The 268,507-nt window shown below is 41.3% G+C and overlaps 1 protein-coding gene across 1 annotated transcript; it reads right to left on the bottom strand.

Annotated features, from left to right (window-relative positions):
• Positions 1 to 768: 768 nt before the first annotated feature.
• ANO6 (anoctamin 6) lies at positions 769 to 189,857 on the bottom strand. The gene is made up of 20 exons (XM_081082698.1): positions 189,184 to 189,857; positions 104,572 to 104,651; positions 68,794 to 68,922; positions 55,809 to 55,874; positions 54,621 to 54,908; positions 54,294 to 54,407; positions 52,171 to 52,286; positions 48,490 to 48,624; positions 44,673 to 44,778; positions 40,479 to 40,539; positions 31,167 to 31,309; positions 28,679 to 28,756; positions 23,911 to 24,136; positions 22,809 to 22,978; positions 22,544 to 22,641; positions 18,583 to 18,713; positions 12,435 to 12,640; positions 8,493 to 8,695; positions 7,086 to 7,191; positions 769 to 3,791 (listed from the first exon to the last, which is right to left on the bottom strand). Exons 1-20 carry the CDS (start codon positions 189,248 to 189,250, stop codon positions 3,585 to 3,587), a joined length of 2,730 nt encoding a protein of 909 aa, XP_080938824.1. The 5' UTR covers positions 189,251 to 189,857; the 3' UTR covers positions 769 to 3,584.
• Positions 189,858 to 268,507: the final 78,650 nt, after the last annotated feature.

Raw genomic sequence — 268,507 nt, forward strand, 5'->3', positions numbered from 1 at the left:
AGCCAATGGGAGGCATAGCAAAGGTATGGTCAATTACCATGTTTGTCTATTATTAGATAGGATATTCACCATAATTTCCCCTTTCTGCACCCAGGGCCATTTTACATTTAAACAGAACCTACTGAGACTCATGGACACTTGCCCTCCATGGGCGATATTGCCGCTATGATCATGACCAGAAGCTGTCATTATGCATTTAGAGCAAGCACATCCTCCTCCTGCTGGTGCAGTGGGACACTGGTGCACCTGGCGAGGTGAGGTGGGCTGGTTTGCAGCTCCCACTTGGTCTCCAGGCTTGGTGCCCTGTGCAGGGTTCCAACTCAACAACTGTATGCAGCAGCCTTGCCTGAGTCTCCACCCACAATTTATCCCAGAAAAACCATACTTCAAAGTAAGTGCAGGCTGTGAAAAAATATAATTTTAGATATCTCTATATATAAAAGCCAAGTGACCGGAAGGACAGAATGGAACCAGAATGACCAGTCGCTATGACACACAATGCAGCAGCCAACTGGCCTGATTGGGGCCCGATTGGCCCCCTGCAACTTCCTGCGGCCCCTCCCCATGGCTGGCCCTGCCCCCGATCGGCCCTCATTGGGGCAGGCTGGCCAGACTCCACCCATGCACAAATTCCTGCACCGGGCCTCTAGTTATCTATATAAAAGTGCACATTTGTTATCTGAGTGATAATGTTTTTTAAGAAAGAGCAAATATACCTGCTGTGTACCAATTAAGACAATTAAATGAGTAGACCACAGTACTGTTTTTACAATGATTTTATTAAAATGCTCATAATTATAAAAGGATATTAAAATGCACAGAAATCACAAAACATTACAAACTTTCCATCTTATGCCATGGTGTATGAAGAGCATTATATGAATATTTCAGTTCTAATTTAGTTAGGCTACTCATACAGTTTAATTTTTCAAACATCTTAAAATACAAACATGACAAATGTTACGAGAAGTGTTTCAACAACAGAGCACATTCTGCCCCCCTATTGTGAATTCATGTTTTCTGAAATTCAAGATGTGTGCGCAATTCAAAGGGAAGGCTTTGGTGACAGTTTGTAAGATGGCCTTGCTTAGTCTTCCAACACAAAGGGTAGCTTTCCCCTTCTATCTACTGACATAACTAGAACACCGGAGGGATAAAGAAAACTCCCCTGAGTATTTTGGTCTAATGCTCCGCTCTGTTAAAATTCACAGGCATTACACTTCTCTAGTGGTTAACGCTGGGCAGCTCTAGGGCTGGATTTCCCTTCACAGGCCCACGGCCACACCCATTCATCCATCTTCCCCAGGGCGCTGCCTCTGCACACGCTTAGACCCAGCCATGATGGCTGCAGGCAGAGCCCCACACTTTTCTTCACCACTGACAGGCCAGCGCTAGACTTGCATCACCAGTGTTGGTGTCCTGGGTGGCGCTGGGCGCCCACTGCAACGGAGCTGTTTGGGAAGTGTTGGCAGTGCCGTATGTCACATCTGCTGCCTTGAAAAGTGTAGAGGTTTTGTGCCCTCCTGTCCAAGGAAGCACGTTTTAGACCGTGAAGACAACGTATGAAAGAAAATGCGTAATTCTTTTAGCGTTGTGTATACGAGGAGATAAGGCAAGAGCATTTCTTTTCCATGCTTCCATACACAATGAGGAACTGCCAAATCCCACACCGGGAGAGAGTCACACAGTTCAGAGAGGAGAGGAGGTAATCGGAGGAAGCGCACCGCTTCCGGGAGAGCGTCACAGGGAGTGGGGCAGGAGCAGTGGCACTAGGCTGTGTGGGATGAGAAAGCTGCCCGGGGAAAGAAATTCGTTTCTCACTCCCGGAGCAGTCGGCCCCTCATGGCCACGTTCTGATCACCTCGGCAGCCTTATCCAGACAGTGAGTGAAATGCTGTCCAGGGTCCATAGGGACAATTCAAAAGTCCAGAGACTGCTTTGAGGAATCCTACGTAAATACTGCTTTTTTTAAAAAAAAAAAACATTTAGGGCAGGTATTTAGAATTGTGATCTGGAGTTCGACTACCCTATGGTAACAAGCCTCTAAACACGAAAACGTGTTTCCTTTTCCTTTGCTGCTGGGATTCCGAGCAGCTTGGCTCCCATGGCACCTGGGTGTTTAGCAGCACCCCAGTGGGTGGCAGCCCATCTAGCAAGGACCCGGTGCTAGGCACCTTCTCCCGCACCCATCACTCCCGTTGCCAGTCAGTAGTGAGGAGTGCGGGCTCCGTATCTTCTCGAGTTCCCCAGAGGGCCTAGCACCGGAAAGGCAGTAAGGCGCTGTAAAGACTGCTCAGCTGAACACATCTCGGGCAAGACAGGCACGGTGCAGGCATTCGGCAGGAAGTGACCTCCGGCCGAGGGCAGGGTTTGTGACCAAACCATCTTCTTGTCAGAGCCTAAATGCCCGACTGGCTTTAAGGATGCTGGAAGTACAAATCAAACCCAGAGTCTTTTCTGGGTTGGGAATAATCTGGGTTTACTCCCGTCTTCCTCCCTCCCCACAAATGCCCCTCTGGTGCAAACATGCAATTACAAACAAGTTACTGGGTTGGGAATAGGAGAATGGAGGGTGCAGGGAGCTACTTGGGGCAGAGGCTTTGGTATGTTGATCCCATGGACACGCGGAATCCTTGCCAAAAGGTGCTCCCCACACAGGGACACAGTGTGGCTCACCATCAGGGCACTTGTGTTCTGGTAAGCGCGCTTGGCATCATCATGTCACAGTGGCTGTGTAGGGCGCCATTCGCGATGGCGCTCGTGATCTGGAATACTGTGCGCCCTGCAGCTAGTGGATAAAGGGCGACTGTGGGAAATTGATGGCTTATCTTTCCCAGACTATTACGTTGATAGAAATGTAATTTTAATTCCTTGATTTCTTTGTTTTCCCAAGAAACTACACATCTTTAGAAGAGATAATTTTAATTCCTTGATTCCCCCGCCCCCCCCAAGAAACTATACATCTTTAGTAGGAGAGGTAAATTAATTATCCTGATCAATAGGAATTAAATTCTATTTGAATCTGTAACTTTCCCTGCTTTTGTCATCTTATTCCCTTTGAGCTGCAAAGCAGTCAACATTGATTAGGCACAGAACACTCTGGGACGGCTCCTGGGAGTAAGAGGCGTCCTGTGGGTTAGCACAAACACCTGCAGGACCTCGCTGTCCTCATCCCCGTGCATGAAGAGCGCTCTGTGAGATGGACAGGTAGCCACCAGGAAGACTGAAACTGTTTCCTGTTCACTGAGGTTTCCTTGTCTGTAGGGCAGTGATAATTCGCCCAAATGTCAGGAATCCTTGAGTCTATTTGCCACTTCATGCAGCGTTCAGGCGGGACTCTGAGCCAGCGATTTTCAGTCACGCAGAAGCAGGCGTGTCTCGTCTCTAAGGATGGCACTGTGAGGGGAAGGTCACTGGCACAGGTCTGGCAAAGTGAAGCGGCCAAACACTCCCTAAAAACAAACAGGAAAACACAAGTCCGTCCTGCTGCAGAAGGGGTGCTTTTGAAGCATTTTCATCAGAGGTTCATAGTATTTTTTGACAAGAGTAAAATTCTTTAAAGTGCTTCTCAGAACCTAAAGCTCTTATTCTAATTTGGGTCGTAAATGGTTATCTGCTGCTCCCATTATGGTCTCAGCGATGACCCCCATATTTTTGGTCATGTCTTTGAGGTGATTCTCATGAAGAAGCTTCTGGGTTAGGTACTTTTCTCTCTTGATCTTGCTCCTCGTCCTTTTCGATACGTCTGGAATTGCATATGACAGGAAGAATTTCACGGAGTAGATGACATGCTGAAGGAGAGAAAAAGAAACAAGTCAACCACAAAGACATGGAGGGAACAGTCCTCTCCTTTATTCTTGCTGGTCATCATGGCAGTGCATCTGGACAAGGGGGTGGGCACTGCACATGTCCGTCCAGGCTGTGCCAAGGAGCTCCATGTTGTTACTTATTTCAGGAATACTATTTGATAGAAAAGAACAGCTCTAGTATCTACAGTACTCACCACAACACTGATAATTCTGTACATTTCTAGTGTGTGGGCCTTTTCTATCTTGTCCCAAGCCTCTTCCTCAAAAGTAAACTCTATATATTTTTTTACTTAAAAAAAGTTTAACAAAATATGTATACATCCCAAAATAATACATTGTTTGGTCTTGCTTGATTTGAGCTTTATAAAACTCGTAATAGATATTGTATACAGTGTTTTTAAATTGCTTTAAATGATAGCTTTGCAGGGTAGAATAATGTTGGTTGTAGGTCTTTGCTTTTCATCACTTTGAATATTTCATGCCATCTCTATGGCCTGCAAAGTTTCTGTTGCAAAATCAGCTGACAGTCTTATGGCAGCTTCCTTCTGGGTAACTAACTGCTTATCTCTTGCTGCTTTTAAGCTACTCTCTTTGTCTTTAACCTTTGTGATTTTAATTATGATGTGTCTTGGTGTGAGCCTCTTTGAGTTCACCTCACTGGGGACTCTCTGTGCTTCCTGGAAAGGTACATCCAGGACATTTCCTATTTCCTTTGCCAAGCTAGGGAAGTTTTCTGTCATTATTGCTTCAAATAAGTTTTTAATTTCTTGCTCTCTCTCTCTCCTTCTGGTACCCCCATTATGTGAATGCTGGCATGCTTGATGTTGTTCCAGAGGCTCTTTAAACTATCCTCATTTTTTTTTTGGATTCTTTTAGCTGTTCTGATTGGTGTTTTCTGCAACCTTATCTGCCAAACTGCTGATTCAATCCTCTGCTTTATGTAATCTACTTTTGATTCCCTCTAATACAGTGGTTCCCAAGATAGGGCAGAACAATTTGATTTTTAAGGGGGGCAATTTTAGAATGAGCTATTAACAGTGAGTTTTTTGCATTTCTTATGGTTCTAGGGTCCTCATATCCTATCTAATAAAGAGATAATATGCAAATTGACCCTACACCCTCACAAGATGGCTGCCTATGATCAGGCTGGCAGGGCGGTCAGTGAGGGACGACCAAACGACTGAACAGCAGGCTGCATGGAGCGACCAAGCCGGTGTGGGGGAGGGGGGGAGTTGGGGACAACCAGGCCGGCAGACAGGTGAGCGATTAGGAGCCAGCGGTCCAGTATTGAGAGGGATGTCTGACTGCTGGTTTAGGCCCTATCTCGGGGGTCAGGCCTAAACCGGCAGTTGGACATCCCCTGAGGGGTCCCGGATTGGAGAGGGTGCAGGCTGGGCTGAGGGGAATCCCCCCACCCCCCCAGTGCACACATTTCATGCACCAGGCCTCTAGTATAGTATATAAGTATATATTGTGACATATTTATGCATTTCAGTTCCCTATGTTTTGAAACTTTCTTTGCTATTTTTTCATATAATTTCATATTATTTTTTAACAATTTCTTAGTGATTTCTTCCTCAGTACTTCAACTGTCCTTTTGTTCTTTTATTTTTCTCTTTCATGGATGCCATGTTCTTGAAAGCCTGTTTAGATCAAGTTAATGGCCTTTTAGGCATCTTCCACATTAACAGGAGTTCACTTTTTGAATAAGAAAGATATGTCATGGCGAGGGAGGGGGCATGGCCAAAAAAAAAAAAAAAAGGTTGGGAACCACTGCTCTTAATATATTCATTTCTGTTGTGTGTGGTTTTTTTTGTGTGTGGTTTCTATGTCCTCTTTTATGCTGTTGAAGTTCTAAGTTCCTTGACATCTTTGTAACCATTGTTTTGAACTCTGTATCAGATAGAATGCCTGCCTCCATTTCATTTAGTTATTTTTCTGGAGATTTTCTCTTGTTCTTTTATTTGCGGCATGTTCTTTGTCTCCCCATTTTGGCTGACTCCCTGTGTTTCTGTCTATGTTTTACGTAGAGCTGTTAAATCTCTGGGTCTTGGAAGAGATGCTGCTCCCTCTTGTAGATTCTCCTCCCTTGTGAGCTCAAAAGCAAAGGAAACTATGTTTTAAGATGATTCCAAATGTTTTGTAGTGAGATGGCCCCACAGTAACTAGTATACCATGAGATCAAAAGTAGAAATCTAAACACTTTGGTAATGACATACTTGAATATAAACTAGTAACTCTTGCTGTATACCAGATACAGTACTTCTAGAACCCACTTATTATGGTGAGCCAATGATGAATTATTTTCTTCTTTTATTAGTATTTGGTAACTGAGATATACATGGAAGTCTTCCCTGGGGCGTTCTGGCAAAATATTTTCTTTCCTGACAAAAAGGAACAGATATGGCTAGCATTGTCCTTCTCCTTCTGACGAGGACATAGCCTGTTATCTGGAATTGCAGCCATCATGCTGCAACCATAAAGTGGCACTGAATGAGAGAAAACCTAGAAAATCAGAGACATGCTCCTTGTGTCAGCAAGCTGTTATCGACTCAGGAGCGTTCACCTACTTCCACTGAAGTTTATGTGAGAAAAACCAACCCTTATTTGTTTAAACCACTACAGATGGATTTTCTGTTTCTTGCAGCTAAATGTAATCCTAACTGACCACAGCAAGCAATTTCTGAGGCTCTGGAATTTGGTGGTAGCTATTCACTCAGTGCAAAAAGTAAAGTTGACTAGATCAATTTCAAATTGATAGCTGCCTTATTCATTTTTCAAAGCTGGTTAACTTTAAGAATACAAAATATTATTAAAATATTATAAGAAGGTATTTTATGAAAATTAATAAATATAATAACACAAGTAAAACTAATAGACATAATAATACAAGTAAAACTATTAACAGCAATAAGTTTCTCAAAGGCAGAGATCAGATCTTACTCATTTTGAATAAGCCCCTTCTCAGCCTAACATGTAGCCCAGTGCCCCACTCCTTACTGAAGACACTCCATACTGAACTGAAAAGAATTGAATCCCCTTAGCACACAACGTGCTTTTAACTTTTAAAGCAGATGAGCAACTTCATTTAATTGATGTGAGCTTTATGGGTATTCTCAGGTCGAATTTGATTAATACATGTCCTAAAATAATTGTTAGCAAGAGATAAGAATGTATTGTACATTTTAAGACGGAGTCGGAAACACTTAAAGCTGATGAAAGGTATGCAAATATATTGCCGTATGAATTATTTCAAAGTCTGACTGCTTCTCCTACCTCCATGACAATGATAAAAGCCAGCTTGGCCGCGATCACGTGCCAGTAGTAGATGTTGTGTTTATACTCTTGAGGGTGTCCAGGAGGGTACCGGAAATCACGATACCTGGAAACACAGTGGGGGCAGATCAGGAGGTCATTCTTTTTGATCAAATACTGTAAACAAAGGGCCCATTTAAAAAGAGGTCCTATTTTAAACAACACTTTTTTAAAGTTGGACATCATATAAATATTCTCTAAGAGTTTAATTTGGTAACAAAACCCTGAAATACTCTTCCAGTGATATTTCTTCCAGTGATATTTCACATACAATGGGGAAATGATGGTAATGACAGATTCCATCTTTGTAAAAAGAGAACAAAGGTGTCTTACATTTTTTTCCTAGTGTTTTATCCTTGCTTTCTTAAGACTATATAACTAAAACAATTGAGTGTATTTCTGAATATAGTTATAAATTTGTTTCTCTCATGGTGCCATCGGCGTTCACTCAGCTATGGGGTTCTCCCCTCTATTGGGAGTACTGTCTGCTTGTTACAAGTTTCTTGCTCGTTTCCTTGTGGTCAGATATCATGTGCTACTGCTGTTGATGTCTCTCCCTCAAGCAGCACACCTCTAATTTTCTTCCTGTAACCTATTAATCCTAGGAGAGTTTAATTACTCTCTGGAATTACATAAAGCAGATTCAATGTGGAATTCTTAAGAAGCTCTACTGTGTGTAAATTTGAAACTTTTATTTGAGGCTTATTTTTGGTTTCTTGGTTGTGTTGTTGAGAATCCGAATTGAAGAAGGCTTTGAGGAGTAGAACTAAATACATTTTAAATCCTCCTTTAGGTTTAAGTCACTGATTGGGAAAAAAAAGTTAATCAATGACCTGTATGTAGTCAACAAACTTTATCAAGGGGTAATTTAGTTCACATATACTGTCCACAGTTGATCCCACCGGCCATTAAAATAAATGCAGAGCACTTTGGAATACTTTTAGAGAATACTGCTGGCGAGGTGGAGGTATTTGCATTTCTTGTCTTTGCATTTCTTTGTTAAATGAGAGAGCTAGTTTGTCATCATTCAATGTTGTCAAGTTGTGCTTAATAACACATTAGTCATGACAAATGAATTATCTTGCTTTTTGGAACTCTTAAGTTTCTTCTTTCTAAAATATAAGTCTTTTCTTTGGAATCAGTCTCCCTGTAATCATTTGAAATTCTCGCCTTTAAATCTTGCTTTATGATTGGAAGCTCTAATCCTAGTTTGTATTAACTTTTATGTATTATCCTTTAAGTTTGATAGAAAAGGTAGCTAGGAAAAGATATCTCTAGCTATTTTATTTAAATTATACCAAATAGAATTGCCTTACAATCAAAGTCCTAAAGGTGAAATACATTTTTAAACACATAAGCAAAACTTGCCTGCATGTGGTGTAGTTGCCAAGTCCAGTGTATGGATTTCCCTTGCTTCTGTTTTTGAAGTCCGCGATGTTGAAGATGGAGAGAGTATTGTTGATGTATCCATCCATGGTGTAGTGGGGGTGGTCCCCATAGGGAGGGACAGAAAAGGACCAGTAATACACCAGGCGGGGGATCATGTCTGATGTGAAAGCAATAATCATGGCCTGTGTTGGGAGGAAAACAAGAGGGGGGCATTAATTTAGAGCCCTTTTAGGGATGGTTAACAAAGATGCCAGAATTACATTTTTATCAGTTGATTGTTTTTAAAATTAAATATTCGGGAACCTTGATTCTTTCCTAACTAAATCTGTAACAAATGGATATAGAGAGTGAATATCCTAAAATCTTTGAGCAGTTGCTTTAAAGTAGAATAGTTCCTTTCCTTTTCATCTTCAATTCTAAAAAATGTCCAGAAATCTTATCTACAGTTCAAAAGCAAGGCCTATAGTTGCCTGAGATGTTTCTTAAGTACAGTAAAAATAATTGTGGCTAACTCAAGAGCTGCTTGCATATATAATGTATGTGAATTATTTTTTCAAAAATTAGAATATAACAAAATTCAATCAACCTTGGAGCTCTATTCAATATAATTTAAATCTTTTATGATTTAGATGGAGAAGGTGTAATATTCTAAAAATAATTTGGCTCTATATAATTTTTTTATAGTGTAAATAATTAATACAAAACTGATTTTAAAATAGTTTGTCTCTTAAAAATGGAATGTAAGCTGCATAAAATACATTTTCCTTGATCTAAGTTAATGGCTTTTAGATTCATACTTTTATTCTATAGTATCTAGACTTGTTTAGACAAGTCAGTCTATAATCTGATTTATTTTAAACTGTCAGTATATACTTATGGATGTTGCTTCATTAGAGAGCAACTATTTTTAAATTAATGTTATTAAAATGTAGAAAACAACAACAGAACCACCCCCTCCCCCTCTTTGGGTTGCTCCATTCACACAGTCAAGCAATGATGTCTGTTTTGTTAGATATGGTATCTAAGCCTCTAAACTTCTAAAATATTAAATGGATAAAGTTGTGAACATTATAAATTATTAAATAACAAAGTCTAGTGTGTTTCCAGATTAAAGGAATAAGTATGGGTCAAAGTTAAACGTGGGTCTAAACTAGGCAGATAGACAGGCATCTACTCAGAAGGCAAGTACTATGAATTACATGGATTTTCTCCAAAAGTTTTTAATTTGGGCTTTAAGCTTTCCAATGTGTAAAATTGGTTTGAAGGAAAGAGAAAGAATATTTCAATCCAAAATCTATGTGACTAAACAAAGCTCACTGATTTGGGCATTTATTGAAGCAGAAGAACAGTCCTGTTTCTGGCACGCTATGATTTGTAAGAGCATTCATAGGAACATATGGTTTAGATACAGTGAGGCCACAAGTCAACAAACAAGATCTCAGGCAAACTAGGAAAACAAATAAGGGGCTTTTGTATTGCAAAATTTCCCCCAAAGTGAAATATTTCTGTGGTGGTGGTGGTGGTGGTGGTGGTATAAGGCAAGAATATTTGTTATTTTACTCAACCATAGCTTTTTAGAGAATCACCTGCAGATATGCTTTAGGGAGCTACAAAAATTCCGACAAGGAAGTTAATTCTATTATCTTCAGACAAGATACTTTCTCCTCCTGAATTGAGCTGCTTTGAGTACAAATAAATGCAGTGCTTCATTTCACATGCTGTTCCTAACACAATTCTCCCTTTATGTAAAAATAAATTAAAATTGGTCTTCAATAGCAGATGCTCTGGCACAATACAACAATGTCAATTCATCTTATTTACTTAGTGAGCAGCTTTAAAATGATTGTAAACCAAACTCCTGCTTAATGTCCATTTTCATCTCTGCTATCGCTATTCTCTTCTTCCTACAGTTAAAAGTTTCCCTATTTTGGAAAGTTAGCCTTTCTTGTGCATGTTAGTCTGAGGAGGCCCACATTCGGTAGCCGAGGTGATGATATACGTGCGCAAGAAAAGACGCCTACCTGGGTAAGACCCAGCAGCACCATGAGCACGCACGCGTGTGCCTGTGGGTGCACACACGCGTACATACACAGAGGGTGGCCCTGGAAACACAGCCAGCACTCCATCTGCGCGGAGGGAGTGGAGCCAGGCTGGGGATACGAGGACAAGGTGCCTGAGACAATCAAACCAGACGCTTGTGGAATGGGGGGTAGGACTCAATTGGATTTTCTGGTTAGCTGAAGGTCAAACAAACACGCTTTTGGTTTCAAACCTTGTTGCTGAAAACGTGGCTAAAGCACACAGGTCCGCGTTCCCGCCCCGCTTAGCGCTGTGCAGCGTACTGAATGTGACAGATTCGTTCTCTTATGGCTGTGGAACTTGAAGCCTCACTGTCGTATTTCCCAACATCAGTCTGCATTTCGCAGCGCCGTGGATGTGCAAAGTGTGGGCTCTCTGGGGGAACGGACGCTCATGGAACCTATTAGTTGCTTGTGTGTGTGTGTGTGATTTGAACTTTCTCCAAAAAGGAGGGATGGCATGCAGTTCAGATCAATTGAGAGTTCTGGGGGTGACAGCTGGATCCCAGAGAACTATCGCTAAGCCTGGCCCAGACAGTAGCACATTGTTACATTCTTGTGCCTCTAGCTTAGACACCTGTCCGAGTCTCCACGGAGTCCCTGTGAATGATGAAGAGGAATGCAGAGGATAAACAGCGGCAACTAACATTCCAGGAGGCCCAGGCCCTGAGCATTCCACACGTTAACTCTCTGAATTCCCTAACCGCCCGTTGTGGTATACGATGTTCTTAAAGTGTGTGATCGGGAATTATTCAATTTACAAATGAGGAAAAGAGCTCGGAGTGTTAAGGCCTGGCCCGAGGTGGTGCGGCTGGGATGCTGCAGAGCTGGGAGCTGGAGCTCGGGTCTGACCCCAGAGCCTGCAGTGCTCGGCTACCACGGGGGCTGCCGAATTCGGTTCTGTTTCTGTAAGTGCTTGTGGGAAAAGGCTAGGGACTCAGGGCAAGTGTGGCTTGATTAATAAATTAAAACTGGCATATCATGTTGCTGGAGACTGCAACCTCGGAGTGAACTTGGCTGTGAAATAAGGGAAGAAATAGCCTGGTTGTAAGAATACTTCTGGGGCAGGAAGTCTGCCTGAGAGCTTGCTGTTGGCTTGTTGGGAAAAAGAGAGAGAGAGAGAGATTGTTCAGACAGGTCCATAATCAGTACAGCTTGTAAACAAATGAATTCTGTTCCCTCACAGCTGGGATACACGCAGGGTATGCAGTGGCTTAGCTGATAACCAGACAGTGACTCGCCGTGACTAAGGGGTGGGGTGGGGAGGAGAGATGGGACCTGCCTCCTTAGAGAACCTCTGTCCTCGGAGACAAGGAAGGTGACACCAATTGGGAATGCACAAAGTGTTTATATTTCATCACCAAACAGTTAATATTTTACATTGATAAACTGGAATAGATGGTAAAATATGGTGGAATGATAGCCGCTATTTTAGGGTCCTCATATTTAAATGGATCGATTTTTATCTCCATTATAAAGGCACTTTTGGGTATTTCCTTTTACAATCATGTGAGGATTAAAAGTCAGTACTTGTTATTACTATTACCATGTTTCTAGGGAATAAAAACTTTAGCACATGTGCAACAATAATATAATGGTTAGTCTTCTTAGCAACCGCCTCAGTAAGAGATCTTGACTTTGCAAGTCATGAGTGATAATTACAAATAAAATACATTAAAAATATTAAAAATATAAACAATTACAACTATGTTGTTGATTGGATGATAGTCTTGCATCTTTCTCCCATTTTAAGAAATACCAAACATCTGATTCCTCAGGTAGCAATGCTAATGTATTTTTGCCCTTTTCAACGACTTGACCCCGTGACCTCGCTTTTACTCACGTTGGTTACCACAGCCAGAATTGCGATTCCTTGCATGATGGGCTGCCATGCTCCGATGTCCTGGGCTTTTTCTGGCACCATTCGACGGTACTGGGTAGTCATTTTCCACGCGTCCACTCGTATTTCCAATATATTGTTCACCAGAGCCAACAGAGGGGCCAGTGGAAAAGAGGCCACAAATAAGGTGACAAAGCCAAACTGAATAACTGTCAATGAAATGGACACACATCATGGATGGTGGAGGGATGGAAAGACAACAGCAAACAACAAACTAACCCCCAAAGAGAACAGACATTTGTGGCACTAATAATATTCAACAGTGAAATAATTAAAACACAAATATGAGAACTCTAAGGAAAAAGATGAATTATAGCCTGTTTCTTTCACATTTATATACTTAGTAGGAATAATATATTTAAACATCTTTAATCAGCCAAAGTTATTTGCTGCTAAATGAACTTGGGACACTCTAAGCATATAATTCATTCTCAATGTTGAAATAATAGAACACTGGAAGATGATTTGTGAGTTAGGACTGAAAAAAAGAAAAAACTGTGGCAATATCTAACAAGCTAAAAAGAAATAAGACATGCACCTTTGGGAAGACTCCGCTTAGAGAACGATGGGGGAAATATGCTGAAAACAGGCAAATGAGCAAGCTCCCCTGAGTCTGCCAGTGCGGCAGTCAGAGAAGTTGAGGGATTACCACACATCACAGAAATGTACGTGACAAACGTGTCTTAAGTTAAAATACAATCCTTCCTTAGGAAGTTTTATCTTGAAGTTGCTGCAGTCTATGTGGTCACCGTAAGTCAAGATGCAAGTGGTGACTTAGAAGTTCTCTTCTTGCCTGTAATTTACGTGGCGTACACTATATATACTCTACGATATTATGTTCCGTTTTAGACCCTTCCCTCCTAACTGGCAGACTTACAAATGCAAGTAAGACTGTGGAGGAGAGGAGAATGTCAGCCCCTTTAGGGCTACTGCTTAGACAAGGGGCAGGGACCACTCTGGCCAGGAAGGGCCAGGCTGTGGAGAGTGGCTGGGCAGGAGCAGCTGGCAATGGCTTCCGGTCTCAGCGGCCAGGCTGTGGTACAAACAGGTGTGGTCATGTCCAGGGAAATCAGATAAGCAAGGACTAGAGCTGGTGATGTCATGGAGTCAGCAGCACAGCATCAAGCAGTGATGTCAATGTCTGTGTCTATGACTCATCTAACCCTAAATGAACTCAACTACCTACAGATGTGAACTGGCAAGTGCGTGTCCTAACGAAGGGACCACTCACAGCTGTCAGAGCTCATGATTCAAGGGAAGCCAGAAATTCGGACTAGACTGGCAGTAAGCTCAGCTAAAAACCCAAAAAAGAAAAGATACCATTTATAATGACAACAAAAGTACAGACGATTTAGAAATAAATTAGTGAGAAATGTTAAGACTCTTACAATGCCTTTAAAAAATAAGGTAAAACAAATGAATGAATAAATGATGGCACAGACTTAACTTTGGGGACATATCACATTTTTTCCTCTAAAATATAAATTAGAATTTGAATGCAAATTTAGTTAACAATCCCAAATGAATAAAGAAAGCTGAAAGGTGATGCTGAAAATTTTTAAGAAATATACACAAATAAAACAGTAGGAGGAATGTGTGAACTGACAGTATTAGGGACATCCTGAAAAACAACGAAACGGGACTAGCTCTACGCGATATTAAGACATATTACGGTGCTATGATAATGGAAACAGTTTATAAAGGTGCACTAGTAGATAGTATGAATTATACAGAATAGATTTCAAGAATAGATGCAGATATTCATGGGATTTTAATGTATTATAAATATGATACTTCAAATCAGTAGATTCGAGCATGGAGAGATTAGCTCCACACTGGAAAAGCTGGCATAGAGTCCTCACTTTTGACACCAAAATCAATTCCAGTTGGTTTAGTCTGTTCTGATATTCAAGTGAGAACAACTTTTGAAAGCAAGCAAGCAAGAGAAAGTAACAGCCTATCAATTCAATTCAGCAGGGCAAAAACACCCATCGGGAAAAAAAGATAACCCTCACCTGGCACTTCTTCATGACCTACATGCTCAGCCGTGGGCAAACTACGGCCCGTGGGCTGGATCTGGCCCGTTTGAAATGAATAAAACTAAAAAAAAAAAAACAAAAACCGTACCCTTTTATGTAATGATGTTTACTTTGAATTTATATTAGTTCACACAAACACTCCATCCATGCTTTTGTTCCGGCCCTCCGGTCCAGTTTAAGAACCCACTGTGGCCCTCGAGTCAAAAAGTTTGCACACCCCTGTACATGCTAATACTTTCCACGCTTTCTTGATCACTTTAAAGTCAAGTTTCTTGAAGTACCTACGCTGAGTCTTTCTCCACCCCTGCCGCAGCCCTCACCCTTGCACCGAGACGCCTGTTGCATCTGCCCGCGGCACTCACATTTCAGTCCTTAGTGATGTGCACACCAGGCTGACTTGGATATGGCCAAACATTTCCCTCTCTGTGACAAGTGTTTCCTCTTCGTTATTGTTTTCCTTAAATTTTAAAAAGCCATGGGGTATGTGTGTGTACACATATATAAAAGTATATATGTGTACACACACATTTTTTTTTAAAGGCTACCTAGCTATCATGCTTCTTCCATTTTGGAAAGCTCATCCTGCCAAGACAAGGAAACATCAATGCAGGTGGTGGATGGAAACAGAGCAGAGGCGAGGAGGTGGGGGAGACAGGCCTGCATCCTAGAGAGAGGGGTTGGAGTGCTGCAGACCTGGAGCAAGAGGAGAGGAAGGGGGTGGTGCAAGGGGCAGGTGAAGACAGCTGGTATTAATTACAGTAAGTTAAATGGAGAAATTAATACATTGTTTTAATTTTTAAAAATTAGGGATGGAGGAAGGTGAGGTCAAACAGGGCCCATGTCATCACTTTATTACATTCCATTTATGGCTCGTGCCCACTGGGAAGGCATTGCCAAGTTCTGGAGACACTGGTGCCTGTGCTGTGTCGTGCTCTATGTACGAAATGCTAGCTTACGGCCTCCGGACTATAGACCGACAGACCATTTCTCTTATGTCCCATGCCCAAGATTTCAGAAGTCACAACCGTACACTCAGGGAGGCACTTTTGGTTAACACCCCAGATTACTCCAATAATCTCAAAGGATAGTAGAGAATTCGCTAAATAAAAAGAAATTTCACTCAAAAAGCACCCTCCCTCTCTCGTCGGCCGGTGTTGCTCAGTGGTTAAGCATCAACCTATGAACTAGACCAGCCGTGGGCAAACTACGGCCCCCGGGCCGGATCCGGCCCGTGTGAAATGAATAAAACTAAAAAAAAAAAAAAGACCGTACCCTTTTATGTAATGATGTTTACTTTGAATTTATATTAGTTCACACAAACACTCCATCCATGCTTTTGTTCCGGCCCTCCGGTCCAGTTTAAGAACCCACTGTGGCCCTCGAGTCAAAAAGTTTGCCCACCCCTGAACTAGACAGTGGTTGGCAAACTCATTAGTCAACAGAGCCAATATCAACAGTACGACGATTGAAATTTCTTTTGAGAGACAATTTTTTTAAACTTAAACTATATAGGTAGGTACATTGTTATTAACTTAATTAGGGTACTCCTAAGGCTTAGGAAGAGCCACACTCAAGGGGCCAAAGAGCCACATGTGGCTCACGAGCCGCAGTTTGCCGACCACAGAATTAGGAGGTCCTGGTTTGATTCCCAGTCGGGGCACATGTCTGTGTTGTGGGCTCTATCCCCAGTAGGGGGGAGCAGGAGGCAGCTGATCAATGATTCTCTCTCACCATTGATGTTTCCATCTCTTTCTCCCTCTCTGAAATAAAAATATATTTAAAAAAAAAAGTCCCCCCCAAAACCTATGCCCTACAGAGCTTGGTGGGGGTGGCTGGAGCAATCTTAATGTAAATGCCCCTCACAGTGGGATGTGTGTGTTGAAACTCCAAGCTCAAGTCACTTACGTGACTATGAGGACTGGGGCCAGGCGGGGGTGTTCCAGCCGCGAATGGAAGAAGCGGAGGCCTGCAGCTCCCTCCTACAGAGGCAAGCTGGCGGGGAGAGGCAGCGCAGTCCCTACCGCCGCACAGGGATCAAGCCAAGGCCTGAGAAAAGGACGGCTAGTGTGTGGGGGAAGTGGAGGGTCGCGGCGGGGGCCTGGCAGGAATTCCTCAGACAGAACAGAGGCAGGGGTTCCGGGCCGGCGCAAGGCCGGAGGGCTCCAGGGCTGTTTGTCGGAAGGTGTTCCCCTTCATAACTGAAAAGCACATGGTGGTCTCATCATGCTATGGGAAACAGGGAGGGAGGAGAACTGTGTGGCGATGAGACCACCACCCAAGGCACTCGCTTTAGAAAATCAAAAATAGTTCAGAAGGCACTTAGGAATTCTATCGCCCACAAAATAATCGATTTCACTATGGAGTTGAAGATGGGATAACAGACTGCCTACTCTTATAAACTGATTAACTTTTCTAATTCATTAGGTATTATTTAGATAATAGGAAAACAACTTAATAAATATAAAAAAACTATAATAGTTGTTATTTCATCTTTTAAGGTAGGGTGAGGCCAAATTATTTAGTTGGAAATTATTTTAATGAGAGTAGGAAACCCTAAAGGTCATATCAACTTCTCCCCAAGCCACAACCCTGTAACTTTTCCTCTCAATGTCACTGGTTTGACTAATCAACTCCAGGAAAATAACTCTTTTTTTCCCAACTTTTATTGGTGCTAAAATAACAAATGACATTCTGCCCCAGCATGTTGTTATTAATGCTGATAATGGCTCCACATGAAATATTTATAATTATGACTCATTTTAGAATAACAGGTAAGTGTCTTGAAAGTCCTTTTGGAAACAGAATAAATATAGCCTCTGCATTATGTATGGCAGCTACACCCTTAATTGAACCTGGTCACAAAACATAACACGAGCAAAAAGGAAATTCAAATCAGACTTCAGGCTGCAAAGCGTTGCTGACTGTAGAAGCTCCGAGATGAACCTTTCACTCACTGAAGGAAGCAGCTGTGTTTCCATGGATCACATGTATTTTTACAAGCAATTATTTTATATATAGAATGTGACTTAATAAAAGCCGCCCTTTCTCTCTGCCGACTTGTAAACAGGAACCACAAAGGGTGTCTGCAAACACACAGACCCCTTTGCATAAATGCAAGGTCTGTCACCCAAAATGTTGTGCCTCCTGTTCTATTCTCCTGAGCTTAAGAAACTGTAATTCATTGCAATGGTTAGCTGAAAGGGCGCAGATACAAAACATACACATTGTTAGCCTTCTGACAGATATAATCGTGCCATGCATAATAGAAAAGAAGTTGGAAATCTATTTTGAGGTGCATCCATTTAAAGGCAACTGAGAGCTCAAAATCCAGTTCAACGGAAGAGAAACAGAGCCGAAGGAAACACTCCACTAATGGACAAAGGCCATCAAGAAGCAGAAGGCCTGTGCTAAATCTTAATTCCAGACCAGCCACATGGTTCTAAATTCAAGCCAGTGATGAGTCATGAGGTCACTCAAGGGACCAGGCAGGAACCACCAGCCAGAAGGAATAGATACGCTGCTAGAGGCAGGTGTCAAAGCAGGCGGGGAGGGGGGGGGGGGGGGAGAGGCCCTGAATCACCCCTGGGACAAGCAGCAACATGTCCCTCCTCCTGGCCTCCTGCACAGCCTTGCTTACAAGACTTGGTTTGGAAGTGTATCTGCCAACAGCCGTGCCCGCGTGGACTCCAGCCGGGCCGAATCACATCTAATAATAGTTTCAAGTTCAGTCTCAGACAACATGTTAGAATGCTCAAAGAACGAACGGTGAAGATGAACCTCAATGACTACTCCGTATCATCGATGATACATCTTTAACTCTGTACAACGAAGATACACAGTCACCTTATGTGAAAACCTGATTATATAGTTTTATATTATCAGGCTTTCAAATGGAGGAAAACATATCCCATTTTAATATGCTAGATCATTATTTGGCTTGATAACCCTGACTTTTGGGATCCAAAACATGCTCCAATATAATTTATATCACTTAAAATATCACTGATGCTCCATTATAACTTATGTCATCTAAAATATCACTTGTGACTTACTCATTTCAAGATACTCGTAAAATAATCCCAGTCTTCCCATGAGTTGCAGGTGGTAGTCCTGTTCCCATCGCGGGGTTACCATTTCCGAACCTGAAACTGTGCGGTAGCGTCCAATTAGATTCTTGATCCAGCTGCCAAAAGGACCAAATGATGAGTTAGAATGTTATCAGACCAGGTCATAAAAGTATTTAGTGATATCTCGAGCTGAATGCATTATCTTCCCAATAAATTCACCTGGTGCTTTGACTATGTACTTCAGTGTATCAGAACTGTAACTGCTACATTTTCTCTTAGCTTTCTTTTTTTCTCATTTCTATGTTATACAAAATTGTCTTTCCAGAGAAAAACAAAGACATGGATTGTGAGCTGGTGATAAGTGCTGTGGAGAAAAAGTGTTTGCATTTGTGGTAGGGAGGAGTGGGGTGGTGGCAGCTTGGTTTGTTAAAAGTAACATTTGAAAAGAGATATTAAGCAGGTAAAAGGGTGTCACTGAGCAGTGGTTAGAGCATTGGTCTGCACAAGAAGGTTCTTGGGTTTGATTCCTGGTTAAGGGCACGTACAGGTTTGATCTCTGGCCTGGTCAGGGCGTGTGCAGAAGACAACCAATCTGTGTCTCTCACATCGATGTTCCTTTCTCTCTCACCCCCTCCCTCTTTTCCACTCTAAAGGAAAATCAATAGAAAAAATATCCTCGGGTGAGGATTAACAACAACAAAAAAGAAGGCAAAGGGGCAAGCAGGGGAGACAAAGAGACCATTGTGAGGATTTGGGTGATTTTTACTCTGAGGGAACTGGGGAGCCACTGAGGGACACAGAGAAAAAGTGAGATAGTTCGAGATGGGATAAAACAGCTCAAGATCCTATGCTAAGCTGGACAGATCGAGGACCAGACACAACACAATAAACTTCCTGGAAGCCATCATGCAGAGCGAGGAGGAGACGGCCATGGGTGGCCCAGCTCTGCCCATTGCTGCACACTGTCCCGGCAGAGCCATCCGCTGTTCTTTTTCTATGTTGTGTTTTTCTCTTCCTCAAAGCCTAGTGGCCCAGAGAAATGCTCCCCTTTGTTATGGCAATTTGTCCTGAAAAGAACTCGAAGTCGGCAGCGACCTGAGAGTGCACCTGCAGCAGAGAGAACCGTTGTCCCCTAAAGCGGCGGGGCTTGTGGTTTCCTCGTGGCGTTCATCAGGGGAGGAGCCACAACAACAAACTGCAAATGCAGACACAAACATCCGACTAAGCTTCGGCTGAAGGAACACCATGTTTATATGGATTTCACATTCGGACAGTGAGAAGGCTTCCCACTAAGTAAAGGCAGCTGTATAAATTGCACGTGCATGCACACACGTGGGAACGTGTACACAACACACACACACACACGGTAAGATATGACTAGCTCACCATGTGGGGTTTCCCACTGCTGCTGATCTCAGCATTAACTTTGCACTGACCATTCCATAAGGTTTACTAAGGGAGATTTCTCTACGATAAACGTGCCCCTGGCTTCACGATCCTTCCCCACTTCTCTCTCTTCTATGACATTAGGGACGAAGCAGGGGGCTGTGGCAGGTGGAGGGGATGTGGACACACGCAGACACCCCTTGAGTCTGAATCCACACTTCACTGCTTAGTCACCATGTACCTTTGGTCAAGTTCAAATCAAATGGGTGAGAAACCCTCCACTGCCCAGGGTTGCTGTCAGGACTGAATGATTCAAAACAGGTAAAGCATTAGCACACTTCCTTACACCTCAGACCCCACCACACAGGATTCGTTTTTGACCCACCCAGGCCTCAGTTATTTAGAACTGGCTTGGGGACGCAGTGCTGTCTGGATCGGCGGATCTCACTCCAGCCCTTACAAGAAAAACAATGCTAGTTGCTGGTGCTACTTCCTAGGCTCCAACCCAAAGCTCTGAAATCCGTCAAGTCTGGGAATCTGCGGTTTTACAGGCGTCTTGTGACGCAGGCGGCCAGGGACCACACATGCCCATCACCCCTCCTGACCCCAAACCCGAGATCACTGGTGTCGATTGGCTTCTGTGTTGCTCTGCCTCACACTTCCAGCCTCAGCCTCTTGTTGAATCCGCTCCGGGCCCAGAGAGGCAGGTCTTTTACTAAAATCCATCACAGTTTGGATTCGGGTGGAAACTTCTGTCCTGGCATGACTGACTCCTCCGGCGCTTCCCTCCGGTACGTACTGTCCTGCCTTCCCTCACCCAGAACTAGCCACGTCAGAGCTCAGTCTCTCTGAAGAGCTTTCCTTCCTGAGCTACAGACGTGAAGCCTCCTGTTCAGTCTTCCTGAATGAGCCACTCGTCTGTGGAAGGAAATCTCAGGCTGTAGTCCGTCCATCATCGCCCCTGGTCTTTGGGTTTTCTACTGGGTCATGATGCTAGTGCAGGGACATCCATCTTTGACTGCGCATGAGACTCACCTAGAGCAACTTTTAAAAAGACAGACACCAGACACTTCTTCCCCTGGCCACGGCTGCACGCTTCCTCCCTCCAGCAGGGGTTACTAAATAATTTTCCTAGGAATTTACCAGGCATCTTAGCATCACAGCATTGTAATAAGTTGCCTTCTACGAAGCCTTTATTAGGTGTAGAGCACAGCGTGAAGTACTTTGTACCTCATTTTCTCTTTGATCTTCGTTATTATATTCAATCCACATACGGCAGAAAATCACCATTTGTGTTTTGAATGTTCTCTAGGATTCCCACTCCCTAACTTTGAACACAAGCATCCTTTACTCCCTGAGTCTATTTCATGCCTGAGTTTATATTGTTCCTGAATTTAAAAAGCAATGAGGGGTACCTGTATTCAGGGTTCTCTTATTGTAGGTCTCTGGTTCCCCCTCTAGCCAATGCACATACAATATCTCTCCTCAAGGGAACAGTTCACTTTTCTTGTAAGTAGTCTGTGCCCATTGAGGAAAGTACAGAAAACATAAAGGAAGACAATTACAGCCATCCATTATCTAAACTTTGACCAAAGGATGACGCTGTTGGCATTTTGTATATTTAACTTTAATTATTTTCCTTAACATTTTATCATAAAAATTTCTCCAGAGTGAGCTGCTTAATGCAGAGATTGCACCAGCTTGTTAAGTATGCCCAGCATAAAATTCCCAGGGAAGCCTCCGACACCAAGTGAGAACAGGAAGGCCAAGGAGCTCTGAGCTTATTGTCCGAGTCCCACAAACAATTCCTCTAACTTACTAATTCTATTAAGTTATTAACGTTATGGATTTCAGGCATATGAGTCACTCATTCACTCAGCAGGTGCTGATGAGACCCCCGCCGGAACCTCGGGCTCAGTGCCGGGTATGCTGCTTCACTTACTCCAAGAGTCCTAGCCAAGGGCCCGAGTGGGGCTGGGGGGGAGGAGAGGGTGCGGCGGGAAGAGGTACATTTATGGTGGAATCCCAATTAACATAATATTCTTAAATAGTGTGAAAAGAGTCGCTGACTTAAAAGGCTTTTCTTTCCCTTCCTATGTATTTTTGGGATGGGGGTAGCACTGGGTAGCAAGAGTAACGTATCTTTAGTATGTTAGAATTTTGTATGAAAGAATTGGACACTTGCATCTATACACAAAGAAGCAGTGACGAGAAGAGCCTGAGTCACTCTCTAACTTGGCTAACACTTAGCATTCCCAGTTTTCAAACAAGAGCAAAGATGATTCAAAACACACTGTTTTAGATCAGGAGAAGAAATATCGGAAGGCAAACGTCAGGTCCCTATAATCTGTAGCCTTGGGCTTACGGGAAATGAAGGTGTAAACACAGACATGTTTACACTGTTGGTTGGACCTTCTTGTCGGAGACCTTTAATAAGCATCGAGTCTACGCTACCTTAGAGGTAGGCATGCAGTTACATGGACATGTAGGCAAAAGGCTTGGCTGGGTGGGCTCTGTTATCCCCTGTCCCACATCCCGGATTACACGACTTGACACTCACGGAAGTAACACCTCTTGTATGTTATTCCAGATTGCTTTTCCTCCCATGATTATCAGCAGCTGCGTTGTCAGTTCAAGGAGACAGCCACCTGGGTCACACTGGAATATTAAAAAGAATCTCATTTAGAATTTAGATGGCTCTAACATGAAACAGAATCATTCATTTTAATTTTTCTGATCTTCACTTTAGGCTGGAAAAAAATCTAAGCATGTACAATGAAGAAACTGTCTTCAGTTGTTTTGGGAATATAACTCTGTGTTCATACCTCTTCATTCCTGTATTTTCCCAGCCAATACACTGGATCTCCAGGATAACCTACAAATTTGCCCTTGAAGAAGGCGATGTAGAAACACGAGGAGTAGTAGTTGACAAACTGGAATAAGAACATCTTCATGGTTAGGCTGTTCTCATAATCAGTCTGGGTCCTTGGGAGTTCTGTAGTTAACCAAAGAAAAGTTAAGTTTTAAAACTTGTGAACAGTGATGAGACCCTAATCAAAGACACAGGAGTTAAAATGTTTTAAAAATACAATTCACACTGTTTCCATTTAAGCTGTTTTGAGCTCCTTAATACAACTACTGTGTGAATTCAAGTTTACACATTGTTATAAGAGCTTCTCCCCCATAAATATATCCCACAAGGCAAAAGTATTCAACTGTTCCTTAAAATGTACAATGTTATCAAATGGGCAAGAATGATATTCTCTCGTCTTTTTTAGGGTAGGTGTTGAAGAAAACCAACAAAACAAGGGAAACTTGCTAGGAGCATTTGGGGAGGACAAACCAGATCCCCCTCCTCGTTCAGAGTTTAGATTGGGCTCATCACTCTCAGCACATGACCACTGAGCAGACACATGCAGCCAGTGGGAAGCACTTAACTTTGGCCACAAAGCAGCTGCCTGGGACACAAGCCAGAGAGGAGAATCACTTATTACAAAAGCCAGAGCGGAAGAGAATGGAGCTGGATGAATGCGAACAGAACGGGGGGAGACATGTAACAGCACGATCGCCTGTCCTCTCAGCAACAGAGGCGCGTATCTGCCACTGGAACCATGACCCTGCTCCACTTATTTGCAATAAAGAGACGATTTACTTTCAACAACAGGGCACATGATGTAATGTAGCTGCAAATATTATCCAGCACTGATCTGTTTATACAAAGCTTGGACATTATAATGACTGTCTCTGCTTTGTCCCTTTCACTAATGCCAAGCTGTAGCTAATTTCATCACCCACTCAGGCCAGAGAAAATAGGTTCACACTTGAAATTTTAGAGGCTGGAATTGAAATGCCAGGAAGATACGGTCTCCATCTCCACCAGCTTCTGAAAATGTCCTAGACACGACTGACACTCTGGTAGGAACTTACCAAAATTGGTAATCATGATTGCCACTTTTTCATAGATGGTGTTCAGAATCATGATGATGACGAAGCTGATGACGGAAGCGGTGATGGATGTGGCTGTCTGTGGGGTCAGATACTTCTGGATTGGGTCTGTTCCATTCAGGTTCTTGGGAAGTTTTGCAGAAAATACGATGAACACTGAGAGTCTGTAGACAATGATCCCAATGACTGAAGCGATGATCAGCAGGATCTGCAAGCACAATAAACACAGCAGCGTGAGACTCCCCAATCATCCTATTTTCCACTGAAAAATCAGCCTCAGGCCTTAAGTGGACAAGGTGCATGGGTGAAGTGATGTGAAATCTCACAGAGCTGCCACAAGAGAGGCAGAAATCAAGTGCGTTAAAGGTCAAAGAAAGGGAAAGGAATGAAGGAAGTCACAAGAGAATGTGTCCATTCAAGTGAGACGTTAAAGTAGGAGAAGCTGTGTGTGGGGAGTAAGGGAGTGTGGGAACTCTGTACTTTCTGAGCAATTTTTCTGTAAATGCAACGCTGCTCTAAAAAAAAAAAAAAGAGAGAGAGAGTGCATCTTCAGATGGAGTTAAAATGGAATAACTGGGAGCACGTTCTGGTAGAAGGAAAAGGTCTCTGTGATAGCAGGACCAGAGAAAACATCCCTCTATACTTATGAAGTCATTTAGGTTATGAATCAGTGTTTTTTTGCTCCATTAAGAGCATATGTGTCCTCCCAACAGAGCACGTATCTCTGGTTCAGGCTCAGCAGGTGCCAGCTTTCGTCTTAGTTTAGTACCAAGGGCGGGTCTGACCAGGACCAGAGTTCCGAAGCTGTGCAGATGCCCTAGGGCAGGGGTGGGCAAACTTTTTGACTCGAGGGCCACAACAGGTTCTTAAACTGGACCAGAGGGCCAGAACAAAAGCATGGATGGAGTGTTTGTGTGAACTAATATAAATTCAAAGTAAACATCATTACATAAAAGGGTACGGTCTTTTATTTCAATAGTTTTATTCATTTCAAACGGGCCAGATCCGGCCCGCGGGCTGTAGTTTGCCCACGGCTGCCCTAGGGTAACTCCTGGAAATGGCGGCAGGTCTCTGCTCATCAAAGCTTCACACACCACACTTTTCATACTCACATCGTAAGACCTTACACTGGCAGTTATTCATAACCTGCGTTTGCACAAGATTCATTTCCCTAACCCAGTGGTCGGCAAACTGCGGCCCCTTGAGTGTGGCTCTTCCACAAAATACCACGTGCGGGCGCGCACACACAGTGCGATTGAAACTTCGTGGCCACACTCAAGGGGCCAAAGGGCCGCATGTGGCTCACGAGCCGCAGTTTGCCGACCACTGCCCTAACCCGCTGCATTTTTGACTGCACACCCCGTGGCAGCAGGAGTGTGTGAAACCACAGTTTGCGCGTGGTTGCTAGGATTTCACTTCCTCACCAGGCAGGTTTTCTCTGCCACTGAACACTGCACACCAGAGGTCCCGCTTTGAAACTGTTTGCCCTGCATCTTCCTCTTGGACATACTCCAGAGCATGAACTCAAAAGTGTCTGACTGCAGGTGATGACTACCATGAGAGAGAAAATCCATAAAGAATGTGAGTCTTGGGACCAAGCAAATGGTGTCATGGTTACAGCAACAGAGGAAGGCGACTGCTCACCTTGGAGAGCAGTCAAGGCAGCGATTGCAAGCACAGCCCTGGGGCCAGCCTCCTGCATGGGAATCCGGCTCTGCCCTGTTCAAGGGCTGGGGGACCGTGGACAAATCACTGAACCTTTGGGGGACTCAATCTCCTCACCCATATACGGGGGGGATCATAATAGCAACTAACTTATAGAATTTTTGTGAGGACTCAGTGAGCTGCTCTCAGTAAAGACACAGAACATTTAGCCCAGGCATATGAAAAGTACTATATAAATATTAGCTCTGACTATGGCGGCTAACGTGTTAACAAGATGTTTTCCTTACCTTTTTAGGCCATCAGTTTGTAGAGAAGGATTATATTTCCTCCTCTAATCTCATTATCTCCTTTCCTTCACTGTTAAGGAATAACATTTAAAAAAAATGTGTGGCGTATATATGAAAATTTCCAAGGCTGAGAAATATATATGAGAAGGTATATCAAATTCTTTCTCTCTCAGCACAACACATATATATAGTCCATACAATTTTTGAGGTTATTAATTATAATAGTTAAGATTCTTTCAGTGCTCACTGTTCGCCTCAGCACACAGGTATCTTTAAGTCCTCACACAGCCCGGGGAGGGAGGCAGTATCAGATCTCCTTTCAGATGAGGAACGAGAGCCACATAGAGACAAAGCAATTTGCCCCAAAGTTAGCAACTAGTGAGTGAAGTAACTGAGATATGCAAGGACTCCAAAGACTACTAACCTCTACATGGCGCTGCCTCCCACGTGGTTTCTGAAGTGAATTCTAATTCATTCCAGAGCTTTTGCAAACTTAATGTTTGCAAACTTCTTCAGGCACGTGACTGGCTCCATGTTTCTCCATAGGAGGCAGAGAAGCTTTGCATTCGCCTTCCTCAAGTTTCTTACCTATCTTTCCTCATACTCTAACTTTAATATACTTTTCTTACCACAACTCTCAATATGTACTCATTGTAGAAAATTTGAAAGTACTCTGTCGTGAACAATAGCTGCTTTTGCTGCCCGGAGTCTGTTTCCAGTCTGAGAAAAGGACCCAGATTTTGCTTTTGGGGGCATTCTCTCTACTTTTAGTCCCATGGTTTGGGCTAGACTGCCCTTCCTCCCCTGGGATCCTGATTAGACTGAGACAGATGGGTATCTCATCCTATTGACCTCAGCAATGGACTCCAGGACTGACAACCTAGTAAGAGCCACTCATAGGAGGAGATAACTACTAGTGCCCATGGGAAAGAGAAGCTTCCGTTAGAGGACGCTGCTAAGAGAGACCTTTCCCGGCTTCCACGCGACATGAGATCTGGAACACTGCAGCCGCTCCGCAACCATAAGGGAGAGTGCCCAGAACCACCAGCGGGAGACCACAGGACACAGAATAAAGATGGAACCAAACCCAGCCCTGACATCATCGGGGCTGCAGTACCTAGCCTGGACCAGAGCCAGGCCTCAGACTGAGATTTTCAGTTACAGGAACCGATACCCTCCAACCCCCACTTTGCAGCAGATTGATTTTTCTGTCACCCACAACCGAAAGATTCCTAACTATAAAAGTAAAGGCTAAAACGTACACAAAAATAGGAAAAATGTATCTACTATCTATCTGTAGGCATAATTCCTTCAGAACCATGGAGTTTGCATATTAAGTCACTTTAATAATTAATTGTATCTTTTCCTTAAGCCTATCATAAACATGACATTTTTATATGTCATAAAATATTTTCATGGACATAGCTTTTCACAGCTGTACAATACCCCACAGTATAAAGAGTTGGAAGTAGAATATTTTGGCTGAAATATACATACATACATATATATATATATACACATATATATACACACACACACACACACACATATATATATATATATATATATATATATATATATATATATATATATATATATAAGCTTTACTCACTTTTACTTATTCTGAAATGCTTCCTGATTAAAAGTTTCTAAAACCTGAATTAGATTACAGCATATGAATATTTTTGACTCTTGATACTGCCAAATGGCTTTCTAAGAAGGCCAGAGAGTGTAAAATTCTAACAGCTGAGATACGAGAGTGCTGATCACTGCATTTCATCCTCTCCAACACTGAGTCATCACTTGAGAGGTGAAAAATCACATCTCATTTTAATGTGCACTAATCTAATCACTACTGAGGTTTGGGATCTGCCATGACAGTTTTCTTTTGTGCCTGTGTACTCATGTTCTCTGCCTCTAAGCTCCTGAGGTCTTGAGTATTAGCTTAGGAGTGATCTGGACTTTGTATGTATCGAAGTTATTAACCCTTTGCCCTATTTGTTAATAATTATTACTTCTGGTGTTTTGTTTAAGCTTAGGATTCTTTTGATGCATGAAAATTGTAAAGTATTTTCTTTCAAAAGTTCTCCCATTGCTATTAAATTTAGAAAATCTTTTTATATCTAGAGATCATATATTCATCTATATTTATTTCTAGTGTTACTTATCTTTAATATTTCTGGAATTTATTATAGCATGTGGTTTCTTTCTTCAACTTTTCCGCCAGTAGCTAACAAGTGTATTTATTGAATAATCTTTACTTATGCCAGATTTAGAATGTCTCCCTTCCCCTACTAGTATATTAAGTTATTACTGATATCAGAGCCCATTCTGGGCTTCATGTCCTATTCTCTAATCTGGCTCTTCTTGAGACAACAAAACTCTTGTATATTACAGATCATTATATTTCTAACATGATTTTATTAGTAATAAACTCAAAATTAATTTCATAAGTTCAGATATTTTAGAAATACTGTCTTTTGATCTAGAATCATTTGAGGCTTCTTTTACATTTTTCACTAGTTTTTATGCCTTTTCTTTGATAGTTCCTGTTATCTTTTTGTTAAGACTATTCTTAGAGCTTTACACATTAGTTTGTCATAACTGAATTTTATTTTAGTTGCTACTGATGAAAAATTTTAGAATTCTTAGTGTCTCCCATATGGCTTCTTCACCAGAAACTGGAAAATACTGGACTGCTGATCTGATTTAAACCCCAGTAAGATTAAAAGTTTCCAGCTCAGCTTCCAGCTTCCTTAGCATTTAAAACAGGATATTAAGTTTTGTGAAGGACTCACCCAGAACAAGACAGCACTGGCGCAGAGGACGCCACGAATGCACTTCCCCCAGGTAGTGAAGGGAACCCGCTCTTCTTCCTGATTAAAAAGAAAAAAAGCAGTTCAGACAATCAAGGGATTACTCCAATGAAATGATTTTTCTCCTGTGGGTCACTATATCCTAGGCTGACTTTAATTTTTCTAAAAATTAGTTTTTAAACATAGCCTCCTTCCTCATAATTGCATGGTGTTTTTTTTTTTTAATTTCAAACATACATACAACAAAACATATGCAGTGCTCATTTTGATAATATTTTTTGAAAATGCAAGTGTGAACAATAATTCATCTGCCATAACCTGAGCTCGGGAGTCGGGTACCTGCAATGCCACGCCGTGAAGCTGCATTCCTGAGCTTGTCTTAGGTGTTAGAAGTGAGCAATGATAGAGAGCCCAGAGCCCGTGCCAGACAAAACGCCTCACAGATGTTTGCAAATGCTAGGAATCCAGTAAGTGTTTCCTGGTTGAGCTTTACACATTTACTTTGTCATAACTGAATTTTTAAAGTTTCCCCTTTATATGAATATATTTAAAATTTTAAGAGCAGAAATCAATACCTCTCAGGATTTACCTGGATAGTAAGAGGAGCTATAGTAGAGCAATCGCTGTAAATACCTTGGTGCTATTTACTCTGTACCGGGTACTATTCTAAGGAGGTTCTAAACATGAAGTCGATTCAGCCTTACTACAATCAGCTGAGGAAGCAACTATATTTGTTTCCATTTTATAACAGAGGAAACAGTGGCACAGAGAAGTTAAATAATTTGTCTAGAGTCATTCAGCCACTAACTTGCTGCGTTTGGATTTGAACTTAGGCAACCTCGTTCTCAAGACCTGACCACCGCACTATACGCTTCTCTACACCAATGGAGGATGTATTAGCAGGAAAAGTAAACTGAGACATAAAATAAAGGTTAAAATAAACTTTCATCTTTAATCTTTTTGACAATGGAAATTTAATCCTATTAGTTGGCAACTTTAAATGTAAAACTGGCAGGTTTAAATTACCAAGTTGATTTTTCTTCAGTATTTTCCTTATGTTGCCAATATAAGCTTTTGTTTTTCAGTACTCAAAAAACCTTATGAACATACAATTCTGTCTCAGTTTTGGCTCTCATTTCTGAATCTACGATCTTTCAACAACACATGCTTTGGCTTTGTCTTCCATAGTCAACAGTGGGAGCTATTCATAATGGGGATTACGTACAACTTTTTACAGTTACAAAGCCAAATGTCATCTTTTCTTGATAACTGGACCTCACTTTCCCCCACTTATGAAATGAAGAGTCGAACTGCTCCCTCTGGTCCCTTTTAGTGCTGACAGTCTGTAAATCTGTGACTCAATTCGTAAAATCTAGAGTCAGGACATTTTCAGAAGCTCTTGGGAAAAGCATTTTTTCCTAAGAGTTATTCATTTTCAGAAGCCATTGTCCTTAAGCTGATGCCTGCAAGTACAATCAGCTCTAAATTGTCTGTGTTGGTGGAAAGAAGCAATAATTCAGATGATTAAAAAATCATCTTTTGCTAGCTTTGGAATATTTATACAGAAAGATATATAGGTTTTTTGTTTTGTTTTTAATTTTGTAGCAGCAGTAGCAGCAGCAAATTTACCTTTCCAATGATATGAAATGCCTCGCACAGTGACTGAACACAGTCGGATCTCAAAAAATGTTTTCCTTTTTTATCCTTCCCCCCAAATTAGGGAAAGAGCCACACTATTTTGTGCACATCCCAACCAGAAGGGGGAGCAGTGACTGAGGCTTTCGACAAAGGGGCAGCTAAGCCTAGGATGAAAGGTGCTGAAATAATGAAGGCGCATGTGAAAAGTTGAGAATTAACTCTAAAAACCTATGCATCTTTCCATACATTTATGTCAAAGAGTCTATTTTTTGTGTGCATATTTTACTGGAATTAGGAAAAAGAAAAGGATGCAAACCAATACATCTTTTTCTTATACAGCAGGTTCTCAAATAAAATCATTTCATTCAATGTCATTTCATTATAACACTGATGAGGTGATGTAGTAACTTACCTTTCATTTATCTCAATTGGCCTACAGTAAAATTGGTTTCATTATATACCATTGTACTTAAAGGTTTGCAGAACTTATCGTGACATCAGTGAGGACTTAATGTACATTTATGTCAAAGTTTTTTTTGTATTTTTTTTTTCATTTTTACTGTTATTATGAAAGAAGGGACTACATTTATCTCCCCTGTCCACTGTTCTAAGCACAGCTTCTTCACTTTGGGTACACACTAGGATTGCTGGAGGAGCTTTAAAAAATCCCTGTGCCCAGAACACACCCAGGCCACCAAGTACCATCAGAGTAAGTAGTGATTGGACGCAGGCATCAGCATTTGCTAAGGTCCCAGGTGATCCCGATGTGCAGCCGAGGTTGAGAACCGCTGCAATAAGTAGACTACGATGCATCTAAAAAACACCTCCTTACCTGAGTGATCTCATTTATCACCACGTGAGTACACTGGGCCTCATACTCTGGCCGGGGCTGTTCTTCCTGCTGTAACTCCACCGTGTCCCATTCGTACTCAAGCTCTGCCTGGCGCCTCTTCCAGAACTCCAGAAACAAGGTAACTAAAAAAGAGAGAGAACAGGATCATGTGGGCCTTCAATGATGATTGATTCATAAATCTATACTAAATAACATTAATTATCCATAACACATATATGGTCGATAGCATCTAATTTACAGGTGACATTAATATTTAAAAGAGCAGAAAACAAGTTAATGCTCTTGTGAAGAGCCTACCGCTTATGGGAAAGGTGACAATGTGATGGTCGGAAGGTGTGTGAGTGTTGAGTGCTGAAGCATGGGCTACCGGCACTTTTCATCGCCCCCTAAACAACACAAATAACCAGCATAGTTCAAAGCAGTTCACGGTCCATCCTTCAGGCTGCTCTTCCACACATCCCTCTCCCTCCCGCCTTCCTAAGGGCCCGAGTGGGGGGTGGCGGAGAAATACCTTAGTAATTTCCCAAATCTCTCTTTACCACCACCCAAGCCACCCCCAATTAATGTAATATTCTTAAATATAGAAAGCTGATATTTTCTCTATCTTGTGTAAAATATAAATAACGTAACTTTTAGACATTTTTATTATTTTGTAAAGTTTATAACTTAAAAAACGAAATAAAGAGAACATTAACGTTAATTGAAAATGTGATTTCAGGGTAAATCCTCTAGATCAGTGGTCTCATTAGTCAACAGAGCCAAATATCAACAGTACAACGATTGAAATTTCTTTTGAGAGCCAAATTTTTTAAACTTGAACTACATAGGTAGGTACTTGTTATTAACTTAATTAGGGTACTCCTAAGGCTTAGGAAGAGCCACACTCAAGGGGCCAAAGAGCCGCATGTGGCTCGCGAGCCGCAGTCTGCCGACCACGGCTCTAGGTCCTTTTTCCAGACAGCTACCACTAAGCCCTTCCTGGAGAGAAATTCTGTGTTACCACTATTCCATCCAGAAACACTGCTTGAGTTTCTACTAGGTGCTGAGAAGAGAAAAAAGACACAATGTCTACTTCGAGGGACTCCTAGGTGTACAAAGATTGCAGTGAAGTGCTAGTGACAGGAGACTATTAAGAGGGACTTGATAAAGGTCAGCCCAGGTGGCTCTGGGCACACAGAGCCAGAACAAGTAACCAACACTGAGCCATGGCGCTCCCAGAGGAGGGGTCGGGGGGCCTACGTGAGTTTTGAGGTGACTTCGACTGATCACATTAAGGCCATTTCCCCCAGGGAGCTGCACCTGCAAAGGCAAGGGGATGAGGAGAGCCAGGTACTTTCCAGAAACAAGGTGATGAACAGAGTGGGGCAGCCAGGTGGAGAGAGTGCAGGACTTTTTGTGTTGCTCTGCAAAATGTGGACACAGAACCTACCCCACAGACTATTGCCAACTTATTGAAACAGCATCTGTCAAGGCCCTCCAAGCCCTCCAAGGTCACTGTTATTGTGATCCCCATTTTAGACACCAAGAAACAGAGGCACAGGCAGGTTCAACCACTTGCCTGAGGTTAGTATTGAGGCAGGAATCAAACCCAGGCATTCTTGGCTCCGGAGCCCGAGCTCTGCCCCTAACTCTCCTGCTCTCCAACCCCCTTCCTTTGGCCAGTGGATCACAAGGTAAACCACAACTCTTTGTCCCGTTCCCACTCAGGGCCTCTGTGGCAACATGAACCCTCGGCGGCCCCTGCTGTGGCTGCTAGCATGTTTCCAAGGGAATATAGGTGGAGGGCCAGCTTCCTGCCGTGGGTGCTATTGTTAATGGAAGCACAGAGCTCAGTAGGGGAGGTCACTTGTCTCCTACTTGGCTGGGAGCCAGTTTTCCTTATAAAGCTTTGAAACCTGAGGCAGGAGTTATGTAAGGCCTCCTAGCCTCTTTAAATAGGAATGATGCTTCCCCTTCCCCTGCCACCAAGTTCTAGTTTACCTTGTAATCCACTGGCCCCATCAGGGAGCACAGGGAATGGCCCAATAGTCCCCAAATTCCATCTCCTTGCACAACAGCTACCGCGGATGAGTTAACACTGGAGGACGAAATCCACAGAGCCCTTGGGTATTATTTCCTGCCCCTCTCAGTTACTCAAATGCCCCAAATCCTGTAAGGGAGTAACTTGTGAGAGAAACTGAGCTGGTGCACCTGTCAGACCCCGGAGAGCAGGACGGATGTGGCTGCTCCTGCTCTCAGGAAGGTCCTCTCCGTGGGCCTGGGCATCTCTCCTGAGCTTGTGCTGACTCCACCGAGAAACTGCCCAGCTGTGTGTGTCCTTGTTCCCAACCAGGAGGAAACGAGGCATCAGTGGGATGAAAGTCTTCAGGGCACTAGGTATCTCTGTGGATCAAGCTGTCATGGCGGGTCCCGCCTCCCACCTCATCCGTGCTGGCCTCATGCGGCAGATACTCCCAAGGAGACCCCTAGTGGGCAAACGAGTCAGCCATGCGCCAACCCTCCTGGCCTCCACCCAAAGCAGCACAGCATATCCACTGACTCAGTCCCCTGGGCTCACATCTCCTGGATAAACACCCAACGCACCCCGTCAAGTAGAAGAGCTTACATTTTTAGTTTACTTAGATTCTGCTAGTATTGCATGAACTCTCCTCCCTGAAGTTCTTCCAACTGTGTCTTCCATCTAAACTGTTAAATCCGTCCAGTGGTGTGTCTATTCTCTCAAGAATGGCGCACTTTATTCCCTATGCTGACCTCAACTTTTTTCAAGACAGGTAGCCACCACGATCCTGACCTGTATTTGCTTCCACGTTTACTGTTTATCTCGCCCACTACAATGCCACCTTGAGGGCAGGAATCTTGTTTCGTTCACGCTGAAGCACTAGCACACAGCAGGCACTGAATGAGTATCAGCTGAATGAATGAACTGCAGGAAGCCAATCAGAGCCTGGAGAACCCCCACCATCTGGGATCCCCGATGGATGGAACCATCTACTCCAACTGCTCCCCTCTGTGCATGACCACCCGCTCACTATCACTCTCTGCTGCAACAGATCACATGGGCCCCCAATTTCTCTACACCCGGCAACAGGTCTGCATAAGCTGAGATGGAGAATGTGCCGGTCTATTGGGGAGGTCCTGGTGGCTCCAGCCCCTTGACCGCTGGGAGGATGTCAGGGTAGACAGACTGAAGGAATCGTCATGAGTTCAGTCCTACCTCACAACTCACTGGAAGCACAAGATCACGGCAGCGGGAACTCTGGCCCCTCCAGCCTGAGGAAAGAAACTACGGGTGGAACACGGTGTCTGCCCCATCGTGGCCTCTTTAGGAACCCAGCTTGCTGGGGAAAGCCCTCTAGGGAGCCCCGCGAGATATCTTCCTTGTGTTACCATAATTCCTCTAAATTTTGCAGTTTTAATCTGTTACATGTTTTTGAAATCCTTTTTCAAAAATGCATAAAAATCTCCAATTTCCTTCTCTGCAAAGTAAAGAAAGTTACTTTTCATTTTAATAAAAAAAGCAGCTTACTTTCATGAATTTATATCTTTAATCATCTCTATTTTTAAAGAAAACTGACTGAAAATATGAAAGCCCTGCTCACTGTGACGCCCAGAGGCAGGCATGAATGACATGAAGCTCTTATCTCATCGGGCTGGTACAATGAGGCTGCAAATCTGGCTTTCTTCTTCCTGTTATGTGTCAGGTGAGGTGGAACCAAAGTCATGGAACGAAGGTTTTCTAACCCATTCCTATAATTCCAAGCCCCAGACGGAACAGTGCTATTCTTTCAATCAAGTAAATATTTATGCATCTTTCTAAAAGCTTCCTACAACTTTATCACTAGACGCTGCATTTTGTCACCGATCTAAAGGCTGATGACAGCCAAATTACATTTGCAGAGCTCTTATTCTGTGCTTGTCACTTTCTGCCTCGGGGGAACTGGGTAATTTGGTTAATCTTTCTCAGTGTCACTTTCCTCATCTTTAAAATGGGAGTATAATAGGCATCCATTTGCTCACAATCTAGCAACAGTATCAACAAGAGATGATTTACGAAAGCAAGACGTATTTTTCTCACAAAAAGCAGTTATCAGCAATTCTGATCAGCACTATAAAGGAAGAAGAGTGGGTACTATTCCTTGTCCTCCCTGAACTTGAACATGAGGAGTGAAAAGGCTGCTGTTTACCAAAGGCTGAACCCGAGGAACAGTTCTGCCTAGGAAGTGATAGGACTGCCAAGCAAGCGAGAAACGACTGGCGAGTCGTTAGCAAATCCTGAACCTTAGAGGCAAAAACCTGGAGTTGCCGGAATGGGTGGGAGTGTCTTAGTTCTTCATTTCACACAGCGGAGGATTTGCAGGGTTCCTGGAAGACATGGTAACCTGGTATAGCCGCCCAACGTTCTGGAGCACTCCTGGGCCATGTCCCTGCTGACTCACACTGCTGTACACCCCTGATGGAGAACACCAGGACCTGGGGTGACCCTGCATGATGTCACACAGGAGTTTCCTGTTCTCTATCTTTAGCTCTCTCCCTGCAATAAAACACCTGGCAGAACTCCAGTGGGAGGCACCGTGCTTATTTCTCTGGCAAACCACATACCATGAAGCTCTGGTTGATTAAAGAGACACAGTTATAACAAGAGAAGAGGCATGGCTGCCTTGGACCTTGGGAATCAAGAACAGCTTGTCCTTTTTTTAAAAAAACAAAAAACCCAACACATATTTTTATTGGCTTCAGAGAAAAAGGGAGAGGGAGAGAGAGAGAAACATCAATGATGAGAGAGAATCACTGATCAGCTGCTTCCTGCATGCCCCCTATTGAGCCTGCAACCAGGTCATGTGCCCCTGACCAGAATCGAACCTGGGACCCTTGAGTCCATAGGCAGACGCTCTCTCCATTGAGCCAAACTGCTAAGGCAAGAACAGCTTGTCCTTTTAATCATGGTATTATTACATTTAGATAAAGTATACATCAGATCAAGAAGATGCTGCTAAAGGGAATAGGTGTTCAGGTCACTAAGGCACTGGTGGTGGTGTGTCCAGCTATATCTAAGGACAAGAGGCACACTCTTGGTAGATGGGTGTGTTCTAGTTGCTATAAGAGTTTGCTGCTCAAGGGAATATAGTCAATAATATTGTAATAACTATGTGTGGTATCAGATGGCCACTAGATTTATTGGGGTGATCACTGCATGATTTAAATAAATGTATATGTTGTACACCTGAAACTAATATAATAATTTAATCATTTAATCAACTGTAATTAAAAAAAATTTTTAATTAAAAAAAGTTTAAAAAATTTTTTGCTGCTGAAGGGCTGGAATATTTTGACAGGTCTTGAAAGTATTCAGATCTCTTACTCACAAAGGTAGGTAACGTAGAAGAGCTTGCTTAGCCTTTATTCCAACTTCCTCACTGAAAGACTGCAAGTGAACACTGCATTTCTCATGGACTCTCCTGCGGTTAGAGTTCCAGATGCAACTTTTAAAATGCCCATCACCTGCATCTGTGAGTCACTTGAATCAGAAGCAGAGCTAAACAGAGCAAAGGTGGTTGTGCGAGCTGCTATTTTGCTGATGTCGACCAGCAGGATTAGCACAGGTCTGGAACTCCCATTTCCTGAGCCCCTGAAAAGCCGCTAGCTACAGTAATGTCTTCTCGATTCCCTGGGCCCTCATAAGCCAGGTGGCCAGTGCTTCTCTGGGAATCACTAGGCCTAGACTAGAACTCAAAGGTGAAAATGAAAAATTGCAGTCATGCAGCTAAGAGTCCGAGCCAGGGAGGATCCGACAGGGGCAGGTAAGAAGCAACAAGGAACAGGGAGGGGGGAGGGCGGGCGTGATATGCTAAGAACCTTTACTTCAATCATGGGTTGGTGTGCAGGACTCTAGGAGTCAGTATGAATGGCTGGCTAGAAGGGTGAAAGTAGGTATATGATTTGTACTGTATTTCTTGTAAAAGGTTTTTTATTTTCAACTTGTATAACTCCTAGGGAACAGAACAAAACTAAGTGCCCCATATATCTGGGTACAAAAGAGATGCAGCAGGAATGTGATGATGATGATATGAAAAACGTCACAGGATCCTCCTGCCTCTTCAGCTCTACAATTTCAGGCTTTCTGTAACTGAGGCTCACAGCAGCAGTTCCCATAAGGCAGAGGTAACAAGAAAAGCTATATCAGGCACTTAAAATAAAGACTTCATCATACATGTCCTTAACGATACACATATGGTGCTGCAAGCAGGCCTGAGATGTCTTCTGCATTCTAAAATCGGGTGACAAAATCAGTAGCTCACTATGCTTCAGTCAGTTTTCAGTAAACATGGTGCAGTTAATGATCATGGAAACCAAGGCTAGCTAGGAAATATGAGGGTTGTCTTGCAGCGCAAAAATTAATATACAGGGTGGGGCAAAAGTAGGTTTACATTTTTTCATATGAAAAAGAATACAATAATCCTAGCTAATAAAGAGGGAATATGCTGCCAAACCGGTCTGGCTCAGTGTCGGCCTGCGGACTTGAAAGGTTCCAGGTTTGATTCCGGTCAAGGGCATGTACCTTGGTTACGGACACATCCCCAGTAGGAGGAGTGCAAGAGGCAGCTGGTCGATGTTTCTCTCTCATTGATGTTTCTAACTCTCTATCCCTCTCCCTTCCTCTCTGTAAAAAATCAATAAAATATATATTAAAAAAAAAAGAGGGAATATGCTAATTGACCCTCACACTGTTGCAAAGATGGTGGCACCCACAGCCAATAAGGAGGGAATATGCTAATTGCTGCCCCACCCTCAAAGATAGCAACACCCACAGCCAATAAGGAGGGAGTATGCTAATTGACTGTCACACCCTCAAAGATGGCAGCACCCACAGCCAATAAGGAGGGAATATGCTAATTGCTGCCCCACCCTCAAAGATGGCGACACCCACAGCCAATAAGGAGGGAGTATGCTAATTGACTGTCACACCCTCAAAGATGGCAGCACCCACAGCCAATAAGGAGGGAGTATGCTAATTGACTGTCATACCCTCAAAGATGGCAGTGCCCACAGCCACAAGATGGCGGTGCCCAGTCCCCTCAGCCCTGCCACGTGCCTGCCTCTGGAGTCCCCAGTCCCTTCAGCCCCCCAGCCGCCCAGGGCTGGCCTGAGGCACAGACAAGCCTTGGATGGTGGCTGCCCAGCCACCCAGAGCCGCCCGAGGCTCAGGTAACCAGAGTCGGTCGAGGCTTGCGCTGCCAGCAGTGGCAGCAGCAGAGGTGTGATAGGGCATCACCTTCCCCTGATCGCCAAGTCACCTCCAGCCCCTGAGGGCTCCTGGACTGTGAGAGGGGGCAGGCCGGGCTGAGGGACTCCCCCTCCAGTGCATGAATTTTCATGCAAGGGACCTCTAGTTAATAAATAATAATATAAGAATAAACTCCATGTTTCACATACTTACCACTATAAACCTACTTCTGCCCCACCCTGTTGTATATTTTTTTAATTTAAGATGTCTTTTTAAATTAGGCCTGTCAGTATCCATTAGTATATGGAGTTCAACAGATGTGTCAGAATTTTATCTGTTGTGAATCAGTGCTGAGACTAAGGTATAGACACGAGTTAAAAGTGCCCACCACCCATGTGTTTGGCACCAGTGCTCTTATGGGGGAAAATACTAATGTATTTAACAGTGGAGCAGTACAGAGGATCTTAATACATGAATTTGATCTTTATTCTTCCATGTGTCATATGTTAACCAGTATTTGGTTTTCAGCCAAAACATGCTAAGTGTCTGAATGACAATGTAACTTTGTAGGTAAGTTTGGTCACCTTACTAGTACAGTCTAGTTAATCCAGGAGTGGCAACTACTATCTCTAAAAAGTGTTCAAACAATGCCTGTTCTGAGATCCATTTGGTGATCTTCACAGGCACAGCCATTGCAAAAGAGAAATACTGCCAAGGACACCTGTGGAGAACTGTGCCTGTGATTCCCGTGTGTTGATATGTTGTCTTAAGAACAACAGACTTAGCCGAAACTGGTTTGGCTCAGTGGATAGAGCGTCGGCCTGCAGACTGAAAGGTCCCAGGTTCGATTCCGGTCAAGGGCATGTACCAGGGTTGCTGGCACATCCCCGGTGGGAGATGTGCAGGAGGAAGCTGATCGATGTTTCTAACTCTCTATCTCTCTCCCTTCCTCTCTGTAAAAAATCAATAAAATATATTAAAAAAAAAAAAAGAACAAGAGACTTAGTTCTGTTTCTTCCCCCACCTACCTAATAAGCTGAACTTTATTTTCCTCTTACACAATGAAGTTGGAAATGCGTTTATCTTTGAAAATGAAAATTTTTTCTTCTATGGGAGAACATTTACATCAATTAAACACGTAAAAGTCTGTATTTAAAGAAAATAATTGCCTCAATGATGCTATTCAATGTAAATGATATGAATATAATGTTAAAGCTTCTATATACAATTATATTGTTTAGGATGATATTTGTTAAATTCATTAAATGGGATGTGAAAGTATTATGAGAGTAGCACATACTTATTAAATTCTTACTTCTATAGAAGTGTATAAAGAAGAAAGCTTACCTGTAACCACTGTGTTGGCACCTCCCCAGAACCCCAACCCCAGGAAAGTCAGGGTGGTGGACAGCTGTGGGACTGTGACCACGATGGCTCCCAGTGAACCAAGCCTCCCTCCATCCAAGCCCTTGGGTAGTCCTCCCACTACCTCACATTGTTGCTGGCTTGGCCATGACTTGCTTTGGCTGATGGGACATTTGCAAACTTGATGCAACCATAAGCTTAAAATACATATGCATTAAGGCTTGTCCTCTCTTGCCTCTTTTTGGAATCCTACAACTACCATGGGAAGACCCTGGGCACGCCCAGTGGAGGATGAGGGACAGCATGGAGCAGATGAGCTGGCCCAGCTGAGCCCCACGAACCACTTGGCTTGGTGACGGCCAGACTAGCCCAGGGGAGCTGCCAGCGTGGTCAGCTGAGCCAGCCCACAGCCTAGGAACCCCCTAGCTGACCCAGAGGATGATGAGGATTATAAAAGTGTGTTTTAAGCGACTACATTTGGAGGCAGTCCCTTATGCAGTAACTGATACAATGGCCTTAAAGAGTTCTAAATGGAGCTGTAGGGGAGCTGAAGCTTGGGCCATCCAAGGTCCTAAAAGTGGGTTACTTTGATAGCCTGTACAAAACTGCATAATGCTATTAAGTCGGGCATTTGTGTGATCGTAGGTTTTTTTTGTTTTTTTTAAGAGGCAAAGTGAACTGAAAAAACAAAAAAGAAAACTTACCCCAGACCCCCATAAATACTGCAAAGACTAGGGTTCCAAAACTGTCAAAGATGCACAATTTCTGGAAAATACAACAATGACATATACATTAATCCTGTTCTCCACTTATTACAATTCATCAAATATCCAATGCTGTGTGTGTGTATACAGTCTGAATTTCGTTTTAAAGCTGACACCTTGTTTAACAATCATGATCTATACTAAATCCTTATAGATGGGGTTTCTCATTCTTTTTGGAAGCAAACAGCCCTTGCTGTGTTTACAAGTGTATTTTGCAATGGAATCTTTCCATCTCATGATCAAGAAATAGGATAGCTGCTAAGACGCCACTCTGTTTAAAGCCTCTCAGACTTCTGAATAATGGCCTCATCAATGAGCTGTCATTAAAAAGAATTTGAGGAAGTAGTATGGTCCTAAGAATACAATGAACTCCATGCAACTTTTAGATTAGGATTTGCATTTTATCATCATCCCACCCTGGTCAGAGGATAGGTTCCTGAATTCCTGCTTTTCTTGATAAGAGAAGTACAAAGCTGGGCTATTCTGAGATGGCCCTGCCCCTGAAGAGCTCTGCTTCCTCACACCCAGTGACGGCCTTTCTACCACCACTGACAGAGGCTTCCAGTAGAATAGGATGCGCAGGGGCTTTTGCTGACATTACAAAGGGTACAATGACCATGAATGAATAAAGGACACACCTGCACACAGAAGGCTCTATTCACAAGTTCTGCTACGCTTCATCTTTTTGCTACTGTATAAATAGCCTATCTCCCTCTATAAATTCCTGGAAAATCGTTCTGTTAGTTACTCATTTTTCACGAGTGAGCTTTTTTTACAGCTCCTAAAAATATCTGTAAGGTTAATGGAAATAGTGGCAAACATATATAATATCAACTTCAGGATAGATAAAAATAAAAGTAAAGGCAACAGTGTAGAAAAAGAAGTTCTAGGTTAAAAAGAAAACAAAACAAATTAAAAAAGCAAGATTTTCAAACGCTGAAGAACATTCCAAGCTGCTTCTGAGGAAAACTCATCTTTGCTTTAGGTAACTTGTTGGGTTGCCCTTTCTATTGATGTAAAGTAGGTCAACTTTCATCAATGTTAAAACATTAGTTATGTTATTTTCATAAAAGATTATCCACCTAACCCTCTACTCGGACATCCATTTCCCAAAGCAGATGCCCTTCAATCATCCATACAGACCCTGATCAGAAAGCACAATCCCAAGTTGCTGTCATCTATTTATTCCTCTCAAACACTCCCACGCAAGGGAGACAATGAACACGTGAGAGAAGGCCCTGGGAACAAAGCTCTCCACCTGTTCCTCTAGTCCTGGGTTTCCATGCACCACACATTTCAAATATTTTAGCTCTGACTCTTACAGAACCATCTTCTCCAATGTCTCTGAATGTTATCCCTTATCTCTTACTGAAAATTGTAAGTCTCATGAAAAACCATTCTGTGAGTTATCACACCATTATTGACAATTCTGCCCAATGCTAAGTCTTCTCTTTTAGGAATCAGTGCAAGCGTCTTTCTATCTGATACCTCCCTGCTTACCCTGACATCTCTGGTCCATCCACACTATAAAGAAGAAAATCCTGTGAACTCTTTGTCCTACTATGCTGAAAAACCCAATGGAAGCACATCTATCAGTGCGAGAGAAAAGAAAGAGGAGCAGCAAGAAAAAGCAGGTTTATTGCCGATGCCAAGATCGCACCAGTTGCCTGGTTCAAGACAAGGGATGCACCTTGCATGCCTATGCCAGGTAGTTAGGTGGCTTGGATCAAGTTACCATTTTTGCCACATGAGTAAAAGTCAAGGACCCAAGAGAGAAAATGAGATGGTTGGCCTCTCTGCTCTAGGTGGCCCATAGTGGCACGGGAGCAGGAAGCAGGAGAGAAGGTAAGCAAGGGGCTTTCCTGGTTAGAAGCCTGGCTTAGCTTGCTTGGCAGGATGGCACAGAGGGGGAAAGCCAGCTGTGTGAAGGGCAGCCCCGTCAGCACACTGCTTTAGTCACATGGAGCAGGAAAGAAGAGAGCTATGCATGCAGGCATGCCGATTTTAAGAGAGGAACCCATCAGAATCTAGGAAAATGACCATCTGTTATGCGTTCTTCCTGCAAAAGAATAAAATCAAAATCTTATAGCTTAATGTATTTCTTAGAACGAAATATTATAATTTACCATGTCTCTCTTTTATCTTGCCAGCCAAAAGCTAAGGACTGTACTAAATGCTCAATCACAAAAACAGTATTAATCCTGATTATTTTTATAATTGTTTCATTTCCCTGATCCTGATTCTATATGCATATTTATATTTGTAGTCTGTTAACCCTTTTAGCATACATGTCAGTTAGTGAATACTCCATCTCTTTCCAAAAGAAAAGTAGAAATAAATATATAAAGAAATGTATAAAGAAATAATTGAATAGAGGCCCTGGCTTGGTAGCTCAGTTGATTAGAGCATTGTCCTGATACGCCAAGGTTGTGGGTTCAATCCCCGGTCAGGACACATACAAAAAGCAACCAATGAATGCCTAAGTAAGTAGAGCAACAAAGAGATGTTTCTGTTTCTCCCCTCCTCCTCCTCTCTCTCTAAAATAATTCAATAAAAATTATTTAAAAAGAAATAATTGAATTAACCAACAAAAGGAAAAGCATAAAAAAACTCTTTTTTAAACTTATTTTTCATTCCATTTTTTATATATTTCCTTCCCTTTGTAAATCACTCTGACAAGGCTCAAGGGACCATTCAGGAAACTGGAGTAGAATGACTCGTTTTTTTCCAAAACAAGGAAAAAAATATGTGCACAGGGACATATTTGAAAGTCATGTGTTTAAAATGGGTCAGAAGAAATGAGAAAAGAAATGGGGGTGGAGTGTGTGAAAGAGAATTTCTTCAAGAAAATGGAATTTGCAGTTGCAATGTGCCTCTGGCATTCCTGTTGGCATCTGTCTTAAATCCGGTGCCTGGGGTTACACACTAACTCCTGACCTTTATGCGTTAACTTCACTGGGAGGCAGCTTCACTTTCACCAGCTTCAAATCTTTTACTTTGTGTCATCTATGGCAGATATTTGTGGGCTAGAATGTGTGTTGATTTGCAGGGTGGGCAATGAAATCTATTCTAATTCATAAATTAAGCATAAAAATCCATGCGTTGACGATACCCTGCAATCATCTTAATTACGTGGTGGAACGATTTTTCAAACACAGAGCTCAATTTGAGAGTGAAGTGCCTGGTACTACTGTCAGCTGGGGAGGAACACACTGATGGCAAGAAATGCAGATTCACTGTTAGTTTCCGGCTTTGTTAGTTCACAGGTGGGTGACCTCCAGCAATCTATCTAATCTCTCAGTTCCTCTGTGTTTTACTCTGTAAAGTGGAGATAATGCCTGTCCTGCCTATCTCATAGGGTTGTTGGGTGTGCCATAAGTGATAAGTACAAGACTTTGCAAAGTATAAAATATAAAGTGGCATCGCTTCAGTGGTAATATGTCCAAGTTGTCAGGAAAACTCTCCAAAGCAAGCTGACCTGCTTTCTCCCTTAGGGGGCCAGGCCATTTAATAAGCTCCCTCCAGGCTCACTGTTGCCCTAAACCTCCTGGAGTTGAGGAGTCTTACAGCTCAAGATCATCTGCCGTTAGCCAGGGAACCAGATGTGTTTTGTGGGAATGCTTTGAGACAGAGTGAGTATCTGTTGTCATTTATACACAAAACCTTTTTCATGCATATTTTCAGATAGTTGAAATATGACCATCAAAGTCTTTAAAAATCCAAACACAGTTTTCACTCACTTGAATTAAGGAAAATACTTATAATAGTAACTGTAATGGAAAGCATTCATGAAATAAGCCGAGTCTGAGATTTCTGCTTTGATTATCTGAAATACTCAAATAGTTTCAACCCCACAGTTCCTCCCTGATCCTCCAGGAGATTTTAAATAAGACTTTTAATCTCAACTTATTATTTGTAAAAGAAGAATAAACTTATTATTTGCAAAAGAGGAATAAACACATGGTTTGTATCTGCCTTTCAGAATGAACGATTAGTTCAAAATTACCTTTCTGAATTCCTCCGAGGAAAAAAATATAAAAAATATAAAAAAATTTCCATGTTTTACTAACATTATTAGAGGCAAAAATTATCTTTCATTCATTACTTGGAAATGTTTGGAATAACAAAAATTACCTGTGAGGACTCGCAAGTAATATTGAGCTTCCAGAATGGACAAAGCCTATCACACTGAGGACACATTATGATGGTGCCGCCAATATTAGGGTCACAAACTTCTTTGCTAGAGAAAAGAGAAAAATTTTAATTTAATTTTAAAAATTTAATTAATAGGACTGCCTTTCTGGTAGAATGATAAAATCCAACATCTATTCATATAAGAAAATAAGACAAAACTAAATTCTTATAAAACTAGGAATGGAAATGAACTTCATTAACCTAATTGATAAAGGCTTGCTACCTAAAGCTTATACAAACATTATGTTTAATGATAAAATGCTTAAAGTATTTTCTTTAGATCTGAAACAAGGCGATGGGTCCTTCCATCACCACTTCTTCCCAGTGGAGGTCGTGACAGCATGGTAAGTAAAAAAAGAATAATAGTAGAATTGGTAAGGAAGGGAAAAAAACTGCTATTGCTAATAGATTACATGATTGTCAATATAAATAACTTAACAGAACCCCAGACAAATTATGAGAATAAGTGCGTTTAATAAATTTGTGGGACACAATATTAATACACAAAATATACCCAGGGTCGCAAAAAGAACTGTGTCCCCACAGACCTATAACAATTAGAAATTAGTTTTTAAAATAGCATCTTTCAGTAGCTTAAAAAATATGAAGAACCAAAGGATAAGTCTAACTCAAGATGTATAAGATTTATATGGAGAAAATTATAAAACTGTCCTGAAAGAGTGAAATACATATAGTGAATCCTATATATAAGTGGATACATGATGATGTTCATAATTTGGAAGAATCAATATTTACAGATGTCATTTCTCCCCCATTTGAGCTATAAATTCAATTACAAGACCAAAGGGCTCAGAAGATTTAAGACACACTAAAAAACAACAAGATGCCGTTGGCATAGGTTAAGAAAAACTGACCTAGAGAACAAAAGAAAGAGTTCAGGAGACAAGAGACATCTGCAGATACAAAAACTGACTAGGAGAGGGTGAGCCCATCAAACCAGTAAGGTGAGAACTGACATTTCACAAATGGGGCTGTTGCAATGAAATATCCATATGGGAAACCATGAAATTCAACTCCCAAATCTTATCTCATACAAATCAATTCCAGGTGGAAAATGAGAATGCAACAGCACCAACTTACTATAAAAAAAGGAAAAAGAGAATATTTGGATAACCTAGGGCAGTGATGGCGAACCTATGACACGTGTGTCAGAGGTGACACGCGAACTCATTTTTTTGGTTGATTTTTCTTTGTTAAATGGCATTTAAATATATAAAGTAAATATCAAAAATATAAGTCTTTGTTTTACTATGGTTGCAAATATCAAAAAATTTCTATATGTGACACGGCACCAGAGTTAAGCTAGGGTTTTTCAAAATGCTGACACGCCGAGCTCAAAAGGTTCGCCATCACTGACCTAGGGGGTAAGGACAGATTCCATAAATAAGAAACCAAAAGGCATAAATCATAAAGAAAAATATTGATAAATTCAAAATCTTTCAAAGGCAAGAACTTCACCAAAATAAAGGGAAGAGAGAGAAAAAAAGAATTAGCTACAAGCTGGTAGAAGTTTTGTAACACATAAAAATGACAAAGGATTGCCTGGCTGGTGTGGCTCAGTGGGTGAGTGTCAACCTGTGAACTAGAGGTCACCATTGGATTCCCAGTCAGGGCACATATTCTGTGGTCTCCATCCCAGTGTGGGGCATGCAGGAGGCAGACAATTAATGATTCTATCTCTCATCTTTGATTCTCTCTTTCTCCCTTCCTCTCTGAAATCAATAAAAAAAATTTTTTAAAAAAATGGCAAAGGATGATTCACCAGAGTATGTAAAGAACTACTATAAATTAATTAGAAAAACACAACAAAGTAACAACAGCATGCAGACTGCTCCCTCTAGAAACCATTCAGAGAGACTTTCATGTGAATAGGACTGGAGTTGGGTAGCTTGTTGGTCTTACACATAAGTCAGTTACAAACAAATGGATATGAGAATCATATAGAGTATCTGAGTAAAAATCTTGGAAAGTTGCCCTAGCCAGTTTGGCACAGTAGATAGAGCATCGGCTTGTGGACCAAAGGGTCCTGGGTTCAGTTCTGATCAAGGACAGGTACCTTGGTTGCAGGCTCCTCCCTGGTTCGGGACCTGGCCAGGGCTCATGCAGGAGGCAACCGATCGATTTGTTTCTCTCACATTCATGTTTCTCTGTCTTTCCCTCTCCTTCCACTCTCCCTAAAAATCAATGGAAAAATATCCTCGGGTGAGGATTATAAAAAAATAAAATAATAAAATAAAATAAAACAAATCTTGGAAAATCTATTCTTCTACGTAAGAGAACAATGAAAAATTAGTCAAAATTAACCTCTGCAGAGCTCTGGAAATTAAACAAAAACTTACAGTAACCTAGTGGGTGTTTATTTAAGGAAAAACAGCTAAATCTCTGTAAGAATTCAGTCTACAACCACCATTCAAGAACTTTATAAAAATGTAACTTATCGCCGAAACCGGTTTGGCTCAGTGGATAGAGCGTCGGCCTGCGGACTGAAGGGTCCCAGGTTCGATTCCGGTCAGGGGCATGTACCTGGGTTGCGGGCACATCCCCAGTAGGAGGTGTGCAGGAGGCAGCTGATCGATGTTTCTCTCTCATCGATGTTTCTAGCTCTCTATCTCTCTCCCTTCCTCTCTGTAAAAAATCAATAAAATATATTTAAAAAAAAAATGTAACTTATCACCTGAAAGTATAATTTTTGAGATGCCTTTTTTTTTTTTTCTTGGCTGGAAATATATACAAAACAATGGAGAGGCTAAAGACAAATGTAGGTAAAAAGAACCAACATTCAGCCCTTGGCCCTAAACTTTTTCAGTGACGAGAAGGGAAGACTTCAAAGACCACCTGCAGCTTTCTGGCTAAGAAGCCCCATGGGTACAGAACGCTCAGAACCCTGTTAAACAGGACGGATCATGATGCCTACACGTCAGGGCTGCCCTGTAAGCTGTCTGCCTGGGGAGCCAGCCTGGTATGCCCCAAGCTAGAAAAATTTGGTCTGCTCATAGCTGGTGTCCAGATATTTCGATCTGGCTGTCACATCTGGATAGAGGCCGGAAGGTCAAAGGAAAATACTTGGTTTAGTGTTGCATGTCTGCTGAAGGTTGAGACCACCAAAAGCAGAGGCATAACAACACAATTCAGAATAGCGATGGCACAATGCAGTGTTCAGGCTCTCGCCTATTTCTTTTCAGACAGTGCAGCTGGTACCTGCATTCCAACATCCAGCACAAACTCATTCTTTATCTCTTATTCTTTCCCCTACTTTTATAAGGGCTAGTTTTTAAAAAGTAAAAAAAAAAAAAAAGTATTGTTTACTTATGTTTTTATGTATAAGAAATCATTTATAAAAAGCATAAAAACACCAATTTTTCCAGTTTCGCCACTGAGACTTTAAAGAGATCAGAGCTGCTCTTGGCCACATCTGTAGGGCTAAGCAAAGCATTCCTCTGGAGGCCAGAAGTTCAAGGATGAGCCTCCCTACATCCCTCTTTTCCTTTGCAAACAAAGCATTGTCTGAAAATATTGAAGTGTTTCCTGAGGATAATATTCCTGCCAGAGACTGGGCTGCATGATCTAAGAAAAAATTTTCCACTCCACTAATTAGACTCGAACAAAAAAAGATGTATCATCCAAAGCAGTAACTGTTTTTGCGATGAGTCTCTTTTATGAAAAATGTCTAAGGCCCTGAAAATAATTTTATGTCTCATCAACCTTCAGCTCGCTAACAAAGAATAAATAGGGTTACCTCCAAGTGCAGTTATTTTGATTCAGATATCCGTAGAGAAAGCAAGCCACACCCACTATTGCTGCCAGGAGGAGCATCTGCGTGTAATAGCCCAGCCAAGCAAAATAGATTCCGATCTTCTCTCCATAATATTTCCTGAACAAAGACAGAAAATATTTTTAGAAGATATAAATAAATCACTCTGCAGCTTTACCCGAATATTAATTTCCGATTTTAAAAAGAGAAGCCTTTGAGCTTAAACATCAGACTCAATTCACACTTAAAACATACTCAGGGTCATAGCAGACCCCAAATTCCACTGTAAACCCAAAAGAACTTTATATTTCATGGAAGTACTTGATCCCTGGTTAACCTGTGAAAGCAAAGTAAATTAGAACAGAGCAAAGGAAGGAAAAATGCTGAGTATGGAGCAGGGAGAGATAGCACCATCATTCTTTGTAAAGAGCAGCACATTTGACACATTCTCTGAAAGATGATTCTTAATCTGCATGAAACAAATGAACATGAACAACCCACTCACAGTTACCTGCTTTCACTTACCCAGGGAACTTCCTTGGAGCAAATGTAATATAAACCACAATTAATACATTACATTTATGTATTGTATATACTATAAATAGTTAGTAGTGGAATGTGCCTCTGATCAAAACATTTATAAAACACATTGTGAGAGTGGGAGAGGACAGGATGGATACGACTGAGGAAGCCACCACCCTGTATTCCTTCCACCTAGCACTTCAGTTTTTTTTCTAAGATTTTAAAACTGATCAGTGGTGTGCTCTGGGGTAAAATGGAAGAGGCCAGGTAGGCAAGATGGGAAGAGAGACTGGGCAATGGGAGATTGCTCCTGAAAGGGAGACAAATACAATCAGGCAGGAAAGAAAGGCTTAGGGATAAGGAGAAAATAACGAAATGACTTTGTAGGTGATGGTTGCTGCTGTTGGTACTTCTCTAGACTGATTTACTTGTCTCAGTATTGGTGGGTAGAAGCTGAAGATTTACTTAACTCTGAGGCCTCTAGGATATTTCTGGCTCAGCATGGAGCTGGCATGAGCTCCCTGAGTTTACCTAGTGGGGACTTAGCTCAGAGAACCTGGATATCTGGGAGATTTCAGACAGGAACCTCCATGGGTTGGACTGGGGCTCACAGGGCAACAGCGAGAGCAGCTGGCTAGTTATAGGGCAGGTGTAGGTCACACCCATGGGGAAAAGAAAGGGGTGAGACCAATGTGCAATCAGGAGAACAGATTATCCATTTTCAAGTGACTGGGGCTTTGCTGTCTGGCACACACACACGCACGTGGCAGGCAAACAGCAGGCTCAGGACAGGGCCTGGGAGAGAAAGCCTGGGGATGGCTTTGAGATGTTTTGGGCTCTTGACTGTTGGGTTTTCTATAATATATTCCTATCAACCATCCATCCTAGAAAATGCCCGATTTAAAACTCTTACATGTAAGGCTAAGAGTTTTCCCCCCAATAGGTGGGCAAGTGCATGGAGCTTTGATATAGTGTTGAAAGAACAGGTAGTTGGCTCCAGGCCACCTTGGGGACATAGTGACTCCTCACCCTCAATATCCAACTATAACCAAGCCCTGTTAACTCTGCTCCTAAAATACATTCCAAATTTGTTCCCACGATCTCTCACTTGGTCCACTCCATCAGCCTGCTCTCTGGTCTCCCTGCTTCCTGTGCCTCTTGTAGTCCCCTCACTCTTTTTGCAAAATGTGAACAAGATAAAATGACTTGAATGCTTAAAATATCACAACAGCACTTGGTCTAAACTCCTTTCCGTGCCCCTGCTGCCCTGCTGAACTGGTGTCTGATCATTCTCTTTCTCATTAACACTGGTCTTTGATATGTCCTCAAACTGGACAAATGTGTTTGTGCCTCAGGGCCACTGTACAAGTTGCCCCTATTCCTGGAAAGACTTCTAATTCTTCAAGTCCTGGCTCCTTTTTACCATCTGGTATCAGCTCACATGCCACTTACTTAGAGATAACTTTCTTGCCCACTTCTCCCTACCCCACTCCCTATCTCATCATTGTTTTCTTCATTTCAACCACACATTTTATTTTTTGTTTGCTTATTTTTATTTGTTTGTTTGGTTTTATCTATCTCTTTCCAGCAGGCTTTCCAAGCGACATAAGCTTCTAGAAAAAGGAGTGTCTTTACTATTCATGGTGAACCCCTAAAGAGTGTGTGCTAATGATCTGACTCAGGAAGAGGGCGGGCCATCCCAGAAACACCAACTATTCGATTAGAGGGTTGAGGCTTTGAGCCACGTGATTGGTCCAAACTCTGGGGAGAGAAAGGGGCTGGAGCTTGAGTCATGTGGTGATGACTCAACCAAGCATGCCTATGTAATGAAGCCTTAATAAAGGCTCTGGGCAACAAAGCTCAGCGTTCCAGGTGAACTTGCCTGGGTGGTGGTACTCTGAGTACTGTCACACTTTGATGCCATAAGGGCAACCCTAAATCCACAGCATGTTAGCTCAGTGATCAAAAAGAAAATAATAATAGTAACTGATACCACTGTAATTTAACCTGGCTATGAATAACAGGAAAGGAGCAAAGGCGTGCCACTTGTGCAGCGTGGCAGGAAGCTGCAGTGTAGATGCATGTCCAGTAAAGTCTGGGTGACATAGGGAAGGTACTTATCTGTCAGTTACACCTGGGAACAGGTCATTGGCCAGAGAAGGCTTGGCCACTGCAAGCCCGTGAAGATTTAAGATAGTTAATCTCCGTAACCAGGGTGGGGAACGTCCGACTTGCTGTCCAAACAGGGCCCTCAAAATAATTTGGGCTGGCCCTGCCAAGGCATTAAGGGTGAGTTAATTAAATGTCTGACGGAATATAGCAGGCTAATTTTTAAGATGATAATTCTGTATGGCCCGAGAATGAAGTTATAAATATCCAAATGGCCTTTGGCGGAGAAAAGACTCTAAACAAAGAAGTTTGCTCTCTTGCACTCTTAACTCCTGGCTTGTGGGACTTTGCTGTCTGGCACACACACAGGCATGGAAGGCAAACAGCAGGCTCAGGACAGGGCCTGGGAGAGAAAGCCCCTGCGTTTGCCATGGGCCATGTGGACCCCACACACAATGGACTAATGGACTGCAACTAGCCTGATGCTAAATCAGACCCAGCTCGATGCTGGAATGGAAACTCTGGACACTGGCTTTGCTTTTAGCTCTACTGAATCCCCAGCTGCACAATTTCCAGGACTTGATTAAGGGAAATGGGACTTTAAAACCCAAGGATGTAATACCACATCTCACCCTCCTGTGGGGGCTCCAGAAATGCTTATTCCAGCGGTACTCCAAGAACACCACTCCCACTAGCAACAGAGAGAGAATTCACACATTTCTCTGATAACAGTGATTATCTACCTTGTAAAAAAAATCAGAGGCTGTACTTGTATAGGATTTCTGGTTCCAAGAATTAGCTAACCAGACACAACCTTATTATGCAACGTGACCAATAAGAAGCAAATCTATTATATGACCTATATATTTATAGTTCAAGACAGGGCATTCACAATGGATGGCTATTGTTCTGTTGGCTATTATTATTTTTTAATTTGACAATCTAATGTAAAAGAGGTCAGTGCCGCCCGCTAAACAGTCAGGCAATGCATGTTAAAAAGTGTTGCGGCACACTGGTTGAAAATCACTGCCTTACCTGATGAGATCCAAGGGCTGTTTTTTGTATATGCTTCGAGGATGAGCCCATTCCCTGTACAGAAGGTACCGTTCATTGGGGCAGGTGAAGTCCTCGGACGGATAGCTGAAGTTGCACTGGGAAACAAAACCAAGTAAGTGAGCATTGCAATCACCATGTGTTCACAGATGTGTTTATTAAATGTGGTGCCAATACTCCTGTCATTTGTGAATAAGGGGCCCTTATTTGCTGAAGTGGATGAAAATACCATGCAATTTTTAGTGATTCTCAACCACGGGTATTACTAACCCCCTGAGGGCCATTTGCCAATGTGGGTGGCAAGAAATGCTTGGTTATTGCCATCCTGGGGGACACATCAGGCACTCGGTGGGAACTTCGGGGATGCTAAAGTCCTACAAGTGGGTGAGTCATAAACAACTGAAAACTGGGGCACTCAAGTGCCAAAGCTGCCACACTGGGGGGATACCTGGGAGCCCAGCCCACTCCTCAGACACCCAGGCCCTTGGCTGGTTAGTGGCAGGATCTTTACTAAAACCCAGACTTCTTTTTTCCCCAATTCAACAGTTATTCAGTGACATGTAGAATGCAAATAACAAAGAAGCTTGATATCATGTTATATACACTTAGCTTATTCAAGAAACAGAACTTCTGCCTCTGCTCAAATTCAGTCACTCTTCTTTCCACCTGACTGGCTTTCCTTCCTCCTGTAACTAGATTATCACCCTGACCTCCACCCTCCTCCCTTCCAAATACCATCTGAGATCATTCCTGAGCCTGGATAAGGCCCCTTTGCAATGTCAAGAAGCTTCAAAGGAAAAAAACCTGGGCATGGCCAGTTGCTAAATGAATCCTAGAGACCGTTGGCATCTCAGGTTATATTCATGAGAGCTCTCTGCAAGTGTCCCCCAAGCTATAATTGCTAATCTTGCTGGGGCACAAATATAAAATGCATGGTTGGACTGCTGTGTTGTGTCCCTTAGCTAGGAAGCTCAGCATCTGCTTCTCTGCCCTTCTCTCTATTCTCCATATATGTATGGGTCCTAGTCTCATTACCCTATAAGGTGCATTTCAATGCTGTCCTCATCCACAAATACATGTACTGCACAGCAGCAATGATCAATCTCAGTGTTTGCTTTCTTTGGTCATAGAGATTCAGATAACTTGATGGTGAATGCAACAAAGTAATAGTACCATATAATGTAGTATTTCATTTATTTCAGTAGCGTAAGTTATTTGAGGAGCTTAGATATAATATCCTTGCATTTATGAAATCGCTAAGCGTCTGAGCAGTCACATTTAAAAAATTTCATTTCGTGTGAGATGCTATCAGCTAGAGAAGTGCTATTGGATTTGAGGAGCTGCTATCATCTCAGAACGTAGTCCTTAAAAAATGCCAACACTTTGCCATATGCCATTATGACAAGAACCCTGTCAGAGGCCTTTCTAAAAGCCCGTGGTATCCCAGGGCACAGCGTGGAATGGTAATCAAAGGAGAAAAAAACCCATGTTACAGAAAATGATAAATGAAAAGTTCTAACATGTGTTTTTGCTTACAAAGAACTAATACTTTTCTGGTTGATAACATCTGGCAGTTATTATGAAAATAGCTAATACACATATAGTACTTATTACATGCCAGGAACTGTTCTAACATTTGACATGGACTAATCCTCACAAACAACTGTGGGGTAGATACTATTATTATTCCCATTTTATTGATGAAGGAAATTGAGGAAAGGAGAGACTAAATGACTTGCACAAGGTCATCCAGCTAGAAAATGGTGGAGCAGGCATTTTGGCCCCAGAGCCCATGCTCTTAACTACTAACCTACAATGCTTATCACAGTAACTATGGGAGAGCTACTGCTTGCTTGTTCGTTCATTCCTTCCTTCCTTCACTCATCATCCGCTCACTCATTTAACCTGAGGGCCCTCTCTATACCTAGCACTTAGCAGTGAACAATGCAACCCGGTTCCTGTCCTGGATATGCTTGTAATCTTTCTATATGTTATCTTCATTTTACTGAGAAAGAAACTTAAGTAAGGTCAAGAAGATTAGCCCTTCCCTACTAACACTAAAGTATGCATTAGGTATTTTATTTCATTTTTGCTATTTGACTTACATCATGGAGAGGGAAAGCTGCCTTGTAGATCCCAGAGCTCACAAGTTTGTTAATTCCAAACTTTTTAACATTGTCGCTTACTTGATACTTGATTCGAGAGAGGATGAAGTAAACCTAAAAAGATTCAAAGCAGAGTGTGTGGTTTACATAGTGTAATTAACCAATCACTGTTTACTGTCATAATGGGAATCTGTAGGCAGAGATCTCTTCTCTTTAGTGTGTAGCAGTTTCCAAACACAAAACTAAGCCAACCAACCAAACCACTAATTATTCAACAGCAGGATGCAAATCACCCCAAGACAGCAAGTAAATCTGGCTTAGACGTACAATGCGGCTTCTGGTGGCTGGGTTAAAGAAGGTATCTTTGTCACGAATATAAAAATCATTCATCCGGCTCCTCTCAAAGGGGGCAGTGAAAAATTCTTGCTCTGGCTTGATGATACTTTCATCCACTTGGAGGACTTTGCCAAGCCAGTTGAAATTGTCGAAGGCTGAAGAGCGGGTTTTCAGATCGTTGGGCTTCAGAGGCAATTTGATGTGCATTAGCTCCGCATATGTACATAACACCTCCCACGGGGCATGGATCTTTACAAATACCAGTTTGTCGTCCAAAACCTATATTGGAAGAATAAAACACAATCTAGAAAACCAAACACATAGATTTTTCTTATGTTGCTGATAGATAGAACACATGTGTACATGAACATACACACACAGACATCAGTGTAAGTGAAGATACACTACAAAGTGGATTTGCAAACCACTGTAAACTTTTTGCCTTAAAGGTAATTTCTTGGTTCGAATTACTGAGAAAGTAATTAAAATTCTTATCATAGTTCTTTCATAAAATTCCTAATATTTTAAATGAAGGAAAATTAACTTGTTAATTTGCCCATCACTCTATCCAAGTTAGTGAATAAAAATACCAGAATATTCATTGCAATGTTATTGTAATAACAATTTTTTAATTTCTTAAACCTAGGACTGTTTAATTTATTATATATCTGTTCAATATCATGTTATGTGGTCATTATAAAGGATGTTTATTGATATAGAAATGCATTTACTATATATTAAAGGGGAAAAAAGTGAATTAAATCCCTGTGATATAATAATTTTTCTTTTTGGAAGAGAAAAATGTATATATTTGAGCAAAAAGTTTAGAAGAACTACAAGGTTATTTATGAATAATTACGATACAAATGATTTTTTTTTCACTATTCCTATACTTTTTTTAAAAAAAATACTATTACTTGTATAATAAAAAAAAAATCTTTAAAAAGATTCTTAAAACAAGAAAACCATCACTTATACCTGTATTCATTGTTCCACTCATTTATCGCTGGCTTCGATCAGAACCATCCATTTTATACTGCAGATTATGACTGACTTCCCTCCCCACCTACAAGTAAGGCGTGGCTGGGGTTGTTTCAAACGCCATTCCAGAATTCCAAGTGACATGCAGGTTCCCAAGAGCCAGGGTCAGCCACAGGTTGGAAAGGGGCTGCCACTTACCGATCTGGTTGCTTCTAGCTGCAGGCCATCATGGATGAGGTTAGATTCATATGCTCGTCTTTTTCTCTGTCAAAAGAAATCAGAAAATATGTTAGGCCTTTAGTTTTACCAAGGCCAGAAAGAAAGGTGCTGGGTTTTTTTTGTTGTTTTTTCATTTAAAGAAAATATGAACAACAAACCAGTTTGAACCTGATGCAGAGACATTTGCTTAAAATGGCACAGAAGCAAAGGAGCTGCTCCAGCTGTGGTGACCTGTGGGGGTTGGGTTCCCCAGATAGTCTGCCGTGGAGTGCACTTGGGTTATTCTCTCAGCATTCTGGAAAGCCCTTGGCTGTCCCCAGGGATTTTCAGCCATTAAATGTACATAAAAATCTCTAACTTGGGCATAATTCCAAGGACTTTTTTTTTGGCTTATCAGTTTTGCACAAAAATAAAGTTTTTTCTTTTTTGGTACTATTCGCTGATGTCATTTACCAGTTATAGCCCAGATCTGATATTCTAATATTTTTAATATTTTATTTCCATACCGAACATTCAAATGGCTCCATTTTAGACATATGTATTTCATCTCTGCATGCCTTGACCGAATTCAATAAAACACAGAAAACTTTGGCAAAACAAAGGAATTTTTCTTTCTGCAAGACCGAAACGTTTTTGAAGCTATAAAAATATCGAAGTCTACAAAAATAGGGAACTAATTAATTGGTAATATTCATCCATATAATGTGGCCATTGGAAAAGACACAGAATATAGCACTGTGTTTACTGACACTGAATTCCGTATCTGGCTAGGGTTTTACCAAGCTGTGTCCTGAGTTGTAAGGGAAGTGTGTGAAGGTAGACCTTTCAGGAGAACACTTTTGATGAGGAGGCATTATACTGCACTATGAAAAGGAGAAAAATGAGTGGACACAGGGGTGAAGCACACAGGCTCTGAAAACAGACTGTGTTCCAACTCAGCTCTCTGATTCTCAGCAGGAAACAAACTCCCTTTGCCTCACTGTTCTCATCTGTAGAATGGAGAACACCTTACCAGTTCCTTCTGAGGTTCTCATGAGGATCCTATGATTTAAACCACCTAAACCAGAATTTCCATCTCTAGTAATCACAGGAGGTAAACTGGACCAAGTCTGCCACTGAAGGAAACTGAAATATCTACATTAAATTTAAAAAACACACAAAAAAAACTTTAGCTGCTAAGATAGGGAAGAATCGCTGAGCCAGGCTGAGGTAACCCCGAGGGGCTGGCGGTCCGGCCGCTGTGCCCAGGGAGCACATTCATGGTTTGCCGCTGTGAACGGGCGGAGCTGCTGTGCGCACGCACACCCGGACAGTGCCTCGAACGTGCAGCACTGAATGAATGCCATGCAGATGCTGTAGGAAAAAGACTGACGGTCAAAGGAGAAAAGAACACACCTGGCATTTGGCTAAATGTGAGTCCAAGGGGGAACCCCTGACATTTTATGCAATTATCAGAAACAGAACATTGCCTTACTTTTATGTATTTAATAAACGGCTATATAATACCTACACCATGCCAGACACTGTACCAGAGCTTTGCAAATGTAACAGATTTAATTGCCTGTTACAATTTGAACATACAATAGTCACTCAGAGAAAAACCAGTCAGTACTGCAGCTCCCTTAAACATAAATAAACAACTTGCCCAGAAATGCCCTCTCAGATGAATGAGAGCTTGGAGTGCAGCTTTTCCAGCAAGCGACTGTCCCCTCTGCCTCCCTGCCACCCCGCCATCTCTGCAATTCTCCCTGCCAGGTTTTTCAGCCCCCTCTACTCCAGATCCGCCATATCCCCAACCTCAACTCGAGAAGCGGATTCAGACTCGTCCTGCTTCGTACTGAGGCAGTGTCTCTTCACTCTGGATCCTAATTCTCTTAGTTTGATTCTTGCATGGGAGCCACTCCCCGCTCCTGTTTCTGTCCTTGCTATTGCGTAAACGCATTCTTTGATCCCGCGGAGAATGTTCGGCATAGTTGGCACAGAGTATATGCCCAAAACGTATTTGTTGAAAGAACATACTCAACGACACTTATTGATTCATTCTACAAGCATTTTCTGAGAGCATCCTAAGAGAGTCAAAGAATTTAAAGTAGTCTGCCATAGAGGAACTACAGAGAAACTGTCCAGTGGCCAGTCTCCCAATGCAGAGGGACTAAAACATTTATGCATGCGTTTCATGCCACTGCAACGGACAGCTGTCATTCTCTATGGCCACCTGACATTTCAGCTCCTGCCGGAGCCCACATCCACGACAGCGGGTGAAAACCCAGACACTCCGGTCCTTGTCTACCAAGAAGCTCAGTTACTGACACACGAGCGAGGCCTTGCTGATCAGACCACCTCAGAAGCTAGCAATGCAAAGAAGTCGGGCCAAGCAGAAACCACTGTGGGGCGGTAGGTCGGGAGAGCAGATGCCAGTTCTAGAGACGGCAATGGTGCCAGCCATCACTCTGGCCCTGGCGACGCTCTCTCTCCCATCCTGGCTCTGCAGTGGGATCTGGGGCACTGTTTCTGGCTGCCCAGTCTCCAGGCTTGTCTGCCCCACCCTTCAGAGCCCGTGAGCTCTCTAACATGCACTGATAAACTCCCTGCCTGCTTAAATTTGAGCTCATTTCTGTCATTGCCAGTGAGAATCCTGACAGAGAAGCCACGGACTGCGGAACACTTGTCAGCCTCAATCCCAAATCTGTCCAGTGAAGGTGGCAGGTGTTCTGAGCAGACAAGACACTCTGACTTCCTCTCCTTCCGAGGAGATGACTCACCCTGAGCCTGTGCAAGGGGACACCCACACTGCCTCACTAGCAGGTCATGCACAGGATCCATGACTGTCCTCTGTATCCTCGAGATCATCAGGAATAATTTCAATTAGGATGTGAAGTGCAGACCCAAGGATGTTCGCTCTGGCAGACAAATGTCCTTCTAGTTAGAAGATTAGACAAATCAGCCAGAGTGGCTTCTTCAGTGGCTTAATGGGTATGTTAACAATTAAGTGTTCATAAAAAAAAAAAACCCTCACATAACAATGTGAACTGCCTTATGAGAAACCCACGGATTCCATCACCAGCCCACCATGATGCTCAGTCATCTCCTCCCTAGCCTCTTCTCCTCCACCAGGGAGCTGTTCCACACTTTCACATGTCCTCAGACTCCACACCTAACTGCCAGACCAAAAATAGGTTAATTCCCACCTGGCCTCCATACTGTGTAGCCAATGACATCGTCACCAATGATACCACTGCCCTGGAACTCCAGGAAACCGATCTTAATGCTGACTCACTCAACCCTCCCTCTTCTTGACTCTTCCTTACCACCTGGTTCGTGGACTGTCTTCTTTGCTATGTGATGGCTGTACAGCCTTTTCATTCTCCAAAGGACATAAACGCATCTTTATATCTCCTCTCTTTTGCCCCATTAAGGGATACTGATAAGAATATATAGCACATGTGAATATCACAGATGCAGAAAAATTAGATATACTTCCTTTCCATCTCATTTTAATGGCATGACATCCACTCAGATAGATGGACTTTTTACTTATTAACCAATCTCAAATTGTTGGATATGTAGGTTGTTTCAAATTTTTCACTTCTATGAAAATTCTAGTAGAATAATCTGGTGCACCCATTATTACTTCCTCAGGATAAAGCCCTAGAAGCAGAATTATTAATCAAAGAATGTATGCCGTTTTAAGTTCTTTAATATGTAGCGCCATACTGCCCTTCAGAAAGGCTGCACTAATTTACCACGTTTAGTTTTTATCTGGTTCTTTACAAAGAACTTCTAATTTCTCTAAAGACAATTGGCAGATCTTGAAGTTGGTTGATAATGCCTTCTCTTTTACCACCAACTATGAGTACTTAAACAGCTGAGTCAAGGATAGGACATTTTAATTTGCTTAAACATGTTAATATATCACCTTGGTGTTGCTTTAGTAAAATAGTTATGTTGATGGCCCAATTCTTGACTTCTGTGCAGGGAAGATTTCACAATAGGAGTCCAGGTGATTTGTAGAGTATGTTTGTTAAAAGCTGGGGACAGTGAAGCAAAAGGGCGGGCTTAAGATAGAAGAGGTAAGGTCATAGTAACAGGAGTGAACCTAGCCGCGGCTGCCTTGGCCCTTTAGAAAGTCACAGAGGCAAAAGAAGTGAGCCAGCTGGGCTGCATGGACTCAGGAAAGAAGTTAAGGAGGCAGAAGAAGTGCCCTTAGAGCAGTGGTTCTCAACCTTCCTAATGCCGCGACCTTTTAATACAGTTCCTCATGTTGTGGTGACCCCCAACCATAAAATTATTTTCGTTGCTACTTCATAACTGTAATTTTGCTACTGTAAACAATATGTAATTACATATGTGTTTTCCGATGGTCTTAGGCGACCCCTGTGAAAGGGTCATTTGACCCCCAAAGGGGTCGCGACCCACAGGTTGAGAACCGCTGCCTTAGAGAAAGAAAGCAGACACCTGCCTCAGGGTCCTCTCCGGTATCTTTGTTTTCTTTCTCCAAGGGCCAAAAGCTCTTATTTTCCTTTAGCAAAGCAATTCACAAAGAACTAGTGGAATATTTAAAAAATTGATCAAACCAGTTTTCTTGGTTTGTCAGGTAGCTACAGTAAATGAGCATATGTGCTGTATTTGTCAAACAGGCGCATATCAGGAAAAGAGTGCTTACTTAAGAAAAGACTGATTAGGTCTGTTGAATATGAACTCATCATCTTTACTTCTCTGTACAATTTACACTTGGATAAGTAACAGTGTTCTTGACATTTAAAAAAAATTAAGTTAGAGCTGTCTTCCACGTTAAAAATAAAGAAAATTAATACTGTATATTGCCTGACATAGCCATTGCTCAATGAATATTTGTTGAGTAAATGAATATCTGAGGCCACACAATCTTTCATTAAGAATGATCTGTGTGCCTTGTTGGAAAACCTTAGTTATAAGAACCTAAACTATGTTCTACAGTCTATGATCTGTATTTGGCAGCACAAAATGATTAAACTAGACTCACTGGCTCTGAGAAAAGCCCTATTGTATATTAAATTATGCTGTAAATTTTTCTTTCTCTAGTGGAGCAAATTTATCGGCACTGCAACCGGGATTGATCTATCTATCTATCTATCAATCAATCATCAATCTATCTTCCTTCCCTCCCTCCCTCTCTTCCTTCTCCTACTTCTAGTAAAGCCAAAGTGACTAAAATTTTTGAGGAGCTACATGCATCACAAAAAGATACATGTGATTCTATCACTGTTGGTGGAGGACTGTACTAGGGGCTCAAAGTAAAAGAGGACAAGAGTACCCATCTCACTCCAGAAACTGATATTTTATTCATACCTCTTTTGAGAGGTTATTAAAGCTGTCAGAGAAATACAGAATAAAGCAATCAAAATCACAAAGGACAGACTGGCTTAATTAAGGCAGCTTTCTGTCCCCAAGCACCTTCGATTACACATCTCATTTGGCTTAATAAAGTCATTGTTGGGAAAGCCTTGCCTATGAATAGATAGTAATAGCACTGATTGTAAACACCAACCTACCTTTTTTTTTAAAATGTCACCCAGCTTTTTCAGCATAAAAAGCAGGAGTTGTAATGTCTAATAAGAAAAATTTACTGAATACACTGTGATGATAATAAAGCACAAATCAGTTGGGATTAATGAAATATTATGTATAGATTAATTTCAAATATTCTTACAGCTTTTTAAGGCAAAGTACTGATGGTGCTGTCACTGTACTTTTCAACTTGCCAATCTCTATTAAGCCTACAAAGATGGATGAGAAAAAAGTCAAAGGTACTTAATTTGTGCAAAAATTACTACTAATTACTCTAAGTGCTATTTATTAGTTATATATATATACCATGTGTTCAAGAAGGTTTAGTAAGCAGAATAACGTATTTAATTGGGACTTAATTTAAATGCATGTGTTGGTGACAAATCCTTAAATGTGAGTGGACTGATCTGATGGGGGATCTACTCAAGTGGGTAACGTGTATTCACCAGAGGACACGAACAGCCCAAGCGATGAGCAGAAAATGGACGTGGATATTTAGATTATATTCACGTCCAACTTTTCTCTTTAAATGAACATGTTTGGCATAATTACAAAAATAAATACATAAATGGTTAACTTAGGAAACAAATGGTCTGAGAATGAAAAAGAAAATCAACTACCCTCCACTGCTGAGATTACTATAAACGTTTTAGGACAGTGTTTTCCAAAGTTACCTTCTTATACAAACAACGTGAAGCACTGCTTAAGCAGCAGGTCCCTGGCCCCTCTCCTGGAAATTCTACCTCAGTAGAGAAAGCACGGGCCTTAAATAATCCAGTTTTAATAAGCAAAGGAAATGACGCTTATCATCCGATAGATGAGTTTAAGAAACACTGCTTTCCAGGACACACCTTTTCTGTGCATCCAGGCAGCTCTTTGTTGATTATTCCCCTCAAGCCTGTTTTTATGAACACTCAGTATGTAGTTGATTTTTCCCGATCCTTTACTTTTACAGATAACTCTTTAAAAAGTGAGACACAGGTGACTTTGGGAACCAGGGCAAAAGACAGCTTCTTCATTCAAACCTAAGGCAGACCTCAGAAGGACCAATCAGGGAAAGGGTTTCCTCTTCTCTTATCTTTGTGAGATGAAATGGGATACTAGGACTTCCCTTTTCAGAATATGACTGTCCTCTTTGCTTGTTTGTTTTTAAGGATTGGGTCCAAGAAAACTTCTCATTTTGGAAATAAAAAGCAAGATTTGGAGTCACTGCTCGTGTGCTGAGTACTAAAAAATAAACCAAATGTGCTTATACCAGCAACACATTTTGTAGCTGTAATTTGACACAGCTGACACTAATTTAATTTATTCCTTTTAACCTACAATCCTAGTTTAAAAGCAAGTAGGGTGTGAATGAAGGAGATAAAAATATAAAGAGGTCTCTGCCTTAGTCTAAAATGTTAAGGAGTTTAAACTAGATCTGATTTCGCTTCCTAAAACAAAAGAGAGAACATCTACCCAAAGTTATCTGTGAAGGTAAAACCACCCAACACTGGTTGCCTTCATCTCTTCTTCTTTTTTAAAAAAATACATTTTTATTGATTTTTTAGAGAGAGAAGAAGAGAGAGGGAGAGATAGAAATATCAATGATGAGAGAGAATCATCGATCAGCGGCCTCCTGCATGCTCCCCACTGGGCATCAAGCTGGTGTGGCATGTGCCCTAACTGGGAATTGAACCATGACCTCCTGGTTCCTAAGTCAATGCTCAACCACTGAGCCACACCATCTGGGCATATTCTTGTGACTGATATATTCTGTGAATGACTCAAATAATTTTTAATGAATTATATGTAAGTAAACTATGTTAACAGTATTAGTATAAGTAGGGAGCTAATAAACTATAAAAATTATACACTGCATGTTGTGGCCAATAACAAATGATTTTGAATTATCATCTTATTAGCTTCAAATAACCATACATTTAATGCACATAAAACTTAATGAGAAATTAAGCCATATGATCACTTCAAGACACAAAAAAATTAAAAAGCATTTGATAAAATTTAAAACACAATTATAAAAACTCTTAGCAATCTAGAACTGAAAGGGAACTCTTTTAACTTTTTAAAAGAAAAATACCTCTAATGTATAGCAAGTGTGATATTTAATGGTGAAATTGTTGAAACATTTCCATTGAAATCAGGAACAACACAACTGTGACCACTATGTGTTACTGGTTCTATGCCTTAGCCATTGCACTTGGAAAAGAAAAAAAAATATAAAGACGGCAATCATAGAGCAAAACTGTCATTTTTAGACAATATGGTCTTCTGAGGAAACCTAACACAAGTATTAGAAACTACTACAACTAAAGTGTTTATTACCAAGGTCCCTCGATAGAACTTATCATCAATTTCTAACACACAGTACATCACAAACTACCACTTAAAATCCTTCTGACAAGAGCAACAAAAATTTAAAATAATAATAGTTACTGAAAATGTACAAGATCTTCATGGACACTGTGATAAAACTTTTCTAAGGAATGTAAGACTGCAATAATAGAGTGATGCGCTGTTTTCACCAAACTAAACTGTTATGATGAACTCTGAAACATCCAAAGAGATCTCACCCAGCTTCTAGGCAAACCATTCCAGCCTCAAAACTCATCTAAAACTATGTATAACGGTTTCAAAAACGCACAGAATCTATAACCAATTAGTTGTCTCATATTATTTGAAAGTTTAGATATAATTTAGTTTAATCACTCAGTTTTCAAAAATCTCTTTTTCTGTGGTCTCCATTGGACAAATCCATCTGCCTTACACAAAAGAATTTTTAAGGTCAGATATGAAATACAAATTTTTACTTCCATATATAAAGTCTTCATCAACTTTAAAGAAATAAAATTTCAAATTTTAGGAATGTATTCTGCTGATAAAAAAGATAATACATAGAACATATATTGCATTATTTTTGTGCTACCTAGACTACTCCACCCTCTTTACCATCATTTGAATTACACTAGTACTTGGTCATAAACATTACTGTTTAAAGCAGCTTTGGGCAAACTACGGCCCGCAGGCCGAATCCGGCTCGTTTGAAATGAATAAAACTAAAAAAAAAAAAGACCGTACCCTTTTATGTAATGATGTTTACTTTGAATTTATATTAGTTCACACAAACACTCCATCCATGCTTTTGTTCCGGCCCTCTGGTCCAGTTTAAGAACCCATTGTGGCCCTCGAGTCAAAAAGTTTGCCCACCCCTGGTTTAAAGGGAGGCCAAGAGTCAGACAAAATGAAATTAAAAATAGATCAATTCCTCCACTTGTTAGCAGTTCTAGGAAAATGAAATGGAAGAAAGAAGCATTACTAACAAAAGTCAGGAAGAGTAGGAAAAGTACATGGAAATTTGTTTTATTTAAAACATTTTTGCTCTTCACAGTATAAGCATGCTTAGATATATTTAATCATTTACTGTGCCAGACATTGCTGCTGCCTACTGAACACGCCATTCTCCCCTTCTTCATTAGTAAGAAAAGTCTAGTGTTTTTTCAGATATTAGGTGATTCAAGAGATGAAAGACGTGTCTTGCTCAGTCTATGCTAATGATGGTAATTCCACTCATCTTGCCAGTAGTTGGTTTGGAACAGATTTGCGATAGACAACACAGTGTAAAAGGAAGTCTGCTTAGGGCCCTGTAAAGGCGCCTTTCTTCCCCCTTAAAAATGGGCCACGAGAAAGGCAGTCCCCGTGTTTGCCTCTGGATGTCTGGAATTGCAGCAGCCATCTGAGAACAAAGTGCAGCTAGTTTAAGAGCAGCCAACACTTTGAGGATGGCAAAACAGAAGCATGGAATGATTCAGAAGCATTGATTCCTGATGACCTCGTTAAGCCAATAAATTATCTAAACCAGAAATGGTCTTATCTTCAGGCTACTTCTTACATGAGAAAATTATTATTTCCTGTTAGTATTTAAGCCATTTTGAGTTTGATGTTCCTGTTACTTACCGTAAAAAAGAAAATTCAAACTGATTCTTCCCGGAGAACAGTACTGTCTAAATGAGCATTTATTACCTAAACTACTTATAATCACCCGCTTGCAAAATCTCAATGTAAACGGTTTATGCTTTTAAAGGGAAGGTGTGCGGTATCTCGAGTGTTTTCACTAATATAAGGGGACAAAGTTACATGCTATTTGGAGGTTTGGATAGAAAAATAATTTCTTTTTTGCCCATGGGAAGTACAGCCTTTTACTTCTCTGCGTTTTTTACATTTGTGGCCTTATTATGTCTAACTTTCTCCATCATCTCTAAAAAAGTATGTAACAGTAAGTACTCTTTAGACGAGCCCCTGGCAAAGTCAACCTGGCGTTGCTTCAGGAAATCAATATGATTTAGACTTCTTTTTCTCTCTCAAAGAAAACAGGATTGTGAAAATGCTTTTCCTGGGTGTTGTCTTAAATCTTGAATAAGACCAGACAGGGTGTATGTCAGAACTTGCAGATGTTTTTCAAATTAATAAAAATGTGCCTCCAAAGCTGAGCTTTGCATTCTGGTGGAGTCTAAAATTAAGTAATGTGTACAAATAGAAACTCAAAACACTTTGAAGTACTTATAAAAACCAACATCACAGCATATCAATCCATGAGTTCAGGGATTGCCGAAATTCATGATAATTTCTTTTCTCCTGATTTCTGAGAGCTTCCCTGGACCTATGTTTCCATGTAAAGCAAATGCAGACCTTGTTAATAATGTAAGCAGCTCTGGGCTCCTTCTCCACGGCAGTGATGCTCTCGTCTAAAACCAGAACTGCTTCCTTCCTGCTTTAATGGATTAGATTTGTTTAACTCACTTTCTGTGGTACTCAACCCAGCCCCACCGGCATGTGGGTGCTTAATGAATATTTGATGGCAGTGACTACGACTGCACAGAAGATACCCCTGTGTCCACAGGAACATGATAAAGCACTCTAAGCTCTTTAACTCTAGTTATAAAATTATGCAGTAACAGAGGGAGAGTCATGCCTTTCATAGCAATGCACTGTTTTAAGAAAACCCCAAATAGAAAAAAGAAGGGATTGAGAAGTGCAGACTGGTAGTTACAAAACAGTCACCGGGATGTAAAGTACAGCATAAGAAATAAGTCAGTAATATTGTAATAACTGTTATGGTGCCAGGTGGGTACTGAGAATATTGGGGGGAACACTTTGTCAAATATATGACTGTCTAACCCACTATGCTGTACACCTGAAACTAATATAAAAGAATATTGAATGCCAACTGTAATTGAAAAAAAATATATAAAAAGAAAACCCCAAATAAAAGGGAAGGGACAGGAATTAACATCTATGACCTAATATGTGCTGAAAATTTATATGATATCTCTATATACTATTTTATTTTATTTTATTTTTAAATGCTTTTTAACCATAATCCTCTGGACTATGTATTCAGATTCCCATTTTCCTGAATCTCAGATGGCAGTAGTTGTATGGGGAGCCAATATTCTATGTACCAATAAGAGAAAATTCAGCCAATGAAATTATGACACACCATTTATAAGATGTGCCCTGATATCAGAGTTATCAAAATGTAAAAAATAACAGGCATCTCCAAAATAATAAAATAGGATATTGATAAGAAAAATCACTGATTCACACAGCCAGTTAGTAGTCTTGGCAAAGACAAGCTCGCTATCCACCAAAACGCCTGCTCCCCTCCCACAGTGTGACCTTCCTACTGAGAAATGGCTGTCCAGCCAGAAGCTACACCTTCCACCTCCCTGAATCCTGATCAATAGACTGTGAACACAACTGATGTAGTCACCTCCAGGCCAAAGAGGCAAAGAAGCGAGGGTACTGTCTCCATCCTCTCTTACCGGATCTACCATTTAGAGGATGCTGATGCCCACGATGATGAGAGAAACTGCCTGCTGAACATGGCAGAGCCTCTGTGTCTGCCCGGGTTCCTGACCGACTGCAGGGAAGAAAGCCCTGCCTGTACCCCCAAACCACAGTGCCAAATAGGGATGCCACATTTAATTTAAAACGAGCGATACCCTGGTCGGCGTGGCTCAGTGCTTGAGCACTGACCTAGGAACCAGGAGATCACAGTTTGATTCCCGGTCAGGGTACTTGCCCGGGTTGCGGGCTCAGTCCCTAGTGGGAGGCGTGCAGGAGGCAGCCAATCAATGATTTTCTCATCAATGATGTTTTTCTCTTTTTCTCCCTCTCCCTTCCTCACTGAAATCAATAAAATTCATTAAAAATAAAATAAAACGAGCAATAAGTAAACTTTTATTTTGGTAAGCCCCTGTCATACCCGGCTAGTGGGTGACATCAACTAGCATTACTGCAATACTGTTGTGGCAGAATTAGAATGTGAATGTCAGGTTCCAAAGCCTAGAACTGATCCTGTGACACCAGGCGAGTAGAAACCTCCAAAACAAACAAACAAAAATCCAAAATAAAACAGGACTGATCGCTTCATTTTAAGCAGTTTTCATCACTTGGCTTGAAGGAAGGGCGGACTGATTTAAGAATGATATATTTCACAGAGAAAGTCTGGACAAGGACAATTAAAGTTGTATGTGTGATAGCATAGATTCGAGGAAAAACAAAAACAAATGAAGAATGAGGGAGTGATTTCAAAAGAGGGTAGAAGGGACACTAACATGTATTCTCTCTTTTATGTCTGGCTTTGGTCTGATACAGTTTGGGTTCAGGAAAGAAGATCCAGGCAGGTGTTATAACCGCAGCCCACTCAGTGGTCTCGTATCTCAACATAGAGATGGCCTGTCACCTGACAGACCTGAAGCAAAGGGAAGGGAGGAAGGAGCAGCTTGACGGGCAGTGGATGAAAGGGAAGGATGGAAGGCGACAGAAAATGGGTGAGTTCCAGATTCAAGACAAGAGTTTGAACCTTGGCTCCACGATTTCTTGTACGAGAGCCCGTGACTTTGGGCAATCATTGAACTTCTCTAAGGGTCAACTCTTTCATCTAGGATGCTTATGATAACAGAATGCCTTTTACAGGTTGTTATAAGAATTAAATAAGAAAATACATGCAAAAAGCATATATTCGTGAGAGAGCACACACCGAATGTTAATCACTATTATACTTGGTGTCATCATCACCCATTAGCTTCTTTCCCCACCTAAGCGCAAACAGCCCAGTGTGCTTTTAATACACATCTCTTCTACAGATAGAAAATACAATTCCTTGGAAGAAAGTCTGCCTTCAGTTGTGAAACCAACTGAGGTTAAGAGCCTGCGAAGTTTCTATTTCAAATTAAAAATAAACAATTTGTTAACATGCCCTGAGGGAATGATGGGCAGAGAAAATATGAAGGTAAGGATGGTGTATGATATTTCAAACACCAGTTGCAACTTATTGCTTACATAAAAATAGCACTTTGTCAGTTCACAATACTATAAGGCGTAAAAAGAAAGGAAAGGAGCATAAAAAACTTACCCTTTGTTTTTCATTTGCACCCTTTTTATTGTTCTCTTTTCTACTTTCATCTTCATACACGAGAACAAAGTCGATTCTTCGCTGGCCGTCATTAAAATAGAGTGAGTTGGGTTTCCCATTAAATTCTTCCTGTGTAGAATGTAAAACAAACTTTAATATACATTTTTGAAAAAAATGTTTATTGCCCAGCTTTAATGGGCACATCAACATGTTTATAGAGAAAGAGAAATACATCCATTATTAGTTACTTGACAAAGATCATGGTCACTACGATTTTCGCAAGCATACTTTCTTCTTGGTGATAGTTAAGTCCTTTAATTGAGCGGTTTAACATTATTCTACAAGTGCATGAAAGACTATCAGTACTGTGTATGTAACACACACATCCCAGAATTATTCCTGCCTCAAACAGCAAAATGAGTAGCAAGTTTGGAAATGAATACAGTAGCCAGAGATGCTTAACCAAAGGACAGAAGTTTTTTTAACAAGAAGAAAAATCTAAGACAAAGCACTGTTGATAAAAATCTCCTCCTTCCTATGTCTTATTTTCCAACTCTTCCATCATTTTTCCTGACCTCTCTTGACCTTACCACTTTATAGAAGGCATCATTTTATAACCTTAAACAAATATCAGAAGATGCTTCAATATACACAGAAGCTACTGTGTGGTCTTTGGCTATTTGTTCCCAAGTCCACAGAAGAAACCCTCTCACTCCCAGGGAAAAACAAAATAAACAACCAAACCAAGCCAAACCAGCAACAGCAACAAAATAAATGAGCTTTTTAATTTAGATCTTAAAAGCCTATGGGTTAAGAACAAACAAACAAATAATGGCAAAACACAGACCTAATACAATTGAAAACAATCTCTACAACATATGGACTTGAATAGAATTGTTTTAAAAGCCTTGAATTTGTGTTCGCACACAACTTGTCAGGATGCTTACATTAGTTCTGTTGTTAAGAATCAGACTGCTTTTTAACTAAGTAATATTTTTTTAATTTTTCAGTTTTTTTAAATTAAAAACTCCTGGGGAGACTGCATTTTGCAGTCATTTGGTAGAACTTCTTAATCATTAAATGTGACTAATTCTCCTCTGCATTCACCATCAATTAGTACAAAAATCACCTAATTTTATCACCACTTCCTGCTTTTCTTCACACCTTTGAGATGTATATTTTTGCTAAACATACCCAACCTGGTGCTTGTGATTCCCTTCCTCTTTCCACCAGGGAGCCTGTGAAGGTTCATTAGTATTTGAAACTACTCCCACTTAACAGGTCATTCACCAACGCAACGCCTGCTGCTGCTGCTGTAACCTAGCTCCAAGCACCTACATCTCGGCCTCATTCAACCAGGGACTCTAACCTCAAACAGTGGTTGTGCCTTGAGATCTCCCCTAGCTAAGGCACTGAAGAGGCACATCAATGCCTCAGGCCACTATCCAATTCTTGGATTTGCAATTTCACCGATTTAAAACCAGTAAGTGTTCTTGTAGAGCAGTGGTTCTCAACCTGTTGGTCGCGACCCCTTTGGGTGTCGAACGACCCTTTCACAGGTGTCGCCTAAGACCATCGGAAAACACATATATAATTACATATTGTTTTTGTGATTAATCACTATGCTTTAATTATGTTCAATTTGTAACAATGCAAATGCATCCTGCATATCAGATACTTCCATTACTATTCATAACAGTAGCAAAATTAGTTACAAAGTAGCAACGAAAATAATTTTACGGTTGGGGGTCACCACAACATGAGGAAGGTTGAGAACCACTGTTTTAGAGTATTTAAAGCTATACAAAAGTGCTAAGCCCTGTATTTTTCATTTCAGCTACAGAGTCCTTGAAGCCACTTTGATTTCTCTTCCTTTCAATGAAGATGTTACCATTGGTGACAACCAGGGCAGCTGCTAGAGGAAAAATGTTAAGTAGGGGGAGGGGAGTTCTCAGAAAGGAAACAGTAGGTGAGACAGGGTGGAACAGAGTCACAAAGACCTGATCATCATTGCAGAAGTCGGTAAAGTGTACAAAAGCAGCTTGCTCTCTATTGCCCACATTATGTTGCCGTTGGTGGTGTCCAGCAGGAGCTCAATGAAGTTACGTTCTGAAGAATCAGGCCTGGAATGAGAACCACATTCGCACACGACTCCAGGCACTCTTTCCTGGATGGCCGATGGCTGCACAGGTTGGCAGCTAGCTCCCAGGCAATCTGGTCTGCACACAGGTCTCTCTTATGCGACAGAAGACCATGCCATTTCTTTGGAGGGAAACCCCAGTGGACTTGGCAGTAGCCGCCTGTGAGAAAGAACTAGGTCAAACTCTGATACGGTGTTATTAGAATGCAGTGCCAGGGAAAAGGTGCCAAGTTTCTATGGCTGTGAAATCCAGGTTTCCCATCTCTTGGCAGAAGACATTCTACTAGGCAACTGGGAAGAAGAGAGAAACTAAATGCTGGGCTGGAACAAATGTGTAATAAACAAGGGAACTGAACTAAATAAAGAAGGCTGATGTATGAACAAAAGTTAAAAAAAAAAAAGCTGGATTTTTCAGTGATACGTTCTACTACAGGCCTAACTTCCCGAACCAGACAGAAATGAAAGAAAACTGGGAAAAAAATTCCTCTCCTAAGCTTTTGCTTTATATCAAGTAAAATTTTGATAATTTCTCAGGGTAAATACAGAGAATCTTCTTTAAATGACTGACCGATTATTCATGTCCTGGTCTCCATGCCTTCTCTTAGAACTACTAAAAATTTTATCTTTAGTCTTTTCTACCAGGTCCAATGGCACCAAGATGAAATACAAAAACCCTGACACATGACTCTTCCTGTTCAGCCGCTTAAATTAAAAAAAAAAAAAAAAATTAAAAAAAAAACTTGATGAGAAGGCTTAACATTTATCAGGTAAAATCACTTTCCAGATCAGAGCTTACATATGGTTACTGATTTTCCATCTAAAAAATTCATCTATCCTCATACTCATCTGGGTGACTTACTAATCATCACCCTGAGGGTCTTAGACAAATGTGTTCAGTGCCAAGGAAGTCAACAGAATCACTATCTGTTAATACTTCTTTCTTACTGGAAAAAACATCAAGCAAATTTCTAATTACAGTTTGGGGTCTATAAAACCCTACGTCTATTCACACCCATTGCCCTCTCGGGTACTAAGGAGAGAACATTCCACTAATAGTGGAATTAGTATTCATTTACCCATTCGTAGTGACCTGACCTAACACTGTACTAACAGTTAAAGGCGACAGTGGTTGGTTAACAGGCCTACCTACGTTCACCTGTTGACATATGCAATGAAGCAGAGCAATGCTGCCAGCCACTGCCGAACCATGGCCTGTCCACTTCTGCCCCTGGTGTCGGCAGAGACATTTCACTTCACACGGGGATGAAGAGGAGGCGCTTGGTCTGAGCCAGGGGAGACCTGAGAAATGAGGGCTTAGCCACACAGTGGAGAAGAGGCTAGGAAGGAGGTCGCGTGCGATTTACGCAAGTGATGTTTTCCAGGCCTCCCTCCTCTCAGCTGGCTTCTCTCCTTTTATTTGTGGGCAGCTACTTCAACAAAAGAGTGGAAAAGGGCAGGATCCTCCTTAACCAAATCAGGATAAAAAATGCGAGCAGTAAAATGACTCTGCCCAGTGCTTTCAAGCTAGAGTTATGACTTTGAGAACATGAAAAAAATGATTTTCTTTTTTTTTTTGCTATTGGTAAAATCAAGGGTCCTACGACTTTGATTAAATTTGGCTTTAAATTCTAGCTCTAGAAATAATCTCTCCCCCTAACCTCCCCCCCCGTCCCCCTTTCTCTTTCTTCCTCCTTTGGCAGGCTAAAAATAACATCTTGACCTATGTTTTAGTTCCTGAGCCCTAAGGTGGAATGAGCTCCTGGCTACTTGCCCATAAAACCAGACAGAGGAACCCTGGAACAGACCCCAGAGCTATCCTCAAGACCTGAAGGCATTATTCATCACCCTTAACTCGCCTCTGACCAATCAGCTCCCAGAACAACCCTAACCATAACCCCCGATGTCTCCTGATTTTGCCCTACATAATCTGAAACCTACACACCGTCAGGGAGTTCGGGATTTTGAGCAGTAGCCTCAAAATAAAACTGGCAATATTTCCCCACTGCAGTTCTCAGTGTCCCGTGTTTGGCTGTGCTAGCGCTGCGTGGATGAACTCTTTCTATTCTGTAACTGGCCAGGAAGCATGTGCGGGTACCAGTCTTGTCCCTGGAGTGGTTGAGACCTCCGTACTATAGGACAAGTGGTTGAGAAAGGACGTCCTCGGGCAGCGATTTTCAACTTTTTTTTTTTCATCTCATGGAAGACATAAACCAATTACTAAAATTCTGCAACATACCAAATAATACATATTTTGCCTATCTTACAAAATATATGGGTATACAGTAATGATTCATTCACATTGGATAGCTATTGTTGTGTTGGCTGTTGTCATTTTTTAATTGGACAATCTAAGTAAAAGAGGTCAGTGCCCCTGACTAAACAGTCAGGTATTGCATGTTTTAAAAATTCTTATGGCACAACAGTTGAAAATCGCTGTCCCAGAGGCCAAACAAGTCCAAGGATACTTTCCAGAAATTACTTGGTAGGAAAACTTCTCATAGGCAGTCTCTGAATGAAATATGGCACTGGACTTCCCCTTGGACAGGATGGCATTCTTCAAAAAATGAAAGGTCACACGCACGCTTCCTGGGCAGAGAGAGAAGGGCCGGAGTCAGAGAACCTGGGGAACCTGCCTGAGTGGCCTTCCTCTCAGCCCTGAAATCCCAGGCATCGTCAGCACCTGGCGGGCCCATGAAATAACCCGCTGCTTAACCTACCCGCTGCTTAACCTCTGCCCAACACTTCTCAAGTGTCTCATCTAACCCTGCAAATCAAGATTGGAGTCCCATTTCACAACACAGGTCCCTACTCCTAGCGTTTAAAATGCTGATGTTTGTCCCAGATCTGGATGAAAAGTTGTCAGGCTGGGATCTTGGCTCAAATTCTCGTTTCTGTGTAAGGGTGTTGGAAATATGCCTTGGGCAGCAAGTGATATTATCTAATTGTATCTCTAGAATTTCCAAATAAACTATTCACTGACTATGAGACTAGAGAGCATTCCAAGACTATTTGGGCTAATGGTCTTGACCTCTACACAGAGGAGGATGCAAGGAAGGTTTATTGGCTAACAATAACAGTTAAGGAATTACGCTATGGAAAACAATATTAAAACACAAAGAGCAACTGATAGGTGAATGTGGAAAAAACATGTGGCTCTCTGCCGTCTCTAAGACTAGCAAAACAAAATAATTAATTCCAAGAAATACACAACAGAAAGAAAAACAAACTTAAATCAGAGCAGAGGACGACAGTGAAAATAGAGGATCTTCAATTTCTTTTTAAATCCTGAACCCATGCACATAGCAAGCTTTAGGGAAACAAACATTTAGAGGCAAAAGCCTTTATGTAAATATTTAGCTCTCACACAATATGGAACATACTACATATAGTCTTATATGTACATGTCACGCAGTTATGAATGAGAGATATATTCTGAAATGTTTTCCCTGACTGCAGCAGAGCTCAGGCAGATTCAAGGCATAACAGTGGAACTTTTTTCCAGTTTACACAATTGTGCAAAATTTCTGAAAATACAAGAGACAATAGGTCGAATTTTACTGCTTATGTTTTAGAGCAGCGGTTGCCAACCGGTGGTCCGTGAGGTCAAAAAGGTTGGCGACCGCTGGTTTAAGGAAACCTTTGGAGCAGCGGTCGCCAACCGGTGGTCCGTGGACCACTGGTGGTCCGTGAGGTCCGAGAGGTTGGCGGCCGCTAGTACGTCACCTCCCCAGCCCAAAAGAACATTCGAAGGTGAGAAAATGCAAAGTGCAAAGAAAAACAACCAAGAACTGGAGGTACAAAAAACTGAACACTGAAGGGGGAAAGACTAATACTGTGAGAAGTGTAGCGAGGGAGAAAAATAAGTTAGATATTAGCCAGGGATAAGGAGAGGCTCACGGACACACAGGGGTGCCACACGGGCAGTCAGCCCAGTAAATGACATGCTGCAGGGGATGAGTGAGCAGGCTTTTAAAGGGACCCAAGCATTCAGGACAGTGTTGCCGGAATGAAAGTGTGGTGGGAAAGGGCCCATTTGAGGAGGAGGGTGCATTAACCACACTACTATATTCTGAAAGTCAATAGCCAAGTCTTGTTCACCCTGAGTTCTCTGCTGACACTTTGCATGTAGCAGGAGCCTGGCTTACTTTTGTCTCAGAATAAAAATAGCTTTTTCCCGCCTGACAATAAAAGTAACAAACATATACTCAATACAAAAAATTCTGAAGATAGAGAAAAGTATAAAAAAAATAATAGAAGTCATATGTAATCCCATTTCCCAGAGATGAGCAGAACTGATTTTGGAGTACATCTTTTTAGGGTTTCACACACACACACACACACACACACACACACTAACCAGATGGTAGCATACAATATATATTATAGTTTCATATACATCCATCATAGAGATTTTCTAGCTTTATATTAAGCTCTGCATCATCACGTTTAATAGCTGCAATATAATTTAGTTAAACAGTGCCTTCACTGATGAATGCATAAGTTGCTTCCAATTTGTTGCTTCTATCAACACTGCTGCAATGAGCATCTTTGTGCATATGTATCTGTGCACATGTTCAATTACAATTCCCTTAGGCTGAATTCTAGAGGCAGATTTTAACTAGCATGGCCTTCTTAGAAACTTTTGATATGTAGGTTGCTAAACTGTCATTCAAAATACTATTTATAAAAATGGACACTTCCACCAGCAGAGGATGAACGTGCCTTTACCCACTATCACCAGATAGCAATCCTTTTCACTCTTCCCAGGATGGTCCATTTTTACATCTGCATTTTTTAACTAGAGAACGCTAACGGTTTTATGGGGGCTGCCCAACTGAATTACTGCTTTTGTGAAGTGCCTATTATGATTCTTGACTTAACTGAACTATCTTATTATGCAATCACTTTCCAGTAAATTCTCTTGAGAGCCCAAAAACCATACAGGCAAATGATTAAATGGTAATATAAAAGAGACCCATAAAAATACCAAGTCAGTCCCCAAAGAAAAAGTGAGAAATAGTCTAGGGCACTGACAGCAATCCTGGCTTCAGCAACGTTGAGGTTTAACTGGAATGCGCCATGCTGGTGTTACAAGGTTCCCGCCCTTCCACCACCTCCCTGCATGCACTTCCCAATAGAGCGTACGTGGCCTGTGGAACTACCAAATGTCAGTTATATCTTTTGACTCAGATATTTCTTTAGATTTAGAACCTACTATTTATTTGGTGTGCACGTGACTCCTGTTACAAATTAAGAACTGATGTACAAATTCTTTAAAAATAGTCTTGCTATTTTATATTGGGAAATGGCTATAACCAGTTCTCAAATAGCTGAACTTGTTATTTTTAGTCATGTCTCATCAGGGGTAAATGTGGTTCACATAAATATAATTCGATTGCCCATAAAAATGCTGCTGCTGCTTTTTCCTTTTCTGTTCACACACGAGGGAATGTTCGAGGCCCACTGCTTCCTCATTTGGTATACGCATTTGGCCTTTATTTCTCTTTGCCTGTGTTAACATAAACTTTAGAGATCTGTTATTAGGGCACTGAATTTCAGATGTCGAGTGATTACTGTGAAATATTTCCCTCTGGCCCATGCCGAGGAAGCAGTAGTTTCATCAAGTGGAGTTCTCATATGATTTTAAATATTATATTCTTAAAATTTCTGAACTGGGCCATAGGAAATATGAATATAGAACTTTGACATGGCTTTTAAAATAAAACTTGCTGAAAAGGAGGTAAGGAAGCAGGGTAGGTGATATGCTTACTTTGGAGCCTTCTCATAGAAGTGGGACTCTGAACCTTTTCCTTAAACCCACAGTTAAGAGTTGGAACTGGGATTTTCAATGAGCATCATTTCAAACTTTTTTTGGCTTTCCTATTTCCCTACAGGCTTTTTACCATTTTAAAACCTCAGTTTAGCCTTCTTTAAAGATGGTCTGCAGAAAGGAAGGGGAACAAGTAAAGTCAAGTCAAAAAAGAAAAGGAAAAGAAAAAAATGTGAAAATGCCTTTAGTGGTGATTTTCATACTTTTCCTTTTCTAGAAGAAGCTATCATCTGTTTGCACTGCTCTCATCTGGCAGTGGTAACACTGGTGAAAGAACTGTGGGTGAGATTAAGCTATAAGATATGCCCAATAAAATCTTAGAAACGACAAAGTGATAGCTATATTAAAACAAGACAAGTGGTACAACAGGAATTTGTGAGAATGATTATCTTCCAGGGGCTAACTCTTAAGGTTTCAAAATGTCTTGCTTTGCTTTAATATCCCATTATAGATTTAACATTCAGCCATTTACCTAAAACAATTTTTAACCTATTATCATTTTCAGGTTGCACCACCTCCTGGGGAAAGAATGTTTTTCTTGTTGTTGTTAAATCTTCAACTGAGGATATTTCTCCACTGATTTGTAGAGAGAGTGGAAGGGAGGGAGGGCGAAAACAGACAGAGAAACATGTATGTGAGACACCTTGACTGGTTGCTTCTTGCATGTGCCCCCAACCAGGGCCAGGAATTGAGCTGCACCTGAGTTACGTGTGCCCTTGACTGGACTCGAAACCGGGACCCTTCAGACCAGCTAGGGCTGGGGTTTTTGTTGTTGTTGTTTTTTAATCCTCACCCAACAATATGTTTTTATTAATTTCAGAGAGAGAAAAGGGGAGAGAGGGAGAGAGAGAAACATCAATGTGAGAGAGAAAAGTCGATCAGTTGCCTCTTGTATGTATTCCAATCAGGGATCAAACCTGCAACCTGGGTATGTGCCTTGACTGGAAAACGAACCTGTGACCCTTCAGTGTATAGGACCACTGAGACACACCACCCAGGATGAGGAAGAAACTGTGTAGGTTTTCCACCTACACAAGATGGTTGTTCTAAATTACATTTTTTTGACCTTTAAGAAATAGCTCCCAATCTTATATTATGGTTAGAACCAAAATAATTTTGCTACAATAAGATCCTTCATGATTTAAAGGACTTTCACAATATTCTATCTACAACTTTAAGATCTTTAGTCTTAAAGAATAATAATTTTAGCTTGACTTAAAAACCACATGTTCCACTCCACCTATGTTCTTATTCCTCTTAATAGTATCTCAAATGTCTTCATATATCTATTTTCAATTCTTGAAAAAGTAACTGATTATGACTCAGAAATATTTACTGGTACTTCCCATTCACCAAATCCATAGCTGTAGTCCCTAAAATTTTATGCTTTTGAATGAAGAGCCAATCTCATAGGTGACTGTAATCTGAGAATGAACAGAAAAGAGAGTTTCAAGCCATAGCTACTCAGACTGTTGAGTTGAAGAAGATATGTAAGGTACAACTGAAGATGTAAGTAAGGCAACAAGACTTAAGCTCTTTACCAGGTTCCTGTAAAATTCTTTTTCTGCAGAATCCCTTAAAATTATAATCCGTCATTCCCAGAAAGCTCTTCATCTTTCACAGGAGGTTTCCACTGCCAGTCTAAGGACTACCCTGAGTTATTTTTAGTGTGTCAGCTGCTCAGGGTTTACAGCACAAGAGTCCTGTCATTAACTGTAACTCCCTTGTCAAACTGTTATGTCACATGTATCCCTTTGCTATAATCTTCTCAGACCACTTGTCTGGGAATTGATGGCTGCAACCTCATTCAACGCAAGAGAAAGAAAAAAAAATCAGAGCATCTTGTGCCCAGCAAAGCAAAGGATGTGACAACTCCTATCAGCTGGTTAATGTTTTATATAGATAACTAGAGGCGTGGTGCACAAAAATTTGTGCACCTAAGGGGGTCCCTCAGCCTGGCCTGTGCCCTCTCGCAGTCTGTGACCCCTCAGGGGATGTCTACCTGCTGGCTTAGGCCTGCTCCCCAGGGGATCGGGCCTAAGCTGGCAGTCAGACATCCCTCTGGCAGCCTGGGAGCCCTCAGGGGATGTCCACTTGCCGGCAGGGAGCAGGCCTACGCTGCAGTCAGACACCCTTAGTGCTGCTGAGGAGGCGGGAGAGGCTCCCACCACCACCGCTGTGCTGGCAGCCATCAGCCTGGCTTGTGACTGAGCAGAGCTCCCCCTGTGGGAGTGCACTGATCACTAGGGGGCAGCTCCTGCATTGAGCATCTGCCCCCCTGGTGGTCAGTGTGTGTCATAGTGACCAATCATTCCCAGTCATTCTGCTGTTAGGGTCAATTTGCATATTACCCTTTTATTATATAGAATAGAGGCCTGGTGCATGGGTGGGGGCTGGCTGGTTTGCCCTGAAGGGTGTCCTGGATCAGGGTGGGGGAGTGCCTGGCCAGCCTGAGTGAGGGGCTGATGGCCATTTTCAGACTGGCCATGCCCCCTGGCGACCCAAACTCCCAGCCTCTCCTTTTTTTCTTTTTCCTGGGATTATTTATCTTCTGTAATTCAAACTTTGTAGCCTTGAGCAGAGCCCAGGTCTGGCCAGGGCAGGTGGGAAGTTTGGCTTCCTCAATCACTGGGGGCAACCCAAGCCTCCTGCTCACTCCAGCTCCGTGGCCGCTGCCAACTTAGTTGGAATAATTTGCATACTGCTCCTGATCGGCTGGTGGGTGTGGCTTGAGCATAGCAGAGGGATGGTCAATTTGCATGTTTCTCTTTTATTATATAGGATACTTTCCTTTAACTCAAGATGCAGTTTACAAGAATGACTATTGTTTGTGGTATGAAAAAGAAGATGCAGACATGTTTCCAAAACAAAATAAAGAAAAAACAAGTGGCTCATTTAAAACAATGACACAACTATCCTCTCTAATAAAAGGCTAATAAGCAAATCGAGCGAATGTCACTCGATTTGTGCACTGTGATGTGCACTGACCACCAGGGGGCGGATGCTCAACACAGGAGCTGCCCCCCCCCTGGTGGTCAGTGTGCTCAACCAGAAGCCGGACTCAAGGCTGGTGAGCATAGCAGCCAGCACTAAAGATGTCCAACTGACAGCTAAGCCATCAGTCAGACATCCCCCGAGGGCTCCCAGACTGCGAGAGAGCACAGACCAGGCTGAAGGAGCCCCCACCCCCGCCCCAAGTGCACGAATTTCATGCACCAGGGCTCTAGTAGAAAAAAATCCTTAAAAAAAAATCCTCCTCCCATCAGTTATTAGAAAATTTCAAGAGATAAAGTACTCCAAGGCAGTAAGTTTTCTGATAAACTTTACACCAATTTTCAAAAGGTTCCTGTAAGCTTGTTGTGCTCAAATTTTTCTCAAATATAGTATATAGTATTTTTTTATTTCTCAAAGAGGGAATATTAAACATAGATATTATTATTACACTATTCTTCTTCTTCTTATTGAGGTAAAAATGAAGGGAGCCCAAAATAAGAATAAAGAACATGGGTTCTGACTTTCAGTCAAGACGGCAGGAGAGGTAAACACTGTGCTCGCCTCCTCCCACAGCCACACCAAAATTACAACTAAATTACAGAACAACCATCATTGATAACTACCTGAACAAAAGTGCTGTAACTAATGATATAAAGAAGCCAGGAGGAGATTGGTAGGAGGGGTGGATAAGTGGAATGGGCTGGTCCCACACTCTAGATCAGGGGTCCTCAAACTTTTTAAACAGGGGTCCAGTTCACTGTCCCTCAGACCGTTGGAGGGCCAGACTATAGTTTAAAAAAAAAACTATGAACAAATTCCTATGCACACTGCACATATCTTATTTTGAAGTAAAAAAACAAAACGGGAACAAATACAATATTTGTATTTGCATGTGGCCCGCGGGCCGTAGTTTGAGGACCCCTGCTCTAGATAATTAGGAATCAGGAGGGATAACTAGGCTATGGCGGTCCCCCCTGAGGAGCTAGGGTCATAACCCCACATCAGGCTCACCAGCCAGAGGCACCAGTGCCGGGAAAAGGAGTCTTCACAACATTTGTCTGTGAAAACCAGTGGAGATTATATCTAAGTAAGGCTGCTGGAGTCCCAGACATTCCTCTTAAGGGGAATGCACATGGACATGCTCACTCACAAAGTCACCTGCTCTAAGCTTACAGGGGCCACATCTTCAAAAACACAGGGAAATATAGAGAGGAGCTGAAATGACTAGTTTCAGGGCAAGGGCTCGAGAGGAGGGGCGGGAGCAGCTCTCTCCAGGAAAGGAAGCACAGGCAGGCACCAATGGTCCTTTGTTGAGCCCTTCCCCCATCTAGCCACCCTGACATAGGCAGTTGCCAAATGGACGGGGAGGTCTCCATTAACCTAACACCATTTGCCCCAACATGGCGAATCCCCGAAACACACCACATACAACTTGCACACTTCCAGCAACTTTTCTACACAAGTAGCCTGCCTTGCCTTGCGCTGCAAACTTTCTAAAAACTCTCAAAGGTCTACAAATCCCAAACAAGCAGTGTCTGGCCTTGGTGTGCCCTGTACATCTTTCTAAGTGATCCCAAGTCTGGAACAATCAGTGACTAGTCTCAACTTGCATTGCAAACTCTCATCATATGGCTCTAAGGCAGGCATAAGCTGCGGCCAGTGTGGGCTTGGAATGTAGCTTCCATTAAGTGGCCATAAGCCTGACACAAGTGGTGGCTGGCTTCAGGTCACATTGTGGTGCCCACCTAAGAGTCCCAAGCCTGGCACTAGTGGAAACTGGCTTTGGTTCACAGCATAGCCTCCCCCAAGTATCTCCAAGCACAGCACAAGCAGCAGATCATTTTGTAGCTCCTACCAAGTGGCCGTAAGCAAGCCACAAACAGAAGCTGACCTTGGCCTGCACCTGGGTCCCTCCTAAGAGTCTGTAGAACCAATACACCTGGTGGACAGCTTCAGAAGACACCGGAGCACCACCCAGACAGCTCTACAAATGACACAACTGAAGGGAAGATGCAGCTGGCACAAGAGTCCTGCTAAAGAGATGCCTGCTCTCTGGAATCAGCTCACACACAATAGCTTGTCCACTATAGTCACAGCCAGTCAGTCTGAGGGTCAATTTCATCTAATAATGTGCCAACAGGAATCAAAGCTCAACTACAGCAGGAGGACACACATCCACACAAAGGACACCCTTGGAGCATCCAGATCAGGTGACCAGGGAGACTGTGCCACTGGGCCCCACAGGACACCTACTAATTAAGGCCCCTCTGACAAGACTGAAAGACACAGCAGATCTACCTAATACATAGAAATAAACACAGAAGCCAGCCAAAATAGAGACAAAGAAACATGCCACAAATGAAAGAACAGGACAAGACTCCAAAAAGAGAAAATGAATGAAATGGAGAGACACAATCTAACACATACAGAGAACAAAATACTGGTTATAAGAATGTTCAATAAATTGAGAGAAAGAATAAATAAACTCAGTGAGAACCTTAAAAAAGGGGTAAAGGCAAAAAAAAACTAGCAAAAATAAGGACTACAAAACAAAAAATGAAGACTACTTTAGAAGAAATCAACAGCAGGTTAGATGAAGCAGAGAATTCAATCAGCAATCTGAAAGATGAGATAGTAGAAATCACCCACTTGGGGAAAAAATAAATTAAAAAAATAAAACAAGATAGTTTAAGAGACCTTTGGAACAATATCAAGTGTACCAACATTCATATCACTGGGTACCAAAAAAACAGAAAACCTATTTAAAGAAATGACAAGAAACTTCCCTAACCGGAAGAAGGAAATAGACATACAAGCCCAGGAAACTCAGAGATCCTAAACAAGATGAACCCAAAGAGACACACACCAGGACACATCATAATTAAAACACCAAAAGTTAAAGACAAAGAGATAATTTTAAAAGTAACAAGAAAAAATCAATTAGTTACATACAAGTGAGCTTCCATAAGACTGTCAGCTGATTTCTCAACAGGAACTTCACAGAACAGAAAGGATTGGCACTAAATATTCAGTCATGAAAATGCAAAGATCTACAACCAAGACTACTCTACCCATCAAGGCTATCATTTAGAATTGAGGAGAGATAAAGAGTTTCCCACACAAGAAAAAGCTAAAGGAATTCACCACCACTAAACTAGTATTAGAAGAAGTGTCAAAGGGACTTCTTTAAGTAGAAAATAAAAAATAAAAAATATAAAAATGGAAATATAAGAAAGAAAGATGCTCACTGATAAAGTCAAACAGTAAAAGCAGAGGATCAACCAACTATAAAGTTAGTACAAAGGTTAAAAGACAAAAGTACAAAAATTACATGTAATTAAAACAATAAACTAAGGAATACACACACACAAGATGTAAAAAAGAACCAACATGGAGGGGTTAGTAAAACTGTAGTAATGTATTTGAATCTACTTGAACTTATGCAACCATCAACTTAAATAAATTGATATAAACATAGCTTGGTATATATGAAGCTCATGGTAACACAAAACAAAAATCTACAAGAGATACAAGAAGTAAAGAGACAGGAATCTAAACACAACACTATAGAAAGTTATCAACATACAAGAGAATAAGAAAGAAACAGGGAAGAACTACATAACAATCAGAAAACAATTAATGGCAATGGCATACCTATCACTAATTATTTTAATGTAAATGGACAAAAGACATAGGGTGGCTGAATGGATTAATAAAAAATAAGACCCTTAGAAAAAATGCAGGATTACAGTGAAGAGTAAGTGAGATGATGCATGTAAAGCAATAATACAGATCCTGAAACATAGTAAAAGCCCAAATATGGTTGCTGGTGTCTCCATTTTAACACATAACTGTTCCTTATTGATCTCTAGCTTTGTTGGGTGCATTCACATACTTTATAACTATCAGAAATGCAACCTGCATCTTGTTCTTTCTCTGTCATACTCAAAGCATGAGAGTCACTTCTTTTGCTGCCATTTTATCTGTTTCTAATAGGTCTTCCCCTACTCTTTTATTTGTTGCTTTGAATTGGACTGCCAAATTAACTGAATTTGTTGAATTTCTTTGAAATTAAGCCTTAGTGCTTTGGTTTGGGACATCAGAGGCTTTTTAGCTTTCTTCAGGTTCTGAGTAGAATGAGACTGAAGGGGAGGGCCCGGTTCCACAAATGAATTAAATATGGTAAAGGTTAATATATTCTCATTATGTTATATTTTCCCATCCCCTCAATCTATTTCAAAAGAGGTGTTGTGGCATCTGGCACCAAACAGAATGAAAACAGATAAGATTATTGAATTATAAATAGAGAAAGAAAATCAGAGCCAGAGAAAGTAGGAGGAAGAACATGTACTAACCATTGGGACAACTGTAATTGTGATTTTAACATGACATTTGGTGCAAAGCCTCAGGTGGCAGGGCAGAAAGGAAATGTGTTCCATGATACCACCCTTGTTATCAGAAAAAAGGGAAGCATGTGATTTGGAAGGGGAAGGGAAAGGTCTCATGTTAGACCTTATATAGAAACACCCCGTTTTCATCTACTCCTTTGGCCTGTCCTTGGCCTGAAATTGGCGTTATAAAATATAATAAATTGGTAACCTTTGACTTTTTGTTTTTAGTTCTACTATCTCTCCTACCTTTGAAGCAGTTAGTCTATATTTCACTCTCTCCCATCTACTGCCATCATTCTAGTCTGTGATCTTAACTCTTACTACCTAAATTACAATTAATATCCCACTCTGTCTCCTTGCATCCACTTCTCCTGTTTGCCAGTTCACCTTACACACTGCCACACTATGGGTGTTCCTAAGCCAACATGCTCAAGTCATAGGATCCAAACACCTTCAGCTACACCCAGTGACCTCTGGAGAAAGTGCAAACTTTTCAAAAGGGTAAGTCAACGTCTTTCAAAATCTGATTATAGCCCACCTTTTATTAACTAACATTCTTAACCCTCCAATCCAACCATCCTTTCCAATCAGAGCTGTGACTACGTCATATTGCTTCTCACCTCCAGTTCTTTGCTCACATAATTCCTTTCTCCTGAAAACCCTTTTCTTCGCCTTCCCTCCTTTCCAAATCTTAATTGCTCAAGGTCCAGCTCAATTCTTCCTCCATGAAGCCTTCCTAACAACTTGGGTGCATGTTTCCATCTGCTTCACTGTGCTACTGTTTATGCCAATTGACGTGTGGGTCTGTGAACTTCCGGAGATTCCTGAGACCCTTTCAGGGGACTCATGAGGTCACAACCATTTTTATAATAATACTAAGATGTTATTTGTCTTTCTCATTGTGTTAACATCCACAGTGATGGTGCAAGAGCAATGGCGGGTAAAACTGCCAATGCCTTAGCACAGTTCAGCAATGGTACCAAACTGTATAGGTCATCACTGTATTCTTCACCACCACATACAGTAAAAAAAGAGTAATTCATGTAAGCATGTTCTTGATGAAGCTGTAACAGTTGCCCACTTTATTAAATCTTGACCCTTGAGTACATGGCTTTGTAACATTCTGTGTGAAGAAATGAGAATATCCATAAAGCACTTCTGCTGCACATCAAGTACAATGGTTGTCTTGAGGAAAAATGTTTGCACAATTTTTGAGTTGCCAATTTTCACACAGACACTACTTTCACTTGACAGATGACTGACAGAAAATGCAGTTATACAAACTTGGGTATTTGGCAGGTATTCTTCCAGGAAGCGGACAATGAAACTGTCATTTCAAGGAAAACAACGGACACTATTTTTGCTAATGATAAAATCTGAGCTTTCAAGCAAGTATTAGAATTTAAGACAACCTGTATTCACCAATGAACTTGACAGCTTCTCAATATTCCATGGCTTTTCTGATGAGACTGGACATGTGCTAACAAATGTAGTTTCTTTCATACTGTATAAGAAAATAGGTCAACATTTAGAAGAGCTACTTAACTCAGTGAACCTGTATTTTCCAGGTGCCCTATGCATGGTGATAAAAATCATGTTTGGGTTTCAAAATGTAACATAGGTTTTTAATAAACAAAAAGTTCACTGGTATGGTTTTACATTCCACATTGCAACCAGCCTTTATGAAACTACCATATTCTTTTAATGTGTATCAAAGAAGAATATCCACAAGTCTTTAAAATACAAGCCTTTTCTGCCCTAGCTAGTTTGGCTCCGTGGATAGAACGTTGGCCTGTGGACTGAAGAGTCCTGGGTTTGAGTCCGGTCAAAGGCACATGACCAGGTTGCAGGCTCAATCCCCAGTAGAGGGCCTGCAGGAGGCAGCCAATCAGTGATTCTCTCTCATCACTTATGTTTCTATCTCGCTCTCCTTCTCCCTTCCTCTCTGAAATCAATAAAAAATATATTTTAAAAAATAAAATAAAATACAAGTCTTTTCTGACTATCTATCTGTGTAAGGCTGGATCTACTTTATATACTTCAACCCTCAAAAAACATATTGTAAGTTTTTCACTGCAGATGCAGATCAGATATAAGAATCCATCTGTTCAAAGGAAACCAACAACAAAATAAAAATACAATCCACTGAATAGAGAAAATATTTTCAAATGAGGTATTTGATAAAGGGTTAATATTCAAAATATAAACAGAACTCATACAACTCAACATAAAAAAAATCAGATTTTTTTTAAGTGGGTAGTGGACCTCAATAAACATGTGTCCAAAAAAGAAATGCTGATGGACAATAGACACGTGAAAAGTTGCTCAACATCACTAAACACCCTGCAAATCAAAGCCACAATGAGATATTACCTTACACCTGCCAGGAAGGCTATTATTAAAAAGTCAACAAATAGCAAGTGTTTGTGGGTATGTGGAAAAAAAGGGAACCCCTGTGCACTGTTGGTGGGACTGTAAATTGGTGCAGCTACTATGTAAGACAGTATGGAGGTTCCACACACAAAAAAATAAAAACAGAACTACCACCTGATTCAGCAATTCTACTTCTGGGTATTTATCCAAAGAAAATGAAAACACTAATTTGAAAAGATATATGCACACAGATATTCACTGTGGCATTATTTTCAATAGCCAAAATATAGAAACAACATAAGGGTCTACTGACTAATAAATGAATAAAGAAGTTGTGGTACATATACTAGTATACAATGGATTACCACTCAGCCATAAAAAGATGTAATATTGTCATTTGTGACAACATGAATGGACTTGAAGGTATTATGCTAAGTGAAATAAGTCAGGTAGAAAAAGACAAAGTTCGTATGATTTCACTCATGTGGAACAGAAAACAAAAAAGAAACAAATACTGATATGCGGTATATAAGAATGAAACTCAGACACAGACAATAGTATGGTGGTTATCAGAGGGAAGGAAGGACGGGGTAAAGGTAAAGAGAGCCAAATATATGGTGATGGAAGATGATTTGACTTTGGGTGGTAGGCACACAATGCAATACTAGTATACAGAACATGTATCATAGAAATGTACACTTGAAACTTATACAATTTTTTTTAGGGAGGAGGAGAGACAGAGAGAGAAATACATGGATTGGTTGCCTCCTGCAAGCACACTGACCAGGGCTGGGGATCAAGCCTGCAACCGAGGTGGGTGTCCTTGACCAGAATCGAACCTGGGACCCTTCAGGCCGTGGGCCAAAGCCTATCCACTGAGCCAAACCAGCTAAGGCAAACCTATTATAAATGTAATAAAAAATAAAATAAAACAAACAAAAACAAACTCATAGATACAGACAGCAGGTTGGTAGCTTTTAGAGGAAGGTAGTCAGAGGGGAGGGTGAAATGGGTAAAGGGGGTCAAATGTGTAGGGACAGACTCTAGACTTCTGGTGGTGAGCACATGATAGTGCATACAGGTAGTGAATTATAGTGCTGTATACCTAAAATTTATATAATGTTATTAACCAATTTTACATCAATAAAAAACAACAAAAAAGAATCTAGCTATCTTCTCTTAAAGAGATTTGTAAAGTATACAAAATAATGCCACCTTTCTTAACTAAATTTTGTTTTACAAAAGAGTTATTTTTCATAAAATACCTTAATTATGTTAATGTATACTGAGTTTATTATTGGTTATGTTTAAATGCATTAATAAATATTTAAAATTTTAGTTGTAACATCCCAATATAGTAAATCTTGACTGATACACCCACATCAAAAATGTTCCTTGGTGTCAATACTAGTACTTTAAGAGTGTAAACTGTAAGAATATATAACGTTTAGAACTGCTGTTCTACACCATTCATTTTGGCTCCTAATTTTGCATTATACAAATTATAATAGCAAGATATAATACATATATAGTATAATGTCATCTATTTTTATGTGCACATACTATCATTTTTATTATATTTAACAATAAAGGAAAGAAACCCTACTTTTTGTTTTTTTAGGAAAGTAAGCCACCAGAGGTACTTTCTGAACTGACTTGAGATAACAGATTCAAGTCAAAGTGTTTAATAGAAACATCTTATTCAAGTTTTATAAAGGTTCAGTATCCTTGGTTTCCAAAAACTGCTCCAGATGGCTTGGAAAATTTAAGACTCTATTCATCCCCACACTGTTGTCAGTTTCTGTATACCAGTGGAGGTTTGTAATGATTTGCACTGTATTCCATCAAAGTATAGTATTGCCCTCCTATCTTTGCATATGCAGTTCCCATTTCCTAGAGCAGTGATGGCGAACCTTTTGAGCTCGGCATGTCAGCATTTTGAAAAACCCTAACTTAACTCTGGTGCCATGTCACATATAGAAATTTTTTGATATTTGTAACCATAGTAAAACAAAGACTTATATTTTTGATATTTATTTTATATATTTAAATGCCATTTAACAAAGAAAAATCAACCGAAAAAATAGGTTCGCCATCACTGTCCTAGAATCTTCTCTCCCTTTCCCTGGCACACTGCTCCTGATGGAGCCCTTTCCTGATCTTCCTGGCTGGCTTAGGTCTCGTCCTTCTATATACTAGTACTGATATACTCTCAGGGCACCACAGGCTCCTCCTTAAATGTCACGTCTCACAATTTTAATTGCCTAGCTATTTGTGTAATTATTTGATTAATGCCTGTCTTTCTCACTAGCACATATGCCCCAAGGGATATTTCTGTTGTATTTCCCAACTGTCCCTGCTTAATAGGGTTATAGAACTATTAAATGGATAAATATTATTAAATAAATCAACTGAAATTCATTAACCCTTTGTCCTGTGGGGCTTTGTAATATGACAGATAAAGCCACAGGGAGGAAATTCCATTACATTTCACAGAAAAAATGAAACAGTATGATTTCTGTTTTTCAAAGGAATTGTTTAGAGAATAAATAGTGGATAACAAAAGTGGTCCTGGAGAGACTGAGAGAGCCCAGAGAAAGGTGGAAACCTATTCTGCAGGGAAGGGGTGGGTAGCAACGGGGATGAGGAGAAAGAAACAGATTGCAGCTGTAACTCACACTGAGCATCAGCAGGTCACAACCAAGGTGTCAAGAAAATTCTCAGGGGACCGGCTTGAGCAGCTGAGAGCATGACAATTATATTTACCCAAATTCAGAAAACGGAAACAGAAATATGAGTAGTATGGGAAGACTAAGAGTTTGTGAGATTTCTAAGTGGAGATATCAGGGGTCTGAGGTCGAGAGGAACGATCTAAGACTGAAAGTATGAACTTGAGACTTGTGAGCACTGAGCTTGTCATTGAAACTAAAGAAGTGAGCGTGAGAAGAGCAGTGAGAAAAGACAGCTGTGATGAGCTCTGAGGAAACCTGACATTCAGGGAGGGCCTGGGTGGAAGGAGAAGGTGGTGGAGAAGTGGCTGGGTAGAGAAGTGGCCAACCATAAGATTATTTGTGATACCCTTCCTTCTTCCTCACTTTTCCTCTCTCTTCCTTTCTACATTCCCTGCCTCTGTCCCTCCCTACACTGGGACTGTGAAGAGAGTCTAACCGGACTGCTTGCTTTCTGTTTTTCCTTCCAATGAATCCTGTCTGTTCCTGTCAGGTCGATCTCTCTACAGCTGCACTCTCCATGTGTGGCTGTTTAATTCACATGAATTAAAATTAAACAGAATTCACAATTCAGTTCCTCTGTCTCAATAGCCACATTTCAAGGGTCTCTACAGCCACAGGCAGCTACGTGGCAATCGCGGTGGAAGGCATGGAGTCAGAACATTTCCTGCATCTGAGGAAGCTCGGTGGACAGTGCTGCTATAGCACGGCTTCGTCCTTTCAGCTCACAAGTCCAAACCCCGAGTTCAAGGCTTCTACATTCGACCCTAAGCTATCTTCCTACCTTCATCTCCTCCCACTCTCCTAGATCAACTCTGTAACCTGGGCACACGCCTTTCCACTTTCATTCATTTGTTCCTGCCATGCTGTCAGGATACCCTCCTGTAGTATATCCACTGTGGAGGCAGGCTTGCATGGGCATCTTGGCTGGGCTGCAGTACCCAGTGATGCAACCAAACACTGATTTAGGTGTTGCTGTGAAGGCATTCTGCAGATGTGGTCAACATCTATGGTCAATGAACTTTAAGCAAAGGGGATTATTCTCAGTGATCTGGGTGGGACTCAGCCAGTCGGATGAACGACCTGCAGAGAAAAACTGAGGCTTCTCTGGAAGAAGTTCCATCTATAGACTGCTGTGCCAGCCCAAGAGCTTCCAGCCTGCCCTGCCTCCTGGAGTGCGCTATGGATCAGACCCCACAACTGCAGAAGCCAAGTCTGGAGATAAATTCTTTAATAACTCTCTCTCTCACTGTGCCATGTGTGGATATAGATATAGATGATATAGATATATACACATATACATATATGTACACACATACACATATACATATATGTACATACACATGTGTATATAAGTATATACTGTACTGTTCTCTTTTCTGGTAAAATCTTGATTGGTATAGATTTCGGCACAGATTTCAGTACCTACACACCTGTTTTTTCAAAAACAATGATTTGTTTTGTTAATCCTCATCAGAGGATATTTTTCCATTGAGAGAGAGTGGAAGGAAGGGCAGGGGAGAGAAAGAGAGAAACACTGATGTGAGAGGGACAAATCCATTGGTTGCCTCCTGCATGTGCCTGGACCAGGGTCTGGGAGCTAACCCTCAACCCTTTGGTTCGCAGGCCACCACTCTAATCCAGCCGTGGGCAAACTATGGCCCGCGGGCTGGATCTGGCCCGTTTGAAATGAATAAAACTATTGAAAAAAAGACCGTACCCTTTTATGTAATGATGTTTACTTTGAATTTATATTAGTTCACACAAACACTCCATCCATGCTTTTGTTCCAGCCCTCCGGTCCAGTTTAAGAACCCATTGTGGCCCTCGAGTCAAAAAGTTTGCCCACCCCTGCCTAACCACTGAACACACTGGCTAGGTTGAAAACAATGATTCTTAAACCTGGCTGCACATAAAGTCACCTTTGTAAACTTTATACCAACATATACAGGTTCTAACAAAGAGCAAGATTAGCTCATGGAGGTGGAGCTTGGGCCTCCACTTTTCATAAGAGCTCTCCAGGTAATTGCGACACAGAGCCAGGATTGAGCCCTACAGTCCTAACTAAACTCCTCTAGCACTTTTATTGTAAAAGTGCCGCTGGGACTAATCAAACACAGCACACTGCCGGATATTTTCCATTTAACCAACCTACCAACCAACCAGCATTAGCTGCATGACTAACATTTGTCAGATAATAAGACAGAGGCAATGTTGGCCTAAATATTGAGATACACGGCTTGGCATTTCTCGAAATACATTGATTAATAAATACCAAATGATCAAATAAATGAAAAAGTTACTTCAAAATTTAGGGAAGCTGATAGTGGTTTATTCAAAACAGTGCATAATTTAAATAGCTCATATTTCTCGTTCTATTGAAAATTCTATTAGCAAGTGTTGCTAATGCTCAACGTATTTATTTATTGATAGACTGTACCATGGGTATTTTATAATATTGCTGGCTATGATTAATTCTCAACCCACTGATAATTTGGGAGACACCTAAGGGCCCGACTACTTTCTCCGGAGCAGAAGTCACACATGCTCCTGTGTGCTCATAAGAACCAAGTCCTGATGCCAACACAATCTGATTTCATTTGAAAGGAAATGAGAAGGTGCATGGCTGGGTTGAGCAAGGGAAGGCTATGGCCATTTCAAGGCTGGCTAGCCCTGAGCCTGCAAGGTGCGTTGCCAACTATAAGCATCCATAAAAGTGAACTAAGACTTCTCGCTATATTATTATTTTATGAATATGCTTTTAAGATAGCTAAAATGCTTTTCAATCCCTGTGCAGTCACAGAACGACACCTCGGTGAGGAAATCTACTGCTGATTATTCGGCTCTTTATACAGGAGGAGACAGGTCCAAAAAGGAAAAGCAATTTGCCCACAGGGGACAGAGAGCAGAGCTTCTTGGGAACAGAGGCTTCTAATTCCCTAAAATTCCATCTTCCACTCAGCTTGGGGGAGTGAGGGGAGGAGGGGAGGGAGTAACGACTTTGAAAATGACTTTCCCTTACTAAAAAGAAAGTGTGTGTGTGTGTGTGTGTTTAAAAAAAGTAAAAACACTTCTCAAAGTCTCAGAAATATCTCACCTCATTAACCTTTATTCTTCAATCTTATTACTTCCTATTTTACAAGAAAGTACATTTGCTTTTTAAAAACTCTTAAGACTAACGAAAGTACATGAAATGGTGGGGATACCATTAGCATCACTGAATGATCTGTCTAAATTTTCATGATGTGTTTTTATTTTAAGGGATTTGGATTTTGCAGTCAAATTTTACTCTGGCTATAAGGATGGTCCTGATCTGATATATTCTAATTCATACTAACATCATATAAAGAGCCACATTATTGGCCTGCCCATTATAATTAATGAAAATGCTCTTTGGTAGTTACTACAATCTGTCAGTTCACATTAATCTACATCTCAAAAAATGACTTGCGAGAAGGCACTATAAATGCATTTTTTCCTTTTGAAGGAGCTATCAGTGGTTCTCAACCTTCTGGTCCTTTAAATACAGTTCCTATCGCTTCTCGGCCTTTTGGCTAAGATCAAGTGTAAATACAGTTCCTCATGTTGTGACCCAACCATAAAATTATTTTCGTTGCTACTCCATAACTGTAATGTTGCTACTGTTATGAATCGTAATGTAAATATCTGATATGCAGGATGGTCTTAGGCGACCCCTGTGGAAGGGGTCTAGCAGGACCAAAGGGGTCGTGACCCACAGGTTGAGAACCTGTATTAGAGTTTTCTGGGTAAAAGCATATTTATAGTTTTCTTTCTTTCTTTTTCTTTTTTTTTTTTTTTTTTTTTTTTTTACCAGAAACAGACTTAAGGAATACATTTGAGACCTATAATAAAAATATACTTATTTTATTTATACTTATTGTTGAAATAAAGAAAACGACAGTTAACTCGTTGAACTTCAGAAATAAAAGGATTTTAAATCACCTCTCCAAAACCCTTAATACTTCCAAATTAAGAGTTCAAAGTATGGGATGGACAACTGCAGTTGAAATCCCACTGGTTTCCCTTTTGACTTTCTAAGAATCCTGTGAATTCATATGTATATACATTTCCACCAAGTCTGAATTTCTCTTTAAGTTTTAATTTAATGCAGGGGTTTTTTAGGTCATGGCACGGTCAGGTTATTTACCAGCAGATTCTCAACTTTAACTCAATTCTTTTGCCTCTGTGGGCTTTTTGGCATTGTGATATGCTTCTAGACGACTTATAATCAAATGAGTCCTATGGTAAATATGATATCACATCTTTGTTCAGAATGCCCCCAGAATGCCCAGGGCTCCCTGCCTTCCTCATGCATGTTTTTGTCAAATTAAATTTGACATCCCCCAGATAATAATAAATAGCTTGCTGAATTTCATTTGGGCTGCTTTGTGGGGCTGGAATTCACAAAGCGTTTTGCAGTCAAGGGTTTTGAAAACCAGGGAATAAAACCAGGTAGAATGAACACTGCTATATGGAGGAAAGGGTTTTAATTAATTACACAATTTGGCTGCTGACGATAATAGGTTAAATGAAGGGAAAAAATAAAAAAGCAACGTATATGTTGGTGAGCCACATGCATCTCACTGGGGTGGTCCAGTCCCAGAAACATCCTCTCTTTTTCTCATTCCCCACTTTCCACCAACTACCAAGTCCAACTACACATAAAGCATGTGTCCCCACTGACATCCTGGTCCAAGCACTCATCATGTCCTTCCTAGATTGCTGTCCAGTTCGTCTGTATTTGAACTACTCCAAAGAATTAAGGTATTTCATTTATGAGAACGTTTTTCTGAAATGAAATCCATCTGCCTATATATACTTTCTATTCTTGGGTCTTAACTCTACATTTACGTTACTAGAGTCAAATGTTTAAACTTGTCAGTAAGTTATTGCCACCACCACGTTGATCCTTCTCCTTTCTATAGTCTTCCTTTTAAAATGGAGATCCCAGATTAGGAGGTGGATTTACCAATACTGAACGGGAGAAGCCTAGTACTTCCTTTGTTCTGGCCATAGAGGTATGAATGCAACCTAGAAGTACTATTACATTCTCAATTCATAATTAGTTTAAGTTAGTTGTGCTACTTCATAACTGTAATGTTGCTACTGTTATGAATCGTAATGTAAATACCTGATCTGCAGGATGGTCTTAGGTGACCCCTGTGAAAGGGTTGTTTGACCACCAAAGGGGTCGCGACTCACAGGTTGAGAACCGCTGCACTAAAGTGTCTTCCTCAAGTTTCGACCCTTTGCTGCCTCTTCAGGGTCTAACATAACTCAAAATCAATCAATCTCTACCATGTTAAGCATTTTTTTTTAAACAAACCTCAACTCACTCACTCACTCTAGACTTGAGTTTTACTCACTTTTGTTAGTCAAAATGGAAAAGATGGGGGTGTTCCAAAAAACCATTAGTACAGAATGATAGTGTGTTAGCTCTGAGTAAAATTGGCTGCAGTGGGTCTTCCTGGCAGGGCCTAAAAGCATAATCACCATTTATGACTGTTTCTCTGGGAAAATGATTCTGCATTCCAACGAAGTGACTCAGAAAGAAATTTCTGACCCAGATCTGTGCGTGTTGGACTGCCTGCTTTTGCTCCTACCCCCTAATCCTAACAAATGTAGCTTCTGAATCAATCACATAAAGCAAATGAGTAGGTCCCCTTTCCTCCATACTCAGGAATAGCACACATTCCATTACCTTTGCTCTTGAATGCACAAAAAGCTCTCAACGGGGAAATGCCATGTGAAGTCTTCTCCTAGCAAATGGGCCAACTGAGCCATTCTTACTAGCTAGTTTATCTTTGACCTCATTTCTCTCCTAACAGTCCTTTTTGCCAAAATAATGTTCCTTTGTTTGGCTTCCTTTTGCAGTAGAGTTTCTTTTCTTTTTTAGTTTGCTGAACTTAGTGCCAGAAGCTATAAGGCAAACCGCCCTATTTCTCTGTTAGAAATGCCTGAGTGGAAGAGTCCTCCTTTTAGCCCGTCTTTCAGATCCTGAAAATCTGGGAGCTTGAGGCAGACCTTGTGATTTATGATGGGTTCCTGGGATTAGCCAGAAAGGCCGTGGACTGACCATAAAATCAACTGTAATCTCGTTCAATAGCCCCAGCACTGAGTTACTTACTGCAGGGCTACTTAGACTAGAAATAACCAAGCTGAGGTCTGGATTTCTAGAGAGAGAAAAAAAGAAGAAGATTCCACTGAATCCATTTGGAAACAAACCTGACTGACCATCTTGAAACAAAACCTGCAGATCGGTGGGCAGCTGGTTCTGATTCTTCTCTCACCAGAGCAAGGAAGTAGGGTTGCTCATTCCCTGGGGACTGGCAGACCATTACTCCCAATGCTCTTGGGGGAAAAACGTTTAGGTCCATGCTAACAGAATATACTCCTAGAGTTCCCTAGAGTCTATCATCTCCTCCTCTCAGCGGCTGCTCCTGATTCACTGGAAATCTGGCCCTGGCTTACATTCTGAGTCTTCCATCAGACCCGGACATCCGCATCCACAGGCATGGCCCATATACGTTGGCACCTCAGTCAATTGACTTCTTATTATTAATGATCGTCTCCCTTTCATGAACTGCCAGAGTCCCACTGTGGACCTTGACATCACTTGAAAAATTCTCTTTCCAAAGTCACTTATTCAAGAATCCCTCTTGTTGACCACAACTAGCATTGCTTCTCATTTCAGTGACTTCTTGAGCTGGGGATCTTTTCTCATCAATCTGCAAATCCTTTTTCTTCCCTCCCTTCCTTTTTTAAGGTTCCATTTCCCAGCTCATCACCTCAGTAACACTCTTTCCACCATATCCATTTTTTGAATTTTTTTTATTGACTTTTAGAGAGACAGGGAGGGAGAAGGAGAAAGAGATAGAAACATCGATGAGAGAGAAACATTGATGGGCTGCCTTCTCCACGCCCCACCACTGGGGATTGAGCCCACAACCCAGGCATGCACCCTGACTTGATGGGGAACCAAACCTGTGGCCTCCTGGTGCATGGGTCGATGCTCAACCACTGAGCCACACCAGCCAGGCCACCATGTCCATTTAGCACAGCTCCAACTCTGGCTGAAGCCTCTTGCTTCCTCACCGTCTGAGTGATAGTGGAGAAACCACAGCAGGGCATTTGGGTAACTCTGTAAATTCAGGCTCCCTGGCCCCACACAGGCCCTCACCACAGCCCAGAAGCCCTAGAACTTTTTCTAGGTTTTTCCAGGTCAGCCTGGTCTCTGCTCTCCACAACTACTTCAGAGCATCAATTCCTCCCTCTCCTCCCAGTGTTCTCTACGCTCTCAGCAGCTGAAAATTGAAGCTGTAGGATGGGAATTCCCTCACCTTCTCTCCATCAAATCCGCAGACAAATAGCATCAACCTTCTCCCTCCTTCCTGGCCCTTAGGAGACACTGCTCCTCCTACCTAGTGCTGATTTCTCCACTGCGCTCTGCAAACATTCCACAGCCCTTTCAAAGCTACTCCTCTCTAGATTCAGTTGTTCCTCTCGCATGGATCTTTCTTCAATCCTTTAAAACTTGTTCAAGTTTCTGCATCTGTCAGAAGGAAATCAACCTTGACTCTCATATTCTCCTCCAGTTATATCTCCCTCATCCTTCATAATCATCCTTCAAACCATTCCACAGACCTTCATAGTCAAACTCCTTGAACGACAGGTCAATATTTTCTATTTTCTTTTCTCCTGCTCATTCCATAATCCTTAGAGGTCCCACGAGTCCCTAACACTCCCTAGAAATCGCTCTTTATAAGGACACCAGTGACCTCAACACCCTTTCCGCATTCATCTAACTCAGTGGTTCTCAAATGGGAATGGTTTTACCTCCCGGGGACATTTAGCAATGTCTGGCAGCATTTGGTTGTCCCAACTGAGGAGAGGGTCCTTTGCATCTTGTGGGCAGAGGCCAGGAATGCTGCTAAACATCCTACAATGCGCTGAAGAGCTCCCCATGATGAAGAGAAATCCAGCCCAGAGCTTCAGTGGTGCTGAGGCTGAGCAATCCTGATATCACTGAATCCCTACACAACACCCGAAACTATCAACACTTCATCTGCTTTTTGGCTGCCATCCTGTCATTCTCCCAAATTCCTCCTCCTCTCTGGTCATTTCCTTTTGCAGCCATCTGCAGACCCGAGTCACTGCCCCTTATTCCTTGGAAATTTAAGCTTTGGCTCACTGTTACTTTTTAAATACATTACGCCTGGCATAACTCTTGAGGATTTTCATATCCACATGTATGATCCTCCCAACACCCTGTTCTTGCAACTCCACCCTGCCTCAGCCATTCGTTCCAATATTCAAACCCCAGACTTTGTCTGTACTTGTTACTGTAACTCCTCCCTCAATTATAAACATCTGACTCTCCAACTATTGCCTTTTATTATTCCAATTCACTTTTCCCCCCAACACCCCAACTCCAAACATGATCAAACCCCACTAAATTTATTGATCTAAATCTAAATCTATTGACCCTATTGCCTCACCTCCTCTTATCCCTGGTCCCATACTCTCTTGCAAACATCTGGTAACTCTCTTAGTCTTGTCTTGCTTCACTGAACTGACCTGGTGAAACCCCAAAGTAAGTTAAATCACACTATTTGCTTATCTCATGCCTGCTCCCCAAAGCTGGACTGGAATGGAAAAAGCATACAAATCATCATGCCCACTTCAAATGGGCTCATAGCGCCACCCAGCAATTATATCACATTTCCCAGGGCATTCACTCTATCTCATATCTTTCCCCCTCTCTCTTCTCCTTTCTTTTCTCTTTTCCTTTCTCAATCTTAGCGAATGCCTTGCTTCCCATTTTACTGGTAAATAAAAAGCAATCAAGAGAAAAAGTTCAATAAGTTCCTACTAGCCAGTCTAACAAAGTGATTCCTCCCACCTGAGGCCTCATAGTGGCTCTAAAACGAACCATCTCTTTAGCTATGGGGAGAGGCCTCCATTTATGGACCACATTCCATCCCCTTCCTGTCCTCTCTCAAGAGGGCATTCCAGGAATTCTTCCCTTTTACTCTGCAGTGCCAGATTTTCTGTCCTTACAGAATTATTTCAATTATTTTACAAAAGGTAATTCCTGCCATCTTAAAACGAACTAATTAAAAAACTTTTCATCCTAATCCCCTTCCAGATAAATACCTCCATTCTCTGTCATCTTGTTCAGCAAAATCTTGTGGAAAGTGTTCTCTAAACTCCCTGTATCCAATTCCTCTTCCTCCATTCCATTTTGAATTCTCTCTAATGAGTTTTGGATCCCACCACTCAGCTAAGACTTCTAGTCAAGGTCAGCTCCACGTTGCTACATCCAATCGCTCATCCTCACCAGCAGTATTTGGTCACTCCCTCCTATTTGTACTTTCTTCATTGGCTTCCAGGACTCTCCTTGCTTGCCTCCTACCCCACTGACTTTTCCTTCTCCGTCTCCTCTGCTGATTCTTCCTCATCTCCCTGAGCTATAAACACTGGACCCCAGGGCTCACTCCAGGGTCTCTTCTTAACTTTATCTCCCTCTTTCCTTTGATGCTGTCATTCAGTCCCACAGATTTAAACACCATGTGTGTGCTGACACCTCACCTCTCTAGCTAGACCCCTCTCTAATTCCTGACTCATATATCCAATTGTATATCAACTTCTCTACCTGGATGTCTCAAACTTTATAGATACAAAACGGAAATGTGATCTTCCACTGCACACTTTTCCCCCCAACTGCTCCTCTGTAGTCTTCCAGGTCAAAAACCTTAGTCATCCTTGACTGCTCTTTCTTGCATACCTCACATCAGATCTGTCAACAAATCCTCTTGGTTCTAACTTTAAAACACACCAAGAATGAGCATATGTCTCATTACTGCCATCATTAATACTCAGGACCAAGCCACCATCATCTCTCACTTGGATTCCTAAAAAGTCCAACAGGTCTCTCCATGCTTCTGCTCTTATTCCTCCACAGTCTACACTCACCACAGTCAAAGTGATCCCTTTAAACCACAGCTCAGGTCAAGTCGCTCCTCTACTCAGAACGCCCCCATTATCCTCCAGTAACTTCCCACCTAACTCGGGGTAAAGCCAAAGTGTTTAGAATGGCCTACAAAGTCCCCACTATCTACTATTCTCACCATCCTTCTCTCTACTCCAATCAAATTGGCTTCCTCCCATTTCCTCAATCATCACAAACTCCCACCGCAAGAGCTTTGTCTAAGCTCTTCCTTCTGCCTGAACTGTGCTTCCTCTAGATTTCCAAATAGTATGCGCCCCTGCTTTCAGGTCTTTTCACTTGCCACCTTTGCAGTGGGATGTGCCCACCTTCTCAGTGGGATGTGCCCTGAACACTATTTAAAACTGTAACCCTTCCCCCTCAATGTACACACACAATCCTTACTTTATTTCCCTTTAGGATTTACCACGATTTGGCATGTGATGTATTTTACTTATTTTGTGTATTTTATGAATTTAATTTATTGTTTCTCCCACCAAAATGTAAGTCCCACACGTACAGGGATATTTTGTTTGTTCACTATAGTGCCTAAAATAGTAGGCTTCAAATACATTATTTGTTAAATGAATTATTATTTTAACTCTTTCTCGGGGATCACATATATTTTCATCTAGTGAAAGAGAATCAAATTTGAATTTCAGGGAATCAGCAGTATTTTCTAGAAAGTAGTATCTTCCCTCAAAAAGGGAGCCAGTTACACAATGAGATACTCTTCAGATCTTCTCTCTGTATAATCGTGAGTGCTGAATGAAGGGGACATACAGTATACTTACTTCACTTTATTCCTCATTTTCCTGAGTCTATTTTTCTAGGTAAGTCTCTCTAAATCCTGGTTTCTCATCATCTTCCCTGGTTCATCCTATTGTAATCCTAATATTCTTTTGCCAACCCACACTCATTATTTACTCTAAATTTGGTAGAAGCTAAACAAAGGAAAACATCACTAACAGCATGAGACAAAAGGTGATAAGACTCTTCCTGCCTCCAAAAAGCCAGGAGACTTAAATACAGTAGGACCTTGACTTACGAGTTTAATTCGTTCCGAGACAGAGCTCGTTAAGGAGCTCGTTAACTCAAATTACTCTATTAACTCAGTGCAAAAAATCGGCCGAGAGACAGCTGGTATCTCAAAAAACTTGTTAGTCAGGACACTCATAAGTCAAGGCCCCACTGTATAAAACTTAAGTCTGAAAAGGCTTGAAATGGGGATATTATTAGCGAGACTCAAATCATAAAACATAATCCCTTAGCCTTCTCTTTCCTTCCACGTGTTTTCCTGCTGACCCAGCCTGGTTTCTCTCCAGTTTGCTGCAAGCAGAGTCCCCACTGCTAGATCCGAGTTCTTCCCGCTCCCATCCTTCACCCAGGTGTGCTCAGGCAATCGGGCCTATGTAAGTTCCTGGGCCCATACCAACAGAGATGGGGTTTCTAGAAACAGACTTGACCACTACTCAACCCTTCTCCCTACGAACCCCTCCACTCCTTGAGGCTTGGAATAAACCTGCGGTTTGCCAGGTCAGCCATGACTGCACCCTCAGGTCACCTTTGTTCTTAACCAAACCTGAAACTGAAGGCACTGGGGGGAGCTTAGGTGCCCTCTATCTTCATGTTACCCTATTGCAGAACCACCTGTCTGCTCCATAGCCATGTGGATGGCTTCCATCCTCAGTTCTGCCTAGGTCTGCCGTCTCTGCTTCAAAGTCTGAACTCTACAAGGTTATCAGGGATATCCGATCCCCAGCCTCACTCTGGCCAGTCCCCTTCCCCAGTGTCTGAGACCTGTCATCACGTACCTAGTCTATATTTGGGGTCCATGTCCCAAAATGGTGGTCACCAATCACCTGATTCCAGAGCATCTGGCCATACCACTCTGTCCTTGACTAGGTCGCCATGAACTAACTGTTGTGAAAATTATAATTTAATTATAGTTAATTGACACAAAATAACATTAGAGGGGGAAAAAAACACAGTATGGTACTGTATACCTTAAATGGACACAGTGCTACATGTCAATTATATATTCATTAAATCTCAGTAAAACTGGGGAAACACAGCAAGGGAAACATTCAGGATAAAATGTTAAGTTAATAAAGCAGGTTATGAAACTGATTTTCATTGTGCTTATATAAAAACCTGCACTGGATTGAGATGGTTTCCCAGCATAGCAAGATCACCAAGTTACGCTCTGTAAGGTCAGCATTTAGCCGGGTCTTTTCCACCTCACTCCCGCATCCACCTCACCTCAGAGAGGGTCCATGTTTAGTTTCAACATGTTCCCAGCACCTCACACGCTTTGGAGTAGCAAACACACACACACACACACACACACACACACACACACACACACACCTTGTGTCCACATCTGTCACCCCTTTCCATTTCAGCATGCTTTGACCAACCTTGCCTCAGTCTAAAAGTGGGGTGGGAAGTGGAGAGGAGCAGCATAGAGACGCCGGTGACAAAAGCATGAATGGATAACCTCTGCAGTGAACGAAGTGAGCACAGTGGGCTGCTGTCTCCAGGCCACACGGGGGTTCACAACAGCATCTGTTTACCCGTCACTTACAGTCATTTACATAGACCACCTGGCAACACGGCTCTGCCTGACTAGTCACTTCATAGACACCTGAGCTGCGACGGAAACCTTGAATGTGCTTATCATGCCGGTAACCAAGGCTACTCAACTAGCACTGCTCTCTGAGGCCTTGTTTAAAAGGAAAGAAAAACGGAAATTCTGAAGGAAACGAATAATGATAAGCATTTTCGTTCTCCCCGTTGGCCAAACCATATAAATACACTCCGTTGTATGAGAACACTAGACTCTTGATCCTTCTAAAATCTGAACTATTTGAGGCTAAGGCCTGAGTAAACACAGTCTGTGCCTTGCTTTATTTCGGTTCAGCTCAGCAAACTGCCAGATGGAGAACAGAATGCTGACTTCACAGCTCCTTTTACTCTTCTGTCTTCTCCCTGTTTTCAATTTTGCTTTGCTGTTGGGTTCTGTTTGCTCCCAGGGTCACAGTATCACCTTTTTCTGATTTTAAATTTGGGGTTGGATCAGCTTACCTGATTCTGTCCTGGCGTTTGCCCAATCCGCCTGCCTACACGGCCCAGTGAGCCACCCATTTTCACTGATGCTGTGACATTCTGCCTACAAAAAAGGCTACCCTTCAATATTACGCCGATTCCCTCGAGGACTTGTTCTCCAGGCACCTTGCACACCTCCTGCTTTTTACCATGGAGACGGCATCGGGGAAATACATGTTTACTGTGGAGCTGGGAGTATGCAGCCTCCAGTGATGCTGAGGAGAGAACAGAAGCGGCTATGCACAGGCCACACAGGGATGTGGCATGCAGTGAGCATCGGATGCGTGAAAATCCATAAAGCACAAGAAAAATCACAGATGCCTTCCTGAACACGGGTGCGAACACACAATTAGAGGAAGATACTAGCAAGGCTATAGACATCGATATCAACCGTACATAGAAGGAAACTGTGATTAGCAACTTCAGCTCTTCTACTGTGGTGTAAAGAAATGATGGACATTCTTGAGTGAAAAATAAAAATATGAAGACAGAGCCTAAATCTCTCCTTTCAGTTTGGAGGTTCTCGGACTCATTGTTAAGACAAGTCGCAGTAAGTCTATTCTGTGATCCCCAAGTCCCAGCCCTGGTCATTCTAGCTTGGACTGGCCAGTCCTCACACCTGAAAAAGGGACATGGGGCAGTTAACACGGCGGGTAAAAGAAGATTCCCCATGTAATTCCCAGGGTAGACTGTCTGTGGCAAAGACAACACTGAGGCATGCCAATCTCCAACGCCATAATATACGAAGATCTGTTCTTAAGAAAAAATACTTCTATTTCCACACCGGGCATTGGTGTGAACTCGATGTGTTTACCAAGCACACCACCACCTGACTGCACAGAGCTCTTTTTTAGATCAGATATGTTGCTTACAGGTTATCAGAAAAAAAGCAGTTCGAAAATAACAGAACCAGAGAGGGCCACCTCCACGAGCCTGTACCGATATCAGACTCAAATGTGAAACACCTGCGTCAATTCCACTCCGGCCTCTAACTGCAGAAGTTAGATCCACCACAAAAGTGCTCTGCTCCTTTAAGATGCAGGACTACTGGCGAGCACTCCCAATTTTCCTTCACTGAAAATCTCATTGAATATAACAGGGAAGCCATCGAACACTATGTCTTTCTATTACAGCCAAGTGATTTTCGCAGTAGGCAATCTGCTAGTACACCACAGGAGCCCACACTTTGAAATACAATGGCACTGTGGGTACAGTTTGATGTGCGATCTCTTTTCAGTCCAGAGCTCTTCCTCCTGGCTGAATCGAGGGGGCGATCCATAAAGAGTGAGTGAGAAGAGAGAGGAAAAACACATAATGAGTTCTTTTGGGGGGGGGCATCTTTATCAATAATACAATGCTGCCCTGGTGCTCTGTCAATTGTCGGAGTGGCGACTGCATATTACACTTTGAAAATAAATCAAAAAAGAGTTTTGCATTGCTAAAGTGGTAGACAAGCCTGCGGCAGGGGGCAAAAATCAATCCATGGCGGTGGGTCCTGGCATGTTTCCTACACGTCTGTGAATAACAGGGTACAGGAATCAGAGAAACACTTCTTCCCACCCCCTTCCTCAAGTGAATCTAATATAAAACCTATTCAGTGAGGACATTCTGCATAAAGCATCCTATGTGCTTAATTTTCTTTTAACAAGGCATTAATAAAATCACAGTAGCATCTAATAAGATTTTTAATTTCTTAAGGGTAGGAACCATGGCTAGCCTCTAATGAGTCTAATTTAGTGGAAGCATGTAGTTCCCCTCTTGGTAGGAATAACCACTACAATAATCCTAGTCCCGCAAGATATGCCTATATAGGTTGTATGACTGGAGGTTCCGGAATGAAATGGGAATCAGACTGGTTAATGGACTTGTACGTGCTCAGTAAAGACTGGTTTCCTGAGTTACTAACAGCAGAAACTGATACCAGGGTATGAACGAGTGATGGGGAACGTGATGCTATCATGCTGCAGAATGAGTTCCCATTGACAATGACACGTAGCAGAACGAACCGACAGAGCATGATGCCAAGACACTACAGTTCTATAGTCACCTGTTCCCCAAAGAACCACAGCACTGCCAGCGAGACCTGTGCCAGATGAAGAGCCACTGAAGGCAAGAATCAATGGAAAAAGCCACACCTTTCCCTCCGCTTGGTGAGGAAGCTCTGGCTAACCAGTACAGATTTCAGACAGAGCAGTAATACTCACAAACTCCGGGGATCGGAAATCAGGCTGATTTTCCCGAGTTCCAAAACTGGAGCCAACCATCTGATCGAAGTTTTCCAACGCTAAAAATAAACAAACACATGAACAAATGAAGCATGAAGTTGCATCAGCTCACATACTTTTTGCTTTTAAATCAGCAGCACTGGCTTACCAACTATATTTAGCATTTGTGGCACACTTATAGGTTTATATGATTTAATACTTTCAGCTGTCAAAGACACTCAAAATCTTCAGTAGCTGTCTCCTCTATTGGACAATGCCAGGCTTGGAGGAAATCAGGTCTGAAAATGCTTTAGGCTAAACCAGGGGTCCTCAAACTTTTTAAACAGGGGGTCAGTTCACTGTCCCTCAGACCGTTGGAGGGCCGGACTATAGTTTAAAAAAAAACTATGAACAAATTCCTATGCACACTGCACATATCTTATTTTGAAGTAAAAAAACAAAATGGGAACAAATACCATATTTATATTTGCATGTGGCCCGCGGGCCGTAGTTTGAGGACCCCTGGGCTAGACCTACCATGGAAAATCTGTTAGCTCCTACCTAGAAGGACACAGCAACTATGCTATCACACTCTAGCTAAAAAACACTTCAATCTACCCATGTTCTTTTTCCAAGACATCTCAGAGAACTGATGTGAAGTGATTCTGGGGGAGCAATTTTGTTTCAAAATCTGTTGAATACCACTGTTGAATAGCACCATCTGGTAGAAATATACTGGGAGGCAAATAAAATTTTCCATTAGATACATTAAGAAAATGAAAAGAAACAAAAATAATTTTAGTATTAGGACCTATGGATAATATATGTTCAGATTACCATTTGAATTTGTATTCAATATAAAAAATTATTAGCAGACTATTTTACCTTTTTTTTTCGGTACCAAGTCTTAGAAATGTAATGTGAATGTTATACTCACAACACATTCAATTTGGACGAACCACATTTCAAAAGCTCAGTGGCCACGTGTGATTAGTGTAGGGGATAGCACAGTGTCAGGAGGGCGAAGGAAGCAGATCCGGGTGGGCCCCTGTGCACAATATGACTCTCATCGGCAAGTTCCTGACATGAATGAACGGTTTTTGTTCCAGATTAAAAGATACTGAGAGAACAAAACAACCATGAGCAGTGTGCTTTCGCCAATGGAAAGTTCAGGTTGTCACCTGTGCTATTTGGCTGACTGGCTCTAAACCGGAGGCTCCCACCACCCTCTCCTTGGGACTGATTAATTTGTGAGAGCAGAGCACAGAATTATAGAAACATTTCCTTCCATTTACCAGTTTACTATACAGGGTTTGAAGGAGTTCAGAACAGGCCTCCCCGAGATGTACCACTATGGCATGTGGATTCCTCCGAGCTGAATCAAGACCCTGAGGGCTCAGGAGAAACTTTTCTCTCTCCCTTGAAGAACTGAAATTGGGGGCCTTGCCCATAATAAGAGCTATCGCCAGAAATAAACTTTTATGACCCATCTGTATGGCAGGGCGAATATCTAATCACTGAACAGCTGCTCTTCGTATCGTCCCGTGAATGACCCTCCTCCCCTCGGAAGCCTGTCCCATCCCACTCCTTGGCTCAATAGGGCAAGTCTTGTGGCACCGAGCCCTTAACCTATGGCATCTGGTGCTCTCTCCAGAGAGGGTCAGAACTCGGTGCATTGTTTGGTGGTGTGGGAGTTATATTCCTTAGGGCTCTTTAAATTTCTAACAGTCTGCCTTTTTCACGTCATTGATTTGTTTAAGAGGTTGGACCTGTTGATAAGTGAGAATATTTATTTAAATGTATTTAACTGTTTGTCACTGTTATTTAAACATATTTAAATATTTAAGAATATTTATTTAAGTTTATTTCATTAAGAACATGTTCCTACGCAGCCAAAGCTACCTTGTTACACTTATGCCTCCTGTTCCCTTTCTGTTTCCAAGCCTCTCATGTATATGTGGGTTCCTGTATGCACAAAATTAAACATTTGTTTTTCCCCTATGAATCTTTTAAATATTGATTTATTAGACCAACAAAAGAAACCCTTTGTATGGTGGAGGAAAAATTATTTCTCCCCAACAAGGTAACATAAGGACACAGACAAACAGCCAGACAAAGTGGAACCTAAGCCATGTGTGTGGGAAGCGGGAGTTTCCATGACCTCGCCAGTGTGCCACTCCTCATCGCCACACGCGCGCCAATCTGAAGCCCCCAATCCTCTGGGTTTCTAGGGAGCTTCATTACATAAGCAAGAGTGATTGTCACTGGCCACTGGCCACTGGCCACTGATTTAACCTCATCTAGGTCAGGGCATGGGACTGAAAATTTCAACCCTCTAATCACCTGGTGGGTTCTTCTGGCAACCAGTCCCCACATTTGTTTATCTAGCCCAGTGGTTCTCAACCTTTTGGTCGCGACCCCTTTAACACAGTTCCTCATGTTGTGGTGACCCCCAATTTCATTGTTACAAATTGAACATAATTAAAGCCTAGTGATTACTCACACAAAAAATATGTAATTATATATGTGTTTTCCGATGGTCTTAGGCGACCCCTGTGAAAGGGTCGTTCGACCCCCAAAGGGGTTGCGACCCACAGGTTGAGAACCGCTGATCTAGGGGCTTTGCAAACATCACGTCTCTAACCTAAAAGGCACATTTATCACCCTGCTCTTATCCCATAAGAAACTCCTGGGGTTTTAGGGGCTCTGTATTTCTTATTATAAATCACAATACCAAAACAGTCATTAACAATATGTGGCATTCAGCTGCACAGAATTAAATTATGTTAAGAAATTATTTTTAATTTTATGAAATATGATGTTATTTTGCTTTTGTAGTGATTTTTTTCAATGCAATCTAATTTTTTGTTGTTGTTAATCCTTACCCAAAGATGTTTTTTCCCACTGATTTTTTAGAGAGAGTGGAAGGGAGGGGGAGAGACAGAGATAGAGACACACGGATATGAGAGAGACACATCAATTGTTTGCCTCCCACGTGAGGCCCAACTGGCCCAGGGATTGGGCCTGCAATAGAAGGAATCAAAATAGGGTAGAGCTGCAACCTAATTTTTAAAAATCCATTAAAAGTTATGTAAAAGAAAAGGATGGGTTCCTATGGTTCCAGAAAAATTCCCTTCAGTGGCCCAAAAAAGAAGGCTGGACATGTATAGGGTAGATTCACAAGACCCCTCTAAGTGTTTAACAAAACCAATATATCAGCTAACAGTTCAGCTACCCAATACTTGGGTTTGGCAGAGCACTAAGAAACCTCTCAATTTCTGGATTCGATTTTGGGTTCACTCAATGAGTCTTGTCCACGAAACTCATACCACTGGCAACACAAACAAATGGTTCCAATTCTTTCCAAAAAACTCAGCTCGTCGCAGGACCCCTACATGTGAACCAAAGCAGAAACAGGAAACCCACGAGGCCGGCCAAGCCTTACAGAGCTGCAACCAAAGCCAGAACTGAGGGGCTCGCCTCCGAGAACTCCAGGAGGGCAACGGCAATTACGGCACAGTCTGCTACACTTCGAGAACTGCAATGTAACCAACCGGTTATTTCCAACATCATAATTACATCCTTGCAGACCGCCTTTTAAACTTGCTAAAATGTGCTTATACTACTGGCTGTGAGGATGTGTTTTAAATTGGTGTTTTGCAGCTTGGTTTACATTAGGAAGAAAAGACCTAACCATTTTATAGCACTCAGATATTGAAAAAATTATATCTTTGGTGTCTATGATACCTTGTTTTTTGTTTTTTTGTTTTTTTTTGGGGGGGGGGAGCAGAACTAGCAAGTCAGTGAAACAATACTACAATACTGCAGATATTTTTAATCAGTATTATAAATCCGATAGAGTGAATTGACTTTGGCATTTTATTTTGATATCATTTTATAGTTATATGCCCAATTTATCTATTAAGTATCTGGGATCAATAGATGGGACAAAGCTGCCTTTTTTTTTTTTTTTAATGAAAGGGCAAACTTAAAGTATCCATTTTGCCTAAAGACAGGGTTGAGAAACAAGATGTATTACCCAGACATTCTATTAAATTAAAGGCATACATGCAACTGGAAAGGATTTGTGAGAGAAAATATAAAACTATTTATAGTGTTATTCTGCTGGTAATGAGAACTAATAGATTCACTGCTTAATGTCAACACAAAGGAGAAACTGTAAATTTGAGTGAATAAAAACAGAAACAGCTTTATTGAAACATCATCTAGGTAGAAAAAAGCTGCAGCTGTTGCTCTCAGGACCTAATATAGTCCCGAGAAACAAGTAATTTATGAACCTAATATGATAATTATACTTCCCCTACTGAAGGGCTCCAGTTAAAATTGGGTATTCTTGTTTCTGGTCATCTAACGCAGCTGAAAAGTTCATTTCTCAGCAAAAATAAAATAAACAAAATCAAGGTGACGCTGTTGTAGCTTTTCATTAAAATAGGGGCAGAATTAAGGTGGGGGGTGAAGGAGGATTCCAAAAAGGAAAAAAACGTTCATTTTATTTCTTTCTTTATATAAATCATTTTTTAAAATGTAATATTTTGAAATGTACCACCTTGAATAGCATTGTGATTAGTTCATTTAATTTGGGCACTAGAAATATAAAAATATTTGGGACCACTATGTTACCTGCTCATTAAAAAGCTGACTAGAGAGTCCACCAGCATGGATTCATGGTTGAGTGTCCACCTATGAACCAGGAGGTCTTAGACTAATTCCCTGAATTGTGTGCTCAATCCCTAGTGTGGGGCATGCAGGAGGTAGCTAGCTGATCAATGATTCTCTCTCATCATTGATGTTTCTATTTTTCCTTCTCCCCTCCTCTCTTGGAAATCAATTAAAAAACACACATCATTTTTTAAAAAGCTGACTAGAGAACTGAAAACTAGTTATTCTAATATGATGAAAAAATCTTTGGCATTGACATGTCAATGGAATTTTGTATGGGTGCACAATGAAAGCATAATTCAAAGTCAGGTTTGACAATACAATGGCCAATTTTTTTAAAAGCCATTATCTATAATTTTATAACAAAGATAATTTATTATCTATCATAAAACACAAAATGACCTTTCAGGAAATTCATGGGTAAAAACCGAAGTGCCTGATAAGTAGTGCCCTAGCAATAAAAGTAATCAGAATTATACATCTAACGTCATCTAACTACAGCACCGGCTTGGAGGTGGTTGGGTCCAATTGACGTGTTTATTATGGTGGTTACTTGCCATTGAAATGATCAGAGATGTAGTGAATATATGACAGACCTCAACCAGGGTCTGGTGCAAAGGGCACTGGGCATGGATGAAGGGGACTGCCTGGGTTCAAGTCCTGATTCTGCAACTTTTCTGCATTATCGTAGGCAATAACTTATTCTCAGTTTATTTATCTGAAGCTGATAATAAAATTACTCTCCCTGGTTATTTACAGGGTTGTGTAAAGATACAAATGGCAATTCAAAAGCATGTTGTAAAAATACAAAGCACTATATAAATATAAAGTTCATGTACACAGAACCAGAGATATGAAAAAAATGTAATCAGAATTTGGTGAATGTGTTTATTTTTGGTGCCTGGCACTTCTAAATGTCTGATCTTATCTAATCTTCTTTAACCAAAGATGAAAATTCAAGGTTACTAGTTGCCTGAAGTCACCCCCCAGAACTGACACAATAGGAATCTTAATCTGTCCAATTCCAATTTTTTTAATAGTTTGTCTCTTGAGCTACTATGAATAATTCCAAGGGGGCACCAATGCTGAATCGAAGTTGATAAAGAATTAAGATTAAGATAGCTCAGCAGGTGTGGCTCAGTGGTTGAACATCAACCCATGAACCAGGTCACTGTTCAATTCCAGGTAAGGAACATGCCCGGGTTGTAGGCTCAATCCCCAGTAAGGGATGTGGGGGAGGCAGCTGATTAATGATTCTCTCTCATCATTGATGTTTCTATCCCTCTCTCCCCTCCTCTCTGACATAAATTAAAAAATAAAAAAGAATTAAGATAGTATTGTAAGTATAAGTCAAAAGAATTAACAAATAACAGACTAACATATTTTGAAAACCACAGCAGTGAAATTCTGGCAAATAGCTAAAGACATTCATTCATGTGCTAACGATATAAGTTAGATAATATGAGCACAAATACTAAGATGAAGAAAGTATAGAAACTGTCCTCCTGAATCCTATGATCTAGTGAATGTACAACTAAAGAGATGTCAAAGGAATGGTCAATATCCCCTTGGGAATGAGGTTGTGTTCACATACCAGATTAGGCAGGATGTCTAGTGGTCTGCCCAACAGTCCTGTACCTGAAAACTCTTCTCCCAATTGCCTAGAAGTCTCTGAAAACTGGTCTCACAATACATATAATGCTTGACTTGAATGCCAAAACCCCAACCACCATTCTTAAAGCAATCACACCCCTGAGCGACCCTTTCCCATCATTCCATACTTTCCAAATATTATGAGGCCTGCCCCGTCTCACTCACACATCACTTACAGCTGAGTCTATCCCTCAGGCCTCACATCATACTGTGGTAGTCATACATGGTTTCCAGTATCTCTTTCTCTGGCCTGTTTAGCAGGATCTACAGTATTTTGGTGAATATTAGGTTGGTAAAAATCAATTTCCCATATTATAGAGAGGTTGTAACAGGCCCTATAACATTAAATGAGATATTAAATTCTAAAATGGAGCCAAAGAGTCTGTACTAGTGAAAGGAAAGGCAATAATGAAACATAAAACACAAGGATGGGAGACTTTCAAGATTAAGATGGCTGTATCCACCTAAGACAGTGGGCTTGAATTTTAAGACCTTTACACAGTATAACCCTATGGCTTTAGGCACATCACTTAGCCCAAAGACTAAGTTTCCTCATTAATAAAATGTGTATTATAATACCTACATCTGAAGGTCACTGTGGAGAATATATCAATATAAGCTTTATTATAGTACCTAGATCAGAAGATCAATGTGGAGAACACATAAATAAAATGTGTATTATAATACCTATATCAGGTCATTGTGAAAAATGTATCAATATAATGTATATTACAATACCTACATCAGAAGGTCATTGTGGAGAATACATCAATAAAATGTATATTATAATACCTACATCAGAAGGTCATTGTGAAGAATAAATTGTGGACACATAAAAGTGACTTGAGCCCTAACCGGTTTGGCTCAATGGATAGAGCGTCAGCCTGCGGACTCAAGGGTCCCAGGTTCGATTCTGGTCAAGGGCATGTACCTTGGTTGCGGGCACATACCCAGTAGGGAGTGTGCAGGAGGCAGCTGATCGATGTTTCTCTCTCATCGATGTTTTTGGCTCTCTATCCCTCTCCCTTCTTCTCTGTAACAAATCAATAAAATATATTTTAATAAAAAAAAAAGTGACTTGAAAACTGTTAAGTACTATATAAATATTGGCTATTATTACTTTTTAACTTTAATCTCTAATAAATTTTGGCACCCTTAACATTGTTAGGCACCAATTTTTCTATATTACTTTTTACCTTGGCTATCCCTGCCATTCACTCCCTTTTGAATATAAAAATAAAATAAATTAGAACATAGAAAAAGATAACATTAATTTAGCAAATATTTTTGAACGACCTCAATGTCCTAAGCACTCTTGGCTACTACTTTTAATAAAAAGAAATGTAAATCAGGAAATGTTTCCCTTTTTTTCCTGAATCTGGATGGCTCAATCTGACACCAGCTTGCTACTGGCATATAAACTCAATGACCATAATATTTAAATGAAAAAAATGAGGCATTCTCCTCTAATCATTTCTGGAATGCAAATTCCAAGTTCAAGTTGATGGTTTCCATTAGAGTTCTCGTTTTTCCCCATCTTGAAAAAGACAAAAGTGCTCTTTGTCACTCTCGAAAGTTAATAGTGCTCTTCAGTTCCTCAGAATGCAATTTAATTACCTACATAATAATGAGAGTTTTTGTATTTCCAGAAACCTATTGCACTGGGCCACACTGAGATAATGTCCACACACAAAGCAGGCTAATAATATAGTGTCCCTTCATGATTATATTCTTCAAATATTTGGACAATACTTATGAAAAGGAGGGGCTCAGCCTCTCCTCCACTCTGCCCACTGCACCAGCAACACATCTGACACATGCTCCTACCCAAGTACAAGACTCCACAGCTGAACTGGCAGCAGAAGGGTTCAGTGAGTCCCTTGGGCATCTCACCTTCCCAGCCCTACCCTAAGTGGTTATTCTAAGGATTTTTTTCCACCCACAAATAACTCTACTGCCCCTGAGAATATCTTCGGTAAGCACAATTTTCTCCATCTTGCTGCATTGCCAGTGATATTTGGTGGTGTTTTAGCTCCTCTTATGCACTGCCTTTTTTCCACAATCCTCCCCTTCTTCAAATTCAGCTCTAAAAATGTGCCTAGAAGTTAAACATGTCTCCTTCTGAAAAGCTGAAACAACCATCACATGAGTCATTCTCACACCCCAATCAGATTAGCTAATGCCTTTGTAGAAAGGCCCAATGACTATCACAAACCTATCAGATTTCAGCTGAATTCATTGGTTCCTTTACCATCTTTAAAAAAAAAAATTCTTTATTGTGTTAACATATACTAAAGATAAAATTTTTGTTAACTATTTTTAAGTGTACAATTTGGTGGTATCAGTTCCATTTCCCAGGTTGTGCAACCATCACTACTACTTACAAAATTTTTTGTATCACCGCAGTGACTCTGTAACCCATTAAGCAATAACTCCCCGTTTTCTTCTGCCCCCCAGTCCATGATAGCCTCTACTTTCTGCCTGTATGAATTTGCCTATTCTAGATATTTAGAGAATCATATATTTGTCCTTTTGCTTCTGGCTTATTTCACTTACGATAATGATGTCAAGATTCATTGATGCTGTAGCATGTATCATTCCTTATGACTAATATTCCATTGTATGCATGCATATATCACATTTTATTTATCTATTCATCTACTGATGGACACTTTGGTTGTTTTCACCCTTTGGCTACTGCGAATAATACTGCAATGAACAATGGCATAAAAATATCTATTTGAGTCCCTGTTTTCAATTCCTTTTGTTGCTAATCCTTACCTAAGGCCATTTTTTTCCCACTGATTTTTAGAGAGAGTGGGAGGGAAGGAGGAAGGGAGAGAAGGAGAGAGAAACATTGATGTGTCTGGATTGAACCTACAATCCAGGCACATGCCCTTGGCTGGGAATCGAACCCGAGACCCTTTGGTGCATGGGCTGACACTCTAACCAAAGAGCCATACCGGCCAGGATCCTGCTTTCAATTCTTTTGGGTATAAACCTAGGAGTAGAATTGCTGAGTCATATAGTAATTATATGTTTAGTTTTTTGAGGAGCCGCCAAATTATTTTCCACAGTTGATGTACCATTTTACATTCCATCAGCAGTGTATGAGGATTCCAATTTCTCAACATCCTTGTTGACATGTTATTTTCTGATTTTTTAAAAAAATTATAGCAATTCTAGCAGGTATGAAGTGGTGTTCTGGTTTTGATTTGCATTTCCCTAATGACAAATGATGCAAAGTATCTTTTCATGGCCATTTGTATATCTCCTTGGAGAAATGTCTACTCAAATCCTTTGTCCATTTTCAATTAGGAAGCCTTTTCACTGAGTTGTAGGAGTTCTTTATATATTCTGGGTATTAAAGCTTTATAGATATATTATTTCCGAATAGTTTCCCTCTCTGTTAGCTGTCTTTTCATTTTCTTGTGAATGTCCTTGATGAACAAAAGTTTTTAATTTTGATAAAGTCCAATTTATCCATTGTTGTTGCTCATGCTTTCGGTATAGTATCTAAGAATCATTGCTAAATCCAGGGTCATGAAGATTTATCTCTAAGTTTTTTCTAAGAGTTTTATGGTATTAACTCTTATATTTAGGTTGTTGATCCATTTTGAGTTAATTTTTGAATACAATATGAGGTAGAGGTCCAACTTCATTCCAATTTTTAGCATGTGGAAATCCAGTTGTTAAAAAGACTCTTATTTTCTCATTAGATATACTTGACACCCTTTCAAAAATCAATTGGTCATAGATATGTAGATTTAGTCCTGAACTCTCAATTCTATTCTATTGTTCTATATGTTTATCTGTATGCCAGTACTACACTGTTTTAATTACTGTGGTTTTATAAAAATATTGAAATCAGGAAATGTGAATCCTCCAACTTCATTCATCCTTTTTAAAATTGTTTTGGCTACTGAGGACCTCTTACAGTTCCACATGAATTTGAGTCAACTTTTCCACTTCTGCAATATTTACTATTTTAATAATATTTTTATTTAGATTTAATAATATTAATGATAGGCAATCATGTAATTGATTTTATTTCATTTAACTAATTTGGTGTTGCTTTTTAAAAAATATATTTTTATTGATTTCAGAGAAGAAGGGCGAGGCAGAGAGAGAGAGAGAAACATCAATGATGAGAATCATCGATTGGCTGCCTCCTGCATGCCCCTTACTGGGGATCGAGCCTGAAACCCAGGCATATTCCCTTGACTGGAATCGAACCTGGGACCCTTCAGTCCACAGTCTGATGCTCTATCCACTGAACCAAACCAGCTAGGGCTATTGTTGCTTTTTAAAAACTTGGCTATGACAACTGATGTTCTATAAAGGACGAACGGTTTTAATTATAGAAATATGTTCCAACAACATCTTGGAAAGCTATCACTATCCCTTCATAGTTCAACTGTTTCAGATCTTCCAAGGCTCCCAGGGTTCCCAGCTAAAGATCACCCCAAATTTGCAGTGGGGTATGGCTCAGCTGAAACTTGGTTCTAGCCACTGACCTGTCAGTTCCCAAATTCCAGTGATTATACATGTCCTGGGGATGAAAGACACCACTCTTTAATTTCTATTGTCTTTAAACTCAGAACACATGTGAGTCATAACCCGATGCTTCACTTCCAGAGCTGGCCTGATTTCAAAATTCATTTTTGACAGATAGGAGGGATGAGAATATAAAAACGTAAGGGAAAAGAAAAATCTGTAAGTCCACATTCCCTCATCCAACACCTCTGACGCAAAGACTTTTGTGTTTCAGAATTCAGAAAGAAAAAACTCGACAGGCTTCCGATGGAGAATGCAGAATAGGTAAGCACCGCCCTTGCCTCCTCTCACGTCCACTTTAAAACTACAACTAAACGAGAGAATAACCAGCACTGGGAACTGCCTGAAGTCTCGCTGAACAGAAGTCCTATAACTAAGGACATACAGAAGAAGCCACTTTGAGACAGGCAGGAGTGACAAGGGCACGGAATGGGCTGGACACACACACACACACACACACACACACACACACACTCAGCAGTTTAAAAATTAGGAGGGATGTTTCAACTGTAGAGGTTCCCCTATAGCAGCGGTTCTCAACCTGTGAACAGAGGTCGCCTAAGACCATCAGAAAACACATATATAATTACATATTGTTTTTGTGATTAATCACTATGCTTTAATTATGTTCAATTTGTAACAATGAAAATACATCCTGCATATCAGATATTTACATTACGATTCATAACAGTAGCAAAATTACAGTTATGAAGTAGCAACGAAAATAATTTCATGGTTGGGGGGGTCACCACAACATGAAGAACTGTATTAAAGGGTCGTGGCATTAGGAAGGTTGAGAACCACTGCCCTAAAGATGAGGGGATCCCAGCCCCACACCAGGTTCTCTAGCACAAGGTTCCAATGCCAGGAAGAGAAGTACCCATAACTTTCGGCTTGAAAACCAGCAGGAACAGTGGCTCAGACTGAAGGCGGCTTAGGTCTTGGGTGCCCTCTTAAAGGGCCCACATGGACTTACCTGTTGAAGGAGTCACTAGATCTTAGCTCTGGTGCTGGAGCAGCAGCTTGAAAAGCTCAGGGACTTACTGAGAGGAACTGAACTATCTGGCTTCAAGGCAAAGGTGGGAGGGGCAGCTTTCTCCCAGAAAGAAGTGCTAAGGAAGCCATGGATCATTGCTGAGCCCTCCCCCTGCAGGCCCAGACTGGCACCATATCTGCATTTCCATCAACCTAGCTAACACTGTTAGCCCGCCCAAGTAATTCACTGAGACCCTACCCTACCCCACTTGCTGGCCCACCCAAAGCCTGTCCAGATGCTTTTCCATACAAACGACCTATCTTGTCTCATACTGTCTCATACTGGGACTCTGCTAAAATCTCTCAAATGTTCATAAACCCCAAACAAGCAGCATCTAGCCTTGGCATGCCCTGCATTTCCTGCTAAGCAGCCCCAACTAAGGACTAACAGCAACTAGCCTCAGTTCACAGCTTAGCCTCTCCTAGGCATCTCCAAGCCCAGCACAAGTGGCAACCATCTGTAGATCACTTTGTAGCTCATACCTGGTGGCCCCAAGCAGGGCACAGGCAGCAGCTAACCTTGGCCTGAACCTCCCAAGAAGCCCCAGAACCAACATACCCCCATGGGAAACTTCAAACCACACCAGAGTACCACCCAACCACCTTCATGAATGTCACACTCAAAGGGCAGTTTAGGGAGGAATCAGAGCCCGCTAAAGCAAATCCTGCTACAAATGGTCAGTCCCTATATAATAGCTCATCCACTGTAGTGATGGACAGTTCTTACAACCAATCAACCTGAGAGTCAATCCCTCCAACCAGCAATCAAAGCTCAACTATAACAGGAGGGCACACACAACCCACACAAGGGACATACCAAGTCAGGTGACAAGGGAGACTGTACCACAAGGTCCCACAGGACACATACTAAATACGGCCACTCTACCAAGACTAGGAGACATAATAGCTCCACCTAATACATAGAAACCACATAGGAAGTCAGCAGCCAAAATGAGGAGACAAAGAAACATGCTCCAAATAAAAGAACAGGAGAAATCTCCAGGAAAGAAAACTAAATTAAATGGAGGCAAGCAATCTATCACATACAGAGTTCAAAACACTGGTTATAAGGATGCTCAAGGAACTTAGTGAGAACTTCAACAGCATAAAAAAGAACATAGAAACTATTTAAAGAACCAGTCAGAAAGGAAGAAATACATTACAGAAAATCAACAGATTAGATAAAGCAGAGGAAGGATTGAATCTGCAATTTGGAACAGGAGGTAGCAGAGAATACCCAATCAGAACAGCCAAAAGAAAAAGAGAATAAAAAATGAGGATAATTTAAGGGGCCTCTGGGACAACATCAAGCATGCAAACCTTGCATCATAAGGATACCAAAAGGAGAGGAGAGAGAGCCAGGAATTGAAAACCTATTTGAAGAAATAATGACTGAATATTTCCCTAACCTGGTGAAGCAAATAGACATACAAGCCTAGGAAGCACAGAGAGTCCCAAACAAGAGGAACCCAAAGAGGCCCACACCAAGACATCATAATTAAGGTTAGAGACAAAAAGAGAATTCTAAAAGTAGTGAGAGAAAAGCAGTTAATTACCTATAAGGGAGCTCCCATAAGACTGTCAGCTGATTTCTCAACAGAAACTTTGTAGGCCAGAGGAACTGGCACAAAATATGTGAAGTGTTGAAAAGCAAAGACCTAAAGCCAAGATTACTCTACCCAGCAAAGCTATCCTTTAGAATTAAAGAACAGATAAAGAGCTTCCCAGATAAGAAAAATATAAAAGAGTTAATCACCACCAAACCAGTATTACATGAAATGTTAAAGGGTCTTCTTTAAGTAGAAGACAGAGAGATAAAAAAAAACAAAAACATAAATAATAAAAAGGCAATAACTACATAAATATCACTAATTAGTTTAAATGTAAATGGATTAAATGCTCCAATCAAAAGACATACAGTGACTGAATGGGATAACAGAACAAGACCCTTCCTTACATGTGCTGTCTGGAAGAGACTCACTTCAGATCAAAAGACACACACAGACTGAAAGTAAAAGGATAAAAAAAGATATTTCACAAAACTGAAAACAAACCTGGCCAAAGTAGCTCAGTTGGTGGATGACTGTTCTGTGCACCGAAATATTGCTGGTTCAATTCCCAGTCAGGGCACATACCTGGGTTTCAGGTTCTACCCCCAGTCAGGCATGTACAGAGGGCAACTGATCAATGTTTCTCTCTCTCTCTCTCACACACACACACACAGACATTCTCTCACACACTTTTTCACCCTTCTTCTCTCTAAAAATCAATAAAATATATCCTCAGATGAGAATTTAAAAAAACAAAAACAAAAAAATAACTGGGGTAGCAATACTTATACCAACAAAACAGTCTTCAAAACAAAGACTATAATAAGAGACAAATAGGGACCCAGCAATTCCACCTCTGGGTATTTAGCTGAAGAAACCCAAAACACTAATTCTAAAACACACCCATATCCACATATTCATTGCAGCATTATTTACAATAGCCAAAATATGGAAGCAATCAAAGTTTATGTTAATAGATGAGTGGACAAAGAAGTGGTGCATCTATAAACAATGGAATATGACTCAGCCATTAAAAAAATGAAATCTTGCCATCCGCAACAACATGGATGGACCTAGAATGCACTGTGCCAAGTGAAATAAGTCAGAGAAAGACAAATGCTAGATGATTTCACTTATATGTGGAACCTAAAAACAACAACAAACAAAACAAAAACCAATTCAAAGACAGAGAACATTTTGGTGGTTGCCAGGTGGGAGGGGGATTGAGACATGGGTGAAAAAGGTGAAGGTATTAAGAAGCACAAACAGTAGTTACAAAATAGTCATGGGGATGTAAAGTGCAGCATAGAAAATATCTATATATATAAAAGCCTTGTGACCATTCGACCATCCTACTGTCCAACTGGCAGCTATGACACACAATGACCACCAGGGGGCAGATGCTCCGACCGATAGCTATGACGCACACTGACCACCAGGGCGCAGACACTCAACGTAGAAGCTGCCGAGCTGCGGTGACTTGGCAGCTGCGGTTCTCAGGTGACACACCCGGAACCAGAGAGGAGGGAGCCCATGCACTGGGCCTCTAGTAGTAAATGATATTTTAATAACTATGTATGGTGTCCAATGGGTACTAGGGTTATTGGGTGATCACTAAGTAAGTTATATAAGTGTGTAATCACTATGTTGTATACCTGAAATTAATATACTATTGTATGTCAGCTGTAGTTGAAAATAAAAAATTCTTAATAAAGGAAAAAACTCTTACATGTTACTTGTATGTTACTATGCACCCCTAATTGGCTCTGGGGCAGCACCCTTACACAAACATCTTCCTATTTTGCAGTAAAAAATGTGAACAGTCAGTCTAAATGGGATAAATAAAAAATACAGTCTCTTGATGCTTGAGGTCTGGTTTTTCCATCCAATGAGTTCAGACTTGTCAGGTTCTATCACCAAATGAGTTACCAGAAACTACTGTTTTCCAGCACTTTTTCGATTTTTGAATTTTAAGAAATTGTGGAACTGTAACTAAGAATGTATTCAGCACACAACAGCAGAACTCAAAACCCTATTGCAGCAGTCTGTCACATACACACAGAGAAAAAGGCTTGCACCTAACTGCCTTAGAATGACAGACTCAGAAGGAAGAACCCCACAGATTGTCATTTTTTTCTCATTCTCTCACAAATTGAGTATTTACCAAATTGATTTCCCCTAGTAATCAACTCTAATCCAGAAAGTGAACCCTAAATTTGTCTAAAAGGAAAACTGGAATTGATATACCATTTTTAATTATCAAAGTGACAGAAAAGAGTTAATGCTGTCTAATTAGCAGAGGGACAGGGAGCACACACAGGTATCCAGCGTGTCAGGTAGTATGAGCTTTCTGGATGGCAATTTGGCAAAGGTAGCAAAAGCTTTACTATCAGTCATATCCTTTAATCTTACAAATTTTATTTCTAGGAAATATAAATGCTTACTTAAATACATTACATGGTAGAATATAATGTAATCATTTAAAAATCATTTTGTAAAATAATATTTATGACACGGAAAATTCCAATAATATATTTCAATGTGAAAAAACTAGATGATAAAACTATATGGTATATACTCAAAAGAATGAAGAGGAACTTGAACAAATATTTGCACACCCATGTTCACATTAACATTATTCACAACAGCCAGAAGGTGGGAGCAATCTAAGTTTCCAACAGCGATGAATAGATAACAAAACATACAACAGAGTATTATTTAGCTTTAAAAAGGGAATTCTGACACATGTTACAACGTGGATGAATCCTGAGGGCATTATGCTAGGTGAAATAAACCAGCCACAAAAGGACAAATTTTAATTAAAAAAAGAAGGATAAATATTATGTGATTCCACTAATATGAGGTCCTTAGAGTAGTCAAATTCAAAGATATAGAAAGTAGAATGGTGGTTGCGAAAGGTGGTGGGGGGGGGGGTAGGGAAGAATGGAGAGTGGTTGTTCAAAGGGAGCAGAGTTTCAGTTCCTCAAGATAAAAAAGTTTAGGAGATGGACGGTTGCACAATAATGAGAATGGTCTTAAGGATACTGAACTGTACTATACCCCATACTTCCCCGTTTTGATAAATGACCCCCAAATCCACCAGATTAATCAGACCAAAATTCCTGGAGTCATCCCTGACTCCTTTCCCTCAGACACCCAATTCCTCTAAATCCAGTCAGCTGAGTTTTCAAAATCTACCCAGAAACCAGCTCTTGACTTCTCACCACCCATAGGGCTTAGATAATAACTAGCACTTAACACTAATATGATAAGAGTGCTTATCAAATTCTAGTGCCTGTTTTATATCTAAGTTCTTTTCATATATGAACCCACTTTATCCTCACAATAGCCCTATAGGGTAAAGTTAAGTACTATCATTAGCTTTACGTCACCAATGAAGAGGCACAAAGAAGTCAAGTACTTTGCCCAAGATCACACAGCTCACACAGACTGGGATCTGACCCAGGAGCCCGTAGGCTGCTATGCTTGTAACTACTATCTGATAGCTATTTTTTGGTCTTAGGAAGCTTGCTCTCTTGCTAACTGTTCAATATCCCTACCTCAAGAGAGGCCGTTCCTGAAATTCTAACAGCCTCAGAACAGGGCCCCATTCTCTGTCACCTTGCCCTGTGTACTTTTCTTTAGCACATAATTAATAATTACTTGTTCTATATTCTTTGAGTTCCATGAGGGCAGAGATTTCACCTGGTTTGTAGTTGAATCCTAAGCACCTAGAACAGTGCGTGGGCCATGCTGGGCACTCCATACTTACCTGTTCAAAGAATGCCTTCTGTCAGTAAGGTTGGCTGCGGGGGTCAGACACACCTGAAGTCAAACTCCAGACACCACTTCCTAACTATTGACCTTGGGCAGCCTATTCTACCTTTCGATAACCTGAAGAATAGCACTTCCCCGTGGGGTTGTTTTGAAAATGAAATGAGTTGTGGCATATGAAGTGTTTAGCATTGAACCTGCACATAATAAACCTTAGGTAAATATTAGCTGCAAGTGTTACATAATGAGAGGAAAAAGTGTTATGTTTGAACCTTCCTAAAGTGTTTTTTTTTAAAAGGGCATATAGTATATAGCCTTTGGGATATGTCAAGTAATAAAGATGCTAATGGCAGTTTATTAAACGTTGTGTAACAACAGAAATGAGGAAAGTGCATGTAAATTCAATCTGATATTGAAAACTAAGAAAACTCAAGAAACATGTAGACCTCATGTTTATGCATTTTCTACTGTGTTATTATTTAGATACTAGAGGCCCAGTGCATGGAATGGGGGTGGGGGGGCTCAGCCAGGCCTGCACCCTCTCCAATCCGAGACCCCTCGGGGGATGTCCAACTCACAATCCGGGACTGCTGGCTCCTAACCACTCACCTGCCTGCCTGATAACCCCTAACCCCTCTGCCTGCCTGCCTGATCGCCTTGCCTTCCCCTGCCGGCCTGATCACCCCTAACCGCCTCTGCCTCGGCCCCTGCCACCATGGTTTTGTCTGGAAGGAGGACCAGACAACCGGAAGATGTCCAGTTTATCTGGTCTAATTATCATATTACCCCTTTATTAGTATAGAGTTCTAAATCACACCCATTCTTTAAATTTTGAATGTATGGGCACATTTTCTTAAGCCACCAGTTAAGAAATGGACTGAAATGACAAAAATTCCTTCCAAATAAATCGATTTTAGTAGGTCAGGCTATTATTTGAGGCTTAATAGTGTAAGTGCCTATATCCAACTACCACCCGTTCTGCTGGCTCTACTCAGCAGTCAGGCAAGGAGGGAGTCAAGTGCAACCCTGGCAGCAAAGCCTCCTCTTCCTCAGGAAAGTGTTCAGAAGTGGGGCACCCACATCTGACCCCAGTCACTTCCTTCTGCTGAAGAAGTGGCCGGGCGATGGCCATTCTAATTGCTGTGGACACATCCACTGTGCTACGAATAGGTGGCTGTTTAAGGGAAACTTGGACCCGGCTGGGAGGGAGGAGCCACAGGCAGAAGCATCTGATCCCAGGCCACAGGTCTCTTCCTCCAAAACTGCAATCCTCGAGACAAGCACCTCTCTGCAAGGTCCCAATGATTCTCACGGTCTTCTGACCACAGCATTTCTCAGCTGCGAATCTAATGCTTCAGAAGCTTTGAACCCTGCTGTTTGCTCCACACACACACACACACACACACACACACACACACACAGATAAGCAACTCCTTGTGTCTTTTCTCTCATTACACTTTGATTATGTAACTTGAAATTCTAGTTCAGTTGCCAGCTGGTAAGGACCTGCTACTACTCTCCCAGTAGATGGGGGTGGTGCATGGAGATGCAAGGGAGCAGGAAAATCCAAATGGGAGCATTCCCTCCCAACTTGGGAGCTCTTGATTTAGTGGCTTGGAAGGCTGCTCCTTTTAGAATCCCACCAGAGATTTCAATCGTGTGATTAACCTCTGGCTGGCCAGATGCAGCTGAGAAGGGTGAGTCATTTCTACTCTAGAAAATACCACAAAGCATAGTTCTTTCACTGTAATCTTTTTAAATATGCAAATGATCTGAATATAGCCAAATTACCTGAGATGTGAGGCATTTAAATTTTCTCAAAATATGCATTTATCATGCTAATTATAAAAATAATACAAATGACACATAAGTAAATCAGATTGCCTCTCCCGAGGGAGGGAGTAACAATCCTGAAGCTTATTCAAGGATCAAATGTCTTAAATTCCCAGACCTTTATGAGTTCATCTCATGCCCGTTTTTGTCCTTGTCCTTCCTTTTCATGTACCAAGTTAATATAAGCATCAGACTTTCCTATATACTAGTAAAACAATATCTCTCATTTATTTAGCATGCAATATGAGCTAAGCAACACAGTAGGTCTTAGGGGATGTAAAAATGGGCACTAAGGCGTTTACTTGTGAAGGCTGTAGGTAAACAAACATAAGAAGTGACCATGCAGGGGGAATAGGTGCCTGCCTGCACAGGGCTGGGGAGTGGAAAAAGAGAGTCCTGAGTCATGCGCAAGAGGAGATGGGAGACCGTCTGAGAGGCTGCTCTGATAAGAAAGTACAGGCTGGCCCGGCCAGTGTGGCTCAGTGGTTGAGCATCAATCTATGAACCTGGAGGTCATGGTTCGATTCCCAATCAGGGCACATGCCTGGGTTACCGGCTAGATCCTGTGTGGGGCATGCAGGAGGCAGCTGAACAATAATTCTCTCTCACCATTGATATTTCTTTCTCTCCCTCTCCCATCCTCTCTGAAATCAATAAATTTTTTTTTAAGTGCAGGCTGGAACTAACACAATGACCATAATAGTGGGGGTGAACAGAATTAGATAGAGTCCAGAGATATGAAGGCCTCAGAACCAAGAGGCCTTACAGGGTAATTGGAGAGGAAGGTAAGAGATACCTAGACTCGGCGTCCCATGTGACCGTGGCAACTTCGCTCACTAAGCAAGAACAGCCTTCCAAATCTCCAACTCCTCCTTCACCAGTTTCAGTAGGAAATCCTAACCTTCTATTACGCAGAGGAAGTGGGAAACTAGATGCTTCCTGATGGAAACATCAGTAAATTCCATGGCTGAATCAAACAACATTCCTTTATGCAGTCAACCAACAAGTGTTTGTTGAGCGCCTGCCACATGCCAGCACTGAGGCCCTGCCCCCTTTCATCCTCTCCACCTCCTCAGCCCAAAGGCTCCCCCTCCCCCGCCCCCCCGCCCCTCCCCCCCCCACACACACACACGTTGGCTTCCATTCCCACTGGCCTTCTCACTGTAGAGCATTCGGCACTTTTCCTGCGACTTCAGCCTACTCTTCACTTGCCCCTCATTGACATTTTTCATGCTCAAAGTTCTTCCCTCTTTAAAAAAAAAAAAAAAGGAAGAAAAAGCCCTTTTCTTTGGGCACTGTAGCAGTTAACAAAATGTCAAATGTACTTGCCCTTTGACCCCACAATTCCACTTTAGGAACTTGTCCCACAGAAATTCCTTTACACATCTGAAAGGAATGTATAATATGCACAAGCATGTTCAGGGGAGCACTATGTGACAAGCAAAAATGTCTAAATAAAACTCCAACGCCCAGAGAATATACTATAGCACCACAGAATACATCTGCTTAGGCGGGGAGATGTCTGAGATTACAGACCAAAATACAAGCTGTAACAGACTATCGGGCAGTCAACCCGATTTTTAAAAGTAAATGTGTAAAAGCGTGTGTATGTGGTAGCATGGGCACAGAAAAATCTTGAAGGATATGCCTCAAAAGATTAACAGTGATTACATATGAGGGAGTGCGATTATGAGGATTATTCGGTCATATTTCTCAATGTTTAAAACTTTTACAATGAGCACATACTGCTTTGATCATCAGAACAAAACAGTAAAGAGACTATCATAAAAAGGCAACATTGGCAACCTTTCGGCCTTGTCCACTGTGTAGTCTGAAAGTCTTCCCACTGCTGCCACAGTTTCAGGTGAGTGGGCACCTTGCCAATGGGGTTCAGCCTCTACCCCCACCACCCAGCTCTGGCGAAGGGCATCCATGACTGGCACACTGCTAATCCTAACCTCCATTTCACACTTCTGCCTTATTTGATGTTGCAACAATCTTTGGTCAGCTGAACGTGACTTCTTTTGATGACTCTTCTCTTGCTTTCCGTCTCTTAGAGGTCCTTTCCTTTCCCTCCTGTTGGTGCCTGCTGCCTGCCTAGACCTTTACTTCTGAAGATAGTCAGGGCTCCACAGGGCCCCTTCCTCTGTAACCTAGCCCATGGCATATTAACACCGTTAGGCTAAGGGTTCCAAATCCATCACTCTACGTCAGACGTCCCTTCTTAACGCCAGGGTCACACATCTAACTGCCTATGTGACGCCTCTACTTGGAAAACTCCCAGGCATCTCAGACTCAGAGTGTTCACTCAGGGCTTATGTACACACACACACACACACACACACACACACACACACGCTTTTTTTTTTTGAGGGAAGGAGAGAAAAGAAGTTGGGGCAGTACCCCCTGAAGGTTTCCATTTCCTCTCTGGTTTCAGAAGCAAGATGATCTAAGAATGAGGAGAAAGGGTGTCGAGCAGAGATAAAAGGAAAGCAGAGGATTTGAAACAGTTCCTGTGACTGACAGAGAGGCAGCCTGCTAGGTGTGCTGAGTTCAGTTTCTGACCTGCTATTTTTTTCCTGAGTCTGCAAATGCTCAGGACTCAGATTTTCTTTTTGGCCTCCTGTCCCTACAACAATAGTTCCTGGTCAGCATAAGAATCAGGTGCCTCCTAATAAGCTGGGGAACTGTGACAAAATGACTCCTAAGCCCCAACGCCCCAATACCCCAACGCATGGAGACTGTTCTAGTAACTGGGGGCGGGGCAGCTCTCATGTGCCACTCAGTGACGCACAATCCTAAGGAACTTCCCTTTGGTCTCTCAGCACAAGGTCACCGGCTTCACAGAGTACATTTTCTCCTCAGTCATTACACTAACCACCACTGAGCACACTGGGTTCGTGATCAAAGCCAGCAGTCAAAACCACAGTGACATGCAATGTCCACTCTGCCCTTCCATCCGACAGAAACAGCAACGTGGAGGAGAGAAAAAATATAGATGGGACTATTATCTACGCACACATGGCTGGGATGAGACGGACAAATTTCCTGGTGGGGTGCTACCAGGATGGCCACCCCTGCCAGAGGGTAAAAGGGGAAAAACAGGCCTCATTCTCTATTCTCTCTCCTGTTTTTCTGGCTCAAAATGAACATTTTATCTAACTATTGAGAATATGAGTCCAAGTATGCTTTGGAGCTGAACTATTAACAGCTGAAAAGAGCCCAGAGGAAAAGAATTTAAAAATTTTAACTTTTTAACAATATCTTGTTCATAGATTATGGGCTGCAATTTTACTTGGGACTTTCAAGATGTCAGAGTTACAGAGGCATACTGACATACACAGGAAAAGCTTATTCTGCATTTCTTCAGCTGGTTGCTACAACTCTATTTCCTAGTCTGGTGTTCAATTACACATGAAGCCCTGGCTATTGTTCAGTGGTTAGAACATTGGCCCAGACACTGAAGGGACATGGGTTCAATTCCCAGTCAAGGCCACACACTTGGGTTGCATGTTTGATCCCAGCCCCAGTCAAGGTGCATGTGGGAGGTAACAAATCAATGTGTCTCTCTCACATCAATGTTTCTCTATCTCTCCTTCTCTCCCTCCCTCTCCCTCTCTTCCTCTCTCCCTTCCTTACACTTTATCTAAAAATAAAATAAAATTACACATGCATATCTTAATTTCTTGGAAATAAAATCAACTTGTGGGTATAAAGAGATTTTAAAATCATCTATTCTATTTCAATTCCTTGGTCTTACAGATGAGGAAATAATGACAAGAGAATGCCCATATCAGTTTGTAACAAATCTGGAAATCGAACCCAAGTGTCTTAATTCCCAGTTCAAGGGTTTCCACAATGCCCCACCCCACTGTAGGTAAGAAAAGACTGAAGTAGGGGAAATGGAGATTCGTAGCCTACACAGAAACCCGTTTCACACATGTGATCAAATGCTTCATAAACAACAATTAAAAACCCATGTTGAGAGAAACTTTTATTTGAATATGGAGTACTGAACACATGCATTTAGTTCTGCTCTCTCCTCAAATACTAGTAAAACATAAATAAAGACAAAAAGAGTAGAAAAGAGATAGCAACACAATTTTGGAAGATGGAGAACAAATAGAAAAGGGGCAACTGGCTTAGCAAACTGGAGAAAGTTTGGTCCAAAACTAGGACCACCTTAGAAGCAATTTCATTTACATCATAAAACCCCCAAAAGGCTGAGGACTGGCACACCAGGTTCCTCTGGAAGTGGGGGTGAATGTGAGATGAAAAATTGGCTGAAAGTCTGTTTAAGTAGCTAGACCCCCAGAATCCGTCCCTCACTCCTCGTGGATAAGGGATGGCCTCCAAAGCCCCAGACCCCACCTAGGAGACTGGAAATGTACTGTCTGAAAAGACTCAAAAAAGGATCTTTGGATGGAGGATTCCATACTGAGGAGAGTTTACAACAAAGATTACTGCTGCATGAGCTAAAACACACACACACACACACACACACACACACACCACAAACAAAACAAAAATAAAACACAACCTAAGAATACTAACATCAGGGTTTTCCAAACAAAACAGCCTGATCACCCTAGAATGAAGCCCAGAATTGCCAAACTCTATCCACTATTCAAAGAAATTCTAGTGGTCTTTTTAGATAGTTACTCTAAACAGGAGTACACAGCAAGACTTTCCAATGCTAAGGAAAGCATCTAACAGAAACATCAAAGCAACTTAGAGGAGAAAAAGAAATCACAGGAAGAAGCAATTTAAAGAAACAAAAACTGTAGCATCTTTAGAGTTCTGAGAAAAGGACATCCCTGAAATAAGAACAAGATGGTGTGTGTGTGTGTGTGTGTGTGTGTGTGTGTGTGTGTGTGAGAGAGAGAGAGAGAGAGAGAGAGAGAGAGAGAGAGAGATGTTCAGAGAATAAAAAAGAGCTTAGAATAAAATAATAGCAGATTAAAAATTCAATATGAGATACAACTTAGGAAATGTCCAAGAAAGTTAAACAAAAAGACAGATATAATACAGGAAATATGGAGAGTTTAGGGGGCTAATTGAGAATAGCCAATCCTATATAATAAAGAGGTAATATGCAAATTGACCATCACTCCAACACACAAGCTGGCCAGCAGGGAGGGCAGTTGTGGGCGATCAGGCCAGCAGGGAAGGACAGTTAGGGGTGACCAGGCCGGCAGGGGAGGGCAGTTAGGGGTGACCTGGCTGGCAGGGGAGGGCAGTTAGGGGCAATCAGGCTGTCAGGGGAGCAGTTAGGCATTGATCAGGCTGTCAGGGGAGTAGTTAGGGGGTGATCAGGCAGGCAGGCAGGTGAGTGGTTGGGAGCCAGCAGTCCTAGATTGTGAGAGGGGTCCCAGATTGGAGAGGGTGCAGGCTGGGCTGAGGGACACACACACACACCCCTGCATGAATTTCGTGCACTAAGCCTCTAGTATCAAAATAATAGTGCTCATTATCAAAGAAAATGAAGGGGAAATAACTGTCAAGGAAAAAAATCTCCCAGACTGAGGTTTCCACCATGAAAAGGCCAGCCAAGTTTCCACCATATTCAGTGCTAACAGACCCATACCGAGGTACATCATTATGGAATTTCCAGAGAGAAAATAGTTTCATACAAAAGATTTCAAGTCAGAATGGCAGAAACTTCGCAAGAGCAGCTCTTGAAGGCAGAAGCTTCAAAATTCTGAGAACAGATGGTTTCTACCTTAGAATTATAAACTTCATAAAACCAGCAGTTAAAAGCCAGAAGGCACTGTCAGATCTGCAAGTCTCAAAAAATTACCTCTCTTACCTCCTTTGTCCATAAGAAACTGGAGAATGTGCTCCACCAAAACGAAGTACTAAACCAACAGAGAGGAAGCCCAAAGCTCCAGAGACTGACAGCTCCATTGCAAGAGAGGCAAATGGAGTCCTCAGGGCAGGTGAGAAGGGGAAGCCCTAGCTTTTGGGGGGCCAAGAAAGCAACCTAGAAAGACCAGAAGGCTCAGGGAGGAATTTCCCCAAATAGGATGAATTGGATAGGTTCTCTAAGTAGTTGACTACATTGAGAGGAGATTTACAACTGGGGTAGACTCTGGCGTTGAATATTTAGAAGTACACCAAAAATTAAGAGAAAAGTAATATCTGCTGAGTCGTCTTATGAGGGAAAGTAATCTGTGTTTGAGGGCTTTTCTGTGGCAAGTATTACATAGGGATAATAAACATTGCATATTTATCTTACTGAAATTATAATACAATTACAATGGCAGGATGAGGGTTGGGAAAATTTTTGTGAGAAGGGGAGAGGGGCAGGAGTAGATGAAAGTGAGCTCAATACTCATTTTTGCATCAAGAGCCAATTCCTAAAATTAAAAAGAAGGTAAATAACATTCCATGGATGTTAATTACAAATACAGACATCATTAGTAAGATAATCAGCTAAAGCTGAAAACACTGGCAAACAGAAAATGGAAGGAAAGATGCTGTTGTTTTCATTAAAAAATCTTATAGTATTATTTAATTTTCTAATTATGTAAACTTTACTAACTAATTACACAAAACCTTGAAAAACTAAACACTTAAGTTTTTTCTCTATTTAAAAAAAAATGGAGGCGAGGAGTCACATCAAACATGTCATACTGTAAGACATGGAAACATAAGCATCACTGTTCTGGCACCCACTACTGCCAAGCACTGTGCTAGATGCGGACAACAGAACAGCTAACATAACAGAGAAAGCCCCTTTTCAGGGTACTTATCTATAATAATAAAAGCATAATATGCAAATCGACCAAATGGCCGAACAGCAAAACAACTGTCTGGACAACCTTCCAGATGAAGCCGGGGCTGCGAGGGCCAAGGCAGCTGGGGCTGCGAAGGCCTACTCTTGCATGAATTTCATGCACCAGGCCTCTAGTATTCTATAATAAAATCTAAATGTAAATACTTTTTAAATGACTGACTTGAAGGAAATAAATAGGTTTCTATGATAGAGCATAAGAGAGGGAAGTATTTTGGGCACTGTGGTGAGGAGGCTCCCTGAGGGGTGATAAATTTAAGTTGAGACCTAAAAGATGAGGAGTTGGCCACACAGGGCTAAAGAAAGAACATGCAAGGAAGTGGTGGAAGCAAGCCAACGGTTCTGAAGCAGAAGATATCTTGGTGTGCTCAAGGATATGATCAAAGAGTTCAGTGTCCCTGGCCGGCTAGCTCAGTTGGTTAGAGTGTCGTCTGGATATGCCAAGGTTGCAGGTTTGATCCCATGTCAGGGCACAAACAAGAATCAACCAATGAATGTATGAATAAGTGGAACAACAAATCAATCTCTTTCCCTCACTCCCTCCCTCTCTATCTAAAATAAAAAAGGGGACTGGGTTAGTGTGATTGGAAAGTAATGAAGAGACAAGAGGCTAGGAACAAAACCAGCTGAAGAGGAGACAGGTGCCATATTCTACCATCTGCTGATAGGTAAGCAGCGTCTGGCACCATAGCATGGCAGAGCAGAGACAACCGACCTGTTACTTGATACTGCTGAGGTCCAGGCAACAGTGTTGGCCTAAGATGTGTGTGTGTGTGTGTGTGTGTGTGCCCCAAGATAAATTTTCATTTATTTGGGGGAGGGGGGAGGGGGAGGGGGAGGGGGGAGGGGGAGGAGAGGGGGAGGGGGAGGGGAGGGGGAGGAGAGGGGGAGGGGGAGGTGAGGGGGAGGGGAGGGGGAGGTGGAGGGATGATACTCCAGCCAACTGAGCCACAGGTGCCAGGGCCAAAATATATTTTAAAGGTAGAACTAAAAGTGCTGGGAAAGGGGGACAATGAAGAAGAAACTAAAAATGATACCCAGGTTTCTGACATTGGATACTGGGAGGAGGGTGGTAGCACTGAGATAGCAAAGACAGGATGTGGAAAGCCAGGTTCAGGCAGATTGAACATAGAAGTGAACCAAGAGTTCCTTCCTGACGATTAACATGTACAAATGGCCAGCTGCAAAAATAGTCATGGGGATGTAAAGTACAGCGCAATGGTCAATAATATAATAATTATGCATGATGTCAGATGGCTACCAGACCTGTCAGGGTGATCATTTCATAAGTTATGTAAATGTCTAATTACTACGTTGTACACCTAAAACTAATATATATCAACTGTAGTGGAAAAATTAACAATAATTTTTTTTTAAAAGAGTTCTTCCTTGGGCCTGAGACATCCAAAGAGATGTCAAGGAGGCAGTCAGATCCAGGGTCTGGAGCTCAGAAGAGGTCAGTGTTGTACATATACATTGGGAAGCCATCGGCTCATTAATAGTATCAAAAGGTCTGGGAACAGATGAGCATGTAGAGAGAAAAGAGGGCCGAGCCCACACCTGAAGAATTCTCAAAACTGAGGTCCCAAAATGAAGGAAATGGCAGGAAAGGATCAAGGAATGTCTACTTGGGAAGGGGGAAGCTAAGTTAGAAGGGAATTTCAAATGTAATGGCAAACTGCTCTTACAGCGACTCAGAGGCCCGGTAAGACAGGACAGGAATATATCTATTGGTAGCAGCAACACATAAGTCTGGAATGACCCTGAGAAATTTCACAACTGTGTTTGGAAAAGACACCAAATTGTAACAGAGAGTAAATGAATAATAAAGAGCTATAGTACCTCCAGATAACATTTGAGAAATTCTGCCTTAAAAGGGAACACTAAAATTGGGTGAAAGATAGAGAGGTATCTGAGGGTCCAGGAGGATGTTTGATTCTTTAATTTTTAATGTTACGGTACCAGAGCACTAGTTCACTTATTCCTTCAGTTGTTGGGCAGAGAGGTAGAGGGCCTTACAGGGCATGGCTAAGAGTTTGGACTTTATATTGATTGTAGAGAAGCCACTGCAAGTTGTATAAAAGTATGAAACAGAATAATCGCTGTGATGGTTGTGTGAACTCAGACCATGTGGTACACAGACAGAGACAGGAAGATGGCTTAGAAAGCCTTTGCAGAAGTTCTAGAAAGACTTGGGGGTGGCCTGGGCTCAGATTTAGGGGTGGAGGGGGGTGGTTAGGAGTGCTTGGATTGGGGATAGATGCTAATCGATCGAACATGAGTGTGGGAGCAAGGCAGGAATCAAGGATGGTTTCGGGTTTTTGGACTGAGCAACTGGGTGGAGTTGGCTCCAGGCCACATGCCTAGTTTATTTGGCCCGTGTCCATTCATGCTGCTGAGATGAGGAACCATGGAGAAAGTGTAGATTTAGAAAACAACTCAAGAAGCTGTTTTTGGACATGTTACATCTGAGATGTCTTATTCGGCAACCAAATGTAGGTCATCAACATACAGATGGTATACCCTCATATACCTGGAAATGAATGAGATCATCTCAAGAATGAGCTGAGATAGGGAAGTGGTCAGAGACCAAAACTCATGGCACTCCAAAGTTTAGAGGCCAGGAATAGGAAGAGGAGGTTCCAGCAGGGGTGATTAAGAAAAAACAAGAGAGTTGTAAGCAGAATCAAGATGGAGTAGCATCGCAGATGCCAAGTGAAAAAAGAATTTCGGGAAGGAGGGAGCTGCTGAGATAGACATGAGCTCCACGAGGAAGTGCCAAGGGTCGCTGTGACTCATGATGAATGAACAATGCTCTGAGATAACATCCCTTACTCATAAGTGTACCCAGACTTCTTAGTAATCTGGAAAAGTAACCCTCAGTTCATCTAGAACACCAACAGTCTGTTTCCACAAATGCCTTACCACATGGCAAACCCTCCTTCAGGATTCTCCCAGGAAGCAACCCAGGGGAGCCCTGTGCCTGCAAAACAGAGACAGCTCCACACGGGTGGGCTGCAGAAATGGGACGCAGACAAATGCTCACAGCAGAGAATCGGGTATGTTAGGGCAGGACAGAACTATTTCACAGGATACCACCTTTTTCTAACTCATAGCCAGTGAGAGAAAAACGAATGCAACCACTCCTTCCATCTTAAATGGATAATTTCTGATTACCCATTGTGTCTCACCCCTTTTCTTCCACTATTCTTTGTTCATGTTGCAGCACCTGACTTTAAAAAAAGTCAGACTTACTGAGGTTTAACTTATATACATACAGTGAAAATCTACTCATTTTAAGTTTGACGTGTTTTGACAAATATATACTATCATGTGAGCTCCACCACAATGAAGAGAGAGTATTTCCATCACCCCCAAATACTCCCTCTTGCCCCTGCGCAGTCAACCCCCACCCACTTCCAGTTCTTGGCGAGAAATGATCTGATTTCTGTGTCTACAGTTTTGGTTTTTAGGAATGTCGTGTAAGTGGAACCACAGGGGATGCTTCTGACTTCTTTTACTTAGCAAAACGCTTTTGAGATTTGCCCTGGAGTTGCCTGGATCAGGAATTTGTTCCTTTTTGCTCCTGAATAGTATTCTATAGCATGAATGTACCCCAGTTTATCCATTTGCCAGCTGATAAACATTTGAGTTGTTTCCAGGTTTTAGCTATTATAAAAAACAAATAAACTCCTATAAACCTTTGCTAAAAGGTCTTCAGTGAACACAGGTTTTCATTTCTCTGGGGCCAATACCTGGGAATGGGATCACTGGGCCAGGTAGCATCTAGCCTTTGTCCTCTAAGAAGAGAGAAACATTCACTGAGCACTAGCTTTGCATCACACAATGTTCTAAGCTCTTTGTATACTTTAGGTTATTCCATTCTAAACATGACATCCAGTTATTATTGTTCCCGTCTCACTTAAAAGGAACTAAGGCACCCAGAGGTCAGGTCACGTGCCGGAGATCACACAGCTAGCAGTGGGTAGCGGAGTCAGGATGCTCACACCCAGGAATTGCATGGCAAAGCACAAATTATCAAGCATTTTGCTTTGCTGCCTCCCCCAAGACAAATGCATGTCTGAGAGAGAGCACAGAATTCTACCTGATGCTCTATGTCTTCTGAACAAAAGTGGCCATTGCTGACTACCCCCTTCCTTCCTTTTAATGCACGACAACGACACCACTGCAATAATAACATGTCATTTTTAAAGTCAGAACTTTATAGGATCTGAAGGGGAAAGGCTTTTAACTGTTTCACAGACATTTATAAATGTTGATTTTATTGGTGGTAAATAAACCCTAAGAGGAGCAAGCGTCAGCCCTCCTCTATCAGCATGGTAAATACTCATAATTAACAACATCTCTTCTGGAGACATTGCTACTCTCATAACATAAGAGGCCGCCTTTGGTGAAAAAAACACAGACTCTGGAATCAGACAGACCTGCTCCCTCGTGCACAAGTGCACATGTACCTCCTCACACGCTGAAATTGGTGTGAATAGGCCTAATGTGCAGGGCAGCCATAAAGATCCTACGGCACAACCTGGGTGAAACCACTGACCCTTATGCCTTTCTTCGTCAATAAACCCTCCTCCCTCTTTCTCCTCTTCCAGAACATACTGCTGAGCTGCTGAAATTAGGATAATAGAAGTAGATTACTTAGCAAAAACTTTTTTTTTTTTTTTTTTTTTTTTTTTTTTTTTTTAATATTTTATTGATTTTTTACAGAGAGGAAGGGAGAGAGATAGAGAGTTAGAAACATCGATGAGAGAGAAACATCGATCAGCTGCCTCCTGCACATCTCCCACTGAAGATGTGCCCGCAACCCAGGTACATGCCCCTGACCGGAATCGAACCCGGGACCTTTTAGTCCGCAGGCCGACGCTCTATCCACTGAGCCAAACCGGTTTCGGCACTTAGCAAAAACTTTTATTGGTTTGTTAGTTTTGTATCCAAATAGCAACAAAGAAGAAACTGGAAGGCAGTTTTCTCATTTTTTTTTAAAGTCACAAAAACGTTGCACTTTATTCCACAACACAGAGCTATTTTTTTTTTGTTATGTCATGCATCTGTAACAGATATTTTAAATCCATTTATACCTCCTTCAGCCCTTCCTCCCAATACTCTGCCCCCCACCTCTGCCAACCGCTTATTTGGTCTCTGTATCTATAAGCGTGGTTTGTTGTAGTTCAGACTCCACATATAAGAGGCATCATACATATCTGTCTTCCTCTGACTTATTTCACTTAGTATAATGCCCTGGAGATCCATCCATGTTGTCGCAAATGGCAGGATTTCATTCTTTTTTACGGCTGAGTAATACTCCATTATATATGTACATTTTCTTAACCATTCAATCATCAGTGAAAAGCTTTGTTCATATCTTTGCTACTGTAAATAACGCTGCAATGAACATGGGGTGCATACATCTCTTCTAGTTAGTTTTCACTTTCTCCCATGAATACCCACGTGGAATTGCTGGATCATATGAAAGTTCTATTTTTAATTTTCTGAAGAATAGCCGCTGTTTTCAATAGTGGCTACACCAATTTACAATCCTACCTCCAGCGCATAAGGGTTCGCTTTTCTCCCCATCTGTACCAACTCTTGTTATGTCTTTTCTTTTTGATGACAGCCATTCTATCGGGTGTGAGGTGATCGATCATTGTGGTTCTGATGAGCATTTCCCTGATGATCTGTGATGCTGACCATTTTTCCATGTACCTGTTGGCCGCCACCTGCGTGTCTTCTTTGGAAAAGTGTCCATTCAGATTTTTAATGACATTGTTATTTTTTCTTTTACTATTGAGTTTTATGAGTTCTTTACATATGTTGGAGATTAGTCCCTTACCAGATATGATTTGTGAATATTTTCTCCCATTCAGTAGGTTGTCTTCTCATTTTATTGGTTTCCTTTGCTGCACAGAAACTTTGTAGTATGACGCAGTCCAACTTACTTAATTTTGCTTTTGCTTTTGGCGTCAGATTCAAAAAGACCTCTCTATTGAGGTGCTTACCGCCTATTTTTTTCTAGGAGTTTTACAGTTTCCGGTCTTACATTCAAAGTTATTTTAATATAAAAATGTTGTGTACATCCCTCCAGCCCAATGGATTAGTGTTCTCCTACAACTTTTAAGAATATTTGTTTTAGGAAGATTTCCCCTGATAAGTGGTGGCTTTACTTAAACGCTGACACCTTGCCATTTACCTGGGACATGAAGACTCCCAATCATAAAGCACGAACCTACAAAATCTTAGAAAGACTTCATAATGTTCTCACACACTCTGGGCATCATTCTCTCCTGTCTGCAACATCTTAAACGTCTACCCTACAACACTGCCCAGCTTGCAGTCTTGGCTCCAAAAACTTTTAACTCTGAATTCTCCAAACAAGAAAACAGCTACTTCCGGTGACCCCTCTGTGGAGCCTGCTGGCCATCTGTAAAGTGAAGAGATCCTGGCTGCAAACTGCTTTCTGAGACAAAACTCTGTTGCAGCTACAAGAGTAACCATCCAAAACATATTTTTCAAATAAAAATAAGACACTGGCTAAGCATAACCTTAGGTAAACTGGGATGACAGATTCATAGTTTTTAAAACTCAATTGAAAAGACTGTATCATGTTAATCCAGAGAAGCCCAAGGATTTAACTCAACTATGCTAACTCAATGTGGCTACTCAGTTATATATGCAATATGGTAAAAGAAGTCATTCTGTCCTTAACACATATTTTCATGAAATTGCATTATTTTTCTTCAGACACATTTTCATCCTAAAGAAATGCCGCACGTTCCTTTCTGTTTATGACGTACACACTTGTATGTTACTCAAAAGATCCTGGCTGTTTTAAGTACTTTGAGCAACACATAAAGTGAGTGAAATCTTCTTTTCATTAGTTTGTCATCAAAAGCCCTCTCCTGGAAGGCAGGGGTAGGAAGTCCTTGGGTATGAGACCTTGACCCACAGTATAGTGGGCTGTTGACAGGTAAAAAAATAACTTTTGCTTTCAGAAGCTAGCATATGGGAATGGATTTCTTTTAAAGCAATCCATGTGGACTAATTGATGAATAAAAGTTAGGGAACTTCAATACAACCAATAGTGCCTGGGACTCAATGACAGGCCAGCAAGTTCCAGAAAGAATAAGAGAGATTCAGGCTCTGTCCCCGCGGAGGTGACTGACACCCGGGACAGATAAGGAAGGGTGCGGTTCAAGTAAAGAGGGCATCTTACCCAGACCGGACGGGTGAGTCTGAGTTCTCAGAAAAGGCCTCTTGGAGGCGGGAACATCACCTGAAGGATGAGGAGGCATTAATCAATATACAAGGAGGCAGTGTCAGCAGCAGCAAGACCAGCTGGAGCCCCAGGCCTGCCTCCACAACAACCTGAGCAAACCGTGTGGCCTTTCTTGCTCTCTGTGAGATGGGATGGTGAGATATGTCCGTTGACCTTATCCCTTGCTGTGCATAAGAATCATCTAGAAGCTTTCTAACCATCATCTAGGAGCTCCCTCCCCTAGAAATATGGTTTCAATTAGTGGGACACCAGTGTTTCTTTAAGAACCTTTCCAGGTAACACCAGTCTGCAACTGAGGCGGAGGACCACTGAATGCAGTGACCTCCTAAGTCCCAGACATCTATGTCCGTGGCTCTCAAACAACAGTGCACCATCGCCTCCTCTGCAGAGCTTTTAAATATCCCAGTGCAGGCTGCATTCCAGACAATTAAACCAGAGTCTCTGAGGTTGGGCCCAGGCATCAGTATGTTCTAATGTTCCCAGGCCGATTCCAAGGTGCGGCCAAGGCTGAGAGCCACTCTTCCAGGCCCTCTTGGCACTTCAGTTTCCAATTATGGCCCCTGAAAGAGGAGGAAAAAAGGGAGCAGGAAAGCTCCTAAGGTCTTGTTCTCTCATTCTTGTCTGAAATTAAGTTTTTTTAACCAACTGAAAAGACTTTAACACATTAATTCAGAGAAGCCTAAGGATTTAATCCAATGTGCTAACGAAATGTGGATGCTTAAAGCTATAGATGCAATATAGTAAAGGAAATAAGTTAGCATTTAACTCATATTTTTATGAACTGAATGCCAGAGGCCACCGATGCGTTTTAAATGGGGTTGTACCACACAGTAGGGCTGGTTTTGGACACGTGCATAATTCTTTTTTTTTAATACATTTTATTGATTTTTTTACAGAGAGGAAGGGAGAGAGAGAGAGTTAGAAACATCGATGAGAGAGAAACATCGATCAGCTGCCTCCTGCACACCTCCTACTGGAGATGTGCCCGCAACCCAGGTACATGCCCTTGACCAGAATCGAACCTGGGACCTTTCAGTCCGCAGGCTGACGCTCTATCCACTGAGCCAAACCGGTTTCGGCACGTGCATAATTCTTGGTGATGAATGACAGGCAGAAGAAGCCTGTTCCAAAATGCTCTCAGTTCTAAATTTAACATTCAGTGGAACACATCTATTAACTGGCTCCATGGTGCCTTCTCTGCAACACTTAGCATTTGATTTGCATGGTTGACTACAATATGAACATTACATTCCCTACCCCCATGGTTACTTAAATCCTCTCATTAGGTAACAGTGAACTAAACAAACAGTAATTAGAAACACTCCAGACTACCTTTTCAATCTGTTGCTAAATTATACTTTTTCTGCACCAAAGCCCGTGCACACGGCACGTCTACAGGCCTCATGAAACCAAAGCCTCAGAAATATTTACATGAATAAGAGCACAAGCTAATTCGGGGCCTCCACACTGGGTTCCACGGCGAAGTCAGGGCTGCTTTAGAGGAGGACTGGTCATTCCTCTTGTCCCTCACATCTGGGTACATGAAGCGCGGCCCAACTGTGGTTAGAAATCCCAGGAGGAAAGGAACGTGGGGGTGGGGGGGGTGGTGGTGGTGGTGGTGGTCTGAAAATGAAGAAACACCTCTGACAGACTGCCTCATTTCCTAAAAGGAGTCAGAAATGAAAGTAATTCTTCAGCAGAGAACATCTGCAGCTTGTAAAACAATGCCAGATGATACCTGTGGCGAAGCGGTAGGGCCTGGGGAGGGAGGGAGGGAGGGCTGGGAGCCCAGGACTGGGACCTCCGCACTGCACTGCACCATCGCAGAGCTGCACTGCTAGCTGGGAGGGTCTGCAAATCCAAGGAGCGCCAGGCATCCCTGTCTCAACTCTAAATCTTCATTAGCAGCAAGACTGCTCACATTCCATTAGCAAGCTGGCCCCTCTCCAAAGGGCGGAAGCAGCCAGGGAGGGTTCATGCGCGCCCTGGGCGTGGAAACAGCAATTCTTAGAAAAAAAGCTGTTCTACTTAACAAAAATAGTCTACGCTTGTTAATGATTCGAACTGACCTTTCCTCCTGAAGAAGAAGGATTGCCCGACAGAGATGAGCTAATGCCGCCAAAGGAAGCCAGGAAGGAGAGGTATGCACTGGCATATGGTTGGGTCCAGGAAAGTAAGAAAGCCCACAACACCTTTCCCAACACCTCTGGTAAGGACCAATACACAGAAAGGAGAAAAACAAAGGCTGGCTTCCCCCAAATAGGAGGCTAGTCCAGTGATGGCGAACCTATGACACCTATGTCACCTCTGACACGCGAACTCATTTTTTTGGTTGATTTTTCTTTGTTAAATGGCATTTAAATATATAAAATGAATATCAAAAATATAAATCTTTGTTTTACTATGGTTGCAAATATCAAAAAATTTCTATATGTGACACGGCACCAGAGTTAAGTTAGGGTTTTTCAAAATGCTGACACGCCGAGCTCAAAAGGTTCACCACCACTGGGCTACTTATTTCTGTTAGGTGGCTCCTCACTATTCTTTGGATCATGGAATCCAACTCTATTGCTTGCAATTGCGGCGGTGGGGCGGGGTAGGGGGGAGGAGCAAAGAGGAGGGAACCTGGAAACAACCTAAATGCCCATGAATAAGTGACTGGTTAAATCTAGTTAAATTAAAATCTGATACATACACAATGTAATACTGTGCAGCCTTTTAAAAGAAGGCCAACAGACAGCATGAGCAGAATACGGAGTTATCTGTACTCTGTATGATACATTAAGACACGAAAAAAATGTGCCTGCTGCCTGTATAGCAAACATCGATGTAAAGGTGTTGAAAGAAGTTGCCTTAGTGGAGAAGGGAGGGCCAGGAGAGTATTATTTTTGCCTTTTATACCCTTTAGTACAGTTTTAATTATCTTTTCATGTACTTATATCCTCCTCCTTTTAATAACAGGCATTAAGTGGGTAGAAGGCTATTTTCGATTTCTCATTTATACAAGTTTCTTTATGTATAATTTAAAACAAAGAATGCTATTTTAAATAGATGTTATAGGCTCAAATGGGTCTCCTCCAAATTCATAACTTGAAGCACTAACTGCTAGTATCTCAGAATGCAACTGTATATGGAAACAGGGCCTTTAAAGAGGCCATGAGGTTAAAATGAAGCCGTTAGGGTGGGCCCTAATTCAATCTTATCAGCATCCTTTTAAGAACATGGAATATGGATGCGTGCAAAGACGCCAGGGATGAGCACAGGAAAGACCACATGAGAAAACAGCAAGAAGGTGGCTTCTGCAAGCCAAGGAGAGTGGCCTCAGAAGAAACCAAATGTGCCAACACCTTGACCTTGGACTTACTAGGTGTACGTTAATAACGAGGATTTTTTTTCAACAGATGGAGTTACACATATGTTGATATATATGCGATTTGATATGTTAACACCGGTGGTCTTAATCCAGCATCTAGAAGGGTTCAGTAATCTGGAGAAGGGCTATGCATAAATTAATCAAGAGCCCAGAGATGAAACATAATTTTGAAAGATATTATGGGGAGTCAGAGAAGAGTTAGCTAAAGGAAGTAAGTTCTCCTTGCCTCAGAACCCCTTGCTATTTATTAACACAATTTGTCCTAAAGCAAGGTGGAGATATACAAATCAAAGGGTAGGGTTTTGTATACACAATCCATTGTCAGATTGGGGAACTGCCTATGACTGTTCAGGTGTTTGGCCAGTAGGAGGCAATAACATGTAGATTGAGATGCCCTCAGCTGTCTGGCAGCAAGCAATCATTTATGCATCCTTTTCAGGTTTGGGGAAATGCCCTCAGCCATCTCGAGATGATTCAGCCCTGCTGACATGCTGGAATTGGCTTCCAGCAATATGTATGCTATTTTGTTGTATTGACAGCAGGCTTCAAAACTTCTTATGTCAAATTTGCGGAAGGTGTTAACATCATAGATATTTTTATGCTTAAAAATGTCAAATTTTGTGCCAAAAAAAGAGCACTTGTGGGAAGTTTTAATTCATTACTTTATTTTGAAGAAAATGTTATTTGATACTTCAGGAAGCTTATGGTGAACATGCTCCATCTCAAGATACTTGTGAACGCTGGTGTAAACGCTTTAAAAGTGATGACTTCGATGTGAAAGACAAAGAACGTCCAGGTGAACCGAAAACGTTTGAAGACCAACAATCACAGGCATTACTGGATGAAGATGTGTGTCAAACTCAAACACAACTTGCAGAAAGATTAAACATTGCTTGGCAAACAATTTCTGATCGTTTACAACAATGGGGAAGATTTTAAAGGAAGGAAAATGGTGCCACATTAACTGAACGAAAGACAAATGGAAAACCAAAAAGTCATCAGTAAATGTTGCTTCAACGGCACGAAAGAAAGTCTTTTTTGCATCGAATTGTGACTGGCAATGAAAAGTGGATTTATTTTGAGAATCCCAAATGCACAAAATCATGGGTTGATCCAGGTCAACCATCAACATCAACTACAAGGCCAAATTGCTTCCGAAAGAAGACAATGCTCTCTGCATTTGGTGGGATCAGGAAGGTGTGGTGTATTATGAGCTGATAAAACCAGGTGAAACCATTAATACTGATCGCTACCGACAACAAATAATCAATCTGAATCATGCTTTGATCATGAAAACAACCAGAATATGCCAGAAGACACGGCAAAGTAATTTTGCTTCATGATAACGCACCATCACACAGTTCAAAACCAGTTAAAGACACATTAAAAGATCTTGCCTGGGAAGTATTAATCCACCCGCCGTATTCACCAGTCCTTGCTCCTTCAGATTACCACTTGTTCCGATTGATGGCACACACACTTTCTGAGCAGCACTTCAAAACATACGAAGTGGAAAATTGGGTCTCTGAATGATTTGCCTTAAAACAAGAAAAGTTCTATTGGGACAGTATCCACAAATTGCCTGAAAGATGGGGGAAATGTGCAGCTAGTGATGGACATTACTTTGAATAAAGCACTTTTGATGTTTCTCTTGAAATTACCGTGTTTTCTTTGATTACAAAATTCGCATTAACCAGTACAACTAGTAAAGCCTCAAGAATTGTGTGAGAATCAATTTCTGCTGTTTAAACCACCCAGTCTGTGAGTGTTTTGTTACAGTAGCCCTAGCCAACTAACAGAACATATAAATACATGGGTAAAATTCACCTAACGTCATGGAGAGAAGCACCCATAAGAGTCTTTGCTGGGTCAGAAACCCACTGTGTCCGCAATGATGCAGAGGTCTCCTCGGAGCTCATGGTGCTTCTGATGACATCAGGTCACCTGCTAAGGGATGCAGCCAGGACTAAAACAGGTTTCCTACTTCCTGATTCAGGACTCTTTCTGCTCACACCATTTATTTTTTATGGTCATTTTAACAAATCCCACAACGTGAAGGGCTAGAGCCCAGGATATTTTATTTATTAGTGCCATTTTAAGGCTTGGCTTATATTCAAAAGGCTTTCTTCTCATGCTGATAACTAATGAAAAGGAAGGTGTATTAATATTAATAACTTGATTTTTTAAAAAGACTTGGCACCAGGGTTTAAACATCCAGAAAAATAAATGACATGCTATATATGTGTGTCAGCCTAATATTTTATACTTTAACACATGTGGTCTCAGAACACAACACAATGCATCAAAAGTATGGTAGTCCAAGGCTAAAATTTTCTTTGCAAAATTTTATGGATTTTTACAAATTAATCAATCTTCCCTTTAAATATGAGAGTTTAAAGATCAAAGATACATTAAAATCCCAACTTTGCCTATGGAGTCTATAACCAAAGAGTGGGTTAAGATCCAATCACAGGAAAAGAAGATCAAAACCTGAAGATGCCAGCTCAGGCTGCTTTCAGAGGAAGGCAGGATCTGCCTTGAGTAATTAGAGACAGTCCCACCAAGGGCAAGAGCTCTACACCAATCTAGAATTGTAATAAAGGTAAAGGAGAAGTGATTTAAAAAAATATGTGAATAAGATTATTTTAATAGAAATATTGTAACCCCCTTTTCCTTTTAGATCATTTTCATTTAACTTGCTGATATTTTAATTAAAAAATTTAAAAAGTTTTTCCCCATTATTTATTAAATATTATTTTGTATTAGTTTTAGGTGTACAGAACAGTGGTTAGACATTTATATACTTTACAAAGTGTTCCCCATAAAAAGCTTCTGCACAGCAAAAGAAATCAACAGAATAAAAAGACAACCCACTGAATGGGAAAACATATTCACCAATGATACGTCTGATAAGGGGTTAATATCCAAAATTCATAAAGAATTCAGACAACTCCACACCAAAAAACACAAACAACCCAATTAAAAAATGGGCAAAGAACCTAAATTCTTCTAAAGAGATGGGCAATAGACATATTAAAAGATGTTCAATGTCACTAATCATTGGAGATATGCAAATTAAAACCATAATGAACTATATCACCTCACACCTGACAGAATGGCTATCATCAATATATCAACAAACAACATATTGGCAAAGATGTGGAGAAAAGGGAGCCCTCATACACTATTGGTGGGAATGCAGATTGGCGCATCTACTATGGAAAATAGCATGGAGGTTCCTCAAAAAATTAAAAACAAGATTGTCTTATGTCCCAATGGTTCCACTTCTGGGGGTTTATCTTAAAAAAACCCAAAACACTAACTAAAAAAGATGTATGCATCCCTATTCTATGTTCATTGTAGAGTTACTAGACGCCCAGTGCACGAAAATTCATGCCCTCGGGGTGGGGGAAGGTCCCTCAGCCCAGCCTGCACTCTCTCGCAGCCAGGGAACCCGCGGGGGATGTCCACCTGCCAGCTTAAGCCCATTCCCCAGGGAATCAGGCCTAAGCTGGCAGTCAGACATCCCTCTGGCAGCCCAGGAGCCCTCGGGGGATGTCTGACTGTGGCTTAGGCCCGCTCCCCGTCAGTAGGACATCCTTAGCACTGCTGAGGAGGCAAGAGAGGCTCCCGCCACTGACGCCGCTGCGCTTGCAGCCATCAGCCCGGCTTGTGGCTGAGCAAAGTTCCCCCTGTGGGAGCGCACTGACCAGCAGGGGGCAGCTCCTGCATTGAGCATCTGGCCCCTGGTGGTCAGTGAGCAACATAGCAACCAGTCATTCTGCCGTGAGGGTCAATTTGCATATTACCCTTTTATTATATAGGATTTACAATAGCCATGCTATTAGCCGTGCAATTGTATGGAAGCAACCCAAGTGCCCACCAATATTGACGAACGGATAAAAAAAGTGGTGGTACATACACACAATGCAGTAGTACTTGGCAGGTCTGGGGTAGGGCCTAAGAGTCTCCATTTCTAAAAAGCTGCCAGGTGACACCACGGCTGCTGGTCTTGGGTAGCACTTAGATTAGCACACGCAGTGCTTCAGGATTCCAAAGAGGGCAGAGATCAATGTTGACCCTGCTTTGATCTTAATATTAACAAAAGAAAGAAAATGTGGGCTTCTTCTACATCATTTCACAGGTAGAGGTTTACTATTTTTGTGTGATAATGAGAACAATTATACTTTGCCAGGAATACCAAGGCAGTGCTGGCAACTCATTCACAGCAATCTTGAGAACCATAAAGCATGGAATAGTTATATTTGCTGTTTTCTTTTTCTTGGGTACTGTTGCTGTTGTTGTTTTATAATTTCTAACCTGTTAATTTTATTAATGCATGTTTTTGGCTGGAAATTGCCTCAAACTTTTACTTGAAAAAGGTGAAACCTAAATGCATTTCATTGCATTGTTTTAGTCAGTCATCACTGGTTTCAAAACAATTTGAAGGCTTTTAAGTTGAAAATTAAATCCAAGGTTAATAAAAAAGAAAAGAATGAAATCTTACCCTTTGCAACAGCATGGACCTAGAAGGTATTATGCTAAGTGAAATAAGTCAGTCAGAGATAGACAAAATACCATATGATTTCACTTATATGTGGAGTCTAATGAATAATATAAACGAACAAACAAAACAGAAACAGACTCATAAATACAGAGATCAGGCTGTTGATTACCAGAAAGGGAGAGGGAGGTTGTGGGACTGGGTGAAAAGGTGAAGGGATTGAGAAGTACAGATTGATAGTTAAAAAGCAGTCATGGGATGTAACGTACAGCACTGAGAATACAGTCAATAATACTGTAATAACCACATAAGGAGAAGTGGTTTATGCCCAGGTTTGTCTTGCCACTAAGCGTAAAGTTTTGAAGGCAAGAACTGTCTCCCTAAGATTCTAGCAGAGTGCTCGGCAAAGAAGGTATGCTGGGGCAGAGGAACAGATTGGAAAGTACACAGTATCAATCACCTTAGGGTAGGTATGTACTGCATGTTCTTAGAAGAAGGTTGTATGGACACAGACAACAGGGGGGTGAGGGCATGAGTTGGGGGGTAGGGGGGCAATGGGGGGATAAGAGCACATATGTAATACCTTAAAAAAGAAATTTTTAAAAAATAAGATCAAACATTTTTAAAAGAAGAAGGTTGTGGGATATAGGGCTATAAGGTTAAAGAAATAGAGCCAACCTGAATATACTGAAGTTTGGGCTTTATCCCTATGCAGGGTGGAATCTTGAAAGAGTTTCAGAAGAATAATGTTATAAAGAACATGGATGGAACCAGCTGTGGTGTTCAGAATAGAGCAGGGGTGATGAGAATGACAAAAACCAATCAATCAAGGGGCATCAGGATGTTAACCAGATGATTAGTTGAGAAAAATCTCAGTTTCCTAATCTGGAAAATGGGCATCACCCTAACCCAGCCGTGGGCAAACTACGGCCCGCGGGCCGGATCGGGCCCGTTTGAAATGAATAAAACTATTGAAAAAAAAGACCGTACCCTTTAATGTAATGATGTTTACTTTGAATTTATATTAGTTCACACAAACACTCCATCCATGCTTTTGTTCCAGCCCTCCGGTCCAGTTTAAGAACCCATTGTGGCCCTCGAGTCAAAAAGTTTGCCCACCCCTGCCCTAGCCTCTCTTAACAAGGCTGTTATGAATACCAAATGGAACATAACACATAGCCTGCTGGGCACTTAAAAAACATAACTGTCATGATGATAGCCAGGGTGTGTCTCTTTGGGCTTTCAAGTCCTCTGAATACGGAATGGCAGTGGCTACCCATCTTTCTGAAAAGTGGAGTTTGCTATATCTATTCCTTAGATCTTTGGTTAATACTTCCATTCAGTAGACCCAACACAGGAGGAACAGATGTCTGAAATGATCTTTAAAATTAAGACACTCCAAAATCAAATTTTAAGTTGCTTTTGTATAAAAATAACTATCCAGGCTAATGCCAATTGGTTTTGAAACACTGCAATAGCAGACTCAGGTATAAATTCAGGAAAACTATCTTCACAATGAAAATGCCACTGCCTTTTTCATTAAGGATGAAATTATGAACATAAAAGACTCAAGATAAATGAGAAATTGTTCCTTTCTCTCATAAATGAAAGGATCTGAATTATTTTGAGATTCTGATGATCAGAAATTGTATAGAAACTAAGCTATAGGATTTTTCAACTGCATAACAACCACTTCCTACTGGGGTTGACAGCCTCAGACCAAATTTGGTGCTCTGCTTTTTAAGTTCCTTTTTCTAATTATTATCAGGGGTCCATGGTCCTATATTTAGAGTCATTATGTAGACATAAAGTTCTACTGAAGATAATGGCACTTTGTCTAACACAAAACAATGCTAACTTTTTTCTTTTTGTAAATTTGATCTTAGAAGATTGACTACACATAAAAATAGTTTAGGCACGTTAACATAAAGATAGTCACATGTATCCACAGTAAAGCTTTACCAACTAACCATTATCTACCCGCTATTGTGAAATGAATACATCAGAAATCTATGCTAATATTCCTATTCTCAACACCAATGATCTATTTAAAAACTGTTTCCTCTTTGGCCCTGGACCAGGTTTTCACATTTACTGTATCACTCACTGGAGGGTGTCTTACCTGTTAAAATTAATTTTAAAAAAATACAAAACCCAACAAAATTACCCAAAGGGACTAACAAGAAGAGAGCAAAGAAAGCAAAATAAGACATTACTGATTACTTTGGCCACAGTCAACAGAAACTTTCCAGTCACCAATGGGGCCAAGATAAAGAGAGCAGTCAGAAGTCAAACAAATTAGTAGGCTCAGAACAAACATGGAACAGACATGCAACACACTGGCATAACGTGATGATGGCTGACACAGACATTAGCCAGCACGAGCATGGTGTTCAATACTGAAAATGAGTACCATCTTGGAACCAAACAGCAGCGAATAAAATCAGGGATTTAAAAGTGAAAAGAAGAAATGAATTCCTGTAAACAGAAGAACAAAGGCCAAGACAACCTCGGGCAGGTCATGGGGTGACCACCTGATAAATCAAGAGACCTGAGTTTTAATCCCTCTTTGATGTTTATCCAACTGGTTTCCTTCAGAATATTTCTTAGCTTTGTAAGCCTCAGAGTCTCCATCTGAACAGAGGAGACTGTGTGACACTCAGAGGTCTCTTCCTGCTCTGATAACAGATGGAGTTTCTGTTTAAATGATAAACATACTTTTTTTTTTTTTGAGGCTACTTTTAGTTCACAATGGGCCTCAAGTTCCCACGCCTGGAATTTCACAGTAGGGAGCCACGCTCAGTCCTCAGTCTGCATGCACTTGGAGCACAGCCCTAAAGCAGGGGTCAAACCAGAGTCTGGAAATGTACAAACAGCTGGGCAGTTGGCAGGATACTTGTGACATAGTGTCCGCCTCAGCCAGGATCCCTTATCTCTTCCCTCCCTTGCTCTTCCCACAACCCTGCTCAATGCAAATCAGATACACATTTATAAGAAGAGGTTAGTAGAGCTCATCAGGTGTAAAAGGCAAAGAAAATGTTTGGGGGCAGCAGTTCTTCATCTTGAGAATGGCACCGTGGGTGGCGATAACCGGCATTCCAAAAGCGCACCTCGACTGCCCCTGTACAACGAGTAGTCCAGTAATGACACTTTTTTTGCCATCTTCATAAAATAATCTGAAATGTGAACATATATTTATACCTACAAATATCTCGCATTATTTGTAAAAGGAAAAAAATCTGCTACACACGAGATGCGCAATAATCAATAAATGATCATGGAAATTATACTGCAAGGTTCTCCTATTATATGCTCTCCAGGACTCAAACTGCCTGCTGATGGCCATTTCCTCCACCAGATTTAAGGTCCCAGAAGGCAAAAACCATGTTTTGTTCACTGCCTTAGCCATAAAACCTACCTTGCAGGGATCACAAAATAAGTTACCTGTTGAATGTTTGCGAGAAATGCTTTCAAGTAAATACTATACGGTGAAGTATTACACCACTATTAAATGTGGTCATTTTTAACTTAACTATTTTAAATACAGGGAATGTGGATGATGAAAAAGTTCTGGAGATGGATAGTGGTGATGGTTGTACAACACTGTGAATAATGTACTCAATGACACTGAAATGTACATCTGAAAATGGGTAAAATGGTCAATTTTGTGTTACGTGTATTTTACCACAATGCTTATGAGGCAAGGTAAGTGAAAAGGCAGGAAACTATATGTCTAAACTCTATTAAATTACATCTGTGTTTTTAAAAAAGCTGGAAAGCAGCACGCTAAAGTATTCATGTTTGTTTTATGTTTGGGCAGTAGCATTAGAGGTAAATTTTGTTTTAGCTGCAATTTTCTGTATTTTCCAAAATATCCACAATAACGCTTATAATCAGAAACAGATGAGGCACAGAAGACATCAGGGACAGGAAGGCCTGGCCACCAGCAGGTTTAACCTGGATGTGGACTGTTCACGTTGCTATGATCCTGATGTGCGTGTATATGGCACACATCTGTGCTTGCCTTCCCTGTGCACAGCCCAAAGACATGCTGTGGGAGTTAAAATTTTATCTTTATTATATTGGAATGTATTTTTCTTCTTTTTCTTTTTGCTATGCCAGAGAGCATGCCTTACAGATTTGCTGCTTTATAAGTATGTTGTATTCAGACGGAGAGGTAATAGGTGGTTGTTTTGGACATACAAGTGCCAAACTGGATCAAAAGTGCACTTGTTCTAGAGGGAAAGGCTCTCAGGACCTGGGACGGGCCCGTCTGAAATGCCTCACAGAGAGGGAGGCATCCAAACAGCCTCTGTAAACACTAAATTCATCCCATTTACAGATAAATTAGAAGCCAGAACTTTGGAGTCACACAGATTCAGCACTGAAGGAACACATAATACAGACCCAGGATTGCCACCTATGATTGCCATCCTGAGGGCTCCTGGCCTGGTTCCCCACAAATAAATGGGGATCATCATACCTGCCCCTTGGGTATTGAATGGGATGATGTTTTCAACTCAGGGAGGCAGGAAAACCCAGAGCCTGCTGGTAGCAGGTGCTCAATCCGTGTCACGAGTTCCCTTCCCTTTCCTGTTCCAGATCAAGTGTCTAGTCTGGGAAAACAATAGTGTCGGAGTGACTTGAATGCTAAAAGTGACCAACTATCTGTAACTAATAGAGTTAACATGACAGGATAGTATAGGAAGATCGTTTCAGCAATCTTCTCATTCGCCCCATCAAACTCAGAAGCCTTTATGATCCAGTTCAAAACAATTTTCCTGTTCTTTGTGCTCCAGTAACTGGAAAAGACTAATCACTATTCTCTGTGAATTTCGAATCCCCGAGACCTGAGATCATGAAGCCACCCTTCAGTTTCTTCTTCAACATTCTCCCATTTTTTAATCTTTACGCTCGTGGTTCCTCTGAGCCCTCTGCACACTCACCCTGCACTGTCAGCTGGGATCCTCTGACTCCCTCGAACAGAGCTGAGCATCCCCGAGTACAGCTCTGGAAAATAAACTAACCGTTATGGTTCTGAAGGTTACATGCCTTTGGGTGGCAGCTGGGGAGGAGGGGGGGTGGTGGGGGTGCCTCTGAGCCAGATGCCAGATCCCAGTGTGACCAACAGTGCCCCTCACCTCTGCTCCGACAACCTTTGCCCTCTGCCTTGCCTTGTGGTTATCAACATTTGTTTAGCAAGCTGAGTGTCTGTCATCAGATTCCACATCCTGCCAAATCCCTCCAAAAGAGCAGCCCTTATCTTTGCAGATCTCTCCCTTCCTTGATTAGCTCTTCCACTTGAGTGCCTCACTGGGCAAAGGATAATGGAAATTTTCAGCAGTTTGGGGTTTCCTTTGTTCATGTTAAACTTAGAATTCCAGTATCTTCAGGCTAGAAAGCTGGAGTTCATTCTTTTGAAAAACATGAACTGAGCCCAGCGCTAAAGGCTGGACATGCAAAAAGAAGCCAGTCTTGCCTTGGGAAGAAAAGGATATCCACAGTTACACCACAGCGGTATGTGTTCTAGAACAAAGGTCTGTACGGGGTATTACTACAGCAGCACAGCAGGGCAGAAGACCTGCCTGGGCAGGACTCTGGGAGTTAGATAATTCACATATCTCTTCATCAGTGGCTGAGGAATGAATGAGCTGACCTACACAGTTGGGCGGGGGGTGGGGGGTGTTAGGAGGGGGGCGCTGATGCTGTTTCTATCTTTTAATGCAGCCTATTGAACAGCATTGCCACTGACCTGCTTTGGTTACTATGTTTGCTTTCTTCTCCTCCTCACATATTCACCTCCTCAATTTAATTTCAGAAGAAAACATATGGTGCTTCCATTCTCTCCGGAGTCTTTCAACCCCGTAATGTTTCCCACCTGGAGAGCTGCTTTGACTACCAGGGAAAGGACGCTGACCTGGCTTAGCTGGAGCAAACAAAAGATGCAGGACTGAGCCTGCTTGCTGAAAGGAGCTAGAAGACGCCGGCTGGAACCATGAACAGAATTGCCCTTTGTGACCAGGCCCTTAGTGGCTCCAGCAGGTAAGTGCCCTGTGGATGCCCAGGTGCACCCCACCTGCTGCAGCTGGGACAGTTTACCTTCAAATTCTTTCCTAGCCTTCACCCCTCACCTCACCCACTAGGTCAAGAGTGGTTTTAATCTTTCATAGGCCATGCAACATTTTGGGACAATCGGGTGGAATTCAGGATCCTCTCCTAGAAAACCTCTCGGAAGCACATAAACATAAGGTATTGTACATAACTTCTGGGATGCACAAACCCCAGAGGCACAAAGACAGCTACCAGGAGGAGCAGGAACCCTGTTCACCTTGGTCTGAGTGTCTATGTGCCAAGCAGCATGAAGACCCCACCTCAAACTCAACTCATCACCATACTGAATGCTGGAACATTTTCCCACATGCTGCTTGGAACACTGTCCCCGAGTCTTCTGCCCAGGAAACATCTATTCAGCAGTGTCTCACCTCTTGAATGAAAACCTTCTGCACCCTAACTCCCCACCCTCCCAGAGAAACTAAATGAACCCTTGATTCTGCCCTACTATGCTCTACAGGTGCTGGTGTCAGAGATCCTATAACATTTATCACCTTCATGCATTTACATGCCTTTCTCCTTCTGCTACACGCAACCTGAGGGCAGGGACTCTAATTTAGTTATCTTGTATTTCAGGTTCTGGTAAAGTCCTCATTCTGGAGAAAAACATTCTGTAGAGGGAGACAGACACAAAACCAGATAATTTAAACACAGAAAATCCAAATGCTGAGCCTGATGGGATGAGTGATTTTTAAGCTAAATTTAGACAGAGGAGCAACAATAAATCAGTTAGGAGTGGACATGCTGGGCAGAGGAGGCAGCAAGGCTTGCACACAGGAAGGAATGTGAGCAAGGAATAAAGTAACTCAGGATTCGTGATGACTAAAGAGGTAGTCAGAAAGCAGCTGTAAGGAGAGGAGAGGTTAAGGAGGACCCTGAATGAGGTCTAAAAGAGCTGGAATTTATTGTGTAAAGGTGGGAAGTCATTGAAAGATTTTTTTTTTCTACTTAAAAGTAACAAATGATAATTGTAGAGAATGAAGACACAAGTGAGGAAAATTATAACTCTGCCATATAGAGACAACCACTATTACTATTCTTTCATCTCTGTGTTAGATAAACGTGTTTGTGTGTATGATTTTCATGTTCTTTTAATTCTGCTAATATTTATTAAGCATTTACTAGGTATCAGACATTGTGCTAAATACACCATAGGCATTCTGTCATGTTATTTAATCCTCACAAAAATTCTTAAGAAAAGTTCCTATTGTAATCCTATTTTAAAGAGACAGACATAGGGAGGGGGTGGGGGTTAGTACTACTATGCAAGTCCACACAGCTAATGTGTAGCTGAACTGAGATTTAACACCAAGTTTTCTTACTGCAAAGACTATACACTTACATTTCAAATTTCATTTATTCATTTAATTTATAAGACGAGTGAATCATTTTATCCAATTTTCTCAGAAAACTGCTTTTTGCTCTTGATTAGCCTTGTAATAAAGCAAAAACATAAACCCGGAAAGCATGAACACCTCACTGTACTGTCTTCCCACATAGGGAGCACAGAAAACCCCTGGCGTTTATTTGGATCTTTTTGTAGTCCTAGTAATGTTTGCAGTTTTCTTGTAACCTTAGGAGGGTACATGTTCAGATATATACTTTGGACAGATTAGTCTGGCAACAGTATGAAGAATGGATCTGAGAAAACCAGATTGGAAGGCTGAAGTATCTGGCCACAATCCAGGTGAGATACACGAAAGCGTAGGACCAAGGCAGTGGTATGTTGAGTGAAGGGGAAAAACTGGACTCAGAACACACAGAAGACAGACTTTAAAAGACTGGATGGAGCAAAAGAAGAAGCAGGGGGCATGCTGGACAAGAGAGGAGGTAGGGGAGACTGGATGGTGGGTGTCATTCATTGAGACACAACACAGGAAATAGATGCACTGTTCAGAGGGAGAGAGAGAGAGAGTGTGTTAGGGTTGGGAGCGGGGAGAATAATGAGTTCAATTGTGTGCATTAAATCAGCAGACACATTCCAAGTGCCTACTCCATGCTAGGGGCTTGCTGAGTGCAAGGAAGTCAGTGATGAACCAGACTAAAGAGGTCACAGGACAAGTGGAAGGAGGGTGACAAGGTGAATGAGAGCGAAGAGGGTACAGAGGGGAGTTGTCCTGGTAGAGGGGGCCTGGAGAGGCATCTGAAGTCCAAGGACAGGCAAGCGCCTATAAACTGTAAGGATGAGTGAGAATGTCCTCAGAATATGTGCACAGTGGAGTGAGAACAAAAGTGGACTGAGGCTGGCACGCTAAGTACACCAGGGTTTTAAGTTGAGCAGAGGAAGCAAGGGACCAAGAAGGAAGTCATATGCAGGAGGAGGAACAAGAGAGCCCAGATCACAGTAGCCAAGAGGGGAGCAGAAGGGATGATAACCCATCTTGAGACCATCCTGCCCTTGGATTTCTCAGGAATATGATTTTCTTTTTTTTTCTTTTAAATCGGAGGTCGCTCAATTTTAACTATTAATCAAAATCACATCAAAAGTCCATGATGAGGGTAAGAATTTACATCTCTTGGCTGCCTCTCGAAGCTTTAGCCACCAGCCATTTGGAGTTGATGATTAATATTCAGTAGGAAGTAAATTTATAATAATGTGCCTGCCATTCAAATGTGAAAAGAAATGTTTTCTGCTCAGTACACCCAATAATACATTAATATTTCTCCAGTTTAAAATACATTTATGAATAATTTTATATTTTTTATAAATTTCCTGGCAAGAATGATAATAGAACAATCTATTTTCATTGCTACATGAAACAAAAAAAGAGATATGAAAGGTTCAGTTAATCAAGGGACTTAATATGCTTTATAATAAATATCAAACAGTCATTACTTGGGCTATATAAAGGATGGCTGAGGTCAAAAGATTATTATAATAGAAAGCGTTTATACCCATATTTATTCTCTGTCAGTAGCTTACATTTGCATAAGAAGTTTCTTTTATTCATGAATTTTTTAACCACATTAGAATGCTAAAAATCAAATTTGTTTTTCCTGATTTATATATGGGCAGTAATAAGATTTTTGTAATGATTAAGAGTAGTAACAATCAAATAAATAAAAAACATTAGCCCTTCCAAGGTACCAACAGACAGATATGAAAATAAATGGCCTTCGCTGCCTTAGGTAAATGTGGTTTGGAGAGCACCAAGATCTGAAATGATTACGGTGGCAGCGTGTGAGAAAGCCAGGAAAGGCACAATAATTGGAAATCTACATCTTTTGTCATCTCTGTCTACAGGATGTGTGCATATGTATTTGTGCACAAAGTGCACACTCAAATTGATGGTATCCCGGTCATAAGAAGACATGCAATAACGTCAAGATTGTCACAGAGAGACCTGGGTCAGAAGGATTTGAAAGATCAAGCCCTCTTCACAACCACTTAGAACTGGGAGTCACAACTAGTCAAGACCAATAAAACGCATTTAACAACCCAAAAATGGCTTTGGGTGATTCTTCCTAAATTGACAGAAAACCGTATTTTTAGCATACCATAGTTAAAATGTCAGATCTGCCCGTGACTTGGTGAAATATAAAAGACAATTATTCATCACCGGCTGGTGTGGGGTGGACAGAGGGCTGGACCGGGTATGCTGGCTCATGTTGATGCTCCTTCTCATGTAGCCTCTAACCTTGGAAGGTTTTCAGTAAACTATAGCACCAGCTACAAAAATAAGACCACAAATAAACAACACACCAAGTTAAATGTTTCCCTGTAGATCACAGTAAAAACAGTGGAGATACAATCAAAACATCCAAGTGCACCGTTTGCGCCACACTGTGATGGTGTGTGAAAATAGGACAGGAAAATAATCTTCACTGGGTCACAGCCATGATCTAGAGTGGTCGGCAAACTCATTCATCAACACAGCCAAATATCAACAGTACAACGATTGAAATTTCTTTTGAGAGCCAAGTTTTTTAAACTTAAACTATATAGGTAGGTACATTGTTATTAACTTAATTAGGGTACTCCTAAGGCTTAGGAAGAGCCACACTCAAGAGGCCAAAGAGCCGCATGTGGCTCGTGAGCCGCAGTTTGCCAACCACGGATCTAGCAGGTCCTGCCTCCCAGGCAATGAGCAGCAACAACATCCCCGTCCTCCTGTCTCCCCCTACTTCTCGGCCCACCTTCAGAAACTGTGACAAATTTGGGTTTCCAGAATCCTGGAGTAACCTTCCCCTGGTTCAGCAAATTATAACTCAAGCATCTTTCCCTACTGCCTTTTCCCGTCTGTACCATTCAGCATCCATGAAGCCCCTCCTAAGATTGGTGAATTTTCTGAAATTATTACATGGAAAGTTCTGGAAAGCTTTTGAAAATTTAAAGTGTAAACCAAATACTCAAATACTACTAGCTCATTATAGGTGTTATTAATATACAATTACGAAATCAGCAAGCTGGGAGGAATCTTGGATATATTTTAATCTAAACTTCTCGTTTTACAGACAAGGGAACTATGATGCTGTGTTCACTTATCACCAAAATAACAACTGACACAAAGTGATCTAACGCATTCATGAAGGCACACCTTAATTATACATTTCTATGTTTTACTGTTGTAAGAGGTTAATCATCTAAATCCAGGATGCTAATGATATTGTGTATCTCTTAATTTGTAATCATGTGCAGCTTGAGAGCAATACTTAAACTGTTTAAAACCTGCTTCTTTCATGGAACCCAATTTCACATTGTGTTGTTACTGATGGCATCAACAAGCCTCACATAAATTACTTTTGAACAACTGTATAAATGTGAGAGACTTCTGCATTCTTTTTCTCTCTTCCCTGCAACTGAGTCAGGGCAAGATGAAAAGCGGACCCTCACTGACTTCCATGCGGAAAGCCCTCTGGGAACCAGCAGGACAAAGGTACTCTGTAAGGCTACCCTTTTCCTAAGATGTGCTCTGCTTTTAAAAAGATGTACGTATCATTTTACATTTACTAAACAAAAATCTTCCACCATTATGTTTAACAAGCCAAGTCAAAAGTAAATTCATAAGCAAATAATTTTATTTTTCAATTTTGTGGCCTCAACTTCTACTTCTTATATGTAGATTTAAGTTGGTAGAATCAGTCTATGAAACATTCCAGATACTTTTTTTTTAAAATATATTTTATTGATTTTTCACAGAGAGGAAGGGAGAGAGATAGAAAGTTAGAAACATCGACGAGAGAGAAACATCGATCAGCTGCCTCCTGCACATCTCCCACTGGGGATGTGCCCGCAACCCAGGTACATGCCCTTGACCGGAATCGAACCTGGGACCTTTCAGTCCGCAGGCCGACGCTCTATCCACTGAGCCAAACCGGTTTCGGCCCCAGATACTTTTGAGGGGCAAAGGTAAGCAAGCTCATTTCTTAAAACATACAGCTTATCTATGTAGGTATGGGAAACCATTCAGATGCGAATACAACCCGAGACCAGTGGTAACCAGGTGGCATGTGTTGTGTAAGGCCGGAGTCTATTCTGACTAGTTGATGCCTGTGCCACACTGGCTGTTAAATATTTTTTATTTCACTTCTGCAATAAACCATAATGTTAACAGACATTATCAGGTACTGTCATTTTTTTTTTCTTTCTCTGTATATTCTCATTTTCTTCCAGCAAGCAAACAATACTTATGCAATTAAACAAATGTGATATTAAATAGCCTGAATTACAGAATGCTCCGTACTCCCTGTAAGGATCTTAATATACATTATGCCAGTCTATAGCACATCTTGCTATAATTAAAGTAAAGAAATTTATTGACAGATAAGGAAGGACAGCAAGTTTAAAAAGCAGACATGATAAACTTTTAATAAAACAGTGTCAATTATGTCATTACTGCAGAGTAAGCAAGAAAAATACAGTAATTAGTGTTTTCCCTGAAGAAGTCTCAAAAGAAAGAGATCAACATTCAAGTAAGTCAGGAACCATGACAATTTCCTTGCATAAAGGTTTCCACAATTTCCAAAGCTAATTTAGAGAAAGAGATTAAGATTGCATCCTCACTGTAATTTGCCCCTCAGAGCCAATATTTATATTTAAGAATGTTGATGACCAAACCATTACATACAAAATGTAAGGAAATGAAATAACATAGTATTTTTTTAAAATTAAATTAAAATAAAATAAATGCTTTCCTACCAACTCCTGGTTAATTAACTGTAAAAGCTGTTCCAACCTATGGCCAAGTGCACTTCTATGACTTTGCACTCCAACAATACTAAGCTTTATGGGCCTGGGTATAGCTATGAAATGAGTATTTAATGAAAACATGGCCTGCCAGCCAAATTTCAGCATGTGCCCCTGTCTAAGAAACAATGAAGAGATGCCAGTTTTTATAAATTATCCTCCATAATAATAAAAGTGTAATATGCTAATTAGACCGGATGTAGCCGGGGGCAGAGGGAAGCAGCCCAGGTCCCGGGTGCCTGCCAGCGGGCCAGAGCAAAGCCAGGGACCTGGGGGACTGCCTGTGGGAGGAGCGAAGCCGGTGCTGGCAGTCAGGGAAGGAAGGCCTACTCTTGCATGAATTTTTGTGCATCGGGCCTCTAGTATATAATAAAAGCCTAATATGCAAATTGACCAAATGGCTTAACAACCAGTGGAATGACCAAACAACTGGCGGCTATGATGCGCACTGACCACGAGGGGGCAGATGCTCAATGCAGGAGCTGCTCCCAGCCCGCAGGCTCCAGGACAGCCAAGGCAGGTGCCAGTGGGGGCCCCCTGATTGCCCTGCAGAGGTAGGCAACCAGGGGCAGCAGCAGGGGATGGGGCTGGTGAGTGGGCGGCACCAGGTTGGCCAAGGTGGGTGCCAGCGGGAGCCCCCCAATCGCACTGCCGGTCACCCCACAGATCGGCCCTGATCACCAGCCAGGTCTAGGGACCCTACCCTTGAACAAATTTCATGCACCAGGCCTCTAGTAGCTAATAAAAATGGTAGTTTTTAAAAAATCACCTATACTTGTGGAGGGCCCCCTGCCAGGGAAGGCACCATGGGCTTTCTTTTAAGTTCATGTTGACTGAACCCAAGATGTAGGCACAGTCTTGTCTTGGGGGCATATCTAACCAAGAGGTGAGAATGCCTCAGTTCGACTCTTCAAAGTCCAGGTGCCAGGGAGTGGGTTTTGATATGTAAATCCAGCCAAGCACCAGGAATGAATAGGACTCTCCTCCCTCTGACTGGCCCCGCCCTGTGGGAGGGGCCCTGAGGTGGAACCACGACTGCTCATCACTCCCACCAGCCGGGCCCGCCCAGAACTGATGTAACTTCCTGGTATTTGGGTATAAATTAAACACGTGATTCCGGTGCTAGGTCCCCTGTCTGTCCCTCCATCAGAGGGCAGAAGCCCACCCAGTCCCAGCTTCTTCTATTTTTGTGTCTTGTCTCTTTATTTCATTTTTTAATCCCAAGCGCCTCTACTCAAAGAACCAGTTCATTTCTCTTTCGGCGCTGGTCGCGGGAAGAGAGAACATACCCCCATGTAGACTTTATTTTTAAAAAATGATTAAACATCTTTGGAGATATAGATGTGTTTGTGTTTAGACTTTCCTGTAACATTTGCTTAAGTAATTTCTTTATAACACAGCTGGTTATATTCAGGATAAATATGGGTCCCCAGAAGAAATGAGTTCAAATTATTTCAGTGAACTTCAAAATTATGGAAATAAGATGCATCAACCACCAGGCAGTTTGGTTGTTTAATCACAAATTACTCTCTATTTTCCAACTGCTGAAATGATTTTTGGTGACTGCCTGTATGCTTTGCCCAAGGAAGGCAGAGTCATCATCAGCTTCTTCAAGTACCCCCTTATTGGAAATGAAAAAGCTGGGAAACATCCTGTGTGCTTTATTCACCCCAAGTCAAGCCCACAGAAAATGCTCTCAAAGGCCACTTTTCAAGGTATCAGTATTCTTAACATTAAATAACAATCTATAATAATAAAAGCATAATATGCAAATTGACCAAACAACTGAACAGCAGAACAACCTTCTGGACGACCACGCTATGACACGCACTGGTGCCAGGCCAGCCAAGGCGGGTGCCATGCGATTGGTGGGGGGCCCCACGATCACCCCTCAGAGGAAGGCCAGGGTCACTGGCCGGCAGGGCGATCAATCGGGGGGGAGAAGGGGGGCTCCACAATCATCCCAAAGAGGGAGGCCCAGGCACCCTCTGCGGGGTGACTGATCACGGGGCTCCATGGAACCAGGGAGCCAGGGGTATGTGGTGGTGGATGCGGGCAGCACCAGACCAAGGCGGATGAAGCGGGGGGTGGGGCTGGGGCTGCGAAGCCAGCAGTGAGGGAAGGAAGGCCTACCCTCGCAAGAATTCCGTGCGTCGGGCCTCTAGTAATAAAACTAAAAAGCTGCCCTGACCAGTTTGGCTCAGTGGATAGAGCATCGGCCTGCGGACTGAAGGGTCCCAGATTCGATTCCCATCAAGGGCATGTGCCTTGATTGCGGGCACATCCCCAGTGGGGGGTGTGCAGGAGACAGCTGATCGATGTTTCTCTCTCATTGATGTTTGACTCTCTATTCCTCTCCCTTCTTCTCTGTAGGGAATCAGTGGAATATATTTAAAAACACACACAACACACACACACAAAACTAAAAAGCTAAAGCTGGCCCAGCCAGCATGGCTCAGTGACTGAATGTTGACCTAGAAACCAGGAGGTCAGGGTTGGATTTCTGGTCAGGGCACTTGCCCAGGTTGCTGGTTCCATGCCCAGTGTGTGTGTGTGTGTGTGTGTGTGTGTGTGTGTGTGTGTGTGTGTGTCTGGGGGGAGGCAGCCAACCAATGATTTTCTCTCATCACTGATGTTTCGATCTCTCTTTCCCCTCTCCCTTCTTCCCTGAAATCAATAAAAATATTTTTAAAATAAAAAATAAATAAAAAGCTGAAGCCGTGGTCGAGGAACCTGGGATGTAGGGCTGAACAAATAAAATCTAAGATTAAAAGAATTAAGATGAATAAGCAAATATTCCAGAGTAGGAGGACTGCAGAACAAGGTGATAATTTTGGCCATCAGCACTCTCCTTGGGCACATGAATGGCTTTCCCATCCGGCCAAGTGTTTGAGAATTTAAAACGGCAAGTTAAATACCACAGTTGAACACACTTTACCGTACATGGTGAATGGGACTAGAGCAACTCTAAAATATGGCCAGCAAACCCTTCTAACTCCTCTTATTAGGTGGTGGAGGCTCCGTACTAGTAGCTTCCCCTTGATTCGGAGCAGGCTTGCACTGACTGCTTCCTCTAAGAAGGGATGATGGAAATGCTACTTGTGACTTTCAAGGCGGAATCCGTAAGAGACCATGCACTTTCTGTCCGTGCACTGGAATACTAACTAGTCTCTGAGTCTAGTTAAGTCCCACTACCCTGAGGCCACCATGCCGAAAAGGCCACATGTGGTCACTCTGGTGAACAGCCCCAACTGAGCCCAGCCTTCCAGACAACCCTGCCACAGTCAGAGAAACACGAGTGAAGACCATCTGACAGCTCAACACTACGTGGTGAGCCCAGGCTGAATCTGTGCAAAACCGCAAGATATAGAAGAAAATGGCTGTTGCTTTAGTCAGTCACTAAGCTTTAGGATAATTTGCTATGCAGCATAGAAAACCACAGACTTTGGAAGGGACTTTAATGATCTGCTGGTGAAACACTGCTTTTGAGCAAACTGAGATCCAGACTGGTTAGGTGTCCAAGGTCACTAGCTAGCAATCAGGTTAAAACCAGAATCCAGGTCTCCAGGCTCCCAGCTCTGCTTTGTCAAAGAGCCCATCTTGGTTCCATTACATCCCACCACCACCCTTTCACTGTTATTGTGTGAACTCAGGCCATGATCTCAGAGGTTGTATCATCTACCTATCCTTAAAAGTTAAGGATAATTCTGACATATTTCCTTTCTAATGCCTTTATCTTAAAAACATTTTCCTTGGGTGAGATAGGGAAAGAATTACTATTTGGAGAGAATGAAATAAAACTTCAAGCCAAAATTTGCTTCACTATGTAGACAGTAGTGTTAACTACAAAAAAGTATATGTAAGATTTCACCTCTTTATTTCCATTTCAGGAGAAATATCTTCAGGTAAACTACACCTCTGGTACTTATATAAGTCAATGTTTTGCTCCAACTATATGACTTTTTTATTAGATTTAGTAACATAGTTCTTAAGCTTATTTCTTCAGTCAGCCAAAAACACACTAAAAGGCAACCCTGAGCTTCTTCCCAAGGTTAGCTTACTATTATTATTATTTTTGTACCAAGGTTAGCTTTATGTATGAGCAGTTTACAGGAAACCTTTTATGTATTCTTTAGGCTCTATATGAACCTGAAATTGCAGACTAACAATCTAGTTTTGTCATTAACAAGTAAGTTTTGTCATTGAGTATTTAAGTCTTTTAGATACTGTGTTCATTAAACTATTAATCAGTGAAGAAAAGAACACAATTCCAAAGATAAACAAATTCTGGCAGCCATTGGAAAAGGAAAAGTAGGTAAGATATTGGCATGCAAGCAACTGGCTCCTCTGTAAGTATCTAGAGATTATATGGCCATGAATGGCTGACTGATTTGGAGAATAATCAGTATCTAACATTTTCCCCCTGAAGAAACTTTACTCTAAATGTGCATGGAATATGATCAAGATTTTTGAAAATCAAGTTTATTATCTGATGGATATCCTCCTCTTCCCTCAACAGACTTATATTCTCCATAGTCTATCATCAATACAAAAAAAGAGATCCCTCAAATGCCTTAAAATGGGAATGCCTTGTCCTGCCAACGAATTATCCTGAGAAAACATATTTTCAAATGCAGGGCTGCAGCCCAGGAATCAGAAGAATTCTATCACATTAAAAAGGTTTTTCCAAATTTGCAAACCTATATAAACTTGCAGGATATTTAATAAACCAAATTCAAAATGACAGATTATAATCCAAAGGAATAAACATCTCAGAATTACTCAAGGTGAAATGCTGATGACAACTTTAAAAATATTTCTGACTATCTCATGAACATGACATAAATTAGGCCATTTTCCTGTAAATATACCGTTTCCTATTTTCAAATAATTGACTTTAGTTACGCATTTTGCTGTTCTGCTTCTTTGATGTTAAAATTGCGACTCCAGTTCAAAAAAAACTATTGTATTTACAAGGCATTCTAGGTCCAGGATGTTACACACAAGGCTCTATTTCAACTTGCAATTCAAAATCTTTCAAAGCAGTTTAACATCCACTCTATAATTTTATTCTCACAAAACATCTGACATGGTACCACTACTAAATACTATAATGATTTTAAAACAACTTGAGACTACCCAAAGCAATCTATAGATTCAATGCAATACCTATCAAAATACCAGTGGCATTTTTCATAGAACTAGAATAATCCAAAAATTTGTATGGAACCACACACCCACACACACACACACACACACACACACACACACACACACACAACCAAAAAAACCCCACAAAAAATAAAACAAAAAAAAACACCACAAAGCAAAAAACAAACAAAAAACCAAGGAGACACAGCAATCTTGAGAAAGAAGAACAAAGTTAGAGGTATCATGCTACCTGAAATCAAACTATATCACAGGGCTATAGGAATCATAACAGCATGGTACTGGCATAAAAACAAACATATAGATCAATGAAGCAGAATAGAGAGCCCAGAAATAAACCCACAGCTATATGATCAATTAATCTACGACAAAGGAGGCAAGAATATACAATGAGGTAAAAAGACAGTCTCTAAAATAAATGATGATAGAAAAACTACATGCAAAAAAATAAAACTAGACCACCGTCTTACATAATATATAAAAATAAACTCAAAATGGATTAAAGACTTACATGTAAGACCAGAAATCACAAAACTTCTAGAAGAAAAGACAGGCAGTAAACTCTGACACTGCTCTTAGTAATATCCTTTTGGATTATCTCCTCAGGCAAGGAAAACAAAAGAAAAAATAAACAAATGGGACTACATCAAACTAAAAAGTGTTTGTACAGCAAAGGAAACCATCAGCAAAACAAAAAGACAACCTACTGAATGGGAGAAGATATTCCCCAGTGATACATCTGATTATGGATTAATATAAAAAATTATAAAGAACCAAACAACAATTCAATTTAAAAACAGGCAGAGGACCTGAATATACATTTCTCAAAAAAGGACATACAGATGGTCAAAAGACATCTGAAAAGATGCTCAATGTTACTAATCATCTGAGAAATGGAAATTAAAATCACAATGAGCTATCACCTCACACCTGTCAGAATGCCTATCACCAATAAACAAACAAACAAGTGCTGACAAGGATGTGGAGAGAAGGAAATCCTAGTGCAATGTTGGTGGGAATGCAGACTGGTGCAGCCACTGTGGAAAACCGTATGAAGTTTTCTAAAAAAATTAAATATGGGACTGCCTTATGACCCAGCAATTCCACTTCTCGGTATTTATTCAAAGAAATCCAAAACAGTAATTAGAAAAGATATATGCATCCCTATGTTCACTGTAGTATTATTTACAATAGCCAAGATATGAAAGTGTCCATCAACAGATGAGCAGATGAAGAAGATGTGGTACAACCCTGGCTGGGTAACTCAGTTGGTTACAGCATCGTCCCAATACGCCAAGATCACAGGTTCAATCCCCAGGTCAGGATCAGGGCACATACAAGAACCAACCATTGAATGCATAAATCAGTGGGACAACAAACTGATGCTTCTCTCTCCTCTCTCTCTCTGCCCCGCCTTTCCTTCTCTCTAAAATCAATCAATTAAAAAGAAAGATGTGATACATATATACAATGGGTTATTACATGGCCAAAAAAAAGAATGCAATCTTTCCATTTGCCACATGGATGGACCTAGACTGAACTACATGAGATAGAGAAAGACAGATACCATATGATTTCACTTATATGTGGAACCTAAAAATAAGACAAATGAACATACAGAACAAAAACAGACTCATAGGCTCAGAGAACAAAACTGATGGTTGGCAGATGGGAGGGGGTTAAGAAGTACACACTGGCAGTCACAAAATAGTGACAGGAATATAAATGAGAACACGGGGAATTGGAGAAGCATTCTAAGGCTGACTCAGTGGAGCCAGCATCTCCTGCTTAGTGACACAACCCTTTGTTTAAATGACTTGCTGGTGTCTTCCTCCATATTCCTTCAGGTCAACTAACTCCAAATGCGTGGTTTTACTTCTTTTTGTAAATTTAGTTTCCACTGCATACATTTTCTTTATGACCTCATGTATATTTCCTGTACGTGCAAGCACACACACACAAATAATTCAGCTTTTCTACTTGGCAAAAGCTTTCTAAACTGAGTAACAGAACAGTGTGTGGCCCGAGTTCAAGGTGACTCAGCCCTTCAGCTTGCTCATCCATAAAACAGATGTCCTGCCCACTTCACATGACTGTTTTAAGAATCAAGTGAAACAAGCTCTGTTAACCGTAAAGTGCTACCGCTACATAAAATGAAGTTACTGCCACTATATAAGCATGCCAGGAAAAAAAATAACTTTACAGTAATATTTATCAAATTTTTCTTTCCATTAACTTCAAAAATTCACCATCATGTCCAGGTCAGCCTTCCACTAAGAGGAAACCGGCAGGATTTTCAAGTGCATCCCACAAAATTAATAGAAATGAGCTTTTTGTAGATTATGAAAAACATTCATAATCCCCCAATACTAATCAAATGTTTACTGTTCTTGTTTTATTTTTCATTCGTATATTTAGACTGTCCAAAAATCAGCTTAATGATTGGGCCTAAGTTCCAATTCTCCTTCACCATTTACTTGCTGTATGACTTTAGTGCATTAACTTGCCTGACTCTCAATCTTATCATCCATAAAATGGGTATTATAATAGCACCTACTTAATAGCACTGTTGTAACTATTAAATGTGTTACTATAAAGTATTCATATTTATACCTGGCACTTAAAAATGTTATTCTTTTTATGTGCCATCTTAATCTTTAACACTGATAGGCATAGAGCAGGCACTTAATAAATCCTGGGTTGATGGATTTCATTAGAAAGTAGGATGGAAATACCCCACATGAAGTCATCTGTCTACTCCCAGATGACTTCATTGGAAGCAAGGCTGTATTCAAAACAATTGGGCCAATCCTTGCCTTGTCTATTTTTAAACATCTTCGGGGGGGAAAAGTCTATATTTGGACCTCATTAAGTGTTTAACAACCTAAACCATTTATGTTCATTATAAGGATGAATTCCTTAAATGAGTTCCCTCTATACCCATTTCCTCAGCTGGTTTCTCGTTATTACAGGCTACTGGTCAGCTTTCCTTTTCAAAGCCCAACAACCTGGGCCCATTACTGCTTCCTCACAGTTAGCAATGTTTATTTTTACTGGAATTCCCAAATGTAGAAATATTTCAGGCACCATACTGACCCAGGTTAAAAAAATCCTGGAGAACTCAAAAAGGATTACACTGGAAAGTGCAAGAAAACCAAAAACCACAAAGTAAATGTTCCGTAGGGTTTCAGTCTTGTCCTCATTGGTTCCAAAGGACGTCACTGATTCAACAATTCTGACAGGAACGGTTTATTCTAGAGGGTAAATGAATATATTCATTTTTATTCAATCCTATTATAATGTTATGAAAAATGAGCCCCAGTATAAACTGAAAAAAGTCACCCAAGGAATAAAATCAATTAAAGATGTACTATGTACTTACACTCCGCAGACTTGGATATTCAGTGCTTTAAGCTAATTTCCCTCTTGATATTTTCAGTAACACAAGTAATACTTATTAATAATATCAATATGCCATATTCTAACTCCATCAACTTAATATCTTCTTGGCGGGTTTTTTGGGGGGGTTATTTTTGTTTTTTTTTTTTACTAAAATGTCAATCTAACTTCTAGAATCCTACCCAAGAGAATCTATGCAAAATTACAATGAACAGATTGATTCTACAGACATAGTAATTAGCCATGGGCCTATTCATAAATGCCTATAATTAAGTTCTTGTACATATTATAATAATTTTATTTGAAATTATGAGATTTGCATAATTTGGCTAATGTACACAACCCAGGGACTGTACTAAGTCTTTTATGTACTTTATCTCATCTTATCTTTATGAGAAAAAAGTAGCTCAGAGATTCAACAATTTAAGGTTGTACCATCAGCAAGTAGCAGAGTAAACATTTTAATTCGGTCATTCTAACATCAGAAAACCCTTCCAATGAGCCTTTTCTACAGCTTGTACTGCAGAGATATTTGAAAAACAATTGTGGTAACACAGTGAAAAAGAAGTTAGGGAGTCCTAGTTGGCTTGGCTCAGTGGATAGAGTGTTGGCCTACAGACTGAAAGGTCCCAGGTTCGATTCCCGGTCAAGGGCACATGTCTGGGTTGCGGGCTTGATCCTTAGTGTGGGGCGTGCAGGAGGCAGCCGATCAATGATCCTCTCTCATCATTGATGTTTCTATCTCTCTCCCTATCCCTTCCTCTTTGAAATCAATAACAATATATTTAAAAAAAAAAAAAAAGTTTGGGAAATATCTTTTCTATAAGGAGCCACCACAACACCAACCCAAGGAGAGAGATGAGGGCTCCGGTAAAGTCTCTCAATCTAATCACTTTTAATTTTTTTTAAAGACAAAGCAATAAAAAATATTATTTGTCTCTATTTCTTATATTAAGAAAAGCAAACATGCCCTGGCCAGGTAGTTTGATTGTTTAGAGCAGGGGTCCTCAAACTTTGTAAACAGGGGGCCAGTTCACTGTCCCTCAGACCATTGGAGGGCCGGACTATAGTTTAATAAAAAATAAAAAAAAACTATGAACAAATTCCTATGCACACTGCACATATCTTATTTTGAAGTAAAAAAACAAAACGGGAACAAATACAATATTTGTATTTGCATGTGGCCCGCAGGCCGTAGTTTGTGGACCCCTGGTTTAGAGCATCATCCTGATAGGCCAAGGTTGCAGATATAATCCTCGGTCAGGGCCCATACAAGAATCAACCAATGAATGCATAAGTAAGTGGAACAACAAACTGATGTTTCTCTCCCCCTCCCCCACCCTTCCTTCCTCTCTCTCTAAAATCCTTCAATATTTTTAAAAGCAAACATAAACAACTAGATTATTATGAATATTAAAAATTACAATTCAGTACGTTGAATTAACAGATGGCTTCACTGCAGTTTTAGGTTTAGAAGGTAATAATACAAAAGTTCCAAAAAAATGCACACATTCCCCATTTTCATTTATGGGGCTTAAGGAACTCCACTCTCATTTAGAGATGATCAACATACCCTATCAGTCATATCCACTATGGTGGTCTCAGGAATGAGTATACAATCCCATCAAAGCCTTTAGCTGCGATTTCTAGGGAAGCGGTTACCAGAACTCTTCCTGGCTGTGGACGGCATGGTGAAGGGGGATTAACAGATGGGAAACCACCACTGCCACTTAGCTACAAGGGAGGAGCTGGAGCTGCTGGACTCCCTGGTATGCAACCTGAGGGCGAGGCTGGCCCCTGCCGGTAAAACTACCTCTAAACCTTTCAGTTAAGGCCCTAATAAGTTCCCTTTATTAGTCAGGACATTTGTTCTGGCTTCCAGGCCCCTCTGACCAAAGATTCCTAATTAAAACAGGCAGTTAAAGTCGAGAAATATATTTTAAAAAATAATATCCTCTATTCCTTCTCTGGTCTTCCACCAATAAAACAAAGAGAATCCGCTAGAGTACACACATTCTAAAGCATATGGACCTTAAGAGATGGCAGTGTGGGAGCGAATGATGCCAGCACAGGGAAACCGAGATGCCCAGTTTGTCGGTTAACAGTGTTACAGCACTGGTGCAGCTGGCAAACCTTCACCTCATGAGTTCTGCATGGCAATCACCAGTTTTATCACACTGGCAATTCAGTCCCTTTGGATCAAGAATCCCCTTAAGAATCTGATGAAAGTTCCAGATTCCTTTCACCAGAAACCTGAAAACACACAAACAGTCCCATTTCCCAGGCAATTTAGGGGTCTTAAGAGCGCCCCCACCTCAAGCCCAACCATGTAGATCAGACCTCATTGCTCATGTAGTCCCAAATGCTTGGGCAATTTGGGAAACAGAAAAGGCGCAACAAGCATCTTCCTGGTCGGTTTCTCAAAGAGGTCTTTCTCTGTGCCGGGAGACCCCCACACCTCTCCTCCAAGATGCCTGATGGTCATTCTTTCAAGAACCTTTCTCCATCCCACCAAATTGTAAAGGCCTTCATTCCTCACCTGCCAGTGGTTACAACAAAAATAAGGTAGAAGTCGTGAAAAACATGAACAGAAACGTTTTATACTCTGTTATCAAATATGATTTCTTATTATTTCTACATTTCCCTGTCCAATCAATTTTAAGTTACTGAAAAAGCTTCATGAAAGTATTTGTAATTATTTCTATAAAACACAGGACATAAAGCCCTTAGTATATTCTTCCTTTATACACTTATTCCTTTGAGAAAATGAGCTTCAATTTATTTTTTTCCATAATGCACACTTCCAGATGACTTGCTGTAAATGAGAAGGCAAAGAGTTCTATATCTGAATCTCTACCATTTAATCTGCAGTAATTAATTACACTAAAATGCATCTATAAGCATCTCTAATATGACCAAGAAGCCAGTAAGTTCAATCACTGCTTTATATATCAGGAAACAGAGATATGCAGAAGAATTAAATGCATTATTCCCAGCTATCATAGTTGAATAATATTAAGAAAGTGGTGCTTTTAAAAGCTCAGAATGCATGGCCAAGGTGATCCCTACATACAATAAATATGTCACACTTCAAAAAGCTACAAGAAAATTAATTGCCACAATTATTTTATTATCCAAATAATCTCTCACTAATAATGGACAAATATACTATCATGGTACACAGCAGAAATTACAGATGATGGCTTTGCTACATATACATTTGACTCTTGAACAACATAGGTTTGACCTATGTGTGTCCACTTATAAGCAGATTTTTTTCAATTTTCTCTTCCTTGTAATTTTCTTTTTGTTGTTGTTAATCTTCACTTGAGGATATTTTTCCCATTGCTTTTCAGAGAGAGTGGGGAGATGGGGGGAGAGAAAGAAAAACATGTATGCAAGAGAGACACATCATCTGGTTGCCTCCTGCATGAGTCCTGACTGGGGGTGGGGAGCCGGAGACCCTTCAATGCGTGAGATGATGCTCTAACCACTGAACACACCAGCCAGGACTATAATTTTCTTAACTGCATTTTCTTTTCTCCAGGTTACTTTATTGTAAGAATACAGTATATAATGCATATAACACAAAATATGTTAACTGATGGTTTATGTTATCAGTAAGACTTCCGGTCAACAGTAGGCTATTAGTACAGTGGGGCCTTGACTTACGAGTTTCCTGACTAACGAGTTTTTTGAGATACCAGCTGTCTCTCTGATGATTTTTTGCATTGAGTTGACAGAGTAATTGAGTTAACGAGCTCCTTAACGAGTTCGGTCTCGGAACGAATTAAACTCGTAAGTCAAGGCCCCACTGTACTTAAATTCTGTGGGAATCAAAAGTTATTATGCGGATTTTCAACGGGTTAAGAGTCGGCCCCCCTAACCCCTGTGTTGCTCAAGGGTATTTGTGAAACAATGACAAATATATACTTTCCTATTCCAGTTGCAGGTTAACAGTCAGAAATCACAATCAACTTTTTAAAGAGGCATGTGAAACTTCACCACCTTACTCGTTTCGTAAAATAAAAAGTGCAGAAGGAAACCTTTCTCGGTCCACGTTGAATCTTCTACATGAGAGCTCACACAAGGCTTAACACAATCTCGGTGGCAACACTAGCTCTACCGGAGTCTGACAGTGAACCCCACAGCTCCACTGGCCACAGCATTTTTTGCTTCCCTCTCCTCCAAGTTAGACTTTGAACCAGATGCCTTCTAAGTTCTGGCACAACGAGGTTAGGTCTGTTTGGCCTGCGCTTTCACCACAGCTCATTTCCCTTTCCTAAGGCAGACAAGAGCCTCTCCCCGCCTTCCCTTTAATACAGCCTCTCCTGCTCCCAAAGACAGCCAGGCTCTGGCTCAGGACAGACCCAGGACCTGGCCGGGCTGAGGCTGCCTGGGAGGAAGGAGGCCTGCCTCCGGAGTGGACCTAGCATCCCGGGAAGAAAGCCAGTGCGGGAGCCGGGGGAAGCCACCTGGGAGAGGATGTGGTCACCAAGGAGAGTGGGAACACACAGGCATGCGAGTCCAGGAACGCCACCAGGTCAGCCAGGGAAGGGAACAGCCAGGAGTGGTTCTCCACTTTTCAGATTCCCAAAGCATTTTCAAACATGGGAAATTCTGAACAGGAGTCTTTTCTTCAAGCTGTGTGTGCATACGAGTGAGAAAAATATTTGGTTTCCATATTGGAAACTAGGGAGGAGCGGCGGACAGCCACAACCGTAAGTGTTGTGAGGGCTGCTGAGAGCTGGCTCTGCGGGACGTCCCGCTGCTCAAACAGGTCACTTCTCGGTACTGGGGAACCGACTGAGAATAGAAGTTCACTGCCAGGCACCCACGGGTGTGCCCTCCAGGCTGTTTCTCCACATTCCAGTAAACACTTGATCTTTCTCAGGTGCCAGGCTTAAGTCTCCCATCTCTCACTGCAGGATACCCAATCCCACTCTCACTCTCGGACAGCTAGGCAGCCAGCAGGGCGTGACTCATGAAGGAGTGAAAGTAAATACGACACTTTGATGACAAAGCAGGGCCCAGATTTAAGGTACAACTGGTAGAGCAGTTGGAGAAGGGAGCAGAGGTACAGTTCATGCTATTCAATCTGGGGACACAAGCAGACTATTATCTGGGTCTGTTATAGGTTGTGGGGTGGGGGGCATGGACAGGTAGGGCCACGGAGGGGAGGACTGCATCTCCAGGCATGAGAGCAATGAGGAGACACTCACAGGAGGAAGACAGGACCTGAGGAGGAAAGACACCAGGGTCCTGAGCATATTTCTGAGAAAAGAATCTGGGCAAATGGGGGGTGGGGGGAGGACAAGCCAAATTATCAAAATTGAAACACAAACACAAGGTGAATGCTGAACCGATAGCTAAATGCAGAATTTTAAAATCCCTCCTGCCTGGAGTCAGAACTGGTTCCAGAGACGTTGTGTGGCTAAGCCAAGAGATGGGCATCACGGAGGGGGTAGGGTCTGGGGGGGCTGGAGTCCAGGCAGAGTCTGAACGCCTGCTTTAGTCCGAGCCGTGAAGATGACTAATAGTGGAAACCAGACTCAAGAAATCATGAGTCACCCTTAAGGGAAACCGCCGTCAGCGTCAGTACCTTCTCTGGGAACTTGGAACCCATGTGCTTGAACAAATATTTTGGAATGTAATGTCTTGCATCAACATGGAATCGTTCCTTCATTTTGGATAGGTCACCACCTACTTTTCTGTTCTCAGAGCTCTTCGGTTACCACATGAGGCTCATAATATCTGTTTAGAATACTTTTACTGATAGAAAACAGCAATAAGAGCTGACCTTTTGGCAAAACGAAGTATTACACTTGAGCTCCTTACGCAGAAGGAAGGCGTCCGCCAACCATCCACTCCGGACTGGTCTCACCCTCACCAGGAAGCCGTCGGTGGACCGATGCTCAGAATGAATGTGCCGTATGGTTTCCCAGTCGCAGCTGGGCAATTAAAATCCGAATTTCTGTAAAGTGAGATGAGCTCATTTTCTCACACACATCCCTTCCAGCTTAAGAAAACATTTGCTAATGTCCTATTATAGGCCAGGCATTGTGTGAGCTGCTAAAGAGATTACAAAAATAACTAAGACCAAAAAAATACTTGACTTTAAAGTAAAAATAGAATTAAAAGGTTAAGGATTATTAGTTCGCTATCTATGAGAGATATAATACTTCAGGATTTAATTAAAAATATTTTCCCAGATATTCTTACAGATACAACAGCCTGGGTTGCTACTCATAATCACATCAACATGGATGAATCTCCAAAAAGATTATGCTACAGGAAAGAAGTCAGGCACACAGAAGACTACATTCTATATGATCCCATTTATATGATGATCAAGAACAGGCCAAACAAATTTATGGTAGTAGAAGTCATGTGTGACATCTGGAGCGTGGGGAGAAGGCTTGACTTGAAAGGCCGAAGTTATACAAAGCTTACCAAACGAAATGATTAACTATGTGTTTTATGGTATGTAAAATCTGACTTTTAAATATTAAAAAATACCCTCGGACTACATAAATATTAATAGGAATAGAGTGGTCAGATAAAATCATGGCAAAGGGTTAACGGTAGTATCTGGTATACTTGATCTCAACAGCATTTATAAAGAAAATATACCCAATTTGGAAGGAATTTGATGTAATGGCTATGACAAGAAGTTTAATAATATAGTCATATTGCCTCATAGATTTCAGTCATGGGTAAAAGATCCTAACATGGAAAACTAACAGGGTTTTAAAATAGTAATGAAAACAGAATTTGTATCCATTTCCTTCTGCCCTATCAACTGGAAATAAAAGTTTTCATTTGCATCTTCCACATCACTCTGCTGCCAGGTACTCTGGCTCTTCACAGGGAAGGCATTCTGAGAGGGATTCTCTAGTACAGTGGCCCTGCCACCCCCCAGCCCCTTATCCATGAGGGATACGTTCTAAGACCCTTATGGGTCCGGAAACCACAGACAGTACTGAACCCTATATATATATATACCCCATGTTTTTTCCTAAATATACATACCTATGTAATTTAATTTATAAATTAGGCACAGTATGAGATTAACAATAACTAATAAATATAAAAATTATAACAATATACTACTGTTATAAAAATTATATGTTCTCTCTCTCATCACCAATCAATAAACTAAGATTACTAAGTGACTAAAAGGCAGAGAGCACATACAGCGTGGACGCGCTGGGGAGAGGGATGATTCATGGCCTGGGTGGGACAGAGCAAGATTTCATGCTACTCAGAATGGCGCACAATTTAAAAATTATGAATTGTTTATTTCTGTAATTTTCCAGTTAATATTTTCAGACCGTGGTTGGCAGTGGATAACTGAAAACATGTAAAGTAAAACCTTAGATAAGGGGTGTGTATGGAGGGGAAGGGAGCTACACTACTTAATATCAGGATTTCTCAAAGGGAAAAATCCTTGGTGGAGCAGGTCAGAGTGCCTGTGGGGCTTTTCCATGCTCACACACATTCTGATTCATGTCTAGGGGCTTGGTTATGACTCCCAGCTAATGCCAGTCACTTCCGACCGGAATGAGTCACACCCCTCAGCAGCATGGCAGGAAGACTAAAGATCCAGTCCCTGGCTGAGAATCCAGGAAACCGGCTCTTTCCTAGCTCCCTGCCCTTTTCCAGCGGGAAAGGAAAGGTGGAGTGCAGGGAACAGGTGGAACTGCTTCATTCCTCTTTCCTCCTCCTTTGTCAACTCAAGGCAACTGCACAGATTGCTCAGGCCCAACCTCTCAGATCCTCCTTTAACGTAAGGAAGGGAGAAGATGGTGCTACACTGAGTTACAAAGGGAGAATAAAGGGAACTGGAAATGACCTGCCAAGTTTTGGTCCTTCCCTACTCAGTACTAATATTTCAGCCCATCTTCCAAGAAATAAAGGGACATACGACCATACAGCGACAATGCTACCTGCTCACCTTTGGAAGGTACATTAATAGCTGTAGGAATCAATATAAACAAAGCTCCCAATGGAGCTGGAATTGTGAGCCTAAAACCATTTGCGGTGTTTTACACATGAATCTAATGTACACCTTGAGCCTTCTCATAGACCTGCTTTTTCAAGAGTCGAAGGCCATGTTATTGTTAAAATTATGAAAACAGCAGCTGCACTGGTTAGCCATCTCCAGGTGAGGGCCCATCCTGGCTTTGGATACAGCCAAGTTCTGTTCTCAGCAGTGCTATCCTGGTTCAGTCTCCTTTTTCACAATCTTCAAGTATAATTTGCTTGTAGTCTGTTGGCACATTTGCCTTCTCTGCCAGTCTGCCTACTCGTCAAGGGCAGAGGCTGCTTCTGTCTTGTGTATTGCTAAATACCTAGTGCTGAGCACAATGCCTGCCACACAGAAGGTGCTGGGTAGACATGGGGGAAATGAATGAACTTCAGCATGCATTTCTGATTTATTTTATCACTTATTAGAATACAAGCTCCAATGAAAACAGGGTCCTCTATACCTGATTTGGGATCCTCAAACTCTAAAATGACCCACAGGAGGTCTTCTGTAAATATTGAATGAATAAAGATTGTGAGACAAGATCAATCCAGGGCTCTAAGCTAAATTAAATCTCTATGCATATGAGGTTTTAAAAGGGCAATAGACCTGATTTATGAAGGAATTTCCACAGTCAGCTTTCAAAGGGACGTTTCTGTGTGTGCCAAGTAAGTCGAGATTGTGATGGAACGCCTCAAATAAGTATTTTGGAGTGTAAAACAAGCCTGTAGCCACAGTTCAGAGAACTGTACCTCTCAGGAAAACCATGATTGCCCCGTGGCTCAAAAGCCATGTGCTGCCCTAACCGGCTTGTCTCAGTGGATAGAGTGTCGGCCTGCGGACTGAAGGGTCCCAGGTTCGATTCTGGTCAAGGGCATGTACCTTGGTTGCAGGCACATCCCCAGTAGGAGGTGTGAGGAGGCAGCTGATCGATGTTTCTCTCTCATCGATGTTTCTAACTCTCTATCCCTCTCCCTTCCTCTCTGTAAAAAAATCAGTAAAATATATTTAAAAAAAAAAAAAAAAGCCATGTGCTGTGTCGCTTACAGCGGATGACAAGGCCGCTAGAAAGTTCACGTCTCCTGTGCTCTGTAAGCTGCGTTGTGCGGGTTGGAGAAGCACAGACCCGGTGGGTACTGAATACTGTTTCAGTTTAAATGGAAGCAGGAATTACAAGACAGTCAGGCAATCTTCTGAACGGAGCCCAGGCTGAACCCCTGGATGACAAGAACTGCAATTCTAAGTGCAGTCATGAAGAATGGAATTTTGGTTTTTACTGAAAAGTCACTTCAATGGAAGGCTTAACTGTACAGCAAAGACCTTAAATTCTACCAGATCTGGGGATAAAAAGCCTTCTTCCCTTCCCTTTGTTGTCTCCTGCCCAAAGGGAAAGCAGTGTCTCACTTTCCTTAGGTCTGATGCTCCTGAATACGGGTGCTCTCCGTTTCTGTGAAGAAGCAGGCTAGGTGTTCAATGGAAATACTGGGACAGAGGAAGGATAAAGGACTCTCCGGAGACTGAGGAAGAGCAGGAAAAGGAGCTGACCTGGGATAAATAAAAAGGACCACAGGCCAGAAGAGGGTCCCTTTCTTCCTCTCCACAGGATGCTGGCCCACACCCTGGCCCAGTTGAGGTGAGGCTACCTGCAGCAGGCGATGAAGTTCATCTTTCAACACAGGGAGGAGCCCTCTTTTTACTTCAATCTCCAGGAGACATACCGCTAATCAAATTCAGGTTTTCATCTGCAAATCCAAACCTCAAGAAAAGATCACTGTCACCTGATCCCTCAGACCTACACTGATCTACGGCTCTTGGGGAGGAAAAGTTGGGGCCCCTCAGGGAGAGAAAGGAAGGGCCCACTCTCTCCTTCACCCCTCCACACCCAAGGGGGTGCAGATTCCCAAAGTACCTCACAGCCCTCGGAGAGTGGGGTTTGGGTGTGCAGGATAATAAGGTAGCTAAGAAGGTCCTCTCTGAGAGACCCAAGATCATCTCCAATTCTGAAGACACTTAGGGAAGAGGTGCCAAAAGTGAGCTGCCTGCATACACAATGGTCAAAACCTGGGAAGGGGATGGAGGGAAGGTTGTCAAAGTCAAATGGGTTTTTAATATCAGTTCAAAGATCACTCCCCTCGCGTGCCTCCTAACTGCCTTCCCTCCAGTGAACAGTGAACTCTCTGAATGATCCTCCAAGTTTCCGCCATTCAGTGGTGACAATGGAATCACGGAGAACCCTGAGCCCTGAGAATCTCACCATTAATCTTCTTCTACTCCCTTCTCCTGTCATATTCTAAAGGCTCAATTTGCAATAAAAGCTATTTACTTCTTACTTGTGTCCTTGCTCATTTTTTGTGCGTTTGATGCTAGGATGACACAGGGGAGCACACAGACTTTGGTTACAACTGCCTGGCAGCAATTAGGAGAATGAGATAGGCCACAGGTGCCTCTAATGGAAGCAATCCCTACATTTATGTGCCATTTATTGGAAAGATAAGCCCCAGGACCTCTTGCCAAGATTCCCCCTGAAATAGGTTTCCTGGAATTTGGAGAACCCAGTCGGTCTGAAGATCTGCGAGAGTACAGGAAACACAGTAATTATCTCTTTGCAGAAACAACATGCTATTCTTCAAGTCCTTTATCTTTAAATACACGTGTCTACAGAACAGCCACTGCCATGATCATCCTTAACCAGACACACAGCGTGACCCAGAGCGACGCCAGACGGCAGGGGAAGGACTTAGAGCTCGCTGAGATTGAGTAACTGTTCCCATGACTGCGTTTAAATACAAGAATTCATTAGGATGGTAAAATTGTAACTGCCCCTCCTGGAGTGAGTGAAAAAGCTGTGCCAGCACTACCTATCCCACCTTGCCTCCTCCAGACATCTCACAGGCTGAAAAACAGGCTCTGAGAAGTCCAGAAACTTGCCCCAGGTGATCGATTCTAGGTGACAAAGTCTAATGCAGTGGTTCTCAACCTTGGCTGCACATTAGAATCACCTGGGAATCTTTATAAAATCCTGATTTCGGGGCCTCACCCTCCAGAAATTCTGTTTCTTTGTTACTAATGTTGTGGCCTCACCCCATAACAAAGAAACAGAATTTCCGGAGGATGAGGGCCAGAAATCAGGATTTTTAAAAGATTCTCAGGTGGTGATTCTAATGTGCAGCCAAGGTTGAGAACCACTAGTCTGACGCAAACTCCAGTCTTCTGAGAACAAGATGTTCCTTGTCCCTCCTCACTGCTGAAATCAACACAGCCTTCACTTCTGCTTTCTTCTTTTAATTTTTTTTTTTCCTATCCTCCTAGGGATTAACCCCACCCCCTCCAAGAAACGCTGTTTCTTTACTATTTGTATGACTTGGAAACAATGGTGGGTTTCATTGGTTGGTTTTTCTTTTTCTGAGAAAGAGCATCTTATGTTTTACACTCATTAAACATTCAGGGTTCGTTTCCTAAGTAACAGAAAGAAATAGAATAAGGAACACAACTGTTTCCAATCAGAATATAAATAACTAAACCTTTACAGTAACGTATTATATGTGGGAAGGGTGCGTCATTTTTGTTTAGAATTTAATAGGAGGTAATTTTTCCTACAAACTGAGCACAAGTCGGGTTGCAGGGGCGTGCTTAAGGTGTGTCTGTGTGATGCCACACAAGGAAAATTTAGCCATCATTGTGTCTGTTCCAAGACTGTTTTACAAACAGCTAGATGGACTGTCTGGAGAAATCATAACAAATTCAATTATGTAAACACAATCTTAGTTTACATAAAACAAGCTTGATAAACAAACCTATAATTTGCATAATTATACTTTGTGAAAGAACATCTATTTAGATGCCTATGACCCTTGGCTAAAGTTCTGCCAAAGTTAAAATAAAAACTATAGAAAAGAGAATTTTAAAGACCAATATCCTTTTTCCCCCACCAATTTCAAGTATTTGTATCTCAAAACAATGTGGGAAATAGTAGTTTCAATGTCCTAGATTGAAAGCATTAAATATAAAAGCAACATCTGGACTTCACAAAAGAATACATTTTCTTTCATTTGTACTTTTGGCTACTGAATAACTTACTGCAGCAAGTTCTTTCAATTAGTATTCAGATGTGTAGCCAGGGCAGTAATAAATACCATGGAAGAGAAAGTTGCCTATTAACCCTTCACCTTGCCTTCCATGCAAACATTTTTTGGATGTTTTGGCTGAATAGTATTTGAATTGCTCTTTGGTACACGTCCAAAATATTTTATTGTTGACTTTTTCAGCCAGTATTCTTTAAACTGGCTGCTCCTTAGAATGAATGCTAATTAATTTCACTTGCAGTATTACAAAGCAAGATCAAACTAAAGGAAAGCAATAATAAAAGTAATGATGACTTAATCACTTGATTTATTAAATTCTCAGTCTCCATCTTTACATATGAGTAACCTATTAGTCAAGAAGTACAGAAAAAAAGCAAACATTTTTCTAGTGTGCTGCTTCTTTATCTGTCCTTGGGTTGAAATATATCATATTATGCTTAATATGATAGTCTCTAACAAGCATGTCAAACTTACAGGCCATATGTGGCCTGCTGGCCGCAAGTTCGACATGCTTGGTCTAACAGAATAAGAGTATTCAAGAGCTGATATTCTCTTATTGTTCTCTCCATAAAAAGTGTATCTGATTGCATCTTCTGTCTTTAGTGAGAGTCATCAAAATTTGGGGGGCTGCATTGTTTACTAGTAATTTGGGCAAATTATCAATTTTATTTATACTCATTCTGCTGTTAAGAAGACTAATTACTGGAGCAATTTTAGATGATTTTTATGTTCTAAGAGAGTTTAATGGAGACCATTAAACACTCATTCGAAACATAAAAAAAAGAGAAAGTGCATTTCCTTGTCTGAAGGTAATTGGGAATATTTTCCAGTTCTAAAACCAGTGATTTTTCCCCAGACCCAGTCCTAAATGCACTGTATCGAAAGCAGCTCAGGCAGCTTCCAACCCTCCATTACCATTTAAGATGGGAAAAGGAAGAGGAGGAAGACGACAAGGACTCAAAGGCTATCCTGTAATGATGTGTGTGGAATGTGTGTGTGCTCAGGCCATCGTTTTGCTAAGAATGTGAATTCAAGTGCAGCACAATATTAGTTTCAGTATAAAAACTGTACAGAGTTTTGTATAACTGATAAGATTCTTTGTAGAGAAAATACTTTAAAAAATGCAGGCTGTAGCTTTTTGAGGGGCTACTATATAAAGTTAGCTTTTAAGGCTTCTGATGTTAAATGTTTCTAAATATTTAATGGTTTCTTTCATTTCTTGACGTGTCTATCATAGCACAGCAACTTATAGGAAATTAGTATCAACATTAAGTGTTGGGCTTTTTATAACGTTGCAAAGCATTATGATATGCAAGCTGTGGGGTACAGAGGTCAATAAGATAGCCCTATTGACCCTCTAAGACTATCAGCTTTTTGTTAAGATGTATTCAATTGCCTGGAATACAAAACAACTAAGAAGTACGATAACAGAAGAAAATCTAAAGTATTATTAGCCAGGGTGAAAAATTTTATTAAAATATAATCCTTTTAATTCAGCCTGCCACAAATTCCACTTTGAGAGATCAAGACCGTCCTTTAAAGCTACATTGTGGGACTCTTAATAATATATTATAATCTCCCCTCAAGAATTTCGGCATTTAAATAGTATCTCTGATATAAACCTTCATAGGAGCTTTTAGTCTGAATTTCTTGACTTCCAAAAGAAAAATGAGATGTACAGCAATCTACATATGGAACTGTCACAGCCACTCAAGAAAAAAGAAAGGGGTGTGAGTGGAACTCCTTTACTCTTTTAGAGCTGACTTGTCAGACCCAAAGAATCACGAGAATTATAAAAGGAATCTCTTGGAAAGTAATTATCTGACCCATGAGTTAGAACCTGGAAGATAAATTGCGACTGTGGATTTGAAACTGAAAATAACAAAAGGTTATGAAAAAGAGTCAAAATGACTATGCTCAAAGAGAAACACTTTGCCCTAGCTGGCTTGGCTCAGTGGATAGAGCGTCGGCCTGTGGACTGAGGGGTCCTGGGTTCGATTCCGGCCAAGGGCACATGCCTGGGTTTCGGGCTCAATCCCTGATGGGGGGTGTGCAGGAGGCAGCCAATCAGTGATTCTCTCTCATCATTGATGTTTCTATCTCTCCTTCTCCCTTCCTCTCTGAAATCAATAAAGAAATATATTTAAAAAAAGAGAGAGAGAGAGAGAAACACTTCAAGGACAGTTTGTTTTGTTTTTTCAGCTGTCATCACCCTGACAGGAAAAAAAGGGGGGTGGGAAACCTTTTTCATATATACATCCCTTGCCCTAGCAAACAAGGAAAGTGCGGCATCAAGGATTATTCTTTGAGAAATGCTGCATTTCAAAATGCTCAGGACATTCCCTTGTCCTAGTCCCATTCCCCCCTTATCTTCTCATTCCTTCTAGGGCCGGCTCAGGAACTGCCTCTGTAGAACTATCTTGGATTTGCCAAAGCAAGATTGCGAACTTTCTCCTTGGTACCAGGACTGACCCTGGTACACATCTTGATTACGGCACTAACTGCAGATTACTGCAATTATCTATTCACATATCCGCCTCTTCCCTAGATAGTGAGGTACTGAAGGTCAGCTAGGTCTGAGTATCAACATTTTTATAACAGATGACTAAGGGAATCTCAAATGCCACAGAAGAGAATTCTACTAGGGCCATAAAACCCCTAAGCATTTATGTTAATCAAATTATTTTAAAAGAGCAATTCATTTATGCATTCTTTAACAACGATGTGCTTGACTTCTACTGAATATCAAGTACCATTCTAGACACCAGGGACATAGCTTAGAACACAACTCACACAGACATCTGCCTTCAAGGAGTTTACAATGTAGAGGACAGTGAGGAAGAGAAAAAAAATTTTTAACTATACAAGATTTAAGTATTTTGCATGATCTTTAGAAAGCCCAAATGACCTAGTCCCAATCCCCAAGAAATTTATACTCTAGTTGTGGAGATAATTAATGCAAAGATAATGAACAACAAAGACCAAAAACAAGGTGAATGCTAATTGGGTAGAACAGAAAGATAAGGGGTGTGAGAATTCATTGGTGGGCTCCTTGGGCTAGGTCAAAGGCGTGGGGAACCTTTTTTCTGCCAAGGGCTGTTTGGATATTTATATCATCATTGGAGGGCCATGCAAAATTAGCAACTTGAAAATTAGCCTGCTACATTGGGTCAAACATTTAATTAACTCACCCCTAATGCCTCGGCAGGGCCAGTCCAAATTATTTCATGGGCCTTAGACGGCCTGAGGGCCAGACCTTCCCCACCCCTGGGCTAGGAGGATCAGTAATAGCTTTCAGGGTTTGTGACAGGCTTGGAGAAACGAGGATGTGAGTCTGGTTGTTACAAGGGAGGGAGATGTCAGAGCCAAAGCAGAGGAGACATGTGTAAGACCTGTTGGAAAAAGAAAAAATTCTCCCCTCCTGCAAACCTGTTCTCCTTCTCCTCTGGCCACCACTTTCCTCCTCATCACTCAATTCCAGTCCAAGCCTCGCCCAGATCTCCCCTCTGCTGGCAGCATCCAGTCTCTTGAGGCCTTATAGATGGCGGATCTTTTAAAAGCTCTCAGACTCACTCATCTCTAATTGCATGGCCACTGCAGGCATTTCTGAACTTGACTACTCGAAAGGCTTACTACCTCCATCATCTCTTTCCCATCCATTTCCAACATGCTGTCAGGGAGTGCTTTCCAAGAGCAAATTCACTCCTATCACTCCTTTCCTTGAAACCTTTCAGGAACTCCAAATCACAGACACAGTAAAATCCCCAATCCTTAAAACGTGTGGAAGATTCTTCCTGCGCCACCCCCTCCTGCCTTCCCAGCCTTGTGACGGCTCCCTTCCACCACAGGTGACTGCTTGGAATTCCAGACTCTCCTGCTCTCTATGCCACTGCACCTGCCCGCTCCTTCAACACCTGGCCCACTGATCCCTCCAGAGAGGCTGTCTCCCATTCTCTGCCCACGGCTGTATATATACCTCAATACTGGCACTTCCTGCAAATGTCTGGTTCCAGAGACCCTACCTCTCCAAGTGGTGCATCTTTAGTCACCCAACACCCAGCCCAGCACCTAATCCTGCACCTGGCACAGCAGCTTTGCTCAATTAATGTTGATAAAGCAAAACTGAAGCTAGGACAAGATTTACAGGCAATTAAACCTAAAGTAGGGCCCTCCCTGGCCGGGTGGCTCAGTTGGTTGTAGCGTCATCCCCAGCACCGAAAGGTTGCAGGTTCCATTCCTGGTAGGGCCCATACCTAGGTTGTCGGTTCAATCCCCAGTCGGGGGACTTTACAGGAGACAACCAATAGATGGATGTTTCTCATATCATGTCTCTCTTCTTTCTCTCTCTCTCTTCGTCAAATCAATAAAAGCATAACCTCCAGTGAGGATTAAAAACAAAACGTAACATAGGTAGTAGGGGGATAGAGACTGTGTGGGAAGACAGAGAAAAGGGAGCCAATAAAACCTGAGAGGTACGGCTGAACCATCATTTTTTTTTAAGAGGTAATGGGCCTCTGCCCACCCCGCCCACCCCAGCGACATGACCATTAGCTGTGGGGATCAGACAGTACGTGCTTTCGATAAGCAGCCTGGGAGTGCACAACAGCCAACCCTACACCAAAGACTTTTTGCCTGAACTATGTGACCTGTTTCTGTAGCCCCCCCTTTTTTAAGAACATCTTTCCTCTCTCAGTGAAGTCTGAACCATGGAAATGCAAGAAACAAAATAAAACGGCATACTAAATCTGCCTTAAATACAATAGCTACATTCTGGCTACAAAAGATGTTTCCATCACTTTCTACATCAACGGGTAGAGATGTTGGATTCGATTCCGATTAACTTGGGGGTGGCGGAGGGTGCTCCTGGAGGCACGGCAGCCACAGAGCTTCTTCCACACACCAGGCACACACAGGCCGCCTCAGCATGTGATCTCCAGGAGCACCAGTGCAACAGGGCTGCAGGCCACGTATTTCCCACCACGACATCCTGGATTAGCATCTGTGGTTGGTTGCTGAAGCTCATGGGGAAATAAGCGGCCTTCTGTAAAAGTGCTCTCATGCCAACAGGCTGCCTCATTTGCAAATCTTTGGGAATAATGTCTGGTGGCCACGAGTTAAGCAAATATGGGAAAGATACCCATGGTAAGATGTACCATCTTTGACTCTCTAGATTGGTTCATGCCAAACAAGGAAGAAATCTTTTTGCTTAAAATACTGAACATTTTTCAAAACTAAGCAGGAACTCACTAAAAAAAAAAAAAAGAAAGGCCCTCAAATCCCAGTCTAGTAGAAGGCATATATATGTATGTAAAATATCTCTACCATGTAACCAGGGACTACATGTAGTTTCAAAGTTTGTTTTTCTTTTTTGCCTCTCCTAAATTAGCTGATGGTAGATGTTTTCTCTAGGAAGTTATACCAAAATAACTCTTCTGTTCTGAATAATAACGTTAACACGATAGAGAGATTTCATAGAAATTTTCAGGACCTGAGTAGCTTTAAATTATTATACAGCTATTAGTAGTGACAATCAAGTACTAGGGAAAATACGTTAGCCAACAGCTTTAACACAGCCCTGCATTACAAAACTAGAGGCAGAGGTTAAATTTATAATCTTCATTTCACCAGAGTCTCCTCTCCCACAGTTGGAAATTACAGTTATTTCATAAAAGGCTGTACACTATCAGCCTACTTCTGATAACCTTTTGAAAGGCTTATGTTACAATGACATCAACTTTCCACTGGTATGGCAAACATTTTTTCTTGATATAAAACCACTGCAACCCACTTTAAATGTATGTAATAACCAAAAATTGCTGAGACATATTTAAGTGATATTTGGTGCCTGACATAAATTATGTTGAATTGACCCCTACACACACTTAAGTATTCATATCAGTAGCCTATAGAGCAGTGGTTCTTAACCTTGGCTGCACATTAGAATCACCTGGGAATCTTTTTAAAATCCTGATTTCTGGGCCTCATCCTCCAGAAATTCTGTTACTAATGCTGTGGCCTCACCCCATAACAAACAAACAGAATTTCAGGAGGATGAGGCCCAGAAATCAGATTTTTAAAAGATTCCCAGGTGATTCTAATGTGCAGCCAACGTTGAGAACCACTGCTATAGAGGGAAGGATGAAGCAGAGGCAAAGATACTTAATTTTTCTTAAATTTATCTACCCTGTTTGACTTGATAGAACTAGCATAGATTACACCTGTAATCTATAATAAAAGCATAATATGCTAATTAAACCAGGTGTCCTTCTGGACGACCTTCCGGATGAAGCCAGGACTGCGAGGGAAGCCCACGTCCTAGGTGCCAGAGGGAAGCCAGTGCCAGAAACTGGGAGGAGGAAGGCCTACTCTTGCACGAATTCTGTGCATCAGGCCTCTAGTTATAAATAAAAAGATGAATTTTATGATGCTTCATCATGCAAGCACGGACTAAACCAAGTTAGCTTTCTTTCTAAACTGAGATGTACCAATGGCACAGAAGGACAAACAAAGCTCAGAGTGTCCTTTTTATTTTCATTTCCATTTGGGTTTTTACCATTATTTATTCACCATACTCAATATAAACAGTTACACTTCACCATAATAAACAAGAGTATTTTCCAATGCAACAGACTGCTAATTTTATAACTTTCTAAAGTTTGCTCCTATGAATATTTTTATGAATCATCATTTACTACTAAAGCCTGCCAATAGCATTATATCTAACAGCTGGAGTCACCAGAGGGAAAGTGCATTAATCTACGCAGGTCTTGCAAATCAGAAAACCTGGGTTTGAACTTGAACTACTTGTGGGAGAAGCAGGCGGATCAACCTGTGAGCTTCAGTTTTCTCTCCTATACAAAAGGAAAACACTACTTGCTCCCTCTATAAGGATGGATACCTAATAAATTGTTCTCAACTGAATGACAAGTAAAGCTGAACCATGGAGTAAAATCCCCTCTATTCACTTTGTCTCTAATCAACAAGTTATCACTTTCTATGAATTTTTAAATGAGCAGTGATTATAATAGACTAGAGGCCCGGTGCACAAAAATTTGTGCACTCGGGGGGGAAGGGGGGATCCCTCAGCCCGGCCTGTGCCCTCTTGCAGTCTGGGACCCCTTGGGAGATAACGACCTGCTGGCTTAGGCCTGCTCCCGGGTGGCAGAGGGCAGGCCCAATCCCTAAGTGCAGCCCCTGGTTGGGCTCAGAGCAGGGCTGATTGGGGAGTTGGGGCGCCGCCCCATCATGCACAGAGCAGGGCGGATTGGGAGGTTGCGATGCCACCCTCAGTCACGTTCAGGGTAGGGCCGATTGGGGGGTTGGGGCACCGCCCCTTGTCACACTCAAGGCAGGGTTGATAGGGAGGTTGCGGTGCCACCCCCTGTCACGCACAGAGCAGGGCCAATCAGGGGTTGGGGCGCTGCCCCCTGTCCCTCACAGAGCAGGGCCCATCAGGGGGGTTGGAGCTCCGTACCCTGTCACGCACAGAGCAGGGTCAATCAGGGGGTTGGAGAGCTCCCCAATGTCACTCAAAGAGTAGGGCCGATAGGGGAGTTGGGGCACCGCCCCCGTCACACACAGAGCATGGCGGATCAGGGAGTTGAGGCACCGCCCTCTATCACCCACAGAGCAGGGCCAATCAGGGGGTTGGGGTGCCGCCACTGTCACACTCAGGGCAGGGCCGATGGGGAGGTTATGGCTCTACCCCGTCACACACAGAGCAGGGCCCGTGGGGGGGTGGGGGGGCTTGGGGCGCCGCACCCTGTCACACACACAGAGCAGGGCCGATCAGGGGGTTGGGGAGCTCCCCCCTATCAGGCACACAGCAGGGCTGATCAGGGGGTTGGGGCGCCTTCCCCTGTCACAAACAGAGCAGGGCGGATAGGGAGGTTGTGTCCCCGCCCCCTGTAACACACAGAGCCGCAGGGCGATCAGGAGGTTGGGGAGCTCCCCCCTATCAGGCACAGAGCAGGGCCAATCACAGGGCTGGGGCACCGCCCCGTCACACACAGAGCAGGGCCCGTGGGGGGGGGGGGGGATTAGGGCGCGGCACCCTGTCACACACAGAGCAGGGCCGATCAGGGGGTTGGGGCGCCACACCCTGTCACACACAGAGCCACAGGGTGATCAGGGGGTTGGGGAGCTCCCCCCTATCAGGCAAGAGCAGGGCTGATCAGGGGGTTTGGGTGCTGCCCCCTGTCACGCTGATCCCGATGCCAGGAGGCCTCGCAGCTCCGCTGATCCTGGTGCTGGAAGGCATATTACCCTTTTACTATATAGGATAGAGGCCTGGTGCATGGGTGAGGGCCGGCTGGTTTGCCCTGAAGGATGTCCTGGATCAGAGTGGGGGTCCCCACTGGGGTGCCTGGCCAGCCTGAATGAGGGGATGATGGCTGTTTGCAGCTGGTCACACACCCTTCAGGGTGGGGGTCCCCACTGGGGTGCCTGGCCAGCCTGGGTGAGGGGCTGAGGGCTGTTTTCAGGCTGGCGGGTGACTGAAGCTCCCAACTGCTCCTTTTTTTCTTTTTAATTCTGGGCCAGCTTTAGCTCTGACTCCAGCTCTGAGGCCTCTACTGCTGAAAGCAGGTATCTGGTTGGTTTGTGTTCTATATTCGAAACACTGTATCAACTCCAGCTCTGAGATCCCGGCTCGCTGAAAGCAGGTTTCTGGGGTTTTGTTTAGCTTCTATATTTGTAACTATGTTTCAAACTGTAAGCTCAGAGGCCGGCAAGGCAGGCGGGGACGTTGGAGTCCTCCGTCACTGAAGCAAGCAAGCCTCATGTTAGTTTCAAGCTGCCTGGCTGCCTGCCGCCATCTTGGCTGGCAGTTAATTTGCATATCACCCTGATTAGCCAATGGGAAGGGTAGCAGACGTATGCTAATTTCCATGTTTCTCTTTTATTAGATAGGATGATTCATAAAAACAACTTAACTGTCTGGCTACAGATGAATGGAGATATGGTGTGTGTGATATATAAAGTAACAGTATTCAGCCATGAGAGAGAAGGAAATCTTGCCATTTGTGACACCATGGATGGAACCTGAAGGCATTTCGCTAAGTGAAATAAATAACACATAGAAATACAAATACTGCACTTATATTGAAATCTAAAAGAGCTAAACTCATAGAAACAGAATGGGGGGTGGAGATGTTGTTCAAACTTATAGTTATGAGTACGTTCTGGGGATCTAATGCACAGCATAGTGATTATAGTTCATAACACTGTGTCATACACTTTAAAGATGCTAAAAGAGATTTTAAATGTTCTCGGCAAAAAAAAAAAAAAAGGAGAAATGGTAATTATGTTACGTGATGGAGGTGTTAGCTAAGTAAGGCTTGGGTAGTAATCGTTTTGCAATATATGAGAATCAAACCAACACACTGTACATTTTAAACTTATACATTGTCACATGTCAACGATATCGCAATAGAAATAAAAAAATAATTAAATACATTAGCGGTGCCTAGGCTGTGAAAGGAAGAAAAACCACATCTAACTCCTAAGATTAAGTTACTTTCTAAAGTTATTAGAGAAGACGAGGACTGTAAGACATGAACAGAAACTGTTATGTTTAGAGTGATCTGCATCCAGGAAACCGAGGCGGAGCCTGTGGCGCCGACCAGCAAGGTAATTTAATTGCCAGTCTTCGGGAGGGACCCACAGTCTCCATCATTCTGAGTGTTCTCTTCAGAGACCTGATTTTCTCCCTACCCCTTCCAATTGCTCCATCCCTTCCCCGCTTTCTCCTACCCTTTTGTTAGCTTATAAACAGCTCTCCCTCCACCCCTTTTATAACTTTGTGCATTTTTAACTCTAATTAGGAACGGGCTTGCCCCGCCCCCCAGGCTCCAGAGGCCTTCTGGACTCGTAGGAAATTCCTGCGGTCCACCTACCTAAGGGCTTCCACCTCTGATTACCACCTCGCGGGCTCTGCTGATGAAAGGAGGCTGCGGGTCCGCGGCCACAAATCAGTTCCCCGGCCGCTCCACCGGCCCCAATCCTGCCCCCCAGAGCCCTGCATTCGCCTTAACCCAAAGAGGATTCAGGCGGTCACATCCCAGTCCTGCCAGCCCGAACCCACTCCACCTACCCCACCGACAGGCTCGCCGCCAGCGCCGGCTTTGGAGAACACCAGCGCTGGTTCAAGGCGGAGGAAATGACCCAAAAGTTGTTGTTTCTGAGTCAAGACTTCCGCAAGCAGCGGCGTCCCCCTGCCTCGCGTGACTGTTCCAGGGCTGCGTCCCTTCCCGTCCAGCGTCTGTTCTCGGGGCCCCTGCTTGCCCCGCGCCTCCCTGGCCTTCCCGAGGACGTCGGCCTCCGCCAGCGCAGCCCGCAGGCGACCCCGGTCGGCGGCCCGAGGCGTCCGCATTGCGGCCCCCGGGACGCCGGCTCGGGCTTCCTACTCCCGGCCCCGGGCGCCCGCCCGCCCGCGCTCCTCGGAGCGGTCGAGGGTCCCCGCAGACCTCCCCGCGGCGGGCGCAGCGCCCACGCGCGGTCCCCAACTTCCTCCGCGTGGGCTCGGGCTTTCGGGCGGGGACGCGGGGCCCCGCGCCGGCGCCCCATGGGAACCCCTTGCTCACCGATATCTCCATCCTCGTCGTCGTCCTCATCCAGCTCCAGGTCTAACAGAACGTCCCTGGTCATCATTGCGCCCCCGAAGGCGGCTCCGAACTTGGCGCGAAGTTGGGGCTCCCGGGTCCCGGAACAACGCAGCTGTAGCGGGCCGGGAGCCCGAGTGGGGACCGCGGGGCGGGTCTGGCTCCCGGCTCCGGGGACGCTGCGCCCTGCCCAGCCCGCGCTCCGGGAAGCCGATCCGGCCGCCGACCCGAACCCAGCGCCCAAGGCTACCCCTCGCCACTGAGCATGCCCAGTGCGCGGCGAGGCTGCTGCGGAATGATCGCCTTCCCCCGCTTATTAGGCGCCCGGGAGGAAGTCGGGAGGCAGAGGGAGAGTCCGGAGGCAGAGGGTGTAGTCGGCGCTCGCCTTCTGCACGCTAGTGACCTGGTGGAAGGGCGAGGCGGGAGCACGCGCGGGGGGGAGTGCACGGCTCTGCAACGCTGCCCCCGGGCGCGGCAGCTTTCTGTTCTAAGGTCATAGGTACATACAGGCGCGGGGCTTGCTTTCTTTGATCACTGTTACCGCAGAGGGGAAAACGCCGCCGCAGCTCGCGGGAGGAACCTTGAAGGCGAGCCCGTTTGAATGGTGCTTAAAGGCGACGTGGAGCCAGGGAGGATCTTCAAGGATCCGTGTCTCTGGCTCTAAAGGGGAAACGAATCTTCTGTAGGGAAAGTGGGGAGGGAGATGACAGAGGAAAAGGCAAAGCTCGTAGATGGTAGATGATACGCAACACGAGAAGAAAAAAAAAAAAGAGCGAGATTTAAAGAAGCATATTCACAAAAGGGTTTCCGCCCAAAGTGAGGTTAGGAAGGGAGAGAAGCGCCCCCTAGCCCCGCCCGCTGAGCACGCACAGGGCGTGGTCAGAAGATGATCACTGAGTGTTCTCTCTCCCATTAGGACCTGGTAAAGCTTAGTCCTACGTGGCAGAAAGGCAGAGGAAACCAAGACCTCCACCAGGTACACTCCGAGGTCGTGTGAAAAGCGATAATAACCCGAGGAAATAAGGTGCTGAAATAAGATTGAGGCACAGAGTAAAAGAATGCATTCCTGGAGACCAAAGGGAACAATAGGACAAGTCCAAAGGGATTCTATTTTGAACACACAGGGCGCAGTTTGAACTGCAGGCTCCTGGGATCATGTTTCTGGGGATCTTTCTTTCAAGAAGGCTGGTGAATTTAGGTGGGTCAGTTTTGACTTCTCAGAAGAGCTGGAGAGTTCTATTTGAAATTCTTGTTATAGTCATTGTCTAACACTTCTCATTGAAACTTTTTATATTTTTTCCCACTGAAGTACCAGAATTATTATGATAATCACGAGAACACTAAAGCTTCTGTGCATTTTATTTTCCCATACACATATTTTTGATGTTTTTATGTGAAAGAAATAAGACATTGAGATGAATCATAACTGGGAAAACAGCCATGAATATGCATTTTAAGACATGAGGAAATTGCTTTTAGGAAAATATCCAGGAAACACTATACTTACTTCTTAGGGAAACTTTCTGAATAAAGAAATTTCCTTTCAATATAAAGAGAAAACAATATAGTATTTTGAAGGTGGGTGGGGGGAGGGAAAAATGGAAGAATACACACAAAAATGAGAAGAAAAAACTGGTGTGTGTGTGTGTGTGTGTGTGTACGTGTACACGCGTGTATTAGAGAAAGGAAGGAGAGTGAGAGAGAAACATTGATCAGCTGCCTCCTGCACAGCCCCCTACTGAGGATCCAGTGACAACCCCAGCCTGTGCTCTGACCTGAATCAAACCAGCAACCTTTTGGTGTACAGGACAACACCCAACCAACTGACCACACTGGTCAGGGCAAAAAATGTTTTATTTTAGTGAACTCTCTTTTCCCAGCACTGGTGGGACCTACTGTAATAGAAATCCCAGAGCTATTTTAGTTACGTGGTCTGTTTTCACTATTTTCATTTAACAAGTGCATATACAGTGCTTTTTATGTGCGAGGCACAGGTCTAAATGTTTTACATTCAGTGATTTAATTCTCATACCAACCCTAGGAGTCATTACCACACTCAGGGAAATGGAGTAACTTGTCCAAAATCACACAGAGAGTAAGTGGCAAGGCTGGGATTCAAACCCAAGCAGCTTGTTTGGCTAAGAATGGCTAAGAATCTCTGTTCTTAGCCATGTTACAAACCACTTCCAAAGACATTTCTAAATCCGACACAACACATGCACAAACAACCCCCCCCCCTCCCCGACACACACACACACACACACCCTCCCTACCAATTCCAAACTCCCAAATGCTCAACAACTTCCAGCCAGAGTTTTCTCACCAAATGGTCTGGTGTTTATGGCCTAAGACTTCGCTCAAAGTTAATTAGTAGTTAGAAAACTCCTGTGGTCGACTTTGCAACAGGTTTCAGTGAGTCATCTAAAATTCTTCACAGATTTTAGAGTTTACATTTTTTCTTGCTTGATAAACGTTGCAGACAGACTCTGCTGGCCTTATGTAAAAAGGTGGCTGGAAGGGAAGTGAATTATTTACTTAGATTAGCTGTGAGTCTATTATTAGTAAACTCCATTATTTCATTTAACCCATTTTTTTTCTTGCAATTTCTCTCATGCATTTTTTTAACCAAGTAATATATGCTTCAAAAATAATCAAGGTAATAGGCCTTTGTAAGAACCACACCTATGATCCTAAAAAATATCAGTTATATCATGAATAGTTTGTGAAATAAAATGTTCTTAATATGTAGCCAGGTTATTGGATTTGCAAAGCTTTTCCAAGTCAGAGATCATAGGCCAAGTATTTCCTCTATCATTGGTCTCCCTCATTTGGCCACAGGATGTGCTTTCTCTGCCCATCCCTTAAATCTTGGTGTTTCTCTGGTTTCAGTCCTTGGGCCCCTTTTAAACTCATTCAGTCTTAGAACTTGACTATCCCAAGCAAGGCCAGGTTCATAGGCATTCAAACATCGCATTCACACAGGGTCCTGCACGAAAAAAGGCTTAATGCTTGGGGTCTTAATACTCTGTGGTTGCTGGCTTGAAATTCTTAATAATGTCACCTTTGAATTCTATTTTGTAAGTGAAGTTCAAAGAGACAGTAGAACTTGTGAGAGTTTACATGCAGTCCTGCCTCCTTGGGGTGGGTTCTCAGCGCCAGCTCCCCTATTCCCTGGCACCTCAGCCCTACCCATCCTCCCCGTTGCCCCACTCAGGACCAGGATCACCAGGGCCTGGGGGGACCTGGGCAAGGGCACAGGGAAGGTCAAGTTCATGTGTATGTACCCATGGTATCTTAGGCTGGGGCATGGTGGCACCTGTCCCTGCCCTAGACTGGCAGTGTGACGGGGTACCCAGAAGTGACTCAGTGGAGATGAGTCTCTTACCCATCCCCCATTCCTGTGCATCCTGGCAGGGAAGTGCCAATCTCTTGGATGTTGCTCTTCCACTGTAATTTGGAGCATAGAGTCCATGAGAAGAGGAGATACCTGGCTCAACTTCCCTACCCTCAGCCAGAGCATGGTCTGTCAGTGCTACAGATTGGTGGGAGGGGGCCCTGGCAGCTGATGGATGTCATGCAATCTTTGAACAAGGGACCCTGCGTTTTCATTTTGCACTGGGCCCTGGAAATTGTACAGCTGGCCCTGATTCTAAGATCTTACTTTCTAGTCTAGATCTGTCTTCTGTGTTACAAATGGTATATCTACCTGCATGTTGGACAACTCCACTTGGGTATTTGTTAGACTTTTCAAATTCAGCAGGGCCAAAACTGTATTTATAATCTCTTCCCAAACCTGTTTCCCTAAATCCAGAAAACTCATTACACAAACCAATAAATTGAGAATCATTTTGACTCCTTCCTGTCTCTTATACCCTCATATCCAATCAGTTGCTACATCCAGTTGCATCTACCTCCTGGATATCTCAAGCACATCCTGTATTTGTTATCCATTGTTGCATTGCTGTATAACTGCATAGCATGGCATTTTAGCTGAGACCTGATGGAAGCGAGAGAAGACATGCACCTCTCTGAAGGAATGGAGGCTTAGGCTGAAGGAAAAGCAAATGCAGAAGTGCAGCGGAGAACCAGCAGAGGTCATGGCAACTGTGACATAATAGGTTACCCCCAAACAAACTTGTATTATATCACACAGTTTCTGTGGGTCAGGAATTTGGGAGCAGCATAGTCATGGGGTTCTGGCCTGAAAGCTTGAAAGGTTTGAGATCTGCTTCTAAGATAATTCACTCTCAAAACAGTTCACTCCCAAGTGGTGCTGCTTGTCAGCAGGAGCACTGTTCCTTCTCACACAGGCCCGTCCATAGGCTGCTGAGTGTCCTCGTGACACCAGAAGCAATCCAAGGGTGAAGGCGAGGTGGATGCCACAGCATCTGTTATGACCTAGGCTCAGGAGTCACATGTTGTCATTTCTGCCATTGTTTCCACGGGTCAGTCAAATCTACTCACTGTGGGAGGGGCTTATACAAGAACATGAATAGCAGATGTTGGTAAGCCATACCACCAAACGAAAACTTACTAACTAACCTAATTGCAGACTCAGTCTCTTCCAGGAGTGAAACTTTAAACCAGTTAGTCTGGAATTTCCTGATCAACGCTAGTGAAGTAGTCTGCCCAACAAGACCCCCTGCCTTCTCCTAAGGGAAAGTAACCCGCTCTTTTAACTTCAAATCCCTCTTTCTTTCTGCATGGAAACATCTTCCATTTTGTACAACTCTTTGGAGCACCCTTCTAGTTGTTAAATGATATGTTCCCTGATCCATTAATTTTTTTTATTAAAGCCAGTATCTTCAAACTTACTTGGTTGAATTTTATTCTTGAACACGGCCGTCATTCTTGATTCTTAGTTACTGAAAACAAACTATATGCTGGCTACTTTTCTGGTGTTGGGGACTCAATAGGAAATACAAAAAACAAAGATAGAAAACATCCCTGCCCTTCTGACTTTCCATTATAGTGGAAAGAGACAAATAAATAAGCACATGTCAGGAAATGATGTATACTAACTAGTGAGAAGGATGAAGCAGGGCAAGAGCAATCGAGAATAATGGTTGGTGGGGGTGGAGGGGACTGTATATCAACTGGTCAGGGAAAGCCTTTCTGATCTCTGCTAAAATGTCACTGTATCACACACCTCTGGTTTGTTTTCATCGACACCTCTATTTGAATATGAAAGGGCATCAGAGCCCCTGGCCATGTGGGGAGTCAGTGGCAGGGACAGGATATGTGGGGTGGGTACGGTGCACCTAGCTGAGGGTAGACCAGATTGAAAATCGAAAGCTATTTTTTTAAATGGTATAAAAACCATGCTCAAAGTCACTATACGAGAGATGTAAATCAAAATGATAATGAGGTACCACCTCACACCTGTCAGAATAGCTATAATCAACAAATCAACAAACAACAAGTGTTGGAGAGGATGTGGAGAAAAAGGAACCCTTCTGCACTGCTGGCGGGAATGCAGACTGGTGCAGCCACTGTGGAGAACAGTATGGAGTTTCCTCAAAAAATTAAAAATGGAACTCCCATTTGACCCAGTGATCCCACTTCTAGGAATATATCCCAAGAAGCCAGAAACACCAATCAGAAAGGATATATGCACTCCTATGTTCATAGCAGCACAATTCACCATACCTAAGATTTGGAAACAGCCTAAGTGCCCATCAGCAGATGAGTGGATTAGAAAACTGTGGTACATCTACACAATGGAATACTACACTGCGGTAAAAAAGAAGGAACTCTTGCCTTTTGCAACAGCATGAATGGAACTGAGAGCATTATGCTAAGTGAAATAAGCCAGTCAGAGAAAGATAAATACCACATGATCTCACTCATTTGTGGATTATAGAGAACAATATAGACTGATGAACAGGGACAGATCCAAAGGCAGAGAAACAGTGAACAGACTATTAATCCCCAGAGGGAAAGTAGGGGAGGGAGGGGGCAAGGGGAAGAGATCAACCAAAGGACTTGTATGCATGCATATAAGCTAAACCAATGGACATGGACAACAGGGGGATGAGAGCATGAGTGTGTGTGTGGGGGGGGGGGAGGATGGGGGTTTAATGGGGGGGGGGATGAGGACACATTTGTAATACCTTAACTAATAATTTTAAAATAAATAAATAAATGGTATAAAACCATACATTATAAAATTTATCATCTTAACCATTTCTAAGTATACAGTTCTGTGCCATGCCAGCTCAGCTAAGGGTTTGGTGAGCCTGGGGGGGGGGGGGGGGTGGTGACGAAGGATGTAGAAAAGACAAAGAGAATAAGCTGGGTCTAGGCCAGTGATGGCGAACCTATGACACATGTGTCAGAGGTGACACACAACTCATTTTTTTGGTTGATTTTTCTTTGTTAAATGGCATTTAAATATATAAAATAAATATCAAAAATATAACTCTTTGTTTTACTATGGTTGCAAATATCAAAATATTTCTATATGTGACATGGCACCAGAGTTAAGTTAGGGTTTTTCAAAATGCTGACACGCTGAGCTCAAAAGTTTCGCCATCACTGGTCTAGGTGGATCTTCCTGTGCCTGGCTGAGGCCACAGAGCGAGATCCAGAGGCAAGCTGAGCCTTATTTTATAGCCAGAGGTAAACAAGGTAGTGGTCACCATAGTTACAATGTTCTTGTGAGTTTCACTTGTTTTGGCAGCACTTGGCTGCACCTCCCACAGCCCATTAGCTACCCAGATAAGATCTAGGGAGTGTCATAAGGTCAAGCCTAATTATGCTAAGAGGGCTGTGCCCTCTAAGCTGGGACTTATTTGTGGCTTTGCCAACAGGTCAGTCCCAGGCTTAACCCTATAGCTGCTCCCTACACAGTTCAGCAGTGTTACATACAGTATATATATATATCCCACATTCAAAGGCTGTTAAATCGCGTTGTTTACCCATATCTTCAGAAAAAAAATCACTTCTACTGTAGGGGTAAACAACCTGCTTCCCTATTTATAACGGTCTGGCCCTCTAGCAACTTCAGCACAAAATTATAGCTAATTTGCCTACAAATATCAGGTGGTCATAATAATCTGGCCACTCAGTGTATATTCCCATTGTTGTGCAACAGACCTCTAGAACTTTTTCATCTTGCAAAATTGAAACTCCATAGTCATTGAACAAGTCCTATTTCTTCCTTCAGCCCCTGGAAACCAGCACCTACTTTCTGTTTCTTCAAGTTTGACTACGTTAGATATCTCATATACATGGACTCATACAGTGACTGGCTTATTTTATTTACACAATGTGTTCAAAGCCCAGAAACTATCTTTGAATAATTTATATTTTCTTAGTAAAATAGAAAAAAAAAATAAGGTCATTAGTAGAAGATGAGATGTGGAGTGAGGTTTAAGCAGAGAGAGGGTTTGGAACAGTTATCTAGGACAGTTGGAAGAAAATGGACTAAAGCAATACACAGGATCACACCAAAGACTCACATGAAGTCATGAACTTAAGTTGAAACCTGCCAGCATTGTCATATATTTTCCCCCTAGTCATGTTCCACTACTCAGGTCTTTATGTCAAATAGGTGGGCATGGATATAACTAGGGTTTTGTCAGGTAAGTTCAACAGAGGGATAGAAGGGGAGGGAGCTGATGGTATAAGTAAGGGAATGCTTTTAACAGGATCCAAAGGATAGAGCAGTGAGGGCATGACTCAAAAAAAAAAAAAAAAAAAGGCAAGATCAGAAAGTTGTATATTCTGGTGGGTGGGATTACAAGGATCACTGGCGCTATTTCTCACCTGGGTTGCTGCTGAAGCCTCCTTACTTTTCTTCTTATCCTTTCCAATCCATTCTCACGGGTGTGATCTTGACACGAAAATCTGATGAAATGACTCCTTTTCAATCAATCACTTGAGCCCCTGTCCATATCCCAAGTCTCATTCTCAATACTTCTTCAGCATCTTGAATACCTTGAGAACCTTCAATTGAGGTTTTGTTCTGTATCATACCTTCAAGACTTTGCACATGCTGTTCTCTTTACTTTGACCATTTCTCTCCCATCTTGAACTGGCTTTCACTCACCCACCAGGTCTCAGCTTCAATTTCGCTTCCCCCTGGAAGACTTCCTTGGTGTTCCCCAGTCTGTATTGAATGCATCTGATACACATTTGCAAAGCATCCTGTATTTTCCCATGCCAGCATTGAATATACCTTCCTGTTAATGCTTATTTGGTTAGTAATATTTTAATTCTCTGTATTTTCTATTGAGGGAGGGGCCCTTGTATGAATAGCTTACTGTATATATGAAGCATCTGGTATTTTATAGATGATCGGATAAAGAAGATATAGTGCCTATACGCAATAGAATACTACTCAGCTAGAAGAAAAGATGAAATACTGCCATTGTGACAATGGGGATGGGTCTTGAGGATATCATGCTAAATGAAATAAATCCGACAGAAAAAGTTAAAAATCATAAGATGTCACTCATAAGTGGGATACAGAACTGAAAGCAACAAATGAACAAACAAGAAAAACAAACAAAAACTCATAGACACAGACAACAGTGTGGTGGTTACCAGAGGAAAAGTTGGCTAGTAAAGCACAAAGGGAGTCAAATATATGGTGACAGAAGGTTTGACCGTGGGTGATGGACACACAGTGCAATATACAGATGATGTATCATGGAACTGTACACTTGAAACATATATAATTTTGTTAACCAATGTCACCACAATAAAATTAATGTAAAAAAATTAAACCCTAGCACAGGAGATGCTTCATAAAAGTGATCCTACTTCCTCCTTGAACTCTTTTCTAGGCTTCCAGGACATCTCACTCATCTCACTCCTCCATGCTTAGCAGCCACTCCTCTCCTCCCAGACCTCCAGCTATTTTAAAAAAATGTTGCTTATTATTATTATTAATCCTCACCTGAGGCCATACTTAAGGAGAGAGAAGGGGGAGAGAGTGGGAGAAAGAGAGAGATAAATATTGATGTGAGAGAGAAACATCGATCAGCTGCCTTCTGTATATGCCCCAGTCGGGGACTGAACCCACAACCCATGTACATGCCCTGACGGGGAATTAAACCGGCAACCTTTCAGTGCACAGGACAATGCTCAACCAACTGAACCACTCCGGCCGGGCCTCACCCGGCTTCTTAAATATACAAATATCCCTGTAGCCAAAACCGGTTTGGCTCAGTGGATGGAGCGTCGGCTTGCGGACTGAAAGGTCCCAGGTTCGATTCCGGTCAAGGGCATGTACCTGGGTTGTGGGCACCTCCCCAGTGGGAGATGTGCAGGAGGCAGCTGATCGATGTTTCTCTCTCATCGATGTTTCTAACTCTCTATCTCTCTCCCTTCCTCTCTGTAAAAAATCAATAAAATATATTTAAAAAAAAATTATTAAATATACAAATATCCCTGTAAAAGCTTCCAACTTAATCCTAGTTGGCCAATAGCTTTCTTATCAGATAGTTGCTATTGGTAAAAACAACATGCCTCTAAAAACAGCAGTAGCAGAGATGGGTTTGGAGGGGAAATATGTTGGGGAGAAAAACCTTGTCTTCCTCAGAACTTCATAAGCCAGTCCTAATCAAGCCATTCACAAGCAACTCCTCCGCCACATTGGTTCAGGGGAACTGGCTCTGCTGGAGGGCAGTGAATTATCTTGCTCAGCATCAGTGGCTCATCTGTTGCTCTGATATCTCGGATGCCAAGTAAAGGGCATTGCAAACCAGCTGGAGTGAGAGCGCAATGGCCCTGCCTCCTTTTTTCTCCTCTCCCGTGTAAACACCGCCCAGGGCTGAGGGCTGGAGATTTGTTACTCTGGCCACTTAACAGAGTCTTTAACAATTGTTTAAACTATTTTGCCCATAGGGATTCAAAAGTTCTAGTTACACCTAGACTGGTGAAGAAAATGGGAGAGTTTTTTTTTTGTTTGTTTTTTGTTTTTTAAAGAACTGTTTATACCATCTAAGAAGCAAGGAATGGAAAGAATGACCACTGTTATAGGGTTGTGCATTACTGAGGCAAATCTGTAAAACTAGAAAAAAAGCATTCTAACCACCTCATTTCCCCTCATTTCTTCATCCATTGGTATACAAATATCTTACTTATCTCAAAGTCTGCTCTCAAGAAAGGATATCTACCTAGGCTCAAGGTGGAAAGACTTCAAAATGAGGACCCAGTATGTCCTGGGTTTGGTTCAGATCTTGACTCTGCTACTTGTTAACTGTGTGGACTTGGGCAAGTTGCTTCACTTTTGCATGTCAGTTTCCTCATTCACTGGGGCGGAGGTCAGGGTAGAAGAGGGAAGTGATGGAGATAAAAATGGCTAACTCTCATTTTATATCAATGTTCTTCTCAACAAATATTTACTTAGTCTTACTGTGTGCTGTGCACTTCGAATACAGCAGAAAACAAGACTCAGAACTGGCCCTCAAGAAGCTTATGGTCTCATTAAAACTTTTGAGTGCCAATATATGTACATCTGCAATTGCTAGGCACTTTCACATGCATTAACATTAACCAATTCCCTACCACAGGAGTTGTTATCACTCAGAAGCCCGAGCACTCACAACCTCCACTCCCAGTGGCCTGTGGCTGAGAAGTTGTTCTTTCGATAAATATCTATCGAGGGCCTACTTGTGCCAGGCTTTGCTTTCAGTTCTGGAGATTTAATGGGGAACCTGTCGCTGGAGCAACTGGATTTCATCTGATTAATGTGTTATTTCCTGAACATATTCACACAACCCTTGGAATGTTTTGGAGTGAGTGTCTCTTGTAACAGTGTGAATCCTATTATTCAGCAGCTTGACATAAAATCTCTGTATTTTCTATATTCACAGAAAAGATAAATAAAACACAAGCTCCCAAATGGATAAAGGGAAGACAAGTTTTTATCACGCACCTTTCCTGTCATCCTCCCATGCATTTTCTCATTTAATCTTCACAGCTAGGATGTGAGATAGACATTATAGTCAGTTTATAGAAAAGAAATGAAGATACAGAAAGGTTGAACACAAATAGCGCTTTTCAAGTGTATTTTTTAAAAATATATTTTATTGATTTTTTTACAGATAGGAAGGGAGAGGGATAGAGAGCTAGAAACATCGATGAGAGAGAAACATTGATCAGCTGCCTCCTGCACACCCCCCACTGGGAATGTGCCTGCAACTAAGGTACATGCCCCTGACCGGAATCGAACCTGGGACCTTTCAGTCCGCAGGCCAATGCTCTATCCACTGAGCAAAACCAGTTAGGGCTCAAGTGTATTTTTGAGGTTACAGTTTGAAACTGTTGAAATTAAAAGACCATAAAATATAGTGGCTTAATTGATTAAATTAATGCTTATTTCCTTTTTTTTCTTTTTTAAATATATTTTATTGATTTTTTACAGAGAGGAAGGGAGAAAGAGAGAGAGTTAGAAACATCAATGAGAGAGAAACATCAATCAGCTGCCTCCTGCACACCCCCTACTGGGGATGTGCCCACAACCAAAGTACATGCCCTTGACCGGAATCAAACCTGGGACCTTTCAGTCCACAGGCCGACGCTCTATCCACTGAGCCAAACCAGTTAGGGCTTATTTCTTAACAGCTCCAATGTGAACAATCCAGGTTGTCAGAGCAGCTCTCCTCCTTAATGTCATTCCAGGACCCAGGCTCCCTTCATCTTGCCACTGCCATATCCTGCAGGGCCAAAGGTTGGTCACTGCCACATACATATTCCAGCCTGTGAGAGGGGGAAAGACAACATTTAGGGCAAGTAGCATTGTCCTGAAGGAGATGAGAAATCCTTTCTACTTACACCCCACTGACTTCAACCTGGTTGTATGGCCACACCTCGCTGCAAAGGAAGCCTGGGAAGTGTAGCCCATGCCTGGGCAGCCACGTGCCCTGCTAAAACACACGATGTTCTATTACTAAATGTAAGTGGACATGAGTACTTAGGGCAGTTAGTCGTTTCTGGCATAGCTAGTAAACGATGAAGCAGGAATTCAAACTCAGATTTTCTGCTTGAAGCCAAGTTCATGCCACTGCCTCTTAGACTCAAGAGCTAGAGAACTCTGGTTCTCTATTCATTTGTCTGCAATGCAGAATAACAACAACAACCTTTTATTATTATAGTTTAGGAGTAAGCAATTGGAATTGTGCGTCAACTTCTCAGAAACATAGGGTATTATTATTTAACTTTTCTTCCCATAGATTTACTGATATTCCTCCCCACCCCAGTTTTCCTGGAAATATCTCAAACTTCTAATAGTGGCCTTGTGACTCAAGTGAACTACTTGTTAAATGAGTAACAAAAGAAAGAGGAAAAAATACAACCACTTCAATAAAATTGCCATTTCCTTGCTAAATCCTTAAGAGAAAATATTTTAAAGGCAGTACAATGCAGCAAACTATAGGTATGTTTAAAGTTGGCTAATATGGAAGAGTCCATCAGGAAGACTAAGTGAAATCCCTCTTTCTTTAAGGTTCCTTTCCCCCTATCACTCCTATATACTGAGATTCTTGAAAGTATATCTTAGGATAAAAAAGGAATATACCTTGTTTGTATATTCTTGGCAAAGAAAGAAATAATTATATTTTTTAAAAGGGGGGTAGAAAAACTACCCTGTCCATTTAAAACTACTGTTTCTATAATATGGCAGGCTTTTGTTTTTATTTATTTGTTTTTTATCTTTTGAGTAAGTTTTAAAACCCCATATTTCCTATTTTTAATTTTATATATTTTTTCTTAAAGAAGGCCCCTCAAATTGTTTGAACTTCAGGCCCTACAAAATCTAGACCCACCTTGTTAATTACTGTATTCCTGGGGACTAGAGTGATGCCTATCATAGAATAAACACTCAATAAATGCTTGCTAATGAATGAATGATACCTGACATTTTATAGGAATTCCTAATGTGTCTTCTCATTCTAGGGAGGGAATTCCTGTTCCTCTCACATGTGTGTTGCACTTGGCTTCCACATGAATCTTCCAAAAATACCGCCTTTATCATGTCACTTCCCTATTCCAGAAATCTTCAACAGCTTGAGTCCACATGAATGGAGAATACAATTCAAATCTCCTAGCCTATGGTTCAAGGCCTGCCACAGCTGTTCCCATCCTTACCTCCTACCTCTTGCCTTCATGAACACCCCATCATAGATGGATCTACTTACTGCTCCGTGAGCATCCTTACTCCTTCCACCCTCCCAGCCTTCACAATTGCTATTTACATCATCTAGAGATCAGCTTTCCGCCTGTCTCTGCAAGAGCCTTCTCCTGGAGCCCTCCCAGCTTCCAGCAGACCCAGTGTTCTCTCCCTCTTTGAACTCTCTCCAGGCACACCACTCATTCAGAACTGCCTTCTATTACTAGTTACCTCCCCTTGTCTCTGGTCCTTCTGCCCTTCTGGGTTATACTAGCACTTTTCCAAGGGACTACTCTCCCACATTGGAGCCATCCCTAGTTTAAAGCCCCCCAGTTGAGACTGTAGAGATCCTAACAAAAATCTGTTGGGTTGTATATTTGGAGCCAACTGGGAAGAAATAACAGAATTTCACAGCTTCCCTGGAACCAAATAACATCACCAGAAATGTCAACAGAAAAGAAGTAATGAAAGAATGGCAATATAATACTTTAATGGAAGTTTCTAAATCATAAATTCTTCAGGGCAGCTCCATAATAGTTCCTGAACAGTACCTGGTTTGGGGGAAGTTGTTGCAAGATTGCACCCCCAAAGACAGTACAGTGTAGCAATTGGTAAAGTGGTGACCACTGAGGTGGTGATTGATGACAGCCTGTGAAGAGAGCTCTAGTTCTTGAAGGCGGATGAGACCTCGTCCGCAGCATTTACTCTGTTACTGCCTCCTAGGCTGCAACAACAACGTTTTTCCAAAGGAAAGTGTAATTTCTATTTCATTTTTTAAAATGGTGACATTTCCCCCCAAGGCATAATGAGTCTTCTTCAAACTATACTTTTAGGAAATGAGGAAGGGCTTTTGTCTCCTGCTAGCATCAGGCGTGTGTGTGTGTGTGTGTGTGTGTGTGTGTGTGTGTGTGTGTGTTTTAGGGATAGGCAAAACAAAAGCTCTTTAGTAGAAGTTACATTACAGCCCTAAAAAATTCACTCAAATCTACTATTTTATTTCAGTTTAGACTCATTTCCAATTGTACTTAATCTTTTCCAGGCTCGTTATTACTTTCTCTTACAGTTTCCACTGTGAAATGACATTTTTAGTCTCTTTTGCCCTCTATTGAATTGCCCTGGTAATAACAATAACTAGCAAAACACTCGTTCTCTAGCAGGCGGGGAAGACATAAATATTTGATCTCAGATCAGTGATGTGTATAATTGTTGCTATAGAGAAACTCTTTGATTGCTGCCCAAATCTGCAGGCCTATTAAAATTTAATTTCTGGGTCTTCTCTGCCTATCTAAAAGTCAAAATATTTTATAGCATATAAGCTAACCCTTCCCTGTTCCTATAACAAACTATTCTCCATCTCTAAGGGGATGAAGCCAGAAGAAATGCAACTCACCCACAGGGATAGAAATTGGATATTAGAGAACTTCAATAAGGACAAAAAATTTGGGAAAAGAAATATTGTCTTCTCTAAGCATCATTAAAAATGGGATAGACTTGCTTGTCTGCGTATCTTTCTGTTAATATCGACAACTTCTGAAAAATCGTACAAAAGCAAAATAGAGAAAAATAGATATGAATGCAATTAATATATTATAAACATTTTTAAAAAATGAAGTCAATACTAAGAAATTGGAAAACTATAATTCCATAGTAATTAAATGCTATTCATAAATTGTAGTATTTACAGAATTCCAACCACAAAAAGAAAAGATAAAGCAAATGTTCTTAGGGCAACAACGGCAGAAGTTTAATACATGAAGTTTTTCTTCCTAGTACATCACAATTGTAAGTGGGATTTGGTTACTGGCTGACTCATCTCATTATATCCAGATGAATGAAGCACTAAAGAAGTAGATAATCCTGAAGCTTAATTTTATGCATCAGTTTCAAAGGCTCTCAGCTGCACCCGAAGCTGTTATGGTAACACAAGTAACTGATCTATCGCCTACCTCTCCTAGTTTTCCTCCTAATAGGATGGGATGTACATCCTAAAGGGATAAAAAGTTTAGCAGAGCATAATGATAGATGAGCTATTCATAAATGCCCCCCAGAACACTCAAGACTGACCAAAGGGTCAATGTAAAAAACAATCTAATGAGATTTTTAGAAATTTGAGATTTCCCCTGTTGATAGGTGTTATGCAGCTAATTACCTTCCTGGGGTTTAAGATAGGAGAGGCCAAAAGTACTAGTTAGGCTCTGGAGTCAAATAGTACTGGTTATGCCACTTATTGTTCTGTGATCTTAAGCAAGTTTTTAAACCCTCCAGGCCTCAATTTCCTCATCTGTTTAATGAGAGATACAACTTCATAGAGTTGTTTTATTATTCTATTTTTTATTTTTTCCATTGATTTTTTTTTTTAGAGAGCCTGGAAGGAATAGGGAGAGAGACGGAGAGAGAAACATCGATGTGGATGTGAGAGAAACACATTGATTGGTTGCCCTCAGCATGCATCAGGATTGACCAAGGCCATTGCTACTGAGGTAGGTGCCCTTGACCGGAATCGAACCTGGGACCTTTCAGTCTGTGGGCCGATGCTCTAACCACTGAGATAAATCAGCTAGGGCTTGAAGATGAAATGAAATAATATCTGTAAAATACTAGGAAAAGGCTTGGCCAGAACAGACTTTTGACTAATATAATTCATTATTAGCACCACTAACAATGGGCATAATTCTCAACATTATCTTATTATTTTTAGCATTAATAATAAAGATAATAGTAACAACCGTAACAGGGAGAAATTCCCTAGCCATTTGTTGGGAGAGAAAGCTAAGAGAAGAAGTCCGACTTCTGTGCCCACTCCTTCCCAATTCAGTACACATTGTGTTGGAGGCTGTGGTCCAGGACAGGGAAAGGCCTGCAGGATTCCTTGGCATCACCCAGGGGACCCTGTCTGGTCTCTGCCTCCTGCCCTCTTTCTAATCGGGATTCAGAGCCATTCCGGTTACTGATCAGCCATGGGAGCTTTGAGCTGTCAGTTAAGTGGTTCTTTGTTTCAGGTATGCAGAGTCCTGATTTAAGCCAAGAATTAGAATGAGGGAATTATTAGACTGTTTAACTTTTTCAATTAGAAAACTGTTGCACACTCTGAGCCCCAAACGTCAGACAGGATGAGATTTGTATTGTCAATACTGTACATATCTGTAATTCTGAAGTAATAAGTAGCAATTTGTTTCAAATATAGTAATTTACAAATTAGATATAAAAAAATCCTTTTTCTTTTTTGTCATTACCTTGTGTGTGTGTGTGTGGGGGGGTGTTGACATATATTATCTACTAGTGCAGCATTAGCTCCTCTTTCAGATGCTTTTTGTGGATTATACATGCAGGCGAGGAAGGGGACCCTGAATTTGGAAGAGGTTACCTCCAAGAACAAAGGGATTATCTATTAAAATGCACCCAGGGAGATTTGGGAAGTCTGAGCAACGTGACCAGGGTTGAGTCTCTGGGAGGTAGGGGTGGAAAAGTTGAGATTTCATCACCCCTAGTGTAATCTCTCTGAAGAAAGACCAAGTTATAAAGAGAATGAGGAAGGCTGAATAGCAACGCTAAAAGGCAAAAATAATTCAATTAATTTTATTTTTCTCAAGGGGACAAATGGAATCTGAAGAACTAGTATGAACTAGTAAATCGACAACTATGTTTTCTGAGGAGGCAAGATGGAATATTAAGCTTTTATGATCTGGATGACATTTCACTCAGAATTATATCCCTTCCTTAGTCTACTCCCTTTCTCTCTTCTTTCTTTGTAAATTTAGTTAATACCTATTGAATGGCTGCTGTGTGCAAAATTCTGTGCCAGGCACCTTGGTCACAGCAGAGAGCAAAAAGGGACCCTGTCCTGGCCAGCTCAGTTATTATGGTAGCAGGAAAGACTACATACTTCTTCATTGCAACCTAACTAATTGGGGTTTTGATTTGTGCATCAATCCGAAATAAATTAGTTAATGTGAGTCTGTAAGAGGCTGATTATCTAGATACACGGACCAAATTGAGTTTCTAAACCTACTAAGCAAGAGCCAAACCATCAACTGTGGAGACACACAGAAGACACTGTGACCTTAGGCACTGCCTCTGTGGGCATATTTCTCTGAGAACTAACCCATTCTCACGACTTTCACCAGGAAGGAGCAGTTCTTTTTTTTTTTTTTTTAATTATATATTTTTTATTGATTTCAGAGAGGAAGGAAGAGGGGGAGAGAGATAGAAACATCAATGATGAGAGAGAATCATTGATCGGATGCACGCCCTACACTGGGGACTGAGCCGGCAACCCAGGCATATGCCCTGACCGGAAACCTCTTGGTTCATAGGCTGATGCTCAACCACTGAGCCATGCTGCTGGGCTTGAAAGGAGCAGTTCTTATTCCATTTCATACATACTACCATACAAATGCACATGTTTTGAAAAATGTGAAAAACAAACATTGATTTTGGTTTTGTTTTTAGTGGCAGTGTCTCCTGCCCTGCCCTGGACCTTCTGTGTGGTATGCACGTGCAATCTGAACAGGTAAAGCAGCAGGGAGAGGGTGCTGGAAACAGAGATGAATGTGAAGGGGATTTTCCTAAGTACAAAAATTGGCGCTAAAAGCCAATGGATATAATCCAACAGCTAAAGAAAGTGTGATGAAAACAATGATTGCACAGCATCAATCAAGCTCTTTATATTCCAAATTTCAAGAATTAATTCTACAATATTTTTATTATTTTATATCCTGGAATTACCCAAGGCACTGATCAAAATCTAACCATGTGATTATAAATTTCTTAAAAAGTCATGAAGTCCTTCACAGATTATTCAGTTACTCAAGATGAAGTGTTATACTGGCTATTATATTCTTGAATAAATCCTATTATCGATTATTTGTACAAACGATTTATACATTTTACTACATGTCTTGCTTTCTGCTTATTAAGTCTTAAACCCTTAAAAGATGAGATTAAAAATTGCTTGGAATAATATATTTTACATGAATAAAATGATTCAAAAACAACTGCAAAGGATGCAATTTAATTGCATCTACTTAAAATTGCTAAAAAAAAAAAAAAAAAAAGCTCCATTTATGGGAGTTAAAATTGTCCTTTATTTTTATTTAGTGTTTTATTTTTACCCAGTGCTTTGAATTTATTGATTGATTTTTTAAATATGTTTTTATTGCTTTTTAGAGAGAGAGGAAGGGAGAGGAATAGAGAGACAGACACACTGATGAGAGAGAACCATGATCTATTGGCTGCCTCCTGCATGCCCCCTCCTGGGGATCGAGCCCGAAACCTGGGCATGTGCCCTAACCAGGAATTGAACCAGTGACCTCTTGGTTCATGGGTCTATGCTCAACCACTGAGTCACACCGGCTGGGCTATTGACTGATATTAAAGAGAGAGAGGAAGGAAGAGAGAGAGAGAAACATCAATTTGTTGTTCTAGTTATTTATACATTCATTGATTGATAATTGTAAATTCCCTGACCAAGGATTGAACCCATAACCCTGGTGTATTGGGACAATGCTCTGACCAACTGAACTACCTACTCAGCCAGGGCTACCCAGTACTTTAGAACTATTTGTTTTCCTTAATTGCTCTGATCCTACAATGGGAATGGGAATAGATAGCACAAACATACCCTGACACACTTATGTAAAAAGCTCACATTGGACTTGACTAATGTGTGCAAAACATGTCCCCAAGGCTCTTTTCCCATGGCATAGCTCTGGCAGTTATCAATAGATTGTCTCTTCGAAGGCCAGGACTCTTGTTGGGAAAAACTTCAACCAGGTGTAAATAGAGTCCCCCATTATCCATGGGGGATATCTTCCAAGAACCCCAATGGATGCCTGAAACTATGGATAGTACTGAACCCTATATATACTATGTTTTCCTTAAACATGCAAAGGTAAAGTTTAACTTATAAATCAGGTATAGTAAGAGAGTAACAATAATAACTAATAATCAAATAGAATAAGTATAACAATATACTGTAATAAAAGTCGTGTGAATGAGGGTGATCTCTCTCTCGAAATATCTCATTGTATTGTACCTACCTTTTCAGGTGAAGGAAGCACTTTATGGCTTCTCTTTGGCATATTCAAATTGCCAGCATCACCACTCTTGCACTTTGGGGTCACTATTAAGTAAGATAAGAGTTACTTGAACACAAGCACTGAGATACTGTGACTGATCTGAAAACCATGATGGCTGCTGAGTGACTAACAGGCAGGAGTGTCAAGAGCATGGAGATGCTGGACAAAGGGCTGATTCATGTCCTGGGTGGGATGGAGCGGACCAAACGAGATTTCCTCGTGTACTCAGAATAGCCCAAAATGTAAATCTTATGAATTATTTATTTCTGGAATTTTCCATTTAATATTTTCAGATAGTGGTTGACTGTAGGTAACTGAAAATGTGGAAAGGGAAACCGTGAATAAGGGGTGTGGGGGGGGGGGCTACTGTGTTTTCTTGTGCCTAAGAAATACATGCTCATTAATTTTACAGCTTTGTTTTAGTATGATTCATTACAATACTAGTAATAATGTTATTACTGTTAAAAATTGGCTAGTATGTCAACTAACTAAAAAGCATGTAAAATTAAATAATTGACTATATTACAAACCCACCTTGTTATGAAACACAATAAGTAGTTACTTATATTAAACTTATTAAGATCCAAAAAAATTGCAAAGAAAAAGGCAAGCACATTCTCAAAATAGCGAACATCTAAGCACTCACTATGTGTCAAGAAGTATGTCAAGTGCTTCGTGTGTTAATTCATTTAATCTTCATGACAGTTTTGGAACCCTGATACTATTATTCTCCCATTTTAGAGATGAAGAAGATAGTGTCATAGAATGATCAAGTAACTTACCCAGTGGGCATGGCTGAACCCAGGCAGTCTGGCGCCAGGGCCAGAACTCCTCTACCATTCAGCTATGCCACTGCTTGGTGACACCCCAGAATCCTATATAATAAAAGCCTAATTACAAATTGTTCTACCGGGAGTTTGACTGCTCACTATGACGTGCGCTGACCACCAGGAGGCGGCGCGGAACATGGCATCGGTGACGTGGCACTGGCAGCAGCGGCACTGGAGGTACTGCCGGCCCCATGGACCCTGACGAGAGCGGGACTGCGGCAGGATGGTAGAGCAGGCGGCGCCAGGCCAAGGCGGGTGTGAGCAGGGGCCTGATTGCCTCACTGATGGCCCCACAGACTGTGACCAGCGGTGGGGGGTGGGGTGGGGGAGGGCAGGGCTGCCGCCAGGCTCCCAGGTGCTGAGGGAGGGAGGGAGAGGGGATAGCCGGGCCCCTGACCGATTGCCCTCAGGCAGGGTGGTGGAACAGGTAAGGGGGTGGCTCCAGGCCACAGTGGGTGCAGGCGAAGCGGGGGGGGGGGGGGGGGCTGCAGGACTGTGAGGCTGGGGATGTGAGCTGGGGCCCAATCCCCACAGGCCACCCTGAGGGACCCCACTGGTGCATGAATTTGTGTACCGGGCCTCTAGTCACAAATAATAGCTCAGAAGAGAAATCAGGGATCATTTATTCAAGTTTTTTTTTAATACACATAACCATTGTTCTCCAAAGTCCGTCAATAAAACAGCACTGGTGGCCAGTGTGCATGCCACCCCAAAAACAGAAAGGGGCTTTCTTTATCAGACTTCAAAAGTTCTGGTCCCAATAAGACTGGGCCAGGGGAGACAGATGCACCGTACCCACATGCTACTCACCAGTTGTCACCCAGCACTTCTGACTGCTGTTTGGCTTTTCATGTCCGTCTGCCCAAAAGGGAGAGAACGCTCTGATTACAGAAATAGGAGTATTCTAAACCTGACACAGTAATGTCCTCTTACAAATTAACAGACTGACATTTATCTGCATGTGCTCTGCCCTAAGAGTTGAACACATCACATCCTGCATTATGTGTCAGAGGAAGGAGCACACCCCTGCCTGCATTCAAAGTCCCTCCCTTTCCTGAACTTCTCACTGAACTTGGACCAAACCATTGTGCTTCAGAATGGAGTGTCTCTCTAGGAGACTCCGCCTTTCCTCAAACAGCTACTCTTGGTGGTCCACCCTTGGGTTCCCATCTCATGTCCCTCAGCACTTCAGGCCCTCCTGATCGGTCATAGTCACAACAAAATCCTAAAAACAGCAATAGCAATAGATACATCAAATTCTGGCATGGTTATGATGAGGAAACTAAAACTCAGAGTTTATTTATTTAAAAAAATATTTTATCCTTACTGGAGGGTATGTTTTTGATTTTAGAGAGAAGAAGAGAGAGAGAATGAAGGAAAGAGAGACATCAATATGCGAGAGAAACATGGCTCCTTGCTAACTGAGCCATCCACCAAGGGCTGAATGAAGCTCAGAGTTCAGATGGCCAGCATTCAAGGAGACACAGCTGGTGACCAGTTGGCCCAAACCCAAGGCTCCTGATTCCTAGTTCTGTGCTGCCTCCTAGTGGTCTCCTGTTAATAGCCCCTCTTCCCTTCCCTCAGAAGAAGAAACAAAACAAATTCACTGATTCACAGAAGAAATTAGAAAGAAATCTTATACATAGCTTACATTAGTTTTCAAACTAGTTATTTCGAATGTTTTTAGGAACAATGATCCTATTAAAAATGCTTCTAATTTAGCTAAAATGCCACTATTGCATTAAATTTAAAAGGCCCATTTGAGGATTATTTGGTGCTTTAAAAGGTGAGAAAAATAAATACAATAGCATTGGAAAACAATGTGGTGTGTTTTCACCTGAAAATTATGTTCAAGGAACACCCTGGAATTATTTTCAAGAGACACCCTACTAGACTCTTAGGATTCTGCCTTTCTAGACTAGATTGTTTGTAAATTTTATTGACCTTCAAGGCTGTGAGAAGGACTCCAATATTGGCAATATATTACTGCCATGTAAAAATACTGTTTCTCTTAAAGTCTTTCAAAGGAATAGACTGCACTTGGCCATGTTCTTTTCATTCTCTCCTATGTCCCTAATAATATATATGCATGCAAATCCCATGTGACAATATATCAAGTGGAACTCCCACTTTCAATCTGAAGCTTCAGAGATAAATGTCCAAAATTTCACATATAACATAGTCACACGCACACATGTATACATATGCATGCATGTACAATTAAATATTCATTACTGTATTCTACCAAATATTACAAAGGTATGAGAAGGTAAAGACACTCTTCCCAAAAGCAAACCCACATATTGTGATTCAAGTTGAAAACCCGAGTGTAACCTTAGAAACCATTGTTCCAAATTCACAAGCCCAGAACAAAGGTTTGATGTCCTTTTTCCTCAGTTCACCCTAAGACAGTGGTTCTCAACCTTCTGGCCCTTTAAATACAGTTCCTCATGTTGTGACCCAACCATAAAATTATTTTTGTTGCTACTTCATAACTGTAATGTTGCTACTGTTATGAATCGTAATGTAAATATCTGATAGGCAGGATGGTCTTAGGCGACCCCTGTGAAAGGGTCGTTTGACCGCCAGAGGGGTCACGACCCATAGGTTGAGAACCGCTGCTCTAAGAGCTGGTGGGTTCTGGTCACTCCAAAGTTTGCAAAATCTAAGTTTAAAGCAAGTTTTACAAAGCACTTGCTACAGCAATGCACTTGAGCCCAAGAGGAAATAGCAGTTCAGTAAACGCTAACTCTTGATTGCAATCGACAGCATGGTCTGGGGATCAACTGTTCTTCACAACAGGTGCAACAGATGGTGCCTCCCCCCCTCCCCCCCCTGCAGCACACACATGCCTTTGTGCTGCCCTTTACCAGTGGGCACAAAAGCTACCGCTTACTTTGATGAGTGTGTTCATCTCCTGGGAGTGCAGAGGGCTCAGTTTTGGCCCTTTTTCCCGTGGCTTGGTTGTCCATAGTGAAGATACCAGGAAGGCTTCAGGTCACACCACTGTCTCTAGGCTGTGAGAAAAAAAGAACAAACAGATCGGGCCTCTGCAGGTTCAATTTAGGAGACGTGTGGGTTCTGTGGTTTTCTTCTCATAAATTTGTCAAACTATGATTTCCTCTGCGTTGGAAATAATGGTGTTGATAACATGGGAGAGGAGACATTCTACCTAGTAAATCATGGTGATGTTTGCAGAACGCTCTGAACAAAATCTGCCAGAGGCAGAAATGCTGAGATATATGCATAACAAAGGGGCTCCCTTATAGCATAGAAAAATCCAGTCAGTTGTTTATGTAGTCAAAATCATTTAGGCCAAGACAAGTTAGTGGAGGCTTAGAAACAGAATCTATTAAAAAAGTGAGCATTTGAAGTCTAAATAGGGACTTAAATTACTGCAAATACATGAATTGTTTTGAAAATGTCAGAGATGTAAGCAATCACCTATTTTCCACCTCCATTACTTGTAAATTGTAAGGGGAAGGCTTCAAGCTGTAAACTTCACAGAGAAAATCCTCCTTACCATAAGCAGTGCTGTTCTTCATTGGTTTATGAAAGGAACGGGCCGTGTAGGAACATAGCATAGACTTTTAGCAGAGTTAAAACCCCCCAGTGAATTCACAGGAATCCCTTTTACAACTTGCCTCGTGGATGTCAAATAGGTTTTCCTTAACTGCTTTCAGTAATAAGAAAATCGCCATCTCAAAGGGCAAGTAATTCTGTTTTCAAATAACTTGAATCATTAGACTTTTCTTTCTCACTTTAAGGTGAAATCTATCCCCTGTAACTTCCATCCCCTGGTCTGCTCTCTGGAGCTATAAAAATAAGAGTTGTTCCCCTTCCATGTAATAGCCTCCTAGATCTTCAAAGTTCACTCTTACCTTCTGCCCAAGTCTCTCCTCTTTCCTGGTAAATATCCTATTTCCTCAAAGCATGAATAACATAATCAATCATCTTTCCTTCCTCATTCATTCTCCCCTGATTGTGCTCAAGTTTGATCTTTTGAAAATTCAAGCACATTCCTGTATTGTGAAACTCGTTTCCTCTTTTATCTCTGAGTGTTTCCCCTCTGACAAACAAGCAAGCTAGCAAATGAATATTCTCTCTCTCTCTCTCTCATTATATTCTAGTTTTCATTTTATTTCTCCTTTCTCTTTCAAAGTCAGTTTTTTAAAAAGTATTTTGCACTCACTTTCCCCATTTCCTCCCTTCCAAGGCCACTGCAATGTGGCTTCTGTCCCTGTACCCTGCTGAAATTATTTAGCAGTGATACTCGTTGACCCTTGAAGGCAAGTGGCAAGGTGGCCCGAGAATGGGCCTAGGTCAGGGGTGGGCAAACTTTTTGACTCGAGGGCCACAATGGGTTCTTAAACTGGACCGGAGGGCCGGAACAAAAGCATGGATGGAGTGTTTGTGTGAACTAATATAAATTCAAAGTAAACATCATTACATAAAAGGGTACGGTCTTTTTTTTTTTTAGTTTTATTCATTTCAAACGGCCGGATCCAGCCCTCGGGCCGTAGTTTGCCCACGGCTGGCCTAGGTGGATCCACTTGCTCCTTGTGTGACCTTGGCAGGTATTTAACTTCTTCTCAGTCTCAGCTTCCTCACTGATGAAATAGATTGCTGTGATGACCAAATAAGATAATGTAGGAAGAGTGTTAAAGGGCCTGGCCCACAGTTGGTGAGCAACATCTGTAGCAGTTTGTCATCATCATCATCATCATCATCATCATCATCATCATCGCTCTCAACAGTGCTGTCAGACTTTAGAGCACATCAGAACCGCCTGGTAGGCTTGTTAAAACAAATTGCCGGACCCCAACCCCAGGGCTTCTAATGCCGTGAGTCTGGGCTGGGGCTGAGAATGTGCATTTCTAACAAGTTCCCTGGTGCTGATGCTGATGCTGATGCTGCTGGTTCAAGAACTACACTCTGGGACCCCCTCCTCACCTAACCCTTTGCCACTCTAAGTGTAGCAGCAGCACTGGCATCACCTGAGAGCTTTCTGAACTGCCACGCCCCAGACCTCCTGAGTCACATTCTCTAGGTTCACAACACACCAAATGACTCTTATTCACATTAAGGTTTGAGAAACATGGACCTACCGTTAGATGTTTCTTGGTCCTTCTGTTAGATTCAGGAAGACCTAATGCTTTGTTTCTCTCTTCATTTAGATATCCTTTAGCTTCCCAGACAAAATTTTCTCTTGGCTTTTCTTTGATTGTTCCTTCTCAATCTGATTTTTCTGCCTCTAACCTAAAATCCTCTCTCAGGTTCTGTTTTTCTCCTGTCTGGACTCTGCATGCCTGTGTTGGTTAAGATTAGATTCAACAGCAAGTAACAGCAATCCTCCTCTCCAAAACAAAACAAAACAAAACAAAACAAAACAAAACAAAACAGTGGCTTAGATGAGCTAAAAGACCACTTCTTGTTCATGTCCAAGTCTAGAGGTGGGCAGTCCAGGATTGGTATGACGAGTCTGCTCCACAAAGCTTTCAATTACCCACATTCCTTTTATTCTGGTTCTTCATCCTTCATGGCTTCCACTCCCAACGCCACTCTTAGTTTAAACACAGCCATCACATCCGTATTACAGCCACCAGGAAGCAGGAAAGGATGCAGAAAAAGGTCAAGTGCCAGCTCCCAGCTATCTTTTAAGGAAGGCTGCTGGGAGATGCCACCAGGTACAACTGATTATAGCTCATTAGCCAGAACTCAGTGAGGTTGCACGTATAGCTGCATTAGAGAGGAGGAAATGTAGTTTGTCTCAATGACAAAGTCTCAATATGCAACTACAGAGGTAGCAGTCAGCCACGTCCCACAATTCATCCATGTGTTATCCATCTTACTACACATAGAATACACTCCACGCCTCCCCAGGTTAGATGTATTAGTTTGCTAAGGCTGCTTAACAAAATACCACAAGCTGGGTGGCTTAAACAACAGACATTTATTACCTCACAGTTCTGGGGGCCAAGGCCAAGGTGTTGGTGGAGTTAGTTCCTTCTGAGGGCTGTGAGGGGAAGAATTGTTCCAGGTCTGTCTCCTTGGCGTATAGAAGAGCCTTGTCATGTCCTGGTTGAACACTTGTTTCTGGATGAACACTATGCCCAAATTTCCCCCTTCTGGAAAGACATACCAGAATTTGGATTAGGGGCCCATTCAACTCCAGCAGGACCTCATCTAAGCTAATGACATCTTCAACTCTATTTCCAAATAAGGCCACATTCTGAGGTATTAGGGGTTAGGACTTCAATACATGAATTTGGAGGGGGACACAATTCGACCTATAACAAGCTATTTTCTATTCGGTTATTGAAACCAGTTCCAAATCTCTGATACCTAGGGTCAGGTGTTCATGCCTGGTCCAAATGGTTGCGGCTGGAAGAGGAGGGTGGGACATGTTACAATGACTGCCCATATCTACCAGATGGCCCATGATTGTGTTCAAGGTAGTTTCCCTTGGAAGGGGCTGTGGTTCGGCTCATCTGTATCATAGATCTAATTGCTAACTCTACTGACCATGCCACCTGCCTAACAGCCCCCTTTCTTTAGTGAACATAATTATGCCATTTGCTGCTCCTCTGCTTCATACATTTTTCTAGGCATTCAAGTGGCTCATTCAGATTCTGTTCAAATATCACCTTCAGAGAGAAGCCTTCACGGCCTTTTCTGTCTAAAATAGTCCTTTCCTCTTCCTATTACTTCCTAATCCTTTCCCATGTTTTATTTTTCTTTCATAACATTTGTCACTACCTGAAATTATATTAGACACATCTGTGTTTATTCTTTGTGCCCCTCACTAAATAAAATTGAAACTTCATGAAGGCAGGGACTTAGTACATTTTACTTACCTCTGTAGCTCCAACACCTAAAACACAGTGCTCAATACATTGGTGAAGATACGAATAAACCTCCAAGATCTTTACTTTACCGTACACAGATCTTGTAACCTGTAGACAAAAAATCGTCTGAGAGTAGGAGAATAAGTCCTCTAAATTTTGCTTCTGGGTTAGTATTTCTATGAGTTTATAATTCTGCAGCCTATACATTAAATAACCATGTAGACATAATGGCTGCTTTTGAGGTTTCACCTGGTTTGAGGATTCCCCTCAATTTTCCCACCTTCTCTGATAGATGCACCAAACCATAGGTTCTCATTAGCACAATGATTTCAAACTATGGGCCATGACTCATTAGGAGGCATGAGATTGACTTAATGGATCAGAACCATTATTTTTTTATTTTATTTTTTAAATTTTATTTTATTGTTTAAAGTGTTACAGATAGTAGTAGTACATATGTCTCCTTTTTTATTTTTTTCCCCATTGACCTTCCCTTAGCCTCCCCTACCCCCCGGCACATGCCCTCACCCGCCCCCCCCCCCCCCCCCCCGCCAGTCTTGTGTCCATTGGCTATGCGTATATGCATGCATACAAGTCCTTTGGTTGATCTCTTACCTCCCCACCCCCCAACCTTCCCACTGTAATTTGACAGTCTGTTCCATGCTTCTCTGCCTCTGTATCTATCTTTTTGTTCATCAGGTTATAATGTGCTTTATTATCCATAAATGAGTGAGATCATGTGATATTTGTCTTTCTCTGACTGATTTATTTTGCTTAGCATAATGCTCTCCAGTTCCATCCATGCTCTTGCAAATGGTAAGAATTCCTTCTTTTTTATAGCAGCACAGTATTCCATTGTGTAGATGTACCACAGTTTTCTGATCCACTCATCTGTTGATGGGCATTTAGGCTGTTTCCAAATCTTGGCTATTGTAAATTGTGCTGCTATGAACATATGGGTGCATATATCTTTTCTGATTGGTGTTTCTGGTTTCTTGGGATATATTCCTAGAAGTGGGATCACTGGGTCAAATGGCAGTTCCATTTTTACATTTTTGAGGAAACTCCATACTGTTCTCCACAGTGGTTGCACCAGTCTGTATTCCTACCAGAAGTGAAGGAGGGTTCCTTTTTCTCCACATCCTCGCCAGCATTTGTCATTTGTTGATTTGTTGATGATAGCCATTCTGACAGGTGTGAGATGGTACCTCATTGTCATTTTGATTTGCATCTCTTGGATGATTAGTGACTTTGAGCATGTTTTCATGTGTCTCTTGGCTTTCTGAGTGTCCTCTTCCGAAAAGATTCTATTTAGGTCCTTTGCCCATTTTTTGATTGTTTACTTTCCTTTTGTTGATTTGTATGAGTTCCCTGTAAATGTTGGAGATTAAACCCTTAACAGAGATAACATTGGCAAATACGTTCTCCCATGCAGTGGGCTTTCTTGTTGTTTTGTTGATGGTTTCTTTTGCTGTGCAGAAGCTTTTTATTTTGATGTAATCCCATTTGTTTATTTTCTCCTTAGTCTCTCTTGCCCTAGGATCTGTGTCTGTAAAGATATTGCTACGACATATGTCTGCAATTTTGCTGCTTATGGAGTCTTGTAGGATTTTTATGGTTTCCCGTCTTACATTCAAGTCCTTTAGCTATTTTGAGTTTGTTTTTGTGTATGGTGTAAGTTGGTGATATTATTAAAGGGAAAAAAAGACTAGATGTTAGAGCTTGTCACATGTTTTAAGAAGAAATATTGTTTTATAAAATTTGTTTCAGTTTTATATACCTACGGACATGTACACTGTGTTACAAAGTAAAATGTATTTCTTACTTTGGGTCGTGGCCAAAAAACAGCCACTGTTTTTGTCCCCAGAGAACAGAAATACAAGGAGTTTATCTAAATGTAATTTTTTGGCTATCAAGTTTTCACTCATTTCAATTCAGGTTTTTTTTTTGTTGTTGAGAACAATCAGTTTGGTTAACTCATTGTTTTCAAAAACAATCTTTGCTCTTGAAAAGCTTGCATTCTAGCAGGGAAAGTGGAAATACTATACAGTATGGTTGATTCAATCTTATAGGAGTCCAGAGCAGGGAGCAATTAATTTTGAGAGTAGAGTTTCCTAAAAAAATCTGTTCACAGTTAGATTTGGAAGATGCACATATCTAGTTAGTCCTCATGAGAAAATCACTAAAGATAAGTTTTGCCTCTCTCACACTTTTTGATTTTCACACGGGGTGGAGAAACAGTTTTGGACTCTTAGGTACTGAAGTTATTTTACTTAGAGATTGAGAGCATTTAGATGCATTTTAATATCATATGTGTCATCTATAAATATTCTTTCTTCATAGTTCTGTACATGAAATTCTCCAGGGCAATAATCAGATAATATATAATTTGTTCTGGCACTCCTAGGCGTATAATAACAATCTTAATCTAAATTTTGGGCACCGGAACTCATTTTTTCAATTCAGAATTGTTTTCATTTATGAAGGAACAGTCCAATCTGTGTCTTCCCATATGGTGTCTATTGCTTTCATCACCCCAGATTATGGCACCCAAACTTGCTACCTAGTTCAGGCATATAAATGTATTCCTTTTAAAAAAGATGATATATTTACTATTTGACTAAGTATTACTGGTCATTAATTGTAAAAATTTGATATATGAAAATCCCAAATGTGAGAAATGCTGTTTCAGACTAAGCACTTGATTTGAGGGGGTCCCTAACATATGGTCAATAGGCTCAACAATAGTATTCATCATTATTGAATGGTTGCTAGATACCGGTATATGTTAGTCAGAACTTTGGGTTGCAAGTGACAGAAACCAGGACCCAGCTGGTGTTAGAGGCAACGGGAACATGGACTCAACAGCTACTAGGTTGTTCTAACTTTCTTTTCTTGACTTTTCTGGGCATGTTACTTTCATTCTCTCAAACTGGCTTTCACTACGTAGCAGGAAGCAGCAGCTGTTCTCCTCTTTCCTTCTCCATGTGCCACTGAAAGGGACCAAAGTGTTCTCTCTCTCTCTCTCTCTCTCTCTCTCTCTCTCTCTCTCTCTCCTCTCTCTCTCTTCTCTCTCTCTCTCCTCAAGTTAACAAATGAACAAAAACTGTAGCCTAAGGAAAACTTTAAATTACTTCAACAGATGTCAGGTATCTTCTCCCAGATCAATAACTTGTGTCCAAGATGTAGAATATTCTTGCAAATCTAGTTCCTGTTGGATAAACAACCTTGGGCCAATCAATGGTGGTGACTGAGATTTGTAAGAAAATGGTGACTTCCCTTTTAATCGTGTGGCTAAGGAGAGGCAATGGAATATCCCAGGAGCAGATGTTATTTTGGGTGGAGCAGACGATGCACGTTCACTACATGGGTGTAGTGTTAAGTATCTTATGCATATTACGTAGGAGAGTCTGGGCATAGTATGCAACAACCCTTAAGACTCAGCTCAGTTTATCATCCAATGGCTTTGTCCCCAAGTATAGAAACACAGGTGCTTTGGGCCCATCCTTGAAGAGAAGGGGATAAAGTCTTACCTTCCTGGTCTTGTTTGCTAATGGTTCATAGTGATGGGAGAACAGATTTTAGATGCCATAGAAAGTCCCATCAAAAAACTCTGCAAGAAGGTTTACCTTGAATTTTCCTGTGTAAAATGCTGATTTGACCTCTTCTCCCCTTGTGGGCTGACCCTTATTCTCTGCTGCACCTAACAGCTGCTCTGAAGGGCACAGTTGCTTACACAGCTGCTTTGGCAGAGGGCCCTGGGCAGAGCTCCAGCCTCAGGCTGTTTGTTAACCCCTTAGCAGCTCTTTAGGAGCCTGGTGAGGGACAGCATTTTACAGGCAGGAGCTTCTCTTCCAACTCAGCTGGAACCAGTGGGATCTATGATAGTGAAAGTCTCCTTTCTCCTCATTCTTTCTCCCTCACTCTCCCTCCCTCCTTACCTTCTTGCCTTTCCTCCTTCCTTCCTTCTTTCTCTCCCTTCCTTGTTCTCTCCCTCCCCACATCTTTATTTTTGTTGCAATGACAGTTTCTTGCACATATGGGATAACAGGTTGATTTTTTAAAATTAATTAATTAATTTTCTTGGGGGGGGGGTACCAATTTTTTTTTAAGTTACCTGGTATGCCCTTTCCTCCACTATCACAATTCTGGACTCAAGATATTTTCACTTTACCCTTCTCCCTTAGTAACATTTTAATTTAAAAATTCCCTCAATACCCTAAAAAATAACTCTGGAATGTTATAATTTCTTTTTTTAATTACTATTTCTTATTGATTTTTAGAGAGAGAGGAAGGGGGAGGTAGAGAGAGAAACATCGATCAGCTGCCTCCTGCATGTCCTCCACTGGGGGTTGAGTGGTGCATAGGATGACACCTAACTAACTGAGCCACACCAGCTATAATTTCTTTTAATATTTTTGTTTGCATATGTGGTACCATAAATCAATTTGTCCAATGTTACTGCTAGAGATATAATAAGGAAAAGGTAGATTGTTAGCTATCATCTCAGATTGGTGACATACTTAAATGTATTATTATAATAAGAATATAAGAAATAGACTAGATTCTAGAAAGGCAAGAAAACTGTTTGCTCTACCAAGGCAACCTGCCATATCGGAAGGGCTCTAAAATATGATAGATTTATTGACACTGATATAAGATAAACAGTGTGTAAAGCCTGTTCCAATCAAGTTGTTTACTCAAGTATTTATCATGTCAGGCATGTGCTGGCCATGAAGGTACAGAAGTAAACAAGATGGACGCTGTCATACTGTGATGGAGCTAACTCTTTAGTGTAAGAGCCATGACATATTGGCAAACATTTCCCCAACTTAGTAAGTTAAAATTTGTATGAGTGCTTATGAAAGAAATGTTCAGAGTGAGGTGGAAAATATATAAAATGGGGATGATTCCTAGTTTGGTACTTGGGTGAAGAGAAGTTTTAGGGCTTGTTTTCCTGAAGCAGGGACATAGAAGGTAAATAGAATGGGAATTGGAAGTTTGCGAGAGAGAGAGAGAGAGAGAGAGAGAGAGAGAGAGAGAGAGAGAGAGAACATCCAGGCCAAGAGGAGACTACAGGCTGGGAAAGGGCTTTGGTGTATTGAGAGAACTAAAAGAGTGGTTACAGTATAGTGTGGGGAGGAAGAAGAGAGAGCGTGCTATATGGTGAGTCTAGAAACTCATAACAGACCTTTTAGGTCATGGTAAGAATTTTTAAATTGATTTTATATGGAGTTATATCAGTTCGCTATAGCTGCATAACAAACCACCTCCAAATCTCAAGAGTATAAGACAACAGCATTTATTTCTTGGTTACACAAGTCAAATGGGTATCAGGCTACAGGTCTGAGGGTCAGCTACAGAGCCTTGTTCCACATGTATCATACAGGAGCACAGGCCTAAGGGCCAGTAGTTACCCGAGGAAACTCTTCATGGTGAGAGTAGAAGCACAGAAGAGTAAGCCTGAGAGCACACAGCAACACAGCTTCTGTTTGTGTCAGAAGAACTAACATCCCGGTGACCAAAGTAAGTCACATGGGCATGTCCAGCATCAATGGGGTACAGAGGATCATCTTCTAAAGGAGGCAGAGGGGGGAGGAGGAAGTACTTTTTCTACCATAATCTAATCTACCACAGAAGACACTGAGGGATTATAACCTAGTTGTGGAGGAGATAGAGTTAGTTTTAAAATGGGCATATTGGGGTATGTGGAAATGGATTAGAGCAGTGATTTTCAACCTTTTCTATCTCATGGCACACATAAACTCCTTACTAAAATTCTGTGGTACACTAAAAATATATATTATATATTTTGCCAATCTGATAATAGGTATAATTTTGATTCACTCACACCAGACAGCTATTGTTGTGTTGGCTGTTGTCATTTTTTATTTGAGAATTTAAGGGAAAAGAAGTCAGTGCCTCTGACTAGTCAGGTATTTCATGTTTTAAAAAATCTTGTGGCACACAGGTTGAGAATTGCCGTAGTAGTCACTGGGCTAGAGACACAATGGGAAGTTTTAGGGGAGGAGATGATGATGTAGTTTTGTATATATTCAGTTTTGATAAGGGTGAGATATCTAAGTGGAGCATCACCCGTGCCATCATATGAATCATATCTTACACACCCAGTGCTTATTTCATAATTTTCCATAATAGTATATGTTGTTGCATTTGCTTGCTAGTAACTAAAAGAAACTGCAAATGGATATTTCAACAAAAATAATTAACTCTACTAATGAATAACTTTATGAATTTTGAGAGAATTGAGTCTAATCTCTTCATTAGGCAAATAAATAAAAATGATCCAGAGAAGTGTTTTATTCCTTCTTGTATAGAAGCATTACTTTAAAAAGCACATCCTGCATGGGTCATTCAACAAATTTCTTATTAAACATTTATGGTATGTTCCATACTTTATTTATTTGTGGTATGAAAATAATTATTAATAACAATTATGAAGGTACAACATAAAATATTTCTTAAGTGCTATGTGCCAGGCATTTACCAAAAAAATTGCATTTTTAAGCATTATCTCATTTACTACTTATAAAGGAAGGAGTTTATGAAGAAACTGAGACTTATAATGGTTAGTAAATTGCCCAGTGTCGATTTCTTTAACTATTGTGCTATATTATTTTGGTCCCTGACTTAAAGCATCCAAAAGTATGATGGGAAGGGCAAGTATTACACAAGACATAGAAAACTCTATAGGCAAACATATTTAATTACTAAGTTTAGGGGTTGCAGAATAGAAACTGCTATAAAATTGTATAAATTGGGGAATTAAAATGAGAAGCTTTATGTGAAGTTAATTCATCTTAGAATCAAGATGATAATCCTTTTTGTTGGATATCCTATAGGAATTGTTGAGTAAGATAGAACTTTTACCTTTCTGTATAACTTGCTTGCTGGAGGACAAAAACCTTGTGAACCTTCTCAGAGTCCCTTGGCAACTTCCTTCTCTTTCTTACTCAGCATTCCACATACACTGGGGTCCCATCACTTTCGGACTCTAATGACACCCTCACGATAGAGCATGGGCTCTATTGTCTTTGAGCAGTTGCCCAGAGAATGGAGGTGTGCATCAGTTAGATCTTCTTGAGATATACCTAGAAGACAGGAGGCAGGTCAATTCTCTTTTCTCATACTCTAAGGTATGGTTTCTCTTTGTTACTCTTTTTTTTAAAATACATTTTATTGATTTTTTACAGAGAGGAAGGGAGAGAGATAGAGAGCCAGAAACATCGATGAGAGAGAAACATCAATCAGCTGCCTCCTGCACATCCCCCACTGGGGATGTGCCCGCAACCCCGGCACATGCCCTTGACCGGAATCGAACCCAGGGCCCCTCAGTCCGCAGGCCGACGCTCTATCCACTGAGCCAAACTGGTTTCGGCTCTCTTTGTTACTCTTGATAGAATTTTGTGGATCCCCTTTCTAGCACTATGGCCGGGTTTAAATGTATTTCATTATATCATTATGTATTGAAATAAATGAACATATTATAGTGGCATGCAAAATGTGAATTTTAGGAGAGAAAAATATAAGACTCTACAGAAATAATATGCATGCCATAGGCTGCTTTGAGATAACATTCCCCATTCATCCTGGAATTTTCACTTATTAGCAGTAATTAATTTGGAAAATTGGAGAAACATTGTGTGTGGGCAAATATATATATATATATATATATATATATATATATATATATACACATATATATATGTGTGTGTATATATATATATATATATATATATATATTGTACATCTATAAAGTAAATAAAAATGTTGTTTCAAAAACTGTGTTCTAGGGGGATATAGAAGAAGTGTCTTTCAAAGGAGGACTGTTTTTTAGTTTGGAAGAAAACACTTCAGTGGGCCTTTTGGTTTGCCAAGTTAAGTCAATCCCTGGGGCTAGTGTGGAAGGGAAAAGTTGAGTCACAGAGGAATGAACTCCTTCCTTTTGTAGTGTTAATAGCTATCATCATTCTGCATAGGTTGGCAACTCTTGCAGATTATTATAGCCTCCTTGGTTTGGCCTCCACTGGTTGGGGTTAAGAAGAAAGGAATGTTTGGGCTCTAGAGACAGGGGGGGGGAGGTTGGGCAATAGGCAGACTCTTCTTTGAACTGACATTGGTTCCAGCAACATAGAGCTGGCTGGGGGTATGACGCAGACTGCCACTCAAAGGGTGTGGTAACAGTGAGCTGATACCCAAATGTTGGCTCTGCCTTTCTTCCCTGAAATTATCCTCCGTTCCTGAGTCTCCAGCTGTGCTTAGGGAGGATGAGGGGAAGTCTGTGTTTGGGGGCAATGTGGCCGAATTCTGGGACAGCATATAAAATGCTGAGGAGACCAGGAGAAATGATAGGGAAATCTGGGGAGCAGCAGATTGGAATGAGAGAACAAACAACAGGGTAATGGGAGCATTTTCTGAGTGTTCTCAGAACTGTGCAGGACTCCCTATTTTCTGAGGCAGGGGAGTTCAAACTTACTTGTTTATATATTACTAGAGGCCTGGTGCAGGAAATTCGTCCTGGCGGGGCGGGGAGGGACCCCCTCAGGGGATGTCTGACTGCTGGACATCCCTTTTGCAATCTGGGACCGCTGGCTCCTAACCGCTCACCTATCTGCCTGCCTGGTCGCCCCTAACTGCTCTCCCCTGCTGGCTTGGTCACCCCTAACTTCCCTTCCCGGCTGGCCTGGTCACCCCTAACTGCCTCTGCCTTGGCCCCCGCCACAGTGGCTTTTTCCGGAAGGATGTCCAGAAGGATGTCCAGAAGATACAGGTAATGGTATTGTCAGTCAAGATATATGCTTATGATTGAAAGGGTACCTGGAGTAAGAAATCATGAAAGAATGAACTATGTCACTGTCTGGGAGACAGTAATGCTGCCATCTCTGAGGGGGAAGCTGGGCACACAGGAGAGGTGCGGAATTGTGATAAAGACATCTCAATAATGGAATATTACAGAGCAAGCAGAAGGGGGAAATAGAGTGTAGAGCAATAAGAAGATAATGCGAGTGAAGGCAGCACGTTTTTAAAAATATATTTATTAATTAAATTGACTGGTCAACATGAACAGATAGGTTTCAGGTGTGGGTTTCTCTGTTAGAAGATCTTTATATTGCACTGTGTGCCCACCACCCAAAGTCAGATCTTTTCCTGTCGCCAGAAATTAGGACCCCTTTCTCTCCCTACCCACTTCCCTCTGGCAGCCTGCTGTTTGTGTTCATGAGGTTCAGTTTTATATCCCACAGGAGTGAAATCATATGGTTCTTAGCTTTTTCTGACTGAATTATTTCACTCAGCATAATGTTCTCAAGGTCCATCCATGTTGTTGCAAATGGCGCTATTTCATCCTTTCTTATGGCTGAATAGTATTCCATTGTGTACATGTACCACATATTTATCTAGTCCTCTATCAAGGGACACATCGGTAGTTCCCATGCCTGGGCCACTGTGAATAAAGCTGCAATGAACATCGGGGTGCATATATTTTTGCAAATGAGTGATTTTGAGTTTTTCAGCTATATACCCAGGACATGGATTGCTGGGTTGTATGGTAGCTCTATTCTCAATTTTTTGAGGAATTGCCAGACTAAAGGCAGCACTTTCTAACATCAGCTACAAGGACTTCTCTCTATACCAGGAGGGATCTTTTAAAATAACAAATCTGATTTACATCACCCATCTACTCAAAACACTTCAATGGTTTTCCACTGCCTGTAAGACAAAGTACAAAATTCATAACTCGCTTGGTGAGATCATCTGAGCTGCCACTTATATCAAGCTTTCAACCCCATCTCTTTTCAGTCCGCGCTATGCTCTTTCCACGTCAGCCAATATGGGTAGGTATGTGTGCATTCGTAAAACTTCAGGTCTTTTACACCTGGGGCCTTGTTTTCTTCCACTGGCATCACACTTCCCTCGCTTCTTCAACTCTTCACTTAGGTATCAGTTGAAATGGCATTTCTTCTCTCCAGACTACATGATGCCCCCAGACATGTTCCTGTGCACACCCTGCTTCCTCTTGCCTACTGTTCACCCAGCAAACATGTATTGAGCCTGGCATTGTTATATGCATGAGAGGTACAACAGTGAAGGCATCAGACAAAAATCCTTGCCTTCATTACACTTGGAGTTATCGGTTTACCGTTTGTGTCTTCTGTTAGATGCAGCTTCATGAGGGCAGAGAACACATCTGTATTGTTTATCATTTACATCCCAGCACACAGCAGTGAGCCTGGAATACCGTAGGTGCTTAGCAAATTTGAGTCAAGTGGAGGAATAGTATAGAAGTTGGATCTGTCAGCTGGAGGCCTTCAAGTACCTTGGCTGGTAGTTTTCACATCGTCAATGGCAGAAGTGATTTGTCAAACTCGGAAAGTTACAGAACTCGCTAGGAATTATGATTGACATAAAAATGTAGCTTGAGCTATTAGGCAGACACATTTCAGCTTTCAAAGCCAAATATTGATTTTAAATGCTTTAAGGGGATTTGGTGTTGAAGGAAGTAGGCTGGATCAGGAGCAAAAGCACCGTGGCCCCGGTGGCTTGTCGGAAGCCTAGGCTGCCCTCCATAAACCCTACTGCAGGAAGTGTTTTTAAAACAGGCTTATGTTTGTTTGGGAGCAACCTACAGTTGTAGACGGTTCAGAATTTTTATTTCTCTTACCTCTGTATCTGTTGGCAGCGGAGAACCAAGTGGGAAAAGTCTTTTTTATTCCCCCCAAAATGTGTTCTTTTGTAAATTAGTTTTTAACTACAAATAAACACTGGTTCTGAATGAGAAGTTTGAAAGATAACTCCTTGAGGATAGGGTCTGTACCACATTCATCTGCCAGGACTGAGCACTGATCCTGGAAATAAAACATTACCTGGAAGTACTGCTTGGCCTTTCTTGATTGAAGAAGCACAGTCTCTTGAATGGGAAAGAAAAATCAGCCAAACTGGTCATTTTGGTTAGCACAGAAACCAAAAATTATTAATTGGCTAAAGTTTTCATAGTTTATAGATCATTTTTTACGTAGACAGTCAGGAAAAATAGTTAATTAAAATCAAAATAAAATATCTGAATTCAATTGCATTATAACATTTATTTAGTCTACCTACTTTTATAAGAAAATCAAAATTACAATAAAATAAAACATATATGACAAAAACCAGAGAAAAGAAACTAGAAAAGAAAAAAATCACATTAAAAAACAATTTTTGAGAAAAGTCATAGCAATTTACCCATAGCATGACACTTGCCTCTGAGTTTCCTGTTCACCAATGCCAGGAGGAAAACATACTTCTCATTGTCCAGTAGAAGGACCATCGATGTCCATCAGGAAAGAAACCTTTCCCTGGGATAATTTATCATATGGGTTTCTGTAAAGAAGACGTTGAGAAATATTGGGACATGATTCTTAATGCTAATTTTACAAATAAAGATGAAAAGCAAATATATGTGAGGTCACATTATTTTTTTAAGCAGTGAGAGAGAAATGAGCACATAGCATTAAACCATGGCTCTGTTGAAGGTTTTTCTGGGGGTGAGATGAGTAGTTTTACGTTTCTCTGGAATGATGTGGCATAAAACCGGGAGGATTAAGAACTGACTATTTTGTGTCAGCCTTGGTTCTGTGTGGCTCAGAGCCGGGGGCAATAGAGGCGCGTCAGAAGCCAAGGGTGGGATGGTGGATGACTTCGTGCAGCCTCGAGGGCAGAGGCAGGACTCAGCCGTGTGGCAGTGGGAGACCTCAGTCTCCACCTCTCCTCCTACCTCTGCTTCAACCAGGGGTGCTCCTCGGGTCTAAGTTTTAGATGTTGGGGCTTCTTGTTGACGCTCCTCCGAAAGCAAAGTGCTGCTGGGAGAGGTGCCAATCTGTAGTGTTTTACATTTTACTACGTAGCCTTCTCTGACCACACTGTTTAAAGAGCACCCACCTGTCCTGACGCAGCACAATTTAGCCTCTTTACCCTTTTTCTCAGCAGCATTTATCAATACCTAAGTTACTATAAAATTTCTTCATCTTGTGTAGTGGTCAGGGTTATAGCAGGAAAAGTATCCTCGAACAGGGTGATCTCAAGATAACCTACTCGCAGAATGACTGACAAAAGTGTGAGCAAGTCTCAGGGCAAACGGCAGGGGCTAGTAGTGACTGCGGACTAGCAGTAATGCTGGTGAAGGCGGGGAGCTGGAAGGACAGAGTGAAAGAGTGGTTATGGGGATGGAGAGAGGAACCTAGAGAGCACAGCAGCATGGAGAGGGCTGCCTTTGGAGGAAGAATGTAGCCATGACGAAGAGACACTGCAACTTTATTCTCCTCTTGTGCCGCACGTGCCTCCTACTGGCCAAATCCAACTGGAGAGAAGCCAAGTGAGCTTGTTGATGTGGTCTGCACAGATGCACAGATCAGGGTGGAGAAAGCTGGAGGGGGAGTCAGGAGGAGCTCACAGAAGACTTGCACAGAAGGCTAGTTCTCCTCCAACTAGGAGTATCCACAGAAGGACATTCCTGTCCAAGTCCAAGGAGCCACAGAGGGACAGTTCTCCTCCAAGTACAAATATCCACAGAAGGACATTTTCCTCCTAGTAGAAACATCCACAGAAGGATAGTTCTCCTCCAACTAGAACCCAAGTTCCACGAGGACAGGGATTTTTACCTGTTTCGTTTTCTTCTGTATCCCCTGTGCCTGGCTCATGATTGATGCTCAATAAATATATATATATTTTTTTGAGTGAAGAAATAGCAGTTGTTTTAATGTGAGTTTAACAACTCAACAAAGGTACTGCAATTACAGGCTACTTATAATAATCATTATGGGAGACACTTTTTAAGTTGGTTCTCTTTGTCTCCCTGACTTACATGAGTAATAAATGCTTGACACTTAATGAATTTTATATCTAAAGATATTTGTGTGTGTGCATATGTGTAGTCCCAAAATGATATATTTAAAATTGTTATGTTATTCACACTTTTGAAATTATTTTCAACCAGATTTTGAGTGGTTGTATTTAGAAGAACTTCTTGCAAGGCATTTTCTGCATATTAATATAATTCAAATCATTAAATGATTTTTATTCCAGATGTGTCTCACGATGCTGAGGACAGCATTAACGCCTTAAGTCCTAGACCAGCGATGGCGAACCTATGACACGTGTGTCAGAGGTGACACGCGAACTCATTGTTTTGGTTGATTTTTCTTTGTTAAATGGCATTTAAATATATAAAATAGATATCAAAAATATAAGTCTTTGTTTTACTATGGTTGCAAATATCAAAAAATTTCTATATGTGACACGGCACCAGAGTTAAGTTAGGGTTTTTCAAAATGCTGACACGCCGAGCTCAAAAGGTTCGCCATCACTGTCCTAGACATTTCAACACAGCAATAATCATAACATAAAACATCAAGCACAACCATGTTTATGCTACTAAACTGGTAAAGATTTATCACAGAGACAACTGTCATGAACACCCTACTGCTAGGGAAAAAAAAAAAAGGAAGGTCAGTGATTTATCTGAATGGACAGATGGTCATAATGTATTCCTTCAAAGTGATCTAATTTGGTCTTTGGCAGGCTGCAGAAATAAGTGCCTCAGAGTGGAGTGTCCTTCGCTGACACAAATGTGGGGTCTGATGGAGGGGCTCCTCTCCCTACCCTGCCCCAGGGGCTGGGCAAGGGCTGAGGACTGCTTCTTCAGGCATTGGGGTCACACAGCCTAGGAATTACAAAGACCAGGAGCGATGCCTTGACTCACCTCAGGGAGTCTCCAGGACACCCGGCCCATCTGTCAATGTCAGGAGGTCCAGGCCATGTGGCAGGTGGCAGGGGAGGCCGAGAAAAGGGGCAGGCCTCCCCTGCCCTGGCGGAATCCTGTGAAGTCTTGAGATGTGGGCTCCGTAGATGGGCTCCTCTTAGGCATGAGAGGTCTCCATCCAAGTGAGAGTGGTAGATTGTATTAATGCTCAAAATGTTTGCTGCCCCGCCCTGGGGTACGGCTCTCCGAAGGAGGGTTTCACATCCCCTCTCTGTTGATGTCGGGAATGGCTGTATGACTTGCGTTGTTGACGAAGTGGGGCCAGAAGCTTGAAGAACGAGCTTGTGTTTGTCACGCTTCATTTGTCTCTGCCACAAACTTAATGTTCCCCGGAGAGTTTGCTCCATTAGCCTGGGTCCTGGACAACACAGTGTAGAGCTGAGGCTAACCCACAACGGCTATAAATATAAATGCAAAATATAACTATTTATTACTATGGTGAGTCGTTGAGATTTGGGGATCATTTGTTACCACAGCATAACCGAGCATACCTGACTGATACAGGGAAATCATATCTCTCACTGTCCCTATTCGCCCACCCTGCAACGGGAAACAGTTCTTATTGTGGGCAAAGGGCTGCCTAGTAGGGCTCATTGGCCACTAAGGCTACAGACACAATGCAGGCCGATGAAGGTAAAGCAAGGACTGTCAGGTTAATGGGGAGTTAGCAACACACAACACTTTGTTTACTGAGAAACAGTTTGAACTTTTAAGTGCCTCAGCAAGGATATGCCTGCTGTTTCAGGGGCTCTGACTGGTCATTTTGTGCTTCTTGGATAATGCATTGGAAGGGGGCCAACCGGGGAACTGTTACAGCAGGACTATGCCCAAGACACAGAAACCACTGGCATGTTTTGGCTGTAAGTGCTGCCACATGTAACGGTAGCATCTGGAATTGGCACTCCAGAAGAGAAAGCATTGGGAGCGGCAGGAAGTGGAAGCATTAATAACTGCCAAGAGCAGGGCAGACAGGCTAACTTAATGGGTGAGCTCAGTCCACTCGGGGCCTGATAAGTCCTATCACTCTCTCTGTCTACAGTCACTGCTCCTAGGAGACATATAAATCATAGCCAATGACCTAATAAAATAATAAGGCTTGTCTGAGTTTTGACAACAGAAAATAATAGAGGACCTCAAATTTAGAGGGAGAGAAATAGAAGGCTTTTTAAAATTGCTTTCTCACTGGAGTAGAGGAAGTCTATAGATGAACAAAAGTTACGCTCCGTCCACAAGTTGTCAGTTTCCTGAAAATACCCACAAATCTATGACACTTTTATAGAGTTACAGAAGAGAGTCAGGTTAAGTGGGAATGTTTTTCAGCTGGACATTTTCTTTGTTAGATACCTGAATTGTCTCTTTCTGTCATGAAATGAATTAACTGGAGATTAAACTTCCTTTTACTTTACTTTTTATATTTGCATTGTTGCACTGTTGGATGTAAAAAGAGTGGGCTTTTAAATGAGGCAGATCTGAATTTGAGTCCCACTTCTGCTTTGGCGATCCATGACTTGACAAAGTACTTAATTTCTCTGGGTCATTTTCTTCAACAGTGTCGTAGTTAAATAAAACAGTGTGTTAAGATATTTGGCATAGAGCCTGATGCTTAAGGTCTTAATCCTTCGGTGAAGGACTGGTTTATTTCAATTCCTTGGAGTTTTGTTGGAAGACAGAAATATTATTTTATGCCCATCTAATCTATCGTTCAACATTTATTTTAAAATATAGACATGATTCAGATCCACACAAATAATTTTCTGTCCATAGTACCTCAACTGAAGAGCTTTTTATAAAGATGAACAACAAAACAAATTTGTAGGGAAGAAGTATGATGCCTAATTGATAAACACACTCATAAATTAATTAATGCCTGTATATGAGAAAGGGAAGCTCAGTATATAGCAAAAAAGTTATAATTTTATTATGAGGAAAGAGATACAGAAGCCTTTAATTTTTAATAAATAACTATCAAATCAACTGAAGAAAAGAAACAGTAGAAAAGAAGGAAAGAAAAGCCTGGTAAATATAAAACACACAATGTGACAGGTAATTCTAAATGTTTCAATAATCAAAATAAGTATCAATTGATTAAACTCAGCTATTAAAATACCAATAAAGGATTTCATAAAATACAGCTACTTACTGTGTATAGACATTCCCATAAAAGAAAACCACTAGGTAAAGTACACTAGGATCATAATCAAAACAGAACCTATTATGCGAGGTTAAAGTCAGACCAAAAGGACGCAATAATAGGACTGAAGCAGACCTACGCATTATAAAAGAACAATCCACAAAGAGCATAATAATCATGAGCAAGGACAGACTTGACAACAGAGCTTCAAATATAAAAAGCAAACCACAAAGAGAAGTAGAAAAATCCACAATGATATTTGAATAATTAAATAAAACACCTTGATCAAGCACAGATAGATAAAATGGACAAAAATAAAAATCTGTAAAAATAAATAATATCTGGTTTACTAGTATAAGAGTTTATCATACGCAGACATGCAAACCAAACACAAAACCTTTTGCCCAATACATGAAGAATAGACATTCTTTTCAAGCATAGATAAAATATTTATGGAAATTAAACATATATTAGGTTACAGAATGTTTCAACAAATTTCAAAAAATTACTATCAGGTAGACCATGTTTTTTTAAAAAACTATAATGTAATTAAATTAGAAAGTAATAACAAAATGATAGTTAAAAACAAAGCAAAACACCAGTACTCCTAAAAAATCCATGGGTTAAAGAGGAAACTTCAAAGAAAATGATACAATATTTAAGACTGAGAACCCCCCCCCCCACTGTATTTCAAACTTTGTATTATGCAGCTACAATATTTAGGAGGAAATTTATACTTTAGTGTGTTCACTTATAAACAATAAATATTATTTTCAAGAAGTGATTTCATGATTTAATTGAAGATTCTATAAATATAAAATATTGAACTTATGGGGGAAAATGTAAGAAGTTCACAACCTTAAGAGTAAAAAGGAACAGAGAAAACAACCAAAGAAAAGTCACCAATAGTAATAATTAACAAACTCAAAACCTATTTTTCCAAAAGATAAATAAAAATATATATTCTTATGAAAACTGATCAAATTCAGTACAGAAAACTATACCTGGGTACAGCCTAATCGACTGTTTTGCTGATGAATTTAAAAACAAATGAAATGGACAATTTTCTAGAAAAAAATGTAAATATTAAAACAAATTCAGAAGAAATAGAAAACCCAAATAAATGAATAACCACTACATAAATGGTATCAATTTTAACAACTCTACTCTTCCAAAAGAATATCTTTTAGGGAACAAAGGATGAGTTGCATAAAAGTTTCAAGAAACAGGTAGATAAACATTTTAGACAAGAAAAAAATGAAAAAAATATTCAACTCATTTGTATAAGAGCAGCATAACCTTATACATTGAAACTAAGTAATCAATTTATTGATAAGCCTCATCAATGGATACAGATGCGAAATTAAGAAACAAATTATTAGTATACTAAATCCAGGTAGCAGTATTTAAAAACAGTAATCATGACCAATACTGAGTTTATCTCACAAATCAAGGATAGTTTCATATTGGAAAATTCTATCCAGGTAAATTTAATGCATTGACTTATTAAAAAAGTAAACATATATAAACACCTTAGTAGATAATCATAATAATAATATCTGATGAAATTTAAGATTTAGTTATTATAAAAACATCCTATTTGATGATATGTATAAAGAATCTTTTTAAATTTAATAAAGGGTGTTTCCTAAAAATCTACTAGCAACAGCCAAACACTGAAAACTATTTTTTTTTTGTTTTTTCTTTCTTTCTTTTTTTTTCCCACTGGAAACAATTTAAATGTTCATCAGTTGGGGAAAGCATAAGTACACGGGATTTATTCATACAGCGGGACACTAGAAAGTGATTAAGTTCAACTATTCACAAAGGTAGCTCTTGAAAACATGAGTGAACAGGAGCAGTATGTCGTTTGCGTACATGTTGTTGAGGGAGAGAGGAAGTTAAACTGAATTGGAGAGGGGAGCATTAGGCTTCACATTTACTTCTCAGGTAGATGAGCAGCGGAAAAGTTTTCGTCTTTTAGAAGCTGTCATTGGTCCAGAATGGTTGGAATGTTGTGAGTGTGAGTACGTGGGCACGAGAGGAGTCAGGAGAACAGCAGGGGCAGATCCTGTAGGACAGGGGTGGGGAACATCTGTCCCACAGGCTGTATAAGGCCCCGGAAATCCTTTGGTCTGGCCCTGCCAAGGCCTTAGGGGTGAGTTAATTAAATGTTTGACCAAGTATAGCAGGCTAATTTTTAAGTTGATAATTTTGTATGGCCCTCAAATGATGTTGTAAATATCCAAATGACCCTTTGCAGAAAAAAGGTTCTCACCACTGAATAGGGCTAGGAGACCATAGAAAAACGCCTTGGAGGTTTTGAGCAGGGGAGTGATAACTGCTTTATGTTTTTTTAAAAAAATATATCTTTATTGATTTCAGAGAGGAAGGGAGAGGGACAGAGATAGAAACACCAATGATGAGAGAGAATCATTGATCGGCTGCCTCCTGCACACCCCCTATTGGGGATCGAGCCCACAACCCGGGCATGCGCCCTGATTGAAAATTGAACCATGACCTCCTGGTTCATAGGTCGATGCTCAACTACTGAGCCACGCCAGCTGGGCTGCTTTATGTTTTTAAAAGACTATCTGTTTCATCAGTTCAGGTTGCAATAACAAACTACCATAGATTGGGTGGCTTAAACAACAGACATTCATTTCTCACAGTTTTGGAGGCAAGTCTAAGATCAAAGCCCCAACAGATTCAGTGTCTGGTGAGTGTCCACTTCTTGGTTTGCACGTGGCCATACTGTCATGTGTGTCTTCACATGGCAGAGAGCAGAGCAAGGCGCTCTCTGGGGTCCCCTTTATAAGGTCACACTTACCCCATTCATGAGGGCTCCACCCTCATGACCTAATGACCTCCTAAAAACCCTACCTCCAGAAACCATCCTGTTGGGGGTTAGGATTTTAACATATGAACTTGGGAGATCGTGAACATTCAATGCATAATACCATCTCTTTCCTCTATGTCTCACCAACTATTGGTCAATAATATCACTATTTTTTTTTCACTATCAAGATTTATAGCACTTACAGTCTATTCTATAACTAGTTATATCACCTATGCCTTATCTATAGGTTGATTTGAAAATTGCAATCAATCAACACCATTTATACATAGATTTTATGGCAGAATGGGTAGGCCATGTGCTAAATTCAGCTGTAAATGGGGATCTGCCCTCTTGGAGTAGGCCTACAATTTTCTGGCATCGATGGAATACGTAATTCTGTCTGATGCTGAGTTTCAGTATAGGAAAGCCCACTTTCGCCATGTACCCATTGCTATACTTACAGCAGTGCTATCAGAGATGAAGCCCACCAGAATGCGTGCTCTTGGCAGGCAGGCAGCCGAGAGAAAGGAAGGGGAAAGGGCTAGCTTCTGTTTGTTCTGTGTCTCATTCCAAACTCACCGATCAGACGCATCCCCCCACCTTTCAGGTGGAGGAGATAAGGAGAGGACAAAGAGAGGCTGGCAGTGCTACTTGAGAAACACTTCCTTCCTCCGCAGGGAAGAGTGAGAGGTGCTGTGCCTTACATCATTCTTCTTCTTTTTTTTAAAATATATTTTTATTGATTAAGATATTACATATGTGTCCTTGTCCCCACGTTACCCTCTACCCCCCCTCCCACCTCATGCCCTCACCCACCCCCCCGTTGTCCGTGTCCATTGGTTATTGATTGGACTGTCGGGCTTTGGAGGGAGGGTAGGGGAGGGTGGGGGTAAGGGGGAAAGATCAACCAAAGGACTTACATGCAGGCATATAGGCCTAATCATTCTTCTTTTTGAAGCGGTGTCTCCCACACGTTCTCTCTCCAATCTTCTGGCTTGCTCCTATATCTTACTTTCCACCTGGGGGGCAATCAGGTTCTTCTGCTTTTCCTATCATTCCCAAATGGCTTTCATCTCATACCTGGTTGGGTCTCCGTTGAACCTGTAATTTGTAATCTTGTGTAGTTACCCTCATCTGCTGTGGACCGGAGGACTTGTGGGGTGCATACCAGGGAAGTGGGAGGGCAGAGCCTTTGCAGTGCAAATTATGGCCACAGTAAACTCTTCTAAACACTTCATTACACTGTCTGTTGCTCACAGCAGACCTGTGAAGTGACTAGCACCCCTATTTTATAGCGGCATAAAGTGAATTTTAGGAAAGTTAGATAAATTGCCTCCAATCACACACCTCAAAAGTGGAAGAGCCAGAATTCTAATCTAAAAGTTTTCTTACTTTTGGTCCTATGTTCTGCCTGGAATAACACAATGGCTAATTGGTAAAAAATGTTTCTCTTTCTTTTCCAATGTTTCTTGGTGTGCCGGCCTCTTTCTTGGCCTATAGGTGAGAGAGGCAATTGCTAGAGTCATTCTAGAGCACAGACATAGCTGAGAATGGCTTTTCTCATGTATTTGAGAGAATCTGTATAAAAGCACTTTAATGGTTAAGAGGGCACATAATCCTTCCTTAGCAGGTGTTGTGGCTTCCCATTGCAGTCCCTGATAATCTACACGTGACTGATCTTCTCTTTAACTCCTTCTTGTCACATTTGGGCACGTGAACTGAAGCATGGAGCAGCAGTCCACTTCCTGCAGATTTTTTTATCTGGCAAATCTCTCTGGGAGGAAGCACATTATTTCCATCATGCTTTGGGTAGAATAAATTGGTAAATGGGGTTTTCCCAGCTGAAGGGACTTAGTGCTAACTTCTGCTTCATTTCCTCATCATTCACACCCTCACCTGAACCCACCTACCTTAACTTCAGGATCAGTCTTGCCCATTTCCAGAATTATCTTTTCAAACGATGGACTAATTTGTAAGGAGAAGGAATTATAAAACATTTCAAACATACAAAAATAGAATAGTACTATAAATCCCTATATACCCACCACCCAAAATCAATAATTAGCAAAATTATACAACACTACAGTACGTATTGTTTTTTCTTTGCTGAAATATTTTAAAGTATACCTGAGGCTTCATGTTATTTCACTCCCATATGGATTGAAATCAATACTTTTCTAAGAAGTAGGGACTTTATTCTCTAGGTTCACTATTTACCAAGTTATTTCACAGAAACCTCACTCATTTGGTATTCAAACTTCTAATTCAACTACAAAAAATATAAATTAAATGAATCAATAGTTTGTATTCACCCCAATATCTGGAAGAAATAAGTGTACATAATTTACAAAATGGATCAGTGAGTCAGTGGATGCACTGAGTAATGGACCAGCTGGATGGAGAGGCCAGAGGATCCATCTGGGATGGCTGCTTCTCCAACAACTGCTGCAGAGCAGGAGGCTCTGACCTCCCCCTTTCCAGCCAGGCCACCAGAACAACTGCCAAGTCCTGCTCCCTCCTGCCTTCTTTCCACTCAGCTGTGCAGCCACAGTGAAGCCATTCTTTATCAACAGGACAGTCCCACCTGCTCAGCGAAGGCCTTCATAATTATGGCCTCCACTTGGCTCTCCCTCTAGCACACAATTCAGCAATTACTGTTTTACACATACGTCGTGTCTTCACAGGTCGACTGCAAGGACACTGAGGGTAAGAACTGCGTTTAGCCTTCTCACATGTAACTTATGGTGCCCAATAATGATGGCACCACTGGTTCTAAATATTTATTACGGAGCAAATGAAGCTCAACTTGAGTTTTCATTTGTGCTGAAGTTATTAGTGTCAAATTTTCTGCTCAAAATCAAGTCATAAGAAGAGAGAATTAAAAAACCCCGTGGAGGCATTTCTGTTTAAGAATAAGGTAGAAGATAGGTCTGGTAGACTTCCCTCCATCCACTTGTTCAACCTGCCCAACAAGTCCACTTAAATCCTGCTCTGTCTTTACTTGAACCACCTACACATACTTTTCTTTCTTCTCTTGGACAAATGACTAGGGCAATTGTCAGTTGTTGGCACGTATTGTGGTATGACCACATGTTTAAGAATCGCAAAACCCTCCAAGAGAAATCAGCCCTTAACTGGACCTTTACCCAAATCAACAGGCTCTTTCTTGAAGCAGCACCACGGTGCCACCAAGTGGACAGTTTTTGAAAAAATTCAACTCATCATGAACTGCAGATCATTTTGGAACTGGAGCATTTGTGACCAGCTCATTTATAGAATTGCAGATTTGATACTCTGCATTAGTCTATCTTGGATGCTTGATAAATTAGAATAATTGCTTCACTTATGCTTCCTGAAATCCCATTCTCTTTAACTCCTACTTGTGATTTTTCTTTAAGAAAATTCCCAAATGAAAGCATTTATGACATACAATAATATGGGTACTTACCTTATTTTACCATATTTTGAGAGAAAGCAAGTTCCTCATTTTTCTCTGGCTACATGTATAAAAGATTAAGTCTATTTCCTAGAGAGGCCTATTTAAAGGGGAAAAAGCTTGCTTATGGAACATGCATGTTGCCTATGTGTAGATTTGATGTTTGAGATTTTCTGAAGTTAATTTGATATCTTATTATTCAAAATATCAAACAAATGGTGCTGGGACAAGTGAACATCCATGTACCGAAAAATGAACCTCAACTCTTATCTTGCAGCATATACAATAGTTAATTTAAAATGGGTGTGATAATTACTAATACCCCAGGCCTCAGCTGACTGCCCAATTTGAGAAAATCCTTAAAGAGACAAGGCAACTGAAGTACACCTTACTCTCATCTACTTACCTGAGGCTAAAGGTATCTCACTGCATTTTCCTCAGTAGGGGCCCCCAATGATGACATTCTTTTTTAAAAACTAGTATTTGCTCAATTTAATATTTAATTTTGCTACAAGTCTATCTTGGCTCTCTATAGCTTAGGTCAGTGCATATTTTTGTTCTATATGAGAGGATTAGAACATTTTCAAATTTATATCACAAATAACTCAGAAAAATGTAGGCAAGCACCTACTGGACTAACAGCAGGAGGTCCAAGGTCTAAGCCCAGGTATGTCACTGACACCCAGTGTGGCCACATACAAGATACTTAAGACTCTCTCTTTCTTAGTTTCCACATTTGTAGTTAGTAACCCCCATTTAAAAATTTTGTGTATTTCTAAATTTTCTCTAAGGAGCATGTTATGCTGTTAATAAGAAAGTTGGGCAGGATCCCTTAGATCCCTTCCCCGTCTCTTGTTTGATGTTTTCATGACTGTGTGTATTTGCAGTTTAATATATTTGAAATATGGACTCCTCGTTTAAAAGCTATTATTTGTGAGATCTCACATTAATTTTGATGAATAATTATGGGACATTTATGAGCTATATCTTTCAAATTTGCTAAGTGCATATTACAACAAACATATTTCTCTATTTTTGCCAAATTTCAAGTTTGTTTAAATAAGAGTTTAAGCACCATATGTACTAAATGTGCCAGCTCTAACTACCTCTACCATTTCCGCAAAAGAAAAGGCAGCTTACCCTCGTGTCCTGCATCTTCGACCACCATGCCATGGGGTCACATAGGATCCATAGATGTAAAGCAACTATAAGGAGGCATCAAACTGTAGTGGGGAAACATTGGCTAGCACCCAAACCCATGGATTTCAGCCTGAACCTATAACCATACAGGTGCCTGAATATGGCGGAAAAGACTCAATGGGTCTGAGCTTCTGTTTCATTATCTACAAAATTGTGATTATGAACACTGCCCAACACATTTGGTTGCTCAAGGTTCAAGTGAAATAAAGCCGCATGCTGGGAAAGCACAATAGGACAGGAATCTGTCATCTAGTAGGAAGAAACCAAGCAGGCTAAGAAGGTGAGAGATACAGTGGAAGAATCAAGGATGAGCCTTTCTGGCCCCTCTCCCCCTTGTGGGAGTGATGTGAACAGACATGACATTCTGTCCATGATCCATTTAGTGCAGATACCAGGAAGGGAGAGGAGAGGAAGTTGGATGTCACAGTCTAAGGACCCATAGAAAAACAGAAGAATGAAGGGAAGAAACAGGGCAGGAGAGGAGGGGATGAAATGAACACTACATTATCACTTGTGGCAAGCCAGACACTGTGCATGCTATTGTTTTACATGCAGGGATAGCTTTTAGGTTCCCAGTGGGAGGAATAGAACCTTCAGTTGATAAATATAAAATAACTAGAGGCCCAGTGCACAAAATTCATGTGGGGAGTTGGGGGGGGCTCAGCCCCGTCTGTACTCTCTCGCAATCTGGAACCCCTCGGACATCCCCCTTGCAATTTGGGATGGCTGGCTCCTAACCGCTTGCCTGCCTGGTCGCCCAACCACTCTGCCTGCCTGTCTTATTGCCCCTAACTGCTCGCCTCCCTGCCTGATCACCCCTAATTGCCTCTGCCTGACTGCCTGATCGCCCTTAACCGCTTCCTTGCCTGCCTAATTGCCTCTAACTGCTTGTCTACCTGCCTGATCGCCCCTAACCACCTCTGCCTTGGCCCCTGCCACAGCAGCTTCATCTGAAGAACGTCTGGAATGATGTCCTGAAGGTTGTTCGGCTGTCTGGTCTAATTAGCATACTATGCTTTTATTATTATAGATCATTATAGTGAAACAACTAAAGAATAAGAAATCTTTCAATTTACAAAATATAGGAGGACTGTATTCTTAAAAATTGTCCACATCATACAAGACAAAGGAAGGGTGTGAAAAGTTTCAGATTAAAGGAGGCTAAAGAGTCATGACAACTAATATGAATGCAATACCTAATCTAAGCTGAAGCCTGGACTAGAGAAGACAAAAAGGAACGTAATTGGGTCAATTGACAAAGTGGAATATGGATGCAAATGAGATAACAGTAGTATATCAACACAATTTACAAAAGTTGAAAACTGTAGTGTGGTTATGTAAGCAAATACCCATACTCTTAGGAAACACAAATATTCAGGAGTGATGGGCCATGTAACTTATGTTTAAACTGTCCAGGAAAGAAAGAGAGGTAGAGAGGGAAAGAGTGAGAAAATGAGGTAAAATGTTATAAATAAGTGACCTTGATTAAAGATATATGGAGATTCTTTGTGCATCTTTCTATAAGTTTGACTTTACTTCCACATAAAATTATTAAAAAGTGAAGCAAATATTTTAATATTTTCATTAAACATTCTCGTCATTATTTTAGCTATAATAACATTTGACATTTGTATGACTGCTAACCATTTAAAAAGTACTTAAACCCAGCCGGCATGGCTCAGTAGTGGAGCATCGACCTATGAAGCAGGAGATCATGATTCGATTCCTGGGCACATGCCTAGGTTGAGGGCTCGATCCCCAGTGGAGGGTGTGCAGGAGGCAGCTGACCAATTATTCTCTCTCATCTTTGATATTTCTAGCCCTCTCCCTTTCCCTGCCTCTCTGAAATCAATAAAAATACATTTTAAAAATAGTACTTTAACATATTTTATTTAATTATCATCATAAAAGCCCCATCTTACAGATAAGGAAAATGAGAATCAGAAACTTCTGGGACCTTGGCTAAATCATATTTTCACTGGCCAGCACAGGGAACAAATGAAGGCTGGCAGGGAGAATGACTTGATTTGCTCCAAATCACAAACCTAGAGTTAAACAGGTATTGAGATTCAGAGCTCAGTACTTTGTTCTTCTTTGCAGCTATCAAATACCATAAAACACACTTAAATCTTAGACCAGGATTAACCATTATTTAATTACTCTTTGATGATTCCCAAGTCACATAATCTTACAGTGCCTTAGGCTAACATTTATGTATGCCATTTATCATCCTGTAGCTAAGAGAAATAAGAGTTGAAAAAATGTTAATCAAATCCTAGAAGAGCGAGACTACCCTTGGAGTAAATCCCATTATATTGCTTTTTACTAGTGATACTATTTAAGCTAATATGACAAATTATTTTATATAGATATTTTGCTTATACATGAAAATGAAGATGTTATCAAGATATCTATACTGCTTGTTTTTGGTGGCAAACCTTACCCCTCCATAATATAAAACTTTGAGTATTACTATTTTGAGTACTTTAGAATTTATTACTTTTCATTCTCAGATTTTTTTTTCAGCTTTATTTTCAGGATTTAAAATGAAAATTCTAGACAGTGTTACCAGCAGCAGAAATGGTTTCTTGGAACTGGTCATTAATCCTCTTTGTTTTAATCAGTGCCAAGCATTTTTTGAAATTTGCTAAACCTGGTTTTCTTTTTAAAGTGCAATCCGTTATATAAACAAAAGCAACAGCAGCACATAAATGCAGAACAGAAGTGTAAAGAACGAGGATGTAATTCCAGACTACTGGTGCTGGAAAGAATTCCCCGGTCTAAGCGTACATATCTGGGTGATGAAAGTCTAGTATCAATAGCAGCCGTGGGAATACCTTATGACTTAGCCCACTTTCAGGACTGGGGCTTTAGTCAGCCTGGATTGACCTATCTTTCATTATGTGAGTAATGAATCTACTAGTAATTCTCGATACTCATATGTAGAGAGGTATGTTACAGTTGGGAGATGACAAAGGTGTCACCTGGGGAGGACAGCTGGCCATTTGACAAAGCCTGAAAGATGAGTAGCCAATTGATTGTTGCTTGTTAATCAACTCAATGAGCAGTCCTTTAGGACAAAAAGACATGATTTCTGGCTCCTCAATCTGCATTCAGCTCTCCATCCCTTCTCTGATATGTTGTATTTCCCTGCTGGTCAGTACATTAAAAACCAGAGCAAGTTGATTCTTAATGCTTAAACAAAAGAAAATGTTTTAAGCAATTATCCTCATACAGATTCCATTTGCATAATTTATAGCAAGAGAATCTTCTCCTGTGAGTTATCAATCTCCATGAGCACTCTGTTTGGTAGATTAGAACCTCATGCTAATGTGAGCAGACAAGCCATCATTTTAGGCTTCATTTTAGGGAGAGCAAATTTACTCCTTAATTCTTCAGTATGTTTACTGAGCGCCCACTGTGTGTCATGGAGTGAAGATTCAAAGGTGAATAAGGCTGACTCCCTGCTTTTAGAATTGGAAATATGGACAATTAAACAGACGATTCCCCCAAAACGATATGCACAGAGACAGGATGGGGTGAGTACATGGTTCGAAGGACAATTTTCAATAGGCTCCTAACCTACTCTACGGTAGTCCCTTGACCCCTTTCCAGACCACGGAAGGTTCTGGGGAATAAGATAGTTAAGCAGAGCACTGAAGGATATAAAGTTTATCCAGAACAAGGGAACAGAAGGAAAGAAGGGAATTCCAAGCAGAAGGACTAAAATATGCAAAGGTCAGGATGTGAGAGACAGCAGAATAGATTTCTGGGACTACAAGAAGTTGATATGGCAGGAGCTAAGGGAAAAGAATCAGATGTGAAGGTCTTTAAATGCCACTCCAGGAAGTTTGGATTTTATATAGTTGGTTATAAAACAACATTGAAGGGTTTATAAGTAGATAAAATGATTGAGTGTAGAGAGAATGGATTGGCATGTGGGTGAGTCTAGGGACAAGGATTCTAGCTGAGAGACTATTGAAAAAAATGCAAGCTGAGAAAGCATGGTGGGCTAGAGGGCCACACGTCAAATCAGCAACATTGCACACCTTCTCACAGTTGTTTTCCGTGGATCAGAAACTTTCTGAAACAAGAAGAAATAGAGGTGGAGAAATTTTGAACGGATCTGGGCCCTCTGCCCTTTTAGGAATTGTTAAATCATGTCATCTTCATTTTTGAGGAATCACACACTCAGAATGGTGCGATCTAAATAATGTAATGCGATAGAAGGAAAATGTTACTCGACACTGAATACTGACATCTAAGTACCTAACAGGTGGATGAAACAAGTTAGGGAAATTATCAGAGTTGTCAACTTTCCCCAGCAATTGCTATTATAACCTATATTTTCATCTTGTGAATTCTACATGGAATAGCTACAAATAAATATATGCATAGGTTAGAGCTAAAAAATGTGTCCTTTTATTAATTCTTAGTTTTAGAATCAAGAAAACTGTATGTTGGTTCATTTTGGCACACCCTTATCTCCGACTGAGACTGTCATATAGCAAGTGCTTAATAGGTGGTTGAAAGTCAAGAGTTAAAACCACACTGACTAATCTTTATTCCCACCTACAGTGTATGAGGGCTCCTTTTTCTCTACATCCTCCCCAATACTCACTATTTGTTGATTTATTGATGATAGCCATCCTGACAGATATGAGGTGATATCTCATTGTGGTTTTAATTAGCATTTCTTTGATGATTAGTGATGTTGAGCATTTGTTGTATGTCTATTGGCCATCTGTATGTCCTCTTTGGAAAAGTGTCTATTTATGCCCTTTGCCCATTTTTGAATTGGATTGTTTTTATTTGGTGTTGAGTTGTGAAGCCACTGTGGAAAACATTATGGAATGGAATTTTCTAAATAAATTTAAAATGGAACTGCCTTATGACCCAGCCATTCCACTTCTGGTTATATATCCAAAGCATCCAAACACTAATTTGAAAGAATATAAGCACCCCAATGCTCACTGCAGTGTTATTTATAATAACCAAGGTATAGAAGTAACCCAAGTGCCCATCAGTAGAAGAGTGGATAAAAAAGTGGTAGTACTACCCTGACCGGTTTGGCTCAGTGGATAGAGCGTCGGCCTGCTGACTGAAGGGTCCCAGGTTTGATTCCGGTCAAGGGCATGTACCTTGGTTGCAGGCACATCCCAGTAGGGGGTGTGCAGGGGGCAGCTGATGTTTCTCTCTCATTGATGTTTCTAACTCTCTATCCCTCTCCCTTCCTCTCTGTAAAAAAATCAATAAAATATATTTAAAAAAGAAAGTGGTAGTACATATATACACTTTTAAAAGGAACAAAATTTTATCATTTGCGACAACATGGATGGACCTAGAGGGTATTATACTAACTGAAATAAGTCAGTCAGAGAAAGACAAATATCAGATGATTACACTTATATGTGTAATCTAAAAGACAATATAAATGAAAAATAAAACAGAAACAGACATCAATACAGAGAACAGACTGATGTTTGTCAGAGGGGAGGAGGGTTGGGTACTGGGTGAAAAAGGTGAAGGGATTGAGTAGCATAGATTGGTAGTTACAAGATAGCTATGGGGATGTAAAATACAGCATAGGAAATAATATTGTAATAACTATGTATTGCAATATTACATAGTTGGGTACTGGAAGTATCAGAGTAAAGCATATGATTGTCTAACTACTATGTTCTACAGCTGAAATTAATACAAAATAATATTGAATATAAACTGTAATTGAAAAACACACTGACTAAAATAGATTTTCTAGGACCTTTGATATTTTTCATTAATATTCTAAGAAATTTCTTTAATATCGAAGAAATATTAATTGAAAGTAAAATAAATAAGTGCCCATATTCATTTGGGATAAATGTAGCTTCAGATGTGTTTATGCAATTTGCTAAAAAAGGAAGAAAGGAAGAAAAAAAGAAAAAAAGAAAGAAAGAAAGAACCCCAGTGGGAATTGTGTGGGTGTAACTGAGTGAGAAATTTGGTCTTTTGTAATTGTGAGCTATTTGAAATGAGAAGGGTTGAGTAGTTTAAAAAAAATGGATGGGAGGAGCTGGGGGCTTAATGGCACCCGCACTTTTCTTCTCATGTCTGTGACTACAGAAAGAACATTTCTAATTTTCTCTAATGATCAAAAAGATGATTCTAGATCAAGGACTGTGAGAGACTTTGAATGTAAGAGTTTGAAAAATCTTACATGAATTTATCTATACCTACCCCTCAATTGTGTCCAAACTTTAAAATATAAATTATAACATATAAATGTATATAATTATAATTTATAATTGCATAAACCTTTTAGTTTTAAGAAAATTATATTATATACTTTTTAAATGTTAGTATTCCACTTTTCCCTGGTAATTTTGAATGATGCTTTTTGTAACATTTAACCTTTATTTTTGCAATAAAAGCAAAACTTTGCAGCATGTGGAGTGCAGATTATACATCTGCACTCTTATACAACAGTATTATAATGAAATTATATTTTGCCAATAAAATTCTTTACTAATGCATGTCAGTATTTTCTTTGGCTTTTAAGAAATCTGTATTTTAATCATGTAGACAAGGAAGAAGGTTTTCATGGAGACTTCTTATTTCTGACTGTGCTGCACTTTAACGCAGAACACTTGCCTCTCAGCCTATTATTCCAGGATACTGGTTTTTATTTGTTTGTTTGTTTTTGTTGTTACAGGATGTTACTTTTCTTAGTTTTACATTTAAGTTTCATTCATCCGAAGAGCTCTTTTCCATGTTTCTCTGTTGTCCATACTATGACTTAGTTTATTTAACAAGAGTTCTAAGTAGAGAAAATGGAGAATTGGGGTTTAAGTGGAGTTACTGGGACTTCCACTTTCCTGTTGGTGGCAGTACTGCCTTTGTTTTCTGTGTCCTGAGTAGGAGGGCCGGATGGAAAGTAGTCACCACCAAACTGAGCATTTAGGAGACCTCTGCGCACAGAATGCTTTGAATCAAAGAGATGAACAAAAATGAAGCTATCCTGTATATATTCAATAAAGCAACCTCATTTTAAGAAAACCAAATAAATTCACAAAACAAACTGATTTAGAATGGTTTTTGCATTACAAAAAAACTACAAAATCCTTCAAATAGTGGGCCTTTCTATTGAAGGTAAGTATTGAATCTAAAATTCTATTGAATTTTGACATTGGCATTTATAATTTTTACTGAGGCACACCACATTAAAGCACACCGATTTTTGTGTGATAACAGAATGTTTCGCATTTGATAGGTTTTTGCAGTTCTCAGAGCCTGTGACTGTGCCTCATGTCATTTTCATCTTCTACCAACCATGTGTAACATCCAGGTAGCGAGAGCATAACCTGGGATAGAACCTGCAACTTCTCATCCAGCACCACTTTCCAAAACTCCATTGCTGTGCTTTGCTATTATTATTATTATTATTATTATTATTATTATTATTTTTTTAAGTGGAGGCATATATCTATTGCAAAGAACATAAAATTGTTTTGGACACCTGCCTGTATTAAAATATTATTGTATTTTATTCAGAATGTTTAGATATATTTTTAAGCTCTTAAATAAAGGACATTTTGTATCCCATTTTAAAATAACCTCCCTTTTATTTGAAAATGCTTTAAACTAAACTATTATACATTCACATGGTAAATTTAGAATAGATGCCAATCTTCCAAATAAGTTAATGAATATTTGACTAATATTTCATCCTACATCCTGGAGTACTAATTTGACACGACTTCTCTCTCTATTGAAAATTACTCACTCATCAGGTTATGCCATGCCCATTGATTTTTTGTGTGTGTGGAAATAGTCTAAGCATGCCTTTGATCCAATAGTTTAAAGAAATATGCATAATACACAAGCAGGACGAGTAGAAAAAGTTATGGTCAACATCACCACTCCCATTTACTAGGTGGAGCACAATATGCTTTTATTCTGCCAAGAATACAAAGGAGGTGGAGAAATGCAGAAGCTTTGGACACTCAGGCGATGTGTCTCCACTATCAGGCCATTACACTGAGTGCTTTTTTAAAACTCTGTTTAGCCAGCGCTTTGCACATGGCGGGTGCTCAGTACCACTGACTGGTCAGCTCACTGACTGGGACAAGGTATTGATTTGGCTGGTTTAGTCCTGATCTGTTTTTCTATTTGTTGCCTGGTGGGCCCATCTCTTAACAACTAGCTTCCACCTTCAGGTTAGGCTTCTCACTTGAAAATGAGCTTCTAGCTGCTCTTTTGTTTCATTTTTTGAAATTTTCTTAAAACAGCTTTATTTTTGAGCAGCAGAGATGTTAAATGTGACCAGATGTCCTGGTAAGGAAAGCAGCGGCGGCAGTGGCTGCTCTGGGAATAGGCGGGAGATCAGCGCAGGCAACGCAGAAAGGCAGAGCAAGGCAAGGCCAGCCAACTGGTTTTTTCGAGGTGATTCACTACATGTCCCTGATGGATGAGCAGAACTTGTTAGCCCAAAGCCAAGTGTGAAGGTGTGGCCCTCTGCCTCTTACACTGCACTGCTTCCCGGATGGTACCTGTCCAACTTTCCAGGCTCCTAGCCACCAGCATTCTATTTTACCTCGGCTGCCCTGAGGTGCTGTCCCATTTTCCACATCCGTTTCTATCCCCTTGCCCCACTGCCCAAGACCAAAATTTTATATCAACAGGGAGTCCACCGGTTAGTTTTAAGAGTAGCAGTTAAACCAATTCACACCAATATGTGCAGTAATCTTTCTAAGGGTATTTACATTTTAGAAGAGTAAGTTTTAAAACCAAAAAAATGAAGATATAATGACAGAATTTCATATCAGTAAAGATGTATTTCCATCAGAAACTTATTCAGTGGAAGTTGACTCTCATTCTTATTCTACATAGGTTTTTTGAAGGAAGATAATTTTTTTTTTTTTAAATATAAAAACTAACGATTTGCTTATAAACTGGTGCCATGCTCGGTCAAGTTCTGACTGCATCTGACAGCCTTGTAAATGGTTACACTGCTGTGTACTTTAGTCAGGACAATGTCAGTAATTTAATTTATCATCTTCCTTCTCTGATATGAACAGAGAAAGTAACTAATGCTGTGGACTTTGCATCAGGGAGACACTAAGGCCTCTGTATTTTTCCAGCTGTGTGGTCTTGGATAAGTTACAAAACCTTTCCAAGCTGCACCTTTCATATTAAACTCAGGTGGCTGATGTAAGTGACTCCTGAATAGGGCTAATCATCAACAGTTCCAAATATGTATTCACATTTAAAGCAATTCACATTCTAAAATTGATATGGAAGAAAAAGCGTAAATCATTGTCAAGAAAATCTATATATATAAAAGGCTAAGCGACCGTCCAACCGGCTGGTAGGTATGACATGCACTGACCACCAGGGGGCAGATGCTCAATGCAGGAGCTGCCGAGCTGCAGTGACTTGGCAGAGGCGGTTCTTAGGTGATGCACCCAGAACCAGAGATGAGGGAGCCCAATTCCGGGGTGCGTCATCCGAGAACGGCCCTCTTGCAATCTGGGATCCCTTGGGGGATGTCGGAGAGCCAGTTTCAGCCCGATCCTTGCAGGCCAGGTCGAGGGACCCCACCTGCTGGAGGGACCCCGCTCACTCTGCAGACAACCTTTGAGCCATGGTGCTGCCCCAGGTGTGGTCGGCCAGGGAGGGACAGCAGGAGGTTGGCTCCAGAGCATGTCTGGTCCTTCTCACCCAGACCCACCGAGCCAACCACCTTCTAATTAATTTCCTTTCAATGTGCATGAATTCATGCACCAGGGCACTAGTTATGAAATAAAACAAAGAGTGAAGGAGAATTTGCCATATTAAAACTCCCTGTATGGTGACTACAATCCAAATAATATGGATATTGACTCAAGGATGAACAAACTGATCAGGAAACAGAACACAGTACAGAAACAGATTCAAGCATTCTTTAAAATAACAATTTGATATATGGTGATGCTTAAATTTCAATTTAGTGAGAAAAGGAAGAATTTCTGCCGGGGTCCAACCCCAGCAGGTCCAGGGGTTCCCAAAGGCGTAGACGGAGTCAGCGAAGAAGGAATGACATGGAGACAGCGTTCAGTTGATCAGCAGCTTAGCCAGGATCTCCAGCAAAGTTCTGGTCTGGATCTCCAGCGAAGTTCTGTTTAGGATCTCCAGCCAGGTTCTGTGTCCATGGTCTTTTGCTAGGTTCTCCAGCCAGGTTCTCCAGGTTCTCCAGCCAGGTTCTATAGCCATGTTCCCTCGCTAGGTTCTCCAGCCAGGTTCTGTCCAGGTTCTCCAGCCAGGTTCAGTCACCAGGTTCTAGTCAGGTTCTCTTGCCAATTTCTGTAGTCAGGTTCATCCAGGATCTTTTGCCATGTTCTCTCGCTAGGTTCTGTCTCTAGGTTCTGAGGCCAGTTTCTGTCCAGGATCTTTTGCCATGTTCTCTCCAGCGAAGTTCTTCTGTCTCTAGAGAACGTTGTGTGTAGGTTCTGTGCCTAGGTTCTGTCTCTCTCTCTGTGTTCTTACATCTGTATTTATACCAGTTGATTCAATCCTATCAATCTCTATTACAAAGGTTAGGGCGTATCTTATCTCCATTCCAGGGAGTAAAGATTATGTAGCTTAAGCATGATTGTTCATAGTTAAAGTGATTAATTACCCACCTGGCACTTAGTTAAGGAGTTTCATCCCCTCCCTGACTTCAGGGAAAAATTCCTACCTGGGGAAACAACCTTTCTCGGAGAGGTGACCTTGGTTAAAACACACAGCGCTAAGGGGAGCAAACATATTAAGAACAGTATGCCATATATGCCAGGTCCCTTGAAACAGCAAGCATGGACTGGCTCCCGGCAAATTTCCTTATAGGAAGTGTTATGGTAATGAAATATTCACCTGGCAGAAAAAGATAGACTTGTAATTTACAACAAACACAAACAGAATATTGGAATATAATTAAGGAGATCAAGAATCTTAGGAGGAGGGTACAAGCATTCATGGGCAAGACAGAAAAATCCACAAATCTTTAAAAAAAAGAAATTGAGAGACTTCAGTACCTAAAAACCTAAAATTTCTGAATGGCAAAATGTACCACAAAGTTAAAAGAAAAATAATAGTTGCGAAGGAATATTTGCAGCATATTTGACAAGATGTTAGTTTTCCTTAAATATAATAACTACTGCAAATGGATAAAATACAAGATATATGATAGAAAAATAGGTATATATGTTGATGGAGCAATTCTGAGATAAGGGATACAGACAGCCAGTAAACATTTGAAAAGTTACTATACCTAAGTGGTAGTCAGGGATATGTATATTAAAGAAATAAAGATATATCATTTTTCATGTTTCAGAGAGATACATTAAAAAATATGATCAAATCTACTTGGGCAAAAGTGTGGGGAAAACAAATACCTCTTAGGCATTATTGATGAATGTGTGACTTGCTAAAACATTTTTGAAGTCACCTGGTAATATTAAATTTAAATGTGCATATCTTTGACCTAAAAAGACTATGTCTAGGAATCTAATTTACATAAAGAAAAGCACTAGTCTTATGGGAAAAGCTGAGTAAAACTGCATATTGCTGAATTAAAAAATGAACCAAACCCTGGAATTACCCTGAATATCCACCAATAGATTATTATTAATTCATACTGTAGAACATTAGGCAAATATTTACATAGGTCTATACTCATATATTTATATGAGTATATTCATGTGAAGTGAAAAAAGCAAGGGGCTAAATAATATGTTCAATATGACTGGATTCAATAAAAAGGAAAAAACTATATATGTGTGTGTCTAAATATAAGACTATATCTATAATAATAAAAGTATAATATGCTAATTTCACCAGACAACTTTCCAGATGAAGCAGGGGCTGCGAGGGAAGCCTGGGTCCCGGATGCCAGAGGGAAGCTGGTGCCGGCAGCCGGGGGAAGGAAGGCCTATTCTTGCACGAATTTCGTGCATTGGGCCTCTAGTAATATAATATGAGGTGTGTGTGTGTAGGTATGGAAAGACTTATGGAAGGATTTATTTTAAATTGTTAAAAGCAGAGAAATGGGATTGGATGGCAGGGGGAGGAGACTATTAATTTCTTACATCTCTATATTTCTTGAATTATTATACAAAGAGTTCATTACTCTTATGGTTGAATTGTGCCCCACCCCCAAGTTCACATGTTGAAGTCTTAACCCCCCAGTATCTCAGAGTGTGACCTTATTTGAAATTAGCTGCAGATGTAATTAGTTAAGCTAAGATGAGATCATGCTGGAGTAGGTTTCCTTTTGACTGGTGTCCTTAAGCAAGGGGGAAACTTAGACACACAGGCAACACAGGAGGAAGACAGCCATCTATGGCCCAGGGGAGAGGCCTGGAACAGGTCCTTCCCGATGGCCTCAGAAAGAGCCAGCCATTGCTGTCAACACCTTGACCTCAGACTTCTAGCCTCCAAAATTGTGAGACAAATTTCTGTTGAACAAGCCACCCAGTGGGTGGTACTTTGTTATGGCATCCCAGGAAAATGAATACACTTACTGTTGAAATTAAAAACCAATTCAGTATTCTTGAAAAAGGTGAAAAATGAAAAGAACTGCATTTTGTAAGCTTATTCATTCAAGAAGCATTTACTAAATATCTATAATGTTCCAGGTATTCTATGTTATTTTACTTAATCCTCCAGAAATGCCAGAGGATAAGACACAGTGTCCACATTTAACAGAAGTTCCGTGACTTTTCAGTGTCGCTGAGCACACTGTGGGGTAGGAGTCTGGCTGACTCCAGCGCCTATGCTGTGGCTGCTTTTCTGTGCTGAACCCCCTGCCTGCTGCTTGACCTCTTCATTGCCCATTTCTAACCTTTACTGAACATTCAGGAAAAAGTTAATTCCCCCTTCCTATGTCTATAATATCAACAGGAGACAGAACAAAAATGCCAGAATGACATTGCCCATAATAGATGATACCAAAATGGAATGATTTTTATGGAATCTCCTTTTATTGTGTTGTACTGAAGGGAGAGGCAGTGAACAATGATTATAGCTTTTTCTGGGTTGTACTCAACATTTCATGTTCATTTTTATCTTGCCAGTTGTCTAAACTAGAGAGCTAAAATACAGGAAGATGGAAGAGAGGAACACTTCAGGAGCCATCTAGATGACTTAATCGTAGATAGGCGGTTTGGCTCAATGACATATTTCAGAGTTTTATCAAGGTTACGTCAAATAGAAAATAGCCGTGACCTTGGGATACAGATGTTACACTTTCCAGATCTTTAGTGCAGGGCAGGGGTTTCTTTGTTGCTGTCACTACTTGGAAAGGGCACTGTGATTACCTTGTCTGTTCTAGTGATGGCAATTATGCATGCTGGGTGCTATCAGTTACAAATTCTTATTCATCTTTAACATCCAGTTCAATGATCATTTTTCTATCATACTCTCTCAGGTCAAGTTGTCGCACCCTCTTCTTTGCATCAGTACATTTTTACATAAAGGATATACCATGTATTCTTAATGTGTATTCCCTCATATTACTTATGTATCAGAACCTCTTGCTGAATTGTAAATTCATTAGGGCTTGAGACCACTCAGTCCCTATGTTCATTATAACGTGGCATCTAAAAAATGACCATGAGAGCAGAGAGAATGAGAGGCACAGGGTGGGTTAGAAATGGAACAGAAAGGCGGCACCACCATGTGGATCTGAGACCCCTCATCACTTGTCTTTCCCACAGGTACTGTACCTCCCATTGGCATGATCACAACTCCATGGTCCGCAGGCTGTTCCTCTCCACATGCTCTCTCTTCATCCTCTTTCCCTGGCAAAATACAGTTGGTATTAGTAGTATCAGTACCATTACTAGTACTGGTAACTGCTAACACACGGCATTTATTGTGTCTGGCACTTCTAAGTGCTTTACATGTGCTAAATAAGTTCATCCTTAAGAGAAATCTCATAGATAGGTACTGTTATTACCCCCCCTGTAATAGCTGATAAAACTAAAGTATAAAAAGATTCATTTGCCGGAGGTCACATAGCTTCTAAGTAGTAGAACCATCATTCAGCCCAGAAGTCTCATTCCAGACCGTGCACCCCAAACCACGGTGTTTTCGTAACCAAGGAAATCACACCTGCAACTGATGGTGTGGTAGAAAAAGGGATTTGATACAAGAGCATATGTGTATTTGAAATTAAAACAAATGTCTCACTTCGTTGTCAAACCTTAGTGACCAAGGTTTTTTCCTTTGAGAATGAGTCTGCTGACTCAAGTTCCTTACAGTTCACTGTGCATTACCTGTGTCCTTTTTGCATGGTTCTACAATTTCTAGTTTTGATTTCACTGAAGAGGAAGAGAAATTAGGTGTACTTGCCAAGTAACCTGAGTACAAAATCCATCTAGATGTTTACAATTTTCTCCCAGCTTTTGATAGGGGGCTTAAGCTATACCCAATTTCAACTTTTTTTATAATGACTAATTTATGGAGCCTTTCCAAAGCATTTGTTTTTGTAGACCAACAATTCCCTTCTTCCTCACGGTGACATAGAATTGGTTTACACAATGTATCAATCATTGGGTTGGGGAATTGCCATAAGTACAGTAGTATACACACTGGAGAGTCAGTGCCTCTGACTGCTGAGAGGCACACGAGTCATGGGGGACAGGGAAGTCCAGGGCACTCAAGAAGGCGGTTACTATAACTGCAACCAGTCGCGTGGTTTACATCGGGGGCACAGGAGTGTGTTAAGCAGAGGTGGTTAAACAGGCACTAATGGATTTTGTGTCCTCTGAGGCCTCACTCAGCCAGCCTCTCTGCTGCAAGATTTCTCTGGCCTCCACCCCATTCGACATAAAGGTACTAGAAATTTCTTCCTCTTTCATGACTCTGCAGTATGTTCTTTGTGTTTCTATTATATATTTGTAATTTTTAAATGTAGTTCCCCCCCCCAAATTTTATTGATAAAGTACACCTGGCATAAATTTACCATTTTTAGCATTTTAGTGTACAGTTCAGTGGCATTAAGTACATTCACATTGTTGTGCAGCCATCATCACCATCCATCTCCAGAACCCTTTCACATCTTGCAAAACTGAAACTCTACCCATTAAACAACAATTCTTCATTCCCCCTTTCCTCAGCCCTGGCAACCACCATTCTACTTTCTGTCTTTATGATTTTGACTATGCTAGGTACCTCATATAAGTGGAATCACACACTATTAGTTTTATTTGGGCTTATTTCACTTGGTGCAATGTCCTCAAGGCTCATCTCTGTTGTAGCCTATGTCAGTTTCCTTCCTCACTGATGCTGAATAACACTCCACTGTATGTGTATACCACATTGTGCTTATCCATTCATCTGTCCAGGGACACCTGGGCTGCTTCCCTGTTTAACTATTGTGAATAATGTCGTTATGAACATGCGTGTACAACCATCTCTTCTAGACCCTGCTTTCAATTTTGGGGGTTATAAAATGTAAAAATTTAAAAATATATTTTTATTGATTTCAGAGAGGAAGGGAGAGGAAGAGATAGAAATATTAATGATGAGAGAGAATCATTGACCGGCTGCCTCTTGCACGCTCCCTACTGGGGATCAAGCCCGCAACCCAGGCATGTGCCTTGACTGGAATCGAACTTGGGACCCTTCAGTCTGCAGGCTGATGCTCTATCCAATGAGCCAAACCAGCTAGGGCTGTAATGTTCTTTTAAAGGTAGCTCTTTCTCAGTAGAATGTGAACTGAATTTTACACCTTTAGTGAATAGTACATTTCCTGACATATAGTAATTTAATGAAGGCTTGTTAAATAAAACACACTCTACAGATACCTGGAGGTTTTATCTGAGAGAGACCTAGTGTTATGGTTGCTAACTGTATATATACCCTGCGAGCTACTCAAAGCAGAATTAAAGTTGCTTTGTGAACTTTACATGATTCTTGTCCCAAAACACTGTGATTGTATCACTCAGATATCCTCTCCTCCTTTCTCCCTTCTTCCACACTACATGTTTTCTCCCTTAAAACGATGAGGTCTATTTCATTTCTATTTCATGTAGATTCCTGCATTAAATTCTAAGTGGCAGAATTTCCCTAGGAAACCACAAATACCTATTCATTCATGATGCCTATTTACAAAGGAGTCTAAGTCTTTAGAACAAAACACGAAATATCCTATTTTCACTTTGTGTTTGATGCAGAGCTTTGGGATAGCTATTGAATGTTTATGTCAGCTATCATCATTATTACTGCCATTAAGGGATTTGAATTCCAACAGCTTAAAGGACTGCATGAAACTTCTGTCGGGAGAGCAGACATTTTAACATTAAAACAATAAAAGAAATGCTTTGAAGCCACTGGCATGGGCACACCACAAGCACTTTAGTGAAGAAACATTTCAATAGAGAAGGAAAACTGAACTTTGATGAGGTCAATCACTGTCAGGGGCTGTTTCTGTTAAACTGCTGACCTAGCGAAGTCCATGTTATTAGTGAAGTGTTAGTAATAACCCCTTCAATGGGAAGAGTCCTGTATTGTTTTCTCCTTCACTGCCATTGTAAGGGAACTGTATATGTTTGGCTTCAGTCGTGATATATGAACTTTATTTTTACAATGACTTCCTTTATGTACTTCTTTTACTGGTATAATCTACAAGTGATGGTTTGAGAGAAACAGACTACAGGAATGGAAAAGGAAGGTCAGAGCTTCGATGTTCCTGTATCACACACACGTTCGGCGGGCTCTTAGTGCCCCTTCTTTATGGTCAAGCCTATCAACAGGTAAGTGCTTTTAGCTTCTCTTTGTTAAAAAGATTTAATTGGTTTCCATTTTTAAATTTCTCTGTATTCCTTTTAAAAATAGCAACAAGTATAAGTAAAATAATTATGTCATTATTTCCATCCTCATTAGTCCAAGAGAATAGTCAAAGAGAAATGATGACACTTAACCATGGAACTTAAGGAGTCCAGAGGCATTTTTGTTTGTTTGTAAATGACCTTGCTTCATGTACTCCCACACTGAAACTAGTTTTTTAAAACCTGTGAGGATTTTCACTTATTCGAACCTGGTTTAATTTTACAAATGTGGAGGTGACATTCAAGTAACTTCTGAATTACTGGATTGGGCAGACTCCTGGAATGCAAATCAACAAGGCAAAATTAGTAGTTAATAATCTGTTGAAATTTCATGATAGCATATTTTAGCTAACTAATTTGGCAATAGACTGTATGAATTCCCTGAATAAATTCAATTTTCCACTTTTTTGATAATAAGTCCTAGAAAAAAGAGGAATTGGTGAGTAATGAATAATATTTCTCATACGGGGTGTCCCAAAAATGTATACACACACTTTGGATAATTATAAAGTCAGTGTTTATTAAAATACATTTCATTTTTAAAATTGAGTTATCAGCTGTTAAAGTGTGTATACATTTTTGGGAATACCTATGTATAAAATCTCCATGAGATGAGGCATGTGTAAACAATACGGCGGCTTTGTCTTTGGTGTTGGGAATGGAAGCATAAATCAGCAGGAGAGAGTCCTTGTCCTAAAATAATTTATAACCCACTTGAGTCAACTCCAAAAAAAAAGTAACCCAGCAGAAAATGAAAACATGGAAGGTGAACAAGCACAGATATTTTTACTGGCGCATACCCTCACATCTTCCCCTTCTTACCCATGTTAGAGAGTGATGATGCTTTCAATGTTAACTTAGAAACAAAACCACAGAGTGCAGTGCTTTCAGATCCCGTCTGTGGCCTACATCACATCATATAAATTGCAAGTTCACTGTAATAACAGACGAGGATTATCATGACGAGTCAACAACTACATGGATGAGGAGTCTGGTGAAAGAGTCCTATATTTACACAAGTGGTTCTGTCCATGACATCATACTCAGTGTGGTTATGTTTCACTCATTTCAAAGCAAGAAACATCTGTCCTATCCTCAAGGAAGCAGAGCACCAGAGGAGAAAATTTTTTCTGTTTCATTTAGAGAAAATGTACATTTCAGTATGTGAACTGCAAAATCAAGATGAAGGCCACAAGACATTTCTATTACACGAGTATATATATTGATAGTATCCCAATTATTTCTCTGGGCAGGAGATTTTCAATACCTAAAACTAACTATAAGTAGTCCCCACAGTTGCATAACTTTCTACTCTAATTCATTATTTGCTGTTGGGAAGCAAATTTGTCTATTGTAATCTAAAGATGTGTTACAGGGTTATTTCATACATGGCAGGTTTTCAAAGTCCCGCAATGATGACATTGATATAGTGCCACTACTCTGTTATAACCTTTGTATATTATTTAAGTGTAACAAATACTTCATTCATTGCTTGCCCTAAACTTTGCATTTGGTGACATTCTTGCTGCTGTGTTAATATCAGGTCTATTAAGCTGGACCTCATGGTCCATTACCCTTTCTTTAGATTTGACCCCATGAAGTTTAGGGGTCTTGAGCACAGTGTGAAAAAGCAAAGGGTTTCACTCTCACCCAAGGAGCTCATTAGGACTTTATAGAAACACAATAAATACTCACACAGTACTAACATTCGCACTGAGGGATGCTCACCAGACACACAGCCTGGTGTCAGAAGGTGTCCATTGTTCCCTTTATCCAGGCCTGCACACTGATTTACCGGCCAACTAAAGAGAGGGCTCATTTGTAATCTGGCATCTTTTTCTCTGTGGGGGAGATTCACTTACTGGTATTCAAGCTTTGTGGGAATTTTTTCTATCTTTCTGTGTCTTGATGCATTTCTTAACAGTTCCACTTAAAATTTGGATTGCATCATTTAAATCAACTTCCACAGTTAATGAAAGAATTCCATTGGGAACTGCTTACAGCAGTATTTGAACTGGAGGCCTTTATTCTCTCATAAATGACATCATAATTCATTAATTCCAATTGTCATATTAAATACAGTTTTATAATGCAGGTAAATGTTATTAGATTGATTTAGGGGAGACCTACACAGGTGCTAATTTTAATTTCAGTCTAGTATATATTAACTCTCTAATATACCTCCTGATATTTTGAATTTTTATGGTAAAGAATTATGTCATTACATAAACCAACCTTTGATTATATCACATTTATTATGCCCAACCACTACATTAGCAGGTTTCCCTCTTTAAAATATATTTCAGTGTGAAAGTGCCATGAAACACTTTCTTCTGGAGCCTTGCAGGCAGCAGAAAAAGGGATTTCTGTCCTGAAGTAGCAGCGTGTTACTGGGAAGTCCCTTTCCCCAGGGATGGCTTGTATGAGGTATACTTGGAACCTCCAACTCTACTATTCAAATTATTCAGATTTTCTTCGGTAGCATGCCACTGGAAGTCCCTACAAATACTCTTTTCCTCTTCCTACTCTGCAAATGTACTTAGTGAAAACATTGGATTATACAAAACAAAAGGGTTTTTCCGCTTATGTCAATCAAGCATTGATGGTTTTGTTTTTGTTTCTAAAGCAAGAAAATAAAGTTGGGATGAATCATCTCACTACATAACTTTCAAAAAAAATTTCACTGGAGGCTTGGGAAAAAATATTGGCAAATCAACAATTTCCAATCCAAGGCCATGTGATGAGATTCAAATTTAAGCTAAAATAATCATCTTCATTTACTAACCAGCTATTACCCTTTAAAGATAAAAGTGACTCAGAATATGGGCTATTCTTTGCTTTGGCAAATGCCACGAACATTCACTAATTTTTACTATGTGTTAGGCACGCCACTCTTCATATTATAGATACAAAAGTGGATGAGACTACTCCAGGAGTCAACAGCCTGGTGCAACAGACTCAACTAACCATCACACAACAAAGCAACAGGAACCATTAATGGAGGCTGGGTTGCAGAAAGGGAGAGAGTCTGGGGGCAGAAGGAGGAGAATTTCTCCAGGCAGTTAGCGGAAGAAAAGGCATTCTAAACACATTGCACAGCACGAGGAAAGACACACAGGCACAGAAGTTCATGGTATACTTAGTGAGTACCTTGTACTGTATGCCTCAAGCATAGCTAGGAGTTGAGGAAATGAGAAATGTGCTTGAAAAGTAATTTGGTGCTAGAGGGTCAAGGGCTCTGGACAGCAAGCAAAGAAGAAATCTGATATTTCCCCAGGTGACAATAAAGGATTTTAAGGATCCACTGAAGGAAATGAAAGAAATCACTACCAGGGTCACATAATTAGCTTTAGAAAGATAATTCATGGCTAGATGGAGGGTAATTTGGAGTGAGAATAATTCATTCATGGAGAATGACAGAGGCTATTGCAAGCATCCAGGTAGGCAATCCATGATAGCTTAAATTAGGAAAGTGGAAAAGGACAAGCAATGATATACTTAACATTTATAAAGTAGGATTAATATACTTAATTATACTAAGTGAGGGAGAAGAGAAAGTAAAGATAAGCCTCTAGGCTGAGTGACTGTAAATAGTAATTCTTAAGAGCAGGTTTTATGGAGAACATAGTAAGTTCAGTTTTGGACAAGCTGAGTTTGAGACATGGAGTGGAGAGAGTTATGGAAACTATGAATCTAGAATTCAGGAACAATAGCAGGTAGAATTGGGGGATCATCTTCATAGAAGTGAAAGTGGAGGCCACAGGCGGAGATGAAATCACTGAGGGAGAGAGTTGCAGGGGAGCAAAAAGATTACCTGTGGCCCATCATCTCCAAATGACTCAGATGAGATGCTGCATTGAGAAAGAATGTAAGGCCATGTTCAGGCACAGTGGGAAAGACGGCCAGGAATGATGACTTACTAGTATCCACCACTGCCTCCGGAGAGGGTGAGGACTGCATCTGTGTCCGGTGTTAACCATTCCCACTAATAGAAGGAAAAGACTCAAGAACAAACCCCTGGAAAACATCAGTCCTTAAGGGATAGTGGGAAAGTTGTGCTGGCAAAAGAGAATAAGAGCAAATGAGCCAGTCTATAGTATTATAGTATTTAGCTCAGTATCTCAGATATTATAGTCAATAAATATTTGTTGAAGGAATGAATGAGTTAATGAAGTCATGTTGACAACTATACTGCAATTGGAGCAGTATACAAAGCCAGCAGCATGACTCATACCACCACCCCAGGTACTTGAGGTTAAAGAAATTAATGCTTTGGTTATTTTCTTTATATGTATAATTAATTTCAGAGAGGAAGGGAGAGGGAAAGAGACATAGAAACATCAATGATGAGAGAGAATAATTGATCAGCTGCCTCCTGCATGCCTCACACTGGGGATCAAGCCCAATATCCAGGTATGTGCCCTGACCAGGAATTGAACAGTGATCTCCTGGTTCATAGCTTGATGCTCAACCACTGAACCATGTGGCCAGGCTAGATATTTTCTTCATAAGAGCATTCTACTTTCCTACTTTTTACATACACATATAGAAATTATTCTAGTGTATAATTATTTGGAATTTAGGGTTAGTAATACAGAAAAAAACCCTATAAAAATAGTAACAGAATAAAAGTTTGTATGGTTTAATGTAGAAAATTTAATTGAGAAATTAAGTATAGAAAATTAATGGCTACAGAAAAAAAATGGAAATGAAGAAATGGTACTCTTCAGGAGATATTTAGAGAAATGTGAGCTGAATTTTCTCTTTTATACCCTAAAAGACAAATTCTTTTAAGAATAAAAAAAGAGAAGATGCTCCAATCATATACTTCCAGCTCTAATGAAATATTTCCAAATTACTTATATGTGGAATTTGAAAAATCAAAACAAAAAACAAAACAAAATCAGAAACAAAGAATAAACTGGTAGTTGCCAGAGGGGAAGGGGGTAGGGGGATAGGTAAAAGAGTGAAAGGGGAATATAACCAAAAATAGTGATAATTTTGCACAGTGACAGATGGTTACTAGACTTAGTGTGGTGTTCACATCGTAGGGTATACTAGCATACATGTCAAATCACCATGTTGTACACCTGAAACTAATATGATAACTATACTTTATTTTTAAAATAAAAAAGCAAAACAACACTTTTTAGCTTGCAGTGGGCAGGTAAACACCACCACCCTGCTATTAAGGTATTTGAAAAGACTTCTTTGCCTTTAAAAATGGAGTCTAAAAATAAGTAAGTATTCATCCATTTAGTACTTTTTTCCCTGCGTATCAAACCTGCATACAACACTGGTCAACCTGTCATGGGTGTGCACGGTCAATGAGAGAAGGGAAGGACTTACAAACAAGTGGAATGTAGCTGCTACCACGAGGAGACAACCTTTTGGGATTGTATTATGCTTGTTGATGGTGGTAGGGCATGGGGAACAAGTACCAACCAAACATATGAATAACTAACAAATATGGTGAGATAGAACCCGAACAGGGAAGAAACAGTAGCTTCCTTCTTTGGGAGAAAGAAGAATCAGCAGAGCCTCTCTGGAAGGCTTTCCAAAGCCTTCCAAAGAAAAAAAAGATCAGCAAAGCCTCTTTAGAGGCAGCTGATTTGCACTGAGCCTAAAGGGAAAACACATAAAATTTTAGTCAGTGGGCAGCAAGAAGTAAGGTAAGGCAGGTAGCTTGAACAAGGCAATGGGAGAAGTCTGGCAAGTTCTGGAAGAAGGAAAGACCAATTGAGCCAGAGAAGACACTTGAATCTTGAGTCTCTGACTGCTCTTCACCACACCATCTTACTCAGCCTCACCTCTCCGTTCAGCCTTTGGCTCTGGGTCAGGCATTGGCTGCTTGGGCTCTGCGAAGGAGAAAGAGGTGTGAAGGTTCTTCCCACTTCCTGTGTTGCTTCTCTCTCTTATGCTTCATATTCTCTGAGATGATGCCAGCAAAAGGTTTTGCAAGCCAGTCTCCCCTAGCTGTTGAAAGGAGAATTTACTGATGTAAGTCTGAAAACCTCAGAGGACCCGAAACAGAAGAACACTTGCTAAAATGGGAAGGCAGGAATTAGTTATCTGACATATGCTGGAGGAGGAATTCCAATATTTCTGAACTTTCATGGCTTCAAGGTTTGGAAAATGTGATTTGTCTTTGGATGAAGGTCTCTTTTTTTCCTCCCCTGGGAAGCACAGTGTTTGGTAAGCTTTTTAATCATGCAGATGTGATGCGCCCTAGTTATTGTTCTAGTGGCAGCCCTGAATTAGTAATCTAAACTCAGCTGTTTCTGAGAGGCAGAGTAGCCTTGCCATGATGAAATGCTGGACTCTCTCATTTCCCAGAATTTGGTATAAGCTTTTTGATGACAAGATTATATTTTTTGCTTCTTCAGATCTGCTACATTGTATTTTATTTTGCTTAATACACTATTTTGTGTTGACTGGCTATCTACTTCATTCAGAGCTATTTGAACACATAACATTGAGATAGAGAAGGCTTAGTGAAAGATTTTCATTATCACTTGGGGCTTTTAATATTTAAGTAAATATTATTTTTAAAAGTATAAAATTAATACATACTTCACAACAGTCAAAAGGTGGAAACAGCTCAAAAAGTCCATCAATCGATGGATAAACAAAATGTGGTATTCACATACAATGAAATATTATTCAGCCACAAAAGGGAATGACATTCTGATACATGCTACAACATGGATGAACCTGAAAAACATCATGCTAAGTGAAAGAAGCTGAACAAAAAGGCCACATCTTATACAATCCCATTTATGCAAAATGTACAGAATAGGCAAATCTGTAGAGACAGAAAGCCGATTAGTGGTTGCTAGGCACTGGGGAGAGTAAGGAATGGGGAGTGAATACTTAATATGTACAGAGTTTTCCCTTTGAGGTGATGAAGAAGTTCTGGAACTAGACCAGTGGTTCTCAACCTTGGCTGCACATTAGAATCACCTGGGAGTCTTTTTAAAATCCTGATTTCTGGGCTTCATCCTTGGAATTTTAAAAATATTCCCAGGTGATTCTAATGTGCATCCAAGGTTGAGAACCACCGAACTAGACAGTTGTGATGGTTGCACAACATTGTGAATGAACTTAATACCATTGAATCATGTACTTTAAAGTGGTGAAAATGGTACATTTTATGGCATGTGTATTTTACTTCAATGAAAAATGAATTTAAAAAATTAATTTGTGCTCACTGTAGGAAATATATCCCCCACTAAAATTAAATTCTGTGAGACTTAGGGTTGCTAGGTAAAATACTATACTTATACTAAAATATTATTAATTACTTATTCACTTAAATTATTAATTACTTATTCACTTAATTACTTATCCAATTAAATTCACACTTAATTGGATGCTTACTTTTATTTGCTAAATTTGGCAAACCTGTTGAGAGTGGAAATTTTGTTTTTGTTGTTGCTTTATTCTAGGCACTTAGGACATGTAGGACAGTGTGCATCTGGAACGGCAGTAGGTCCTCAATAAATATTTGCTACATGAATGTAAATTTGAAAAGAGATATAAAAATGGAAACTAAACTCTAGAAAGAAGAAACTAAAATTATTCATAGATTCACCAACCAATAAAAATGACATAGAATTTTTGCCTATTTTTATGTTGAGTCTTTTTTAATATATTTTTTTCTTGGTTGTTGTCATTACTATAGGCCTGTTTCATATCCTACTTTTTCTACTGATGAGATTAACATGACATCCATTATACTACCAAGCTCTCCTAATAAACATACATTTTAGAAACTGGACAATAATGTATTGTGTAGATATATCATAATTTACTTGTCTATTTCATATTATCAAATAATCTGGTGTTTTATCTTTTTTCAATGCTTTATAAAGTGTGTCAGTAAATATGTTAGTCTCTAAATATTTGTTTTGACTTCCCTAAGATGAATTAATAGGAGTTGCTACATCAAAGGAAATATAAATATTAATGGCTTTTGATCTGCATTGAAGTATTAATTTGCAAAGAGTCAGGTTAATATACACTTCTACATGTGATGAACTCAAGGTCTCATATCACTTCTCAGGCTTGTACTTTTATGATAGTTTAGCATGGAACAGAATGACAGATCTCAGTGGGGAGATGGGGAGGGGGTGGGAGGAGATTAACCAAAGAATATATATGCATATATGCACAACCCATGGACACAGATAGTAGTGTGGGGAAGGCCTGGGGTGGGGCAAGGGCTGGGTTGAGAGGGATAGGGGGGAAAATGGGGAGCATCTATAATACTGCCAACAATAAATAAAAGAAATACAATTCAAAATAAATTATTGCTAATTTGACGGAGGAAAGACAATACCCAGTTGTTTTAACTGATGACATTTTAAAAAATGAAAATTGAACATTTCTCCACATATTTGCCAATCAATCATTTCTTATTTTTTGAATAGCCTTTGCTGACTTACTCAGTGGAAGGTCTTACTGTTCTCATGAATTTGTATGCACTCCTTATTACTGGAGTTATAACTCCAGTGCCTATCATTCTTTTAACAAATAGTACTTTCAGTTTCTTGTTAAATTTTGGTCATTCCTTTTGTGAGAAGGGCTTTATTAAAGGACTAAAGGCCTGGTGCAAAAAAATTGGTGCACTCGGGGGGGGGGGGGTCCCTCAGCCTGGCCTGTGCCCTCTCGCAGTCTGGGACCCCTCAGGGGATGTCCACCTTCTAGCTTAGGCCTGCTTCCTGGGGGATCGGGCCTAAGCTGGCAGTCAGACATCCCTCTGGCAGCTTGGGAGCCCTTGGGGGATGTTCACTTGCTAGCGGGGAGCAGGCCTAGCTGCAGTTGGGCATACTTAGCACTGCTGAGGAGGCGGGAGAGGCTCCCGCCACGACTGCTGTGCTGGCAATCGTCAGCCTGGCTTGTTGCTGAGCAGCTTGTTGCACTGACCACCAGGGGTCAGCTCCTGCATTGAGCGTCTGCCCCCTGGTGGTCAGTGTGTGTCATAGTGACCAGTCATTCCCAGTCTGCTGTTAGGGTCAATTTGCATATTACCCTTTTATTATATAGGATAGAGGACTGGTGCACAGGTGGGGGCTGGCTGGTTTGTACTGAAAGGTGTCCCAGATCAGGGTGGGGGTCCCGCTGGGGTGCCTGGCCAGACTGGGTGAGGGGATAATGGCTGTTTTCAGGCTGGCCACAGCCCCTTCAGGGTGGGGGGTTCCTGCTGGGGTACTTGGCCAGCCTGGGTGAGGGGCTGAGAGCTGTTTGTAGGCTGGCCAAGCCCCCCAGTGGGGACCCTCACCCCATGGTGGTGTGGCAAGCCTGGGTGAGTGGGTGAGGGCCATTTTCAGACTGGCCACAGCCCCTTCAGGATGGGGGTCCCTGCTGGGCTGCCTGGCCAGCCTGGGTGAGGGGCTGATGGCCATTTTCAGGCTGGCCATGCCCCCTTGGGGACCCAAGCTCCCAGCCTCTCCTTTTTTTCTTTTTCTTTCTTTTTTCAGCGCCGCCTTGAGCAGAGCCCAGGGCGGGCTGGAAGCAGGTATCTGGGATTTATTTATCTTCTATAATTGAAACTTTGTAGCCTTGAGCAGAGCCCAGGGCCAGCCAGGGCAGGCGGGAAGCTTGGCTTCCTCCATTGCCAGGGGCAATCCAAGCCTCTTGCTCGCTCAAGCTCCATGGCCGCCGGCATCTTAGTTGGGTTAATTTGCATATTCACTCCTGATTGGCTGGTGGGCATGGCTTGTGGGTGTAGTGGAGTGGCGGAATGATGGTTAATTTGCATGTTTCTCTTTTATTAGTGTAGATTAGATTGTTGGTTTACATACTACTCTCTCATGATTTCCTTTGGTCTGAATTGCTGGCAGGGTCAGCATTACCTCAGGGTCTCGGTTTCTAGGGGAGGACAGAATGAATGAATGTAGAGAAAAAGAGAGGAATTTGGTCACTGGAGATCATCATTATCCAATTGGCTTCCCTTCCTCCTTTATGTGGAGTTATGCTTGTCTGCGTCAGCCACAGCTTGAACTCCTGCTCTATCTACTTTGATGTCTGTAGCCTTATTGTCCAAGCCCAGCCATACCCCCATGCCTTACTTTTCCAATTTCTCATTTTTTTTTATTTTTAGAAAATTCACTTTGCTGGTTTGATGTTGGTCACTTTTACACTCATTCGGTGGTTTTTGGCACTACAGACAAATATTCATGGCACTTACACAATGAAAGGTTTAGTGCTGGAGAATTCAAGTCAAGATGTGGTTACCAAGAACACTTCATTCCTGAAGTTCAGGAGCCTGGAGGACACTGAAAATGATGCACTAAGAACAACTCCACTCAGATGGGCTGACGGTCCTGGGACGCAGACCAGTGCACAAGATGCTCATCGGGGAGCAGGGAAGCAAATACTCAACTTCTACTTACACTTAGTGTAGGTCACGGTTTAAAGTTTTTAGTATTTATTTACTTTATAATGCATATACTTTAGTAAATAAATAAACATAAAGTGGAGAAATGTACTAACTTTCTCAAATAAGGGTGCACAAAAATGCCTTGGAAATGACTATAAGGGATGACTAGAAAGTCTAACCATTGAGCGAATGGGACACCGAAGAAAAGTGTAAAAACGAGAAGCACGGAGTAAGGCTTCATTCACAGTTATCAGTTCCCCGCCACAGAGCTAAATGGCACACAAAAGCTACTTTTTGTAAGATGGTTTTTCACTTAATTTTAGAGTATTTGAATGACATCTGATTGCACTGAGGAAACTTAGGCAGGGGGTCTGGACTCTGCCAATAGTAAACCATCAGTAATTTTAGAGTAAAAAACTTTTATAAGCCCATATGGAATCATGTTATTTTAAATCAATTCAACTCAGTTTTATTTCTAAGAGCTATCCTGCTTAGCAATTAAGGAAGACAAATAAATGAACGGTTAGGATTTGTAGTTGTTGGGTAGAAGTTTCTGGTATATGTGATAGTACTTAGATTGTTGGTTTACATATTACTGTATCTCATGATTTCCTTTGGTCTGAATTGCTGGGGGAGGACAGAAAGAATGAATGTAGAAAAAAAGAGAGAGAATTTGGTCACTGGAGACCATCATTATGGATGACAATTTTTTTAGCACGCTTTATTACAATTCTGAACTTGCTTCATCACAATTTAACATCAGCATTTAATAGATATCTAGCATCTCTACTATTTCCTTTTCCAAGTTTGTCTTAGGCAGGTAAGACCTAGGGAAATAGTAGCCACGACGGTGTATAATCTTCCTTTTGTAGTGTCTGCCCAGCTAGCAATGATCCCACTGAGGCTGGGTCTCACTTTGAGAAATCTGACCCTACCCTTGAAGAAAGCTTTATGGTGCTGACCTCAGTATGGTGGGTCAAATCACCCTGAAGATTTGGGAGCAGAGGAAACTGATGGCAAAGAGAAAAAGAAATGAAACAACACAGACAGAAAGAGAGATTTAGTCCCAAGAAGCAGGATTATACTTTTTCTAGATTCCCATTTCACTACCCATTAGCCTCTCCTTCCCTTGAATTCTGAGAATTCCCCGAATCATTATGTTCTTGTAATGCATTCCTCTTTAATTTTTGTTTCTTTTAAAGCTACCTACAATTGGTTTCAGTTACCAGCAATCAGAGTCTTAAGGAGTACACGGTTTACATCTGGGGCTTCCCAACAATTTGTTTGCTAAAGTGACTAAAATTATTGGCTTTATCCTAATGAGTTACTTTTCTTATATGTTGTATGGCCCAAAGCTTATTCCCTGTGATTGGTCAATTGTATTATCATAAATGTGTCTGTACTTCTGTGGGAGTATTTTTCCAGTGAAGCCACGGGCTCCTGGGAGTTTCTGTCTGAAGTAGAGGAGTAGAGATTGGACAGAGGCTAGGCGCCAAGATCATAAGGGGTTTGTTTTCATGGACACATGAGGCAATGAGAGCACCCTTCTGGGCAGCAACAAATTCCTTACGGGCAACTGGGCGCTCAACTTGGGTATAATCTAGATAAACAGGAAAATTACTTTGTAATCAGAATGGTGAGGTCTGAACATGCTCATTAAACTTCTGCAAATAAGAGATTCTGCTTAACTCATCACCAGACAACTACTCACATAATTTGATTTAAAGGTTGCTGCAAGGTTTCTCTCTCCAAAAAATCATTCCCTCACAGAGTACATCACCCACTCTTACAGG

This window comes from Myotis nattereri (assembly GCF_964212035.1).
Source record: "Myotis nattereri genome assembly, chromosome: 2".
In the NCBI taxonomy this organism is placed as follows: domain Eukaryota; kingdom Metazoa; phylum Chordata; class Mammalia; order Chiroptera; family Vespertilionidae; genus Myotis; species Myotis nattereri.

What these genes read in the sequence shown, in the direction of transcription:
- ANO6 (XM_081082698.1), bottom strand. Translation starts at nt 189,250, where the DNA reads ATGATGACCAGGGACGTTCTGTTAGACCTGGAGCTGGATGAGGACGAC. An exon ending in CAGCTTTCCCTCTCCATGAT is followed by an intron (nt 52,287 to 54,293) that starts GTAAGTCAAATA and finishes TTTGTTTCCCAG; the next exon opens with TGCAACTTCAGCTATCCGTC. An exon ending in CTTTTATCATTGTCATGGAG is followed by an intron (nt 3,792 to 7,085) that starts GTAGGAGAAGCA and finishes TCTCTCCTTCAG; the next exon opens with CATGTCATCTACTCCGTGAA.